This window comes from Spinacia oleracea, chromosome 1, assembly GCF_020520425.1.
Source record: "Spinacia oleracea cultivar Varoflay chromosome 1, BTI_SOV_V1, whole genome shotgun sequence".
Classification (NCBI taxonomy): Eukaryota; Viridiplantae; Streptophyta; class Magnoliopsida; order Caryophyllales; family Amaranthaceae; genus Spinacia; species Spinacia oleracea.
In genome coordinates, this window is record NC_079487.1 from 118,216,248 (window position 1) to 118,504,605 (window position 288,358).

Consider the following 288,358-nt stretch of genomic DNA (forward strand, 5'->3'; position numbering starts at 1 on the left):
TGATTTTGTTTTAGTTACGAATATTGTTGTTTTAGTTAAGAATTATTTCATTTTAGTTAAGAATTATCATCTTTTAGTTAAGATTAAATTTCTGAGTTTTAGTTAAGATTTTCTGAAATTTAGTTAATATTTTCTAATTTTAGTTACAATTTTCGAGTTTAATTTAAAATTTCTGATTTTCTATGTTTTAGTTATGAATTTATCAGTTTTAGTTACGATTTTCTTGGTTTTAGTGAAAGTTTTATGAGTTTTAGTTACGTATATTTTAGTTTCAATTCAGGGCTTTACTTACAATTTTCTTGGTTTTAGTTAAGATTTTTTGAGTTTTAGTTATGTATTTTTGAGTTTTAGATAACGAATTTCAGAGTTTTAGTTAAGATATAAAATTTTAAGCATTGAAACTAATTAGTTAAGCAATTGAATCAATTAGTTAAAAAATTAAACTATTAAGTTAAGTTTCGGAATCAATTAGTTAAGCAATGTAATAAATTAGTTAAGCAATGTAACATATTAGTTAAACCATGCAAGCAATTAGTGAAGCATTGAAACCAATTAGTGAAGCACTGAAACCAATTAGTGAAGCACTGGAAGCAATTAGTTATACACTGGATTTAATTAAGTTAACCACTGAAACTAATTAGTTAAGTTTGAGATTCAATTAGTTAAGCAATGAAACTAATTAGTTATACAACGAAACCAATTAGTTAAGCACTGAAACCAATTAGTTAAGCAATGAAATCAATTAGTTAAGCATTGCAACTAATTAGTTAATATTTTATGAGTTTTAGTTAATAATAAGTTTGTTTTAAATTAATAACTATTCGACTCATAAGTTTAACTATTTGTTTTTATACATTAACTATTTTGTTATTCAATTTGTTATGATTTTATTTCTTTTAGTTATGTTTTACACTAGTTTAGTTAGTACCCAAAAAATTTAAAAATTTTAATTTCGAAAAAATAAAATAAAATTTAAAATAAAATTTAAGCCTGAAGTCCAATTAGTTAAGCTTAAAGTCCAATTAGTTAAGCCTGAAATCCAATTAGTTAAGCCTGGAAATCCAATTAGTTAAGCCTGGAAAAAAAAAATTGAAAAAAATATTTTTCAAATTTTTTTTTTAAAAATTCGAATAAAAAAATAATAATTTAAGCCTGAAATCAAATTAGTTAAGCCTGAAATCCAATTAGTTAAGCTTGAAGTCCAATTAGTTAAGCCTGAAGTCCAATTAGTTAAACCTGGAAAAAAAAATCAAAAAACAAAAAAATCAAAAAAAAAAAAATTTAAAAAATTTTTTGAAATTTTTTTTTTTTTAAAAAAAATTACATGCTGACGTCAGCATGACGTCAGCACTTGCGCCAACATGGCTGCCAGCAAGACTGCCAACAAGGCGGTCTTTCCTGTGAGGCGGTCTCACACAAAAGTTTCCGATATGTCAAAGTGTTGCACTTATTCAGGAACCGAAAGAGTATCCCTCTTGTTCCCTTATGGTCGCCATGATGGTTGAGTGATTCATCTGAACATGACTAAGCTTTCGGTACAGCCAAACACTTTGCCACCAATCATGCCAACAGCACCAACAAAAACACCAGAACTCCCACTACTCTTATTAACATTGAATAATACTATCAGTTTTCCCGAACTTGTTATGATATAAACCTTACCATCCTCTTTAGCCCACACTTGTTTATTCGTAACAGACGACAACTTAATCCGATACAACACTTTCCATGACTCCTGCACACCATACTCTTCCATCCTCCAAATTGCTGCTCTATCCTTGTAAATATGAACAACGACGATCGATTCACCAATCACAGCAAGATGCAACTCGGGACTAACCGCCTCAGCCAACTCCCTGGGCAACTTAATCTCACCAAAACAATCATGTTTAGGATCGAATGTTAATATCGAAGAATCAACCTCCTCAAATCCCATCCCATCGTTGTTCATAGGATCTACTCTGCCACGAAAAACAATCCAATGTATCATGTCATTCACAAAGCAACTTTCTGAAATACGCGTAAGATTATTGTTAAACGGAAAAGTATCAGGAAGGGAAACCCTCTTCCAATCTGGACTTCCTTCTCCACCACCACCTCCGCCGTTAAAAGAGTAGACGTGAGCAGAATGCAGAATCTCGGGAGGAGTCCACACATTCATTTCTTCATAATTAATCAAAACCAGTTTGTAATTATTTCCTAAAGAATTGTACCCAAGTCCAGCAACAGCAACAGATTTGGAGTTGTGTAAAACCGGCGAGGGTTTGATTTTTCGCGTTTTATACATAGATGGGTTCCAAAGGAGGAGGTTTTGATGCGTTGAATCGGACATGCATACTACCCCGTCGCAGGTGGCGGCCACGGTGTCAAACCCTTTGGGCGGATTAGGGATTACGGTGCGCCGGGATGAGGGGTTCCCGTAGCGGAAAAGATCGTACTTGGAGTAGCCTTTGCGGAGGAGCAAAGGGTGGTTAGGGCGGTGGAGAGATAGTGATTTGTGGTGGTGGAGGTGAGAAGCGATGAATTTAGGGTTTGTGATTAAAGAATACCATGATTTATCGACGGTGAGGAAGTTTATTAGGGATTGTGACGGGAGTCTTTCGAGGATCACGGGGTGAAGATCACACGGAATTTCATTGTTTACCGCCATTATTGATGAATATTGAACTCTATTACTCCCTTTGTTCCTTTATGTTCTTCCCGTTTGGGAAATGGTGTGGAAATTAAGAAAATGAAATCTTGTAATGATTGAATGTGATAGAAAGTAATAAAGTAGTAAAGAAAAATAATAAAGAAATGAAGGAGAGAAGATATTTTTAATAAAGTAATAAATAATCATAAAAGTGGGGTTGGATGGGTGAATAGGGAAATGTGAATGAATTAAATAAAGGATAGTGGGGAATTTTATGGTAAAAAGGTATGTCCAAAAAAGGAAATGGGAAGAACATATAGGAACGCCCGAAATAGAAATGGGAAGAACAAAAAGGAATGGAGGGAGTAGAATTTTCTAGCCGGACAACGTACTGTCTCTTTGTAATTTTTGTCTTATTGAAAGAAAGATTGGGTACAATTTATTTATAGGGTACAACAATTCAGAATACAATTTGAATTTGTAAAAAGTTTAAGTTCCGAAACCTAGTCGGGACTTGGAAAATTCTATTAGCCCTAGGGAATTCTATTTACGGAGTAAGTACTACTTATGTATTTAAATAAGAAATACACTTACAATTTACGGCCGTATTTAAATAGAAGATATATATATATGTCATTTTTAATAATTTTTCAACCCCCACCATCTAGTTAAATAATACTCCAATCTCATTACCACATAATTAAACAATTATTTCATAAACCCCACACACACCCCTCCAAAATTTAATGGTCTTCGCCCACCTATTTTACTTGATTAAAATATTTACCCCAACCCCACTTAATTTATTATTTTATTTTATTCAACTAATCTTCTTTGATACCTGTGTCCGGCCAAGTGTATCTCCTATTTAGATACGGAGGGAGTATTTTTGAGGTCCGGCCTGATCTGGTCTTGTCTTGTTTTGTTTAGGGTTTAATACAAAGAACTTTCCAAACCAGTTCAAACTAATAGAAAAGTTATTGGCTTCTTACCATCCAGAGAAGCTACGATCCAGCTTGATCTAGAAATGACAACAAAACATAATAAGAACCTAAACAAGAGAATAGGCCAGTGTGCGCATTCTCTTTATACAGGATTACAGGTCCTTCATACTGTACCAAGTTAAGCAACAAATAATCCATTTTTAACAAACAAAGGTACGAGAGCCAGGGCGCGCACAAGTAGAAGCCATAACATATTAAAGGCGTATACTAGTACAAATCCAGGACCTAGAAAACAGTTTTACGGAGTAAGCATTAACCAAATCGTATAACCAACATAAGTTGGTGGAGTTGGTGGGGAACTCAACTTGTGACTTGGAGGTCACAAAGTTCGAGCCCCATCAACTGCGTAATGCTTGGGAGTGGCTCAAGCGATGACCTGCGGAGCTGGGCTGGTTCACCTGTGCTAGGTGCTGGTTCAGTTAGGGTCCCTTCTTCTTACCTATTAAAAAAAAAAAAAAAATAACCAAACCGTACGCATACATCATACGAAGTATTAAATTCAAAAGAAAATCGAGTAATCAAATGTGACAACCATATTCTTAAGGGGTGAGTTTTAGAAAGCAAGAAATAGCACACACAATGTCAATTGACCGTTAAGTAGCCCAATTTTATAAAGAATTACTAGATGCGTTGATATATTGACCAGAAAACACAACCTCGGAAGTCAAGGAGCTCCTTGGAAGCTTGAACATGGCCTCACAAAACTTATATTCCTTCCCTTGTCGAGCTTCTATATGATCATCCTTGATACGAACATGTATTCGAAGCTCTTCCAAAACAAATGCATTCTTTAAAATGTATTCTAACAACTTAAGCTCATCATCATTGCCCTCAAACGCCCTTACTGTTATCGTCTTGACTTTACTTACTAAACAATCTGGTGCACACCAATACTGATGATCCATTGCTGGATTGTGTCCCAAACTCACCTCAAGATCGTTTAAGTTGGGAACACCTTGTAGATAAAATAGCAAAGCATCCCAACCATTAAAAACATTAACCAAGGTCGTTTTGAAATAGGTTAGATTGTGTAAAGTAGGAATCATCCCATTCTCCGGCGGATTAAGGTGAGCAAATATCTGGATATCACTCTGTAGGTGAAGCTTTCTAGCACTAGACATTCCTTGAACAAACTTGGCATTTTCGTCAAAATAATCTGCCGCACTCATCAGATCCTCATCCCAGCTTTCATGTTTTCCATACATGAAATCGATATAAGCTGTGAGTAATTGTGCTGGATTCTGAACAAAGACGTAAAATGAACTAGAATCGCGTATCTTTATGTTTGTTAAGTTGGGTGTGTTAATAAGAAATGCACTGTGTTGATGTGGGCACACCATCTGTACTATATCCAAGGATTTCAAATTCGGAGAAGATATATTCACAACATGTTTTTGTTTTAAAGAATGAAACTCCAAACATAAATCTTGCAACAATGGAGAAGATATAAACACGGCCGGGATTACCGGGACGGATTCGTCAGGTAGGCACAAACGAAGCTTGTTGAGATTAGGAAGACGGATTTTATCAGCTTTAAGCAATCTACAATGAAGCACACTACCCAAGTCCAAAACAACAAGAGACTCGCATTTAAAAACACAACGTGGTAGAGGCGTATTAGATATTACCTTGATTTCCTCCACATTTTGGCGGCAAACTACAGAAAAAGACCGTTTTAAATCCCCCCAAGAAATCGCCGAACTATCATCCAGAATAAGAGTGAAGGTGCGGAGCTTATCCCGATAGGTGAGACGGCAAAGGATGCGGAAGAGGGAAGCAGATTCTGGCCAGGTACGGGATTCGAATTCGAAGCGGGTAACACCAGTCCAAAGGTGGCGCCATCGGTGGGATAAGACGGAGGTGGCGGCGGCGGATTTGATTGGGAGGAGAGACAAAATGTCGTTTATGATTACATCTGGAAGTGAACTCAATCGATCTTCTTCGTCTTTTTCTTCCAACCTTCTACTGTTATTGTTGTGGTTGTTGTGGTCTTCCTCCATATGCAATCTCTGGCTTTTCGATCAGGTATTGAACTTTTTCTTCCTTGGCCGTTGTCCAGGACGTGAGATGCACTCCTGGATTCCGGGTGAATATGATATGGAGCAAAAGTCAACCTCTGGAAAAGTGAGTTTGCTTCTTTTTTTCCCCTGCTCGAAAAAGACAAACCAGAGGTTGACTTTTAGTTTTTTAGGTGTTTCTTCAAGTCTTAAAATAGTTGCTACTACGTACTGTATATTTTTACATTTCAAGATTACAGTGCACTTTAAACTAAATACACATGCGAGGTTTAAGTCTGGTAAGGCAATTTTTAAGGGATAGAGTCGAGGAAGGAGTACTACTATATACTAAATGTAGTTGTAATAGAGGTGAAGCTAACCTAGCATGGTGATACTTGATGCAAGAATAAGTCGTGATATGATTTCCAAAAGTTGATTCAGTTCATAAAATTAAAGTTTCATAGACCTCCTTGTCATGATTCAATTTAGTTAGAAGCTCCAACTAGTAAAACTTAAAACATGCATCTGACGGTATGTGCAACTTGTCCAAAAAGGGACACTTAATTCTTTTGTTGCTCGCTCTAAAGCTATGACTAAAGCTCTGTTTGGTTTGGTTTGGTTTGGTGTAAAACGTTTTAATGAAAAAGGATTTTTCTCTTTTCAATCATTTTACGTCGTTTGGTTTGACAAGGGATGGGAAAAAAAATTCATAACTCACTCAAAGGTGAAAAAACCTCTTTCATTTGAAAGGAAGGGAAACCACTCTTCCTTCTTCCCATCAATCTTCTCTCATCTTCGCTCATTTTTCTTTTTCTATTATTTTTCTTGTAAGGAACCAAACAAAAGAAAACTAGTTTGGAATTGTGTTTTCCGTGAAAAATCAATTTTCACTAAAAATGTTTTATGCCAAGCCATACGGAGCCTAACAGCAGTCGGGTGATAGGGAAACCAGTCTGTGGTGGTTTAAGCTTAACAGGGAACAGTTACTACAATATAATAGAAATGGACTTACTGAATCATATACATACCTTAAATTGAATTTGGAAAAATTACAAGTTTTGCTCCAATCATCAATCAAATCAGCTGCCCAGTTCTTGAAGTTCTTTAATTCATATTAACACACCAGGACAGTTCTACAGAAATTCTGTAAATGACAAATTGACAAGACCTGTACAAGTAGAGAAGTAGTCGAGCAGGCGAGCAGTATCCCGAATCTTTCTTCGATTCTTCAGTCTGATTTCTTTGCTGTAAATATAGCTAAGTTGAGCCAGAGTCTTGTCAGTCCAGCTGCACGCACAATTAAGAACAATCAGATTAGTACCTTTTACAAAAATTGAGCTCAGAAATGCCCAAAATGATGCATCTTTGTCGTCTATAAACCTCACTAGCGTTATGCTTTAAGAAATTAAAAGTGATAAAATAACCAGCAATTTGAAACTATTTGTAACTAACAATCACTTATCAATCACTGTATTGGAACATTTGGAGTTCAGCTTGAGCAACTACTGATTGTTTTGTACATGTTTGTTGCTCATGCTTTTTGAGCAAGATCATATTCTGCACTGACAAAGTCAAAGTCTTGTAAAAAAAACCATTTTGTAACTTCCAAGTCAAGCTCTATCTGTTGGTAAACCACACAAGAAGAATACCGGCAAAGCAAGATCATAAGCTCTTTTTTTTTGTGAAGGAAAGCAAGATCAGAAGATTAATTACCAGAAGTACCCTTAATTCCAAGATCTTTAAATCCGACTCTTAAGAACAAATGCAAGAGTGAAAAGGCACGTTAACTGTGCGATGAAAGCATGAGATGCTCATTCAAAAAGTTCAAGTGCCTCAATAGAAAATCATTAACCTTAATTTTATTCTGTATCATAGGAATGCCTCAATTTTACTGTCATGGCCAGGCCATCTATCTCAGGTGAAATCCCAACTCATCCATAGACGCACCCACCCTCCTCCTTCCCCAACATGAGAATGGAACCTCGTACGTAGGGGATGGACCGATGGAAGATTAAGGCATGACCACCTTAACCAGCCATGATTCTCCCTTGATGTATATGATTGTTTATGCTGTATTTTCTGTTGGTTTCCCGGAAAAAAATTATGAAGAGGCTGAAATAAATTCAGTTTTCACTTTCTGTCTACCTTATGAAGCAGACCTAAGCACAATAGTAGGAATTTAGAGGAATGTAGAGCATCCCTCCACTAGTCCACCTGAACTGGTCCAAAAAGTTGGGAAAGCTATTGTCACAAAGAGCAGGTATAAACGTTCCCCCATTCCTAGGCACGACTAATTCTGAGTTACTATGCAAATGAAGAAATGGATCGTACAAGCAAAGGTGATACATTATAACATCAGAGACCGCGAAATTTGGATCTCATATCAGCTCTCCTAGTGGAACAGGGACAAATAAGATGTACAGACAGCCCAAATGCATCAAGCTCTTGGTTATACACGTGTTAGGATTCAAGTATAACAGCACTAATAGAGAAGAAAACTAAAGCAAAATAATCATTCCACAGTAGATAGATTTAGCATAAGTAATTGGAAAATTTTAACATCTTATGTTAATCATAACTTTGAATTTACTCAGTATAATCCCATCTTCCCGGATAATATTCCTAGAATATCCCAAGAAATCAGAGACTTGGAATAATTTGGAACTTACGTCAGAACAAACTTGAGAAGTCAATAATTACTTGGGACTATTCTGAAAACCCCCCCAAATTAGGATTATTCCGAGTTAATTCAAAGGCGATATTGCTTTAAGAAGATGGTTTAAGTTTTTATGATACATGTCAACTTTTCCTTTAAAAGTTAAATCTAAAAATCACCTTGTTAGAGACATTGTGGTACAAATGGATGCTTGCGCAGATATTCTCTTGACCTTAAATCAGCCTGCAATTCAGTGAGATACATAAGTTGCTTTGCTTCATTTTTAGTCACTTACATGACTAAGGTCATAATATTTAACTTTATATTCAAAAGCTGACACGGGTTCTAGGAAGGAACATCAGTGACAATTGACAAATGACAAATGACCTGCTGCAAAGGATTTTTGAATAATCCAATTTTACTATACACCAAACTAAATTCAAAGCAATCCTTTTGGTCAGTCATATCATAAGAATTAGCATCTAATGTTTTCAATCAGTTTCATTTGTAACTGAGCAAGAAGATTAACAGCTAGAACATCAAGGGCATATTGTGGACCTAATTAATTTAGCATTTTAGCCAAGTAACAAAAGAACGTGCAGAACATGCTTCTGCAGGACATATACTAGACTATCTAGGAGGAGAAAATAAACTAGAATAATATTAGCACTTAGCATTATCAGTCGATTCAAGGAAACCCATCAACCAACTCCTTATCAGAAATTCAGCACTGTGTCACGTAAAATATCTGTACTTGGGTTGTAAAAGATTTAAGTGGTTAACCTCAGCCTCAAATCCAATTAAAACAACATCAATTTGAGTTCCCAATACTTCTGTAGATTGCCATTGAGTTCTCATCTTAAACAATTTTTTCTCTACAGAACGAGCCATTAGAAATCAAGTGTTTTCCAGACCCCTAGGAAAGATAACAGTGAATCAAACCACACCTTTGCACAAAGAACAGTAAATATCACCTGCCTGATTGGCTCAGGTACACGGTAGTTGCAAGTCATTTTCACAACCTTCATAGCCGTAGTAAGCGAAATACGATGACCAATTGAAAGAAATATAGGCTTCAAAGCACCCAAAGTGGATCTCATAGCCTGCAACAATACCACAAATAGTGGAAACGTAAATTTTAAGACACAACAGCATAAAACACTTCAGCCAACTACACCAGAAAAGCTTGTTGGCATCAAGCCACTCAATTTCCCTTAAAGGTCAACAAGATATGAAACTTTTATTAATCATTTTCCACAAGTCAAATAGAAAACCTCAGAACACCTAGGAGATTAATAAGAGATGACATGGCCTGATTACCACCTAGCAAAGACAATTTCCTATTACAACAATTTTAAATAATGCGTACACCAAACTAGCCCCATGGGTCAATGTAGCTTCAACTAGGTCAGAAATCTCATCCATGATCAATTGACAGACAATATAGTTTGAAAGAGACCCTTTAAATCAATCAAATTTAGTTTCCGAGCTACTAGTACTACAGCAGTTCTGAAAACCATTTCCAGTTTCCCAGTTATATAGCATATTTCTTTATCGCCTGAGAACTCCTTTCTGAAATTGATATGTGAGAGGATTGTCAAGATTCATCTCGTCAAATTTCAGACCCCCCCCCCCCCCCCCATAAGCTTAAAAGGGTATAGTCGGGTAAAAGCTTGATTAGGTAGTTTTTTTTAAAGAAAACAAGCTTGAATACCCGAGTTTGTCTAATAATTAATTAGATCTTAAGTGATTGATTATGCTCTTGAACAGTTTTCTTATCAACACATCCACAAGGTCACTTTGAAACTAGTTTATATCCAAAAAGGGGTTCACTCAAAGCTCGGATAAATAGACAATAGTGCAAGACCAACAGAAGTCTTACTAACTTTTAGGGTAAAACTCATATAAGGAGGCAAAGTGTAATCCAAAAATTAAAAACTGTTCTAATTAATTGAGACCAAGCTTGATCAATGTCCTTCTCCTAGCCTTCTAGATTTGACTAAGTTAAATGGTCATGATCTAAGCTCACGGTGAAAACTAAAGCAATGATGTTGAGCAAGTATTCTGGTTAAACAAAGGGAGCTTGAGTAAAGTTAACATGAATCTAAGCGCCACAGTATTTAGGCTCTGTTTTCTTTGACTTATTTTGACTTATTTCAGAAAAAATAAGTTCAGAAAAAAATAGTTTTTTCAGACATTTTTACATACAAATAAGATTATTTCAGACAGAATAAGTTTTTTTAAGATAAAATAAGTGCAGATAAGTTCAGTTAAGTTCAGATAAGTTCAAGTTTAGACAAAATAAGTTGAATAGAACCGAGCCTAAGCTAGCTCCAACTATTCAGATGGTTCATATGTCAGCTGACAAAGTCAAGGTCAAGAAACTATTGACACTTATCTATATTTGTGACTTGAACCAGATATACTACAGGGCTTCCTAGCAGAAAACACAAAATATTGATAGAATTAAAACAAGACAGTATGATTTCTACTCAAAATATGGAACTCAAATAATTAAATTAGCACAAGGAGACGATCAATTAAATCACTCTCGGTCTCTCCCTCCCCACATATGAAAGAACTTTAAATAGAACTTTCAGTGCATGATGTTTTCTTACCACACCCAATGTATGTCCAGAGTTTCCATACAAATAAACTGATTGTTTATCATCACCAGCATCCAACTGGTCTCTAACTTCTGAATGGTTTAGACCCTCAACATGATGTAACTGCATTAAACAAAATGAGTTAACTTTAATTGAAAACCACAAGATCACCGATTCTTAAGAAACTTCAAAAACAAAAACTGCAGCAACATACGGTATCATACATGGAAAAGGATGGATTATTGGCACAATTCACAACATCAAGATATTTCACATACAATGAGGAGGAAAACGACCTATTTCCTTAAAAAAATGTCACTATCTGGTATGGTAAGCTTTCGAAAGAGAGGAACATATCGAACAAAAGGCCATTGAATTTCAAAGTTGACAAATTTTCTTGAGACAGTGCAACAAAGAACTGTTTAACACCTTTAAAGAAACATACAGATATCAGATACTTAAACCTTAAGCAGTAAAATCAATCAACTGATGCATATAGCCATATACAACCAGAACTCACATTCTTTCCTATTCCAATTGTTGGAAGATCAGCCATAACTCCAAGGTGACAAGCCAATCCAAAACCTGGAGAATAACATTGGAGAATGAATATCCTTGCCTCTAGCAGCACAGCTACATCCAAATGCATAAAAATGAATCTTTTTCTTTTTACTAGCAGATCTACTTTCATTTCAAAGCTTGGGAAGGCACAATGATTTCACAATTCACACAATCATACAGCAAATAACTTTTAAAATAGATGATTTCACACAATCATACAGTTTTAGCCTTTAAGTTCATAAAACGAATATGGTTTAAAGTTTTAAATAAGTACATAAGTAAATCTAAAATAGAATCACGTAAATGCCTCCTAATTACGTGTCTTATAAAGTTGACTAGATTCACCAGGCTCCAAGCCCTTCACAGAAATATCAATCTTAATTTCACCTCTATTGCTGCAAGCCACTAGAATAGAGGCTAGCTATAGCCAAAGGAAGATTGTAATTTTTAAGGGCTTTTGTCCAGACGCACTGTTTTATACAGGGTCTATTACAATATTTCCTATTTAAAGATGTGTTTACAGACACAGGATTATCCAAGGTGGATAATAAGATGTAACCCAGAGCTGTATGCTTAGCTTTAACCCTGACGAGCAGGAAATCTTAGCCCAGAAATTTCTGCTTGATTATGAAAGTGAAGCATATTATCACTTCTACACGCTATGTGTTTTCAATACAATAGGTCTCTCACCCACCCCCCCCCCTCCCCCCCCCCCCCCCCCCTCAAAAAAAAAATCCCTCCTAAATAAATAAATAAAAGTATTTGCTTCAAATTTCTTAAATAGGAAACGGACTGTATGCAAAAAAAAAATAGCAGTTACCTACGCATTCAACTATTTCTTTTCAAGTGCCACCCATGTCCCAAGTTCCACATTCTTGGGGAAAAAACTACATTTACCAATTCTCAGAATAAAACAACATCACTGTATCTTCTTATATTGTTACTGCAAACATTCAAAGGGTAAAATCATCAGAGTAAACCCAATTTACAGCATTGTAACTCAACAGAAAAAAACACCAGTGCTGCATCTTTACTCAGACAAAAAGTTCTCGTAGGTCCTACCACTTCTCTGGAACCAAAAAAAAATCCTATACACAGGAATGGTCATTTTGCATACTCTAGAATCTGATTCAACTGGTTCACATGCTCCTGTTTTCTTTTAAAAGTTGTGTCATGAACACTCATGTGTTCCTTAAGAAATGTTCATCTTCCATGAAGTTGCTCTGCATAAACCTTACAACCCTACCAAGAGATAACTATCTTTTGTCAAATAGAGAACAAATTACAAAATCGTCACTTATCAGTTCATCATTACAACAAGCACTAAAGCCAGAACTTGTTATTATCACAAGAAGGAAAGGAATCAAAGCTCGCCATGGTTGTTCCTCTATAATGGGTAACAAATATATAATGGGACTGTGTGTGGAGAAAAAAGCAATTTAGCAAAACCAAAAGCCTATTCTGGTGTTTTTAGTTTTCCTGACACATTTAATTTCCAAAGCCAGGTAAGAACAAAATTTTACGAAATTATCATATCGATAATGACCAAATCTAAAGATTGGACATAATCCTCAAACACGAGCAAGAACTTCATTAGACCTCAAGTAACAAGAACAACGCATATTAGTGAAATTAGCCACAAAAAATCTAGCAATGTGTATCTGCAGGCTGTAGCCAGTAGCAACCATGGCATTTGAAGCAACAAAGGCCAAAAAGGCATTAATCAATGAACTTTCAGCTTCAAGCAAAACAGGAATAGTCAGTAGCATGCCGAGACTGGTAAAGCCAATTTCTCCAGTATTAATGGGGCTCTGACCTGTTTATCATGATCCTGTTCAGTGGTCGGACTGATGGAATAGATCATGCAGACACTGAACCACAGAATATTACATATTCATTCACATTATCATATACAAAGTGATTGATTAAATGATTGCATTTTAATATGCATGCTCATGATCAAGAAAGAAAAACCTACCTCGAGGATGAAGAATTCCATTGCCATCAACCATCAGTAGCTGCAACAAAGTGTATAAAATCAATGTGGTGAAACCAGAAGTAATCATTAGGATAGAAACAGCAATTTTTCAAATGAGAGGAGGATAGATTAGTTGAAATTGGACCTAGTCAGAAACTATGCCAGTATATTTCCATCCTAAAAGTTTTCAGGGATAAGAATCTTCATACAACATTTGATTTTAATTTTTTTTACTCTTTTTTTTTGGGGGGGGGGGGGGGGGGTAATTATGTTATGCTACAAAATAATCCTCAACATACTTTAGTTTCCAAAATAATTCCCATCATGCAGTCACATAAACCAGATAGAGGAAATTCCCACCATGCAGTAACATAATTCCCATCATGCAGGCACATACTTTAGCTTATGGTGTTGTGGAATGATGTGTTTTTCCATGTACTTGATAATGTTTTTTTGACTTGGTTCACTGAGATGCTTTTATCATCGAATCCTTAAGATGCTATTTGTTACAATAAGGACGAAAAGTGGTTAAGTCCGGCGTTCTTTAATCCAAGAAACCTCTAGTGCAATTATTGATTCCATAGGTAAAAGTGTAAAACTACTCAAAATACTACAAGATACTCAATGTCGTTAGCGTAAGTATTCCACATATACTAAAATAAGCCTAGAGACGAGGAGAGTGAAGTGGAAAGCTTTATATCCTTGTTGGTTGTGACTTGTGAGCATCAACCGAAATCTGGTTCGAGAAAATTAATTAATTGTTGTGTTACTTGTGTAAGAGGAAAATAAGCAAATACTAGTGAGGGTTTCAAAGACCTCGCAAGTTCACTACACACCTTTATTGGCTAGAAAGATTGCTCATGCTTTAGAAACAATCAACTTCAACAACATCCATCTCAATCCCAGTCAGGACATCACTTTGGTTCATAAAGATAGAATTTTGCACTCTCTGTCATAATTCTATTTGACTTGAATCCCGTTAACTCCATGGCCTCCTTTAACTTTTGAACTTCTCAATAATATTTTTATTTTATTCAGCAGATCTATATCATTAACAGATTACATATATTATGACATGGCCACTTGGAAAAATCTGGCAAGCTCATCCCAGGCAGGTACGACTGTACGAGGCTTATCCTTGACATAACTCAACATCAGTAGGAAAGTGCTGCATATCACCAGCTGACCTAGTAAGCTAAGTGTACTATGTAAGTGTAATCACAATAGCCAAAGCTACTTCACACAGATTTGCAATTAATGAAAAAACAGGTAACAAATTAGTGTTTAACAATAGCCACAGGGTCGGCAAACTAACTATAGAAAGTCGTTCACATGCTCTTTTCCATATCAACGAGAACTAAGTGTACATACTTCACTTCAAGTATATATCCATATATCCCCTTAAATGCCTGAAAATTCGTATGACTATCATAGTATCATCGTTCATCTTTTGAGCTCAAAAGTTAAAACCAAATCCATTCTCCAAAGTTAGTGCCTTCTCTATTAGCTATCTTCTCAATCACAAACTCATACTTGAAGGATTGACTAACTAGTAAAATTGAAAACAAAACTAAAGTATTAAAATGAAAACAATCACTTCTAGTTAGTTAAACATCAAATAACTACTATAAACAATTACCTGGGGATAGAATGGGTGAGCGTTTTTCTTCATTTTCTCCAACAGCTTCAGCAGAATAGGAACCTACATTAGAAATTTAACAAGTTCACATAACATCCAAAAAATGGCCAATGCCAAAGGGGTGACTTTAAAACCGATCATATGTTATACACTCGTTAAATACAAGACCTACTATCATCAAAGCACGAACACAAACCTCTCTGAAAGCGAGGAAGCCTGGAACATAGGGAATGTGAAGCATGTCAACAGAGAAATCATCATAGACAACATTCAAAGAATCGAGCTCCAATACCACAAGGGTCCCACAAGCAATTGAAGGATCTTCCTTCAAGAAGCTAATGTCCACCCCTCCCACATACTTCAACCCCTCTTTTCTCTCTCCTCCGTCACCAAAATCTACAGAAGATGAAGAAGATGGAATTTCCCATGGAAAATCATCTTCTGTGATTAATTTTCTTTTAAGTTCATCTTGAATCCTGAAATTCAACACCGACAAACTACAAAATTTAAAAGATGCTAGAAAATTTCCCATCAATTAGAAAAAGTAACCATTTCTAATGCAATTGTACAAAAATGGAGAAGAACACACCCAATCCAGTGGTTCTGATGCTCAGGTGAAGAAACGGTGTTTTGGTCCATGCCCTGGGCTTCTACTGTTCTGCACGATTTTAACGAGGGCGAAAATTTGGAGTCGATTATTGGAGGAAAAACTATACTTATATGGTATTGTTAGTTGATTAAGATAAACTCTTGTTTTAGCGGTTCGTGATAAACTCTTGTTTTAAGGCGTGTTCGGCGGTAGCGTTTGAGGTAGCGGGTAGCGTTTTGACCTAGTTAAGACGTTACTTGTAAAATTTGTAAGTGTTTGGTAAAGTAGCGATTTAGGTAGCGGTTAGCGGTTGAGGTAGCGGTTGGGTAGCTTTTGTCAAACGTTAAAATTAGTAGCGTTTAAGGTAGCGGGTAGCGTTTGGCAAATTTATAATAAAGTTTTAAATAATATTCTTGCTTTTATTTTTATTTTTATAATATCAACCGCTACTTTTACCGAACACTCATATTAGTTACCGCTACTTTGACAGCTAACCGTTACCCGCTACTATTCACCGTTACTCGCTACTTTAACCGCTACCCGCTACTCAACCGCTAACCGCTACCCGCTACCGCTAATTTTGCCGAACAGGGCCTTAGTTGATTGTGATAAACTCTTATTTTAGTTGTTTTTTATAAACCCTTGTTACTAGCATTGAATGTTGATTGATACTAGAATTATTATCGGTTGTCCCCTTGATCAAATACAGATTAGTGTCCTGGTTAAAACCACTACTAGCTACATAGAGTTGAAGCTGGGAGTTGGGCTCCCATAACTTTAGATGTATTATATTCAATTACATATCCAAGTCATATGTTGGCCATTGTTTCTGAGTGAGGCTCGTATAGTAGCTTCATTGCGACCAGTGGCGGATCCAGAATCAGCAGTGGTATTGTGTTAGAATTTTGGTTTGCAAGATAAGCTATTGAGACAACCGTCTTGCTAGCTTGTTACTTTTGATCGGTCTTTTGGTGTTGTATTCATTGTGAATCCTTGTTGGTGCTTCAGTTTAACTAAATGATACTAACATATTTGTTTTTATAAACGTTTTTGCAGGGATAAGGTTTCAAACAAGTTTCCTCTTATCAAGTAGAGATACGCGCGCCGGTGGCCAACAACTAATACTCCCAAGATTGTGGACTAAACAATAATAGTAGAATTTCGCAATTACATAAGGTGGACCATTGTGCACAGTGAGCATGGTGCACCTTAAGAACACTAGTATATAATTAAAAGAACATTTGGTTATGTAAAAAGAACATGAATATATTTTTTATTTATATTTTTAACAAATAGTAAAATAATATATTATTTTTTATAACAAAATAGTGAAATATTGTATCGCATGTTCTTTTGTCGTAGTGTCATGTTCTTTTGCTTATGCACATATGTTCTTTTGGTGCATCATGCTCACTGTGCACCATGGTCCATAGTCCACGGATTTCAATGTAGGTGCAATTCCAAACACATTTAGTGTATGATTCTTTCACCTTGTTTTTATTATTTGATTGACACCTCACTAGGACTAGTTTTGATTTTATGATTTTGGTGAAATTATGATTTTAAAACTTAATTGTCATAAATGTAATCATTATTTTATATTGATTTTAAAATATGACGACAAAAGTTGGAAATACTCGTTAGATTCCATGTTTTGTTTTTACTTTCTTATACTTCATATTTGGATGAAATAATTTATTAAAAAATAGTTATACCTATAATAATCACTAGTTTTGTGCCCGTGCTACTGCACAGGATAACTATACAAATATAAAAATACTCCTAAACAACTATGCTAAATATAATGTTTATTGTTTGGCAATACTGGCCAAAATGCCCTCAAACGAAGATCAATATACTTGTAGAAGTGGTTGCCTTAATAAGCTACCTATGTTGGTCGTAGAACATGGCAAAATTTTTATTATACTTGTCTCTGCTTGCCCGTCTCCTTTAATTGTTATGGTAAGATGACTTTTTAGGGGTAATTTTTCCAAGATCGTCAAATTAAGAGTGTTTAATATTCAATATGAAGTTGTTTTATATTTAGATGAAAAGTAGATTCCTAGTACCATTTTAATTGAACCCATCCACATTTTGTTTGGCTTCAACTTCATCGTGTGTTTGGATGTACGTTCTAATCGCAACATTTCTAATCTCAATTCTCTTGGTTCTTTCTCCAGCAAGAGAAGGTGTCTTATGATTGTCACGTTATTGATATGATTTAATGTACTTTTAAATAGTAAATTCATCTAGCCGCAAATATATGTTGAAATCTTGTGTTGCAACCAAGTTTTGAATAGATTTTTATTTGTTCGTGTATCCATACTAAGCAACAAAAAAAAGAAGGAAATATGTATCACTAAATTTTCTAATACTCCAAATGTGAAAATTCATGTTAAGGTTACTAATCTTTGTCCCTTTCTCTTTGTCATTTTTTAGATTCATTTTAAGCTTGAAGTAGTTAGTTTATTTTTTCTTTTTTAATATTACACTGGACTTATTTGATTGTGTGATAATAGAAGTGGTGAGCATTATGAATTTATAACTAGTTTTTGAGGTCGTTCAAAGAACGGACCGTTGTATAGTGGTTATTTAGTCTATCTTTTTAAGTTCTAATTTCATCGAGCTTATGATTTTATGATTTTAGAGAAAATATATATTTTAAATAGAGGTTGGATTTGAAAGTTGAAATAATACATAAATTAAATATTGTATTAATATTGAGTGTTAATCGAGAAGATGGGTGTAAGATGTTAAATGATGTTGTATGAGGAAGATTAAGTGGAAGAGGCAGTTGGAGTTGTATAATAGCGCAAACAAAAAGAAAAATTAAAATAAAATAAAATAAACCAAATTGGTGGAGGAAAGAATGGATTACACATGTCATCTAATCAAATGTGGTTTTGCTTTTTATAGACTATGTATAGATTAGCCTTATATATTCATTCCTTTAATGATTAAGCAAATAAATAAAGAATTTTAAGCTATCAAGTACAAATAAGTAAAAGTGAAAAACTTGTATACTCTACTTGTGTCAATTAGAATAAAAGTAACATTACAAAAGTGGATTGCCTCCACATGATGAAATTTAACTATCCATTCACCCAAAAATAAATCTATACTATTCAAACATTAGAATATTTTTATTGAATAAAACTGTGTTCCTGATACACACAGGAACACCATTGCCCCCTCTATAATTTGATTGTTCTCTTGTGGGTACTTCGTTGTATTTATGATTTAATTTTTTGAAACTAAAATTAATTCATTAATAAAAAGTTATAAACACCTACAAAAGAGATTTGAATCTATCAAATACGTACGGGTGAGTTTTAAGGGAAAAAGAGCTTTTTGTGGTGAATTAGAGGTTTGACCTTTAGAAAAATCTAATTGGGAGTGTTTGGTTAAGAGAGGATTGGAATATAATAGAGTTTTGGGTGAAAAGCTAATTTTAAAAAAGTTCAACATAGAAGCTTTTTGCAATTAGAGGTTTGAGAAAGTGGATGAAAATGACTATTTTGGATGAAAACTACTATCAAATTTGGTACACTACATATTTTTCTCCTAAAAACATTACTCACACTTTCTTTTTCATTTCACCCTATTTACTAGATTCCTTTTTTTGTTGTAATAAATTTTATATTAGTATTTTGAAGCAATTGAAGTATATTGAAATCATGCTTAAAATATCATTAGTAATATATTTCTCTATTTGAAAAATATATATTGTTCAAAAATTTAAATTAAGAATAATTTTTTTAGAAATAAATAAATAATTTTCTTTAGTCAATGTTTATTAGAAAAATATAAAGAGAAAAAAATTAACACAATAAACTATTTGTCTAATATTAATAAGAAACAAAGTATGTCAATGTCCTTAATGGTCATTTTACATATTAAAAAGCTAACAACTATCAGCTGATTTACCAAACACGTTTACATAAACAGCTAATACAACCAGCTAGTCAAATCAGCTAATGCAAACAGCTAACCGCTAACAACTAGTCAAACCAACTATCAGCTAATAGCTAACAACTTCTAACCAAACAGGGCCATAACAAATCAAATCAAATAAAACTTGTTTTTTATGATTTAATTTGTAATTTTTATTTTCAATTTGTCATAATAGTTTGTAGAATATTTATAGTAAAATGATTGTTTCCTTTTGAGTTATTGATTGTGTTAATGATTTGACTTTCTATGAGAGGTTGTAATCCCCCGTAATTTTATACATTTTATTTATATATTTTAACGAATATTTAATATATTTAATATATATTTAAACATAAATTACGGATTTTAGAAACGAATATAATTGAAATATAATTATTTTATTTCATTTCGAACACTTTTAATGATTATGAAATCAAAATGTATTTTCGAGTTTTACTTTAAAACGAATTCGAGTTGCAAAACCATGTTCTATTGAAAGTAGAAAACAAGTCCTAACCCATTGAGGATATCCTACTCCTAGCCCAATTGGGCAAAGCCCAAACAAAAAAATAAAACCCTCCCCTTCTCCTTCCCGATTCACGTAAAACAGAAAAAAAAAAAAGAGAGAAAAGGGAGCCTTCTTCAACCTCTCGACCAGCAGCTTCATCAACCTCCACCGCGCCGCCGTCCCAGCCACCGACCACCGACGTTCTCCTCCTCCACCGTTCGGTATCTCTCCTCCTCCCCTTGTTCTTTCTTTCTTTTTTTCGTTCCTTTCCTCCCCGCTGTTTTTCGTTGTCCATTAGCTTAGCCCTTTTCGTTTTCCCAGCATCACCGCGGCCCAGCCACCGTCGCCGGTAAACCTTTGCCGCGAGCCACCGCCGTCCCGCCGTCCAGCTCTTCTCTCTCCTTAATTCTTGGTTATTTCTTAAACCCTAAGTAACTAATTATATTTAAATTAAAGTTTGTTAATTTAGATTATGTTCTTAAATTAAATTTGTAATTTTTATGGTAAATATGATTTTCAGATTTGATGTTGAGATTAAAAACGAATTAATTTTCAGTTTTGATTAATTAAAATTAAGATTAGGGCTTAATCATGATTTATTAACTTGAATTATGTTTTCTTGAATTAAAGTTATGGGTTTTGTGATTTAAATTATAAATTTGAGATTATATGGATTTTATAATAAAGTTATTAATTTTCAGATTATCAAGTTACATTGAAATATTGGTTTTTGATTGTTTAAAGTATGAAATTCAAGGTTTTTATAATTATTAATCATGATAGGTTGAGTATGGATTATTGAATTGATTGTTTTGAGATACTAGGAACGTAGGTTGACCTTGGGGAAGCTTTTAAATGAATTTATATTGCTGAAAATTTAAAAGTACGATGTTTGCAAAAGTTTTCAACGAATTTCAATCACTAGTTCAATAATTATGATGCTAGGAAAGCAAATGTTTAAGTTTTGAGATTGGGGAAAGCTCTAAATATGTTTATGATACGTTTAGAATGCTTTATTACGGTTGCCAATGACTAGAAGTTGATTGAGATTACTTGTTGGTTGTTTTAGGCGGAGAATTCTCTTTAGGCGACTTTTGAAAGTGTTAAAGTGGCCTATCAGTTTGTTTACACAAGGTACGTACATACCTGTGTGCTTGGAATGTGTGCTAATTGTTGAAACCATGTTGAATTATTGATGAACTTGGTTATGTTAATGTTGTGGATGAACTTAGTCAGGTTGAAATTGCATGTTTGATACTGTTGGATGAACATATTAAACCTTTATTGCATTTTGAGGATTATAACATGTTAGTATGGAAGATTGATGCAAACATGTTTGATTGGGAACACTAGATTATTTAGTATATAATTCAGATCAGTTAATTGTTGTTCCCTTTTTAGCTTTTCACTACTTTATGAGGGCGGAGGACCTTATTTAGTAAGTTGAAACCTTATACCCATATTCAGGGGTTGATCAGTATTAAAGAAAAGATTGGAGTTAATTGGAATGAGTCTTGTTTGATGCCTTTGTGATCACTTACTCAATTCCAAGATAAAAACAGTTATAAATAAATGTGAGTTGCATGCCTTATGTGATTGTTGAGTCATAACAGGGTGTCAATTTGTAAATCATGTAAAGTGAAACTGAGTAGCAATAGCTTTAGACTGTGCACGTCTAAAGTGACGGACAAACAGGAGTTGGGGTTCATGGTGGTAGCCCATGGCCTTTCATTCGGACCGGATTGATCACCGCGTCCTATTTTCAGTCAAACGTTCCTCGATATCGCAGGTCACTGAGGTTACGGAGTCGCGCCCGTACCTCGCCTAGCTAGAAAACTCGGTCCATTGCCTATTTCAATTAAAATAATATTATTGTTATAAAAGTCTAGTCCAGTCTAGCCTAGTCTAGTTAAGTATGGTCGTCAGGTTATCATGTTTTGTCTGCCCTTAATTATGTTTAATAGTATCATGTTAGGATTATTATTGCTTTAGTATGTAGTACTCAGCTTTGCTGATTACGTGCTTTGTTTGTGTGTGTTGATCATGGCTATGCCTATTGATCCTGTGATGACCCATCTTTGGTGAGCAGTCTCTAAGGATCAATAAGCGTTGCCCATCTACAGGTTTGAAGATGATGCATCATTGGGATCGGGATTAGAGAGCTTGTAGTTATATTTGTTTAATTAAGTGATTTGATTTGTTAACTTGGATTTGAAATTTGTCGTACTATTCGTGTTTCCTTATTTCAGTTAATTGGTTTTGGACCTAAAATGTAATAGATTATTTATGAACCTAAAAGTTAGTTTTATGTTTTCCGCTGCAAAATTCTGAATAAGCCGTTACGTTTTCACACGGGCGATAATACTTTGATAATTCCCTACAGTTATATTTAAGAAGGGTTATTTTAGAAAATGGGAATTGTTGGGGTGTTACAAAGTGGTATTTTTGAGCTAAAGGTTTTACTGACATTTTGTGTCTACCTTTTATAATTTAGGCGCCTAACCAACTAATTAGTTACGTAAAAGTAATTTCACACTAGTGAATAAATTGAAAGTTATTAGCTAGAAATGTTTGAATTTATTTTAATATTGACTCTTGAAACGTGCTTTGAAATGCGTTCTTGTTCATGTGAATTAATGTATTTCGATTCTTTTGAAATTCAAATTAATATTTTCAAAAAAAAATATATATATAAAAAAATTAATTATTTATCGTTTAATAATTATTCTTTTAATCAATCAAATTCTTATAAATCATTCGTGTTTATTCTTTTATGCTTCAATGTTTGATATACTATGATTATTTTGAGAGTTGGGTAGTATAGGAAAGGGCATATAGAATAGAAGCATTGTGTCTGCATTATGTCAACATGATTGTAATTTCTCTACCTGCTAACTGTCGTGTCTTTCCTACGCTTTGCGATTGATATACATTCTTACTCATTGTGTATTGTGGGATCATACGGTAAGTGAGAGTACTAATTACTAACATAGAAACTATGTTTAATTGTTATAGATCTCTAATCATGTCTGGCATGGAAGGAAATAGAATAGGGAGCAACTCTAACCCTATTATTCTAAGCGATGATGAAAATGAAATGGATTACGAGTCTGACATTAACAGTTACACCAGCCATGAACTTGTTCTGCGTCGAATTTTAAGAGCAGGAGAACCTGATAGTGATGATGAAGCCCTTCGTGAATTTGATCGTGCTAGAGGGCAAACTAGGGTCGATATTTATCAAGCTGTTTTGAGACCTGAAAGCGATTCGGAGCCTGAGTTTGAGCATGAATTTGGGTTTGAGTTCGAACAAGAATTTGAGTTTGAGTTCGAACATGAATTGGAGGTTGAACCTGAGTTTGAGTTTGAGCCCGAACATGAACCTGAACCTGAGCCTGAGCCTGAGCCAGAGGAAGCTAATCATCAACTTCAAGGTCTACGAAGATCCTCTAGGCCAAGAAAAGAAGCTTATTATTTTGATATGGATGACGATGATGAACTTAAATATGAGTTATTCACCCTAGAAGGTTATAGCGAATCAAAGGACAAGTCTGATGACGTTTCCCTTTAGCTTTGCTTACATATTTAGTTGTGTGTGAGAAAAATGTTGGACAATCCGCCCAACCATAGTTTATGTTTATATCGTAGAACCTTTTTACTTTATTTTGAGAACAGGTGTGTGTTAATATTTAGGATTGTTATTGACATTCTTCTGAGGAATAAAAGTTAGATTATTGACTATCTAAAGGATCAAAGTTTTACGGGCACGCAAGGGGAATGTTTTCTTCTTTTATTCTAACTTATTATTCGTGATGATTGAAGTTATTCCTTGTCTCTCAGTTGAATGTTTTGCATGATTGTTCATTTCGTGTGCATTTTGAATGTTAATGTGATATTGCATTGCTAGAGGATAATGTAAGTAAAGTTTTGAACCTGAATTAGAGCATATTAATTTCAGGTCGCGCTCTAGGATGACCAATAATAGTGACCTAGCTGCTGCTATTCGCCTATTGGCGGAAAAACTAACCCAGGAAAGAACTGAGCGTCCCGATTCTGCAGGGGACATGTTTGAAAGGCTTGCGAAAGTTAAGCCACCATACTTTAAGGGGCAGGCAGACCCCACCTTCCTTGAAAACTGGATCAGGGAATTTGAGAAACTATTTGGGGCGGTAAACTGTCCTGAGCATATGAAAGTAGGCCAAGCTGTCCTCTACCTGAAAGATGAGGTCGACCTTTGGTGGAGGGAAAATGGGACTAGACTAAGCGCTGCTGAGGGATTCAATTGGGATTCTTTTATTGTTGCTTTGAGGGGGAAGTTTTATCCTCCTTTTATGAGGAAGCAGAAAGCCCAGGAATTTATCAACCTTAGGATGGGGAATTTGACCATTGCTGAATACTACAGTAAGTTTATAGCTTTGTCGAGGTTTGCACCTGAGGTGGTAGCTACTGAGGAACTAAAGGCTCAGAGGTTTGAACAGGGGTTAACCGATGAGATCCAACTGGGATTAGGCGGGGAAACCTTTACGTCCTTAGACATTGTGTATGGAAGAGCTGCCCATATTTATGGCCTGCAGACCAGGAGGGACAAAAAGAATATGGTTGTTGGGGATAAAAGGAAAGAGTTTAATGCTGGGGGAAGTCAGGGGAACTTCAAAAGAAATAGAAATGGAAATGGGAATGATAATGGCAATGGTAACTTTCAGGGAAGAAATAACCAGGGGAATAACTACACCAACAAAAACCAGCCTAACAGAGTGCATCACTGTAAGATGTGCAACAACAATCACCCTGGGAAGGACTGTAAGGGGGAATTGGTAACTTGCAACTACTGTCGTAAGAAGGGGCATAGAGAGTATGAGTGCTTTACAAAGCAGAAGAGAGAGCAGAATGGTAGTGGGAGTAGTAACCAAGGGAAACCAGGGTTTAACCATTCGGGGAACCAAGGTTCGAAGCCTGCTGGGGCACCAAACAACCAGGGAAACCAAAACAAACCTGCCAATGGAAACAACAATAACATCAAGGCTCCCGGAAAGCTGTTCGTAATGAGTAGAAATGAAGCTGAACGTTCTGCAGACGTAGTTTCGGGTACTTTCTCTATCAACTCCTTACCTGTTAAAACATTGTTTGATTCAGGGGCAACATATTCTTTTATTTCGACCTCTATTGTTAAAAATTTGAAGTTAGTAGATTTTGAGGCAATTGATTTACCTGTTAGTATGCCTAATGGTGCAACAATAAGGTGTACGAAATTATTTAAGAACTTGCCTTTGAAGATAAAAGATTGCACTTTTCCATCTAATTTGATAGAATTTAGTTTGGGGGACCTAGATGTGATTCTGGGGATGGATTGGCTAAGCTTATACAAGGCCAGGATAGATTGTGAGATTCAGAAAGTAAGCCTAAAGAACCCTACTGGGAAATCAATATCATATAGACGTTTTGGGAAGTCTAGGAACTTTGGGGTGATCTCCGCATTACAAGTGAGGAAACTGGTCAATAAAGGATGTGAACTATTTTTCTGTAGTGTCCAAGATGTGAGTAAGAAAGTTGGGGTAAAGATAGAGGATGTCCCAATCGTAAGAGAATTTGTAGATGTATTTCCGGATGAGATTCCGGGTATGCCACCGGCTAGAACCCTTGAATTTACCATAGAGTTAAATCCCGGAACCGCACCTATATCCAAAGCACCTTATAGGATGGCACCCCCAGAAATGAGTGAGTTAAAGACACAATTGCAGGACTTGTTCGACAAGGGGTACATTAGGCCTAGTGCATCACCGTGGGGAGCTCCAGTATTGTTTGTCAAAAAGAAAGATGGGAGTATGCGGCTATGTATTGATTATAGGGAGTTGAACAACGTAACAATCAAAAACAAATATCCTTTTCCTAGGATAGATGACCTGTTTGACCAGTTGAACGGGGCAAGTGTATTCTCAAAGATTGATTTGCGTTCGGGATATCACCAATTGAGGGTAGCTGAAAAAGACATTCCTAAGACTGCATTTAGGACTCGTTATGGCCATTATGAGTTTACAGTAATGCCTTTTGGGTTAACCAATGCACCCGCCATATTTATGGATCTGATGAATAGGATTTTCCATGAGTTCCTAGATAAGTTTGTGGTGGTATTCATTGATGATATTCTGATCTATTCGAGGAATGAAAAGGAACATGACGAACATTTGAGGGTTATCTTGGAGACGCTTAGGAAGAACCAGTTGTATGCAAAGTTCTCTAAGTGCGAGTTCCGTCTGGAAAAGGTAGCATTTTTGGGGCATTATGTGTCAAAGGAAGGAGTCTCTGTGGATCCTGCCAAGATTCAAGCTGTGAGTGAGTGGCCTACTCCGAAGAATGTGTCTGATATTCGGAGTTTCTTAGGTCTAGCTGGGTATTATAGGAGATTTGTGAGAGATTTCTCAAAGATAGCAAGACCCATGACCAACTTGATGAAGAAAGAATCAAAATTTGAGTGGAGCGAAAAATGTGAGGAAGCCTTCCAAATTCTCAAAGAGCGTTTAACCTCAGCACCTGTTTTAACCTTGCCTGATGGGAATGAAGGGTTTGAGGTATATAGTGATGCGTCGAAGAATGGGTTGGGGTGTGTATTACAGCAAAATGGGAAGGTGATTGCGTATGCGTCGCGTCAATTAAAACCATATGAGGCTAATTACCCTACCCACGATCTAGAGCTAGCTGCGATTGTTTTCGCTTTGAAAATTTGGAGACATTACCTCTATGGGGCAACATGTAAGATCTTCACAGATCACAAAAGCCTAAAATACATTTTCACCCAGAAAGATCTCAACATGAGACAAAGAAGATGGTTAGAGTTGATCAAGGACTATGATTTGAACATCCAGTACCATGAGGGGAAAGCAAACGTAGTTGCCGATGCATTGAGTAGGAAATCTAGCCATAGTATGAATGTCTTGGTAGTGCCTGAAGAGTTGTGTCGAGACATGCAGAGACTTAGCCTGGAAATAGTAAATCCCGGGGAAACCAGAGCAAAATTGAGTGCATTATCCTTGGGGTTGTCCATATTCGAGGAGATTAGAGAAAGTCAAGCTGGGGATGAGTACTTAGGGAAGATCAAAGAAAAGATGGGTCAAGGGAAGGAAGTGGATTTCAAGATTCATGAGGATGGTAGTTTGAGGTTCAAAGGGAGATGGTGTGTACCGCAGAAGTGTGAAGAACTCAAGAGACGTCTTATGGAAGAAGGGAATAATACTCCATATTCGGTGCACCCTGGCGGTGACAAGTTGTACAAAGACCTGAAACAAATCTATTGGTGGCCTAATATGAAACGGGAAGTTGCGGAGTTTGTGTCTAGATGCCTAACCTGTCAGAAAGTCAAAATAGACCACAAAAGACCCATGGGGAAAGTTCAACCTTTAGAAGTGCCTGGATGGAAGTGGGATTCCATTTCTATGGATTTTGTTACTGCCTTGCCTAGATCAAAGAACGGAAATGATACCATTTGGGTGATTGTGGACCGTCTAACAAAATCAGCCGTGTTTATTCCGATTAAAGAGACTTGGAAAAAGAAACAGCTTACAAGGACATACATTAAGCATGTAGTGAGGTTGCATGGGGTCCCAACCGATATTATCTCAGACCGTGACTCAAGATTCCTCTCGAAATTTTGGCAAAAGGTCCAGTTGAACCTTGGGACAACTTTGAAAATGAGCACTGCTTTCCACCCTGCAACCGATGGTCAGACTGAGAGAACTAACCAGACTATGGAAGATATGTTGAGGGCTTGTGCGATTGACTTTAAGGGTAGTTGGGAAGACCATCTAGACTTGATCGAATTTTCATACAACAATAGCTACCATGCAAGCATTAAGATGGCACCTTTTGAGGCACTCTATGGGAGAAAGTGTAGAAGTCCCACCTGCTGGAATGATTTCAGTGAAAATATAATTTTGGGAACATAATTCATCGAGGAGACTGTCAGGAATGTAAAAATGATTCAGGCTAGAATTCAAGCTGCCCAGGATAGGCAAAAGAGTTATGCTGATTTGAAAAGAAGAGATGATGAGTTTGCAGTAGGTGATAAAGTGTTCTTGAAAGTATCACCAACCAAGGGTGTGATGAGATTTGGGAAAAAGGGCAAGCTAAGTGCCAAGTATGTAGGCCCATATGAAATCCTGCAACGAATAGGGAAAGTAGCATACAAGTTAGCCTTGCCAATGGAATTCGAAAAGATGCACGACGTGTTTCACATTTCCCAACTAAAGCGCTATATCCCTGATGAGCGTCATATCTTAGAGCCTGAGAGAATCCAGATCGATAGTAGCCTCACATACGAGGAAAGGCCTGTGAAAATCCTTGATAGGAAAGTGCGCAGTACACGCAATAAGGACATCAGCATAGTGAAAGTGCTCTGGTCGAACCACGAGTACGAAGAGGCAACATGGGAAGCCGAAGCTGAAATGAAGATCAAGTACCCAGAGTTATTTTCCGAGGTGAGTTACGAGGGCGTAACTCGTTTTCTTTAAGGGGGGTAGAATGCGATAGAAATTCGCGCTTTTACCTATTTTTTTTGGTATTTTTATGCATTTTATACTTATTTTTAGCAACCTTTACATGTTGATGCAAGTAAATAGATTCTCCGCATAAGAAAATGTGTTCTTGAGTATTTCAAGTAACTCTTAGTTGGCAAAAGAATGCTCAAGAGTGGTACAAAGTACTTCTACAATTAGAATAAGTTGAAAAGTTTGGAAAAATATGCGAATTTTCGTGCCAAGTTTCGGGACGAAACTTCTTTTAAGAGGGGTAGATTGTAATCCCCCGTAATTTTATACATTTTATTTATATATTTTAACGAATATTTAATATATTTAATATATATTTAAACATAAATTACGGATTTTAGAAACGAATATAATTGAAAATATAATTATTTTATTTCATTTCGAACACTTTTAATGATTATGAAATCAAAATGTATTTCCGAGTTTTACTTTAAAACGAATTCGAGTTGCAAAACCATGTTCTATTGAAATTAGAAAACAAGTCCTAACCCATTGAGGATATCCTACTCCTAGCCCAATTGGGCAAAGCCCAAACAAAAAAATAAAACCCTCCCCTTCTCCTTCCCGATTCACGTAAAACAGAAAAAAAAAAAAAGAGAGAAAAGGGAGCCTTCTTCAACCTCTCGACCAGCAGCTTCATCAACCTCCACCGCGCCGCCGTCCCAGCCACCGACCACCGACGTTCTCCTCCTCCACCGTTCGGTATCTCTCCTCCTCCCCTTGTTCTTTCTTTCTTTTTTTCGTTCCTTTCCTCCCCGCTGTTTTTCGTTGTCCATTAGCTTAGCCCTTTTCGTTTTCCCAGCATCACCGCGGCCCAGCCACCGTCGCCGGTAAACCTTTGCCGCGAGCCACCGCCGTCCCGCCGTCCAGCTCTTCTCTCTCCTTAATTCTTGGTTATTTCTTAAACCCTAAGTAACTAATTATATTTAAATTAAAGTTTGTTAATTTAGATTATGTTCTTAAATTAAATTTGTAATTTTTATGGTAAATATGATTTTCAGATTTGATGTTGAGATTAAAAACGAATTAATTTTCAGTTTTGATTAATTAAAATTAAGATTAGGGCTTAATCATGATTTATTAACTTGAATTATGTTTTCTTGAATTAAAGTTATGGGTTTTGTGATTTAAATTATAAATTTGAGATTATATGGATTTTATAATAAAGTTATTAATTTTCAGATTATCAAGTTACATTGAAATATTGGTTTTTGATTGTTTAAAGTATGAAATTCAAGGTTTTTATAATTATTAATCATGATAGGTTGAGTATGGATTATTGAATTGATTGTTTTGAGATACTAGGAACGTAGGTTGACCTTGGGGAAGCTTTTAAATGAATTTATATTGCTGAAAATTTAAAAGTACGATGTTTGCAAAAGTTTTCAACGAATTTCAATCACTAGTTCAATAATTATGATGCTAGGAAAGCAAATGTTTAAGTTTTGAGATTGGGGAAAGCTCTAAATATGTTTATGATACGTTTAGAATGCTTTATTACGGTTGCCAATGACTAGAAGTTGATTGAGATTACTTGTTGGTTGTTTTAGGCGGAGAATTCTCTTTAGGCGACTTTTGAAAGTGTTAAAGTGGCCTATCAGTTTGTTTACACAAGGTACGTACATACCTGTGTGCTTGGAATGTGTGCTAATTGTTGAAACCATGTTGAATTATTGATGAACTTGGTTATGTTAATGTTGTGGATGAACTTAGTCAGGTTGAAATTGCATGTTTGATACTGTTGGATGAACATATTAAACCTTTATTGCATTTTGAGGATTATAACATGTTAGTATGGAAGATTGATGCAAACATGTTTGATTGGGAACACTAGATTATTTAGTATATAATTCAGATCAGTTAATTGTTGTTCCCTTTTTAGCTTTTCACTACTTTATGAGGGCGGAGGACCTTATTTAGTAAGTTGAAACCTTATACCCATATTCAGGGGTTGATCAGTATTAAAGAAAAGATTGGAGTTAATTGGAATGAGTCTTGTTTGATGCCTTTGTGATCACTTACTCAATTCCAAGATAAAAACAGTTATAAATAAATGTGAGTTGCATGCCTTATGTGATTGTTGAGTCATAACAGGGTGTCAATTTGTAAATCATGTAAAGTGAAACTGAGTAGCAATAGCTTTAGACTGTGCACGTCTAAAGTGACGGACAAACAGGAGTTGGGGTTCATGGTGGTAGCCCATGGCCTTTCATTCGGACCGGATTGATCACCGCGTCCTATTTTCAGTCAAACGTTCCTCGATATCGCAGGTCACTGAGGTTACGGAGTCGCGCCCGTACCTCGCCTAGCTAGAAAACTCGGTCCATTGCCTATTTCAATTAAAATAATATTATTGTTATAAAAGTCTAGTCCAGTCTAGCCTAGTCTAGTTAAGTATGGTCGTCAGGTTATCATGTTTTGTCTGCCCTTAATTATGTTTAATAGTATCATGTTAGGATTATTATTGCTTTAGTATGTAGTACTCAGCTTTGCTGATTACGTGCTTTGTTTGTGTGTGTTGATCATGGCTATGCCTATTGATCCTGTGATGACCCATCTTTGGTGAGCAGTCTCTAAGGATCAATAAGCGTTGCCCATCTACAGGTTTGAAGATGATGCATCATTGGGATCGGGATTAGAGAGCTTGTAGTTATATTTGTTTAATTATAAGTGATTTGATTTGTTAACTTGGATTTGAAATTTGTCGTACTATTCGTGTTTCCTTATTTCAGTTAATTGGTTTTGGACCTAAAATGTAATAGATTATTTATGAACCTAAAAGTTAGTTTTATGTTTTCCGCTGCAAAATTCTGAATAAGCCGTTACGTTTTCACACGTGCGATAATATTTTGATAATTCCATACAGTTATATTTAAGAAGGGTTATTTTAGAAAATGGGAATTGTTGGGGTGTTACAGAGGTTGATTTATTGTTTTTGAAAAAACAAAGTTGATGACATTTCCTAATACAACGGTTAATGAAAATTGAGAAATTGGAGTTTGGAGCTCCCTCGTTTCCCGTCACTCTACTTTAATAATATAGATGTTGATGATTTTGAAAATAGAAACGACTATTTTTCATTATTTTTATATATTTATTTCTAGATTTATAAAAAATAGAAATTTGAAAACCAAAAACACTAACAAAATGGGGCCTAATAATTAAATTAGCTATATCCAAAATTGTTTACCACGAAGAACATTAAAATAAACTCGACCCAACTTGAAATGAAATCTATTACGGAGTACCCTAATATATCATAATCTCAATTTCGTTAACTTTCAAAGAAAATTACTACTCCCTCTGTTCTTAAATATTAGTTCCTTTTTGAGTTTTTCACCCGTTTTAACTCAATATTTAGACGTAAATAACTAAATATCTCCAAATATGTACGTTAAAAAATATAAAATTTTGATATTATTAAACTACAAAATGGGATGAACAAAATAATTATCTCACAAGAACATATTCTGAAATACGTATTAAAAGGAATCTAGTCCGTAGAAAATTATTTTCAACTGTGAAGAGTTGCAAGATTTTAAAAGAGACTAATATTCGAAAACGAAGAGAGTAGTCGGAAAGGCATGAAGTTGTAGAAATGTAGAACATTCTAAAATAAAAAAATAGTACCGATTTCTAAAAAGGCCTACCCGAAAAGAAAAAAAACCCGGGCCAACACACACCAAACCCGGTCCCGAAAATTCGAATTTCCATCTCTCTCCATCCCTAGACATATTTCACTGCGACAGACACCTCCCTTCGAAAATAATAGGAGAGAGAAACTCACCTATTTTTCTCTCAGCTCCCCCGACAAAATCGCTATGATGGAGGCGACGACGTCGTCCGTGGAAGAACCTCCGTCTTCGTCGCAATCACAACCGCAGCCGTCACCGCCACCACCGCCAGAGCAGACAGAGGATTCTGCTGCCGGCGAAGAGGTGGAGGATGATGATGAAGAGGATGAGGAGGATGATGTTTCGGTTTCCAAAGCTCAGAAGTTTATGGAAATAATTACTTCTTCTCCTGATAACCCTAATTTGAAAGCTCTTCATGCCCTTGCTTCTCTCCTTGAAACTCAGGAATCCAGGTTTCTTTTTATTTTTTGAATTAATTTTTGAATTTTTTTTGTATTCAGTTCTAATTTATGATTTTTAATTTTTTATTAATTTTATGAAATACTGGATGTTTGATATTGATAGTGTTAGTGATACTGTGTAGTGATGAAGTTGCAATTCTTGATTTTTTAAGTTCGTGAATTTATTAATTAAATAATAATTGAATAAAGAAAGAGGAAAACTTATGTAGGTGGTTGATATTTGAAACTATCAAATTGTTGAAATTCTTAATTTATTATATAATACACCTGGTGATGATTGTAGTGAGGTTTAATTTGGTTTTATTGTGACGTTGTGATGGTTTTGTCACCCGGTGTTTTTGTAAATGAGGTTCAGTTGGGTCTTATTGTGAGTTGCAATGATCTCCACGGCGAATCAGATCGATGCTCATTTAGGCCAGGCGAAGCGTGGAAACAGAGTTAGTGCCCGTAACCTTTAAGATAGAATCTAAGTCTAAGCTCACTCACTGAGTCATATCATTGTGAATGGGGGTCGGAGGAGTTAATTTATTGATTTATTTTCACCGGAAAATAGAGGGAGTTTTTATGGATGGCTGCTGTCGAATGAGATCCTACCTTTTCCTATGATGAGAGATTTTACTGTTTGCCTTAATCTCCTGTGATGAGAGATTTTACTGTCTGCCTTCAGGCCCGTCCAAGGTAGCCCTGGCCCAGAGAAAAAGGCCCAATATCTATCTTTTAACCCAATCATAATAAGTTATGAAGTACTTCCCGTGCAAAGGTGTATACATTCAGCAAGGTAGCCTAGTGGTTTGGTTCGTGTGAGTTCATGACAACATAACTTGGCCTGCTACAAAGGGTCGCGGTTCAACTCCCATCAACGTCAATTTTCCCTAATTTGTTTGTTTCTTTCACATTTATATAGATTCGTTGTAACTCTTTTTTGTCATTTCTCATTTGCCAACTCTGCCGATATTTCTCAATTGCCCAATTTGAATCTAACAGAACACCAAAACAAAAGAGCCATGCACAATCCTTACAATCCTAATGATTTCTTCTTCTTTTGTTAATCTAATCACACTTCTTGTTTTAATTTGTGAATTAGAAAAAAGATTTGAATTTTGGTTTACTGTACTTCAAAAATTATTACTGACTTGCTAAAACTCTTGTATGATCCGTTACTATATCATTGTTGTTTCAATTTTAAATTTCATTCTCCCTCCCATTTTTTAAAACTTTTATTCCATCCAATTTTGAGATTTGGAGATGTCATGTTGTTAATCTTGTTATAGACTTTGTCTTATGTTAGCTTGATGATTAGTTTTTGAAATATTAGAATGCAATTCATGCTTAATGGTACAAGCTCGAAAGTGTAAAAGCCTTAATATTTTTTTGAATAGAGTTAATATTTTTTGCTAGTTTAATTAAATGTAGACTAATATTAAGTCTCGAGAAGTGAATAGGCGATGATTTAACGACACATTTTTTCAATAAAAAAGTACACCACATCTACGAGCACTCTTTTTGTCCCGATACCTTTAAAACCATGGGCTCCAATTTATTTTTTCTCAGATGGGCCACCAAAACACCAGTAACGGCCCTGTCTGCCTTAATTGAATGAGGGGGGTTTAGGTACTTACCTGTTATTTTCTCTTTACCTCTGATTGAAGATTGAACTTTTCTTTGAACTAGTAATATGCTTCTTCTGTTTTGTCCTATATGCCGGAAAATAATTCGATTTAATGGTCTGGTCAAAGAAAGCCTATGACAGTATGACTGACTTGGCATTCTGTCCTTACAGTCAAATTTCAGGCTTTGTGATTTTTTTCTCCTTCCTTTGGTTTTACCAGCCTTAGAGGAAAGCTATAAGTACTTGAAAAAGAGCTTGTTGTTTCAAATGTATCTATGTGGGTTACTTGGGTTATTTGTTGCAGATTGAGCCATATGGTTCATTATTATGGTGGATAAGAAATAAGTGCTTGAGCAAAAACTTTTGAATAAACGAATTGTATACATTTAAGCTACTCTCTATCCCCTGATTCCATGTGCACTTGGATATGATGTGGTTTCGAGCAAATGAGTTCATCATGACTATTGGTTTAATTTTCTTGAACAATAGCCATTGGCAGCTTGATCTCGCCTAGGATGTGCTTTTCTATCATGTAACATTCTATTGATTACAATCTACCATTCTAACCAGACGGAGAGAATTAAGTTGCACTAGCAAAATTTCTTCTAGAGAATGTATAACTATGATACTCATACATAGTACCATACTCTTAACAAATTTTTAGGTCCCCCCTCCCCTACAACTGATCAATAAGATAAAAGGGCACAAAAGTAATGTTGCTATTCACATGGGCTTAAACATAATTGTTTGATGCTCTTTAAGAATGATACTTGATTCCTTGAACTTATCCAGAACAAGTTGCAGGGTATAATCAAGTACGTGTTACGAAAGTTGTAATATATGCACTCCAAGGTTATAAATTTTTATCTTTTTTCTGTTTATTGATGGCATTATAATCCAAATTATTGGCTTCCTCTAGGGAAAGTTTTTGTGTTCATGGACATCTAGACTTAAATATTTTTGTAAGGTACATAAGTTATTATGATTTAATCCGATAACAAAGGGCTATAAGTTGTTACTAAAGCAATCAAGTGTAAAACTTTTCTAGGTTGGTCACAAGGTTAAGTTGATTAGGGCCAAATGTTGATTAAGCTAGGCTTTCTTGGCGTTAGTTTCAAACTTGGGTTAACCTTGAGGTTGAGTTTGAGATTTTCTTGATTGGATTATGCATATTTCTTAATTAATCCCTTTTTAGTCTCGGAGCATGCTTGTTGTTTCAAGCTCAAGCTAGTCTTTTATGAAATACGACTACTTTGAGTGAACCTAAAACTTAATGTCCAATAATTTGTTTTTTTCCTGTCTCTTTTAGACACCAAGTTATGCAAACCCCTCATTTCATAATTAAAGGAACTGTGTTATGTAAGAATGGCGCACATCCTTTGTGAATCTAATTAAAGAGTCAACTTTTTAGTCACTTGAGCCTTTCTAAGTTCCCTTTCAGCCTTTTTTCCCTTCCAAAAAGGATTTTAATTTTACTATAATTGCTATTTTACCCCTTTGCAACAACAAGCAATAGCGTAATACTTCCTCCATTCTTATTTACATGACCCAATTGAGTTTTTGACACTATTCACACAACCTCCTTTGACTTCATTTTGTGGTTTATACTTAAGAAAAAACATAGTCGTGTGGGGTCTTATTGGATTCGTCTCAGTAAATATTTTTTAAATATCAACTTCTTATAATTTTCTCTTATCTATAATTGGAGATATTAACGTTTGAAATCGTGCATTGGCAAACGTGCCTAAATAATTGTGTCATTTAAAAAAGAACAGAGGAAGTACTATTTTGATTTTTTTTTATAGAAAACAAATTCAAAAATAAAAATAAAAATAAATTGTTTCCTTGCCTACGGAAGGGGAACGCCTTCACCTTGCGCCTTGTTCTTAGGGCTCCATGTATTTTTTGCACCTTGGTGCGTTTCACACCTTTCAAAACTAAGATCAGGTCTATAAGTTCTAATCATGTCCGGTAAGTTTACTCTCTCAAAATCAGGTGATGATCAAGCCCAATAAATTCCAAATTTCCAATCATATACTATTATTATGCCTCCCATAAACGAAACAAATTATGCTTTCCTTTGTCAATTTATGTATTATTATCACTACTATTATGGTTATTAATGTTACGTAGTTTTGATACGAATCTGTTTTAGATATAATTTCTAATGTTATCAGCACTTTTGGTGTGCCTCACCTACGAAAGTCGCGTGCCTGTGCCTATCCTAGGCTCCAGGAGCTTTTGCTCCGTGGTGTGTGAGTTGGATAGAGGGAGGGGTAGAAGGATAGCTGATGGGACATGAGCCATGATGCTTTGGGTAGAATATATGAAGAGAATACGAATATGACTTGCCGAGAGGGCAAGAACAATTTATTTTGGAAGGGTGGGGTGGGGAGAGGTGGATGTGTAGGCGTGGAGGTAGTTGTCGAGATGCTTAAATTGGGTTGATTTTGGATTGACAGCTCTGCTTGAGGCAGTTCATAGTGCTTTAAACGCTGGAGAAACAGTTGAATAAGGGTTTAGTGCTATAGTTTGTGTCTCATTTTCCCTTTGAAATTTCTGGAGTGTGTTCTGTTGGTTGGTGGTTTGTGGCAGTTTTCCTTTCACATCTAGAGATTATTGTCTTTAGTAATTGGGATTCAACAATGCTAATGGCAAGAGTGTTGCAAGTCAGAACTTGGGTATAATTCTCAACTAAGCAGCCAACAATGAGATGCAATATTTTGCTAATCTTGTACGAGTCCTTGGAAGCTCAAGGTCTGTTACAGCAAAAAGGTGTGTGCTGATGTCAGCATGCTGGTGTGACATTCATTTTCTTTGCTCCACAAATGGTTGGGTCTTGAACACAAAGAGTATTCCTCCCCTTCCCTACCCCTTAAATAAACATCTCACACCCCCACTCATGTGAAATCATAACCATCATGGATTTGTTGCGTCAGTGTCACAAGTCGAAACTTTGGTGTCAAAATTTGCATTTGTGTTTTCGACTTAATATATGGTTCAATTTGTTACAAGTTTGGTGATTGAAATGGTTCTTTGACTGTTTACTTTGAACTACAACACAATCACATCTATAACAATGCCCTTTTTTGTTGTTTATTGCGTTAAGGTAAGAGGTTATGTAATGTTTTGTATACGCAGTAATTATTCAGATGTTTGTTATAAATAATGGTCATCTTAAATAAGTTTGCCAACGGGCACTTTCAGTGGTAGTTGGAGCATACGGGCGTTGAAGAAGGAAAATTGATCATCTGCTTCCATGTTAAACTGTAACGCCTAAATTGTGGTCTGTGGGACTGCTTTTGTGCTTACGGTTATGCATGGAATATATTTTGCGCTACATGCTGTAGTGAAGAATGTTATTCTGGTTTCTTGTTTGCTCTCTCTTTCTCTCTCCCCCCTCCCTCCCTCCCTCTCGCTCTCCCTTGGGTGTGGGATTTTTGGTATATTAAGGTTGGTAATGTGTTCTAGGGAGGTAGATTTCACAGCTCCATTATATCTCACATACATTCTCTTATATAAAGTATCTGCAATTAGTTTTGTTCTTTCTTTCCTGCATTTTATTGTGATTGAATATGATGGAAAATCTTCAGTATTCGTAGCTTTTGAATAACTGTTTATCACACTCATTGATACAGGTACATGGAAGAGGCAGATCATTCGTCCTCCAATCAAACACGGGCTTCACACAGTATTGGCCGCTTGGGTAATATAGTTCGGGTAATGGTTTGAGGACTATAGTAGCATAAACTTCATAGTCTCTTTCATCATAGATTCATAGACTCCATATATTTATTATGGGTTTGATTTAATATTTTAGTTTATTTTGTTTGAAAAATTCTCTTAACTGTCAGAATCTGAATTGTTATTTTGTTCAGGAAAATGATGAATTCTTTGAATTAATATCATCAAAATATCTATCAGAGTCTAGATACTCAACATCTATCCAGGCTGCTTCGGCGAGGGTGCTTCTTAGCTGTTCGGTAACTTGGATGGTAATAAATTATTATCTTTGCTTTCTTTGTTGCCATGCAGCACATGGGTATTTTAATCTACTAAACAGTTGTAATATTCCTGCAGTATCCCCATGTTTTTGAAGATGCTGTTACGGAAAACATAAAAAATTGGGTGCTGGATGACAGTGCGAGAGATTCCTGTGGTGATGGTGGCTTATGGAAACAGCAATTTGGTGAGAAAAAGTGCTCAGATTTTGATATGCGCAAGACCTACTCTACAGGCCTACTCGCGTTAGGCTTAACCAGGTAAGTCCATATGCCATATTTTGTTTTTTACTGTATATTTTTCCTGATGCTGCCAATTAATTTTTGAACGTCATTATACTGGCAGTGGTAGTCAAGTTGTTGAAGATGTCTTAACTTCTGGTTTGTCGGCTAAGCTGATGCGTTGTCTTCGAAATCGGGTCCTGGGTGAGACAAGTATTAGTCAAAAAGACACAACTCATGTGCTGGACAGTAAAAGTGCTTCTCTTGGAGGCGGAGGAAGAGGTAGAGATGAAAGTCGTGCCAGGTTACGACCATCGCTGGAGGCTGCTTCTCTAGATGATTCCAGGATACAAGAAGATGGAGGTTCAGCAGATTTAGTTGGTGAGAGGGACCATGATAGAAGCTTTAATTGGCAGGTGCATGGAGAAGAACAATGGATTAATGCAGAGCCACCTGATGGATTGGCTGAAGAGGTTGACATTCATGATGCAGATATTGATGGAGAGGGTTGTTGGCGTGGGCGGGATGTGCTTGATGGGAGGTTGAAAATTGGGGAAAGAAACGGACCTGGGAGATCCTTGCATGATGAGGATTATAATGAAAGCACAAGAGATGATTCTGCCAGACGTAGAGTGAACCGGTGGATGAGGTCCAGGGGGAAAACCAGGGTTAATGAAAGTACTATAGAGCCTGAACAGCCTATTATGTCTCCTGGGTCAGGAAGCCGTGGGGGGCAATTGCGTAGTAGTAGGGAGAGAAGTACAACTAGAAACTTGGATGGTAAACGAGGGACTGATAATAAGAAAAGCTCAGGCAGGACAACTGCTGAAGGCAAGGCAGTGGATAGAGAAGATATTGATGAATGCATCTATGAGTGCAGAATAGGCACCAAGGACATCTCAGATCTTATAAAAACTGCTGTTAGATCTGCTGAAGCTGAAGCAAGAGCTGTCGACGCACCAATAGAAGCTATCAAAGTTGCTGGAGAGGCTGCTGCTGAACTTGTGAAAAGTGCTGCAATGGATGTAAGCAATTTGACAAATCACCCTCTCCCTCTCAAAGCCACCTCCACCCCCACCCCCCAAATTTTTTGTTCCTTTCATGTTGAACACATTCTAACTTTGTGGTTTTATGCACTAATAGGAGTTCGCAGCTACAAATAGCGAAGATGCTGCATTTTTGGCAGCTTCAAGAGCAGCATCCACTGTTATTGATGCAGGCCATGCAGCTAACACAGATGAAGTTTCAAGGTAGTTGTTTTTTAGTCTCGCTATATGTTACAAGTTGCATTATTTTATTTATTGTGTTTGATGCTTTATTTTGTGGATTTCTTTAGAGATGCTAAAAGGAGTAAGTGGTTGATTGTAGGAACTCTGACAATGCCAGTGTGGATTTACCAAAAGATGGAGCTGCTGAGCCGGATCAGAACGATGATATAGAATTTTTTATCCCAGATAGTGATACACTTGCACAGCAAATGGAGAAGTATTGCATCCAGTGTCTTGTGCTCTTAGGAGAATATGTTGAAGTTTTGGGGCCTGTGCTGCATGAGAAGGGGGTAGATGTTTCCCTAGCATTATTACAGAGATATTCCAAAGAAAAAAAGGAATCAGAAATTGTCTCTTCCCTGCCTGAAGTGTTGAAGCTGATATGTGCTTTAGCTGCTCATAGAAAATTCGCTGCAGTGTTTGTGGATCGGGGTGGCATCCAAAAGTTGCTTGCTGTACCAAGAGTCCTCCACACTTTCTTTGGCCTTTCTTCTTGCTTGTTTACTATTGGGTCTCTTCAGGTAATATATTTCAGTATCCGGTTAGCCTTACCAATATTTCAGGCCTTTCAGTATCTATTCTGTAATGTTTCCTTCAACTCCATGTTTGTTTTCAGTTTCTTTTTTACTTTCCCCAAACTATTAACGTCAAAACATTCTTCTGAAATCTGTGTTTTAGGGCATCATGGAGCGTGTTTGTGCTCTGCCCTCTGATGTAATTCGTAGGCTGGTTGAGTTGGGTCTACAGCTTCTGGAGTGCCCGCAGGATCAGGCCCGAAAAAATGCAGCTTTATTCTTCGCCGCTGCATTTGTATTCAGAGCTATTCTTGATGTTTTTGATGCACAGGATGGTTTGCAGAAATCACTTGGTCTTTTGCGTGATGCTGCTTCTGTAAGATCAGGAGTTAATTCAGGGACCTTGGGTGCTTCAGCCCCAGGAGCACTTAGAAATGATCGATCAAATGCTGATGTACTTACATCATCTGAAAAACAGATAGCTTATCACACTTGTGTTGCTTTGCGACAGTATTTTAGAGCACAGCTGTTGTTGCTGGTGGATACTGTCCGTCCTAATAAAAGCAATCGAAGCATAGCTCGTCATATTCCAAGCATTAGAGCTGGCTATAAGCCTCTTGACATAAGCAATGAAGCCATGGATGCAGTTTTTCTTCTGATACAAAAGGACCGGAAGCTTGGTCCTGCTTTGGTCAGAGCTAGATGGCCAGCAGTTGAGAGATTTTTAGCTTGTAATGGACACGTGACAATGCTGGAGCTGTGTCAGGTGTTTTTCTTTCTTCTTTTTTGAAGTTTTTTCCCTTAATTTCTTGATACTTGAAACATATTACTAACTTCTATTAATATAGGCTCCACCTGTTGAGCGTTATCTGCACGACTTGCTTCAATATGCGTTGGGTATTTTGCATATTGTTACAATAGTACCATATGGCCGGAAATTGATCGTTACTGCCACTTTAAGCAATGATCGTGTTGGGATAGCTGTCATTTTGGATGCTGCTAGTGGGCCTGGCTATATAGACCCTGATGTAAGTTCACTATTGTTGTTCTATGCTAAGTACTGAGGGGTGGAGTTATTATGATCTTTCCTTATGGCTACGACTAATGCTTTGCTTATTTTTTGTGTCTGTAACTATTAGATTATTCAGCAGGCATTAAATGTGTTGATCAACCTTGTTTGCCCTCCACCATCAATCAGCAATAAATCGCCTCTCCTTGCACAAAATCAGCAATCTATTTCAGTCCAAACTTCAAATGTTTCTACAGAGACTAGAGATAGAAATACAGAGAGGAGTGTCTCTGATCGATCGCATCCTGTGCCCGGTCAAAATGAAGCAAGAGAGCGAAATGGTGAACCCAGTACTGCAGAACGGGGTCTGTCTACGAATAATATCATGCAAAGCCCATCTCCAAACATAGCCTCCGGGTTAGTTGGAGATCGTAGAATTTCCTTGGGTGCTGGAGCTGGTTGTGCTGGCCTTGCTGCTCAGTTAGAACAAGGATATCGCCAAGCAAGAGAGGCTGTTCGTTCCAATAATGGCATTAAGGTTCTTCTGCAACTCCTTCAAACCCGTGTGGTATTGCCTCCAGCAACTCTTGATTGTTTACGTGCACTAGCGTGCCGAGTTTTGCTTGGCTTGGCCAGGGATGATACTATTGCACATATATTGACAAAGCTCCAGGTAAAGACAATTTCTTTGTATAAGACTGTTCTTTGACAGACAGTTCTAGTTCAGTATCATTTGGTTTGTTGATGGGTGAAAATGTGTGTATTCAAAAAATGCATGACTTGCATAAGCTGCAAACACATAATTCATAGGATTTTAATGCTAGTAGAATAATTAGGTTTTTTGGTTTGTGATTTATTTTCCGTGAAGCAAAAAGGTGACGTTCGTATGACTCAAAACTCATTATCTCCTTTATAACTGGTTTTTTAGGTTGGCAAAAAGTTGTCAGAAGTGATAAGAGATTTGGGAAACCAGAACCCTGGAACTGAGCAGAACCGGTGGCAAACAGAGCTTACACAGGCAGCTATTGAGTTAATTGCGGTATGTAATGATCAGTGCTCTAGTTGCATATTTTGTCTTATCTGTTTGTCTCAACTTCTGTATTGTCTTGTTGGAAACAAGCTTTGTTAGTTTAGAATATTGCTACAGCCGCGGTGCATGATTTACTAACTACTTTAATATCAGCTTATTCATGGAATTTCAATGTGTAAATTGGGAAATTTTGAAATTGATGCTTCGAGGAAAATTGCACTTGCATATTATCTCAAGAGTTTTTTTTATTTTTAGAATTCTTTTAATTTTTTTTAATTTACATGCTATTTTGAAATATACTTATTTTACTTATTCATTTATTTTAAACTTTACTTATTTTTTATTATCTCTTACAATATTTCTTCTATAATATATATACATTTTTCCCTTTCTTACTTTCATTAATTCCACTCTCTTCCTTGTTTTTCTTATTACTTCTTGCTCCTTTTTTGTTTGATTGGTGACAATGATGATATCCTACGACGATTCATGTTAGCCGACCCCAAATCATTTTGGGACTAAGGCTTTGTTGTTGTTGTTGTTGTGGATATGTGCTCTCTCAAAGGCATGTCAAGCCTTTCTTGCATTGGATCTGTTGGGACGGCTGGGAGGAGAAAACTATTCGTTGGTGAAGTGTTAGATCTCCATACAATAATTAGGAGGCTAGTTAGGCAAATAAAACAAGCAATTGGTCTAGGATACAGTTTTTTGTTGTTGTATTAGATAGCATTCTAGCGATTGCAGCTTTGCAGGCCATAACTTTCACATTGATCAAGTTCTGTAGCCTGCAATGCGCATCAGCTGGAAGTTTACGTCTTTCGGTTCTTTCCTCAGCATGAATATTCTGAATGTGTTGTAATAAGGTGGATGTTGGTTATGAAAAGGAGACCTTTCACTATATCAAAAGTGGACTGGTGCCAATTTAAATTCAATGGACTTTTTCTAAAGCAAACTCAACGATATGCACGGTTAAGTTCCAACTTCTAAGTATCTTGTTTTCACCAAGAATACACCTTGGCTAATTGTTTAATGACTTCTGTTTAAGGTCAGTAATCAGTATGGGATTGAAAGGCCAGTAGAAACTTTATGATCATTCTGATGATCGTCCATAATGTTTCCCAAATAATCTTTGGAGGCCTTTTCTTTATTATGGGAAGAAAAGGCAGCCTTTATTCTCTTGCTTCCTGATGCCTTTTCTGTGCTGATATCCATACACGCTGTCCATATTTTCATCAGTGAATTTGCATTTGGCATGCTTAAAAGTTGTATAATATGTTTACCAGAGATTTTTGCTCTCTTGATCAACAGATTGTGACGAATTCAGGCCGCGCAAGTACTTTAGCTGCTACTGATGCCGCTACCCCTACACTAAGGCGTATAGAGAGAGCTGCTATTGCTGCAGCTACCCCTATTACATACCATTCAAGGTATCTTATATTTGCTTGATTCTGATCCTACGTTTTTTTTTTGTATAGTTTGCTCTAATATTTGTGACCTTTTGGTATTTTGTTTGTTAGGGAACTCTTGCTGCTTATGCATGAACACCTACAGGCTTGTGGTTTATCCTCTAGTGCTGCTACACTGATGAAAGAGGCACAGTTGACACCTCTGCCATCCTTATCTGCACCATCATCTCTTGCTCACCATGCTTCTGTACAGGAGATGCCATCTATACAGATTCAGTGGCCATATGGCCGGGCTCCTGGTGGATTTCTCAACAACAGGTTAAAGATGCTGACCCAGAATGAGGAACCCCACTTAACATGTGATTCGGCTGTCTCTGTAAAGAAGAAGCCTCTATTTTTTTCATCTAGCTTCAGTGGCCGATCAAAGGGTCGGCCTTCATATGCGGAGATGCAAACACCTTTCGTGAGCAAGGCACACAGTAGTTCAAGAAGGGACCTGGGACCTGCAGTTCCATCAGAAACTCCTGTACCAGCTTTGGAAATGACTTCTGATGCTGATGCTCATGTGAAAACCCCAATAGTGTTGCCTATGAAAAGGAAGCTTACAGAGCTGAAGGAGGTTGTTTTAGCCTCGTCTGCAAAACGGTTGAATGCCGGTGATCACGGATTAAAATCTCCTGTATTCCAAACTCCAAATAGCATTCGCAGAGGAAGTCTTTTAAACGACTTGTCAGGTGCTGCTACCCCAAATTCTAGCTTCAAGGATTTGTATGGGCGGCAAACACCTTTAGCTGGCCAGGTTGAGAATTTTGAGGATGGTCAGTACAATGATTCTCCTCTTCCTCCCTCCCATCCAGGGCTTTTAGGTGATTTACAACCTGCCAACTCTGAAAGGCTGACCTTAGACTCTATTGTTGTTCAGTACTTGAAGCATCAGCATCGCCAGTGTCCTGCTCCCATAACTACTCTACCTCCCCTTTCTCTCTTACACCCTCATGTTTGTCCTGAACATAGACGAAGCCTTGATGCTCCATCGAATGTGACTGCTCGCCTTTCTACTCGTGAATTCAGAAGTATGTATGGTGGGATCCATGGAAGTAGGAAAGATCGTCAATTTGTGTACAGCCGGTTCAGGCCATGGCGAACCTGTAGAGATGATGCTGCTGCCCTTCTGACATGCATGACATTTCTTGGTGACTCTTCCCAGATTGCTTCTGGAAGTCATTCTGGAGAGCTCAAAATTTTTGACACCAATAGTAATAATATTTTGGAAACTTGTACCAGCCATCAGACTCCTTTAACACTTGTTCAGTCGCATCCTTCTAATACGACTCATCTAGTGCTCTCTTCCAGCTCCCTTGATGTGAAGTTGTGGGATGCATCTTCGATTTCAGGTGGGCCTATCCAAACTTTTGAAGGATGTAAGGCTGCTAGGTTTGGCAACGCTGGGACTTGTTTTGCAGCCTTACCTAGTGAAACATCTCAACGAGAAATTCTCTTGTATGATGTGGCAACACACCAGTTGGATCAGAAACTGTCAGATACATCTTCTGGTTTTTCTGGTCGAGGTAATGCATACTCTATTTTACACTTTAGTCCTTCAGATACAATGTTGCTTTGGAATGGTGTCTTATGGGATCGAAGGGTTTCTGGTCCTGTCCATCGATTTGACCAGTTCACAGATTATGGTGGTGGCGGCTTTCATCCTGCCGGAAATGAGGTGAACACTAACAACTACCCATGCTGTTATTTTAAGAACTGTTGCCAATTTTGTTTTCCGTTATCATGGGTGTCTTGGTTGATTTTAATTTTAGTTGTATTGTCCTGGTTTTGTGGGTACATCTTAGGTTTGTAATTTCCTGATGTGGTGTATGCTCATCTCCTTTTGTTGTGATTTATGTTCATTCCATGACAAAGTTAATTTTGTATACTGTTGCAGGTTATTATAAACTCGGAAGTTTGGGATCTGCGGAACTTCAGGCTTCTTAGAAGTGTGCCTTCTCTTGACCAAACTGTAATCACATTTAACAGTAGTGGGGATGTCATTTATGCCATATTGAGGAGGAATCTTGACGATATAATGTCGTCGGTTCACACTCGTCGTTGCAAACATCCACTGTTTTCTGCATTTCGCACATTGGATGCTGTGAACTACTCTGATATTGCCACCATCCCCGTGGATCGGGCTGTTCTAGACTTTGCAGCCGAGCCAACAGATTCATTCGTTGGGTTGGTCACTATGGATGACCAGGATGAGATGTTCTCATCTGCTAGGGTTTACGAGATTGGTCGCAGAAGACCTCCCGATGACGACTCCGATCCCGATGATGTTGAAAGTGAGGAGGATGAAGATGACGACGACGATGATGAAGATGATGTGGATCTAGATCCCATTTTAGGCCCAGATCTTGACGGAGACGGTGATAGTGACGGTGATGATCACGACGATACCGGGAGCGATGATGATGATGATGAAGATGATGGCGACTTCTTGGTAGATGGTGGCGGTTATGATGTAGGGGGTGGGATTCTCGAGCTTTTGACAGAAGGGGATGAAGATGACGATGATGACAGCGACATGATGGGATCTTATAGCAGTGGGGATGAATTCATGTAATGGTAAATTGCCTGATTAGGGTAAGGAGAGTTGTTGGGTTTCAAAGGTCCATACAGGGTTACCATTATCTCAAATGGAAAAATAGGGTTTGGTATTCGGTCTTGTAACTATAGTTAGTTTAGGACACATATATCGCGTATCGCCTACCTTCTTCCAAGAGTCATTATAGAGAGAGATAAAGAGATGGGTAGCTAGCTATTCTTTTCCTGTTCAGGATTTTGATTTCATTAATGTCAAGTAGTGTCGTCAATAATTTAACTAATATGATTGCTCTTTTGTTGCTTTGTAAGTTACATTGTCTACTGATATACCAAAAAAATGACATAATCTCTCTTTGCCACGCGTCCGCGTCCTCGATACGGGAATGCCACAAGATAAACGCATAGTATAAAGCAATACGCAATGTGGGATAGACGGATTTTCCAGTTGTTCAAAAGCGTTTTGATATCGTCCAAATCAGGGATAATGTGAATCAGTAATCACCCTCAATTATGGCATTATATGCTAAGAAATTTATGATTATCTTAAACACATGCACCTGCCAAAAATGTCATTTTCTGTTGTGGGTTCGAACATTGGGGCTATAAAGCTTTAAGAGCCACATGAGCATGTTACGATAACAAGCTCATTTCAGACTCTTCTTCTCCACTTAATAGTTTATGTGGAGTACCAATTTTAGGCTGTACTTTCTTCAGTTAAACCACTTTGTTTGTTTCTTCGGACCACCTTTCAATTATTTTCCTTTGCCCATTCATAGGTTTGCTGTCTTTACTGGAACTGAATCCAGGACAAAGCTGATTACTGTATGCTAGCCTCTTGTTTTATTTAACTCTCTTTGATTCCCACACATTCTCTTTTTGTGCATATATTCTCTCATTTCTCATTACTCATTACTCAGTAGCAGTATCTTTGCGAACTTCAGTAGTGCTCCTTAAGGCTTAAGCTTAAACGAGTTTGGTATCATGGTAATTAATGCTACATAAGTTTTGTTAACCTTCTTTTCTTTTATGGTTATGTGTTTTGTTCTTTCCTCCTAATTTATTTTCTTATATGATCATTGCAGGTTTTAGCAGGGGAATATGCTGATAAACATGGTGAAGACAGTGAAGCTGTAGTCGACTATAATGGAAATCCAGTAGATAAGTCTCGTACTGGAGGGTGGCTTGCTGCCGGCCTCATTTTAGGTTAGTATATGCAAGTTCTGAACAAGGTTCTTTCTCTTTTTTGTGTGAGCTAAGTTCTGAAAACTTTTTCTTCTCTTTATTGTAGGGACTGAATTTGCTGAAAGAGTATGTGTTATGGGAATTTCAATGAATTTGGTGACGTACTTGGTTGGAGATCTGCACCTTTCATCATCAAAATCTGCTACTATAGTGACCAACTTCATGGGAACTCTCAATCTTCTAGGATTGTTTGGAGGATTTGTCGCTGATGCTAAACTAGGACGGTACTTGACTGTTGCTATATTTGCATCCATAGCAGCAATGGTGAGTTTAGCTTCCTAAGAGAAGTTACTTTGATTATCTTTCCTTATTCATAGAAGATTATTGTCTTAATTCATTTAGTTTTTCTTGATAAACTAGGGAGTGGCACTCTTAACATTGGCAACCTCAATTCCAAGCATGATACCCCCTCCATGCAGCAACTTCAGGGCACCAGAGAATGACTGTGTTGCAGCAAATGGCAAGCAATTAGCCATGCTATACGCTGCTCTTTACATCCTCGCCCTTGGTGGAGGTGGCATAAAATCCAATGTCTCAGGTTTTGGCACTGACCAATTTGATCCATCAAATCCAAAAGAAGAAAAGGCTATGGTCTTCTTCTTCAACAGGTTCTACTTCTGCATCAGCATAGGCTCACTGTTAGCAGTTACTGTTCTTGTTTATATTCAAGATGATGTAGGAAGAGGTTGGGGTTATGGCATATCAGCTGCTACCATGATGATAGGAGTCCTTGTTCTTCTGGCCGGAACACGGTTATACCGGTACAAATCTCCTCAGGGAAGTCCCCTGACAGTTGTTTGGAGAGTGCTTTTCCTGGCCTTTAAAAAGAGGAAGCTAACTCATCCTTCAAAACCAGATTTTCTGAATGGATTTCAGACTGCCAAGATTTCTTACACTCCTTTGTTCAGGTAACTGTCTGATACACTGGCAAATCCAGAAATATCTTTTAATGGGGTCCATCTAAATTTCATTACTTGTTGTCTTTTAAGGATGTTCTATTATTATACATACAATGATTAGCCTTTTTGTTAGGGTGGGGTGAGTTTGAGGACCCTAGTATGGACAATTATTAGCTAATATTTAGAACTGCTCAACTTTGCATGATACCTATCAATTATTCTGTCCATAGTTTTGTTGCTCAATCTTTATCAAAATCAATCCAATCTTTCCCTGGTAGAGAAAAAGGTAAAGTATGGGGTGACCTTGTAAAACGGGATAGCCTGATTTTTTACCAAACTAAAAAATGACCTGAGCCGACTTGAACTTAATGAGTGATCATCTGAATATATTCAGAACCTGTATTTTCTTTTTTAAGTGACTGACATCTCTTCTAAAGTATCTATAATTATCTGTAATTACTGTAAGTTCTTACAAGTTGTGATGAGAAAGAAATCTTAGCTATGATGGATAACTTTGTGCTACTTTGAACCAATAGATGTCTTGACAAAGCGGCAATCATAGACGATTTTGCTGCAAAGGACGAAAACAGGTTCAACCCATGGATAGTTTCAACTATGACAGAAGTAGAAGAGGTGAAAATGGTGCTTAAACTCTTCCCAATTTGGTCCACCTGTATACTCTTCTGGACAGTTTATTCTCAGATGACTACATTCACCATTGAACAAGCAACTTTCATGAACCGGAAAATAGGATCCTTTGAAGTTCCTGCTGGATCTTTCTCCGTCTTCCTCTTCATCTCCATCCTCCTCTTCACGTCCTTGAACGAAAGGTTCTTCGTCCCCATTGCTAGGAGACTCACTCACAATCCTCAAGGTCTCACGAGCCTTCAAAGGGTTGGTGTAGGTCTTGCATCTGCTATGGCCGCGATGATTGCTGCTGCTATTGTTGAGAAGCACAGGAAAGAAAAAGCACTTCATGGAATCAAACTCAGCGCGTTCTGGCTTGTTCCTCAGTACTTATTTGTTGGTGCAGGGGAGGGGTTCGCTTATGTTGGTCAGCTCGAGTTCTTCATCAGGGAAGCTCCTGAAAAGATGAAATCTATGAGCACTGGTAAGTAACAGATGATGTATTTTTCATACAGAAATTTGCCTAAAAGTTGTTGTCTAAGGCTTTGTTCTGTTCGACTTATTTTCACTTATTTCAGACAAAATAAGTTCAAAGATAAGTTCAATTAAGTTCAGATAAGTTAAGTTAAATTCAGATAAGTTCAGTTAATATAATTTTAAACAAAATAAGTTTTATCAGATAAGATAAGTTCAGTTAAGTTCAAATAAGTTCAGATAAGTTCAGATAATATAAGTTCAAACAAAATAAGTCGAATAGATTGGAGCCTACATTCCAAAGTTGTCTAAGCCATTATTTTTTTTTTACAAATGCAGGGTTTTTCTTGAGCACTCTTGCAATGGGGTTCTTTGTGAGCAGCTTGCTAGTCTCTATAGTTGATCAAACATCGCACGAAACATGGTTGAAGAGCAATTTGAACAAGGGGAAGTTGGATGATTTCTATTGGTTACTTGCAGGGTTGGTGGCATTAGACTTCATTGCTTTCCTGTTTTTCTCCATGAAACATCAATACAAGGTGAGACAACACATAGAAGTATTGGAAAATGATGAGAAGGAGCTTTGGGAGAAAGGCAATGGAGTTGCCTAATTGAAGAGTACAACATGTAGAACAGATCAATTAAGGCAGTGTATCGCCCGAACTATGTAAATGAAGAAGAGCTCGGAGCTCGATCCAATAGCCTTCATGTCCTCTTAAGTTTAAAGCTTAGAAGTTTCATTGTTTTGGAATGCTAGTTGTGCTTTTGTTAGAGTAGTATATGTGTTCCACCAAGATTGTTGATTTTCTGCAATGTGAAGATCCCTATTTCTCAATTTCTTTAGAGATTAATATATCGAATTAGCAATAGTTAATCTTTGATGTTAATTCACGAATGATTTATCACTAAGACTCCGTTTGTTTCAACAACAATTTTCAAGGGGAAACATTAAGGGGAAATAGTTTTCCTCGAAGCATGAGTTGTAAAAAGAAGAGACTTTACCGAACCAACACCTATTACAGGCTAGGTGACTCAGCTACACAGGTTTTCATTTGAGTCACTCTCAAAAATTTCGCATATAAATTTTGTATTATACCATCTTATACTCATAAGACTGCTAAAATTAACAAGAAAGTCATAACTATTAACACACAAATTAATTGTTAACATGAAACTCAAAAGCATAATTGTTACTCCTAAACTATAACAACTACTCCCTATTAAGAACTTTATATTACACAATTTTTTATTAAGAAGATAACTAACTAAGCATTATTTAAAAAAGAAAACCAAACTTTATAAGAGGACATGTGTCTCAATAAAATCTATACCTAGAAAGACACATGTCTCATCTATTACTCTCCTTTTTAAAAAAAAAAAAAACCTAACACCAACTCCTTCATCTTCTGATTCTTCCTCTTTCAACATTCCAAGCCAATAAATTCTCCATTAAATTGGCTCACCCATTCAACCTTTAAACTAAGTGTTTATTTATTTTAGTTGAAATTGACAATTACTTCATTCTCCAAATTGAAAAATTATCCGTTTATCAAATTTCACTCTTCTCTTCCCAATTATTTGTAACACCATTTTAGCATGTCAATTAATTGATTCATCAAAGAGATAAATTCGAGACATTTAAAGTTTGTGAGGTTTGGAGTAGTTAACAATTAATAGGATTGATTGGTGAGAATCTGAATGGTTAGTTTTTCAGATACATGATCGAAAATATAAGTCACCGGATATAACCGCTATGCAAAAATCATTCTTTTTTTGTGGCTTATTCTTGTATTTTTTTTTATTTTTATGAGAAAATAAAAACCAGGAAGATTATCTGAAATTATCCTTACAGATGAAATACAATGACTCCAAGAAAATATTTGTCATAGAAGTCTTATATAAATAACCAAGACATGTAATACCTTTAAGATAATTAATTTGTCCATAAAATAAATATGTTTTAGGTCGTTTCATAGGTTTATTTTAGGGTAATTATAACCTATTTTGGCTAAGTTACATACTCCCTCCGTCCCATAATTATCGTCCTGTTTGACCAAAAACACGGATTTAAAGAAAAGTGGAATATAGTACGTGAAAAAGTGGAATAAAGTACAAATGATGATTGAGTTATATGGAAAAGTGGAATAAAGTACATGTGAAAGAGAATATAGTACATAGGAAAGTGGAATATAGTACATGGGTGGGGTTTTCAATTCAATTTTAATTAATACTCCCTCCGTCCCATAATATAGTGCCCGTTTGACCAAAATCACGGTTATTAAGGTAAAGGATAACATTGATAATAAAAACAATAATGATTTGTACTTTCAAGATAAAGTACATGTTAGTTGGCAAAAATGGAGAGATAAATTATAGATTAAAGGTGTGTACATAATAAATAGGCCTAAAAAGGACAAAAATCAAGCACATGGGTTGAATAAAAGTCAAAAAGTACAATTTTCAAAGTAAAAATTAATGGTTTAAAATAGAAATAGACACATCATTTAGGGACACCATTTTAGGAAAACAGGCACTATATTATGGGACGGAGTGAAGGAAATAATGCCCTTGGTCCAAGTATGCATTCTATGTTAAGTCTAATAAATGCGGTTCAGTATTAATTAACAAGTTAATAATTCAGTGAGATCAAGTGAGCTGAATGCCTAGCTAGAGGCCGCTTCAGTTCAAGTGGAATTAATGATATTAATCCACAGCTTACTCTTGACTGAACCCGTAGGGTCACACAAATAGTACGTAAACGGATCAAGTATTTAATGGCATTAAATACTCCATCTATGAATATTCGGAACCGACGGATCTTGGTTTCAGTGGGAGCTAAGATCGTCACAGGCAAGAAATGAATACTCCGGAAACGATGATATTGCCGGAAACGGAAATATGGATCGTATCGGAAATATGAATATTATCCAAGTCGTAGATGTTGCCGGAAACGGAAACATGGTACGTATCGGAAAATATTATTGGAAATGGAAATATTACCAGAATCGGAAATATTGCCGGAAACGGAAATATTGTCAGAATCGGAAATATTACCGGAATCGGAAAATAATTCCGGAAACGGAAATATTAAATATTTGTTCGAGACGGAAATTAATTCCGGAATCGGAAATATTAAATATTGTTCGTATCGGAAATAGATTCCGGAAATAGAAATTTAATCGGAAGCGTATCGTACGAATTAGCATCGGACGAGGCCTGCCGGACGAAGGCCCAGCACGAAGCCAGGCCATCGCCCAGCAAGCACGCACGCCACAGCCCAGCGCGCACAAGGCCGCGCATGCGTGGGCCGTGCTGCGCGGGCTGCTGCTCGCACGCGCATGGGCAGCCCTTGTGGCTGCCGTGTGTGTGTGAGTTTCAGCTCATGCGAGATTCCTGAATCTGCAAGAGTCAGTGTATGATTAAATGTCTATTCCTATTGGATAAATTGATTAAGTAGAATTCATGTAGAATTCTAATTCCAATTAATTCGCATCCTACTAGGATTACGATTCCTTTTCCATAACTCTATAAATAAAGGCCTAGGGGTCATAATTTATACATAAGTTTTCAAGTATTCAAAAGTGAGTTTTTGAGAGAAAATCAAACACACATCTTGCTCAAAAGTGCCGAATTTTCTGAGTACCTTAAGGGCGATTCTAGTTGGTCAATCTTAAGGCGGATCCGGACGTGCTGTGGACTTTCTACGGAGGGACGACACTTGGAGTCCTAAAAGTCTTGTTCTTGTTCGGTTCGGGCGCAGCTAGGGAAGGCACGCAACAAAGAGTATGCATCTAATTATGCTATATGATTATGTGTAAATAATATGTTTCCTGGGTTAATGGTTTTTCCGCATGATCTATGTAAATGTCATATGTATCATAACCTAACAGTGGTATCAGAGCCCCTTATTATTTTCATAATCTAAATTGCATGAACATGGTTAAATATTACAAATTTGCAAGAATTAAAAGGGGTGATTAATTTTCGTAATTGTTAATTAATTGCAAATTGCGTTTATTTAATTATATGTACGCAGTTTTTCGGCAGTTTCCTCATTACTCATCCGAATTGAGTGATTTTTGTGTCAATTCCGCATGTAAAAGGCATTCTAAAATTTTGACAAAAATAGTATTTTTCTGCCGAACCCAGAATTCTCAAATTCGAAGCCTAACTATGACTTTTCGAAGGTTTTAGTTTTCCGGATGCAAAATTTCGTAAATTTAAGATGTTAAATTAAATATTTGCGATTCCTGTTGATAAATCTTGAATTTTTGATTGACCTACTGCATATGTTTAACAAGTTTGAATGCCTAGTCTTGTTAATTATGCAATCTAATTTGTAATTATGATTAATTTGTTGAAAATTAGAATAATTTAGAATTAATTTGATTTTCATAATTAATTGTAATTTAATTAGAAACCTATGATTAAAAACCACCATAAAAATTGTAAATTTATGATAAATTTTAAATTTTTATGACCTAGACTTGAATCCATAACAATCGGAAATCAATTAGATAATAAATTTTCGATTTTTCGCTCTAAAATTATGAAATTAATAATATTTATTAATTTGTCATTAATTTTAAATATAAATTTTAAAATTTTATGCGATTCGTTCAAATAACTTGCACGCACGAAGCAATGGACGCTTCGTGTTACCCTTAAGGGGTGTTGTATAATGCGGGCATGCGACGACGAGCAAGGGAGCTCGTCGCCCGTGCGGCACGAATGCAATGAGCAAGGGCGTAGTGCACGAGCGCAAGGCAGCAGCCCTGCCTTGTGTCGTGTGCCACGAGCAATGAACGGATGGGCATGGGCGAAGGGCGAGCCAAGGCAGTCGCGTGTGGGCAGCAAGCGAGCTGCGCCACAGCGCGCGCTGCCTCGCATAACAGCGCGCAGCCTCGTGCGCAGCGAGCGCAAGCTCGCGTGCCACGAGCGCTGCGCACAGCATCACTCGCGCGCACCAGCGAGCGATCTCGCGCGCCAGCGAGCGATGGCTCGCGCGCACCAGCGAGCGATGGCTCGCGCGCGCGCAGCGAGCGATCTCGCGCGCCAGCGAGCGATGGCTCGCGCGCACCAGCGAGCGATGCAGCGCCCCAGCGAGCGATGGCTCGCGCGCACCAGCGAGCGATCTCGCGCACCAGCGCGCGCGGCGCGCACCAGCGAGCGATGGCTCGCGCGCGCGCAGCGAGCGATCTCGCGCGCCAGCGAGCGATGGCTCGCGCGCACCAGCGAGCGATGCAGCGCCCCAGCGAGCGATGGCTCGCGCGCACCAGCGAGCGATCTCGCGCACCAGCGAGCGCGGTAACGCGCGCGCGCTGCGAGCGATAGCTCGCGTGCGGTGGGCGCTGTGCGGAGGCTTGCGTATGGGACAGCAGCAGCTATGCAACGAGCGCATGGGCTGCGCGCACATGGCCAGCAATGGCTGTGTGCGTACGGCCCATGGGCGTGCAACGCGTAGGGTGTTTGCGTTACGATTAGATCGTTTTGAATGTTTAATTTGAAAATTTCAGTTCACGTAATTTTAATTAATTTTAAAATTAATAATTTGAATTAATTTCTTGGATTTTAATTTTGAATATTATAATTATAATAAATGGAATTTATTCTAATTATTTTACTAAAATTAAAATCATGAATTAATTTAAATGCGACTGAAATTAAATTAAATTTTGGATTCAATTATAAATTTATATGAGCTTTAAATTTTAATTAAATTTGTATGTTTCCGGTTAGACTAGAAATACAATTTTATGTTTAAAATTAGTAAAGCATATGAATTTATTGGTTTGAGTGGGAGCACTTTTTAGTCATAAACTCTTGATTAGGTCTACAAATCCTTAAGGTTAAAACAACTCGATTAGAATTAATAAGGACTGAATAATTGGTAGATTATTGGTGCCCTTGATTAATTGCTGCAAATGTTTACGTGATGCATAATGTGTTTAACTAACCAGCTATGTGGGCCATTCATGATAATGAATGGGTGAATGGTATATATTGTATATGTACTGTTTTGCAGGTTATGAAGTGACTAGTATGGCCCAAATAGGATAGAAAATATGGTCTGCGTACCATTAATTTGAATGTAATTGGTCTAAAGTACCAAAGTTGTTTTTCAATTCAAATATGGTCTGCGTACCATCAAATAGTTGTAATTAGTTATAACTTATCCTATTTGAAGAAAATGGTGCCTCCCACGGAGATTTTCAAGACGGACTTTGAAGTCAAAGCTTCAAGATGAAGTCGGGCCATACTAGATCACAAATATCTTATGCATGTTTTAAGTTATTTATTGCTTTAAATATGTCTTAAAATGCATGAGATCAAAAGCTTGATTATGTTGCATGATTAAGGATTTTAGTTCACTTAAAATCTAACCAACATAGTAAGAGCCTTAAGTTCCAAACTTAAAAATTGAGTTAAAAGGTGCCATGCCAAAATATACACTTGCTTGGATATCCTTTACATCAATCTAGTAATAGTTTTCGCTCAGCGAGGTGTTACTTATTGGTCCTAAAGGGGCAAGGTACACAAATAATTGTGAGTACATGTTAGTTTTGGTGAAACTCAACGATATAAGTAAGGAGTCCTTTTATGTCGTGGCAAATTCGATAGGTTTACCTAATAAGTTCTTAGACGTACCTATCAACCAAGAATAGTTTCTAGACTATTAGCAAAAGGCTTTTGCTTACCTAAGATGTTCTAGGATTAAGTCGACAAACTGTGCTTAGTTCTTCAATGATTTTAGGATCTTGGAATCATTTTATTCACACCTGCCGGAACAATAAATTCGAATAAAATGCTAATAACTTGTTTGAATTGCATGGTTGCTTTAATTTCAAGTTATTATTCATGATAAATGTTTAGACTTTGCATGCTTCAATGTATGTTTTAATTATTGTTTATAATTAAATATCTTGCACTGCAATAAATCCTTTTAGAAAGGTAACAGTAAATTTCCTCGATTGGTAGTGAATCCAAGAACGATTCACGGAAATGAGAGAAAGTGAGCAATTTAAAATGTACGTTTCTTATAACGACTTTCATGGTTGTTTTCGAATATCAAAATCGAATGGCAAACCAATTGGTGCTTGTGAATTCAAAATACAATGTAGTTTTGAGATCATAAAGCATTGAGTTTAATACGCTCAGCTTTACCAATGGTTAACAACCTAATATCTTTGTCCATTTAATTCTCGAATGAGTCTAGTCCCTAGACATTCGAATAGATCGATGCTTAGAGAACTTTAGAAGCTTCTGGTAAGATCATCTAGTTGAAACAAAATATTCAACATAAATTAAAATGGTAAAGAACCTTGTTGGTGACATTAGGACATGTCTAACAAAGTATAAAAGTCAACACTAAAGAATTCAATTCTTAAGACTATGAGAAAGGGTACAAGAAATAGGAAAACAAGGAACAAATGAAAGGAATTTACGATTCCGTTTCTACCTATAAGTTTATGTTTAAAGAGAAGTGACCTAGCAATCAAACTTCCTTGGTATCATATACCGCTTGAGGTTCTTACTTCGGTAATAACTCAAACAATGGAAGCTAGGATACACTAATGACCTACAAGTGGGAAATGAAGCATGGCAATGCTACATTAGTTGTAGGGTCATCTAGTTTGTTTTAAGTCCTTTCAAAGGCTGGAACTTAATGGCTATTTTGTTCCATAATCAACATACCTAAATTTCTGCTTCAAACACAGAAAGACTCACATTCAGAAGAACAAAAACAATGTTTGTTTGTTTATTTGAATGAAATGGTCAATTACAGGTTGAGTCAATATGCTTGATTAAAACAAACAACTCTTTAAAGAACTTTACTAAGGTTCAAATCAACCCCTTGATTTGAGTTCCATTAAATCTTTGGCATTGTTGCTTAGACCATATCAACAAGTTAACATTCAAAAGCTCTATTTTGATGGACTTTTGAAAGTTGGTTGATTTCTAGATCAACTTAAGACAAGCTAGTCTTACTTGTTGAAAGTAACAAAGAATATGAACTATTGTTAGAACGCCTAGACGATAGAGTTTAAAGCTAAAGAAAGGTTTTATGACTTTATTATTTCACATGGATTTGAGTGAATATAGGTTTATTTACTCAAATGTGATATAAGTTGAATCTGTTTGGCTAGTTCAAAGATTCAGAAGTATAAAATCCACTCGGCAAGAAATCATAAAGATCTAGGTTAGATCATGTTGATGATTACTTGAGACCAAATATGATCATCAATGATTGTGTGTTGTAATTTCACAATCTAGGTCCATAAGATATGGCATATCTTAGTTGGAATAATCGAAGTCAATAAGTACTTGATTCGATTAATGATGAATCATAAAGACTTTTCCTATAATTTCTAAAACAAAATGCTCAACTACCACCAAACTAAACCAAATTCGTCAAAGCTATTGAAAAGTAATTTCAGAATAACTTTTCATAAAATATATCTAGAGAGTTGCAAAACTCAGTGGGAGCTTAGTGTTTGTCATTCGACAAACTAAGGCCCAAGTATAGATATATGTTTCATTGTGATTTATTCAAATGAGACACAAGGGTATTGTTTCTACCACGAATTTTTGAGAACATAATGTTTGTTTGCTCGAAATAATGTCCTTTTGGAGATTCGTTTCCAAAATGACAAGTGGGAGAAAATAGACCTCGAAAGTCTTCGAGGCGAACAACAAACATAAACGGACATTCCGGAGGCTTTTCGAAGTGCTTCAGAAAATCCGAACTTATTCTTTAAGACTTTAGAAGTGGCTTTAAAGAATAGACATCTCTTAGAAGACTTTACAAGTGCTTCAAGGAGAACAGAATATTCAAAGGACTTTCAAGTGGCTATTGATATTCTATTGTTTGATGTTCTATACCCAAGTAGGCATAGAATTCAAGTCACTGAAACTATGAGATTCTTCTATTAGATAGTGAAGAAACATAAAGATCAGGTCAATGAAACTATGAGATTCTTCTATTAAATAGTGAAGAAACCTACAACTTGCAGTCAAACTATTATCATATAGATTAATGAGTTTGTGACTTGTAAGAAAGCTATGACGAAATATAGATTCCCTAAAATGGTTAGAGGCCATATATAGACTATATGTTTAAATGGTTAGAGGCCATAAAACATACTCAATGTTTTGATGACAAAATTAAAATTTTGTTGATTTGCAAGAATAGTTTCACACCTATTGGTTGCAAGTTTGTTTTAAGGATAAAAACCATCAAACATGGAATTGTGTTCACACACAAAGCTAGATTAGTTGCTAAAGGTTACAAGCAAATTCATGGCATGGATTGTGTTGAAACCTCATGCAAAATCGTAATGCTTAAGTCTATAATTCAAGCAATGATTGCATATTGGTACATATGGCAATTGGATGACAAAACGTATTCCTCAATCAAATGTTGGAATAAACTATGTACATGGTATGTCATAGGATTTGTGGATCCAAATAAATGCTTAAAAAGGAAAGCTAGCTTATGAAATCTAAGTACAGATTTAAGCAAGCAATTGGGAATTAGAAATGTATTTTAGTGAAGCTAATAAGTATTTTAGTTTCATAAAATATACATGATTCTTATAGATATATAAGAAGTTTAGTGGGAGTACTTAAAACTTAATTGGTCCTATGTGTATTACACACATATCTCTCTATTGTGAAATAACATTCAAATGCTAATGACTTAGATTTGAAATTATTCATCAATGATGGACCATGGCGAAACTTAGTACATACTGGGTATTAAGATCTATTTACAAAGATCTTATGATATTGTTTTGGATTAAGTAAATGGCATTTACTAAATCAAACACGAAAGTCTCCATTGGAGATATTCGACCCATGTGAATAAATCTAAGTAAAGGATGTTTGAACTATGTATAAGCATTTACTAAGTTAAACATCAAAGGATCTAAATAAGATTCTTAACCTATATTATATGTCAAAGAATTTAGCTGGATTTAGTATCTACTGAAACTAGATAAGCTAAAGTTACATGAATAGAATTCAATTGGGAATTATTCTCCAAAAGAATTTATCATGTATGATATAATATGAGGATCGCCAAAAACGTATCGTATGACTTTAGGCATGACGAACATATACCAGTCTCTATTGATCTAAGTGAAGATCAACTAGATTGAGATCAAGAATACTTATGGTACTTGAAAAGGTACATAGGAATAGTTCTTGATTCAAGGAAATAAAGATATGCTAAATATTGATGCTACACGCATAAACACTGGCAAAGGATCAAGCAAGACCCTTTGGAGTTAACCATTGATAAGGACGAGCTATAGAGCATCGTGTTTTGAAATGGCAACATGGGTTGGAGACCATGAGTTGTTGCGTGGGAAATTAAAATATTAATTTCTATGTTCTAAGATACAGCTGGAAAGTCTTCCACACATCTGTGAACTGCTTGGATAAGTAAATCCAAACAAAGCATCACTAGCAACCTAAACAGTTGAAGTAAAAGTAATTATTGCCTAAGAAGCAATAAAACAGGGTTGTTTAAAGTTCTTCACTGAACTTGGGTAGATCACCTGTCTGCTGGCTCGATGGTTCTTCATTGAAAAATGCGTAGAACCACTCTTGAAGCAAGAAAAACGTCTGCTAACTTGATGGTTCTTCATTGCAAAATGAGTAATACCACCATCGAAGTAAGAAAGACTAGATCACATAATAAACAAACTCGAAAAGATCTTATCATCATATCTCAAAGAACATTCGATGAAAAGGATGTTAAGATTGGCAAAGCATGATAACTAAACCTATGCAACAAGTGAGAAGCAACACTCACATTGTCGCACTGGAAATCAAGCATAGCTTTGAATTCCATGAATTGTTTTAGAAAATGGGTTTGAGGCCCATGGTTGTAAAACATTGGGGTTGAACATTTATCATATATGAAATGTATTTTCATATTCCATTTAATCTTGGTTTAGTATTAAATGATGAGTCCCTTCAAATTTGACGAAATATTCAAGATAGACTGTCAGGACCAGTCCTGTGACTAAGAAATGTCTATCAAGTGAACTTGAATGTCAAAGGTTGAAAATGGTCCCTAATCGGAGTTTTCTATAAAATTGGACGCATAGAAAACGTTAGACGATTAGAGTGCAAGATGACTAGTAGTTCTGTTTCTTGAACTATGTGGACATGGCAATGTCATAATCATTTGCATAGATACTTACTTTGGGAAGACTAGTATCGGACAAGACCTATGAAACTTTACTGTAAGAGATGAAAGTCTGTCATAAGTAAATTTCATTAAATTATTAGACACTAAATCCTCAATACCTGAGTGATTTGAGATTACTTGTTTGAGAACTGGTTGCTTTGACGTTGACCAACCGTCGCACCGTAAAAGGAGGCTATAAAGGCAACGCTCAGGTAATCACCTATCAAACGAAGTCTAATCTCAAGATCGCAAGATTGGGATTGTCCTCCCATAAATCGGGATGAGATGCTTAAAAGTTGTACAAGGCCACTCGGAGAGCTAGAAACTGTGAAATGCATGGCCGTGCTCGGATGAATCATAGGCTATGATTATCTGTTTATTTGATCAGTTGAACTCTGAAACCGAGGAACACCTCTGGACATAATAAGGATGACAACTCTTACCTTATGTTCAAGAGCAAGCATCGAGCGACAAAGGAATTAGGAAATGCACACTTGTCCCTAAGGACAAGTGGGAGACTGAAGGAAATAATGCCCTTGGTCCAAGTATGCATTCTATGTTAAGTCTAATAAATGCGGTTCAGTATTAATTAACAAGTTAATAATTCAGTGAGATCAAGTGAGCTGAATGCCTAGCTAGAGGCCGCTTCAGTTCAAGTGGAATTAATGATATTAATCCACAGCTTACTCTTGACTGAACCCGTAGGGTCACACAAATAGTACGTAAACGGATCAAGTATTTAATGGCATTAAATACTCCATCTATGAATATTCGGAACCGACGGATCTTGGTTTCAGTGGGAGCTAAGATCGTCACAGGCAAGAAATGAATACTCCGGAAACGATGATATTGCCGGAAACGGAAATATGGATCGTATCGGAAATATGAATATTATCCAAGTCGTAGATGTTGCCGGAAACGGAAACATGGTACGTATCGGAAAATATTATTGGAAATGGAAATATTACCAGAATCGGAAATATTGCCGGAAACGGAAATATTGTCAGAATCGGAAATATTACCGGAATCGGAAAATAATTCCGGAAACGGAAATATTAAATATTTGTTCGAGACGGAAATTAATTCCGGAATCGGAAATATTAAATATTGTTCGTATCGGAAATAGATTCCGGAAATAGAAATTTAATCGGAAGCGTATCGTACGAATTAGCATCGGACGAGGCCTGCCGGACGAAGGCCCAGCACGAAGCCAGGCCATCGCCCAGCAAGCACGCACGCCACAGCCCAGCGCGCACAAGGCCGCGCATGCGTGGGCCGTGCTGCGCGGGCTGCTGCTCGCACGCGCATGGGCAGCCCTTGTGGCTGCCGTGTGTGTGTGAGTTTCAGCTCATGCGAGATTCCTGAATCTGCAAGAGTCAGTGTATGATTAAATGTCTATTCCTATTGGATAAATTGATTAAGTAGAATTCATGTAGAATTCTAATTCCAATTAATTCGCATCCTACTAGGATTACGATTCCTTTTCCATAACTCTATAAATAAAGGCCTAGGGGTCATAATTTATACATAAGTTTTCAAGTATTCAAAAGTGAGTTTTTGAGAGAAAATCAAACACACATCTTGCTCAAAAGTGCCGAATTTTCTGAGTACCTTAAGGGCGATTCTAGTTGGTCAATCTTAAGGCGGATCCGGACGTGCTGTGGACTTTCTACGGAGGGACGACACTTGGAGTCCTAAAAGTCTTGTTCTTGTTCGGTTCGGGCGCAGCTAGGGAAGGCACGCAACAAAGAGTATGCATCTAATTATGCTATATGATTATGTGTAAATAATATGTTTCCTGGGTTAATGGTTTTTCCGCATGATCTATGTAAATGTCATATGTATCATAACCTAACACGGAGGGAGTATAGTACATGAGAAAGTGGGGACCTTAGTAGCCAAAATTAGAAACAGGACTATAATTTTTGGACGCCCGATTTAGAAAACAGGACAATAATTTTGGGACGGAGGGAGTACTACGTAATAACTACTCGTACTAAGTATAACAATAGAACATAATAACTAAATACAAACACTCACCAACCACCCAAATATTAAAAAAATAACACACATAAGATATCCTATATTCTAAAACTAGCCCGTGCCTTGCACGGGTCAAACGACTGGTTATTACAACATGGCGGTGAGCAACCATGTCGATTTCGTGGAATACAAACAGAGAGATGGTTGGTTCAATGCAATCAAACATGAAATTCAGAAAAACGTCTACTCTCGACTTTGGGCGTGCTTAGCGGCGGGGTGTGGTGCCGATGCAATGGTGTTCTTGAAGCTTACTCAGCGATTTGATTTCTCTAGCTATAAAGATCACGACAAAAATGTAACTAATTTAACTCCTTTCACTTATTTTATTTGTACATTATATACTAGATTCATTTATCAATAACTATATATTGATTTTTTAAAATAAATATCTGTTAAAGAAACTTTTAAGTTTTATTTATTTACTAATATGTTAGATCCTTGAGAGGTAAGAAATATTATGTTAGTCATTCTCAATTCATGTGCAGACTAAAATTAATTCACTAGGAGTGACACGTATAATCTCCTAATATTGTTCTTACATTTTTTTTTAAAAAAAAAAAATTATTAAAGAAACTTTCGAAAACTCAATATTTTTAAGGGAAAAAATAATAATTTCATTTCCTTCTAATTTTCTTTTTAATGGCAAGAATCTTAAATAATGCAAAATATCTATGAAAAATTTGCTAATACTCCTGACCTACTTAATCGTACGTGATATTATTATACATCTATATCGCTATAACCTATTTACAAAATATATCTAATATGAATACCCAAATGATGTGTCATTTTTTTAGAATCAATTAATAATTTACTCCATCATTTCACATGTAATAGAAAAGTAGGAACTTGTGGATGATTTGTTGAGATTCTAATAAATCACAAAAATATTTTTTATTATAAAAATTCTACTTCGTACTATTTTACTAAAAAAAGCTCTGAATAATTATTTTTAATCGAATAAGTAGTTTCTTTGAAATTTTTGAATAGTTGTAAATATATATTTTCTATTTTGTTCATATGACTAATATTATTAGAAGAAACCCTATTAATTTAGATATATCAGGTAGTAATTTTTATGTTTTGTAAACTTATTTTTTTTAATTAAACTTAATTTCTCTTCAATTTTTCCCCGAAAAAATGAAAATGTCGAAAATGAAAAAGTCTATACTGTACGTACATAGTATAATGTACACCTTACTTAATTGATCAATTTGAAGTAATTATGTTTTACATAAATATAATATTTTTCTACGTCGTTATTTTTAATTTTGTCTCATATTTTCTCAATCATATATAACAAAATACAAATAAATTGTACATTATTAAAAATATTTCATAATTGTAAAATTACTCCCTCCATTTCTTTTTGTTGTATCCGTTTCCATTTTAAGCGTTTCTTTTTGTTGTATCCGTTTCTATTTTTAGACATACATTTTATCCTAAAATACCCTTACATTTCTATCTAATTACCAAAATACCTAAAGATTCTACCCATATTCCCACCTAAATTTCCCCACCCCTATTATTTAATTCTTTTCCCTTCCCCATACCCCTACTCTCTCACCTCCTTTATCACCCATCATTAATTCATTATCACTCCTCTCTCTTACCTTATTTCTTTATTATTTTCTCTCTTCTTTTTTTTATTATAATCTCTTACATACAATCATTACACTTATACCAATACAAACCAAGATTCCAATTTTCTTAAAAACTCCCCACTTTCTGAAATGGATACATCAAAAAGAAATGGAGGGAGTATTTGTTTACGAGTAATTAATATTATTTCGTAAACAAAGTTAGTAACATGCGTGCATTGCAAGGGTCCTACCATGGTTGTCAGGATCGGGATCCCACTTGAGATCGGTGAGGAGAGTAAGATCGGATCGTAGGACTTAAGATCGTAAGATCCTACGGCTTTGCTAAAAAAAAGTAATTAAAATAATACAATATGGCCAAGTAGACTTATTTTACAAATAAACATAATCAAATACATAATTTAACCAAATAAAAAAATTACGAAGATTAGTACCCCTAGTCCCCTACTACCCGTATTCTTTTCTTTTTAAATAATGTGATATGGCTTATGATCTTCATTAAAAATTACCTATAGATTGCGAAATTGTGTTAAAAATTTATTTTTAATAATTTATTCATGGTTACGTGATATTAATCTAAAAATGTGTTTATTGTATAAGTAAATTCAATATAAAATAAATATATTTTCTTAATATGACAAACAAAAAAATAAAATAAAAATAAAGGTAAGGTTTTTAATTCTTTGGCAGAAAATAATAACTTTTTTGTTGAGAAGTGCCAAGTGTTTTGGTTTGTACAAAACAGATTGGTAAAGATAATTACTTAGTTGCAAAAAAAATAACATAAGTACTCAATTGAGTTTATTCAGTTCCCAAAAACCAAATATTTGACATTTCTAGGAAAGAAAGCACTATTACGAACATGTTGTTGAACCTGGTCATATATATATATATATATATATATATATATATATATATATATATATATATATATATATATAACCAATTAACCAGTAATGAAGAAACGAGGGCAGCGAAGAGAAGATCTAAAAGGATGACCGACGAGTGACTTCGGAGATGATATTGCCTGAAGAAGATACTAAGCACTACTCTCCGGCTACCTCTGTCCCAGATCTTGTAAATGAAAATTTTCAATTTTGTATCTCAAAAGTTAGGGTTCGTACCAAATTGGCTCTTTGTATTTTGGGTACAAATTGAAGATATTTTGTACAATTAATTAAGAGTTTCAAGTCGAATTAACATCCTCAATATGGGTAAGATGTTAATGTGAATAATTATTGGTTTAATTTAAGTGTTTTACTCATATTTTTTTAGTGTTGAATGTTGGTTGTAGTATTGGAAGTAGGATAGTTAGAATCGGATGTAGGATCGCGATCCTACCAATCCTACACGATTCTGAACGATCCCACAATGATCCTGACGATCCTAGCCATGATCCGGATCGTTTTGAAAAATCTGGATCGTAGGATCGTACGATCCTACGATCCGGATCGCGATTCTAACAACCTTGGTCCTAACCTAGTTATTTTTTAAAAAATAAGCATTATTATTTGACAATAAGAGTGTATAAAAAAAAAAAAAACAAATACTGCTATTTGATCCTTGACGAGTGGACTAATCTCGCGCGAAAGTTTTCATCGTCACTTCGATGGCCAGCATCTCAGACCTTGGTTAAGGAGCAAGTGGACCTTAGTATATGCAATACACATCTATGTTATATAGGAACGTCTGAGGCGATGTAAATAGTGATTACCTATTTTACCCTTTACTAAAATAGAAAAATAAAAAGTAATTTAAACACAAAAAATATTTTATATTACAATATAAAAGGAAATCAATTTAAAAGATATTTATTAAAAGAACCAAATATTAAATCTAAGAAAAAATATCAATGAAAGGGTAAAAGAAATCACCAAATATTAAAACTAAGAAAAAGTATCAATGAAAGGGGTAAAAAGTAATTAACCAAATAAGTATTATTGTGTGTGTTTTTTTAAATTACAATCGCTCGCATAGAAAATCTTCTATAAGCGAAATCATGAGGTCATAAATATAAATGACTTTTTAGCGTCCCCTATGAAATAGACTATAATACCCTCATTAACTTAACAATTATTTTAAAAAATATTATTTAATGTCAAATAACCAATAAGGAATTGAAATTCGATCTAATGCAAATAACACATAGAATCTCTCTTATTTTCCTAGATGGAATATAGGAAAACACAATTGTGCCTTTCCCAACGGTTTGGTGAAAATATCTGCTAGTTGCATCTTCGTTGACACATACGAAGGAAAAGTAATTCTTTCTTTAATTGCATCTCGGATAAAATGACAATTCGACTCAATGTGCGTTGTCTTGTCATGGAACACTAGATTTTGCGCAATGTGAAGTTCTGAATGGTTATCACAAAGCATACTCATACCTTGCTAGTGCTCCACACACAAATCTCGTAGTAGCTTGTTTCAATCATTTTAATTCACATGTCAATGCGACCATCGGACTATACTGCATAAAAACAGGAATTTGTATGTTGTTCTTTTTCAATTCGTCCTCCATGACACATGGGGAAGTCCAAGTATTCTTGTTGAGTCAACAAACGACGAGTCAATGGACAACTTGTTGAGTCGAGTCATACCACCCCTCTAAGCGGATAGCATTCTTGTTGCGCAAGGCTGGGTATGCATGCCTTGACTAGTACACCTCTTCAAATTAAATATTGTACTACTCTCAAGGATACTTCCCATTGTCCTCCTTATGTGCTTGCATAAATTGTGATAAATATTACACCAAGTACGCTAAATTTGGTTTAGAAAATAGCCTAATTAATACTCATTTCCTTCTGTTAGGGAATTGGAAAATCTACAAATTTTTCACCTAGTAAACATGCTTATGAGATAATATCCATGCATGATGAATTTCCATTAACAAACATAATACCATGCTTGCTGCTTGAGTCAATGTTTCAAGATGAAAGATTTGGGAGTTATGAGACACATAGTAAAATATTTCATAACTGCAAAATCTTTTATCTTGAAATATTGACTCAAATGTGCCTTAAACTGTCCAAGGTAAATATACGGTTTCTTGTAATAATGTCATCCACACACACACACACACACACACACATATATATATATATATATATATATATATATATATATATATATATATATATATATATATATATATATATATATATATATATAAGCACACTCAGTTGCAGTTCTTATTTTGAAAGGCCGGGAGGAAAATGAAAATTATTCTTCGATTCTTAAAACCGTATTTCTTCAGGGTTGTTGATAATTTCTCGAACTAGCACCGGGGAGCCGGTTTCAAGCCGTACAATTTATTTATTTTCAAATCTTATCAGTATTATATGCTGAAACCCAAGTGTATATTCATATATATTTCTTCCTCCAAATCACCATGAACGAAAGTAATATAAACATTCATCTAGTGCACCTCAGCACCTCCCAATTTTTAACAGTTCTAAACTTGTAACTGCCATGTAAGTACGAATTGTCGCCGTTTTTCCCACCAGGACGAATGTTTCACTGTAATCTAGCCCTTAATCTTGATGATTTCCCAGACACACAAGGCTTGCTTTTAATGTAAGTAAATTCTTATCTTCGTCACACATTTTAGCACACACCTATTTGCTCCCAATTGATATCTTTTGTAACACCCTGATAATTCTCCCTTTTCTAGAATAACCCTTTTTATAAATATGAATATAGAGAATTATCAAAGTATTATCGCACGTGTGAAAACGTAATGTCTTATTCAGAATTTTGCAGCGGAAAACATAAAACTAACTTTGAATTTATAAATAGTCAACTACGGGATTAACTCCAAAACCAACCAACAAAAATAAAGTCATGTAACTAATTCAACAAGTTTAAAGTCCAATTAAACAAACCAAAGTCAACTTAACAAATCAAAACTAAACTACAAGCTCTCCGATCCCGAACCCAATGATGCATCATCTTTAAACCTGTAGATGGACAATTCTTATTGATCCTTAGAGACTGCTCACCAAAATGGGTCATCACAGGATCAATAAGGCATAGCCATGATCAACACACACAAAAATCACACGTAATCAGCAAAGCTGAGTACTACATACTAAATACAAACTTTTAGGAAAGACGGTATAACGGTTAGACCACTTTATTCATGCACTTTAACTAATTAGTTAACCGCTGAAACCAATTAGTTAAGTTTGAAATTCAATTAGTGAACCAACGAAACCAGCTAGTTATGTAACCGAACCTATTAGTTATGCAACCGAACCTATTAGTTAAGCACTGAACCAATTAGTTAAATAATGAAACTGATTAGTTAAGCAATGAGATCAATTAGTTAAGATTTTATGAGTTTTAGTTATTAATAAGTTTGTTCGAAAATAATAACTATTTGACTCATAAATTTAACTATTTGTCTTTATACCTTAACTATTTTGTTATTCAATTAGTTATGATTTTATTACTTTTAGTTATGTTTTACACTAGCTTAGTTAGTACCAAAAAAAATGGTCTAACCGTTAGACGGTCTTACACAAAAGCTTTTGCATACTAAATCAATGAATAAATATTCCTAACATGATACTAATAAAGCATAAGTAAGGACAACAAAAACATATTAACTTGAAGACCACACTTGACTAGACTACACTAGACTGTATTAGACTGGACTAGACTTTTATAACATTAATATTATTTTAGTTGAAATAGTCAATGGACCGAGTTGTCTAACCAGAAGCCTTCACTAAGAAAGAAGAGGTACGGGCGCGACTCCGTAACCTCAGTGACCTGCGATATCGAGGAACCTTTTAAATAAAATAGAACGCGTTGATCAATCCGGTCCCAGAAAAATCCATGGGCTACCACCATGAACCCCAACTCTTGATTGTCCGTCATTTCGGACGTGCACAGTCTAAGGCTATTGCTATTCTATTTCACTTTACATGATTTACCAATTAATACTATGTTATGACGCGTCAATCACATAAATCAGATAATCAACAAGTATTCGCAACTGTTTTTATCTTGGAATTAAGTAAGAGATCACAAAGTTATCAATCAAGAACTCATTCCAATTAATTCAACCTTTCCTTTAACAATGGTTAACCACCTTTATATAGGTGTAAAGTATCAACTTACTAAACAAGGTCCTCGGCCCTCATAAAGTAGTGAAATGCTAAAATGGAACAACGATAAATCGATCTAAACTAATATATATAAAATAATATGAAGTTTCCAACTGACTTGCTTGCACCAATCATCTATTCTAACATGTTATAATTCTTATAATAAAGTTCTATGCTCAACATGAAATTGAACATGAACCAGTTCATACATACATTCAACATAGTTTCAACAATAGCACACATCCACAAATACACAGGTATGTACGTACCTTGTGTAAACAACTTGATAGGTCACTTTAACGAATTCAAAAGTCACCTACAGAGAATTCTCCGCCAAAAGAGAGAATGAGAGGTGGCTGGCCGGAGGTAGCTGGCGGCGCGACACCAGGGACTGGTTCTGGGCAGTCGGCGGTGGCGCGACTGGTCGTTGGTGGCCTGCGGCGATTACTGCGACTGATGGGTGGTGGCGTGAGCAAGAACTAAGCCAAGGGGAGCAAAGAGAACGAGAAAACGAGAGGGAGGAAGGGTAAGGATGGCTGGTGGCGGCGCAACAAGGGGTGGAGCAGATGCGGCGTCGACCCTGGTGGTGGTGGTGGTTGTGTGCGCGGATGACAGAGGAGGACCGATGGCGCTGCGAACGACAGTGGCTGGTGCGACGGTGTAAAGAGAGGGTTTGAGATTTTGAGAGTTCACGTGAAGAGAGGAAGGGCAAAACAAAGTATGTAGTTTTGTTTTTGGGTTTGTGAGTTGAGAGGGGAGAGAATAAGGTTTGGGGTTTGTTTACTTGTGGGTTTTACTAATTGGGCTAGGATTAGAATTGTGTTTTAATAAGTGTTTGAATCCAAAACCGATTAGGAGTGTTTTCCAAATTCAAACATGTTGCGTAATTCAAATTCTTTTCAAAGTATGATTCTAAAAAATATTTTTGCTTGCATAAATCGTTAAAATATTTAGAATGTTATAAAATAAAATAAATATACATTAATTATATATATTTATTACTAAAATTCACAAATTTCATTTTAATATAATTAATTATACGTTAAAATATATTTATAAAATGTATAAATTACGCGGGATTACATCTTTCACGTTTGCAAATTTTCCAATGTCTGTGTTCCTTTCCTTCAAAAGTATCAATTTCTATTTCTGCTGCCATCGCCTCTCTCCGTCCTTTATGTTACTTGACTTCCTTAAATGTGTCAGATGCATGTCTTTCCTTCCATCAATTTTGCAATATAATATTGTGCTTTGACTAAAAACTGTCATTATTATATTATTAACAAAATACTTCGTAGTTATAAGATAAAGAGTACATGAACAAATAATTTCTAGGATGAACGTTTTGATGAACAATTATTTTTCGATATGGAGAATTGAAAAGAAGAACATAAAACACAATCCATTTATGATTTATTGATTGCTACGAGTAAAATTCATGTAGTTTGATATTAATATTTAATAATAATCGCATTTAGAGTGAGACATGTTCTTATAATATATATTTTTCCTGATAGCATATTTTGTTTAATTCTTTTCATATACGGAGTATATTTGTATGTACATTGGCATAGAGCACAAAGACAAACTATGGAGTACCTTTTTTACACAAAAACAATTTTACAATCATGGTCCAAATAATCAAGTCGAGTTTGGGTCATTCGCCATTTCGCCTCACATACGCCTCCTTTAAAAGGGTTAATAAAAAATGACATTAATAAATAAAAAACCGATCTAAAAAAAACATTAATAAATAAATTTCCCATAACAACCGACCTCTCCTCTTCCATGCACCCTGCCTTCATACCTGGAGAGAAGAAAGATAGAAAAAGACAGTGAGCGTAGGAAGAAGCAAAAATGGTAGTTTTGCCAGAATTTCCAAAATCCTTCAAATTAAGCAGAAAATCGGACTTTGCTTCCAAACTTAAACCCCTCATTTTACATAAACTCAACCAATATGGCTTTGATTACTCCGACGGCGTCCTCGCTGTAATTTCTCTTTCTCTTTCCTCCTTTCCACCATTTTTGGAGCTTTTTTAGTATTTTTTTGTGTTTATCGCTATTTTCTTAAAATTGAAGCTTCAGAAGTTAAGATGATGGAGTTTAAACTGTCGTTTGCTAAAACCTACAAGTTAATTTTAATTGTTGTTGGTTATTTTGCTCATATTTGTGTCGAGAAGAGAGAGAAACAGAGGGTGTGTCGATGTAGTTGGAAGAATAGTTCGTCATTTTAATTTTGTGGGTTTTGTTTTGCACAAATTTTCGGAAAATGGGTTTCGTAAAAATGTCAATGGTGGTGAAAGTTTTTATTGATTTTGATGATTATTATCTGAGAAAATTGCTGGTTCATGTGATTTATAATTTTTTGGTACGGGAATGGTGGAACCCTAGTTTATGTTGTTGAATAAGGTAGAAGAAATTGATTCTATTTACTGCATTGTTCCAAATATGTCGTGGGATTGTAAATTTGTTGTTTGTTGCTTTTGGAAATTCTAGTTTATTTGATGCTCACTCAACTAGCTAATGTAGTTATTACTATTTTGGGGGGAATTTGTGGAAAGCTGTCACTAATCTCCTGTTGAACAGCGATTTATGGTTTTGTAATAATAATTTCAGGGAGATTAATTAGAAATTTCTCAATCATTTCATGCTGAAGTTAAATAATGTGTTCCTCGTTTTGTGTGTGTAGAATAAGGAATGGAAACTGATTAATTAGAACAAAGAAAGTTAGTATAGAGCCTGATTCGAAAGGGATAGGACGGAAGTAACCTGATTAGTATAAAGTAAAGATTCCTGGTTAAGCTTGTATGCAAATTTTCCGTTTGTTTTTCCTTTGAATAACAATTCGATGGTGGGTAAGTTAGTAGAAATTATTGCCTAGTCCGGGATCATTGCTCCCTCCAATACAACTATACAAGAATTGGCCACCACCCATCCAATGAAATTGAGTATCACCTTGGAACTGGAAGGAGCATTGGATGATAAGATGCCTACTTCAGTTCAGCTAATGAAATTTGACTTGTTAGTTTCCAGCAGCTGTTCAGGCTGTAGAGTGAGCTCTATTTGACACTCTGGAGATTTGTTCCTGCTTTCCTTGTAAATCATGCTGTTGGGTGATATGGTGTTATCTCTTTGACTCCCAAGATGTCCTAATTTTTCTAGTCAGTGAACCCCAAGTAAACATGTACAGAGTAATATGATTTGTCCATGAAAACCAGGTAAAGCTGGATACTTAAGCCACAGAGTTTCTTCACCAAGTAGGGTGCATTTCAATTGTTGCTCTTTAAATTATGCATGATTTCTTCTTGAGCATGCAGTCACTTAGAGATGTGATCTATATCAAAATCACATACCGCGGGGACACGGCGGGGTTACTATTTTTCTTATAACTTCTGAACTGTACATATTTGGCGATTGTTGCTTTGAATGCTTATACCTTGATGTTCTTTTCTTTTTCTTTTTTTTTTTTGCATGTTAATGAGCTGATAGTAGGAGTTTATTCTTTCATAATTAAATTATTCTTTAATTTTCATACCGGCAGTTAACACAATTTTAACATTGAAGTTCACTAGGAGGCAGGTATTTTTAACTTTTTGCTTCCTTCACCTTTTTTTCCACAGGAGTACATTACAATTTTGGTATGTAATGGGAAAAACCAGAACCATGTAAGAGACGGTTTGCAGGCATTTCTTGGGATAAGGACTGAGGAATTTGTGTCTTGGTGAGTAATTTTGATTTATTGATTGGCTATTCCAACACTTTTCCACATAGACTTTCTGTTAACTGAAATTTAACTCTTTTGGACAATTACTTATTGGTGAGATAGAACCCTAAAAAGTGTGTGGTATACAACTAATCACCTCCAAAATTTGAGATCAAGAGCCCTTTTTTGTGCTACCTTGCGGAAACTTACCATTGCACCAATTGTTCTTTTTTATCACTGTTGCATCCTGATAATTTAATCTGTGACCACTAATTGTGCTTCAAATATCTGAACAGTGAATTAGTGACACTCAGGTGACTTTAACTGAAAAATTAGTGATGATTCAGACTTGTGAACTTTGTGATTGCTCCTTTACTCTACAGCCAAGAATTCTGTTTGATATTTCTGATTCAATATTGTAGGCTATGGAAGTTTCTCCTGAAGAATGAGACACAATTTACTGCTGCAGTATCATCAGTTCGAAAGGATAAGATTTCCCATAGTTCTCGTGACATTGATAGAGACAAAGATGATGCAAGTAGAACATTTAAAAATTGTAAGAGTCAGGGAAACAGGGGCTCTGCCAGCTTGATGGTAATGGAACCTTTTGAACTTGACTTCTTAGTGATAGAATTGTCTTTAATTTTCTGGTAGATTTCATTATTCTTATCGACAGGCTGAACGTGAAGAAACATGTTGTTCATTGAAGCAAACTTGTAAATCTGATGATATCGAACCATCAAAGAATCATCATCCTCCCCCAGCAAAAGAGATGACAAATAGCCCCATTCAGTCAAATGTCCCCCAAAGCAAAGTACCTAATTTTAGTTCTTTGATAAAGGTGACGTCATCAGTAAGGAAGTATGAAATTGAAAGAGTGGATGGCTTTGAAAAGGTACATATAGTGAGTACTTTAGTTCTCTTTGGATATTGACATACATTTTTTCTGATGTTAAATTGCTGATCTAGCGTTCTAGGTATCCTGACTTGTTCCCCCGGACCACTTCTTTAAAGGAGGATTTGGCTTCTGAACTCAAGTACCCCCCTGCTTCTGTAGCAAAGTCTTCCCGTTGCAGCAAGCTGGCAGATAAGAAATCTGCTCCTGTATTGGGGAGGCCCCCAGCTTCTTTACCAGAAAGGAGTCCTGCTTCTGGAACATATTTTTCTAATGTCAGTAAGCTCTCAGGTAATAAATAGGTGAATGATTGCATCAAATATTTCATTTGTCCGTGTTCTTCTTGAAGAATTTTTCATTAAAATTCCTATTGATATTTTCATTGTAAGAACCAGTGGTACTTTTTGTTTGTAGCAAAGTGTTCACTAATGTGTTTTGCTCCCTTGGATAAAAAAAAAATTCTATACTTCCAGTAGTTCCATCCTCCGGTATCAACCAGTCACGGCAAAGTGTTTGGGACAGATTAGGAAAGCCACCAAAAGATGTGCCATCCAGAAGCCAGATTGCTGATGTTTGTGCAAGAGACAAGGCTCATTGCAATAAAAGTTGGACTGACCAAAATTCAGCATTGATTCCTAAACCTTCTGCTCAGATGGATCAGGATTCTCCCTTGCCTGCTCTGTCTATAGTTCAAGGCAGAAGACGGTTGAAACAAGGTCATCAGGTTGTTCAGGGAGATGGTGCTCAAAAAAATTATGACGCCATGAGACCAAAAAATGTTGATAAGACAGACGCTGAGATACCATCTATTATTAATATTGGAAGAAAGAGGCAATTTGGTGAGATTAACAGCAACATAGATGCGGGTATGGTGACAATGAAGAGAGCAGATAACCAATTTGAAAAAACTTGCCAATCCCATAAGATATCAGAGTTTCCATCAGAGGCTTCTCATTCTGTTGACCCTGTATGTGAACCCTACTCCTTTCCCCAACCCCTGGTTTTCTCTCTCTCCCTCTCTCTCTCTCCCTCTCCCTCTCCCTCTCCCTCCCTCTCCCTCTCCCTCTCCCTCTCCCTCTCTCTCTCATCCTCATCTTAATAAAATATTGAACTGGGTTGCCGTGTGTATTTTGGACCTTGTTAAACCATTATACCTCTAATGATGTTTCGTACATTGATTTTATTTAGTAAGCAATTAAACCAGTTGATTTTGTAACCAGATGACTCTATATTGGATGAAGGGGTCACTATAAGTCTATAACCTATATAACTATCTCTCAAGTTATACAAATGAAGTCTTAGTTTATAAAAAATGGAAGGATCCTTTTTTCTTTTAACTGATCTTGCTGATTATTTTTATCTTAGTATGGCCTAAAAGGTGTTTACTTTAACTTATCTCTGTTTTCTCTTAATAAATTATGCTATCTCCATTGGAACAGCTCTTTCTATTTCATTAAGTCATTTTTATTGAATGAAATGTAAAAACAGCCCTCTGTTAAGGCTTAGTGCTTCTAGCCCCAGTGTACTAACATGTCCATGCCTCCATGCAGCAAGTAAATGAAATAAAATTGCGAATGCGTCAGATTGAGATAGAGATGGTTAAGCTCCGAACAAAGCAAACATTAATGGAGGCAGATGGAAAGACCAACTTATTGACAAACTGTGGTAAAAGATTGTGCTATATGATCGGCTGATATACTGATATTACCCACTATAATGCTATGCTTATTGCGCATTATGCCTGCAAATTTCTCTGTTATTAAACATGTAGCCTATAGATTTCGTACTGAACTTTTTGAACATTTTAAATATGTTGAAATTAGACTGCTGGATCGTATTGTGTTGTGGCTATATTTTCATTAATGTCTAAACATTGGGTGTTTCTGGGAGTTATGTTCTGAAAACTTGTCCAAAACTCCCTGTAACCCTGTATTCTTTTATCTTAGTCGTCAACAGCAAAAATCTAGATGTTGAATAAAGGATTGAGCAAGATAAACAAAATTTTAAACGAGTTCTTGATTTATCAGCTACTATTTCTGACTTTAGTTTCAGATTATTGTGAAGATGTAATCCCACAATTTGCCGCTCAAAGTTGTTTACATCTCACACTTGTTTCCACAAATTATTTTCTATTTTCAATAATGAAACTAATGATATTTTTGTATCCTTATTACTTCACATCTCGCACTTGCAATTTTCATCAGTAATGATAGGTTTTGTACTCCTAATATTTTGTAGCTCTATTGTATGTGCTGCTCACTTGTATTGCGTCAGAGGTTTGCCATTTCTTAGCAACCTTGCTCACTCCTTTTGCAGGTACGATGAAGCCAACAGAGGATAAATCAAGAACAGTGCTCGTGACTAATGTAAAAGCATTAAGTCCTTTTTATTTTAATTTTTGCAGTAATTTCTATATGATTGGTTTAATCTCTTTTTATATATCCTTTTTTCGCGTATTCTATTGCATGTATCTTCCAGTGGAGGAAATTACCTGTATGACTTTGCTTTTTTCATGGGCCCTATATTAAATGGTGCCTTCAACTTGCTTCAGAAGTGGTTCACATATGAACTTAGCTGGTTATGATAAGGAAAAATAACCTTGATGGGGATCCCATTCAAACTTCTTTCTGACATTTTTCAGAGCTTAAATCCAAAAAGGATGGGTCTGCTACAGGAACTAAAATGTCATCCCCTTTAGTGTTCATGTTCTCCTCCACTCACTCACCCCTATCCAATGCAATATGATCATGGAAAACCAATTGTTTCAAGTTGGAAGTGAATCTCATTTTTTTTCCTATACTAGCAATTCTTCTTTCAGTGTTCACAAAATTTCCACTCTGCTTATCTAATTAGACTTGAGAATGAAACTAGGTCTTCGTACCCTTCCCTTTGGTCGCGAAAGAGCCATCAATTTTGCTTTATTGCCCTGCTTGAATTTTCAGGTTTTCCTGCCTTAATATATTTTAGGTGAATAACGGTGTCATGTTAATAATTGCTTTTTTTCTTTCAAAAAAAATCTGTAGGTGCATTTCGAGGCAACAAAAGAAACTCTATCTTTGTACTTCCGAAAGTGTGGAGCTGTAGTAGACATCAAATTAGCTGATAATGTGCCTTCTGCTCGAGATAGGTAAACTTTCATATCTCCTCATTGTCCGCGTCTTCCTTTTGTCAATAAATATGGATATATGATATTCCTCGCTAACCAAGTACCAACATGTAGGTCTGCTTACATCACTTTCCAAAACAAGGAGGCTGCTGATAAGGCTTTGGGATTCAGTGGGGCATCTTTTTATTCAAGAAGCATCAAGGTAATTTTTCTATGCTATTGACAAAATAGGTTCTTTTATATGATTCTTACAGCTTCTTTACTCCCTTTGTGTTTATGTTTTCAAGTGGTCTGTTATTTTCTATGGGTCATAATAAATTTCAGTCCCCTCGTCCCAAAAAGAAAATTTTGGATGGGAAATTCTTTAGGTGACACCTTGTTGTCTCTATTATACACAAATTTTCGATCTGTATGTACATTATTGCAGTATCTCATCAGAATAGATGTGTATATAACAGTTGAATAGCATATTTGAGGGAATGAGGGAGGGAGAGTAGAGGGGGTGGATAGTTTCTGTATGTAGTTCTTCGTACTGGAAATTATCTGTGTACTAGAGGTGTTTGGATCTTCATTGGAAGTAAATGACTGCATTGCCTGTAGGACAACTAGACTATTAGGGACTGTTCCTCTATAGTTCTATCTTAATTCTGCCTTCAGCAACCCAATAAGATGGACATAAAAGTGACGGTGTTCAATTTTGTAGGTTTGTAGGAATGGAGAATTTCCCGGTCCAGCCACAGCATCAGCCGGAATTGCTGGCAAGAAGATGCAGATAACTCACTCGAAGAGCAACATTGATCCTGAAGGGTTATCTGTTTCAGAGTCTCATTTCAAGTGTCAGAATGAACCTCTCTTTTCCACTCATTTAGAACCCATGTCTTCTTTCTGTGACCAAACAAAAACAGTTCCTGGATGTCAGCAAGAACCTTCAGCTGCTTCTGCAGAGATGGCTGGAGAATCTGAGCAACAGAATTTTGCAACTGACACATTTGCCTCCCAGAAAGAGCCTCTGACTTCATTTTGAAAGGCGGAAAAGTGCTCAGACAAAGATCAACTGTTCTGCCATGTTGGTGTCAATTTTGCGGTGTTTGGCTGTGAGCTGTGGATAAGAGTTTTAACTTGGGATATGTCGCATATACCTCAGTACATGTTTTCTGCATGTTAACTGTACAGAAAGAAAGAAAAAAAGAATTGATAGTATGTCATTTGTTGTTGGACAAGGAGATTGGTTCCAGTGATGGGTTGGGTTCCTCTGTTCCAGAAATACATTTCTTACTTCTAAGTTATTACTACGCAATTAAAAGTATGTGCATTGGCAACACATGAGGTCATGCAGATTTCCACGTATTCTTTCTTAGATAAAAACTGTCAATCTGCCGAGATAGCCTTTTCAAAACAAAACGAAAAGAAACTATGTTCAACTAGTACAGTACGTTTTCTAACAATCTGGCTATATCATTGCTAGCTTTATTTATTGGTGCCAAACAACAGCATAAAAAACCATATGCTTTGCAGTATTGTTTTGAAGACAACAATTTCACCAGAATCCGGTAAGAGGCGTAAAAATTGGATGTCAAGTGTATCAAAATCTGGTAAATTGCAACATCTTACTAAAGAGGATATAAGCCACTAAGTAGCCTACAGAATATGTAGTAATTGGCAATTTCTTTCTTTGTTTCTGGCTTCAACACTTACACTTCATGCAATCTCTGCAATCTCTAATACAGCCACAGTTTAGGATGGGATCTTCATGTAGACTACTAAAATCTGCCAACTAAAACAGCTGAACACTGTTAAAAAGCCGTGTCTTCCGTTAGTGGCAGCCCTGCAGCTCAAGAGACATATCATGCTACCACATATTAAGATTACTAACATTTCTTCAATCAATGTAATCCAACTATAATCAGTAAAACCCTTCTGTTTAGCAAGACAATATAACTTTTACCCCATCAATTTGACTCCAGAAATACAAATGACCATGCTATTCTGGACAGTTTCAGCCATTCAAAATTAATCTAACAAAAACAATTCCCTGCATTCAAGATATAGAAAAGAAAGAATTATTCTACACATTCTGCGGTTCAACTACAGCCAGCAATACAACTGGTAATGACTAGAGAAGAGGGCGGTGTACTAGTCATTCCCTATACCAAGTGAAAACTAAAGGTAGAATTCTCCATTTATAACAATATGTACCCTCTCTAAGAGCCATGTAACCACCAAGAAGGTGAAACACACTCACTAATTACATTCATTTATGAACAGGATAATTGATGAGATACACATTTATAAAGGCTTTAAACACAGGCCAGAGCTCTTGCCTCAACTTTGTACAAGAAAATATGAGGCCAGCCGCACAGATGTTAATGGGTGCTTTTGCCTATGATTTAAAGAAAACAAAGATCTACCATCCTAAAAGTTAGCTCTCTGGGTTAGGGTCGGTATCTGATTGTTTGGGAAGAGGTACATTCCCATTCATTCTTGCACGAGCCTCCGCAAACATCCTCTGCTGCTCAGCAGCAGCTTCTTCCTCGGTCATCTCGGCAGCATTGCCCCACTTTCCACCACCACCGCCTCGAACTCCATCTTGCTGATAGAAATACCACAATATTCAACAAATAGCTTCAGGAAATAATACACCTAATAAATCACAAGGCTCAATGAGATTTTTTAAGTTTAGTTATAGAAAAAATAAAGAGCAATCACCATTGTCTCCACTTTATGTTGTTCATATGCAGCATAAACCTCTTCAATATACTCCCCAAAACCAAGAACCTGAATGATAAACAGGATGCATCAAAACTTAGAGAAAATGAAACACTGCAACAAGGTCAAATAAAAATCAAGGTATGCCACAATAAAAAAAAACTAGGTACACGGATTTATTTTCCACGGGAAATTACAATCAGTTATTGGACACCAAAACAAGCAGAGCAGATATGACTGACAATCAACAACACATACTCTATCAATACTAGGAGGGTGCAATACAATGAGCAGTTTGCCAAGATCATTTCACAGTTTCCACAGCCCTCTAAATGAGGGAACAGGACTGGAAGGAGACTAATAGAGCTAAGAATTTATGTCCAAAGAACAACTACAAGACAATGGAACTGCTTCCCAAAAGCAATTTACCAAAAATATGAGATTCTACCCCAGCCTTCTTTCAACTTGAGCAAATAGCAGCAAATTGAGAACTTCTCCAGAATTCCAAAGAATGAATCACTCTTGCCACAGAACTGAATTCCAAATTGAGTAGGTATTGAAGGTAGTCCATTGCCACAGGCAGCGTAATCCTTAAGGAAACACCCTGACAAAAGTGACGCCCGCAAGGATCACAGAATTGATAAGGCCAAAAAGCAACCAGGAATGTAGTAGAATCTCTGTACAAGCTAATACTACGAAAGCCTCATATATCTACTCTTCAACAACTTCCGAGGGGTCTCACACTATCAACACAATCACTTTCAATCTGCCATTAAGACAATCACTATCAACCATATGGACACAAATTATGCAATTTCAATTTCAAAGGCTTTTCTCCTTCCAATGCTTCTATATCTGTGCAAGCAATTGCAATATATTATATTCATCAATACCATTTAAACATCTATTGTAACTTCCAAGTCATGATCAGTCAGTGAAAGCCATATACAATCCCAAGTCCTTGATTCTCCAAAAGAAGAACACAAGAAAAACCAAGCTTGACTACTAAGCACATGACAGGACAACTACACATAAAAGAGACCTTAAGCATGAAAACTACGGAACTCGAAAAGCTTCAAAGTCAAAACAAAAGCATGCACTTGGAACAAGGAAACAGAGGAGCTCACAACACACCACAATTTTGTTCAGAACTAGTGGAACCAAAGCAAGAGGAAGCGATTGTTTAGGATTAAATACCTCCAAAGCCTTGAGTACATGTTCTGGTGCAATTGTTCGTTTTTCTTCTCTGTTGCAAACGTCATTTGATTCTGATGAAACAAGATTTATAAACTCTGAAAGAATGAGATTCTGTCAGTGAAAAAAGCAGTAAAAGCCACAGGAATTTTCTTAGATATTGTAAATGAAGGAGATTAACTCCACACTACAATAGTAAATTGCAATTTAGAATCATGGTATCCAGCATCAACTAGCAGAACCATAAACAGGATCAACAACTATATAAATGAGGCAAGTTGGTAAAACCAAAAGTATAAAATTTGTAGAATAGCATCTACTCACCAACGCAACATTCAATTAGTAGGTCTTGAGCATCTCTAGCTACACGGACATCTGGGGGCAACATCTCCTTTATTATTTTAGTCATTGTCGCTGGAAACAAGCCACAAAATGCATCAAATACTTGACTTTTTCTCTTCAAAACCAAGCTACTTGAAACTTGGAAGATATATCTATAGGAACTCAAGTCGCAATGCTAAACTGATTGCTACTCTGTAACATGATATAACTTTAAGTGATACCTAATGTTTAAGAAGTAATTTGATGCTACCCTAACTTCCCTCTTGGATTATAAAAATTGAAAGAGGACAATCTAGAAAAAAAATTACAGTGACCATCACACAAAGAATTCAATAAAAGGAGACTGATGAAAAATGGCAGTTTTCTGAAACCACAAAACTCCAATTATAATTTTCAATTTCCACATCATCGTGGAAATGCTTTAAAATGTCTGATATGCGTGGTTGACAATGCAGTGCAGTCAAGCGCTAGACACAATCTTATATACCTAATTAACTCAAATGAGACTGTTTCCAATATACAATTTCCAAGCACTCTAGCTCAATCCAGGGATGTCAAAACAATTACCAAGAATTGAAAAAAGCTAAATTGATGTTATAACACTACATCAACGAGCTTGGAAATTTAAGCATCAGCATTCAAGTAATTTCTCAAAGGAGGCAGGGTTACCTTTTGGAAGTGAAGCATCTTCTTTTGCCTTGCCTACTATGTCCATTGGCTCCATCATACAAGTATACAACCTACAAGTAGAAAAACATATACTCAAAACCAGCCGGGAACATAATAGATGAGAAATTAGCATCAATAGATGAAAAAGAAAATTAAAATGTTCTAACATTAACTCGCAATCTCTTGCATTGTGTTTCTATTTTTCTAAAGCAGCTTATTTTCCAATTTTTCTTGAGAACTCTTTCTAAGCTCATCTCTAAACCAGTCATATAAAACTTGGCTAATCCTAAATCATATGACGCATATGCGACAGGCATATCTTAATACTCTTCAAATAACTATATTATATTTCAAATAACTATCTTAATACTCTTCAAAAATGATCTTCAGACATAGTTGTACACAACTGCACATTGAAACTCACTATGGTGTAGCCAAAACCTACCCAATTACCCTATACACCATCTATGCACCCATTTGCCTCTTCATCCAAAGTGAAAGGATAAGTGATCTCTACTAACACTACATATTGTTACTGTTCTAAAAATGAATCGGCAAAATACATATGCATATGACAACATGAAGAACAAAAAACTTTATTAGTCTTGCTTGACGTTCAAATTTCAGAAAATTATAGTTAAAAGTAATCAAAACAGGTTCAGAAGATTAAGAGGTGGGTAATTTTTTAACCTCGCAAGAAACTCAAGATCTGCCACTCACTAAACTTAAACACTAATAAAAGCTCAAATCAAGTCAAGAGCTCCGTATTTCTAATAACCACTTACATTCCCCGAGCACTGGGATGCGATTATCTCATAGTTAATCTCAATGTATGTCCAAATACTTATTTGATTATACTCATCTAGATAGCAAGAAATTCTTTTGAATTGAAGGGGAAGCATGTGCGAGGTAAGAAAAACAAAGAAATCACAACCAGTATGATATTAAGAAAATCAGGGAACTAAATAGAGCCCTAATTTCTACAAATTCAAAGAATAACCGACATCAATTCTAATTAAATTTCCGAAACCCTAATTTAATGGCAAAGAAAAAGAGTATCTAAATATTATCAGGCCCGTCACTGTGGCAGGGCAATCACTATGTTCGATGAATGGTAGTTGTCAGAAAAATCGAATCATATTAAAAAGGATTACAAGAATTCTTCAAATAGAATTTCTCATGAAAAACACCCAAAAATAAAAAACAGACAACAACCCCACGGTGATATATCAGAAAAATCGAAATATATCAAAAAAGTATGATACGAATTTCCCAACCCAAAACAAAGCTAACAGAAAACCTAACAGAATATATTTGACGATTTAGAAAACTACATCTTTGAATCAATGAAAATACAGAAAAAAAATCAACAGAAAAATAGATACAAAATACTCGTAGATAATTACCGAGAATAGCAGCAGTAGAGAAGGAGGGGTGGTTGGCAAGGGCGGCGTCGACAATAGATACAAGTACCACTACAAGACGCTGCTTTTGTTGTTAGGGTTTTAAGAGGGAGAATGCGGGAGGAGGATGAAGGAGATGCAGAGCAAAGGTTTGGAGTTGAGGAGAGAGAAAATTGTTGTGACGTCAACCATTATTTGCTTTTATTTTTAAATAACCATGAGATTTTGGTCTACCAGTTAAGATTAACGATATGTGTATAATACTCTGGGTCTCAGGTTCAAATCGCTCTAGTTTCATTTGAAATTTGGAATTTCATGCGATAAAGCATTGAAATATAGAAAAATAGGTACTCCGTATGTTGGAAGATAGTAGAATTTTTGTTTTAATTACTTCTCTTAGTGGGAAAAAAAATTAGAGATGTAAGTGAGGCGTGTTTCATGGGATACTTGTCCCACATCTGCCCCCCAAGTAGAGGTGGGGATGGGGAAGATTTGGCGGTATGGCGGGGATGGTTATAAAAATTGTACACATCATGGATGATAGGGCGGGTGTGAATTTTGTTTCAACACGCCCCATCTTCACCTACCCCGCTCCATCCCAACCCATATATCTTTAAGAACATGAATTTAAAATTTTAAAAAAAATCAAAAGGCGAACAACTTTTGTGTGTGTTTGTATGTAATATGAATTTATTTGAGACTTTTAAGTTTTTTTGTTTGGATTTTTCGTTATGGGCTTATGGCATATACCTTTTTTTCATTATATCTTATTTTTAGTGGGTTGGTATTTATTTAAAAAAAAACTAGGCTGGTTTTGGCGTAGGTATGGGGCGGGGATGGTTTTTTGTTTGTACTTGTTGGGGTGGGAATGGGGATGGATTTTGTACCAGTCAAGGGTGATGGGGGTGAAGGGACCTACATCTGCATCCGTGCGCCCCGCCCTATGACATCCATAAAAGAGATACTCACTTTGTAACAAATTAATTGTTACATTTTTTTTCCGTACATTCCACATTATTTGTTATACTTCTAAATTAAGAATGACCCCACAATTATTATATTGTTTCTCTCTTCCCTAATTTTTTTTTTTTTAAAAAAAAGTTTGGTCACCACACCTTCTCTCTCATTCAATTAAAGAAATACCTCCACTAACTTGTATCAGATCTACTTTTTGAATAAAATAACAACTGATAACCAAACAACCATATATCACTTAAAACTTTGTGCAGGGGTAAGTAATGTGGGAAGGAGGGAGTAGATTTTTTTTTTTTTTTTTTGTGCAAATGAGCTACAAGGGCAATATAAATTACAAATGGAGGCGGGAGATTCAAACCTGAGACCTATTGTACACAGGCCCTCAGTCTTAACCACTAGGCCAAGAAAAAATATCACAATTAAAATACGATGGACGAAAAAACTTGCGACGATTAAATTGGGACATAGAGCGTGGTTGCCTAGACAAGTGGAAATTTTTTACTTCGTATATATTTGGTTTAAATGATCTTTTTCTAAAATAGAGGAAATCTGTCAAAAATGACTTATTATAAGATCGACTTTGTGAGAAATGAGCTTTTATAAGCAAAGTAGCAAATTATAATCTTAATGGACTTTTTTTGTTGACCTTGTTCGTAAAATGGGTATTGTCCATTATTTTCCGACGTTGACCGTAATTTTTTTAGCGTTGACCCGTCATGTGTCGGTCGCGTGACAATGATTTTGTTTTTTATTTTTTTCACTTCCTCCCTCAAATTTCAACCCTCTTGTGTTAAATTTGTTAAAAATGACTTTTTATATAGTCACCTTTGTGAGAAATAACTTTTGAAAAAAATAAGGTAGTGCATTGGAACCTTAAATCATCTTTAGCCGGATTTTCCCAAGTTCACTTGACATCATTACTCGATATCTAGCTAAAGGTCATAGCCAACAACCAAAATATGATTTAAGATCTTTTATTTGCCACCTTGTTTTTAAAGGCCCTTTCTCACAAAAGGTGACCATATAAAAGATAATTTCTACCATATTTGACACCTGCTTTTATAGAAACACCAACTTCTATAAAAGAAAATTTTCCCCTTTACCCACTTGTCTTTTCTATTTTTACTTTTCAATTACTTATTAACACTAACTTTTCATCAAGTTTCACGAAAACAATAGAAATTTATTTAATTATGAAGGATTTTTTCAAAATTACCACCTTGTAAAGTCCACTTTTCAAATTTACCACCTTATCAAATTTTATTTAAAAACTACCACCTTATAAAATCACAAACCTCCAAAGTTACAACCACTTGACAAAAGCTGTTAAGTTTTCCGTTAGTGGGACCCACTTTTTCGTTTTCTTTTGTTTTTCCTCCATTTTTCCCATGATTTTCCCCTTTCGTTCGTCTTCATCTTTTACCCAAATTCAATCCTTAACTTTAAGACTAGGAAATGATTTTGGGAATTCTTGTTAAATTGAATTGCCAGAGCAACTAATTTTAGGTTTACAATCAGATAGGCAGAGGTTTTCATGTCCACGGCATCCTTAAAATATGTAAACCTTGTTTATGGCCCAAAAACCGCACTGTTGAGGGGATTATATGAATATATGATTTTCAATGTGATAGTATCTACAATCCAAGAGCTCATTCTTCTTATTGATAGCTAATTAATGACAGTTGGAATTTGGAAAGTGATCAAAATATTGTTAGCGCCAGATCTACTTCTCCTACATCCTCTCGGACAAAATGTATTTACAGCTATTCTTAACCAGAAGTTACACAGAGTAGAAACTTTTCTAATCCATCATGTGTATAAATGTTTCCCGCTAAAAATTAGTTCACCAGTTAAACCAATCATTAGAAGAAAAAAAATTAATGTTTTACTAAGTTTTTTCATGCAAAACTTTCTTTAAAATCTCATTTTTCTTTCTCAACTGGAAAGTTCTTAAGATATTGGGCTTTTGGAGAACGTATCTTTCTTCCCTCCCTCAAATAGTCTAAGTTTACCTATTTGTGCTCAATTTTCTTGATTTAGGCCATGTTTAGTTCACCTTATTTCTCCTAATCTGATCTGAACTTATTTTTTCTGATCTGATCTGATTTGAACTTATTTTGTCTGATCTGATCTGGTATGGTATGATCAGATCTGATCTGATTATTCATAATTAAGTTTAAACAAAAATCTACATTTATTAATATTAAACGACTTACGTGTAAAAAAAATGTTACACAAATTTATAATATTGTTATTATTTATTTGACTTTGCTTATGATTTAACTATTCCTTATATTAGATAGACCTGGACATGATCTAGATAGATCGGTTATGATCTAGACATATAAGTTCTGATCTGGATATGATCTAGACATATAAGTTCTGATCTGGATATGATCTGTACATATCGGTTCTGTTCTGGACATGATTTGTACATATATGTTCTGTACATATCAGTTTTGTTCTGGACATGATTTGTACATATATGTTCTGTTTGGAAATGATCAGTTCTGATCTGGACATGATCTGTACAGTTCAGTTCTGATCTAGACATGATCTGTACAGTTCAGTTCTGATCTAGACATGATCTGTACAATTCAGTTCCGATCTGGACATGATCTGTACAATTCAGTTCTGATTTGTACAAACCAGTTCTGATCTGGACATGATCTGTATAAACCAGTTCTGATCTGGACATGATCTGTACAATTCAGTTCTGATCTGGACATTAGCTGGACATGATCTGTACAAATCGGTTTTGATCTGGACATATTGGTTATGTTAGGATCGGTTCTGATGTAGACAAGATCTTTGCAGATTTGAACATGATCTGGACATGATCTGTACAAATCAGTTATGATTTGGATATTATCTGATCTTATCAGTTCTTGTCTAGATATATAATGGTTTTGATCTATAAAAATCAGTTTTGATATGTAATGACCTGATCATATCGTTTCTGATCTGGACCTAATGGTTTTAATTTGGACATGATGAATTTGAATGTTTTGTTAATGTTTTTTTATGCCTTAAGTAATAGATTTTAATTGCACCGACAACAACATTCTTTTTTATTAAAGCAATAATAGTAATAAATATTAAATATAATAACAATGGTATAAATATATAATAATAATCATCATCATTATAATCTGGTCTGTCTTGATCTGATCTGAACTTATTTTTTCTGATCTGATCTGGCCTGATCTGATCTGATTAAATCTGAAATAAGTAATAAGGTCCTGAAATAAGGTGAACTAAACAGGGCCTTAGTGTTGGTCCTTGTTGAATATTGTATTCAAGACAACTAATACTTGGTATTAAATGAGCCATGACAGAAAATAGTGTAATCATAAGAATCAAGCTACCAATTGTATCAGGTATAATCAAATAGAAGTAAGTAGTAAACTTCAAAATTGAGATGCAAACCAGATATAGAAAATGGGCAGCCACATAAAGGCCTGATGTATTTGGTCACCTAGTAAGGTAAATGATTGAAGAAAAAAGACAGTTCAATTAAACAAGAATTCCCCAAACCGTTCATTTCATAGTCTTAAAATTAAGGAATAAGAATTGAATTAAGGTGAAAGATCAGGAAGAATGAAAGGGAAGAATCATGGAAAAAATGGAGGAAAAACGAAAGAAAATGAAAAAGTTTGAAAGTTTGTGATTGTATAAGGTGGTAATTTTTAAATAAATTGTATAAGGTGACAAATTTGAAAATGTGAATTTTATAAGGTGATAATTTTGAAAAAATCCAATTATTAAACATGAATTCACGAAAAAATAAAAATCCAAGGAATCTGGTGGTATATCCGATTGGACCATTGAGGAATTGTGTACCCGAAAAAGTTTGGGCATAAAATTTGTGCCCAAACCCGACATAGTTTAGAGGGCCGCCTAATTGGGCCTGAAATAGTGGGTTTGGGCACTGATCAGCCCGACATCGCATAAAAGGCCGTTAATTTATGCCCGATTCGAGACTTTGGCGGGTCAAACTCGGACCATCCATGATCAGGTCTACAATAGTCCAAGATGGCAAGATTTGGCGTGTTCCATAAGTCAGTCAGAAACAGATAATTACCAACCCCCAAAAAAAAGTTGAATAAACAAAGAAATAAGAAAACTGGCATTTCTTGCTCAGCAAGACGCTTCTAGAGCACGATAAATTGCAAATTTTATACCACATTTCCCATCCAACGACCAAAGTAATCCGGGTTCAAAATCATCCATTTCCTCCAATCTCGTTTGATTGAGGTAATGTTTCTGCTTTATTTCCACAATTCAATCTTCAATTTCATGTATTTGATGCTTTAATTCTTACCTCTGCTTTTTGCATAGTATTTTTTTCCCGTATTCTTTGTAATTGTCGCTTAATTACTACTCTATGAATTATGTCGATTAAAAACATGGGTTTTTTGGTTGGTTTTTCACTGTGACAATTTGTCGAGCAATTGGTGTGCATTTCAAGGATGTGTCAACATGTATACATATATTAGTGTAATTCTACGGTTGCTTTGTTTGTTATGAAAATAAATGTAGTCATATAATTATATAAACCCATGAAAATTCTTATCTGATATTGCATATTTATTATTCGGTAACTTTTGTGTAAGACCGCCTTACCGGAAAGACCACTTTCATTGTTAATCAGTTTCAGTGTGTAACTAATTAGTTTCATTGTTTAACTAATTTGTTCCAGTGATTAATTAAATAGTTTCAGTGTTTAACTAATTGGTTTAATTGCTTAAATTGTATGACAACAAGGCGGTCAAGACCGCCTTATATAAAAGTTTGTAATTATTATTTGTATGATCATGGGAGTATGGGATTAGGCAATCGATTTTTTTTTTTTAAAAAGTAAGGCCGTAACCGTAAGGGATGGAATTTGCTGTTTTGAGGGTTATATTAGCATGCTGGAAACTTATAGGAGCGCGATTTCGGTTTATTTGAGGATGTTGCATATCATAATTGTAAATTTGCATATGGGTTTTAAGAATTTGGGTGCCCTTACAGAGTGAAAAATGGGAAATGCTTTATTTTGTTGACTGGAAAATGGAAGGGATGTTAATGCAACCTTATGACAAGGGTAGAAGCAAATGTTTCCATGGTGATAGCTGATACCAAGTAATATGGTAGATCAAAGTAATTATCAATTACAGGGCAGTATACAGGTAAAGAGCGCAGTTTGTTTGACAGCTATGTTTTCTGAAGGTAACTTACTAGATCAACACACCCTAAAGAACCAGAAAGGGGTAGTTAGGGGGAAATAGGAGAACTTGTACCAAATTAAGGTTTTTTTTTTTTTTTTTTTTTTTTGAGGGAATACCAAATTAAGGTTTGTAACTTATATATATGTTATTTTCTGTTATGCCATAAGAACATTCTAGCTCCAAATGTATTCGGAAAGATGCACTTGTATGATTTTCACTCCCCACCAGAAAATGGAAAACAAAAAATGCTTGGGTTTTGTAGACTTTTTTTCCCCTTGTATAACAGTGCATTCTTTCCGTTTCTATTTTACGGTAGATATGTATTAATGTATAGTAAGCATATTATAGTTATAGAGAAAAGTCACTAATCTGGAACATTGAATATTAAACTTTTGGGAATGCAGATCAATATGGAAGTTCAGAAGAGTGAATCTGCAACAAAACCATCTGCTAGTGCACCTGTTGCAGCAGCAGCGACTTCATGCCGGAAGAAGAAGAGCGAACAAGCAGCTTTCCTAGAGGATTTAAAGGACCACATTGACGAGTTTGTTCATGCCTCAATGGATGAACACAAAGACTGCTTCAAGAAAACCATCAATAAGGTTTAATTACATTTATCCCTTTCATCTTATGGTATAATTATGTTCTTGTCAACATTCTAGTATGTTAAGTTTCATGTGAGTTCTAAACATGTTAGAATTCCTTGTAATTGCAGATGTTTGGGTTGTCAAAGAAAGTTGCAGAGAAAGAAAAGAGTGCTGCTGAACAGAAGGAAGTTGAAAGCATTCTGCCTCTTCAGACAACAGTTTCAAACTAGACCACTGCAGACTCGTTTAGGGTTACTTAACTTTTAGAAATGTCATTAGTAGTTTAGAATAGAGGTGCAAAGAACTTGATGCTCGTTCCTTGCTCCTATTAGCACAGCACTCGTGCGCTGGTTTATTGTTTAAGTAGTTGTATTTACCTAATTAACCCTAAAGACGATGATGTTTTTACTCGAGATGGTTTTCTATACATAATGTTACTTTTTTTTTTTTCAAGGTAAGATGAGGACTTCAACCAGCTTTGCAGTTCAGACTCATTGAAAGTGAGGGACAATTATAGGGGAAATCCTCACTCCCACAAAGAGCCCCTAATGGGGTTTGATCCCATAACCTTGAGGTTATGAGGCCAAACCTTTACCACTAAGCCAAGTCTTGCTTGGTATACAGAATGTTACTGAGCACTTGTATTTTTAGTAAATTCATAATGACTAACTTCACTACTAAATATATCGTGTTATGCATTTTAAAGCAGCTATAAATTTAACTCGCGGCCTTTGTGTATGAGATCATGGATGAACTTGATCAATTACTGCCAACATATGTCACACATTCGAAAATAAGAATTTTCTTTACAGGAGAACATCCAAGTATCTAATCAACTTGATGCACTTGTGTCGCAAAGAAGATGCTCGTGCTTTTCTTCTCACTCCACAAATCTATCCGCCCTCTTTTGGCCTCTAACCAAAAAGATTAAAAAAGGAATGAAAATACCATTCATTCTTTCGAATAAGGCATGTAATTCTTCATTGTGAACATGATAAATCATTGCTGGTACAAAACCGTATCAGTAAATTTGCTCCATCAGCTTGATGCAAATCAAGGTATTTTATCATCTTTTTCACAGATGTATTGTATACGAATCATCATTTGACGTCTGATCTTCAATCCATGAACTGAATAACTCAGAAAGAAAGCATCAGTCACAGAGCATCACAAATAACTTACCATCCAAAGCAAAAAAATAAAATAAAAATTAAGCTAATTGCAAACATGCTTATAGAAGACAAGCTTAAGGGTTAAGCCATCTAGAATGGTACAAGACCCAATCATATAATTTGTCCACTAGGAGAATATTGTCTTGCAATTGGGAAAAAAGAGAGATGGAAACGTAAAATCAAGAATAAAAGGTAGAAGCCTTTGTTTCAAGCTATTGCATAGAATGAATAGGACGGGAGATAACATATTATGCCATAAGACTCCTAGCACTTTTATAGAGTGACACTGCAAAAATTCACGCATAGTTAAAAAGATGAAACAGATCTTGCAGTGGTATGGCCGTACCTCCGTAGCTAGAATCACAAGTACTGACAGAAGTATACCTTAGTTTGACAAGTATAATAAGCTCAAAGCAAAATACCAGGCACTTGGACAAGTTCAGAGGATGCAGTTACTATAAAAGCAGTTGACCTCACCCCATATCTGTCAGAACGAAATGGATCACCTTCCTCGTGCCATTATATGCATGTTATATGGATCACCTGCCATTATACTATCAGATTATATATTCCTGTGTGCCCTGACATCTCTATGCAGATAGAAGGATGGAAACAAAAAGGAAAAGAATTACAGAAAGAGAGAGAGAGAGAGGTCTAACAACATACTCAGAATACTGACATTATTCAAAATGAAGACTTGGGGATGTGGCAGTGATGCAGGACCGAGCCCTTATTTTCTCCCCCTCTCACACACGCACACATTGAACATGTATTTTATCGCCTCGAAATAGAATGAAAACAATATGAATAAAGTGACCAGTTATGTAGCATGCAAAATGTCATTTCGTTGATTGATACATTTAAACACACCATAAACAGTCACCCTCTAAATTCTTGTCACAGGTTAGGTGTTAAAAGACTTGTATATACTGATGTACTTGTATAGTTGTATGTGTATCAATCAATAGTAACCTTCTTGAGTTTCCAATCATTATATCGAAGGTGTCAATTAAGACTTATTATCTATTGATATTGTATATAATATTTACCTTCTACTTGTTGCAGTTCTTCATTTATCACATAGAATCCAAAATTTTCCATGTCCACCCAAAGATTCCATTCTGCCTGCTGCTAAAAAGTTAAGGTTCCCGCTTCCATTGCCCAAAAAGTATAACGAGGCTGTAATATGGTTCAGTGCTCCAAAGTCCAAACTCCAAACTATGGAGTATGGACCACCGCCAGGAGAATGGAAAAGTAGGTGGAGAAGAATAAACCATGCTACTTTACATGAGAGATCAACTAGTTGACAAAGATCCATTCCAACCTTCTGTGGTAAAGGAGTATCTTGATGCAACACTTGATCTTTTATTACAGAGATTCCTGGGAAGTATGCTTTAAGCTAATGAGAAGGTATCGTCATTCTGCATCAAATTTTTTTTCACTAAAATCAGGGGATGGAGACCTTCACAAGAAACCAAATGCAACAGTCCCAAATGCAATACAGTCCCAAGAAACTCAGTTAATTAATTATTTGAGTTGCCATCCAATATTTGTTTCGGCATATCAATTGTTACCCTCAAGAGATTTAGAGAGGAGATAAGATCTTGTTTGTCTAAATTTTTACTGAAAGGAAGATGCCACAACTACAAGACCAACGGAATAATCCATTCATATTCAGAACCTTCCAACTTGCATTTTCCAGTATATTTATCCTGTCCAGTTGTAAGATTATTCCAAAAAAGCCTAACAGGTTGGGGCTCATTTAAGCAACTTGCAGAGCGAATCATACTCTTATCATATTCATAGCTAAAATATAAATTATTATGATCTTATTTTCACTATCATTTATTCTGGGGATATTTAGGTTCTTCTGAAAGATCTTCTATCTGTGTTGACATATTGGAAGATGAGATAAACAGACACTAAAACCAAAATATCACTCAACACAATATTTTTACTGAAGAATACCTTTATTATGTTGAGACTAAACTCTGAAATATGCATCTGTCAAGAGGCCAGCAGTAGCATAATCTCTTATAGAAAGAAAACATGCCAGACATGAAATGTAAGTGCCAATACCAATCACAGGATAATGTTGTAGTAATCAAATTTTATATATCATCCTTCAAGGAATATAAAAATTGTTGGTAGGTAAATTAAGGACATTGGTGATACGAGTAGTGGCTAGTGAGATTATTACCCACAAAATGCCCATCCCAGGGTCATTTGTAACACTTTTTTTTGGGAGATGAAAAGGCTTGTTGGTCGAAGTAAAAAAAATATTACTTCTCTTGAGCAATGGTTAAGGCTAATATGAAAACACGCATAGCAGAATGTCTACTTCTGATAGAGAAAGCATAACCACCCAAAGAAAGCAAGTGGACCCAAAAAAATGTCAAAATTATCCTGAAGGAGAAATTCTGTTCAGTACCTCAGTGACCATATTTTTAGTGCAGATAACACAGTATCAGTTGTATGTGATTGTAGCCTCTCAAAAAAAGTTGTACACGATTGTAGAGTTTGAACATCTTTATCTAAGAGGTAATATATGCCTTAAGGTCTAGAATCATACAAATATTTATTTTGAACTAAAAGATGTCACTCCTATATTCTACGGAGTATTATTTTTCATTTATTTAATAGAATAAAACTGAAAAATACCAGAAAGAAAATGTAAGACAGACCTTATTATCAATTAAGGTCAGATGAACAAGTTCCAACTTGTTTTCTGGATAACTGAATTAATCATAAAAAAATACACTTGTAGCAAATAGTACTACGTATACTCCGTATTTTTTATTTAATGATGCATGTTAAAGTATTTCAACAAGAAAGGATTCGATCAGCAGCAGTGATCATCTAAAGTTATGAGCTGATATTGACTGTTGTACAACTATCACGAAAGCTGATACATGAAGGAAATTGTTGAATTCATGACACCTAAAATATGCATTTTCAATATGAAAAGTGTCCTTCGAAGGGAAAAGTTGCTTGCCTGTTTGATACTATAAGGTGTTTAACATCAAAAGATGCATGAGAAAAGCGCCATTGCCATTACCAGTAACTGACTGAAGAGATCCAAGAGCCACTGAACATGCCCCTGTCCAGATCCTGCTACAAGTCAAAATAAATTAGCTTAAAATTTTGAATATTGACAAACCACAGAACTTAGAGAGATGCCTATAACAGATAATATATTAACTTGTGACAGAAACTTAATATCCCTATACATGCATTATAACAGTTAACAAAAACATCCTTGCCATGATACATGTTCATAGCTGTTCATCTAACCTTGGAACAATTAAAAGGTTTAATCAAAGGTGAACATCACGAACAATCTATGAAATCTAAATTCAACGAAAGAGACTTAAAAGTTTCTAAAGAACCAATCAGTGGTCCTCTGGCTCAAAAAGTACTAAGAGAAGGAGCCAATCCCAACACTGAAGGAATATTGTTGACTTGATCATTGAGGTTTCGTACAAATCAAAACTGGCGAGGAAGAGAACTTAGAACGTACAAGATGGAAAATTACAGCATTATTTCAAAGGTAAGATGCAGCAAAAAAGACTCCATCATCATTAAATGCTTAAGTAGCCTATAGCACTCCTGAAAATCTCAGTAGGCTCTTGAGTGTGTTTTCAGAATCTCAAATAAACAGTCAAGGATGGCAAGCAAACTGGTTGATAAATAAATAAACTGGTTGAACCAAGGAAAGGAAATAAATTGGCAGACAGACTAGCAAAGGAAGCAAGGAGCCAAGGAGAAAGGACTTTTTTGAACCGAACTGAGATATTTCTAGTCCCCCCTTTATTTTGTATGAAAATTTATGTGGAAGAGAAAAACTCTTGTAGTCTTGTGTGCCTACAGTTTCTCAAGTTGTAACATACCCTTCTGCTGAAAGGGGGAACAACCAACTGATCTCACATTTTGTGACTAATTATTAATATAGTTAATCCTTTTTAACAAAAAAACTGGTTGATCTACGCAAGTTTTATATCTTTAGGTTTCTTGTAATGATTTTCAGCCATTGTTAAACGGGAGGTAATTTCATACTAAAGCATGCTAAGTCTATCAGTTACTTTAGTGCCTTTTAGTGGCAACATAAGATGGATACGAGGACCACAACTTTCTCCTCCCTTTTTTTTGGTGTGTGTGTAGCTACTCTAGCTACTAGCAAGCTGATAAACTGTAAGTCAAATAAATCATAGACTCTCGTGGATTTCATCGAATAAACAAGAAAAAGAATACAACCAAATAACCTAACATAAGACAACAAGTAAATGCATGGTTGTATGCTTGATAGTGATATGGTATTGCTTTAGAATCTTACTACGATTATGTAAGGCAATAACATCTTAATTAGAATCTCAGGGCAATAATCCTGCAAATTGTCACCCAACAAGTAGTTATAAAACTTATAAAATAGAGTCAATAATTTGAGATATTTATTTCATGCACCCCTCTACCCCGCTTTACCTTTTTTTCCCCTGCATATTTTTTGTGGTTCTAAGGAACCAAAATCACTGAAATTCCACAATCTTTTGATTCGTCTCATGCATAAACATCATCTGGCTGGCATCAGCCGCACCATCTTATAAATAGCTTGCCAACTCTCAGCTCATAGCATATCCTCTCTCGACTACAGCCTTCCTTTACAAACTTCCCTTTATCCTTCCAAATTCCAATTACCGCCGCACTAGTTCTCATTTTTATTTATTCTCCTTGTTCTATTCCTTCATTCGTTAAGAACCTTGAACGTACTACTAACCAATAAAACCATCCTCCTCTTTTGTTCTCTTTGTGCTAATTTCTTCAGACAAATAATTAAAGTATAACTCTATGTCTTCTAATGGCTGGACTCCAAAACAAAACAAGGCCTTTGAAAGAGCTCTTGACAAGTACGACAAGGATACACCTGATCGCTGGAACAACATTGCCAAAGAAGTTGGTGGAAAAACTGTTGAGGAGGTTAAGAAGCGTTATCAAGATCTCCTAGAAGACATCCAACACATAGAGTCAGGCCGAGTTCCCTTCCCTTATAATTGGAAGATGTGAACAAAGGTATAATAGTTCAAACTCTAGAAGCTTTTCGTAGTATATGATTTCTCAATGTAACAAACATATAAACCTTCTATGGTTTTACACTTGCAAATGTTGCAATGTAAACTCTGGTATAGGAATCTATTCTTCTTCGTTGCTTCGAGTGATAACACAAGAATATATAGAACTCACATGGCATATTCCCATATCCTAAATGATTCATTTGATGCCTAAAATCATTGCCCATGCACACACAGCACACACGACACACATACAAAGAAATCAAAATCGAAGTTAGAGGTGCATAAACCAGTGACCCTCAATAATCTACTACTAGTATCTTACTCCACTAACTTGCTAGAGCAAGTATCATTTGAAGCATTGCAAACAATTACACCCCTTTTACTTTAAGAACCGAGCATTAGAGAACAACCATAACACAACAATATTTTCTTATACTTCGTACATTATTCTTCTTAATGCACAACAAAGTACTAACTACGTTGCTAATTATGTGAAAATAAAAAGAAACTAATTATCTCTTTTTTATACATGTGCAGGATATAAAGAACTAAAAAAATCTCGTACCGAAGATCAATATAGCGGGTGAATAAAACTAACTGTTTCAACAATACAGTGGTGCTACACAATTTAATTAGAATCTCTCGTTCTTCCCCAATTTGCAAAATTACAACTCCGCAATATCCATCTTTTGTACCATTTATTTATGTATCACATACCAAATATGCGATGTTTGACGATCCTAATTGCGCAAGCATGTATAAATGGGAGCCAGTTATAAATCATTTTGTTGTAAATTACGTATCTATGTGCAATATAATTGTTTGAATTTTGATTTCAAAGTTGAATGCAATTAAAAAATTGAATCATATTGTTTAATTTGGAGCTAGGGTTTGAGGAAATCTTACCTTGTTAGCAATTCTTATGCAAGAACGCGTCGAGATGGAGAATCGGCGATCAAACATGACTGTATGATTTTGACAGAGAGAAAATTGATGGAGACTTTGGGTGAGTGAATTTGAAATGGCGGGAATTTCGAACTCAGTTGCATAGAGTTTTCATTTGCTTAAGCCTATTTTGGATTAGGGTGAAACTGAAACATGTAGTCAATGACACTTCTTTCACTATCGCAACATGTCAAAATCGACCGAACTCAAAACCAGATCAGTCAAGCAAAAAAAAAAAAGGGTCAAATTAAATTCATCAGAACTATTTAGGGTTGTTGATCATATTATTAAGCATTGGCGGATCTAGTGTATAGGGAGTGGGGTCACTTGACCCCATTTGGCCAAATTTTTTTGCATAATTTTAGTTATTTTTCCACTAATTTGTATTAAAAAGTATCTAATTTAGTTAATTTCTCAGTAATTTTGTAATAGTGACCCCACTTAGTACAATTTCTAGATCCGCCACTTAATATTAAGGATTATCAAGAACAAAAGGTCTTGCGCGCACAAGGTGTACAATAAATTTATCGTACACCGGGATAACTTTTACCTATTTATTTGTAACTTTAACCTAGTTTTGATTAACTTTTGTATTAGTAAAAAAAGTTGATAGATAAATATTTTAAAGGGTTAAATGATTAATTTTATACATTATTAGTGATTTTGAAGAAATAAGTTTTACTAAAATAAAAAAAATTATCACTAAAAAATAGATAACTTTTATATATATAACTTTAACTTTTAAGCATTTTGAATTAATTTTGATTTCGGTGTACAATATTTATTGTACACCCCTTATAAATAAGAATTTGTGTATCCAGAATCACAATACTTGAGATTCTTTTTTTTGTTTTACAACGAATACGTGAGGTTACTTGTTGTCTGATTGAAACTTCTTCAAGCAAACAAACAGTCCCAAGCTAGCTTGGAATTAATTTGCAATGACATAAATTAAAATCGCCATCATAACTTCATTATTCCTCAATTTTCCAAGAATCGAAGTATAATAATCTCCCAAAATATCATCTTAATATTCTTGGACGATCTTAAAATCCACCTCATTTGAAAGTTATCCCTCAAAAATTGAATCAAAAATGGAAGTTATTGTGCAGTAGTTTGATTGCCGGCGTCGACAGTGGAACTGGATTTCGCTCAGTCGCATAATTCGAAAACCTTAGATAGTGACAATAGGTCTCACCATTAATTAATGGTGTGACTTGTCACATATAAGACTTTAGGTAAAAATAATTGACTTTGAAAAAAATACTTCATTTGTTATTGAATGTTAGTCATCTTTTCGTATTGAGTTTTTTTATTATTATTTCGACATTTATCCCCATTATACCTTCATAAATAAGAAAAATTGGCAAATCAGTACAACATAATAAAGTTTCATATTTTCCAATTACAATATCAAACTTCTAATTTTGTCAATTAAGCCATGTTCTTTAGTGCTGAACCGAACTAAACTAAACTAAATATTACTGAAATAAATAATAAATAATAAATAATTTTTCTTCCACTAAACGAGTTTGCATCAAACCCCACAATAATCCACTATCATTGTTTCAATTTTTTCGTTTATAACCAATTTTTTTAATTTAGAAAAAACCCGTACACGCGCATAATACTGGTATCTCTATTCTATAAGGGAACTCTTGAGGTCATTTTCGTAAATGATCTTTTGGTGTCCCTCTATAGAATCGTCTAAAATATCCTCCATAATTTCATCATCAAATTAAATTAATTTTAAAAGATGATGTTTTTTTAAAATATTAAATTTGATTATTTAAAACCGATTATTTAATGTAAATCACCAATTAAGAAAGTCTAATGCAAATTATGGATTGAATCATGCAATCTCTAAAAAGACATAAAAGGAAATTTGTCAATCAAATTTAATACTACTTACCAATTATATTTTTTTGAAGGTAAAATTTGTTCATTAATAAAAAGTCATACGACATGTACAATAGAAATCAAAACTAACAAATAAAAAACAACTTGGATCAAACAAAATTCTAATATTGCAAAACCGCGGTCGTCGTGTATGAGATTTGACAATGATGAATATCCTCTTTCACATTGCAGTTTGATACAACCTTCAACGAGGGGGTCTTTTAATCTGTTGTAGCTTTGGGATTGAATTAAATTCGACTCAATTGCTTGTAGACACAGGACTGACATCTGTTGTAATGTCGCACACATCTTCATCAATAAATAAACTTTTCCTGCGAAATTAAAATCATAGCTCCAAACTCTCATAAGGATCAGAGAGAGATAAAATCCAATAAATGGGTAGAGATAACCCAATAAATGAGTAAAAAGACTCTCCAATTAATAGGGAGAGAATGAGATTTTTTATTCCGAACATGAAATCAAAAGCTAAACAAAACAAGAAAAGAGGGGTTTACTATCAACCTAATGGTTGGTGGTAGCCCCTAAAAAATCAGGGTTTTGCAAGAGGAAGAGAGAAAGGAGAGAAAAAAAGAAGAGGAGCGGCGGTTAACATGTCTAGTTACTACTTACCAATTATACTAACATTAATGGTAAAATAAAATAACAAGACATAAAAGAAAATTAGTCAGTCAATCAAATTTAATCACAACAGACAAAAAGTCAAAAATAAAAAAAGAAAGTCACAATCAAACATTTAATCACAGCCTAATATACTCCTTATTAACGATAATTTATTTTTTTGCTTTCAAGTATTTTATTATGCTACATTTTTATATTGTCACAAATAAATTATAGGAAAAATTGATATTGACAATCTCAATTATAGTCACTTCACTTTAAAATGTCTCAACTTTTGATTATCCTAGTGCGATCCCAACTTCGAGGTGTGTTTTCCCAAAATAGTCTTTTAGCTTAATAAACTATTAATTAAGTTGATTTAAACATATCACACTATTCCATTAACATCATTTAATTAAAATATAGGATTATTGCATGAGAGTTACGAGTCTTAATTAAGTTATATAATACTTAATATTAACTAAGGACCATTTTGGGAAAGGACTCGCTATAGTTGGACCGTTCTGTGATAATCAAAAGTTGTGACCTTTTAAGCAAATCGGCCATAGTTGGGACTGTTAATATCAATTTTTCCTAAATTATATTTAAATTTAATTTTTTAAAACAAAATTCAAGCAAACAAATATACTTCGTAATAAATAAATAAAATACATCGCAATAATTTTGAAGTATATATATATATATATATATATATATATATATATATATATATATATATATATATATATATATATATATATATATATATATATATAGGGTCGGGATCCGGTGAGAAGTAATCTTGACCGTACAAACTAATGAATCTAACGACCGTAACTTCAATCCATCACCGCGCGTGCGTTAAAAAGTATACTAAAAATACATTGAGAAATCTCTCTTTGTAACCGACCAAACCAACGCCCCCCAATTATTTCAACCCAGTTGGCAGGGTCTCTCTCTCTCTCATACCTTAAGTTTTACCCCTCTTTCCCTATCTTCCATTTTCATCTCCATCATCAAGTTTGTAAAAATTGCGAATTCATTGGAAATACAGCTGATCAAGATACGTTGAGTCCAAGATACATCAACAATATATTATAAATACATTGATAAATAATATGAGATACATTGAGAATAAATATAAGATACATTGAAAATAAATACATCAACTAACTGTCGCAGGTACATCAAATTCCCATTGAAGGTACATCAAGAAACTCGAAACTACTAACTAAAATTACCATGATTGGAGTTTGGTTAGAGGAGGTGATGGAGAGGGAAGGTAATTCAAATAATTTCTTTAAACAGGGAAGAGGATTGGAAGATGCTAGATAAAAAAAATTAGTTTTTAAATTAGGAAAAGATGCCAGATCAATAGGGACGATGATTGAAATTAGGAAATGTACTCATATGCGTATTAGTTTTAGGATTTAACCATGACCGTCGATTATTAAATCCAATGGCTCTTGTTATTTCTCACCCTTCTCACCTAAGTTATGCTTCTCACGTGAATATATATATATATAGGAGGCATATTTGCTGAACTATTACAGCGTCACATAGGATTACTAATGGTTTCGGCCAATGAAAAATAAGATTTCTAATTTATTTTTGAATTAAAAAAATTGAGTGCCACATAGATAATTAATTAGGTGCCACATAGATATTTCAATTAATTAATTACTAAACACTCTAATAATTAAACAATAAATCTAAAATAAAATTCAATCCAAAATCAAACACTAATCTAATATATATATATATATATATATATATATATATATATATATATAGGGGAGTTTTTTGGAGAGCATTTAGAGCGTTCACGTAGGATTTCCACATCATCACGTATAATTAAGTTATTAACTAATTAAATAAATAACATTAGAGTCTTACCATGATTGACTACTTAATATGATAAAGATAGATTCCAATAATATTAGAGTCTTGACAGAATTGACTACTTAATATGATAAAGATAGATTTCACAAACTTTTTCACCTTTTTGTATATATATATATATATATATATATATATATATATATATATATATATATATATATATATATATATATATACACTTCCTCCATTTTTTTTATTATTGCACCATCTACCTTGGGCACAAGAATTAAGAAAGGGGGTAAAATGTGAGAGATTGACAAAAATACCCATGTGATTAAGTACAAATTTTTATGTAAAGAACAAGTGGGGTTTGGTCCCCACCACCCATATAAGGATACAAATGTCATTTCCTGTAGGTAAACTTGCCAAAAAAGGAAATGGTGCAATTAATATGCAACTTCCAAAAAAGAAAAACGGTGCAATAATAAAAAAAAATGGAGGAAGTATATATATATATATATATATATATATATATATATATATATATATATATATATATATATATATATATATATATATGTGTGTGTGTGTGTGTGTGTGTGTGTGGATGACACGAATAACAAAGAAACACACAATTTTGTTTCAATTACCACGGTAAAGAATTTTATTGGTGATTAGTGTTGTTTCCTACTATGGAGGATGAAGGTGATGAGAGATTTTAAACAAGATGATGTATTCGATCATATGATACATTTTCTATTTTCTTCCTAATTCATCATAGCGAATTTAAAATTGTATACGGAGTATCACATAAAAATTATTGTTGTATGAAATTGTATATGCCAAAAGTTGTGATATATGTCAACCCTTTGCGGTCCTTCACATCGTTGTTCTACTGTATTACCATCTAAGGTGAATTTTGTTGCTGAAAATCCCTTTACGTTCATGATTCGAGAAGATTTCTGGTGTTGTTGTTTTTGTTGGCATTTCTGGTATGATCATTTGATGCACGTATAAGTTAGGGAAATTTTGATGGATTTCAACATTAGAAAGGTAGAGGAGTAGAGGTAGAGCCGTATAGGTTTATCCAATTCATGTTATGTCTTTTGTTTCAAGGTAGGAGTACTTGAAATTGTTCAATTCTTAAGCTTGGTTAACAAAAAAAACTAATTTATTAACCATCAATAAACTTATTATCATGAAGTACTCTTTTTTAAAAATAGAGAAATTGAAACTTCTTTTAGCCATCCATGTCGTGTACATACCAAACGGTACCTAAGTGTTTTTAACAACAATAAGGTTCTTGATAGTTCAGTAGGAACACTTGACAAGAGGGGGGGTGAATTGTTTCTTGGTAACTTGGGTAAGTTTCTTGCGGAATTTAAACAATAAAGAGAATGAGAACAATAAGCGGAGAAAGATATAAAACGGAGGAACCTTCTTGATCCTAATCAAGAAGAACCTCACTACTCTTTTGTATTAATGCAATAAATCTATTACAAATAAACTCTTTAACTCGAGTTTCTCCCGAACACGAGTTCCCCACAACAATCCCCTTTGATTACTGTGTTACTCTTTCTCTCTCTGACTTAACTCTAAGTCGCTCCTTTTCTCTTTGACTTAACTCTAAGTCGCTCATTTTCTCTTTGACTTAACTCTAAGTCGCTCCTTCTCTCTGTGACTTAACTCTAAGTCACTCAAGGATCACTCAACCCTTGAACCCAAAATACAATATGATATAAAACTCTAGTACGTAATAAAGCTTAAAGTAATAAGGAACTCAAGGGACACTCTTTTGAAAACTGATTCTCTTTTAAAACGTTTAAGCTCTTAAGATATATTTTGCAAAGATCAGTTGTGTGTTTTGAAAAGCAAAAACTCTTTTCCTTTTATAGGAGAGTTTTACCTAGGGTTGGGTACCCATGTTCTCCTCAACTACCCACTAACAGTTACTGTTCACTAACATGGGCATAGTTGGAGAGAAACAGGGGAGACCAAATCAAAACACTAAATTCACGTTTAAACGGAAATACGTGGGAGAGTTTTAAGGAACATGGAAAATCTTTTGCTTGAGAAACAAGGAGAATAAAATCAGAATCCTATATTTACATTTATTAATTAAATTCATTTTATTTATTAAAAAGATTTTCTAACTTAAAACTTTTTTACAATTACAGTTAATATATTTCATTTAAAACGTACCAAAATACTTATGTCCCTTTCATTCCAAATTACGTTTAAACTTTATTAAATACTTACATAAATCCTAAAACATAAACTCATATGTTGTAGTCTTCATGTTGCACCTTTAGAAGCTTCACTCGAATACTTCCCAATTTGTTCCTTCTCTGGAACGTCGAGGATCCACATAATATATGAGGATCTCGCCTTAGGAACTCGCCTAAGGATCTCGCCTTTGTAAGCTTGCTTAATGATTATTTCTTCAATGTAGTGTCTGACATGGATCAATTACTTGCTTATATTCCACGTTGCTTAGTTTATCCAACTCAGGATCTCCTTAACTTAGCATTATCCCTTTAAGGATCTCGGAACCTATTATGCAACATAACTTAAAATTGTCAGGAGTTTGCTTTGTCATCATCAAAACTTTAGGGTCAACAGTTATGCATTAAATTCTTCTGGACATTATGTGCCCCCGTCACTTCTCTTAATGATTTCTGATATAATTACATTTGAGTATGCGCATAAAGTTGCAGGATAATAACCTGTCAGGCGAATTACCTGATTGTTTGAGCAGTTTGGTGAACTAACTTCTCTATCTTGTAGCCCACGTGAAAGTCGATGGTTTTACAAACTTCCTTACTCTTGGCTTTATCTTTACAGGGATCTTTCAGAAAATGATTTAAGTGGCACAATCCCATCATAATTCTTTTCAACTCGAACATTGTTACTATATTTTAAATTAATTGAAAAATGATAATAATGAGTACATGATAAAATAAAATAGTAAAAGAGATAAACAATTTTATAAAATTATCTTTAATTAAAAATAAGTTTGGGTTAAGATAAATAATGAGAGTTTATAAGATAAGGATGGATTAAAACAAGATAAAAATGTTTTTTGAATATAAAAAATAGGATTACGTGCATATTTTGTGTTTATTGGAGTCACTGAACCTCCTTTTCACTTATCTAATTAAACTCATGCATATGACCATATTGTCCACTTCAACCCCACTCCCCAAAAAAATACCTCTGCAAAACTTTTTTTTTTTTTGTTATCTTAAATAATTATTTAAAGAGTAACACCTTTCAAACATAATCAAGCTGAATTTGTGTAATTCTTTTGAAGATATGTATTGTAGATAGTTTATATTCTTAATAGGAATTTGTTATGGGTATTACATTTTCATCAGGTGCTTTAAAACGAGTGATATTAGTGGAAATGATTTAAAGTTTGACTTGAGTTCTAGAAAAAAAAATGTCTATCACCTTAACACAAAGATATAAAAAATATCTTAAATAATAAAAAATAGATCGGCTTTAAATCTAGTCTAAAATAAATTTCAATCCAAAATCAAACACTAATCTAAAATAAAATTCAATCCAAAATCAAACACTAATCTAAAATAAAATTCAATCCAAAATCAACACTATTCCAATATTAGAGCGCCAGGTAGGAAATTTAATGATTTTGGCAAATGAAAAATAAGATTTCAAGATTATTTATTAATTAAAAAATCGAATGCTACACTTTTATTTTAACTTAACAATTTAATAGAATCCGTGCATCGCCCGAGCTCTAAAATCTACTATGTAGTTCATATAAAACTTTCATATCATAGGCGATTTTCCCACCATATCTACCCATACATTTTTATGGGGTCAAAGTTTCTAAACCCTGAACCCTCCAAAACACCTAATCTCTATCCCTCCACTCCAACGCCTGCAAGTCTGCAACCCCTTCAAAAATCATGTCTTAATTCCAGCATTTCTGATGCTGCAATCTTCATCCTCATAAAAGTTACAATCTTTATTCTAAATTAATCGAGTTTAATGGTGTTCAAACGACTTCACTTAAGTTTAATGGCCACTTCTTCTAATCCTGCTACCTCCATTTTTGGGTCTTGTAGACCATCTTTCATGGCTAAGGTAAACCGAAACGTTTCACTTTGTTTAATTATTGGTTTCTTTCAAAATTGTTATTATTGTAGGGTTTATTCAAATTGTTAGATTTTAGGCTATTGTTGTAATTGGTTGGAGGGTTGAGGGTTATTTTGTTATTGAAATGCAGGATTGTTTAATTATGGGTTTCTTTCAAAATTATTATTATTGCAGGGTTTATTCAAATTGTTAGATTTTAGGCTATTGTTGTAATTGGTTGGAGGGTTGAGGGTTATTTTGTTATTGAAATGCAGGATTGTTGGTTTTTAGGTTTATGATAAATAAAATTGTACCCACGACTTGGGTCGAATCCCGTCTACATCATTGAACTATGTGGCTATCTATACGGCATTCGTTAATTAATTGTTTTGGAAATTAGGTTTAGGATTGGTGACAAATTGACAATGAAATGATTGTTTCTGATTTGATTTGTGTTCAAATGTTGGGGGAACCAGAATTGGGGATATGAGACTGTAAACATCTGTATATGAGTATGAATGTTTGTTGTAACAACATTTTAGAGTGGTTTGTATCAGCAAATTCAATATTGTGGTTATTCTTGGTTTTGTATTAATGGAATGATGTCATTTTGAGCTGCCATTTGGATTTGATTTTGCAAGGGAGACTTAGTTTAAAGTGCGAAATTGACTTTTGAGATAATTGCGTACTTGCAATGTATATAGTTCTATCCTCCCACAGTCTCTCCTTATTCATTCCAAATGGGTTATAATTAGAATTTCGAGCATGCCAATTTTGGAGTACAATATTAGGAAATGTGGCTGATGGATGGAGTAGAAACTATTACGGAGTAGCTTATAGTGCTGCAACCTACAAATTGGCATATGTCACACCATCCCTAATTTGTCTACTTTTTCATAAATATGTTTGCTGATCTTGTGGTTTCTGTGAAATTATTTGGTGCAGACACGACACAACACATTACAGAGTTATGCAGCCACCTATTTTCCATGTACATCTGTCAGTAGTTGTGGTATACATACGAAAGGACCAGTGATACAGTTTAAAAAGGTTAGAGGAACCTGTAAGGTGATGGCCCAGCAGTCAAAATATATCAGGTGTGACTTTGGGTGTAATGGTTTCAGAGAACTTGTTGATGAATCAAGGAAGGGAGGTAGCATTTGTTCTCTTTCAATAATTGGGTTTGCAAGTCAACTTTTGCCTTCTACTTCAAGTCTCAGTATTTCAAGTAAAAGCATTAGACCTACATATGTAGCTTTAGCTAAGAAGATGCTCTCCACAAAGGCAATGCCAGAGTCTGGTCTTAGTGGTACAAGCCCTAGCAACCCTGTGCTTGTAAAAGATGGAAAAAGTGGTAGGTATTTACCGAAATCTATTGCTTCCAATAAACACCGAAAGCGAGTGAAGGCATTTGCCACTCAAGGGAGTACTGAAGTTAGTCCAAAGCATACTTTTCCTAGTCAGATGGTTAGGAAGAATATTCCTGATCATCGAGTATCTGGCCGTAAAAATGTCAAGTCTGTAAATTCTATTCAAGTGCTGGACATAGACGTGCAAAAGGAAGCAAACTCTGCACAGTCTTTCTCCGCTCCAATTCCGGTTGGCAGTAAAGCAGAGTCAGAGAATGAAGCAAAACCAAAACCAAAGCAGAGACCACGAAACAAGAAGAAGAAAGAAGAGCCATCTGATACACTGTCCTATCTTGATGCTGTTCCCTCAAAAGGATCTAGAAGAGTTAAAAAACCAAATTTCCTGTCACCACAGACTGCTGAGGTAAGCATTCTTTGTTTTCTTCGATGAGACAGATAGTTGTTGGCTAGGCCAATCTTTTTGACTGACACCGCAGTTTCTCAGAATAGCTCAGTTGTTAATATACCTAAGGAAGAGGCTGACCTTTCTGGATCACCTCAAGCCGTGCCTAAGAAAAAACCGTCCAAACCTGGGAAGAAAGGGAGATCTCTGAAACAAGATGACTCAGAGAAAAAAACAGACGGTGCTTTACACGAACCTGAGAAAGTGGCGGAGGAGGCACCTTCTACCCCAAAACCACCTCAGAAACCAATTCCACCGACTGTTAATGGGATCAGGTCAATCAAGTTAAGTCCATTGTACCCTCCTACAGGAAAATCTGTTTTGGTGGTGGAGTCCCTCACTAAGGCAAAGGTTATTCAGAAATACCTTGGTGACATGTATGAAGTTATACCGAGTTATGGCCATGTGAGGGACTTGCCTGCTAAGTCAGGGTCCGTGCTTCCTGACGAAGGCTTCAGTATGGTATGGGAGGTTCCATCCAAAGCCGCGACTCATCTCAAGAGTATGAAGGTTGCAATTAGTGGGTATGTTCTTGGCCTCATTGAATTTGTGCCTAATGATGTGTTCTATAGTGTGCAATGAACGGGTTAATACTGATCTTTGACCAACTAGTGATTTGATTCTATCTATTGTAGTTTTACTTTTTATAGCAAAATCCAAAATCCAAAATACTTCAATACGCCACCTTTCTTCTCTTCTTTCATTAACTGTTGTGTTTAGAGATTATAATCTATTTTGCGTTTCTTTTCTAGTTTTTCTTGACAGGTGTATTGAGGTTCTTATCTGAGTAAGACTTGTTTTTAAATTGTAAGAGGTTCTACTCATCTTGGTTTACTCATTGCAGAGCTGATAATCTTATTCTTGCGTCAGATCCTGATCGAGAAGGAGAGGCTATTGCTTGGCATATCATCGAGATGTTGCAGCAAAAGAATGCTTTGCGTGATAATATGACTATTGCCAGGGTTGTCTTTCATGAAGTAACAGAATCAGCAATAAAAACTGCTCTGCAGACTCCAAGAGATATTGACGTTAACTTGGTCCATGCTTATCTTGCTCGACGTGCACTCGATTATTTGATTGGATTCAACATTTCCCCTCTTTTATGGAGAAAGCTTCCTGGCTGTCGGTCTGCTGGACGAGTACAATCAGCTGCTCTTTCTCTTATATGTGATAGAGAAATAGAAATTGAGGAATTTAAACCACAAGAGTATTGGAGTGTGGAAGCCACATTCGGTGCTTCAAATGCTGAAACATCAACAAACAAGTCTTCTCTTCGTTCATATTTGACTCAGTTTGATTCCAAAAAGTTGAATCAGTTTTCAATTGGCTCAGAGACCGAAGCAAGGATTATAGAGAAGATGGCTTACTCGTCTAATTTCAAAGTCGTTGCTGCTAAGAGAACCAAAGTAAACAAAAATCCTCCCACTCCCTATATAACATCAACCCTTCAGCAAGATGCTGCAAATAAGTTACGTTTTTCTGCTTCCTATACAATGATGCTGGCACAGAAGTTGTATGAGGGGATTGAGTTTGCAGATGGCGAGGCGGCTGGATTGATAACATACATGAGGACTGATGGTTTACATATATCTGATGATGCTGTAAAGGAAATATGTTCCTTGGTTGGAGAACGTTATGGTTCCGTGTTTGCTGTAAGTAGTCCACGCAAATTTTTTAAAAAGGTGAAGAATGCCCAAGAAGCACATGAAGCCATTAGACCCACAGATATACGAAGATTACCATCAATGCTTGCAGGAGCTCTTGATGAAGACTCCTTAAAGTTATACACTTTAATTTGGGCCCGTACAATGGCCTGTCAAATGGAAGCTGCAAGAGCTGATCAGATACAGCTTGATATTGACAATAATGATGGGTCCCTTTCTTTCCGAGCTGCTTGTACTGCAATTGATTTCCCTGGGTTCAGGTCAGTTTATGAAGATGTGGAGACTCGGGCTATTAACGATAGTGACAATGAACCCTCTGAGCGTGCTGAAATATTTAAGATCCTCGGTAATCTTAAACAAGGAGATCCTTTGTGTCTTGTAGATTTGGAAACAAGTCAACATCATACTCAGCCTCCGCCTCGCTACTCTGAGGCATCGTTGGTGAAAAAGATGGAAGAGCTTGGAATTGGACGACCTTCAACATATGCAAGCATAATGAGGGTTTTACAAGACAGGAAATATGTTACAGCAAAAAGCCGAGTGCTAAATCCTGAATTCCGTGGCCGTATGGTCGCAGCCTTTCTCTCTCAGTATTTTAACGAGGTGACAGACTATAGTTTTACCGCTGAAATGGAAAATGAGCTTGATAACGTTTCTGCTGGGTCAACTGAATGGAAAGGGCTCCTGAAGGATTATTGGGATAGGTTTAGTACTTATTGTGAGCTTGCTGGCAAAGTTCACATTCATGAAGTAGAAAAGATGCTTGGGAAAACTTATGAAAGCTTCCTTTTCTCCGTGCTTCCTGAAGAGAGCCGAACATGCCCCAGTTGTAAGGAGGGTGCTCTAATCTTTAAAGTTAGCAGATATGGTGCAGGGTACTTTATGGGTTGTGATCAACACCCCAACTGCAAGTAAGTGTTTACACAACTAATCACATCTATTGGCCTACATAGTCTTTAGTGTATTTGGAACTTCATTAGGTCAATTATTTTTCATTGCAGATATACTCCGTAAATTTTGACTTTCTTGGTCTCTGCAGTCGATTGTGTAAGTTGTAATAATGTGGTTTTATAAGACACCGACACACCGTTGGCTTAGCTTTATTTTGCATATTATAATTAGTGTAAGTTTAAAATGCCCGATAGCCATTGAGAGATTCTTAGTTCCTTACTCAAATATGGAGTACATGTGGAAGACTTGTTTATGTGTCAACGTAACCGAAGCTCATAATTATGCACCAATTTAAAATGTTGAAATTTGAAAGCTTTAATAACCTACTTCCTCTTTTCCTTTTTAGTTGACATTTATTTTATCACGTTTTCCAATGCATTATTTCAATCATTAAACATCTTTAGTTATCAATGAATAAAAATTATAAAAAGTTGATATTATAAATCTATACAATGAGAAATTATAACAAGACCCACATGACTATATTTTTTCTTAAGTATAAATGATACTCCCTCCGTCCCTAAAAGATTGCCCATAGAGCAAAGTTCACTTTAATAATTTTTGGGTGTAAAAAGTGCACGTGTTGGTAAGATGAGTCCTTGAGGAGAGAGATAGAGTGAGAGCAAGTGAGAAAAGTTACTAAATAAGGTATGGGGCAAATAAATAGAGACATCCAAAAAAGGAATATAGGGCAATCTTTTAGGGACGGAGGGAGTAATTGATAGTCACAGTAGAGTATATGAATAGTGTCAAAAGTCAAATTGTGTCAACTAAAAAAGAACGGAGTAAGTAGTCAACTGAACATTTTCTTTTGTCATCTATGGCATGTTCCCGTAAAGAGAATTTTTACCTGTTTCAGTTAAAGCACTCAAAGTCTATTGAAAGTGGAAGTTTATCTCTTTCCGGCCTTCTTAAGAATTGAAAGAAAAATACTGCATGAGCGACTGGTTAACAACTCTATTTTTGTCAATCAGGGTTTTAGAATACTTGATATTTTCCCTTAAATGAGTTTTGAAGTAATTTTTATCTAGGCATTAACTTTTTTTTTGTAAAAATACACCAATAACAGAAAAGTTACACTGACTACCAATTTCAATTATTACCCGTGGTGTTATAAGGAACTTTTAAGCAGACCGGTCAAAAATTTCCACCTCTGGGTCAAAATCCCTTTGTTGTTTTCAACTTTTATAGTTTGTAGTATAATAAAGATGCACAATCTTGTGTCTCCTAAGTACTCTTGGACTTGAGCTTTATGGGATGAAGATTTTAATACCTTGTAACAAAGTTAAGTAGGCAGACCTATGTTGAAAGGTGAATGTTGGTGTGGTTATTTTTTTGTAAACATGAAAAACACAATACTCACTGTTTGTCCTGATTAGAACTTTGAAGTGTTCTGAACTATATTCTCCTTTACACTTTGATTGTGACATTTGGAGCTGCATTTGAGGAAATTTTGCTGAAAAAGATGCATGTTTGATTTCCTGAAGAATAATGTCATTATCTTGGTGTTAGGTTTATAGCTAAGACAATGTTCGGAAAAGAGGATAAAGACCAATCTTCTCTGAACTTTGAAGGGCCAAAGGTTCTGGGTACTCATCCTGTTTCCGGCGATAAGGTATTGGACAAGGAAACGTTTTGGTATATGTTTATCTTTCTTTGTTTTCTTACTGTGGTATGCTTTTACAGGTCCTTTTGAAGGACGGCCCTTATGGGTGTTATGTACAGCTTGGTGAAGATAGAAAAGGAGATTTACCCAAACGAGCATCTGTATCTCAGGTTGGTTTATTTTAATATCTCTTTCTTTGATATTATCCTATGGTGTGTTTCATTATCTCATTTGAGATAAGGACATCAAAATGGAATATACAACACATATTAGTTACATTTAAAAAAGTTAAGCACAAAGTCAGCACTGATATGTTTACTACTACCTTTGTTTTCTTTTAATATACACACTTTGACCATAATATCTTTAATTATCGGCTATGTTACTCCGACACTTCGTCGGACGGTGGTTGTCGGTGTCGACACGACCCGACCCGCGACACGACGCTCGACACGTGTCCGGGAAGGTGTCGACACCGGTGTCGGAAAAGGGTCGGAAAAGAAGTGTCGAAATCGGGATTTCAAAACCCTAACTCTAACAATTGAAGGCCGAGGAAGGAGAGAGAAGAAAATTATTATTAGGGCTTTTATTGTAGAAGAAAAAACGAGTGGAATGGACTATTCAATTTTGATTTTCGTTGAAATTTACTCCGAATCAGCCATAGCCATGGCTTCCGGCGTTCCTTCTTCCTTCTCCCGTCATTTATGGAACTTACACCTTTTACTTTTCTTTTTTTTTACCTTTTTTTTTTAATTAAATTAGGGGGTGGAAAGTGGGACAAACCCACGTGCTTTTCTAGGTATCTAGGAACTTTACACTTTTTTATTTATTGTTTTAACTTTTTATTATTAAATTAGTGGTGGGAAGTGGGACAAATCCACCTGCCTTTTTCTAGGATTCTAGGAAATTTACTGTTTGCACCTTTTCTTTTCTTTTTTACGTTTTTAATAAATGCCTGATACATTTCCCTCTAAACTCCAAAAGTCATTTAATTTTCTTTTCTGTTTTTTTATTTGTTACTTTTTCCAATACTGGATTCTTTGTATTTTTTTCTGTTTTTAATTTATTACCTTACTTTTATTAATATTTTAATCTTTATTTTTTTATTTACTAAATATGAAAAAAAAATTATTTTATTAAGTGTCTTTTTTTTTCCGACACTTTATTTTGGAGCCGTGTCTAAAAAATAAGTCAAGACACTCCTTTGACCGTGTCGGAGTGTCTGTAAATATTTGGATCGAAGTGTCGGACACTCCGACACCGTGTCAGACACGTCACCGACACTCGTGTCTGAGTAACATAGATTATCGGTAAGTAAAAGTTATAAAATTTGATATGTGGAAATTATATATTGAGATGAATCTAACAAGATCCATATGACTATGTTTTCCTTGTGTATATATCACCGACATTGGTCAAAATGGAGTATGTGAATAGTGCCAAAAGACAAATGTGTAGATTAAAAAGAGTGGGGGATGTAATGATCTCAGTTATACTCACACAATTCAGATTAAAGGAAGGTTGTAATGTCAAGGCTTGCAAATTACAAGATAAGTGCTTGTGAACTTTCGAGAGGTTCTCTATCTCTTCAGTTCCACTTAGGCTCCTTTTGGTAGGGCGTAAAACGTTTTCATGGAAAACGATTTCCCCCTTTTCAATCATTTTACGTTGTTTGGTTGGGTAAGAGATGGAAAACAATTTTTCATGACTCCCTCAAAGGTGGAAAACCCTTTTCCATTTGAAAAGGCGGGAAACTACTTTTCCTTCTTTCCTCCTTACCTCCCTCTCATTTCTTCCCCTCAATCTTCACTATCTTCTCCCATTTTCCTTTAAGGTACCAAACAAAGGAAAACTAGTTTGGAATTGGGTTTTCCCTTGAAAAGTGTTTTCCATGGAGAATCATTTTACAATGAAAACATTTTACGCCTTATCAAACGGAACCTTAGTACAATCAACATGCCCTACTGTTCTCCTTCCCTCCCCTTTTAATTAAAAAAATCTAGTAAAAGACAAATTCCATTAAACCAAAAGTATTACGACATAAGATAGCTGTGATAAGACAAAAACTGTAAGTGGCTTAAAGGGTTGCCTCCACTAAGTGGAGATGTTCCTCTCTTCTGACCTGGTAGCTGATGTGTCTTCTCCACCTTGTCTAGTAGCGCTGGCTGTCTCTTCTTCCTTCTTGTATACGCCTGAAGTGTAGGAGGGTCAAGCCGGTGTGTTGCAGGGGAGTAAAAGGAGAATTTACTATTGATCATATAGTTTATCCCTCCCTAGGCTATTCACCTCAGGTCAAAAGTTTGTATATCCTGTGTTCACTCCCTTATGCTTGTTGTTAGTTAATATTTTTTTCATCACTCTGAGGTCCATGTTAGGATAAAGGAGAGGACATAAATTGCAAAAGTTGAAAGAAGGGGGGAAATAAGAATAAATGTTGGTTGGATAGTATAGGCTTCTAGCAAGAACAACAAAAGCATTACCAAGTATCAAGAGAGATGATTTATTTTGTGAAGCATGGTACACATGATAAAACTGATACTAAAACAGTAAAACCCACCCTGAGTTGTCTATGCTCCATTGAGTTTGTTACAATGTTTACTGCTTTCATTGTGGCATGAGTGCATGAGTAGGTAAACGTGACACTTTTGGAATGTTGTATAGTTTGAGTATAGAAATTTCCACCTTTGTCATTACAATCACCATGTAATATTGTAATTTATGCTGAAGAAGTCGTTGAGAATGGTACTCCCTCCGTCCCAAAATTATAGTCCCGTTTGACCAAAAACACGGATTTTAAGAAAAATGGAATATAGTACATGGAAAAGTGGAATAAAGTACAAATGATGATTGAATTGAATGGAAAAGTAGAATAAAGTACATGGGAAAGAGAATATAGTACATGGAAAAATAGAATATAGTACATGCGTGGGGTTTTCAATGCATTTTTAATTAATATAGTACCTTAATAGCCAAAATTAGAAACAAAACTATAATGTTGGGACGCCCGATTTAGAAAACAGGACTATAATTTTGGGACGGAGGGAGTATGCTCTTATTTCATTGACTCTTAACTTATCTGAACTTATTAGCTCTTAATCTTACCTTACCTTATATTATACTCCCTCTTTCCCTTAATACTCGCACCGGTTTGACCGGTGCAGAGTTGAAGACATTTGAATTGACTTATTAATTTAATGGGTGTTAGTTGATAGTGGGTATTTTTTTTAATATATTTAGTGGAAAATGTGTAATAGGTGGAGAGTGGTGAGTGGGGGTGTGAATTTTTAAATGATTTTTGTAGGGAGTAGGGGTGTAGGTGGGGTTAGTAAGTAAGTGTGAGAAATAATATAATGTTGGTATAAATTTCCATTTATAGAAGCGGTGCAAGTATTAAGGGACGACCCGAAAAGGAAAGAGGTGCGAGTATTAAGGGACGGAGGGAGTACTTCATTATTGACCCTTATCTTCTATTGGACTTTAATAGACCTTGTTGGTAGTTGTAAAATATAACCTTTGAACTTATTGACCTTATATTATATTATATTATATTATCTTACCTTTATCTTATCTTATTTCATCTTATCTGGATTTATTAGCCTTTATTAACCCTCGTCATACGAGGACAACCGAGCCTTAATGTGATATTCAAATACTTAATGTGATTGGTGTGCTCTGTTTTTTGCTTTTTTAATGGAGGATAGTCAGATTCCTTCCTCTTTGCTTCAAAGCTCTTTTTCCCCATCAATAAAATTCTTTTTCTTGTTTCTTATCTATAATATTTTTTTTTTGATTTACTACAATGCTGATTGAGAGTTCTGCATGCCATATTTGTTATTTGATTTTATTCAGAAATTTCCTACACAGTCTCTAATTTGGGATCCTTTTCAGATCAAGGATGTGAACTCAATTACGCTGGAAGATGCTATTGATTTGCTTCGCTACCCTATTACACTGGTATATCTCTCTATTCATTTCAAATCATTTGCTTTTTTGCTTTATTTTTACACGCACTTCGACTTATACCCTGTTTAGCCCCTTTAACTTGATATTTTGTGAAAAACTCCCAGGGAAATCATCATGAAGATGGCCTGCCAATACAAATAAAGATTGCAAAATCAGGATTTAGCATTACGCATCAACGTAACATAGCTCCTGTGCCAGAGGTATGGCTTTGATAGTTGATTTCTACCATGAACATCATAGTTTTTGCTGTATGTTGTGAATTGTTTTTTGTTGTCGTGGAACGTCACAAGCAGTGTTACCTAATCCTCCAATCAGCCCACGAACCGCGAACCGAAAAAGCGAATTACAACATCAAAATGGTATAATCTTGGTCTAGTTTAGCAAATTAGGTAGCGAATTGCGAACCCGTACCCAATCTCATACTAGCGAACCAGGTAACACTGGTCACAAGACATCTGTAATTCTGTATGGTTCCTTAATGATTCTTAATGACTCATGATGTTTACCAAATCTATAAACTGCTGAATATTTGTATGGTCAATTAATTCAGGCGATACTGGTTGACATTTTTGAAAATTAAGATTTTCCTTCTTGGGTATGTCATAGAAAGCATAAAGATCCAAGCTTGTATTAAAGCATTGAGTATGTATGAAGTATAATTTTGGTATAGAGAACAAAACTTCGACCCCGTGTTTAGGCTAGTTGAGATCCACATATGAGCATTGAATATTTGATATAGGCAATTAGATGGTTACATTTTTTTTTTGTGATCCTCTGTTTGGCCACACTAATCGAAATGCTGACATTGAGCTGAAACTGAAAAGGTAGTTGAAATTTATACGGTAGCACCTAAATTGAAAAAAGCCCCCCCCCCCCCCCCCCACCACCCCCCACCCCAAAAAAAACACGTCATTTCAAGTTGCAGTTACTCGGGGTTCTTCCACCCTCTTTCTCTCTTCATACCCAATTACCGACCTATTCACCTCAGACTCGTTCTCTACATTTTGGTATTCCACTCCAACCCTCAAACACTAACTCATGAATCTAACAAAACTTTGTGACTGTAATAAAACCCAATCGAACTCTGATGTGAAACCAAATCCAACACCCATTTCAAGTACCCCAATTTCCTCAATCAAACAATTATCTATGACAAATAGAGGGTCACATTCTGGGCAAGCACAATATAGGTTTATGATTGTTATGATCGTATTCGATAGTTGTGGGTGTATCGCGTGAAGAGATCAATGGGGAGATATGGTTAGAACTCAGAAATAGATGCCTTGATCTTTTTTACGGAAATAAAAAGTTTCAGCACCTGAAATTGCGGCGCTTGTTTTGATAGCAACTCAATTTCAGTCCATAAACACATTAACACACCTTAAATTTTATTTAACCTCTCTGCCAAATACTCCAAATTGTTTAAGGTGACTTAAATTATTAGCGCTTAGTCATTTAGGGTGACTGGAAGTGCTCATCAGAGCCTTAGGCAATGTTCTTTTGTACTGAACTTTTGAGTTTTTCATTTCAGGTTAGATCAGGTCCAATAAGTGCAGTTGTAATGGATAAGGATATTTGCTTTTAAATTCAGTCCAAAAGAAAAATGTCTTGTATGGATAAGGATATTTACTTTTAAAAATGTAATTTGAAGTAAAGATTTATTTCGTCCACCACTAGATGTAATTACTTGTACTTTGTCCTAGCTTCTTAAGCTGGATCTTGTTTTTCTTTTTCTTGTTTGCTTCAAGTACTCTGCAGCTTTTGGTTGTTCTCCTTTCACCCCTTTTTTGCTAGTGTCTTTGACTCGGTATTTAATGTGATAATAATGAATTCCAGTGACTGAAACGATCTGCAACATTGAGTGAGTATCTCAGAAACTGTAGAAAATTAGGTTAATATGTTTTTCTTAAATTATGCTTCTAATCAGCCTCCTTTTTGGCACAATGCTTCAATGACTGATTAGTCATACTGTTTTCTCTCGCGAATGCAGACCTTGGCTCCAAGTGATATTGATATGAAGCAAGCACTGGAGTTGCTCTCAGGTCCAAATGTTAAAAGATCTGTTAAACGATATGATTTCCCAAAGGCTAAAAAGCGTGTGGGAAAAGCTGTTGCTAACTTGTAGGATGTTGTCTCGCTCTACTTGCTCCATTATGCACACATACACGTCTGTGAAGCTTGCAGCTACTTGAATAAGTATATAGTTTTCAGGCAATTCACTTGGTTTTCAAGAAGCACTCTTACGGAGACTCACATAACAACCGGGAATTGGCGCGTTGAGCTGGTAGTGAGATGTACACTCGAAGCAGCAATATGACAGTATGTAATTATGTGCTTAGAGTAAGTTAGTTGTAGATGGTTCCTATTCTTTTGATCATGAGTTGCCAGCCATTTTTTGTTTGTCCATAGTTTTAGTCTATAGAGAAGTAGGCCTCTTGTTTAGTGTCATAGTCAAAAAATGTCAATTCCTCAATAGGTTATTCACCAAGAATAATTGAATATATTTGTCAAGATTTTATTGATTCATATCCCAAATGCATTATATGCTTCTATAAAAAAAATAGATGCCTTTGTACCTTTTCAAATGAAAATAATAATTGCATATAGTAGTACTATTTTGAAGTTCTAGGTAAATAGTCTATTCCTCATTTATTTATAACTACATTCCGTCTAAACCTATGCAAAACATTTGCAAAGTACTTTACGATTTTTTTCAAACACATTTTGACTTTTTATATTATTCACATACTCCCTCCTTTCTCAAATATTAGTCATATTCAGTGCGGGTTTACCTTGTGTCATGGTGGGTCAAAGTGACCACCATTATCTATACCTAGTATTTAAAAACTGAAACCATAGGTTAGAATGTGACACGTAACCATATTTTATAATGTGACATGTGTCTTCACATCATCAATTTTCTCTTTTAGGAAAAAAAATTAAAATAGACAAAAATCAAAAGACATCATCATTAATGTACATGTCCTTGTGTTTAAAGAGGGAAGCTCAAAAGACTTCCCCTCCAAAAAAAACTAAAAAAAAACTAAAAGACATTCATACAAATAAATAATCATAACTTAATAAGTTAAGTTAAATTGTTATTAATATTTCATAACTATAACATTAATAAACATTAGTTCTTACTAAAAAGAAGGCATAAGAAGCTAACCATCTGTCAGGATGAATCCTCAACATCTCATCTTCAATGCACTCCTTATAAATAAATTGACTAACATCCATTTTCGTTACATCACTTGCACAATCAACTATATATAATCATACATTTTCAAAGGTAATGTGTGTTTTACTTTATATGTCTATTATTTTTTTGTATGGCTAAATATCAATTTTCGTCAATTTATTATGATTATTTTAATAACCGTTTGTTTTTCTATTGACGTAAGATTATATGTTACATTATCATCACCTTTTATCGATTGTTTCTCACTAAATGTTTTTAAATTAACTTAGTAATAACCTTAACATTCTATTTATTTATATGTTTATAACTTACATTAAGCAAAAATTTACGAATGCATATAAAATAATTTAAAATTTCATAATATCTAAGTTACTGTATGCCGAGCAATATAACTATGTAAATTCTTATAAAAACTTTACAAAATGCTCTCGTGCATTGCACGGGTCAAAATGCTAGTTTTATAGAAAAGTGAAGCTCTAATTTTTTTTAAAAAAAATATTAAAAAAGTTGAAGATGCAACACCCTGGGGCTAGGAGAATGAGACTTAAGCGGAACGATAATATGAGTTTCATGTCTTACCAATTTGCCATTGTTGTACCTTTCTTCTTCCTCTTCAAGTTCTTCAACCAAAGGAGAAAGAAATACAAAGTACTAGCAGGAGCAGTAAATAAAAAAGAGGAGCAATAAAAGAAATAAAGGAAAAGTTTAGCTGGCAAGCCATACAAAATTCCACTTTTTTTTTTGATATTTTTCTTTTATTCTTTAATTTTTTTTTCTTTTTTTCTTCCCATTTTTATTTACCAGGTGTTGATAGTTTGTACTCATGTGCTAGCCTATATGATTTTTCAAAACCATTACTCTGTATTTTCAAAAAAAATTATGTATATTTATATTCTTTTTAATTCTAGCTTTAAAAATATTTTAGCCGCTATCATATCACATCGTATCGTCCAATTCAAAATTTGTTGTTTTTTCGATTTCACACCCGATATTTCTTCCTCGCTGAATTGAACCGTTCACTCTGATTGTAATTGTATGAGGTAATAATTAACTGTTTTGAAGTATCAATTTTCGTTAAGCATGCATTGATCTACTATTGATTCATCGTAGTCGGTGGACGATGGTGACGCACCATTCCGAAATTTTTTGGATCTGCCAATGGTCATCTTTGGAATCTTGTCACTATGCACAATAGAAAAGAATCTTCCCATTTCTTTCAAATACGTGTTCAAAATATATTCACGTGAGATCTTGTGTTATTCGTCTTACTATGTAGTTTTACAATATCAAGTTTTTGCGGGAAAATTTTGCACCATGAAGTAATGCGTGTATTCCTGATGTTTGTTTTAGAATATAGTTATAGATCTTCAAAATATTACTCATAATTTAAAATATTAATTTAATTTGTTGAAATTGCGTATTGACAAACATGGAAAAAAAACGTGTCAACCAAAAAAGAACAGAGAAATGTAATTCAATTGATGTTAGCTTTTGTCGGAATGTGTAGTGTCCTTCAAGTGCCCTGTGAAAATAAGAAAAGGGCTTTCGCCGTATATAGAAAAAAAAGAAAAAAAAAAGATTAAGGTTGAGGAAAAGTAGAAAGGTTTATAATGAGATGAAGTTAATTGCTGATTGAAGTAATTATATTATGTTAATATTATATCTATACTATATATTATAAGGCGTTTCCACAAACGTTTACATGCCACGTGACTCTCCTTCAATCCATTTTATCAATCCACTTTCGTTAAAAAATGAGATTAATGCTTTGCTTAAGATTCAAACCCACCTCTGTTTTCAACACTAGAGCATTATCCAATTGAGGTATGGTTTCTTATATGTTATCTATGCAAAATTAATATTAATATAATACAGAAAAATTATCTTTTGAAAAAAAATCAGACATAATTTCATTGTTATTCACATAATATTCTGTGGCATTGCCCGGGCCCAACAACTAGCTTAAATTTATTTTGTGATGAGTTACGTTGTATCGAGTACTGAACTGTCAAGCCTGCAATTTAAGGAAGTTAGTTAGAACCACTTCTCACCTTGCTTTGTAGCTAAATACTCCCTCTGTTTTTTAACGTTAGTCTTGTTTCCTTATTGGGTTGTTCTTTTGTATCTTATTTGATATCTTTCCTTTTTTGGCCAATATATTCCCATTTATCCTCACATAAATATTCATTTCAAGTGTACACCAAGTTAATACCGTATGCCCCACTAATTAAATTTTATTGAATATCCACCCGCATTTTTAATTACTATTACTTCAGACTAAAAAATCCCCCCTTAATAATTTATATCTCCCTACCTACATGATCGAGTGAGCACATGGGTTAGATTCCTACTTGATTCTTGAACAAATGGACTGTCCAATATTTAAACTATGACTATTATTCAAGAGCAAAGCGAGTATATGTATAAAGTTTATGTTCTCCCTTTAATTTGAGGCATTCTTGAATCAATGGTATAAGAGCATAAATTGGTCAAGCATAGGTTAATTTTCTCTGTTTTTTTCGCGAATTAAACATTGTTTTTACTGTTCTATATGATTGAATAAACTTTTTATAATGTTTATTTCAACATTTCGCGTTTTTCGCATGTTAAACACATTTCACTTGATTTTGATCAAAAACTTTGAGGTTTGATTTACGAATTGCCCATTTTTTGACAATTTTTGGTTGATTGGAATTTACTACTTGATTTGAATTTAACTTAAATGTTTTATTTCAAAATATTTGCGAATTTAATTGAAGTTACTTTTGGTGACTTTAGGAAAATTACAAAGGCCCTGTTTGGTTAGGAGCGGTTAGCTGTTAGCTGATAGCTGGTTTGACTAGCTGTTAGCGGTTAGCTGTTTACATTAGCTGATTTGACTAGCTGGTTGCATTAGCTGTTTGTGTAAAAGTGTTTGGTAAATTAGCTGATACATGTTAGCTGTTTAATATGTAAAATGACCATTAAGGACATTGACATACTTTGTGTCTTATTAATATTAGACAAATATTTTATTGTGTTAATTTTTTCTCTCTATATTTTTCTAATAAACATTGACTAAATAAAATAACTTTTTTTATAAAAATTATTCTTTATTTAATTTTTTTAATAATATATATTTTTTAAATAGATAAATATTACTAATGAAATTTTAAGCATGATTGCAATATATACTTCAATTGCTTCAAAGTACTAATATAAAATTTATTACAATAAAAAATGAATCTAGTAAATATGGTGAAATGAAAAAGAAAGTGTAATTAATGTTTTTAGGAGAAAAATATGTAAGGTACCAAGGTGGATAGTGGTTGTAATAGGCAATAGTAGGACAAAATAGTAATTTTCATCCACTTTCTCAAACCTCTAATTGCAAAAAGCTCCTATATTGATCTTTTTCAAAATTAGCTTTTTCACCCCAAAACTCTCTTTCAATCCTCTCCTAACTAAACACTCTCAATTAGCTTTTTCTAAAAGTCAAACCTCTAATTCACCTCAAAAAGCTATTTTTCCCTCAAACCTCTCCTAACCAAACACCCCTAAAAGTTTTTTTTAATTTTCATCAAACCTGAAGGGAATCATGGTGAATGCTAGTGAATGTAATATTTCCATCAAATCTTAAAATTGAGCATTGTGATAATTCAACTGATTTGCTTGTTTCTAGTTTCTCGTTTCTGTGTTATTTGATGGAAATAATTTCTTGATGGAGTAGAAATGTGCAAAGAAGTATAGGAGCTAACAATATGTTGGACTTTATTGAAGGATTTACTAAGAAACTATAGATTACTAAACCTATCTATTAGTAGTGAGTCAGATGTGACCATGTGGTCATTAGATTGTTGTTAAGTTCAATGAAACCTATAAATTTTGGAGAATTTTCTCTTGTTGAATATGTTGTAAGAACTTTGGAATAATGTTAATTAAGGAGTGTTTTGGTCAAACTATTGGGCCACATGTTTATTAGCTAAAATAGCAATCAGACAATATGATGCAACACAATCTTACTATGATTCTTTATCATAATAAGATGAAGAAATTACGGGATGAACACTTTAAAATACTTTTCTGCTTACACTTGTGAAGCTCTCAAAAATTGGTCATGTAATTTCTTAAAAGGGTGCTAGATTTTAAGAATGAAGAAAAAAGGTTGAAAAAAACCCTTAGATCTATGGCTTGAACAATGGTTGTGATACTATGTGATATAACAAGTGACTTGTATACATCTTAACTATGGACCATTTGGAAACTGTAAATAGATACACAAACAGATATTGATATAATTGGTGAATCAAGTGCTTAGTTGTGCAAAAACAATTTTAGAAACCTCAATCCTCTGTTTCGTTCAAAAAATGTGGTCGTAATTCCGGTGGTCGTAAGAGGGATTGGAGGTAGGAGAAGATGGATAAAAGTTTTGATTATTGCAAGGAGAAAGTCATGCTATGATGCTACAAGCTTACTGGTATCTTAACTGGTATATGAGAAACAAGAACCCAAAGAAAACCTAGCTGGTGGGTAATAGCTCAAGAGACACAAGACATTTCGTGTTCCAGTTTAGCTAATGATGGAAGATTAGCTAATGCAATGCAGTCTGCAGCTGAAAATGTGGACACTCCTTTTCAGCCCCGACCCTGAGGGTAGGCACCTAGTGCCACCGCCTAGGGCCCGTGGGTTGGAGGGGGCCCAAACTAAAATTTAAAAGCTGAAGCTGCTATATGTTAAATAAAAGAAATGCTTCAGCCAATTACACTTCAGCTTCTCTCGTCTTTTCAGGCTTCATTAATTTCCAAAATCTAACTAACTGGGGGCATTAATGGCAGTATATCCATAAAGAATGAATAACCAGTTACCAATGAACTTTTGATCTTCGTTTCTTCCTCGTTAATTTTGCAGTGGGAGGAGCACCTTTGTTCTTCTTAGTTTTGCATCAGTTGAGTGGTTTAAATACCCTTAAAACCTAATTCTGAGTACAACAATGCGTCATAAACTACTTACTTGAGGCGGGTTTTCGATTTTTAGCAGATTTCATATTAGATGAATCATGCTAATTTAGTAGAGTTCATATTTTTATTATTTAATTAACAGTAATTTAAGTTTTTCTATTTATGTAATATGTTAACTTGATTTTTTCCCCTTCCAGTATTAAAAAAATTATTGGAAAACAAGATGAGATTATATGTTACTCCGTAATATTTTAATGGACTTTGGAGTTATATGTTAAAATAAAGGGCCCTTGTATAAACTTTTGCCTAGGGCCCTGAAATTGTTAGAACCGACACTCCTTTTGAATGGAGATTAATGATGACTTAAACAGGGGCGATCTAGATATTATTATACAATGAGAAAATAAAAACCCTCGGATGCATTTGCGCTCTTTTGTGCTTAGCAATTATAACAAATAATCCATTGTATATTTTAGATCTTCAAGTGACTACAAATAAATAAAAAATATGCAACTTTGAACTACGTTAAAGCTAAATCACTCGTCCAACACGCCAATATTACACTATTATGGCTACACAAACGCTTAACTCATGCCATTTTTTAAAATTTCGAGAAAAGTTTCCTAGACATGAATGTATTTTTCAAATTTTTTTGTTATTTGACTTACTTACTCAACTTGATTAAACATGTAATAAGTAATGTTATATTTATGTGGAAAAATAGTAACATATTATCATGTAAACTCTAACGTTGCGTTAATTGCCCCAATTTATTTGTCACACTTTCTACTACCACCGTTATAGTTTAAATGTCACACTTCATTATATGATATGCACCTAATAATATTAAATACAAGTAAAAGACACTCCATAACCTTCTAGACCCCTATCTTATAGAGTCACTATTTACTGTTTTCTTCGGTGCCGAAAAAAGAGAGGAATAATGCTATAAAAAAAAGCAAATAGTAGGCAATTTTGTTTAAAGTTGGCGATTTACAACTGAAACTGAAAAAAGATTGAAACTGTTATTGACGTCGTGGATGATATATCGGAATTCGGAAATTATAAGAAAAATTAGCATATTTCGAAAAATTTGAAGTTTTCTATTTACCCAGTTTCATAAAATCATTTCGATTGTCAAAATATTGTTCATGTTTCTTTTGTTTTGACATAGTTCATGTTTCATTTTAAGCCGTATAAATCTTCCCATCGATCTTATCATCATAACAACAATTAAATACCTAAATCGTCCTAACTTTTCCAGAAATTGGTGCGTATTTTTTAAAAAGAAATCTCCTTTCCCACCCAACCATCCCCACACCCATTTTTTCTTGTATTTTTTTTTTATTATACAATAATGTAATTTCTCCCCTTCCGAATACAAGTACTACGTATAACACAATGATTGTTTTTTTGTACATGTTTGCCTTTTCTAAATACCGGTGTTTTTCTCCAAATAGGAACGTTATTATGAAATGAAGGAAGTATTACTTTAGTCGAAAATCATTCTCAACAACCTATAGACAACTTATTATTTCTCCGTAATCATTTTAATCTAACTTTTTATAGGTTTCACAATATTTAGGAAAATTTGTCAATTGAGTAGCTTTTAAAGGACTTTGAGAATTGCTACATAGATTAAAAAAAAGTTGTCATTTACTACCTTTTGCTAGCATGTGATGGCAACTGTACCTTAATTATTTTTTCTGCCGATTATGCCGGACAAATGGTATCATAATTACCGTAATTAAACTTAAATAATAATACCTAACAAAAAATTAAAATCCACCCAAAGTTAAGAAAAAACCCAACAAAATTAAAATTAAAATTAAAATTGGGGGTTTGTGTATGATAAGTCTCTAATTTAATCTCCTTCCAGTATTTGCAATTTTTTATTGCCTCTGTGACTCTTTCAAAAAAAAAAAGTATGCATACAAATTTAATGGAGATCTATTTAGTTTTAAGGTAAAGTTCATGTATAAAACCCATCAAAACAAATCCGAATAGGAAAAAGTGACAAATTGTTTTTAATTATAATTTTAAATTAATTTTTCAATTTTTTTTACTTTTTCAATTTTATAGTCAAAGCGGTCAAACATATGAATGAATAAAATTGATCCACAAAATAAAGAACTAAGATTTAAGAAACCTACTATTCTTAACTAAGGTTCCTCAACAAAAATTAAACTTTTCTTTACCACGGAGATTATGTTTGGAACCATTCTTACCAATATCACTACAAGAGTTGTCACTGGAACTAAGGAGAAGAAAGGCGAGCCAATTAACAAGGAGGAATGTGGTACAATAGGTGAGAAGTAAGGTGGTTAGCGTGTTCCCAATCTTCGAACTTGGATGTATCTAAAGGTTTGGTGTAATGAGTTGTTTCGAAGGGGATTGAGTTCTATTTTGCTGTTTTCGGGTTATGCTTTAGTTACTTTTCGATTGGTTGTAAGTAACGGGCGATTTCTTTTTGGTATAGTAGCCCCGTTTTGTATAAAAACAACTTCTACACTGCGGCCACTAATGTAATATACTGGTATATTTGTTTGTGCGTAAATAAAAAAGATTCCCTCAACAAAAAAAAAAACTTTTCTTAACTAAGGGGTCTAAGTTTTTAACCAAGGGTCTATATTTTCAAGTGTCATTTAGTTAAACTTGGCCAGAAAATACATTCTAAATCTTAAACGGTCAAAAAAATTAAGTTAGACCCCAAACGGTTAAAAACATAATAACATGGCACCTCATTTGTTTCCTTAATTTGGTAGTAACTAAAAAAAAATCTTAAAGCTTCCCAATATTTATTTTCCATACTAAAATTTCAAAAGGTCTTACATGTACAAGTGTATAATAGATTTATTATTACATCAAGGTAATTTTTAACCATTTTTTTTTGTTAATTTTTACCTATATATTTTTTTAACTTTTATTATGTTTTAATAACTTTTATGTTATGAAATAAAAAAGTTGAGCGATATAAAAGATGGTATACAAAATGTTTGATATACTACGATTGTAGCTATGATGAAAGAAAGTTTTTATTTGATATGATTGTTATGTATTTGTTAGATTCAAATATTTATGTAGATGTCGTATGACTTTTTATCAATGAATTAATTTGATTATAAAAAAAGAAAAAGTTAATAGATAAATAATTTAAATGGTTTTTTTTTTATCATTAATGAAACAAATAATTTTTACATATACATAGGGCGTGTTTGGCGGTAGCTTTTGAGGTAGCGGGTAGCGTTTTGACCGAGTCAAGATGCTACTTCTAAAATTTGTAAGTGTTTGGCGAGGTAGCGGTTTAGGTAGCGGTCAACGGTAGAGGTAGCGGTTGAGTAGCTTTTATCAAACGTTAAAATTAGTAGCGTTTAAGGTAGCGGGTTGCATTTGACAAATTTATATTAAAGTTTTAAATAATATTTCAGCTTTTATTTTATTTTATAATATCTACCGCTACTTTTACCGAACACTCATATCAGTTACCCGCTACTTTGACAGCTAACCGTTACCCGCTACTATTGACCGCTACCCGCTACTCCAACTGTTACCCGCTACTCAACGGCTACCCGCTGCCCGCTACTTTTGCCGAACAGGGCCATAGTATGAATGTAACTTTTTACTCCATCCGTTTCTTTTTGTTTGTTACGTATTCCTTTTAAGGTGTTTTATTTTGTTTGTTACATGGAAGAATCTTTCTATTTATAAACTTATTATAGTGTTATTTTTTGTGTCCACTCTTAATTTTAATTGGTCAACTTTTTCAACTCATTAAATTTATTTACCATTTCCCAAGTATGTTAAGTTAGCAATCTTTGTGCTTTTTCATTATTGGTTCATTTTGATAAATAAAACAATCTTATTGGTTGTTGTAGTGATTAGTGGATTGGGGTTTTATTTGGGTTAAATTTTTTAATAAAAAAGAAAAGAATCTCTACTATACATTAATAAACGTGCAAAAGTCCAAACGTAACAAACAAAATGGAACGGAGGGAGTAGGATTTTACGTTAAATTATACGTAATGTACAATTAATTATTGTACAACTGCTTGCAAATAAAAATTTGTGCTAAAAATTTGTAAATCCTAAAACCCTGAACCCTTGAAAACACTCCCTTCCCCCTTCTCCCTTTTCCCTTCTCCCTTCCCCCTCTGTCTTCCTTCTCAAATTTGAACATTACGATGCTATAATCTCCACTCTATAATCAAAGTTACAGTCTTTAATCTAAATTAATCGAGAACAATGGTGTTCAGACGACTTCACTTGAGTTTAATGGCCACTTCTTCTAATCCTGCTACCTCCATTTTTGGGTATTGCAGCCCGTATTTCTTGGCCAAGGTAAGTCTCCCATTTCTTGCTTTTTTGAACTGAATGATTTTAAAATTATAATTGTAGTTGAGTTCATTCAAATTGTTATAGTATTTAATTGTAGATATTAGGTTGTTTCTGTGATTGATCGAGGGTTTATTAAGTTGTTATTGAAATGTAGGATTGTCGGGTTTTAGGCTTATGATAGATGAAACTGTACCCGAGAGCTGGGATCGAACCCCAGCTATATCCTTGACTTATATATACCGGATTGGTTAATGAACATTTTGGAAATTAGGTTTTAGGATTGGTAACAATGATATGATTGTACTTTGTTTTGATGATGTGGTTTTTTCTTTTAATTGGGGGGGGGGGGGGGGGGGGTGGAGTTTCTAATTTGATTCTTTTTCAAATGTTGGGGAAACCAGAACCTGGGAAGTAGCTGCATATGAATATGAATGTGTGTTATGTGAAAACATATTAGAGAGTCGTTTGTATAAGCAAATTAAATGTTGTGGTTGTTCTTGATTGTTTATTGATGGAATTATGTCATTTCGAGCTGTGATTCGGATTTGATTTTGCAAAGGAGAGTCCGTATAAAGCACGAAATCTACTTTTGAGATAATTGGGTGGAGTTAATATGTTTCTTTGAGTCCTTGTTCCTTATCTTGGGAAGTTGGGAGATTTTAAATCTAGATGCAAGTTTCTCACCTTAACTTGTGTAAAAGTCTTAATTATATGTTTGGGGATGTGATAATACGTATAAACAATTTATTCTTGCGGGGAGGAGAAATATTAGCGTAAATGTAGAAATGTAGGATTTCCCCTTTACTCATTACTCATTACTCATTTTGTCCAGAAATAATTGTAGCATTGTTCGAGCCGAATTTAAAATAATTTTACGAAGATAACTTAGATAACCCTTGTAATAGTTATTTCCTCCCATCAATTTTTCAAATGGATTATAATGAGATATTCGAGCATGATCAATTATGGAGTACTATTTTAGAAAATGTGGCAGATTTGATGTAGTAGAAATTATATGCTTATATTGCAGCAAGTCTGCAACTCATATTTGGCATATATCATGGAATTCCTGATTTGTCTACTCTTTCATAAATATGTTTGTTGATCTTGTGGTTTATGTGGAATTATTTGTTGCAGACACGATATAGTACATTACAGAGTTATGCAGCCACCTATTTTCCATGCACACCTGTCAGTAGTTGTGGTATATATACGAAAGGATCAGTGATACAGTTTAAAAAAGTTAGAGGAACCTGTAAGATGATAGATCAGCAGCCAAAATCTATCAAATGTAATAGTTTCAGAGAACTTGTTTATGAATCAAGGAAGGGAGGTAGCATTTGTTCTCTTTCAATAATTGGGGTTGCAAATCATCCTTTGCGTTCTACTTCAAGTCTCAGTATTTCAAATAAAATCGTTAGACCTACATATGTTGGCCATGTGGCTTTAGCTAAGAAGATGCTCTCCACAAAGGCAATGCCAGAGTCAGGTCTTAGTGGTACAAGCACTAGTGAGTCCGTGTTTGTAAAAGATGGAAAAACTGGTGCGAATTTACCGGAACCTATTTTTTCCAATAAACACCAAAGGCGAGTAAAGGCATTCACCACTCAAGGGAGTACTGAAGGTAATCCAAAGAATACTTTTCCTAGTCAGGTGGCTAGGAAGAATATTCCTGTCCATCGAGTATCTGCCTGTATAAATGTGAATTCTGTAAATTCTATTGAAGTGCTGGGAATAAATGGGCAAAACGAAGCAAGCTCAGAACAGTCTCTCTCCTCTCCAAGTCCGGCTGACAGTAAAGCAGAGTCAAAGAGTGAAAAAAACCCAAAGCCGAGACCTCGAAACAAGAAGAGAAAAAAAGAGCCATCTGATACACTGTCCCCACTTGACGCTGTTCCCTCAAAAGGATCTAAAAGTGTTAAAAAGACAAATGGCCTGTCACCACAGACTGCCGAGGTAAGCATTCTTCATTTTCTTCAATGAGACAAATAGTTGTTGGTAGGCGAATCTTGTTGTGATACCGTAGTTTCTCAGGATAGCTCAACTGTTTATATACCTAAGGAAGAGGCTGACCTTGCCGGATCAACTCAAGCTGTGCCTAAGAAAAAAGCCTGGAAGTCTACGAAGAACGGGAGATCTCTGAAAGAAGATAACTCAGTGAAGAAAACAAACGGTGCTTTACAAGAACCTGAGAAGGTGGCAGAGGAGGTACCTTTTACCCCCAAAGCACCTCAAAAACAAAAACCACCAACTATTAACGGTATCAAGTCAATCAAGTTAAATCCATTGTATCCTCCTACAGGAAAATCTGTTTTGGTGGTGGAATCCCTCACCAAGGCAAAGGTTATTCAGAATTACCTTGGCAACATGTATGAAGTTATACCGAGTTATGGCCATGTAAGAGACTTGGCTGCTAGGTCAGGGTCTGTGCGTCCTGACGATGACTTCAGTATGGTATGGGAGGTTCCATCCTCAGCCTGGACTCATCTCAAGAGTATGAAGGTTGCAATTAGTGGGTATGTTCTTGTCCTCTTTGACATTTGTGCCTAATGAAGTGTTCCTGACTGTGCAATGAACAATTGAAATAATACTAGTTGTTTACATCTTTGACTGACTAGTTATATGATTCTATCGTATGACAGTTTTTCTTTCCATTGCAAATTCTCAAATATTCCTAAACGCTACCTTTTTTCTCTTTCTTTCATGAGTTGTTGTATACTTCCCCCGCTTCTTAATAGATGCATCATTTGACTTTTTACATTATTTATGTACAACTTTGACCATCAATATCTTTAATTATTTTCGTACACTTTACACTATTAAAAATTATAAAATTTTGATATTATGAAAATATGCTTTGAGATTAACCCAACAACAATCAAAATTGTGAAACTTGTACTTGTATAATTGTAAATAAATGTGATCAAATTTAGTATGAGAATAATGTAAAAGGCAAAGTGATGCATCTATTAAAAAATGGAAGAAGTATGAGATTGTTTGCTTTTTTTTCTTCTAATTTTTATTTACTGGTGTTTGTAGTTTCATATTGGGTAACTCTTGTTATTATTAATTGTAAGAGGTTCTACTCATCCTTGTTTATTCTGTTCCAGAGCAGATAATCTTATTCTTGCATCAGATCCTGATCAAGAAGGAGAGGCTATTGCTTGGCATATCATCGAGTTGTTGCGGCAACAGAATGGTTTGCGTGATAATATGACTATTGCCAGGGTTGTCTTTCAAGAAGTAACAGAATCAGCAATAAAAAATGCTCTGCAGACTCCAAGAGATATTGACGTTAACATGGTACATGCTTATCTTGCTCGCCGTGCACTTGATTATTTGAATGGATTCAACATTTCCCCTCTCTTATGGAGAAAGCTTCCTAGTTGTCAGTCTGCTGGACGAGTACAATCAGCTGCACTTTCTCTTATATGCGACAGAGAAATAGAAATTGAGGAATTCAAACCACAAGAGTATTGGAGTGTGGAACCCACATTTAGTGCTTCAAATGCGGAAACATCAACAAGCAAGTCTTCTCTTCGGTCATATTTGACTCATTTTGATTCTAAAAAGTTGAATCAGTTTTCAATTGGCTCAGAGACCGAAGCGAAGATTATTGAGCAGCTGGTGAGTTCGTCTGATTTCAGGGTGACTGCTGTTAAGAGAACTAAACTAAACAAAAAGCCTCCCACTCCTTATATAACATCGACCCTTCAGCAAGATGCTGCAAATAAGTTAAGTTTCTCTCCCTCTTATACAATGAAGCTGGCTCAGAAATTGTATGAGGGGATTCAGTTTGCTGATGGCAAGGCGGCTGGATTGATAACATACATGAGGACGGGTGGTTTACATATATCTAATGAAGCTGTAAAAGAAATATGTTCATTGGTTGGAGAACGTTATGGTTCGGAGTTCGCTGCAAGTAGTCCACGCAAATTTTTTAAAAAGGTGAAGAATGCTCAAGAAGCACATGAAGCCATTAGACCCACAGATGTAAGAAGATTACCATCAATGCTTGTAAGAGTTCTTGATGAAGATTCCTTAAAGTTGTACACTTTAATTTGGGCTCGTACAATGGCCTGTCAGATGGAACCTGAAAGAGTTGATCAGATACAGCTTGATATTGGTAACAATGGTGGTTCTCTTTCTTTTCGAGCTGCTTGCACTGCAGTTGATTTCCCTGGGTTCAGGTCCATTTATGAAGATGTGGAGACTCGGGCTATTAGAGATAATGACATTGAACCCTCTGATCGTGCTGAAATTTTTAAGATCCTTAGTAATCTTAAACAAGGAGACCCTTTGTGTCTTGGAAATTTGGAAACAAGAAAACTCCATACTCAGCCTCCACCTCGCTACTCTGAGGCATCATTGGTGAAAAAGATGGAGGAGCTTGGAATTGGAAGACCTTCAACATATGCAATCATACTTAAAGTTTTACAAGACAGGAAATATGTTACAGCGAAAAGGCAAGCGCTGAACCCTGAATTCCGTGGCCGTATGGTCTCAGCATTTCTCTCTCACTATTTTAACGAGGTGACAGACTATAGTTTTACTGCTGACATGGAAACTGAGCTTGACAATATTTCTGCTGGATTGACTGACTGGAAAGGTCTCCTAAGAGATTACTGGGGTAGGTTCAGTACTTATTGCCAGAGTGCTGGCAAAGTTCAGATTCATCAAGTTGAGAAAATGATTGAGAGAACTTATGAAAACTTCCTTTTCTCCTCGCTTCCTGAAGAGAGCCGAGCATGCCCCAGTTGTATGGAGGGTTCTCTAGTCTTCAAAGTGAGCAGATATGGTGCAGGGTATTTTATAGGTTGTGATCAACAACCCGAATGCAAGTAAGTATAAACACATCCAATCACATCTTTTTGTCTACATATTGTTCATAGCAATTTCAACTTCGTGAGGTCAATTTAGTCTTCACTGCATGTGTAAATTTTAATTTCATTTGGTCCTTGCAGTTCTTTGCCTAAATTATGGTAATATGGTTTTTGTAAGACACCAGTGGCTAGCCATTGTTCTCCTTATAGCTATTATTTTCTCGAAGGAAACGTATTATAATATGTAAATTTAAAAAGCTTGAGAGCCATTGAGAGTTCACTGCAGTATGGAGTACTTGTGAATGACTTACGCATGTGCTTACAGACTGAGTCTCATAATTATGCACCAATTTAAAGTGATGCAATTTTTTAGGGCTTAAATATCCTATTCAACTGAACATTTTCTTTTGTCATCCGTGGCATGTTCCTTAGTGGAGATTTTATTCTGCTTAAATTAAAGTTCTCCTAGTCTATTTGCAGTTGATTTTTTTCTCTTTTTGGCCTTCATAAGAGCTGAAAGAAAAGTTCTGCATGATCGACCTGTTAAGGTTAACAGCACTATTTTTGTCTATCCGAGTCTTACCAGAAGTAAAGGCCCAAAATAGTTGATGTTTTCCCTTAATGAGTTTTGAGGTGATTTTTTTTCTAGACATCTACTTGTTCTCAACTTCTCATGAACAAATACACCAATAATAGAAAAGTTATACGGTATACCAATTTCAACAATTGTCCGTGGTGTGACCTAAGGAACTTTTAAGCAGTTAAGTCTCAATTATCCACCCCTGGGTCAAAATTCCATTGTGGTTTTCAGTTTTAAAATCATAACAATGAACCATAATGTTGTGTTTCATGAGTACTCTATTGACTTGAGCTTTGTTGGATGAAGCTTTTAATACTTTGAACTTGTTCAGTGGTCAGAGTCAGACCTTATGTTGCAAGGTGAACAGGGGTGGTTATTTTTGTTAACATGAAAACACAATATTCATTGTTGATTACCCTATTTTAGGACAGTGCTTATGACACTTTGCCGGTCCTGATTAGAACTTTGAAGTGTCGTGAACTGTTTTCTCCTTTCGTCTTTGATAGTGACTTTTGGAGCTGCATTTGAGGAAAGCTTTACTGAAACAGATGCATGTTTTGATTTCCTGAAGAATGTGTCATTTATCTTTGTGTCAGGTTTATTGCTAAGACATTGTATGGGGAAGAGGATGAAGACGAAGCTCCTCAGGAAAACCTGGTAGTTGATGATCCAAAGTTGCTGGGTATTCATCCTGTTTCTGGTGCGAAGGTATTTGACAAGAAAAAGTTTTGGTGTAGTTTCTTTTTCCCCACTTTTGTATTGTCAATATATTTAAGATTATCTTACTATGATCATTTACAGGTCCTTTTGAAGGCTGGCCCTTATGGGTCTTACGTGCAGCTTGGTGAAGATAGAAAAGGATATTTACCGAAACGAGCATGTGTAACTAAGGTCGGTTCATTTAATGCTTTTTTTTTTATGTGTGTTATTATTTCATGGTAGATAAAACTTCGCAATGGAATGGGCACATGTATACAGCACATTGTTTGCATTTAGTTGAGAAAAGTAAACTCAAAATCAGCACTGGAATAAACTATTGACCGACCCACTATCATGTGTTCACTCCCTTACCCAATTTGTCAGTTTATGTTTTCTCATCACTCTGAGATCCATGTTAGGCTAAAAGAGAGGAGAGAAATTGAAAAAGATGAATGAAGGGGCGAAATAAGAATAAGGATTAGCTGGATAATGTTGGGTTCTGATTATTTCTGGCAAGAACTCGCAAAGGTTTACCAAGTATCAAGTAGATGATTTGTTTTATGAAGCATGGTACACAACTACACATGATAAAACTGATAATTTATTTTTTAAAAAAAAATTGATATTTTGATCCAATAAGAGTGAGCGTTTGATTTTTGTATCATAAGCAGTTGAATGCTACTGTTCTTGTTTCATTATGATAAATTATATTCCTGTTCCAAACTCAATGATTTAACCTAGTCGACACGGAGTATAATATTGACCTAGGTGAGCGCCTCTGATAATCATCTGGCAGTATTTGAATGGTATTATGACTATTGTGGCATTAGATTTATCGAAAAGGCCTCTGGAAATTTTGGATCTTGCTCGCTCTAGAATGAAAAGCTGCACATAAGAATCAGGATGACTCCCTTTCTGACTTGTGAATAGCTGAATACTAATCCAACATACTTTTGTGAACATAGCCATTAAAACATGTTCTTGCTGCAAAGGGGCATAATTCAAGTACCTGTAGTAATAAGAAATAACAAGTACAAGCTCTCTTCCCTGAACTAGAACTGAGTCCTTGTCCCTCCTTTACCAGAGTAACTGTGATAGGGAGAACTGTGCTGGTTAAGAAGAGATTACGACCTACATAAAGGGAGAACTTTGATTGATACGTGGACTGCCTGGACACTAAAACCCAGCCTGAGGCGACTTTATGCTCCATTGAATTATTGCAATACTTACTTTTTCCTTGTGGCATGACTAGTAAATGTATGACACTATCTGGGAATTTTATTGTAATTATGGAGATTTCCGCCTTTTTCATTAAAATCACCTTATGCTGGAGAAGCTGTTGACTATGTTCAAATACAGTTTCGAAGCATGCTACTTTAGTGTGATAGTCACATAATCAGTCATTGGTGTGCTCTGGTTTTCGCTTTCTAGATGGAAGGTAGTCAGATTCCTATATTCCTTCCCCTTTGCCGATATTCTTCTACATGCCATATTTTGTTATTTGTTGTTATTGGAAAATATATATATTTCCCCCCCTAGACTGCCTCTTATTTGGGATCCTTTTCAGATCAAGGATGTGAACTCAATCACGCTGGAAGATGCTATTGATTTGCTTCGCTACCCTATCACACTGGTATATCTCTCTATTCATTTCAAGCATTTGCCGTTTTTGCTTTTTTTCTTTTCTTTTTTTTTTCTTTTTTTTACACGCACTTCTGACTCTTACCCTTTCTTAGCCCCTTGAACTGATTATTTTGTGAAAATCACTCCCAGGGAAATCACGAAGATGGCTCACCAATACAATTAAGGTACTCACACACAGGATTTTGCATTAAGCATCGACGCAACTTTGCTCCTGTGCCAAAGGTACGGTTTTGATCGTGTTTTCTACTTTTTGCTGTATGTTGTGAATTGTTTTTGCTATTATGGAACATCACAGGACTTCTTTATGGTTCTTTATGATTCTAATGACTTGTGATGTTCACCCGAATATATAAAGTGCTGGATCGTTGTGTGGTCGATTAGTTCCCGTGTCAACTGGTGGACGCTTTAATTTTTTTTCTCTTGGGTATGTCATTGAATGTAACATATATATCCAAGCTTGTGTTAAAGTATATGTCTCAATAAATATTATTAAAATATTAATTTTCTTATAATTTTTACTTATTGATAAATAAATATACTAATAATTAAAGTTTCCAGTGTTTAGGTTTGAAAATATTTAGAAGATGGTGGAGGTGGTAGCTATGGGGAACAAGGTAAGGGAGGTTAGGAACATAAGATGAAGAAAATGAAACAGGAAGGGGAGGAATTGGAGTAATAAATTGGAGGGATTAAGGGTAAGTAATTAAATATATGGAGTAAATGTGGAGGAAGTAAGGGAAAAATAGAAATATTACGTTATAAAACTTAACTAAACAAGAAACATGTCAACTAAAAAAGAAGTGAGGAAAAATACCATTGGGTATAATTACTTTTACTTTGTCCTAGCTTCTTAAGCTACATCTTGTTTTTCTTTTTCTTTTTCTTGTTTGCTTGAGGTACTCGGTAGCTTTTGATTGTTCTTTCACCCCTTTTTTTTGCTAGTGTCTTTTATACTACTTCGGTATTTGATGATGATAAGAACGTATTTCATTGGCTGAATCCATCTGCAAGTTTGAGTATCTTATAAACTATAGGAAATAAGGTTTTATTTTTTTAATTTATGCTTCGATCCAGCCTCACTTTTGAGTTTTGACGCATTGCTTTAGCGACTGATGAATCAACCTGTTTATGCAGACCTTGGCTCCAGGTGATATAGATATGAAGAAAGCCCTGGAGTTGCTGTCAGGTGTAGGTGTTAGAAGAAATGGTCGGCCAAAGGGTGTAAAGCGTGTGGAAGAATCTGATGATGACTGTTAGGATGTTATACACACTTCTTTGAAGCTAATTGCTTCTTGAATAAGTAAGTATTCAATTTTCAGGCAACATCACCAGAGAATTTGCGCGTTGAGCTGGTAATACCATGTACAGTTGAAGCCGCAACATGATGCTCCATAGTTATGTGCTGGTGATGAGCTACCTTGAGAAATTTAGTGGTTGATGGTTCCTATTCTTTTGATCACCATAAGCAGCAACATTATTTTTTTGTTTCATAAAGAAGTCAAGTGAGTAGTATTTTTGATCTCCACATAAAGAAGTAGTTTTACAATAGAGAAATTATAAAGGTCTTTGGCCTATTATTTTAGGACTATTGAAAAAAAGTAACAGAAACAATTTTATAGTTTCTGGCCTGTAATTTTATTATAATTGCTCTTTCGTAAAAAGAAAGTTACTACTCTGTATAATTTATTTGCTCAAATAACCCATTATCAATTTAGCACCATACTTTTCTTTGTTTAACTTCCGATTCTCTCTCTTCCCACCCTCAAATTCAAGGTATTGTAAATAATGCAAATACTGATATATCAAAAGATACTGAAAAACTTAATCCGAGATATCAAAACCCTTAATTCTTGTGAAATAAATGTTTTTCAAACCATTTTTTTCATTTTGTAATACTAGTATAAAATATACTTTTTAACTGTTGCAATAACTATTCCACATATGTTTTTTTTTTTTTTGTTATGTTGCATAAAATGTATATTCGTAAATTTACAAGTTACCTGATCCGATCACCTATTTCATTAGCAAATGACAAATGATGAATGTAGGTAATGAGTTAAGCGCGTGACCAAGGAGGATAGATGTAGTGGAACTTCACTCTATGTAAATCCAATCCATTTGTATTCTGAAAGGGGAAGCCCGAGGCTTGACTTTTGGCATCCCATATAAAATACCTACAATACCTATAATGACTTTGATTTTACCTTCCTTCGATTTTTTTTTTCTCACCTACTACGAAGTACCTATTTTCATTACATATTTATATTAAAGCAAAATTCAATCAAAATAGTAGGGAGTACTAAAATGGAAGGATGTAGGTTATGAGTTTAGCGGATGAGTAGAGAAAATAATGCAGTGAAGCTCTACTCTATCCGACTCTTATCTTTTTCTTTCTTTTTAAGAAGGTAAGATGAATGATTGAATTGGTACCTCTCACATGTATTTTCAGTCAGCTGAGCAGGGCAGATTTATTGGAACGGGAGGGGGGTATAAGGGAAATTTTCACCTCCAAAGAACTCCTAACGGGATTTAATCGATTATAAGGCTAAACCATTACCACTAGATCAAATCTTGCTTGATTCTTATCCATTACTATCTAGAGATTTCCCTAATAGGCTAATTCCAAAGTACTTAGATTTTTTTTTTTCTTTAGCATCTAAAATTTGAATTTTGGCATTTAGCAAAAAATTAAGCATGAAAATGAAAGGCTTACATATAGATCTTTTATTTTCCTTAATCCTAAAACCCTGAACCCTTGAAAACACCTAATCTCTCAGTTCTCTCTCTCTGCCCTTCAAACATCATACTACGCATGTCTTCCTTCTAAAATTCTATCATGTCTGATGCTAAAATCTTCATCCTCTAATTAAAGTCACATTCTTTTAATCTTAATTAATCGACTGTAATAGACTAATGGTGTTAATGACTTCGCTTTAGTTCAATGGCTACTTCTTCTAATCCCGCTACCTCCATTTTTGGGTGTTGCAGCCCATCTTTCTTGGATAAGGTAAATCTCCCATTTTTTTGAATTATAATTATTGTTCAATAAATTCAAATTACTATGTTAAATTGAAGTGATATTAGATTTTTGGGTGTTGGTCTAATCGGTGGAAGGATTGAGGGTTATTTAAGTTGTTATTGAAATGCAGGATTTTTGGGTTTTGGGGTTAGGATAGATAGAATTGGCTCTCTATGCCACTTTCGTTAATGAATTACTGGAAACGATTTAATTTATTTAATTTTTGGGGGTGGAGGATTGTTTTTACTTTGATTTCTTGTTCAAATGCTGAGGAAACCAGAATTGGGGAAATGAGATTGTAACCATCTAATTTAATTTGGCATACAAGATCATATGTTGATTGGGAAAAGTATATTAGAGTCGTTTGTATCAGCAAAATATTGTGGTTATTCTTGGTCATTTGTGTTGATGAAATGATGTCATTTTGAGCTGCCATTTGGATTTGATTTTGCAAAGGAGGGTCTATGTAAAGCGTGATATTGAATTTTAAGATACTTGGGTACTTGTGTGGAGTTCAATTTTTCTGTGTTCTTGTTCAATGTTATGTTTGGGAGATGTGATAACTACATACTCATTTATCGAAAATGTAAAAACGTAGGATTTTCATTTACTCATTACCCTTTTACTCATTTTGTACAGAAATAGTTGTCACGTTGTCCAAATCTGTCAAATTGAAGAATGTAATATGAAGTATAGTTTTACGAAAACAAGTTAGATAACACTTGCAATAGTTATGTCCTCCCAGCCTCTCTTCTTATTCATTTCATAATGAGAAATTCAAGCATGGTTAATTATGGAGTACTATATTAGGAAATGTGGTCGATGGATGAAGTAGAATTTATTAGCTTGTAGTGCTGCAACCTAAAATTCGGCATAATTCCTGATTTATCTACTCTTTCGTAAATATGATCGTTGATCTTGTGGTTTCTGTGGAATTTTATGTTGCAGACACGATATAGCACATTACAGAGTTATGCAGCCACCTATTTTCCATGTACATCTGTCAGTAGTTGTGGTATACATACGAAAGGATCAGTGATACAGTTTAAAAAGGTTAGAGGAACCTGTAAGGTGATGGCTCAGCAGTCAAAATATATCAGGTGTGACTTTGGGTGTAATAGTTTCAGAGAACTTGTTGATGAATCAAGGAAGGGAGGTAGCATTTGTTCTCTTTCAATAATTGGGTTTGCAAGTCAACCTTTGCCTTCTACTTCAAGTCTCAGTATTTCAAGTAAGAGTGTTAGACCTACATATGTGGCTTTAGCTAAGAAGATGCTCTCCACAAAGGCAATACCAGAGTCTGGTTCTAGTGGTACAAGCACTAATGAATCCGTATTTGTAAAAGATGGAAAAAGTGGTAGGAATTTACCAAAACCTGTTTTTTCTAATAAACAACGAAAGCGAGTAAATGCATTTGCCACTCAAGGGAGTACTGAAGGTAATCTAAAGAATGCTTTTCCTTGTCAGGTGGTTAGGAAGAATATTCCTGATCATCGGTTATCTTCCCGTAAAAATGTCAATTCTGTAAATTCTATTGAAGTGCTGGAAATAAATGGGCAAAAGGAAGCAAACTCTGCACAGTCTCTCTCCGTTCCAAGTCCGGTTGACAGTAAGGCAGAGTCAAAGAATGAAACAAAACCAAAGCAGAGACCACGAACAAAAAAGAAGAAAGAAGAGCTGTCTGGTACACTGTCCTCTCTTGACGATGTTCCCTCGAAAGGATCTAGAAGAGTTAAAAAACCAAATGGTTTGTCACCACAGACTGCTGAGGTAAGCGTTCTTTGTTTTCTTCACTGAGACTAATAGTTCTTGGCTAGGCGGCTAGGCCAATCTTTTTGACTGACACTGTAGTTTCTCAGAATAGCTCAACTGTCAATATACCTAAGGAAGAGATTGACATTGCCGGGTCACCTCAAGCTGTGCCTAAGAAAAAAGTCTCGAAGCCTAGGAAGAAGGGGAAATCTTTGAAAGAAAATAACATAGAGCAAAAAACAAACGGTGCTTTACACGAACCTGAGAAGGTGGTAGAGGAGGCACCTTCTACCCGCAAAGCACCTCAGAAACCAAAACCACCAACTGTTAATGGGATCAAGTCAATCAAGTTAAATCCATTATACCCTCCTACAGGAAAATCTGTTTTGGTGGTGGAATCCCTCACTAAAGCAAAGGTTATTCAGCATTACCTTGGTGACATGTATGAAGTTATACCGAGCTATGGCCATGTAAGAGACTTGGCTGCTAGGTCAGGGTCTGTGCGTCCTGATGACGACTTCAGTATGGTATGGGAGGTTCCCTCCTCAGCCTGGGCTCATCTCAAGAGTATGAAGGCTGCAATTAGTGGGTATGTTCTTGGCCTTTTTGACATTTGTGCCTAATGAAGTGTTTTTTCATGTGTAATGAACAATTGAGTTGACACTAGTTGTTTATGTTTTTGACCGCCTAGTTCTATGGTTCTATTTTATGGCAGTTTTCCTTCTTATTGCAAAATCCCCAATACGCTACCTTTCTTCTTATTCTTCCATCAACTGTTGTATTTGTGATTATAATTTATTTCGCGTTTCTTTTCTAGTTTTCCTTGACAATAGTATTGAGTTTCTTATCTTAATTAAGCTGGTAATTTTTAATGGTAACTCATCTTAGTTTACTCTATTTCAGAGCAGATAATCTTATTCTTGCATCAGATCCTGATCGAGAAGGAGAGGCTATTGCTTGGCATATCATCGAGATGTTGCAGCAACAGAATGCTTTGCACGAGAATATGACTATTGCCAGGGTTGTCTTTCAAGAAGTAACAGAATCAGCAATAAAAACTGCTCTGCAGACTCCAAGAGATATTGACGTTAACTTGGTCCATGCTTATCTTGCTCGCCGAGCACTCGATTATTTGATTGGATTCAACATTTCCCCTCTTTTATGGAGAAAGCTTCCTGGTTGTCAGTCTGCTGGACGAGTACAATCAGCTGCTCTCTCTCTTATATGTGACCGAGAAATAGAAATTGAGGAATTTAAACCACAAGAGTATTGGAGTGTGGAAGCCACATTCATTGCTTCAAATGCGGAAACATCAACAAACAAGTCTTCTCTACGTTCATATTTGACTCATTTTGATTCTAAAAAGTTGAATCAGTTTTCGATTGGCTCGGAGACTGAAGCAAAGGTTATTGAGCAGATGGTGAGTTCGTCTAATTTCACGGTCACTGCTGCTAAGAGAACCAAAATAAACAAAAACCCTCCCACTCCCTATATAACATCGACCCTTCAGCAAGATGCTGCAAATAAGTTAAGTTTCTCTGCTTCTTATACAATGAAGCTGGCACAGAAGTTGTATGAGGGGATTCAGTTTGCAGATGGCAAGGCGGCTGGATTGATAACATACATGAGGACTGATGGTTTACATATATCTAATGAAGCTGTAATGGAAATATGTTCATTGGTTGGAGAACGTTATGGTTTGGAATTTGCTGCAAGTAGTCCACGCAAATTTTTGAAAAAGGTGAAGAATGCTCAAGAAGCACATGAAGCCATTAGACCCACAGATATAAGAAGATTACCGTCAATGCTTGTAAGAGCTCTTGATGAAGATTCCTTAAAGTTGTACACTTTAATTTGGGCTCGTACAATGGCCTGTCAAATGGAAGCTGCAAGAGTTGATCAGATACAGCTTGATATTGGTAATAGTGGTGGGTCCCTTTCGTTTCGAGCTGCATGCACTGCAGTTGATTTCCCTGGGTTCAGGTCAGTTTATGAAGATGTGGAGACTCGGGCTATTAGAGATAATGACAATGAACCCTCAGATCGTGCTGAAATTTATAAGATCCTCAGTAATCTTAAACAAGGAGATCCTTTGTGTCTTGGAAATTTGGAAACAAAACAGCACCATACTCAGCCTCCTCCCCGCTACTCTGAGGCATCATTGGTGAAAAAGATGGAGGAGCTTGGAATCGGAAGACCTTCAACATATGCAAGCATACTTAGAGTTTTACAAGACAGGAAATATGTTACGGCAAAAAGCCGAGTGCTAAACCCTGAATTTCGTGGCCGTATGGTCTCAGCCTTTCTCTCTCATTACTTTAACGAGGTGACAGACTATAGTTTTACCGCTGACATGGAAACTGAGCTTGACAATGTTTCTGCTGGATCGACTGAATGGAAAGGGCTCCTGAAGGATTACTGGGGTAGGTTCAGTATTTATTGTGAGCGCGCTGGCAAAGTTCACATTCATCAAGTCGAGAAGATGCTTGAGAGAACTTATGAAAACTTCCTTTTTTCCTCGCTTCCTGAGGAGAGCCGAACATGCCCCAGTTGTATGGAGGGTACTCTGATCTTCAAAGTTAGCAGATACGGAGCAGGATATTTTATAGGTTGTGATCAACATCCCAAGTGCAAGTAAGTATCTACACATCCAATCACATATTTTGGTCTACATTTTCTTCGTAATTGCAACATCTTTAGGTCAATTTAGTTCTCATTGCACATGTAGTTTTTAACTACACTTGGTCTCTGCAGTCCTTTGTCTAAGTTGTATTATGGTGGTTTTTGTAAGACCACCATTGGCTAGCCATTATTCGCCTCATAGCTATATTTTTCTCGAAGGAAACATATTATAAGCGTGTAAATTTAAAAGCTCGAGAGCCATTGAGAGATTACTCTAATATGGAGCACCTGTGAAAGACTTGTGCATGTGTTTAGGGGCTGAGGCTCATAATAATTCACCAATTTGAAATGTTGCATTTTTAGGGCTTAAATAAATTGTGTCATTCGAACATTTTCTTTTTTCATGTGTTGAAGTGGCAGATCTGGTATGGGTTTCAGTTGGACTTGGTTCAACTGAATGAGCCATACTGGAAGATGGAAAAAGAAATATACGTTTACGTGCATAAATGGTTAAAGAAGTTGCAGTTGGCGCAGTGGCAGTGAGGGAATATTTCTTAAGTACAGTCAATGTAATGTAGGTTGCGGGTTCGATTCAGTTGTGGGGCGAAGTTCAGATATTTTGCTTTCTTTTACTCTTTTTTTCTTTGGTTTTGGAAATTTCAGCCCTCTTCCTCATTTAATGCTCTGTTCTTTTGCCCTTCTTTAAGTTTCCATCGAACTTGTCCGTGTCGGGCTTTTTAAATTGTTGCCACTTGCCACCTTCCACTTTTATTTCACAATTTGAACAAAACAAATTTAAGTACCAATAGTTTTGTTAATAATTATGAAAATCCGTAAATGGCTAGATTTTTTTTTCCCTTCTTTTTTTCTTTTTCTTAATTTTTTAATTTTTAATTTTTATATTGGAATTACACCTAAAACTTTTGGTTTTAAATTAGATTTTGGACTATTAAATTATTTGGTTTAAATTAGATTTGGAATATATTACATATGTTTTTTGTGTTGCAAAAATTTTAGTTTATCGTTTGTATCAAAAAAATCAGTTTATATTTTGCATAAAAAAGGGCTTAGGTTTGAAGTGTTCGAACCTATAGTCCAAAATTCCTGGCACGGCCACTGATGTGTGGCAGGTTCCAGAAAAGAGTTTTTTTAGCCTACTTAATTTAAAGCACTCTTATAGGCAGTGGAAGTTTATCTCTGCCTTCATAAGGGCTGAATGAAAAATACTGCATGATCGACCAGTTAACAGCATTACTTTTGTCAATCAGAATATTACCAAAAGAAAAGGCCTAAAATACTTATGTTTTCTTTTATTTAGTTTTGAGGTGATTTTTCTCTAGGCATTAGGTTATTTTCATGAAAAAATACACCAATAATAGAAAAGTTATACGGAATACCAATTTCAATAATTATCCGTGGTGTGAACTAAGGAACTTTTCAGTAGATGAGTCACATTTGTCCACCACTGGGTCAAAATCCCTTTGTTGCTTTAAACTTTAATAGCATAATACTGATCTACAATCTTGTTTTTATAAGTACTCAAAGGACTTGAGCTTTTAAGAATGAAGCTCTCAATACTTTGTAACAACTTAAGTGGTCAGATCTTTTATGTTGAAAGATGAACAGGGGTGGTTATTTTTGTAACAAGAAAAACACAATATTCATTGTTGATTACACTGTTTTAGGATAGTGCATATAACGCTTTGTTGGTCCTGAATCGTGATTAGAACTTTGAAGTATCATGAACTGTTTCCTCCTTTCATCTTTGATAGTGACTTTTGGAGCTAAATTAAAGGAAATTCTAGCTGAAACAGATGCATGTTTTTATTTCCTGAAGAATATTGGCATTTATCTTGGTGTAGGTATATAGCTAAGACATTGTATGGGGAAGAGGATGAAGACGATGCTCCTCAGAACAATCTGGCAGTTGAAGAGCCTAAGTTGTTGGGTACTCATCCTGCTTCTGGTGATAAGGTATTGGACAAGAAAAAGTTCTGGTCTAGTGATTCTGTGATTACGGTTGCTTTTTTGTTTTTTCCTGTTATTTTAAACCTCCTTATGTATTGTTAATTTATCTTAAATTGTCTTACCATGGTATCCTTTTACAGGTCCTTCTGAAAGGTGGCCCTTATGGGTCTTATGTGCAACTTGGTGAAGATAGAAAAGGATATTTACCCAAACGAGTGTCTGTATCTCAGGTTGGTTCATGTAATGTCTCTTTCTTTGAGATAACCAATGTTGTGTGTTATTATCTCACTCGTGATAAGGAATTCACAACGGAATAGGTACATGTATAGAGCATATATTATTTACATTTTGTTAGTAAAATTAAACTCAGAGTCAGCACTGATGTGTTTACTATGAAGGAGACTTTACTATTGACCAGACAGTTTAACCCCCCCTTGGCTATTGACCTCAGGTCAAAAGTTGTGTTTATCCATAGTTAATATTTTTCATCACTCTGAGGTCCATGCTAGGCTAGATTAGAGGAGAGAAATTGAAAGACCTGAAAGAAGGGGCGATATAAGAATAAAGATTGGCTGGATAGTATAAGGTTCTGGCAAGAACACACAAAACTTTATCAAGTATCAAGAATAGTGATTTATTTTATGAAGCATGGTACACATGATAAAACTGATACTACCTCCGTCTCATTTTACTTGCCCCATTTCCTTTTGGGTAAAATTTTCTTCTACTTTTTCTTTTGAGTTGGGTCCCTCCATCCACCCACCCAGTTTCTTTATCTCTAATCTCTTATTCTCCTAAAGTCTGAACAGAGGGAGTAACATTTTTGAAACAAAATGAAATTGGTAAATTGATCCAATCAGGGTGACCGTTGTAATTTTCTATCTTATCAGTTGAATGTTACTCGGGGCCATCTCCGGCGATTCGGGGCCTGTGCTTAATACAAAGATCAGGCCCTTACAAAAAATTTAAAGGTCAACTATTAAATGTAAAACATATAACTCTATTAGGAAGTACGAAATTTTTATGCATAATAAAAACCCATCAATTATTTCTTTAAAACTGTTTTTCGCAACCAGAATCAAATGAGTTCCTTTGAGGAAAATTAAAAGTAAAAGTGAGATAGAAACAACATAGACACAAATTGATGAACTGAGTTATTGAACAACCGTCAAAAGAAAATTGAAGATTTGAGTGCTTCCAATATGAATTTTTTTTCCCTTTTGCAAAAGATTAAAACGAAATTGTAGAATGTGAGAAATTGCGGGTGTTGAGAGATCTGGATTCTGATATAATAAAAGAAAATTTGGTCGTTTAACAGCATAATTATAGGTGAGTTGTTTGAGAAAATGAATGATAAGGTTTGATTGAGGTTTTCTTGACTTTCTTCATCATTGTTGAAAAACTAGAGGAAAGATTGCAGTCGTATGATTGACTGGCAAACTTCTAGCAGAGATAATTTGGGTCCCTGTTTTGATTCTCCGATTTGGCCGCACAATAGCCAGGCCTGGTTACCGTTCTTGTTTCGTTATGATTTATTATATTACTGACGTTCCAAATTTCAATGATTTAACCTAATATATACAGTAGTGACTTTGGTAAGCGCCTTGTAGTTGCTTGACTGGTATTATGACTATTATCTCATCTTAGATTTACAGAAAAGGCTTAAAAACAATTTGGATCATGCCTGCTTTAGAAAGAATTTATGCACATCAGAATCAGGATGATGTCTTTCTGAGCTTGCAAATAGCTGAATACTTTTTCCAACATACATTTGCTTCAAAGTTTGGGGATTGTGATTGTGAACATAGCCATTGTAATATATTTTGCTGCAAAGGGTCATAATTCAAGTACCTGAGGTAATAAGAAAATAACAAGTACAAGGCTGAACTAGGACTGAGCCCTTGTCCCTCCTTTACATATGTAACTGTGAGAGGGAGAACTGTGCTGTTCAAGAAGAGATTATAAACCCGCATAAATTTCATAATCATCTCCTAATTTCTTTCTTATTATCCTTCTTTGATTGACGAGTGGACATTCCTGATACTAATACCCAGCCTGAGGCATTTATGCTCCATTGAGTTTATTGCAATGCTTACTTCTTTCCTTGTGGCATGACTAGCTAAGTGTATGACACGTCTGGATGTTGTCTATATTGTGATTATGGAAATTTCTACTTACCATGTAAATTTTATGCTGGAGAAGCTGTAAACAATTGCATGCTCTAATACAGTTTCGACGTATGCTATTTTTTTGGTGTGGTATTCAAATACTTAAGTGTGATTGGTGTGCTCTGTTTTTTGCTTTCTTATGGTGGATAGCCAAATTCCTTCCTCTTTGCTTTAAATCTCCTTTTCCCCATCAGTTAAATTCTTTTTCTTGTTTCTTATCTATGCAGTTTTTTTTATTTACTACAATGCTGATTGAGCCTTCTTTGCCCTTCTGCATGCCATATTTTGTTATTTGATATTTTTTCGGAAATTTCCTAGAGTGTCTCTAATTTGGGATCCTTTTCAGATCAAGGATGTGAATTCAATTACGCTGGAAGATGCTGTTGATTTGCTTCGCTACCCTATCACACTGGTATATTGCTTTTTTTCTTTTCTAACATACACTTCAACTTTTACCCTTTTTTTTATCCCCTTAAACTTAGTATTATGTGAAAATCACTCCCAGGGAAATCACCATGAAGATGGCCTGCCAATACAAATAAAGATCTCAAAAACAGGATTTTCAATTAGGCATCGACGTAACATAGCTCCTGTGCCGAAGGTACGTCTTTGATCGTGGTTTTCTACCACGAACATCATGGCTTTTTCTGTATGTTGTGAACGTTTTTTGTTATCGTAGAACATCACAGGACACTCGCATGGTTCCTTTTGATTCTTAATGACTCGTGATGTTTGCCCAAATCTATAAAGTGCTGGATCTTTGAATGGTCAATAGTTCCTAACTTCCTATGACTGGTTGACATTTTAGAAAATGTTCCTCTTGGGCTAAGCCTTTATTAAAGTGTTGAGTATATACGAAGTATATTTTTGGCCTAGAGAGTCAGAAAGGGCAATGATGTAGATGGAGTTCGATCCTAGGTCTAAAACTTTAACCAACTAAGCTAGTTGACATCCACATTAAAGCATTGAATACTGATATAGACTAGTAGATATTGTTGAATGATGATTTCTTATATCTAATAAGATCTATTTCGTCTATCACTGGGTCTAATAACTTGCACTTTGTCCTAGCTTTTTAAGCTACATTTTATTTTTCTATTTCTTGTTTGCTTCAAGTACTCTGTAGCTTTTGACTGTTCTCCTTTCACCCCTTTTTTGCTAGTGTCTTTGTACTACTAGGTATTTAATGTTGATAATAATGAAATCCATTGGCTGAAACCATATTGTTGAGTATTTCAGAAATTGTAACAAATTAGGTTCTATATTTGTTTCAAAACCAATTCAGCCTCCTTTTTGGCTCATTTTGCTATAGTGACTGATGAATGAACCTGTTTTGGCGTCATGAATGCAGAACTTGCCTCCAGGTGATATTGATATGAAGAAAGCTCTGGAGTTGCTGTCAGGTCCAGGCGTTAAAAGATCTGGTCGACCAAAGGGTAAAAAGCGTGTGGAAGAAGCTGTTGATGACTTATAGGATGGATGTTGCCTTGCGAAAACATGCTCTACTATTATGCACACACACATACTTGTTTGAAGCTTGTTGCTTCTTGAATAAGTAATAAGTTTTCAAGAAAAACACGAGTAATCATCGGTTTTCAAGAAGAACTGTTGCTCACAAACACATAATAGCAGCCCGGAATTGGCCCGTTGAGCTTGTAGTAAGATGTACAATCGAAGCAGCAATTTGACAAGTGAAGTCTACAATTATGTTAGAGGTAGATGGTTCCTATTCTTTTGATCATCATCGATTTTTGTTTCCTAGGCTTGTTTTGTCCATAGTTTAGTCTATAGAGAAGTAGGCCTCTTTGTTTAGTGTCATAGTTGAAAAAATGTCAATTCCTCGATAGGTTATTCACTGTGAATAATTGAATATATTTATCAACATTATTTTCTTCATTTTTCCAATTTCATTATATGCTTCTAACATTAACATTTTTGGATATAAAATATTAATATATATGAATATCGCTTTGAAAAAATAAAAGAATATTAATCCTGAAACAAAAAAAGTAGTTACGGTTTCCCACAAAGAATTTGCAAAACTGGAATCTAGAAAAAGAATTAATATACAAAAACTTTGCATTGATGTGAATATGTGATCAATGAGAAATTATCTATACAAGTTCACTTACCGAACAAAAACACAAGTTTAATTACATGTACATATCTTTTGCCTACGTACTTATGCACTTAATAATCACAATTATAGGGTTACGACCTTAATTACTTGAGCAAGATTTATTCTATAGGATCGTACTTCTAAATCACAAGATAAAGAGTTTATTGTACATACAAATCTATTTGAATTTTGCATAACCTGTACTTGTGGACCACCTTTGTCATCCACGTGATACTTATTATTGTTTTGAACTATGAAGTGTAAATACCTTTCAAAACATGACTTTTTCTCTCCTAAATAGTGTTTTGATCAGTATCCGGTTGTCATAACACTAACCTCGAACTCAAAAGTTAACGTCGAACATGACCTGAATCTCACCGTTTTTCTCATAATCACGATATCTTACATACTGTTGTTAATTTTCTCCACTATAATTTGAGCTCCTCCAACTTTCATGAGAAGGTGCATTGCTCAAAGTATCCTGCACATTTGAAACACATTTTCATTATCTTCAAAGGGCACTTTTTCTACTTCTGCATGCATGCAATTGTGAAACAAAATGTAAAGAGTTCTCCTTAGAATATTTAACTAATTCAAAGAGAAATTATATTTCTTAGAAGATGCATCATTTTGACTGGATACGATTGCTGTCATTTCACAACTTTAACCACATCGTATATGATTATTTTAGCTACGCAGGTTATAAGGGTAATTTCACTCACATGTCCCACAGAGACTTGGCTGTTTGATGAATTAGTATTGTACTTAGCACCAGGATTCATCATATTATCAAGGCTATCTTCTGCAATATTTCTTAATCTGCAAAGCTGAGGCAACAAAACCGTCCCGAGGTCGGGCCTGTCTCTCCTTCTCAACTCAGCACATTGAAGTGATAGTTTTGCAAACTGCAAAGCCTCTTCAACGGGGCAATCGAGCATTGATTTGTCCAATATATCCATGAACGTTCCTTTCTCGATGGCTCTCTCAACATAGTGAGTCAAGCCCATGGGTGACTTTGCTGTTATCAATTGCAAAAGCATTATGCCAAGGGAGTACACATCTGATTTTACGCCAAGCATACCTATAATCACAACAATCACGATAAATCATCGTCCCAACAATAATGTCACTGTTAGAGAAGCTTTATCTATCGATATCTAACGTGTGCAACTTGTCCTGGATGACCACTCTAGACGACTACACACGTGTTGTGATTGTTCATACCACATATTCCCTCTGTTTCATAATACTCGCAACAGTTGAGTTTACACATAGTTTTAGGAGGGGAGTTGGTTATTACAATGAAATGAATAAAGTAGGTTATGTTCTCTTCACCTAGTGTCATCTAGATAGAAGCAATAAATGATTAGTGGTCTTATGTCAAAATATTAAACGTTGCAACGTATTCAAAAATAACCGTAAAAGGTAAGTGTTGCGAGTATTCAGAAGCAGAAGGAGTACAATTTTACAAGTATGATTATGAGTAAAGAGTTTGTAAAGGATTGAATACCTGTTTGTTGATATTCAGGGTCAATATAACAAAAAGTACCAGCTGTGGAGGTCATCCTATATTGTGTTACCTCATTAGCCACCGTTGCAGGGACTAGCCTAGCTAAGCCTACATCACTAATCTTGGCAACTAAGTTGCGGTCAAGGAGGATGTTGGCCGGTTTTAAGTCTCGATGCACCAACGGCTCCGGCTTAGTCTGGTGTAGGAATAAGAGGCCGGTGGCGATTTCTGCTGCAATTCGAAACCTATGTTGCCAAGTCAGCGGTTTAGTTTCACCTCGGCAGAATAGACGATCTTCAAGGCTCCCATTGTGCATGTACTCATACACTAGACAACCATACTCTGGGCAGGCTCCCAGTAGAAGAACCATATTAGGATGTCGAATGCAACTAAGAACTTCAACCTGCACAAAATTACTTCAGTAAATTATAAATTATATTCTCATACTTCCTCCATTCCGGAAATATCGCACCATAGTTGACTTTTACTCCTCTAACCATTACTTTGACTCTTAATATCACAAATCGTGTGCAATTAAAAATTATAAAAAATTAATATTTATAAAATATATATCAATAAGAATCTAACATTACCCCGCATGACTAAAATTTCCTTACTTACGAATCATAAAAAATTGTCAAAGTCGTAGTGTGAATAGTGTAAAAAACAAATGGTGCGATATTTCCGGAACGGAGGAAGTATATATGTATGAGCACCGACTATGATATATCTACAAACCATCTCGTTGAAAAGACTTTAAAATACAACAATATAAAAGAGAGTATATAGAATGTTCGATATGTAACGATCATAGCTTTGATGAATGGAAGTTTTTATTTGATTTAATTGGTATCAGAGCATCATAATTGGAAAAAAGAAAAGAAAAGGGTAGCTGCAAACCTCTTGTTGAAATTGAGATCTTCCTTGAGCAGCATCAGGACGCAACACCTTAACAGCTACAACCGTGTGATCTAATTCACATCGAAACACGGGACCGTATCCTCCTTCCCCAATCTTACGTGATTCGGTAAAATATTCAGTAGCAACTTCTATCTCTTCAATTGAATACTTCCTGTACCTCACAGATTTAGCTATAGAACCCACATCTTTGTTCTTTTCCTCTACTTCCTTCAATGCTTTCATTTCGGCACTCACCCTTTTCTGCGCCTCGAGTTCGGCTAGCCTCCTATTGGCTTCTGCTGCCTCAATGGTTGCCTTTGATTTAGCTTTCTCTTTTTTCATGGTTTTTCTTGTTGACTCGTCGGAATCTTGAATATCTTCTATTCTTCGTTCCTCTTCTATTTTCCACCTTTGAAGCTCAAGTGCCTGGAAGAAAACACTCCTTCAAAATATGTTTTGAATTCTAAGCAATCCAAATATAAAAAAGTTTGTTTGAAACTAAGATATATAAAATTAAGGTTAGCTCGGTATGACCATAAAGGGTTTCGATTAGGTCGTCTATCAAGAGAATTATGCAAAAGATACAACTGGTTGTACATAGAAAATTGTCGTGTATTAGTGACAAACTGAAAGTAAAATAACCTGTTGCTTTGCTGTAAGTGCTTCTTTGCAAACATTGCTATATTTATCCATTGTTTGCTTTAACTCCATCTTTAACTTTGTCATTTGAGCTTCTGCCTCGTCCTGCAATTCAAGATGAGTATTGGCTAATTACTTCTTTAAAATTTCCACTAAACAAGTCATTTGTGTATATATGTCATGAGGGAAATGCATGTTTTTTATGCGAAGTGAGTCAACTTGTGACCTTGTACACAGACTGTCAGAATTAACCATTAGGACGAAACCTCAATGGTGGAAAATGCATAATTTAGTAAACCTCAGAAAGGGATTATTCTTACCCTTGCTTGTGATTGCATAGCTGATTTTGGTAGCATGTTTGACCAAGTGATGTTAGAGTTGTCATGGTAAGAATAATTAGAGAAATTAGGAGGAGGACTAGACATAGGAGTGTCCGCAAAGGACCTTCGTTGCGGTGTATCTTGTATATAATCGTTTTCGGAACTCGTTGATGGCCGGTTATTACTAGTGCTCCTCCTTTCTTCGGTATAATCGTAGGGTAATGGAAGTATGCAATCTACACTTGGTCTTCCATTGCTTACAAACGATATATCATTGTCCGTTAGGATGTCACCGTAAGACCTAAAGTGTGGATGTCTTCCCCCTCGAGAGAATGCCGACCTGTTCAGAACAAATTATTAGGATTTAGGGCAGTCTTCTCTCAACACTAAACTCAAAGACATATGAAGAAAATGGCTAGGTCACATAGTTTCAATTATGTACGTAGTAATTAAGTATATACTCCCTCCGTCCCTTAATACTTGCACCGTTTTGACTTTTTGCACTATTCACATAATTCACTTTAACCCTATTTTATTTATAGTATATGAAAATAAATGTTAGTATATAATATATTGTTGGCTTCATCTTAATATATATTTTCAAAATATTAAATTTTTTATAATTTTTTATAATATATAGTTAAAGATATTGGTGGTCAAAGTTGTGCATTGACAAGCGTGTCCAGTCGAAACGGTGCGAGTATTAAGGGACGGAGGGAGTATATCTCTTTCTGCTTTTCCTTTCGTTACACTGCGGATGTGTTTGATTTGGTGTAAAACGTTTTCCTATAAATTGATTTTGCTCTTTTCAATTATTTTTCGTTGGAAAACATATTCTGCCAAACCAAACAGAGTCTTATTGTAAACCCGGCCGGCGACATAAGTCACATAACCCCGCTCTACATTGTTAAGTGAAAGGAGTTCTATATAAATAGAGGATTACATTTACGGCCCGTTTGGTAGCCGGTAATAAATGATGTGTGAAAATTTGTAAGGAAAATCAATATTCGTTCTCATAGAAGTGCTAGTTCACTCAAAATTATATTTTTTCATTCATTATGTCCTTTACCATTTGGGGAATGATATTAAGTGAGAATGCATATTTACGAAGAAAACCCCCAAGTTTGAGATACCATATACATTATGATGTTATTTTTCTTGTCAAATACTACCGTACTTCAACCATTTAGATTCAGTCTCATTTCAAACATTTATTACCGGCTATAAAAAATGTTGTAAAATCTAGGGCAATGTGTGCTATATATATTTGTTATACTTTGTACTACGTATGAAATCATTTGGATGCCACTCAAAAATAAAAATAAAATTGCATTAGACAATACACTTACTTGAAATCCATGTCTTCAATTCCTTTAAATGGTGAACCGGAAGGTGTTGTTTTTTCAGACGACACTAATCAAAATCAACCGATAAAGATTAGGAGACAATTAATTAATAACAAAATATATACTTCCTCCATTTCGTAACTTCCAGGAAAAAAAAACACAGTTTGCAGAACGGAGGAAGTATTAATTAGTAAATAAATTTGAAAATTAAGTTATTAATTACTGTACCTCGAGGAGGAGTAACCGGGGCACTTGTTGGTTGTTTCATAATTTGGGTTCGAAGTTGAGAAACGATTGGGGGTGGACGAGAAGCAGACCGTGTGATCGAGATTTTGCCTGTTTTTGAAATTATGTAAACGGTGCAAAATTCTGGTACTCCTTTTGATATTGCCGCAGGAATATCTGACTTGGTGAATCTGTTATATATAATTAGGGACTTATCATAACAATATTACAAATGAAGAGGACGAGGACGAGGACGAGATTCTGATATGCGACCTATGGTATACAAGCAGCCTTAACCACTAGGTTAAGATATCATTGATTGTTTATGAAGTATTATGTAATTTACTACTTTGTGTAATTGTCTTTCTAAATGATGGTATGGCCAGTACGTAGAGCTACCTACTCCATCCGTCTCTAATTATTTGCCCAATTTCCCCATGCTATATATGATTTATTTAGAGCTGTGTGAGTGGAATTGAGAAGAAACCGAAATGGTGGGACCAAATGTATTTTATGTGAGAGTAAAGAGATGGCCTATGAATATTTCTAGCAATGGAGCAATATTTTTGGAATAGACAAAAATAGAAAATAGGGCAAACAAAAAGGAACAAATGGAGTATCCGTTTAGGGTTTAGGATTTTTTTGGGTGTGAATGCGCCACAAGATCAATATAAATTATAAATGGGGGTGGGCATGCGAATCTTAAACCTAGTTTACACAGACTATCAGTGTTAACCACTAGAACAAGACATTATTGGTAATTTTAATTAGGAATTTATGAAAATTGTGCGCTGATCAGTTACACTAATATATGTTTGATTAAACGGTTGGAGCAGCCTTAGGGTTCGTATACAAACCTTGAGATTGCTCCTCTAGAGGCAGCACCCATGATTAGAACTTCAACTCCTGATTGAGTAACAAACTCTATCAATGCCTTTTGAACATCTGTATCTTCAATTACGATGTCCTTGCATTGTATCTGTCCGTACAATTTTCAACAACCAAAAGAAAAATAAATAAATTTAAATGCATTTCATCCATGGAAGTATTGAACAATAATGAATCACCTAGGGTTAGTTTTAAGTTATGCGACTCGGTTAAAATTTAGGAAAAATTGACATAAATAATCTCACCTTTCACTCATCTTCTCAAAATAATCCCAACTTTGGATTATTTTAGAATAATCCAAACTTTAGGGGTTACCTTCTCAAAATAATCCAAACTATCAATTTGCTTATGTACAATAGACAAAATGGATTAGTAATGACAAGAAAAAAAGACCTTGAGATTATTTTGAGAAGGTAACCCCTAAAGTTTGGATTATTCTAAAATAATCCAAAGTTGGGATTATTTTTAAAAGATGTGTGAAAGTTTGGATTATTTATGTCAATTTTTCCTAAAATTTATTAGATACATGAGAATGCATTTAAGTGTCGGATTCGGTCATCTTATAAAACTTTCGAGATATTTTTAGTGTTTTTATGTTATTATCCTTTGTCTTACTTTATCTTTTTTTTTTGGTAGTGGGCCCCCCACTTACTTTATCTTTTTTTTTTTTTTTGTCAATTTTGTTGGCAGTTGTACGTAACTCAAAAAAAAAAAAAAAAGTTAATTTACTGTTCACGCTGACTGTGCGCGTGGTGGCTTCGAATCACACGCTGCCACGTGTCACTGTCAGCCAATAGAACAAAAGAACTGTTTTTTGTAACGATTATATTTTGTAACGGCTATTTTAGCCAAAAATAATTTATAAAAAAAAAAAAAAAATCACCAACGGCCATAAATTTTTTTTCTCTATAAATAGAGACCAAATTTGCTATATTTCTACACACTTTCAAAAATCACTTATTTCTCTCTAAATTCATTAAAATCATTTTCCTTTAAAGTTATTATTATTATTATTATTGAAAAAAAAAATAGTTTACCAGAAAAAAAAATTACCAACATTAAAATAAATACATAATAGATGAAGTATATTGGAGAAATAAAATGTGGTGGGGTATAGTGAATAGTAGAAGATAGAGTGGTGAGGAAAAAAAATTTTCCTCGTGAATGGGATGCAAATTTGTGAAAAAAAAATCTTGTGAGAAAAATGATGTGGAGGAGTAAGAAAATGGTAGAGAAAGAGTGGTGAGATTTTTTTTTTTACTCATTAATGGGAGTGCTCTTAGTATTGAGTTTCAAACACCAGATATTTTAAAGTTAAAAAAAAAATATGCGAGTACCATAAATTTTAAATGACATCTACATGTCTTTATTTTATTTTATTTTATTTTCATTGACCGACTTCAAGAATGGAGCGCAAGTACCTACATCTTTCCTCGTGCAGAAACAACGAAAGGGGAGGAACATATCCTTTGTTTGTTGATCCCATTGTCTACCTACGCAAATGTTGAAATAATATATTAATCAAATCTTGCTACGGACTATGCGCACAAACCATATACATTTACTTAGGGCAAAGTATAAATAAGGTGGAACACAAGATGAGACATTATCCACATTATGTGATCCTAATGCTGGTCTCCAGCTCCGGACAAGAATGCCATTATAAAATACTATTAAGACCTAGATCTAAATGCATGTGTTGCTTGTTACGATTTAAAAACATGTACACAAACCATGCATATAAAAGAATACATGAAAAATTGGGACATTTTAATCATACACGTACCAAATCCCTCCTTAGCTAGCTGCCTCGCTTATATAATAAAGAAAAAACATTATACGTATGTTTTATGAGCAGGGTTTGACATTTTAGTTATTGTTAAGATATTTGCGTGCAAATTATAGCTTGCTTACAAAAAAAAATCTACATGCTCAGGTAAAAATTATTGTTGGATTAGTACGTCTCACTTTTTAATTTCAAAATATCATCTTTTACAGTTATTAAACATTGACAAATGTAACTCAAAACGCAAAAGGTTTGACAATCTTCAAGGTCAACAAACATTTTATTCAATCAATAACTAAATCATACACATGGCACTTACCATTGATAACAACATGGGGAGAAGAGCCATAAGAAGGCTTAATTTTGACATGAACAAGCACAACCCATTGACCTCTTTGAAGAAGATTATCAATTGCCCATTTTAGGGCATGTTGACTTCCTTTATCCCTGTCTATTGCAACTGCTACCAATTGATTTGATGTATTCCTCTTTTCTGAATTCTCTTTTGAAAGCCACATTCTTTAAGTAATCACCCTCTAATAGTCTAATTGAATAAAGAAGTTCAATTCTCTAAATAAAACTTGTAAACAAGTTTTTACATATAATTCTGTCTTTTGTTCCTATTTTAATCCTCTAGTTGAATAATCGTACTATAGATAGAGATAGATTATTTATCTCCGAGCTTCTTCAATTTTGACTGTGGATGTTCTAAGTTTAATGATTTACCCACTAATTATTATTATTATTTTAGTCATTTTTTCTTTGATAGAGAATTCACTAATCTCCCCTTAAAACTAGGCTCATTTTTTTCATTCCCACAAGTATCACACGTATAATATCTTTTTTATGTTTATACCTTCTCACTATATCTCTCGCTAGATCATTGCAAAACATTTTGACTTATTATAGTCAATTAATACCCTCAAATACCCATTTTTCATGGAAATGAATGACCATCAATGACATTTTTTTAATTAAAGATTTTTTTTATATATAACTGGTTACACACGAAAAGTTAATTTTTTTTTAGGATAGTAACATGAAAACATGAAATAGTTACCTCTATGCTCTAGCTAGTTCCAGTACAATATTGGTTTAAACACTTTGTATCTATGTTAAATATAATAATGTTGTTAACATATTTATTTGGGGGATGAAACTCACACTACAAAGAAACTGTACCATTAACGACGGGAAATTCCGTCGCGAAAGGCCAATAATCGTTGATTAACGACGGGGTTTCCTGTCGCGAACCCGTCATAAAAGAGGACCGTCGTTAATTAATAGAAAGTCTCGTCGTTAATCCGTCGTAAAAGACATTTGCGACGGTTGTTTCCGTCTTTGTTTGGTTGTTAACCCCGTCGCAAAAGCCTTTTGCGACGGGATTTTTGACCCGTCGCAATTAGGTTGTCGTTAAAGATACAAATTCTTGTAGTGTTAGAAGTTGTGATCGAATTTTGTTTAAGCATTGTTGTATGTGATTAATCAACATAAATATCCTTTCATTTATTTTGGATGATTCCTAAATTAGATAATTGGGTCATTGGGTGTGTGTGTGTGTTAAGGGTTACTCCTATATTGATAAGAAGATGCAACCTATCGGGTCAACTTATCCATTTATACATAATTACGCATGTAGCGATCAGATAATACATTTTCCCTCCATTTTAATTATTACCTTTAAAATAATTATTTTAAAGGTATTATTCATATCCTAAGATAAAATAGCAGTCATAATTTTTTGGAAAATTTGTCAAAAATGACCTTTTAAAACCAAAAACATTGTCAGAAATGACCTTTTTTTTTTTAAATGAATAAGTAATACCTTGTGAGGAACTTTCCTGCTTAGTTATCTTAGCTTGATCATCCCGAGGTCCAATCTCATTTTCCCGTGCTTCTCTCTGCTTGTTTACTTTGCAAGATTCTTCCTGTTGATTGTAGCCTTTGACTACTAACCTTGCCTTGTTCCTGATGATCGTTGTATGTTCATCAAGCTTGTTCCTGAACACCCACATCGATCCTATGACCTTTTGATTCTTTGATTTGGATTCCAGATGCCATACCTTGTTCCTTTGGAACTCGTTTAACTCATTTTGCTTGGCAGTGATCCAATCAGTATCTTTCAAAGATTCAGTGTGGTTCCTTGGCTTGATTGTGGAGAGGAACGCATGAAAAGCACAAAAGTTCCTTAGTTGAGACCTTGTTTGAGTTCCTTTCCTAATATCACTGATAATCAGATCCATTGGGTGAGAACTTTGATGTTTCCAGGGCTTAGGTTGAAATTGTGCCACTGGAACATCTAAGGTCTCCTCAGTTCCTTCTGTTTCCTGAGATCCTTGTTCCTCTGCATCAGAGGTTTCTTGATCTTCTTCCGGTTCCTCAGAATCATCATTTTCTGGTTCCTCAGGATTAGCATTTTCTGGTTCCTCAGGATCAACATTTTCTGGTTCCTCAGGATCAGCATTTTCTAGTTCCTCAGGATCAGGGGCTCTTGGATTTCTTTGTACAGGAACTTTTTGGTTAGAAGCAGTTTCTTGTGTTTGTGGATCTGCTATTCCATTTTGATGTCTTCCAGGAGAGATTTCCTCATCATTATCTGTAAAACGAATTAAACCAATTTCGAAATCTTCTTGTTCCTGAATTTCATCAACATTGTTAGCTTCATCAAGCATAATATATACATTTTTAACTCTTTTAAAAGAGTCTTTAAGAGAGGTGTTCCTGTCAGGCAACTGAAAGAACCTACCATGTACATCAGATTTAACATTATCGAGGTAGGTTGTGTGTTCTTTGCTAAGTTCCATTGCCTTGTCACTTTGAGCCTTTATTACGATAAGCTTTTTAAAAATGTCTAGAGTTTCTATCAATAATTCCACTAATTTATTTACAGACAGAGATTGAAGAGTTGAGGAACTTACTTCACGTGATGGATCTTGTGTTGATTCATCGATCTTTGCCATAAGACAAAGGTTTGTTGTTTCTTCTGGTTGATCCTCATCTTCTTCCGAGTCAGTGGCTTCTTCCCAAGATTCGATCATTGCCTTCTTGAAGTTGGGCTTGGCAAAGGTGGATTTGTTGAATCTTTCCTTATATTGATCCTTTCCCTTGCCTTTCCCTTTTTCATTTTCCCACTGAGGGCAGTGTTTGATTTGATGGTCAGAATCACCGCACTTGAAACATCCTTGGTCAGACTTGGAACCGCTTGGTTTTCTCATTGAGTTCCTTCCTCTTAGATTTCCAGGTTTAGAGTTCCTGTAAAATCTTTTCATTCTTCTGACCAACGTAGCAACCTCATCTTCATCAGGTTCTGAGTCCTCCTGTTCCTCAGCCTTGAGAGCAAGGCCTCGGTTCTCAGAAACAGCTGCTCCTAGATGTAATTCATGAGTCATTAAGGATCCCGCCAATTGTTCAATGTTGAATTTGGTGAAGTCCTTTGTTTCAAACAATGCAGTGACCTTGGTTCTCCATCTATCATCCTGTGGCATGCTCCTTAGGATCTTCCTAACCTGTTCATCAGAGGGAATAATTCTTCCAAGAGAAACTAGCTCATTAGTAATGTTAGTGAAACGAGTAAACATTTCCTGGATTGTTTCTCTTGGTTGCATTTCAAAACTTTCATACTTAGACATTAATAAATCAATTTTAGAACGTTTGACCTCATTAGTTCCTTCATGAGTTATTTGAAGGAGATCCCAGATTTGCTTTGCGCTCTTGCACCCCATAACTCTGTTATGTTCGTGAGGTCCAAGGCCGCAATGCAAGATTTTCACAGCCATTGCATTGATTTCAAATTTCTCAAAATCTTCCTTAGTAAATTCAGACATGGGTTTAGGAACTACCTCATTTTGAGCATTGGTCATTGTTACCTTGAAATCACCGACTTCTATGACTCTCCAGACTTGATAGTTCTCTGCCTTGATATAGATCTCCATCCTGTTCACTAGTGGAAAAAATACCTGTTGAGGGGGGCATTTTGGGCTTATTGAGGCGAACATGGCCCGCTTCAATAGACGTGGCTTCAACAGCTCACTTAGCTGTTGAGGCGGGCTTTGTTCGCCTCAACAGGTCATCTGTTGTGGGGGGCTTTCAAAAGCCCGCCTCAACAGCCCAAAACTAAAGGAAAAATTAAGGACCTGTTGTGGGGGGCATTACCAAAAGCCCGCCTCAACAGAGTAGTCTATTGAGGGGGCCCTTAAAAAGCCCGCCTCATTAGCTCGCCAAATTGAATTATTGTTTCTGTTTTGGAATTTGAAATGTAATTATTAATTAATTTATCTTCAATTGCTTTATTTCTTGGCTGATGTGCCTTTTGCTTGGAGAATACTCCGTATTAATTGGTTAATATGAGCATGCTTGAATACTTCCGAGACAAAAATTTGAAATCCTTTGGGAATATACAAGAACAAATTTATTCATATTGAACTAAATAACTTATCCAGCAATACATTATTAAATAAATTAACACTTTCTATATATAAGTATATATGATTACATCAAGTTACAATTATCAAAAAGTATGAGTATTTTTTTAAGTCTTCAATTCGGAGGATCTAGGTACTTCACCATTTGATAAACCTGCAAAAACAATTAGCAATAAAGATTAAACTAAGAAGTGAACAAACCAATAAGAAAAGATCCACCAAATAAAAAACAAATACGTACATAGAAATTAGAAATTAAATTTAGAACAAATAGATTTACATTAATTTATTCTAAACATTAAAAAATTAAATATATCTTTCAGATTGTATGCATTTTACATATTATTTGAAGTTCTTAGAAAAAAAAACTGGTAAAATTAATATATATATATAAATTATAGTTCTTAGAAAAACTGGTAAAATTAATTTTTTTTAAAAAATTTTAAAGCGGAAAATAAAAGTGATCGATGAATCCAATATAATGGATCGTAATTCCAACAAAATCGGCCGTTTAGAGTTTTATTATCGATCTAGATCTAAAATCCAATGAAAACATAAAATTAAGAAAAATTAAATAAATTACCGATAATTTCCATAAAATAAGAAAATCAAAGAACCTAAAGTGTTTTTTAAAAAAATCAAGAGATATTTCCAATGAATTCAGAATAACAACTAAAAAATTCAACAGGTTATCCAAAATAAAACAAAAAAAATGAAAATTATGAGGAAACTTGCCGTTTAAAACATTCTCCTCGTTCGTTTCGCCTTCTGCACCGCCATCCCCTCGTTAGTTCCGCCGTCTCCATCTCATATTGAAATATTGACTCGTTTAAATTTCACCGGCGCCACCTACACGATCTCGTCCATCGCCGTTAACATCTGACTCTTCGTCGGAGTTTCAAAAAACACATAAACATTATTCATCTTGATAGATTAAGAAGGTTTTTTTTAGGGGAAAGAGATTAAGAAGATGAACGAGAGGAATTAAATGCAAATGTGAGAGGATAAGTAAAATGAAATCGCAAAAAAAAAATGAAGAAGAGAAAAGATCAGATCTAAGGAAATAAGGAGAGAGAGAGAAAAAACGGCTAAGGAAATAAGGAGAGAGAAGGAATGAGATATAAAAACCCTAATCAAACAGGTGAGCTGATTTAAGTTGGGCGGGGGGTCTATTGAAGCGAACAATTAGAGTTCGGCCCAATAGGCTTGGTTTGGTTGAAGCGAACAACACCAAAGCCCGCTCTAATAGACTATGTTGAAGCGAACAATTAGAAGCCCGCCTCGATATCTCATTAAAATCTTTGACCCGCGTTGACTTAGTGGTTGTTGAGGCGTGCTTTTAAATGCCCCCCTCAACAAGGGGGCTGCAACAGGTATTTTTTCCACTAGTGGTTCTTCCAGTAGGTGTAGAATTTCCCATTGAACATTGGAGGTCTTTGAGTGGAATAACCTTCCTCGAGTTTCTCGTAAGCGTTCATACTTTCCAGGAACTTTTTCTCAACAGGGTTTCCTGTATTTTTGTGAGATCCTGCTCTGATACCAACTGATAGTTCAGTAGGAACACTTGACAAGAGGGGGGGGGGGTGAATTGTTTCTTGGGAACTTGAGTAAGTTTCTTGCGGAATTTAAACAATAAAGAGACTGAGAACAATGAGCGAAGAAAGATATAAAACGGAGGAACCTTCTTGACCCTAATCAAGAAGAACCTCACTACTCTTTTGTATTAATGCAATAACTCTATTACAAATACACTCTTTAACTCGAGTTCCTCTCGAACACGAGTTCCCCACAGCAATCCCCTTCGATTACTGTGCTACTCTTTCTCTCTCTGACTTAACTCTAAGTCGCTCCTTTTCTCTTTGACTTAACTATAAGTCACTGTTTCTCTCTTTGACTAAACTCTTAGTCTCTCTTTCTCTCTTTGACTTAACTTTAAGTCACTCAAGGATCACTCAATCCTTAAACCCAAAATACAATATGATAGATAGATTCTAGCACGTAATAAAGCTTATAATAATAAGGAACTCAAGGAACACTCTATTTTGCCAACTGATTCTTTTCAAACGTTTAAGCTCTTTAAGATAGATTTTGTAGAAATCAGTTGTGTTTTGAAAAGCCAAAACTCTTCTCCTTTTATAGGAGAGTTTTACCTAAGGTTGGGTACCCATGTTCTCCTCAACTACCCACTAACAGTTACTGCTCAGTAACATGGGCATAGTTGGAGAGAAACAGGGAAGACCAAATCAAAACACTAAATGCACGTTTAAACAGAAATACGTGGGAGAGTTTTAAGGATCATGGAAAATCTTTTGCTTGAGAAACAAGGAGAATGAAAACAGAATCCTATGTTTACATTTATTAATTAAATTCATTTTATTTATTAACAAATATTTTCCAACTTAAAACTCTTTTATAATTACAGTTAATATATTTCAATTTAAAACGTACCAAAATACTTAGGTTCCTTTCGTTCCAAATTACGTATAAACAATATTAAATACTTACATAAATCCTAAACATAAACTCATATGTTGTAGTCTTCATGTTGCACCTTTAGAAGCTTTACTCGAAGACTTCCCAATTTGTTCCTTCTCGGGAACATCGAGGATCCACATAATATATGAGGATCTCGCCTTAGGAACTCGCCTAAGGATCTCGCCTTTGTAAACTTGCTTAATGATTATATCTTCAATGTAGTGTCTGACATGGATCAATTACTTGCTTATATTCCACGTTGCTTAGTTTATCCAACTCAGGATCTCCTTAACTTAGCATTATCCCTCTAAGGATCTCGGAACCTGTTATGGAACATAACTTAACCAATTGTCAGGAGTTTGCTTTGTCATCATCAAAACTTTAGGGTCAACAGTATATTTCCCGACGTTGACCGGCACGTGGCGTGCACGTGTTCACTATCATGCCTCCTACTGTCCGTTCTCCTCCTCTAATTCCTCCTTTTGTCATTTTCCGCAGCAGATTGGGGGTCTAGGGTTCGACATTGATGGGGAAACACACGGTTATGGAAGATTATCTCATAAGCGAATTGATCAGTGTTGTACCAAAGGTCGGCGAGCTTTTCCTACATGATACGGTTAATCCCCGTCGCTTTTTAGCCGAACCCGTCGGGACTTAGCTTATCGCGGTTTTTGTAAATGTCGGAGTTGAACTTTGGTGGAAGATCGTACACGAAGATTCTCCTGAATTCGCATTCTTCTAAATTAGGGCTTGGATTAGGGGGAATCGAGTTGGAGTAGGATTTACAATGGCGACAGAGAAAGGAGCGGAAGCGGCGGTAATAGACACTAGACGACGATCGGAAAATGACAAAAGGAGGAACTGAAGGAGGAGAACGAACAGTAGGAGGCATGATAGTGAACACGTGCACGCCACGTGCCAATCAACACCGGATAATTGACGCTGAACACCGGAAATAACATTTGGTCCTTATTCACAAAAAAAAAGAAAGAATAGGGCCCTATGTCACAACTTCTTTTTTTAAAAGGTTTTTTGTCACGATTTTTTGGTTTCAAACGGTCATTTCTCACAAATTTTCCTAATCTTTTTGAATTTTAAAATTCAAACTTAAACGAGCTACAAACTAGCTTATAATAAACGAATACAAATCGAGCTCTACGCTACCTTAAATAGGTCGAATATCAAATTGTTCAAGGTTATCTAATTTACTAAACGAGCTTAAGAACATGTTTACAAGCCATTAACGAGCGTATTGACTCGTTGACATAGCCAAACAAAATTAGAGAGATGCGATCTTCAAGCTCCTCTAAAAGCCTAAAACCCCCCAAAACTAAATAAGTTCGTATGAAGCCGAATTGAACCCTGTCTAAAACCCTACACTCTCAGCAAAACACTGGACTCCCATTTCTTCTTCCCTCAAATTGCCATAATTTCTTCTCCATTTTTCATCGGCTACACCCTATTTCAAGCTTCATCTACACATTGAAATAATTTTTCTCCAAAACCCACATATGCTAATTGTTTGAATTTGTTTTTCAATCTAAAACCCCAGATGAAATCTTTGAGAGTTCTTAGAAATCTCTCATCTTTATCTTCTACCAAACTCCACAACAAAACCCAATTTAATCCCTCTACTTTATGCCAATTTTTCTCTAGTCAATCCCAATTAGACCATCCCACAACCTCTGAAAATGAAACTGACAATGAAAGCTCAACTTTTGACAGTACCCACTTCGACCTTCCACCTGAAATAACCCAGAAATTGGACTCACAAAAGGTGGGTCCCACTTGGGATGAGAGCTTAAGGACTAAGGTCAAGAGTAGGGTGTTTGGGGAGGAAGTATCCACAAAGGGGAAATTGAGGGTTAAAGAGAAGGGGAAGAAGAAGGTGGTAGTGGCGGAGGAGGAGGAGGAAGAGAGGCGGAGGGTGCTCGCTCGGTCACTGCTCGAGGCGGCGCTGGATGCTCCTGATGAGGAGGATGAGGAAGAAGAGGGTTTGGAGGTGAAGGAGGAGGATCAGAAGTCTTTGTCGGTTGGAATTATTGGGGCTCCTAATGCTGGTAAATCAGCATTGACTAATTACATGGTTAGTCTTTTGTTAATTTTTTTTTTTTTGCATTTGAGCTTTTTAGTTCCTTTTTTGTTTGGCTGTGCTAGTGTGACTGGTTGAAATGTATCAGAATTTACCAAAGGCATCATAATGTGTAATTGTATGAGGTTTTTGGTGCAAAAAATTCTCTGTAGATTGTAACTTAGGGTGCCTCTAATGTATAGAATTACATTGTTGTGTCATTGTGTACAATTGCTTCGAGTAGTTCAGTGCATTGGATTGATGGGGTGTGAGAGGGGAAAAAGGTCCTACTTAATGGCTCAATATAGTTGCTTCACTTGTAATTTTGTAAACAGTGCATGCTTTTCGACTGACTTACTCTATGAGAAGGTAAAGGTAAAAGGCTTTTATTGATACAGAGAACGGAAGCAACTTCTATCTGTGTAGGTGATTGTGGGACACTTTTATTGCATTGAAATGTTTCTTCATGAAAGGAAGGTTTAGATGTCATTAGCGAAACGTATTATAATTTTTCTGGAAGAGTTCATTTTGGCTTAAATCTTCTTTGTTCATTTTGTATCTTATAATTGCAAATGGCTGTTGCTTTATCTGTTGTCACTTGAATTCCAGGTTGGGACTAAAGTTGCTGCTGTTTCTCGTAAGACAAATACAACTACCCAAGAAGTATTAGGGGTGATGACAAAAGGAGATACCCAAATTGTATGTCTTATGTCTCTGATTCTCAATTAAATTTGATTCGTTATGTTGCTGTGCCCTATAAGATCTGGCTTCCCCAAATGATTATGATTCTAGAGTATTTTTGAGATTGAGAGTCACGTAATCTTAAAGTAGGAGGGTAATAGTGCACAAATATAATGTACTATTAAGCTGGCTCACAGGCCTTGGGTGTGCGGTGTGCCAATATGCCAGACTCATGCAGTACCCTTTTAGAAAGGTGACTGGTGGGCCTCATTCTGGACCATGCTTCCAGGGTACTGACACAACCCTCTGCCATCTTTATCGGTGTGGCTCTTTTGATAGAGAATTGAACTTCTGTAGTCTTGTTTATCGGTGGCTGCAAAGATTGTTAAAATGGTGAGCAATGTAGGTAGAAATTTATGGTAAAGAAAAGACGAATGTAGTATGGAGGATGATATTGGTTCGTGCAAGGTTATTTAGATTTATAGAATAAGGGAAGCTTTGTGACTTCCGTGTGGGTTAATTACGATAAACAGCTGTGAAAACGATGCTTAAGATGGTATTTTTATCATGTAGTCCTTGCTCTTTTATGAGTTAAGGACGGTCTTTGGAGCAATTTTTGTTAAAGTTTTACGATTGAGGAGTTGAGGACTATATCTCTTTATGGGCTGATTGGTTGGGGGGATTCATGAAAGGGAAAGATAATTAAAACTCTTTAGTAACTGTTTCATTGGCTATTTTTAATTCCCTTTCCCTCTTTTTCTTTTTGGAGTTCTCCAAGAACCGGTCCCTCTAGATTGGTTCCCCACTCTACCCTGGGACATCTCTCTACAACTACCCTCTACTCCATAACCCACTCCACCTCTTCCATCTCCGACAACAACTCATCCTTACCACCCCCGCTTCGACTCTGGCTACGACTTACCCCTACCAGATCCTCCAGTCTCGCCACCATATCCACTGCTCTTTCATCGCCGGATAATTTGTTCACAGGTCAGATCCAACCATCCAAGGTAATTTCCGGCCACTGAAACCCAAAATCAAGTTTATTTGTGCTCAAATTCATCCTAAACGACTGGATCTTCTCATATGGCAGGGTGCACTACAAGTGCTGAACATGGTTGTTGGGCATGTCGGCCGACCACCATCTCTAACACTAACAGAACCATAGTTCATGAGAGAGATATAGATATATCAAATTCATTCTTACAAAATTACGGTAGAACCCTGAAATTTGTGTTAAAGGAGATGAAAAGAACGTTGAAAATTGAAATTCATGGTGAAGGAGATGAAAAGAAAGGCGGTGGTTTGGTGTAGATTGTTAAATTATTGGGTAACAATGTATATCTTTGATGAAGTGCCTGAAAGCTTGGTGGTTGAGATAAAAAATTATATCATCCCCTATTCAAACCAAACATAAGTAACAAGTTCCCTTTCTTGATTCTTTTCTCCTTATTTTCCTTTTTCAATACCTTTCCCTTTCACCTGTGCTAACCAAACAAGCCCTTAGATCTTTGTTCTTCAGGATTCAGTGTTGTATATAAATGTTGCATTGTTATTTCTCCTGAAGTTTATTTGGAGTGGGCAAGACAGATTCTTTTAGGCTTATGTCAGTATAATGTACTAATTTCCTTTACAGTGTTTCTTTGATACCCCAGGACTGATGCTTAAAAAGAGTGGATATCCAGGAAGTGATACTAAAGCTCGTATTGAATCTGCCTGGAACTCAGTTAACCTATACGATGTGCTTATAATCATTTTTGATGTTCATAGACATCTCAGCAGGTCAGTTTTCGGTTATTATTTATACCAAATATTGCCTGTTCTTCTGACCATTTAAATTCTAGTCATAATATGTACATTTGTTCTCAACCAATTTTTCTTGTACACCAGTCCAAGTTGAATCGTGAAGTCCGTACATAAACATTTTTTTTTATAATGCTGGACATATTATTTATCCTATGCTTACATAACTTCTCCAACTAGTTTTGGGGTTGTTCTCACTTTTTTTCCCCTGTTGAAATGAGAAAGTGAATTGATCACCATTGGAAAGTTGTAAAATTGTAATATAGGATTATTCTGCTAAATCTTCTAGCTCCAACTTGCATATCGCTTCCTTAGTTCCTATTTTTGGGAAACTGGAATTCTGATTAATGACAATCATGCCAGAATGTCAAACCTTAGTGTTCTTAGTCTTGCTAGAATGTTTGAAGCATATTTTATCCTATTACGTAGATTGTTCAAAGTTCAAACTTGTTGGGATGGTGAATGTTGGTAAATCTTTCCTGCAAATGTTTTTTGTCGACAATTAACTGAGTACTATACATCTTGAGCAATAAACTCATGACAGCTCATACAATGATACAACACTTCTTCTTATGTAGAGATTTTTCTGGGTATTTGATGTTTTGGAGCTTATCTCTGTCTTTTTGAAATTTGGTTACAGATGTTAAAATATAATTGATTAAACTTGTCCAATATATGTCATCTATTGCAATGTTGTCTGATGATAACAACATTTGCGTTCTCTGTGGTGTTTCTATATGTATGATTCTTCATGCATGCCTGTTCAAAATACTAGTTATGTTAGCTGTGTCTACAGAATAAGACATTGATTATCCTTGAATGACCCTTCAAACCTGTCCTTGATTCTCAGGCCTGATTCAAGGGTTACAAGGCTAATTGAGCGTATGGGGTCTGAGCCCAATTTAAAACAGAAACGAATTCTGTGTATGAATAAAGTTGACTTGATTGAAAAGAAGAAGGATTTGCTGAAGGTTTCAGAACAATTTAAAGATTTGCAAGGATTTGACAGGTATATATATTGGATTTTATGACTTTTATGTGCGCAACAGAAAGCTGTTTGTCTTATTTGCTCTAGTCTCCTAGGGTTTTTATGATCTCTGGGCTGAAGGGTTCTGGCGTGAAGGATCTCTCTGCATATCTGATGGAACAGGTATCTTTTTGATGCCGCTATTTTACCTTGTATTGAGTGTGGTTTGCAGGTTACTGTGTTTGTTCCTGTTGTCGTATTTTCATTGTTTATATTCTCATAGAAAGATTTGTGCTATTGTTGTGCTTTCAAGTATGGTTTTTCTTATATGCCTGGCAGTCTGGTCCAAATGTAGGATGTAAGATATGTATGCTCCAAGGTCTTAATTAAAGAAAATTTGTATCCTTGATTCCTCTACCTCCTCCCTTTGTGGTTGCGTTCCCAATTTTTAGGATTACATTTTATTGCCTGTATTTACCATAAAACTTGATTTAGAATTTTCAGGCATACATTCCTGTTGTCTTTTCATTTACAGAAATCTATACATAAAATATTTTTATGTTCAGTGACATAAGGTCCAGGGACAAAGCTATGTTGGGGTCCAAGGGGGCCTGGGCCCCTGTCAACCAAAGATAAAATAAATATTAAGACATGTTTGAGACGGATGAATGACTTTGTCTCAGCGGTAAAGTTGATAACTTCCAAGCAACGCTTAAATTGCTTGGTTGAGTTCAGGGATTGATGCCTCTTGACAACATTTCTCTTGTTTTTGTTTCTTCTTTACTTTAAAGTTATACTTGTATATATTGGTATAAAACTTGATTTATATGCATGCTTCAAATTTCGTAAACATCTACAATAACTAACACAGATAAACTAATATACTAATATACGCGTAGTATTAACATCAAAATTACTGTATTAAAATTACTGTATCATTAAACAGGAAGGTAAAAAGTAAGGCATTTTAGGTAATTTAGGTGGATATCAAATACAATACCTCGAGAGTTGTCTTATGATGTAGAAATATATAGTGAGATAATGTTTATTGTACTTTTGTTATACTTAGGGAAATGAATTAAGGATTTTTTGGATAAAACCACCTTTTAAAGTTGCCACTTTTGAAATAACTACCTTATAAAGTTTTTTTTAAATAACCATCTTAAATTTACAACGTTAATGAAATCACCACCTGTTTACAACTTCCGTCAAAATTCCGTTTAAGGGGCCCACTTCCAACGGTTCTTTGACCTTTCCCTCCTTCCTTCCTTCTTCCTCCATTAAACTCGTTCCTCCATTAAAGAGACCTTGCTCAATTTTTCCCCCCAAATTCCCTCATTTAATCAATTTGCCAGGTCATGTCATGTCTCCACCTCCAAGCTTTTATCTCGCTCCTTCCTCTGTCAACAGAATTGCAATATGTTATCATTTCATTAGACACCTAACCAGAGCAGACAATTCATGAAACTTTCAAATTCACGGTTTTTCTTGAATGCATATTTTCTTAAAACAGTATTTAATGAGGGAACCAAATGTTTGGATTTGTGCATTATTTTCGGTGAACATTCAGCAAATCAATTTGAAGCTAGCCAGAATAGAAAGGTGGACAGTCACAAGGATATGGAGTCAATTAACAATAGAGAAATATACCTCTAAAAACAATTTTCCAATGCCAAAACTTTTCTTACGAACTTGAAGAACTGCAAGAACATGAGTATCCGTCTTTATAGCAATCTTAGTTTTTCCTTGAGCAATTTCGAGTTTTGCTCTGGTTCTGAGTAATTCAGCATATTCCCACTTCCCAGTCTGCTCCAAAGCAGCATGACTATAGTCTCTGCATCAATGTAGCAGCGCTTCTGTGGCGATAGTATACAAGCCTCTAGTTTCAGCAAAAAAACTTAACCCAAAATTTAAAAAATACCAAATTTTACATACGAAGAACCCTAATTTACGCGTACCATGTTGATAACTGGTGGAAATTGTCGCATTTTGTTAGCTAATTTAAATTACTTGAAAAATTCGAAGACAAATTGATTTTATTGGGGGAATTAGGGGAAAAAAAAAATCGAGCAAGGTCTCTTTATTGGAGGAACGAGTTTAATGGAGGAAGAAGGAAGGAAGAAAGGAGGGAAAGGTAAAAGAACCGTTGGAAGTGGGCCCCTTAAACGGAATTTTTGACGGAAGTTGTAAACAGGTGGTGATTTCATTAACGTTGTAAATTTAAGGTGGTTATTTTAAAAAAAAAACTTTATAAGGTGGTTATTTCAAAAGTGGCAATTTTAAAAGGTTGTTTTATCCAAAAAATCCATGAATTAATGAACAATACTAAAATATTAAATAAAACTTGAAAACATGTACGAAATATAAACCTGCCCCCATTGAGACGGTTTTTTGGGTTTGTCCCTGATAAGGCCTGATTGGTTAGTCCAATAAGGGGATGCTAGCAGGTCTTGTTTAATTCTTGGAACATAGCAGAACAAGGTTCTCTATTACCAGCATTCATAAAGATTTTTCCTCCTGATTGAGGATGATTCTGTTTCAACATGCATATATGCATCTTATGACTGTGAATTGTCATTTGCTTATGGTATTTGCTCTTTTATCTGGAATTTTGTTGCCTTTCAAGTAGGTTTCATATCTCCCGGTTTATTCTAGATGGATATATCTGCAACCTGGAGCAGCAGTGTCTTATTTTCCCTACTGTTGTTTTCTTGATACTGTAGGCAGTTGGAAGACCTTGGGATGAAGATCCGTTCACTATGAGTGAAGAAGTTATGAAAAACATATCCTTGGAAGTAGTCCGCGAGAGGCTATTAGATCATGTGCATCAGGTTGTGCATTTTTACTTCCTCTACACCATTTTACCTGATATCTGATTCTCCCTTACGTCTGTTGCGCTTTTGTCTTTTTGAAGTGGAATTTATAAGCACATGAGGATAATGCTGAATATCAGAGATTTTTAGAACTTATCAATTTATAATATTATTTGTAGGAAATCCCGTATGAGGTAGAACACCGATTGGTTGACTGGAAGGACTTTAGAGATGGATCGTTGAGGATTGAGCAACATTTTATAACTCACAAAGAAAGTCAGCGCAGGATACTTGTGGGAAAAAGGGGCTCAAAGATCGGGTAAGTCCTCTAGATTTAGTTTATGTTTCCTATGTGATTCAAACCCACAGACCAGTCGGAATTGGTGATTAATCTTGTTCTGGTCATTGGATATCAATTTCTGTTTTTATTATTTTTTATTTTTAAATGTGGGTATTTTGAGCAATATTTTGTGATGAATTATGTCAACATGGCTACATGGGTATGCCAATAATGCCATGCTTGTCAAGCTGGATAAATGGAGCTAACTGCAGCCATTGTCAGCAGTCTGTCTTATGACAGGCTTTTCCTATTCACATTCTCTTGTTAACTGAATATCCAAAATTAGTACTTTGTAGTTTGTACTACTTTCCTGAAAGTTCTAGATGAGTTTGTTAAACTCCTGTATGATATATTGATCGTGGGAGAGATGTTTCTCCATGTTTCAGCTGAGTGTTGCTTCCCAAGGAGGTATTCATTCGTCTTTAAAGATTTTGAGAATGATCTGCTGTAAAGAACCAGCTGGCCACAACAGATAAATAAGATAGACACAGCAAATAAGAGAAGAACAAGAAGGTTTTGATAAATGAATACTCAAGAACAGATTACAAAAGTAGTAGCTTGAGGCTACCAATCTCCAAGTCAGTAGCTTTAGGCTACAAATCTCTACTCCTAACACCAAAATTCCATGCCTTTCTCTTTCCTTTCTTCTTCTATTTATGGGGTTGTCCAGTACAGTGCCTTTAATAAATGTGCTCCTGCTCTTCTTTGTCTTCTAGTTTGTTAAAGGCTCTTCTCACCAACCCGTGCTAGACTTGTGGTGTTGATGTGGGTGTTTACACCTACTTCTTGCATCTGTTGTAACGACAATACAGTGCTCAGTGCTCTGGTGGTTCATGACACTTGATTCATTACATCTGCTAATTCAAAGCCCTGTAAAAAATGTATCCCTTCTCATTGACTCTTCCTTGGGACGAGATTTATTGTTAAAGACAAATGTTTTGACCTTTAGAGAGATGGTTGTTTAATATAGCCCTGTAGTGTCACTAGTCTGCTATGGATTTGTCCCTGTAGTGTCACTGGTTTTCTATGATTCACTTTTGGAATGTATTTGGTACTGAATGATATGTAACTTGACCCTAACCAGTACCTAGTGGTTCTAGACCAGCTTTCAGTATTTAGGATCCGGTTGCACTCACTTCTGAGTTTGGTTCCCGAAAATTTGACCATATTCTTGGTCTTACTCATCCTAGTTTTTTGAAATATATGATCCCTACAGAATTCAGATTTACTACATAAAGCAAATTTGATTGTTTGACTAAACTTATAGTTCGTGTGTATGTACACTGAATATTTGGGTATTGCTCATGGAATTTGTTATTAGGAGGATCGGCATGGAAGCAAATGAGCAGCTAAGGTCGATCTTTAAGAGAAATGTCCATCTCATCCTGCAGGTTAGACTAAAATAGCATAGATTCAAGAAGCTCTTCTTATACCTTCTGTTGTACAGTATACCAAGTATTCCTGAATTGTTTCTGTATTGTATTTTTTCAAGTCAAATAAATCAATAGTAGGTTTAGTTTTTTTACATTTATTTTTGAATTAGAAACAACAAGGAGATAAATGTATCCCTGCTAGTACCACATTTTCGAATTCCCGTTGTTCAGCTTCTTTAACTTTCGACTTTCATTTTTATACATAACAGTTTTGGTAAAATTATGAATGCTCAGCCAATATGGTATCTGTAATGTCGATCAAAATTCTTTCCTCAATATTATAATTACAATAGTTTTTCCATAAGGAGTGTTATATCAGATTAATTGGCAGAGAATTTCTGCATATACAGCCTAAAATGTTTCTTCCACACACCTAGGATGAAGATCATAGTCACACACATCACATGAGAAAGTCCAGAACCTTCCTTGCTTTTTGCAAGCATCACAAACATAAGCCTTTGCCATGTCCAATTTAAGCTCATGTACGTGTTTCGGGTCTTGAACTTTACGGGGCAATCTATCTCCTTCTTTCCTTAAAGAAGCCTCGATTCCAGCAATCCTTGGTTCTGTAAATGGGAACGCCATGGCACCATACATGGAGATCACTGCCCTTCCATTGTTGCTAATGGTTTTCCCGTCTGGTCCAATTAGTATAAGAGTTGGTATACCTTTTATGTCGAATATCCTTTTTAGGTCTTGCCGAGTTTTATCCTCGTACGGAATGGCAGGCCATGGCATTGTTGATAAGCTGCAGATGAATTCATCTTGATCTCTATCAGTTGATATGAATATTACTTCAAATGGTTGGTTTAGAATGGTTACTAGCTCTGTGTAAGACTCGACAAGTTGTTTGGTGAAATTTCGAGCAGGGGGGCACCAATGTGCCCCAAAATACAAACCTATTGTTTTACCAAGAAGTTCTGACACCAATATCTGCATAAACAACCAAACATATCCTGGTTAGCGTCAAGTAGGTAGTCACTGCGAATGAAGAGTCTGGGTAACATAACCTCTAGACCTAGTTATTGGACAGGGTAGCTTAACAGGTATAGGGTTTGGGTCAAGTTAATATGGTTCTTTTTGTACATGACTCTTATTGGACAAGACCTATATTGGACAAGGTCAATATAAGACCAATCTTTTAACACAATAATTTTGAAAACTATAATAGTTGTGATATAAAAAATTATATGAATAGTTCCGTATTCACTTGTATTCGCATACGAATATTTTTTTTCATTTTTCCTTTTTCGTTTATTGACCCGCGTACTATCGGCCCGCTATTGACTCCCGACTTGTTTTGACCTGCCCATTATTGACCCACTAGAATTGACCCTTTCATTACTCAACCCGCTTTTGACCCACATCTACCTAGACTTGACCCTCCCAATAACCAGGTCTAATAACCTCCCTTCCCAAAGAGCTAAAGTCTATCATGCATTGGAGATGAAATGCTTCAAGAAGGGTTGCTACACTTTTACCTTTCTCCCCTTTCTGGTAATAATATAGTCCCTCCCATCATGTGCCAAAAGCTCTTCAATTCTACCACCTCGCCGCTTTCTCTCATCCATGACTCTTAATTGATCCCTTCTTTCCCTTGTAAATGGGTATGCATCAACACCATAATCTTCAACCAAGCTAACAACATCATCTTCAACTATATTTCCTTCTGAACTCAGCGGAATCAGTGCTGGAATATGTTTAATGCTGTATAAGCCTGATAGTCGTGTATAGAGATCTGAACTGAATGGAACTGCAAGCCAGGGCATTGTTTCAAGGTGCTCGTTGTATGCATTTTCATCTCTGTCAGAGGATACAAAGACTATCTCTAGATTTTCACCATTCTTTTTCAGGGAGTTGTATAGTTTTACCAGATTAGGGATAAAGGATTTGCAAGGCCTGCACCAGTTAGCTGAGAAGAAGAGACAGACTGTTTTTCCGTCAACTGCACTGCACGGCACCTTTCCATCAGTAGCAGATGTGAGGAACTCAATACCTTCAGAAGCTAATATCTTCTTCAACTCATTCTGACCAACAGATTCCATCACTTGATTACTGTAAAAAAGTTAAACTTGGACTGTTAATCATATTTGTTGTGGTCAGATAGTACTGAGGTTATTTAATTAGGTTGAGAGAAGGGCTCAATCAAGATGGTTAAAAGTCACAGTACAGAGAATGACAAGCACCAGAAATTTTAGCACTTTTGGGGGATTACAGTACAGTATATTTTCCAAACATCATTATCAAATTTCTATGATGCACAAGCTGTTTAGATAGTTTTGGATAATACAGAATTTGATACCCTACCCTACCTTACCCTACTAGTGTATATCAGCTGGGTTTTTATTCCTTTATTAGTGTCTATTACTCGTACTCCCTTCGTCCCTGAATAAAATCTCTATTTCACATTTTATCGGTTTTAAGATCGAATTTCACCATTAATACATTTTGATAAATTACTGATCAAAGTTACTGATTTTTTACTGTAAGAAGTCAAATGCGGACTTATTTTGGGACGAAGGGAGTACTATGTCTTTTCCCAAATTCTCTGAGAAGATGGTGTGCAAATTAAGAACATTTCAGCTTCTCTGAAACTTTACTCAGCTCATAACTACTGAGTTCAAACAGAAAATTATACAGAATTTTTTTGTATTTGTCTTGTTTAGATATTCAACAAAACTAAATTTCATAATCAAAGGGGAATTTGAAGAAAATAAAAGCTAAATCTATTTCATCAATAATCAAAACATTAATGAGTAGAGAGAAACAAACAAGAACATAAAATTTCAGCCTAATATTTGGTCAAAAGTTTTACACAGAAATGATCATGATCAATATTAAAATACAGATAATAAGATTTTTGTATGCGAAAAGAATGATTATTTATAATTAAAAAAAGAAGTTAAAAGATTGAATTGAAGGGTATACCTCAAAGTTTTGGTGAAGCTCAGCCCTCAAAGTTATGGTGAAGCTCAGCAGAAATTCTGTTTGAAGAAAGTGACAAAAACAGGAGAAAAGCTTGGTCCCAGAAGATAGGAAATAGAGAAGATAATATAAGGAAATTAAATGTTTGAGCTTTATTTATGTGAGGAACTGACAACTGACTTTGGTACTTTAACTTGGTTTTGCTAGGAATATCCGAATTTAATCCTAGACGCGTCTTTATTGTTCTTTTCAGTACGTTAGATTGCGAAATCTTCTGTTTATTTTCGACAGTTCTAATAATAATAGTAATGAGAATAAACATTTACAATAATACAAGTATAATTCTTCACCTAATAGAAATTGTATTATGTGACCTTAATAGAAGGGAAAATTGATTCAATCAGCCCTAACTGTGACCGGTCTTCTTTAAAAGGTTTTAACTTTGATTAAAAATCTGTTCAAATGCATGATTTGGTAAAAAAATTTGTTTGAAAAATTTCAATACAATTATAATTAGATTAAATTGGAACTAATTTGGAATTCATGATAAAATCACACATCGGTAACTTGGTATACTCCGTAATTAGTATTTATTATAAGTACGTAAATTGATATTTACATTTTTAGCTTCTTAATTAATTACATGTAACCCTTTGGGTTACATATATGTTTCTCCTTAAAGAAATTATTACAAATACAACGTGATCGATATCCCTAGATCACACCCTCGATGAACCTAATTGGGATAAAGAAATATCGAGTTATAAAAGTAAATATTACAATGAAAAAGAAAACCAACAAAAATTGTAATGTAAAATTAAATTCCTTTAATTTCCTTTTGTTTTACATCCAACTATTCAAGTATGCTGCAAAACTAACATGAATTTTGTAATCAAACTACTACCTCAAATATCAAGTACTTCCTCCATCCATCCATCCGGATTCAGTTGTCACGTTACTGTTTAATCCAGACTAATTAAGAAAATAGTTTATATATATAATTCAATAATTAAATTAGTCCCTAATAAAAAAATCAAACAACTTGTTCAGTTGTAATTGATGCTATCCTTGAATAAGAACTGTCAGAAGAGAAAGATCTAGCAGAATAAGATCTCCCACTAGGAAAATCAGCTAAATTATCATCATCCATTTCTTTCAATTCCTCAATTTTCTCAACAGCATCTCTTAAACTCCATCTCTTATCTTCATTCCATTCACAACACCACATTCCAATCTTCAACAACTTCAACATTTCACCTTTACAACTTCTTGATGCCCTCATTTCCATGTCAAACATTTCACTTGACCATTCCTCCTTAACCACTGAGTCAACCCATATCGCTAACTCGTCGTTGCCGCCTTTCCCGTGTTTTAGGTAGTTCGCCGGAAACTTCCCGGTGAGGATTTCTAGTATGAGTATTCCAAGACACCACACGTCTGTCTTTTTGGTGACGGCGTTAGTTTGAGTAAACTCCGGTGACTTGTACGCGGCCATGACTTGTTCGCCGTGTTCTTTGTTGATTAATGGTACGAAAGCGTAGTCTGATAACAGAGGTTCGAATTTTTCGTCGAGAAGTACGTTGGATGATTTAAGGTGTCCATGTGGTAAGGAAAGTTCAGGGAGTTCCCTATAGAGATATGCTAAGCCTCTTGCTACTCCCTTTATTATTTTCAACCTCATTGACCATCTTAGTCCTGGTTGATCTGGGGTGTGCCTTCCTATAATTTGATCCAAAAAATGTCATAATATGATTACATAATAATTTGATTGATTAATAAATAAGTAGCATAAGAGATCCTAAGACATAATGGTTGAACCTTTTTTTACTTTAGAATTTCTAATCTATATATAATATAATATGCACTCATTTAATGGTTCAAAAAGTCAATATAAAACAAGTAAAAAAACAGGGAAGTAAATGATAAATCATGAACATGAAAATGGTTGTCTTACAATCTTATATACAAGCTCTTGAAACAACAATTTAATGGAACGCAAATTAAAAGTCCGGTTGTTTTAATTTATCTTAACAAGATAATTTCAGATAAATTCAGCATAGTTAAATTTTTTTCTAGACAATTTAACACACAAATAAGTGTATTTCAGCAAAAAGAAAATGCAAACAACTTAAGTTAATACTTCATCGGTCCTTCTTTCATTGTCCGTACTCAATATTCACTTTATTAATGTGTAAAATATGCACATGAGTTGATAAAGTAAACACATGAGAAAAGATAGAGAGATACCAAATGGAAAGAAGTTACCGTTTAAAGTATTTAGCAATCCCAAAAAGACACCCATAAAATAATATAAGACAATCAAAGAAGAATCGAGGGAGTACAAAGTATAAGCTAATTACAGTCAAAATCAGGTGAATCAAACATAACCAAGTTAGGTAGGCCTCACATTAGTGCACAACTCAATACACAAGTCGGTTATAAATACTTGTCATGACACATAAGTATATACGCCATTTTGAACTAAACACAATCATATACTTGTATTTCAGAAACTCAAAAGGTTCAATTGAATAGCAATGTTTAAAAAGAAGTAGGAGAAATGAACTTACCATGAAGATGACTTGCCAAGCTACCATTCTCCACAAAATCAGAAATAATAAGCTTCTCATCCCTTTTATGAAAGAAAGCAACCAATGGAAGCAAATTAGGGTGCCTTAATCTTCCAAGTTTCCTAATCAACTCTTGAAACTCTTCTTTTCCAACATTATTCATTTGCCTAAACCTCTTAACCACAAAAGTAGGCCCACCCATAATAGCAGCCTTATAAGATGACCCAAAACTCCCACTCCCTAAAACCTCAGCTGAGGCCTTAAGCAAGTCTTGCATCTCAAACTTTTGTCTATCATTTCTTAAGAAACAAAGTTTACCATTGTCACTCTTCTTGTAACTTGTTGCCCTTTCTAGTGCCCTTGCTTGGTTGTTTGGGTACGTGTCGTGGCCGTTCGATTGCTTCAGCTTCGCCTTCTCGTGTGGTGCCGTCTCGATGTCTCTTGCCGTGATTTTCTTACCGGCGCCGTATTTAGGACTCCGGTACTTTGTTAGTAGTATGAATATTACGGTCATGAATAGTAATAATGCCACGGTTATTACAATGATTAGTACCATTGAAAGGGAGTTTTTATGTATTGATTGTTTACATTGTGGTAATGGATGTCCACACAAGCCTGGATTCCCTGTTATATCATAACAAATACAACAAAATTAGATACAAATTAAAATACTCTAAGCCACGACGACAACACAAGTTACAAATGTATGTGGATGGAATTGGAACATATAATAATATATCGTACACAGGTCTCAATCTTATTCCTCTTATTCACCATGCTAAGACCCTCAGTATAAACGAAAATGTAACAAATTTTTTCTAAACGTCCTATAATAATATTATCCATTATAAATGTTAGGCCACATTAATTAGAGTTGATCATCTGTGGCCCTATCCTAATGACTCAATTCTAGCCGACCTAAAAAGTAAACAGGTTTAGACAGGCACAAAAATATGCTTTTTGACCAAAATCTAAACCTATTCCGAAATCACAATAAAAACCACTTTATGAATTGAATTTACGAGCTTGGTCATGAGTTTTTGTCATAATATCCGGCCGACCAAATTTTTATCACGTATAGAATAAATCAAGCTTTATCTAGGCTTTCCAACTTTAAGTCGGCACATTTAAAAGGATTAAGCAAGACGGCAAGCATGAAAATGAGGTAATTTGGATTCTGAAAGCAGCTCAGCCTTGTGTAAAATCAAATAATTTAGAGTACGTGTGCCTTATTAGTAGGAATAAATACTACGTATTTGTCTTGAACATTAATTAGAACGTTAGTTGAGGGACGCACATAAGTTGGTAGTGTCTTTGACATGGCCAAAAACATGAGGTCCAAAACGTGCCCACAACTACTCATTTTTTTTGTACCTAAAATAATATATCATTTGAAATATCAGTAGTATAGATAATAATTTGTATCAAAAAAATCATTTTAAATACTGTAATAATACCCTTAAAATAATTACTTTGTGGAAGATGCCCTAAAATATTGACGTACGGGATATGATTAGATTGAGTAGGTCTCTAAACTTGTAGAGCCTTTGTTTTAATGCCCTTTTGTGTCTATCTTAACATACTCTTTTCTTGGTTAATATACCATTTTCATCTATTGATTTTCAAGTTGTCCCAACTCTTTCTAAATTATAATTGGAATTCACCAACAAAGAAAAGACTATAATTGGAGTATATTGAATTAATACTAACTCTATTTTCCTAAATTTTATTCACTTTTTTGTTTTTAATCTTTTTCATTTTTCTAAGTTCCTTTGTTGAGTTCTCTTATTTTGCGCTGTTAAAATAAATAAATACAGACGGAGTATTGCTTAAAAAACAGAGGTAAAATTGTGTGTCCCATTTCTATCGAGCATGTGTCACTCACTTAATTTAAGTGTCTCATATTGTAAAACCAAAGAAATCTATCTATGAGTATACGTTAAGACGATTCGCCGAACTTTCTCAAGTCAATATACCACATTTGAAAATGGACAAATATTACCATGAACATTGTCACGTGGCTTTATCTCCGTAGGTGCATATAAACTCATTACTATCCGTTATTATTTACGACCCGTACCAAACGAATCATCTTGGATAGAGTCTGGATAGCACCATCGAACACATAAAATATGCATAGCTTTAAAATATTAAAGGAACTCAAAATACCACAAAGTAAAAAGAGAAGGGAAAAATGAATATGGTTTTGACCTAATGGTTAAAATCGATAACATGCGTATACTAGGTAGGTCAAATATTTGAATTGTACTGCACTTATGGCTCATTAGCGTGAAAAAAAAGTGATTAATTAAGGGAAAAGATTAATTGAAAGAGAAGAGTACTAACCCAAATATGCAGAAGAATTCATGTTACTCAAGAAACGAGGAATTTGACCATCAAAGTAGTTGTTTGATACATTAAACAACTTCAACCCAGTAGACTTAAAATTTGGAACAACCCCATAAAACTCATTATTCTCTAAAGTCACCTCTAAAAGCTTTGGCAAATTAGCCAAAGATTTTGGCACATTTCCTGTAAATGAGTTATTAGCCAAATGCACCTTATTCAAAACTACCATACCCTCAAATGCATCATCATTGATGTCGCCGGAAAAATTATTGTATGAGAAATACGCCGATCTTAGCCTAGTAAGCTTGTTAATCTCCGGCAATGGACCTTCAAAACTGTTATTCATAACACTAATAGTCCTTAAACTTGATAATTGAAGAAGAGAATTAATGTCAATATTACCCTTTAAGTTCATATTCTCAAGTTGTAAACCAAACAATGTACCCTTTTTACATAACACACCTACCCAATTCCTTGTTCTATTAGTACAAGGTGGGATGGAAGTGTCCCAATTGTTAAGGGCATTTGTGTTCAAGAGGGATTTCTTGAATTTGAGGAGGATCTTAGCATCTTCGGCCGAGGACGAGGAAGAAATCTCAACTTGTAAGATGATGATGATGATCCATACAAGAAAAACAACTTTGTTTAGCCAAAATTTTGTGGAGATTTTATGGTAATTGGCTAACATTATTGTTTTTCGAACTTGTTAATTATGTGTAATTAAGAGATTTTTGAACATTTGGATGAAGATCAAAGCAAAAAACGAAACTAGAAAAATGGGTTTAAACTTTAAAGGTATAGATAGATGAAATAGTGTAGAGAGAAAAGGTTGAGAATTGACCTTGGAGTTAAGAAATGGTCTTTTGGATATGATGTTGTTGTTGTTCATGCCCTTAGCGTATTAGCTGTGAAGGCCGGCCTTTTGTGATTTAATTTGATTAGATTAATTGATAGTTGCTTGTTGTTATGATCTTGTTGGTTGGTAAACATAAAACATTTCTATCTTATTAGTCTTGATTAGCATTAATCATTCATTATATATAGAAAATCTATTGTGGTAATCATATGTAGTCTTTCTCCACGAACATTTGAGGAATGTGTTTCTCTTGCCGTATTATTCACTACCAAGTACTAGTATTTTTTTTGTGTGTGTGTGTTTTTGGAATTGGTTTCCAAGTTTATCGGGTCAGGTCTATAACAGTGCGGGTCGAACCAGTTCCTCGGTTTGTCAATTGCAGTTGTAGTTGGTTCAATCGGGTGTCGGGTTGTTAACAGATCAAATATAGATTCGGTTTGATTCAAAGTTATCAATCCAAAATGTATATCGGATTTCCTCAAGTCGAGTGTGGATTAGGTTGTGATCTTGAATTTACGGGTTCACATCAGATCAGTTCGGTTCGGCTTTTAAAGCCTAATTTCTTGGATATACTGAGTCGGATAACATTTTATTTCGTTCGCGCGGTTTCTTGGGTCGGGTTACTTTTTAACATCCCTAAGCATAGGCGCATAACCACATTTGATATCCGAACTCGTTTTTAACATTGACCTAGTCCTTTTGGGCCAATATTTGAGTAATGCTCCGTACTATACAACTAGGCCCAATATTATTGACTACCTCTCACATGATTTGATTGTTTTCTATATTTTGTGGTACCGGATAACAAATTAAAATTTTCACATGTTAAGCCCTTCAAATTTTCTCGTGTGCTCAAAACTTTTAAATTTTCGTGTTGTTGCTTTCATTTTCAATAGTCAAACTTTCATATGATCCCCATTTCTAGTGTCACACTTTTATGTGTCAAAAGGTATCCCTACTAACCTAGTACAACACCATAATTAGAACTACAACAAGGAGTTGTTCAAAAATCACATTCTAAAAGAGAAAATTTTATGAAAGGGAGGATTTATTTAAGTTCAAATAATAAGTTTGATTTAACGGATTTTGGTAACATACCCTTCGTTAACCCTTAAGTGATTCAGATTCCTTTAGAAGTTGAAAGATTCATTTCTCAATACAACGGTCAGGATTCATTAAGGGGGCGGGAAAATAAGTTGCTCCCATCTTTCCATGCTCTCTCAAATTTCTTATGATGAATTCAATAATGAAGATCTCTTATAGTCAAATATTAAACATCAAAAACAATGTTGGCTTTCCTCCCCAAAACCACTTATCAAATGATCAATGTTCCCATGAATTTGAAGGAATAACCATTGATGAACTACCACACATCCCCTTACTCTTACAAAAATCAAGTGCAAGATCAAACACATCAATGCACGATGAGCTTCGACACTTTAGAAGATGCTTAAAATGGTGTGCACTTGATCTCTCTTCTTCCTTTGGCAAAAACATATCTTACCTCACCTTTGTCATCCTCGCAATAATCATCCCTATCCTAACCTCAATATCAACTGAAATCCCATCTTCATCTTCTTCATCAGAGAAGCCCCTTTCATTCAACAAGCTAGTCCAACTCCCTGAATCCGGATTAGCCTTTATCGGGTTCTTAACATTATATCGATTCTTCAAAGAATATGGCCTTAGACAACTACTATTTCTTGATGGTCTTAACAATGATTCATTAGATGTTCAACTTGGTTACAAGTTTCAAGTTGATAAAGCTTTTAGGAAACTAGCTTACATTCTTCTCCCCTCTTTTCTTGTTGAATTTGTGCATAAAATACTCTTCTTGTCAACCGTTGTTGTATCGTTTCCTGTTGTTGGTGTTTTTAGAATGAATTCAATCATGTTTATATTAGGGTTGATATCATGGGTGTATAGAACAGGTGTTTTCTTGCTTGTTTGTGTTCTGTTTCGGCTAACATGTGAGCTTCAAATACTTAGGCTAGAGGGACTAAGGCATATGTTCGAATGTGGGTCTGAACCTTCTGCTATATTCTTAGAGCATCGTAGGATTAGGGATCAATTCTATGTTACTAGCCGCAGATTTTGGTTCTTCATTGTTGGCTGTTTAGTCACCATAACAGTTAGTCAATTGGGTGCTCTTCTCATGGTTTTGGCCTACAAGTCTCAGAAGAATTTCTTGAACTCTGGTGATCTTGTGGTAAGTCACTCATAATTTGCTAGTTAGTCTTTGATCTATTCGACTTATAATTTCGACTTATTTCAGACAAAATAAGTTCTGTTAAGTTCAGAAAAAATAACTTTTTCGAAAATGATAAAACATAGGAAACTATGCCGAGGCACAATGATGACATGTCATTCTTATGTGTCATGATTTAAATTGGAAACTAAAATATTTAATTTATATAACATATTATACGTGTTTCAAAAAAGGTAGGAAAATCTTAATATTCTAATTTGTTTCTTTCTTTATATCGACTACCTTATTTACATATTTTTATAGTAAAAATATTGCATTGATAGTAAAAATATTTTGATGATGCATAGCTTATGTGGCGCCTATATGTACCAATTAAACTCCAACACGTAAGATTGCAACAACTAAATATTACTTGCAACCTTTATCATCACCCGGTCTTTTTCTAAGTCTTTTTCATACATTTTCAAACACAAATAAGTTTTTTCCAGACAAAATAAAGTTTTTCAAATAAAAATAAGTTCAGTTAAGTTCAGATAATATAATATGGCTAAAATTTATGTAGTCAGACCCTGAAATGAAGTAGATATCAGTAATCAGAAATGATAAAGAAACTTGAACTTGTTTATAATATTAGTGTATGGAATTTGGTGATTGAATATTGAAGGTATGTTCAGCAAAGCAATTGAGTGGATTCTTCTTATGTTTGATGGGAGCAGCAAGAATAACACATAGAGCTCAAGGCATTGTATCGGTGGCTACACGGTGGCATATGCTTATAACTAGTTGTTGCAGAGAATGTGATGGTACAAATCTCAGCAAAGATGAGACTCCACCAATAACAGATACATCTCCAACACCCAATAATGGCTCTTTGAATCAAAGGTTGGATGACTTTGATCAGTGCTCGTTAGAAGATGCTGTTGTCAAAGGCTCAAGGGATACCCATTCCTTTCAAACCAGACAAGCTTTAGGTAATTCTACCAGAATCATCTTATGACCTGTTCTGTTCGACTTATTTCAAACAAATAAGTTCAGTTAAGTTCAGATAAGTTCAGTTAAGTTCAGTTAAATTCAGATAAGTTCAGTCAAAATAAGTCCAATAGAGCGGAGCCTTACTATATACAAGTAATAGTTTTACATATAGAACCAACTGAATTAACAGTTTTACTCCACCTCATAATTAAAGAATGAAATATATACATGTAGTAGTTTTACATAATGTTGATCTTAATATATACAACTAGAATATCTTAATATATACAAGTAGTACTCCTAGTAGTTTTAATTACATAATGTTGATCTTGTGTTGCGCATGCAGTGGCATACTTGCAGCATAACAATGGTGGGATAACACTGTTCGGATTCGCGCTTGATCGTGGAATGCTACACACATTATTTGCGTTTGAATTCTCACTAGTTCTTTGGATTTTAAGTAAGGCAATTGTACTATCTTGAATAATAAATTAATCTCCTGAGTGAACTTGAACAACAACTCAAGTTTGTAGCTCCAGATATATGACTTCTTGTTGTTGTTGAATGTATTTACTCATCGATTATAAATAGTAGTCATGTAAATTTTGTCATTAAGTTTTCGATCTCCAACCAATGAATTCTGCCCCTTTATATATACTATTTCTTTTAAGAAATTTTGGTTTACGCAATATTTGATGAGACTAAAGCTAGGATAGTCTTTCTCAAGCTAAGACTATATATTTTTTGACTTCGACTAAAGAAATAAAATAAGAAATTTTAGTACCATTAATTATACAAATCAATATCCTAACGTCCTTAAGTAATTTTAGTACCATTGTATATTTGTATGGATCAATATCCTGACGCTAAACTTGCAACATAAATTATCATGTGATTTGTTTCCCAATAGATGTAATGAGAAGTAGTAGGAAAAGTACAAATGTATAAGGGTTCTATGCTTTTAGCTTCTTTGTTATTTAATGAGAAGAAAGAACAAAATCACAAATTAAAACGGTAGGATAATAAGTTTAAACGGATCCTACAACAACAACATGACTCTGTGGCCCAATGGATAAGGCGCTGGTCTACGAAACCAGAGATTCTGGGTTCGATCCCCAGCAGAGTCGAGTTAGTTAATATTGTTTTTGCCAAAGTGTTGTACTTCTTACTCCCTCCATTTCTTTTTGATCTTCCTGTTTCTATTTTGGGACATGACTTTTTACCATAAATTTCTCCACCATCCCTTATTTAATTCATTCACATTTCCCTATTCACCCACCCAACCCCACTTTTATGATTTTTTATTACTTTCATAAAAATATCTTATCTCTCCTTCATTTCTTTATTACTTTCTTCATTTATTTATTATTTTCTCTTACACCCAATCATTACTCTTACACTCAATCATTAAAAGATTCCAATTTCTTAATTTCCACCCAAAACTCCAAACAAAAAGATCAAAAAGAAACGGAGGGAGTACTTCTTAGTCGCATCCGCACTGGTTTTCTATTAAGCAAGTCATAATATTTTGACACAGATTGAACCGGCTGGTTTCATGCTTTCGATTAATTAATTTTAAAAAGATGCATTACAAATTTAAAATTATAATAAGATCATATCGTATTTTATTTAATTAGAAATGATTGGCTGTTTGGCTGACTGAGATTTGATTAACCTTCTTCACCTGTCGTCTTTACACGAAGCAAAAACTTCATTTTTGTTATGAAATTAAGGAGAATGGGAGGGAGGGGAAGAGAGAAACAAGCGGTTATGTAACTCAAATGGGGATGTAGCTCAAATGGTAGAGCGCTCGCTTTGCATGCGAGAGGCACGGGGTTCGATCCCCCGCATCTCCAATTTAGAACAATTTTAGGAAACTGTATTGATGCAACAACAATTGGGAGGGGACTGGAACCTAACCACCCAGAACTCGCCCCGAATCCGGATTAACCCTAAGGGTGAACCGGGTGCTAACACCCAAAAAAAAAAAATTATTTTCATCTATATAATATGTACATATACATGTATTATATAGGATAATGATGTCAAGGTATAATGGGCATCCACAATACAATATATTTATAACACTTGAATTTTCAAACGTTCACTTGTATGCACTATGTGAGTATTTATATCACCAGACTTTTGAAAATAATGCCTGAAATAAATATATATTCTTGCATATAATATTACAAAATGTATCCTTTCATATTGGACATATGTAAACCTTCTTCTGGAGGTCATAAGTATTAGTAATCAATAATCTTGATCAAAATTTCTCTAGTCATACTTTCATGACAATACATGATAAATAATAATATCATTGTCCAACTTAGGTTATAATGTGATTTATGGTTCTTCTGGACCATAAAATAAAACTCAATGTAAGGACATTACATACTCTTATCTTATGATTTTGAATCAACTCATATTGTACAAGAATTCTTCCGTGAATAAACTAATATGTATATTTCATAATTCTGAAGTACTCAAACTATTGGTTGAGACGACAGTTTGATCGGAAAAACTCTTTAAGAGTTTGATAATATCTCATCAATGTTGTGATATTGATATGAAAAACTTAAAGGGCTAGATGTTAAGAACATCATGTATAAGTTCTTCAGGAACTTTTCTTATTTGCATGATTCATAACATGTTAAATCAACATTATATATATACTTCTTTCGCAACTATTCGCCCATTGGAGTAAGAAACTCCTCTTATAATATTCATAAAGTTGCAAATCCGTCTTACCATTCTTTGGATGCATATTCATATACGACATCATAATAGTTTTGAAACATGTAATATGAAATTATAACTGGATAATCTACATCATACCATGATAAAACATAAAAACAAACTAAATGTATGATGAATGATGCATTTACCTATTAACTACACATGTATATGAATGTAAGACTCAAAATGCAAATTCATAACTTTTTGGACTTCGGGTCCATGAGCTCATTTGATCATTATAATGATATCTACATCGATATAGACATAGATTTATGATCACTTATTCAATCCATTATTTCTCGCATATGCATTATATTTCGGTTCCATCATCTACCGGTATCATCAAAATTATTCAACATATACTTAATTTGCATGCTATTTATCAATGATATCTGAATACTTATTCAATAGGTACCATTCATCTTTTCTCATGGGCCATCTATTATACATCAGATATCTATACCACTTCAATGGTATTTTATACACTATATATTAGTGTTTTCTTTCTTTTCAATAATATCATCAACTGCATTATCTTGCCCTTTTCATATAAATAAATCTATATCTCATCATTGTGTTGGAACCGCATATATAATCTACACTTCAGGTGCAGAGATTTAAATAAATATTGGCAAGATCATTATAGTAACATCGAGCACTATGACCATTATACACATTTATGTTAGGTTATGATACATATGACATTTACATAAATCATGCGGAAACAACCATTAACCCAGGAAACATATTATTTACACATAATCATTTAGCATAGTTTAGATGCATACTCTTTGTTGCGTGCCTTCCCTAGCTGCGCCCGAACCGAACAAGAACAAGTCTTTTAGGACTCCAAGTGTCGTCCCTCCGTAGAAAGTCCACAGCACGTCCGGATCCGCCTTAAGATTGACCAACTAGAATCGCCCTTAAGGTACTCAGAAAATTCGGCACTTTTGGGGCAAGATGGGTGTTTGAATTTTCTCTCAAAAACTCACTTTTGAATACTTTGAAACTTGTATATAAATTATGACCCCTAGGCCTTTATTTATAGAGTTATGGAAAAGGAATCGTAATCCTAGTAGGATGCGAATTAATTGGAATTAGAATTCTACATGAATTCTACTTAATCAATTTATCCAATAGGAATAGACATTTAATCATACACTGACTCTTGCAGATTCAGGAATCTCGCATGAGCTCAAACTCACACACACACGGCAGCCACAAGGGCTGCCCACGCATGCGAGCAGCAGCCCACGCAGCGCGGCCCACGCATGCGCGGCCTTGTGCGCGCTGGGCTGTGGCGTGCGTGCTTGCTGGGCGATGGCCTGGCTTCGTGCTGGGCCTTCGTCCGGCAGGCCTCGTCCGATGCTAATTCGTACGATACGCTTCCGATTAAATTTCCATTTCCGGAATCTATTTCCGATACGAACAATATTTAATATTTCCGATTCCGGAATTAATTTCCGTTTCGAACAAATATTTAATATTTCCGTTTCCGGAATTATTTTCCGATTCCGGTAATATTTCCGATTCTGACAATATTTCCGTTTCCGGCAATATTTCCGATTCTGGTAATATTTCCATTTCCAACAATATTTTCCGATACGTACCATGTTTCCGTTTCCGGCAACATCTACGACTTGGATAATATTCATATTTCCGATACGATCCATATTTCCGTTTCCGGCAATATCATCGTTTCCGGAGTATTCATTTCTTGCCTGTGACGATCTTAGCTCCCACTGAAACCAAGATCCGTCGGTTCCGAATATTCATAGATGGAGTATTTAATGCCATTAAATACTTGATCCGTTTACGTACTATTTGTGTGACCCTACGGGTTCAGTCAAGAGTAAGCTGTGGATTAATATCATTAATTCCACTTGAACTGAAGCGGCCTCTAGCTAGGCATTCAGCTCACTTGATCTCACTGAATTATTAACTTGTTAATTAATACTGAACCGCATTTATTAGACTTAACATAGAATGCATACTTGGACCAAGGGCATTATTTCCTTCAGTCTCCCACTTGTCCTTAGGGACAAGTGTGCATTTCCTAATTCCTTTGTCGCTCGATGCTTGCTCTTGAACATAAGGTAAGAGTTGTCATCCTTATTATGTCCAGAGGTGTTCCTCGGTTTCAGAGTTCAACTGATCAAATAAACAGATAATCATAGCCTATGATTCATCCGAGCACGGCCATGCATTTCACAGTTTCTAGCTCTCCGAGTGGCCTTGTACAACTTTTAAGCATCTCATCCCGATTTATGGGAGGACAATCCCAATCTTGCGATCTTGAGATTAGACTTCGTTTGATAGGTGATTACCTGAGCGTTGCCTTTATAGCCTCCTTTTACGGTGCGACGGTTGGTCAACGTCAAAGCAACCAGTTCTCAAACAAGTAATCTCAAATCACTCAGGTATTGAGGATTTAGTGTCTAATAATTTAATGAAATTTACTTATGACAGACTTTCATCTCTTACAGTAAAGTTTCATAGGTCTTGTCCGATACTAGTCTTCCCAAAGTAAGTATCTGTGCAAATGATTATGACATTGCCATGTCCACATAGTTCAAGAAACAGAACTACTAGTCATCTTGCACTCTAATCGTCTAACGTTTTCTATGCGTCCAATTTTATAGAAAACTCCGACTAGGGACCATTTTCAACCTTTGACATTCAAGTTCACTTGATAGACATTTCTTAGTCACAGGACTGGTCCTGACAGTCTATCTTGAATATATCGTCAAGTTGAAGGGACTCATCATTTAATAAACCACAAATTAAATGGAAAAATGAATTCCTTTCATTTATTGTGAATGATTAACCAATAATGTTTTACAAAGATTTAAACTCTAAAACTTTAAAACATTAAACAGAGACATCAAAGCCATTCTCCAATATGCTTGATTCCCATAGCTGCAGTGTGCGAGTTGTGCTTCGCTTGCGGCAGAGGTTTAGTTAATGGATCTGATATGTTGTCATCAGTTCCAATTTTGCTTATCTCGACTTCTTTTCTTTCAACGAACTCTCGTAGAAGGTGAAATCTACGAAGTACATGCTTGACTCTCTGGTGGTGTCTAGGCTCTTTTGCCTGTGCAATAGCTCCGTTATTATCACAATACAGGGCTATTGGTCCTTTAATGGAGGGGACTACACCAAGTTCTCCTATGAACTTCCTTAGCCATATAGCTTCCTTTGCTGCTTCATGTGCAGCAATGTACTCCGCTTCAGTTGTAGAATCCGCAATGGTGCTTTGCTTAGCACTTTTCCAGCTTACTGCTCCTCCGTTGAGGCAGAAGACAAACCCAGACTGTGATCTGAAATCATCTTTGTCGGTTTGGAAACTTGCGTCCGTATAGCCTTTAACAATTAATTCATCATCTCCACCATAGACCAGGAAGTCATCTTTGTGCCTTTTCAGGTACTTCAGAATATTCTTGGCAGCAGTCCAATGCGCCTCTCCTGGGTCTGACTGGTATCTGCTCGTAGCACTGAGTGCGTACGCAACATCCGGGCGTGTACATATCATAGCATACATTATTGAACCAATCAATGATGCATATGGAATCCCATTCATTCGTCTACGCTCATCAAGTGTTTTTGGGCACTGAGTCTTGCTTAGAGTCATTCCATGAGACATGGGTAGGTAGCCTCGCTTGGAGTCCGCCATCTTGAACCTATCAAGCACCTTATTGATATAAGTGCTTTGACTAAGTCCAATCATCTTTTTAGATCTATCTCTGTAAATCTTGATGCCCAATATGTACTGTGCTTCTCCTAGATCCTTCATCGAAAAACATTTCCCAAGCCAAATCTTGACAGAGTTCAACATAGGAATGTCATTTCCGATAAGCAATATGTCGTCGACATATAATACTAGGAAAGCAATTTTGCTCCCACTGACCTTCTTGTATACACAAGATTCGTCCGCGTTCTTGATGAAACCAAAGTCACTGACTGCTTCATCAAAACGTATATTCCAGCTCCTGGATGCCTGCTTCAATCCGTAGATTGACTTCTTTAGCTTGCATACCTTTTTAGCATTCTTTGGATCCTCAAAACCTTCAGGCTGTGTCATAAACACAGTTTCTGTTAAAACGCCGTTTAAGAAAGCAGTTTTGACATCCATCTGCCATATTTCGTAATCGTAATATGCAGCGATTGCTAATATTATTCGAATAGACTTTAGCATTGCAACTGGTGAAAAGGTTTCATCGTAATCCACACCGTGGACTTGCCTGTAACCTTTTGCAACCAATCTAGCTTTGAAAACTTCAAGTTTCCCATCCTTGTCCTTTTTCAGTTTGAAAACCCATTTGCTTCCAATGGCTTGGTAGCCATCTGGCAAATCGACCAAATCCCATACTTGGTTTTCAGACATGGAGTCTAATTCAGATTGCATGGCTTCTTGCCATTGCTTGGAGCTAGGGCTCGTCATAGCTTGCTTGTAAGTCGCAGGTTCATCACTTTCAAGTAATAGAACGTCATAGCTCTCGTTCGTCAAAATACCCAAGTACCTTTCCGGTTGAGATCTATATCTTTGCGATCTACGCGGGGTAACATTTCTAGATTGACCATGATTCTCACCAGATTCTTCTAAAGATCTCTGAGTTTCATCCTGAATGTCATCTTGAGCATTCTCTAGAGTTTGTTGTTCGACTCGAATTTCTTCGAGGTCTACTTTTCTCCCACTTGTCATTTTGGAAATGTGATCCTTCTCCAAAAAGACACCATCTCGAGCAACAAACACTTTGTTCTCAGATGTATTGTAGAAGTAATACCCCTTTGTTTCCTTTGGATAGCCCACAAGGATACATTTGTCAGATTTTGGATGAAGTTTGTCTGAAATTAATCGTTTGACGTATACTTCACATCCCCAAATCTTAAGAAAAGACACATTTGGAGGCTTTCCAAACCATAATTCGTATGGAGTCTTTTCGACAGCTTTAGACGGAGCTCTATTTATAGTGAGTGCAGCTGTATTTAGTGCATGTCCCCAAAATTCTAATGGAAGTTCGGCCTGACCCATCATTGACCTGACCATGTCTAGCAAGGTTCTGTTCCTCCGTTCTGACACACCGTTCCATTGTGGTGTTCCAGGAGGAGTCAATTCTGATAGAATTCCACATTCTTTCAGATGGTCATCAAATTCATAGCTCAGATATTCACCGCCTCTATCAGACCGCAGTGCCTTGATCTTCTTGCCTAATTGATTCTCTACTTCACTCTGAAATTCCTTGAATTTGTCAAAGGATTCAGACTTATGCTTCATTAGGTAGACATAACCATACCTACTGAAGTCATCAGTGAAAGTGATAAAGTAGCTGAAACCACCTCTAGCATTTGTACTCATTGGTCCACATACATCTGTATGGATTAAACCCAATAGTTCATTTGCTCTTTCTCCAACTTTAGAGAAAGGTTGCTTTGTCATTTTGCCAAGTAAACATGATTCGCATTTACCATAATCCTCTAAGTCAAATGGTTCTAGAATTCCTTCCCTTTGAAGTCTTTCTAAGCGTTTCAAGTTTATATGGCCTAATCGACAATGCCACAGATAGGTGAGATCTGAATCATCCTTTTTGGCCTTTTTGGTATTTATGTTATATACTTGTTTGTCGTGATCTAATAAATAAAGTCCATTGACTAATCTAGCAGATCCATAAAACATCTCTTTAAAATAAAACGAACAACTATTGTCTTTTATTATAAAGGAAAATCCCTTAGCATCTAAGCAAGAAACTGAAATGATGTTTTTAGTAAGACTTGGAACATGGAAACATTCTTCCAGTTCCAAAACTAGCCCGGAGGGCAACGACAAATAGTAAGTTCCTACGGCTAATGCAGCAATCCGTGCTCCATTTCCCACTCGTAGGTCGACTTCTCCCTTGCTTAACTTTCTACTTCTTCTTAGTCCCTGTGGATTGGAACATAAGTGTGAGCCACAACCTGTATCTAATACCCAAGAAGTTGAATTAGCAAGTATACAGTCTATAACGAAAATACCTGAAGATGGAACGACTGTTCCGTTCTTCTGATCTTCCTTTAGCTTCAAGCAATCTCTCTTCCAATGCCCCTTCTTCTTGCAGTAGAAGCATTCGGATTCAGAAGTGGGTTGACTGACCTTCCTCTTTGCAGATTTGGCGCCAGTATGCTTAGTTGGGCTGGCCTTGTTGCCACCTTTCTTAGCATTCCTCTTCTTTCCAGATTTCTTGAACTTGCCCCCACGCACCATAAGCACATCCTGCTTATCACTTTTGAGCGTCTTTTCAGCGGTCTTCAGCATACCGTGAAGCTCAGTGAGCGTTTTGTCCAGACTATTCATACTGTAGTTCAGTTTGAACTGATCATACCCGCTATGAAGAGAATGGAGGATGGTGTCTATAGCCATTTCCTGAGAAAATTGCTGATCCAGCCGACTCATATTCTCAATGAGTCCAATCATTTTGAGAACATGTGGACTTACGGGCTCGCCTCTCTTAAGCTTGGTCTCAAGAATTTGCCTATGAGTCTCGAATCTTTCGACTCGAGCCAGATCTTGGAACATGTTCTTCAACTCACTGATGATTGTGAAAGCATCTGAGTTGATGAACGTTTTCTGCAGATCCGCACTCATGGTGGCGAGCATTAGACATTTCACATCCTTGTTGGCATCAATCCAACGATTGAGGGCTGCCTGAGTGATCCCGTCGCCTGGAGCTTCGGGCATCGCCTCATCTAGGACATACTCCTTTTCTTCCTGCATAAGAACTATTTGCAAGTTCCTTTGCCAGTCAAGGAAGTTTTTCCCGTTCAACTTCTCCTTTTCGAGAATTGATCGAATGTTGAATGAATTGTTGTTTGCCATATTAAAAACTACAATTGAAAAGAATAAACAAATAAATAACCATTCACAGTTTCTCTTAATAAACTTAAATTCTAGCATTCATGCATAATTCAATGTTTATTAAGCATTTTATTCAAGTTATGTGTTCCGGCAGGTGTGAATAAAATGATTCCAAGATCCTAAAATCATTGAAGAACTAAGCACAGTTTGTCGACTTAATCCTAGAACATCTTAGGTAAGCAAAAGCCTTTTGCTAATAGTCTAGAAACTATTCTTGGTTGATAGGTACGTCTAAGAACTTATTAGGTAAACCTATCGAATTTGCCACGACATAAAAGGACTCCTTACTTATATCGTTGAGTTTCACCAAAACTAACATGTACTCACAATTATTTGTGTACCTTGCCCCTTTAGGACCAATAAGTAACACCTCGCTGAGCGAAAACTATTACTAGATTGATGTAAAGGATATCCAAGCAAGTGTATATTTTGGCATGGCACCTTTTAACTCAATTTTTAAGTTTGGAACTTAAGGCTCTTACTATGTTGGTTAGATTTTAAGTGAACTAAAATCCTTAATCATGCAACATAATCAAGCTTTTGATCTCATGCATTTTAAGACATATTTAAAGCAATAAATAACTTAAAACATGCATAAGATATTTGTGATCTAGTATGGCCCGACTTCATCTTGAAGCTTTGACTTCAAAGTCCGTCTTGAAAATCTCCGTGGGAGGCACCATTTTCTTCAAATAGGATAAGTTATAACTAATTACAACTATTTGATGGTACGCAGACCATATTTGAATTGAAAAATAACTTTGGTGCTTTAGACCAATTACATTCAAATTAATGGTACGCAGACCATATTTTCTATCCTATTTGGGCCATACTAGTCACTTCATAACCTGCAAAACAGTACATATACAATATATACCATTCACCCATTCATTATCATGAATGGCCCACATAGCTGGTTAGTTAAAACACATTATGCATCACGTAAACATTTGCAGCAATTAATCAAGGTCACCAATAATCTACCAATTATTCAGTCCTTATTAATTCTAATCGAGTTGTTTTAACCTTAAGGATTTGTAGACCTAATCAAGAGTTTATGACTAAAAGCACTCCCACTCAAACCAATAAATTCATATGCTTTACTAATTTTAAACATAAAATTGTATTTCTAGTATAACCGGAAACATACAAATTTAATTAAAATTTAAAGCTCATATAAATTTATAATTGAATCCAAAAATTTAATTTTAATTTCAGTCACATTTAAATTAATTTATGATTTTAATTTTAGTAAAATAATTAGAATAAATGCCATTTATTATAATTATAATATTCAAAATTAAAATCCAAGAAATTAATTCAAATTATTAATTTTAAAATCAATTAAAATTACGTGAACTGAAATTTTCAAATTAAACATTCAAAAACGATCTAATCGAAACGCAAACATCCTATGCGTTGCACGCCCATGGGCTGTACGCACACAGCCATTGCTGGCCATGTGCGCGCAGCCCATGCGCTCGTTGCATAGCTGCTGCTGTCCCATACGCAAGCCTCCGCACAGCGCCCACCGCACGCGAGCTATCGCTCGCAGCGCGCGCGCGTTACCGCGCTCGCTGGTGCGCGAGATCGCTCGCTGGTGCGCGCGAGCCATCGCTCGCTGGGGCGCTGCATCGCTCGCTGGTGCGCGCGAGCCATCGCTCGCTGGCGCGCGAGATCGCTCGCTGCGCGCGCGCGAGCCATCGCTCGCTGGTGCGCGACATCGCTCGCTGGGCGGGCGACGTCGCGCGCTGTGCGCGCGAGTGATGCTGTGCGCAGCGCTCGTGGCACGCGAGCTTGCGCTCGCTGCGCACGAGGTTGCGCGCTGTTGTGCGAGGCAGCGCGCGCTGTGGCGCAGCTCGCTTGCTGCCCACACGCGACTGCCTTGGCTCGCCCCTCGCCCATGCCCATCCGTTCATTGCTCGTGGCACACGACACAAGGCAGGGCTGCTGCCTTGCGCTCGTGCACTACGCCCTTGCTCATTGCATTCGTGCCGCACGGGCGACGAGCTCCCTTGCTCGTCGTCGCATGCCCGCATTATACAACACCCCTTAAGGGTAACACGAAGCGTCCATTGCTTCGTGCGTGCAAGTTATTTGAACGAATCGCATAAAAATTTAAAATTTATATTCAAAATTAATGACAAATTAATAAATAATATTAATTTCATAATTTTAGGGCGAAAAAATCGAAAATTTATTATCCAATTGATTTCCGATTGATATGGATTCAAGTCTAGGTCATAAAAATTTAAAATTTATCGTAAATTTACAATTTTTATGGTGGTTTTTAATCATAGGTTTCTAATTAAATTACAATTAATTATGAAAATCAAATTAATTCTAAATTATTCTAATTTTCAACAAATTAATCATAATTACAAATTAGATTGCATAATTAACAAGACTAGGCATTCAAACTTGTTAAACATATGCAGTAGGTCAATCAAAAATTCAAGATTTATCAACAAGAATCGCAAATATTTAATTTAACATCTTAAATTTACGAAATTTTGCATCCGAAAAACTAAAACCTTCGAAAAGTCATAGTTAGGCTTCGAATTTGAGAATTCTGGGTTCGGCAGAAAAATACTATTTTTGTCAAAATTTTAGAATGCCTTTTACATGCGGAATTGACACAAAAATCACTCAATTCGGATGAGTAATGAAGAAACTGCCGAAAAACTGCGTACATATAATTAAATAAACGCAATTTGCAATTAATTAACAATTACGAAAATTAATCACCCCTTTTAATTCTTGCAAATTTGTAATATTTAACCATGTTCATGCAATTTAGATTATGAAAATAATAAGGGGCTCGTGATACCACTGTTAGGTTATGATACATATGACATTTACATAAATCATGCGGAAACAACCATTAACCCAGGAAACATATTATTTACACATAATCATTTAGCATAGTTTAGATGCATACTCTTTGTTGCGTGCCTTCCCTAGCTGCGCCCGAACCGAACAAGAACAAGTCTTTTAGGACTCCAAGTGTCGTCCCTCCGTAGAAAGTCCACAGCACGTCCGGATCCGCCTTAAGATTGACCAACTAGAATCGCCCTTAAGGTACTCAGAAAATTCGGCACTTTTGGGGCAAGATGGGTGTTTGAATTTTCTCTCAAAAACTCACTTTTGAATACTTTGAAACTTGTATATAAATTATGACCCCTAGGCCTTTATTTATAGAGTTATGGAAAAGGAATCGTAATCCTAGTAGGATGCGAATTAATTGGAATTAGAATTCTACATGAATTCTACTTAATCAATTTATCCAATAGGAATAGACATTTAATCATACACTGACTCTTGCAGATTCAGGAATCTCGCATGAGCTCAAACTCACACACACACGGCAGCCACAAGGGCTGCCCACGCATGCGAGCAGCAGCCCACGCAGCGCGGCCCACGCATGCGCGGCCTTGTGCGCGCTGGGCTGTGGCGTGCGTGCTTGCTGGGCGATGGCCTGGCTTCGTGCTGGGCCTTCGTCCGGCAGGCCTCGTCCGATGCTAATTCGTACGATACGCTTCCGATTAAATTTCCATTTCCGGAATCTATTTCCGATACGAACAATATTTAATATTTCCGATTCCGGAATTAATTTCCGTTTCGAACAAATATTTAATATTTCCGTTTCCGGAATTATTTTCCGATTCCGGTAATATTTCCGATTCTGACAATATTTCCGTTTCCGGCAATATTTCCGATTCTGGTAATATTTCCATTTCCAACAATATTTTCCGATACGTACCATGTTTCCGTTTCCGGCAACATCTACGACTTGGATAATATTCATATTTCCGATACGATCCATATTTCCGTTTCCGGCAATATCATCGTTTCCGGAGTATTCATTTCTTGCCTGTGACGATCTTAGCTCCCACTGAAACCAAGATCCGTCGGTTCCGAATATTCATAGATGGAGTATTTAATGCCATTAAATACTTGATCCGTTTACGTACTATTTGTGTGACCCTACGGGTTCAGTCAAGAGTAAGCTGTGGATTAATATCATTAATTCCACTTGAACTGAAGCGGCCTCTAGCTAGGCATTCAGCTCACTTGATCTCACTGAATTATTAACTTGTTAATTAATACTGAACCGCATTTATTAGACTTAACATAGAATGCATACTTGGACCAAGGGCATTATTTCCTTCAATTTATGCATCTGAACATGTAACAATTTAACATAATCAAGTCATAGATATTTATGTCCAAACATACTTCGAGGACATACAGTTGACATTTACACTTACTCATATGGGGATCAATATATTATCTTTCAATTTTACCAACTTATTCTAGCTCGTCTCCCCCTAAGTTGAGAAAATATTTTCAATATATTATGGGGCATAAAATCTTTCACCAACTAATAATACACTTTTCAGCGTGTATTTTAATAAATGTTTCATACTTTCGTTCTCTTCTGGAGATTAACATTGATCATGGGGAGTAGATACACTGTGCAGTTGTATATTTTTCATATTTTCTCATTTCGTGCTGACATATGATTGCCCCAATCAAGAGATTTACGATATTTAAATCAATCACAAAACACTTGTAAACTTCTTGGTGATCTACAAGTCACTTACTATCATTTTTGGTGAACCTCAGGTCACTTACTATCATGGTGAACTTCAAGTCATCTATCATATCATTATACAAGTCACTTACTATCATATTTCATTTTTTGTAAACTTCTTGGTGATATTCAAGTCACCTACTATCATTCTGGTGAACTTCGGGTCACTTACTATCATGGTGAACTTCATATCACCTATCATTATAAAAGTTTTCAAATCTATTAATATCTCTTATATATATTTTCTCAATCGATTCATTATAACTATTCGATTGAAATACAACTCAACCTCATCAATATGTCTTGCCTTTGAATATATATACAACATATGAGGGGGTGTCAGCACATAAACTTTTATTTGAAAATAAACTCTCATGACGGGTGTTCTTAAACCCGGATGGCCTAAATTATCACATCATACATATATAATATCATATAAAATATTTCATTCGATAACTGCTGGTTATCTTCTTAAAGTGATCATTGTAATTATAAAATACTATAATTTGAACATATTGTGATGTGATATAACGACACAAACTGGTGTCTCATTTGTAATAGCAAGACAATTTAACAAAACTTATGGAAAGATAGCTTATACTCTTCCGGAGTATTCGTTTCAATTGTGGTACATATCAATTTCAATAAACATATTCATCTTTCTTAATCTTCAGGATGATATCAATATCATAAACTCATACCCGTGTTCATAATTTATGAACAAAAACCTGTACCACATTTACCATCCATGTATCATTTTAATCCATATATCACTATTTTGTAAAATTAAAAGCTACCTCCCCCTGATTTATGCATATATTCTATTCTTAACTATTGTGGGAGCAATTTTGCCTATCCACTAAGCATATCTCTTCATAATCTATTATCATTATATATGAGAGACATTCTTAGACTTTTATAACATAATGTCTAATTATTTCCTCTATGAGAGGTGATCAAGAAATTAACCATGTTCAATTGGTCCAAAACCAATTTCTAAATTCATAAACCAAAATTTTCATAATACAACTACAAGGTTCACAACATAAAAACACAATTAGCGTAGGTAAACTACTGGAGTTTCATACTTAAAATCAATATAAATCATTTGAAATTTAATTATTCCCTTCATGGGTAGTAAAGAGATTAACAAATTGTATTCAATAAGGTGTTTTGGTGGGCGACACATATGAGACAATGATTTTTACTCCATATAGGTAACAACATTGGACAAATTCTCACTTTTACCATCTCTGAAATCCCTCTTTGAATGGGAATGTGAGTTCGAAAAAAAAAAATAACCTCCATAATGATAACATATATACATTGGTCAAATTATCACTTTTATCTTTCTCACTTTTACCATATTTAAAGTCCCGCTTTCGGTAGGAATGTGAGTTTACATTTTCGAAGTCCCACTTCAGGTGGGAATGCGAGTTCACGAAATAATCTTCACGATCTCTACCATATATATCCACCAAATATAAATCCACATCAACAATCACGCAATTGGCCACAACCGGTACTTTTGGTAGGTCATTTTTTTTTTCTCAATATGGGATGTCACATTCGCTTCAGGGAATGAAGTTGAGCCAATAAAATGCGATTCATGATTTTCATTAATAACTCATTATCTGTCTCTCCCACAAGAAAACAAGATATCAGTTTAAAATATTTCTTAATATGGACTACCTTCTTTTTCGATACTGTGTCTGCAGGACAACTTTGTTTGCATGAGAAATGCAATACATGCATTTTTTTTTCTTAAATAGTTGCATTAGTAATTTCCTCCCCACATAATTTCAATCAAGAAATAATTCTGAACGTAGTTGAGTTCATTCTGGTGGTCATATGTATCTTTCCTTTAGATTACTTCAAAGAATTTGTGGGTCTTTAACAATCAAATATTCAGTTTTGCGACTTTGATGGACAAATAAATATCATAGTTTTGTCCTTATATTGCCACGTTTCTTATTTTTCAATTTCCTCTTTGTTTCACCAAGTAATTTTTGCATCCATGAGTTTTTCAGCATTTACGACCATGGTATATAATTATGTTTACTAATTATATACAGTAACATAAAATGACTGTAAATTGTGAAACTAGTTTGAAAAGTTTACATGTCAAGAAGATAACTTAATTGCAATACATGATTATAAACCCACTTTATCTTCACAATAATCGTGACAAAAAAAAAATGGGGTAATTACATCAAAATTTCCACAAGATGTAAAACAAACAAATCAAAGAATCACATTACAAGTTAAACTGAATTTAAGTATGACAATTATGACTCCAAATTTTTTTTTTTTTGAAACCGTCATCAGTAATCATGATTCCCATTTTTTTTTCGAAACTTTCATTAGTCAAAGAATCAAACATTACAATTATGAATGACAATTATTATATGCAAAATGCTAATGCTAATGCAAAATAATTATAAAGTGATACTAAAATTAATCATAATCAAATATAAAAGGAAATCGAATCAAGAGTAGTAGACAGTTTATAAAAATTCTTCCACTTAGATTAAAGAACATGTAAATGATCAATGAGTATACAATCAATACCATGTCCGGTTATTGGCGGTTATTGAGTATACAATCAAGGAAAATTTGGTAATATTAATCCAACCTTTTGCCGATTTTCTTTTATTAAGCCCACCTACGACATATTTTTTAATAATCCCACCTTTACCACCCAACGTCTTTTATTGGGCCCAACACGTCATAAACCTATTGTCAGCGGTAATATATCCCTACGTGGAAGTACTCTCTCTAGATGTATTCAGTCATCATCATCAATTCATCACCATCTCGATGATTTTTTCACCAGTTATCGGTCACTTAAGCCCAATAAAAGTCGTTGGGTAGTAAAGGTGGGATTATTAAAAAATATGTCATAGGTGGGATTAATAAAAGAAAACCGGCCAAAGGTTGGATTAATATTACCAAATTTTCCTACAATCAATCAAGTTAGAAAACAATTACAACACATCCAATGAACATGTAAAATAATTACTCTTATCAAAATCATGCGTATATAATAACAAATTAGTGTGTGGACCGGGCGTTGCCCCGGTTTCGACTTTTATTCGGGTTTTTTATTTTGCAAATATATGCCCATATAGATGGTGTCGTCATCGAATCACAGTGGTGACACAAGATTAGTTGTCGATCAACGTACAACTTTCTTAATCTGAAACCCCATATCCAAAAATTAAAACAAAGTCGTATCCTTTTGTTCACATTAGTTGATAAAATATTCAACCTCCGTCAGTGTTTCCCCTCTTACTCATTATTACATTCTATTACCCCGGATTTTTTTGTTTTGTGGCTTAAGATAGGAAAGTAATAACCGTATATTTACAAGTTAAGTAATTATTCATTCTATTTTTTGCATTCACTTTCATTTAATTTTATTATTTATTGTAAAAAGAACATATATGTTTGTATGGAAAGATGTAACATAAGTTATAGTTGGTTAAGATGGTAGGAAGTATGACTCCTAACAAATAGGTCAAGTGTTCGATCCTTGCTAAATGGTTTTTGGTTGTCAATGATATGTCATTATGCTGATTAGTGGTGATGTGGCGTGATAAAGATGGGTATACGTGACACGTATACGTTCTTAAGAACGCCTTTTAATATATTAGTATAGATATCATGTGCGCTCAAAGAACTTGTTCAAGGCAAATCATGAAAGTAAAGACGAGCAAATAACAAATAATATAGTAATTAAACGTAGCGATACTAACCGATAACAATGATTCTTGTAATTATTTTCTCGTTTGTTCAATTGCGGTTTCTTTCAATTTCCATCAACGGTTAGCCATGGTGCTGATAACGTGTTATGAAATTAAGGAGAACGGGAGAGAGGGGAAGAGAGAAACAAGCGGTTATAATCTTATTTCCATCTATATTTTATTATTTTTTTGGTGCAAATGAGCCACAAGGGCGGAGGATGAGAATCGATCCCAGGATCACCTGGAACCGGGATGGAAGATCTAACCAACTGAGCTTTCCATCTATATAATATGTACATATACATGTATTACATAGGATAATGATATCACAATACAATATATTTATAACAATTTTCTCTTTTTGGCATGACAAATCAGTTTGGCATCTGCACAATTTTGAGCAGAATATGCGAAATAGGACCAATGTGTTTAGGAAATACTACCACATATGCAGATTATTTCGCAATTTCGACTCCTATATTTTCCTGAAATTCCACTAACATAGAGTGATTAAAAGAATTTTTAACATTATGTAAATATAAACGTTGACGAGCCGAGCCCCACCGAGTTTTAATTGATGACATTTTAACTAAAATTATGTACTTTTTCCAAGCGGGGTAAAAGACCCCTCTACCAGTACCGTTCCACCATTGTTTCTGACGATGTCTTGTTTGGGGGAAATATATGACAAATGATACTCCATGGAGTCTTTCGCACCTCATTATTTGCCACATAGGAAAAATGTTTAGGCCAAAATAAGGTTTCGACTAATTTCTACTCCTTTTGTATTTTATCAGGAGTAATACCTACCATTTCCGGCGTAATATGTTCGTATTTGGAAGAGGAAATGAGGTGCCGGTACATGTGGGTGCATTCTTAAAAATAAGGTTTGATGAGACTTGCAGGAGCCTCCACGAGGACATGGACACCATTGCTGGTCCAGTGGCACGCGTAGAGAAATGTATCACCTGGGAAAGACCCCCTCCTGGGTGGTATGTCCTTAATACTGATGGGGCAGCTAGAGGAGCCCCTGGGCCGGCTGGAGGAGGTGCTGTGATTCGAGATAGCAATGGGTACTTCACGTCAGCCATCTCCATGAAGTTTGGGCACTGTAATGCCTTTCGTGCCGAGGCCATTGCCCTTATTAAAGGGCTCGAGCTAGCCAAGAATCTACAAATAAGCAAATTGTTGATCCAACTTGATAGTCTAACTTGTGTGCAAGATATTCGGTCTGGCGCCACTAGCTGCGGTGGTTGTACCCACCTCATTAGAAAATGTATCAGCTTAATTAACAGAGAGGAATGGGAAGTAAAGGTAGTCCATGTATACCGTGAAGAAAACCGCACAGCGGATTGGTTGGCGAACCGGGGAGTGGAGCAAGGGGAGGAGATGGAGGTCCTAGAAGAACCACCGGCGGAGCTTCGTAGGATACTACAAGAGGATGTTCAGGGCGTGGCTCTTCCACGTCTGGTTCCTCGTTAGGCTTAGCTGTAGTTGTTCTTTATTTATTGTTTGTTGCGTTTATTACTTGTAACTAGCTCTTAAGCCCGTTCCAAGAACGGGCAATTTGTGGTTGTTTTTTGGAGGACTAGCTTGTATTTGAGTAGGAATATATGATTTAAAAAAGGTCAGAAATTTGAAGGTTAAAAGAATGTACTTCATAAAATTAAATTAAATGATGAAATTAATATTAATTGTTAAAGAAAGAGATGAAGTGGAAAAGATAGAATAATGATATATAAATTAAAATGGTAAATCGATGTTAAATGGAGAATATGAAGTGGAAAATGTGCTAGAGTAATAAAATATAAGAAACAATTGGAAAAAAAATGATGAATTGAAAAAGGGGATGTCACATGTCATCTATAGATTTATGGTTTTGCTTTTTATAGACTAGATATAGATAGATGTTTTCTCTTCTTTAATTGGCTTTGCCTCATATGCATCAAAGAAAAAAACCTACCATTTCCGGGCGTATTTTATTAGGAATCACACTTTCATTTTAGTAACTTTTTTACCACACCATCTAATTAAATAATATATACAAAGTATAATTTACCTTATGACCCACCACCACATTAAACCATTAATTTTCTAATCCCACCCCCACCCCTTCAAAATTTAGTGGTCCCCACTTATTTTATTTGATTAAAATATTTACCTCAACCCCACTTGCTTTATTATTTTATTCATTCAACTATTCTTCCTTAATACTCGTGTACGGTCATATATGACTCCTGTTTAAATACGAAGGGAATATTAGTTACAAAATGGGAATAGCTTTTCGTTGAGCAACACTCGTATTTTTTGGAGTTTTGCAAGATGAGAGTATTTTTGTCTTTTTCATTTTGATGAGTGTATGTAAGTAGGGTAAATGGCGAAAACCTACTACGGTTACAGAGTACGAGACTATGAGGTAAGAAAATGAATTTTTTTTAAAAACGGACTAAAATAGAATACGGAGCAAACAAATAAGGTCGCAGGGAGTATAAAAAATTAAAACCGGTTTTCATTTACACTAATCACACAATTTCTTCCTTTACGCTAATCATCCATTATGGAACTTTTTAGGAGTACTCCGTAAGATGTAATATTACCAGTACTACTCATAAACTTAGCCAACAGAATGCTGTTTAATCGACTCATAGACAAAACAAAAGTGAAAATGACTTTTGTTTGGCATTTTAAAGACACGTGTCTTTGAGTCTTTTAATGTCTGTCATGTTCGTAGAGCCGGAAATACCTTGGCCCATCTTATCGCAAGATGGGATATCGAAGGTGAAGAGTTTGTATGGATAAACAATTTTCCCCAAAGTCTAACCACTATGGCGGAGCTTGATTTGATAATAAAAGCCGGTCTAACGTTTTATTCAAAAAAACAAAAAAAGATGAGACCCTATTTCGGCTAACCCTTCGTATCTTATTCGTCATTGAAACATACATACAGCCATCACTACCAGAACAACAGAAACCGCTTATTACAACAAAAGCGGTATTGTACAAACTGATTAGTGAATTGCTATACAGGTGATATAGATAGTAGAAAGTCTGGTTGCGGTCTTTGTAGAGATATCCCACAATAGGGACACAAGGGAATAGGTAACAGGTTATTTATCACGGGTTTAATGAACGATAAAAAGTCCGGGGGGTAATTGTTAATGGTAAATAACTGGAGCGGTGGTAAATTTGAACAACGTCTCTTACAACACACGCAAAACCATAAAGTAGTAAGAGGGCAAACCTTCAGAGACACGGTACAACGAGTGAGTTTATGCTGCTGTTGAGTAGATTCCTGATCACTATATTCTACACTGCTGCTACAGGATGCAAAATCTGGAGATTCGAAAGGAACAATAGCTGAACAGAGGCTACACCTCTCTTCTTCTGCATTGTAATCACACACGGTTTGAAACCTGTAAAACAGTGAATGTTTTCACAATATTATTTCCACTCATTTCAGAAAAAATAAGTTCAGATAAGATAAGTTCAGGAAAAGAGTACTCCGTACAAGATAACTGAAATAAGTTTTGATAAGTTCAGTTAAGTTAAGATAAATTCAGTTAAGTTCAGATAAGATAAGTTCAGGAAAAATAAGTGAAAATCAGGTGAATAGAACGCACCCTAAGTGTTTGTACTACAGATAACAGTAAAATGTTGGAAAAGCTACCATCAGCAAGACAATTAAGCTACAAGTTACAACACCTATCATTTCAAAGAAAACACGAAAGTTTTACATTATTTCATGACATTTTGTTTCCCTTGTTTCCTTTGGTCTTGGTGTTCTGCTTCTTCAGAAACGAGAACTCAAAAGTTAAAGTTCATACCATCAAAAACATGGAAATCATCTAACAGAAAAATGTTTACAACTTGGTTACAGCTTTCATAAAGACCCAGAAGCAGATGAGAAAAAGAACATCAAGCACTAAATTCAATCGCAGAAAGGATCACAAGCTAAATTAAGGCTCCTAAAAAGTACATAGAAAAGAACATAGGCAAGGCATGATTAGAGATCTTTGAGCAATGTTATTGGTACAAAGGGGAAGCCAGCAATCCCCATCTAACCTATGCATAGCATAATAGCATGCGTTATGTGCCAAACAATGAGCAATAGCATAATTTTGAGAAGAATATACAAGAGGCAAATTCAGTAGCGCGGAAAGATGTAGAGAAATTACCTTGCACCAAGCCCTTCAATTTCAGACGTAAAAAGACTTAGTTGACGGCTAACTCGGTCTTGATTTTGGATGACCCACTTCACCATCTGAGTAATTCCAACAGGATTCCACGACCCAATCTCTACTTTCGAGGCCTGATCAGATATAAGACCAAGAACAGTAGATAAACTCAAACCCACGAGCCTCTCTCTGAGTTCTTTCTCGATTTTTGACATTATGTCTATCCACTGTTCCTCTTCCCCATATGACTCAGCTAATTTAGCTGGTTTAGCACAAACTTTACCAGCTACAGATTCAATGGATGGAATAACACGTCTACAGAAAATGTTAACCAGGTGCAACTGCCTAGAACTGATATCCAACATATGTTTAGGCATTTCTGACAAGATATTTTCAATAGATGGATCCAAATTGTCATCATTGAGTAATAGCGCCAGCCACCTCAGTATTACATGCTTGATAAACCTAGGTGCACATGGCTTGAAAGCCGATAAAGCAGCTACAATATCCCAAACAACCAGATGTTTGGTATGGCATTCATACTGCTTTAGAGACCACAGAAACTTGGACCCCCAATATCCTAGATCTTCTTTGGAAAAACCAGAGCAACCTTCAACATCAAGCTCTAAATTCTCAGTTGATGAAAAGTCCACCTGCTGCCCTCCAATCCAAAAGAATTCAACCGCAGCCCTCTGTGTCCTGCATATTTTAAGCAACATAAATTATACACTTCACATGCTAGACATATATACTTTTAGTAATCTCACATGCTACACATATAAATGCAAGGTCTTCAAGTAATTAGGCTCCGTTCCGTTTGGTATAAAACGGTTTCGGTGTAAAATGATTTTCCATGGAAATATTTTTCATAGGAAAAAACATTTCCAAACTAGTTTTCCTTTGTTTGGTTCCTTAAAAGAAAATGAGAGAAGATGGTGAAGATTGAGGGAAGATGGGAGAAGATGGTGAAGATTGAGGGGAAAAGGGAGAGGGAGGTAAGGAGGAAATGTGGAAAAGTGGTTTCCCTCCCTTTCAAATGGAAAAGGTTTTTCCATCTTTGAGAGAGTTATGGAAAATTGTTTTCCATCCCTTGTCAAACCAAACAAAGTAAAATGATTGAAAAAGGGAAAATCGTTTTCCATGAAAACGTTTTACACCATACCAAACGGAGCCTTAGTGGCAGATAAAATAAGCTTCCACAGATAATTCCTATCAAACGTCCTTTGCCTCTGCTTGCCTTTCTTATACCCCACAAAATGCCCACCCCCAAGATTTAGAGAAATGAGGACAGTTTTACAAATAGCTCATTTCTTCATTCCAGTTCTAAGTTTTCACTGCACCCGTGTTCCTAACAACTAATTTCTATGTTTTTTGGATCTTAAACAAAGAAATGATATGGACAGAGCCCTTACCAATTAAAGAAGGCCAGATTTGAAAGTCGTAGAAAAAAACACTGATGGTTAGACGGATGTAGTTCTAAAAAAGAATATGAAACAACGTGATACGAAGCCTGAAGCCTGAAGGGCAAAATAGATACCCGTTGGGTCATGTAAAAGGAAGACGTCGAGGTGCTCAAACTAGGAATATAAGAGCACCGAAGAACAGAAGGAGGTACCTAGCCGACATATAATCACTCACAAAGCTAAATATCTTGGAGGATAATGTTCTTAACAGAGCTTTGTGTAGCATCATACAACTTTTTGCACAAGGAGACAATCGGCGGTTGTTTTTTTCGTTATCCTATTTTTGTTAGCTAAATAACCGCTCTAGTTGTCAGAACAAGACTATGACTTACCATTCTATGCTTTGCTAGGTAAAGACTATCATGTAGGCACTGCCTCAAAATTGAAAGAGAAATAAAGAATAATCTCATTAAACAGAGTTACTCCAGGAATATTGAAAGAGAAATCAGGAGTAATACCTTTTCTGGTACATATGATCTAACTGTCCAGCATCAAATCTGCGTGCCTGAAGAGAAGATACAAATTTATTACTGTTTAGATCAACGTCAACCAGTCTTAAACTAGCTCAATAATAAGCACAGTAACATATTAAGACACTGCCTTGAGGCTTGAATGAGTATGATATTTTCAAATTCCAGTTAAGTTTATTTCCCATGCCATCACATAATTCACTGTACCATGTACAGTTACTCCCTCCATTGTAAAAGGACAGGCCATAGTTTTTGCAGTCTACAATTATGTGTTGATATATCACATTATTTCTCCCAAACATGTAAACTCTAATAAAAAAAATACATCACAGCTACTAATTTGGTATAGTCAAGACAGAAAATAGAGTTGGAGCATATTTATTATTAAATTAAATTCGCTGGCATAACAGATACAGCTATTTTTTCACTATGTAAAACAAAATGGTTAGGAAGTGGTTGGTTAAAGTTGGTCCTGCGAAATATTAATGACAACAGAAAAAGGAATTAAGAGATGATATCTGCCTTTGGAGAGATCCAGCATTTCTCCAAATAAAAAAAACAAGTAGAGAATCTCAAACAAAGCCATTAGAAGGGCACTAATCTAACGAGATATCTATGAGAGTCTTAGCGTGAAGAAGCTTGACTGCAGGAAGAGTCTAAAGACCTAAGCTAACAATTAGAAGAAAATGGGGTGAAACAAAACTTGGGAATGCAGCTATTGCAAAAATTGTCTCAGCCTAAGAGAATGTAAGCGACTGTATGGAGAGGAACAAAAAACATTAATAAATTGAAAGTCAGTAGTTTGTAGGACAAACTTGTGTATGATTAACAAGATAGCCATTAGCTATCAGGAAGAATAAAGTTCATACCACAGCAAGCGCTAAATTTCCAGGGGAAATTGCCACCCCATAGCACGAGTCTGACACCGAAGGATGCTGCCCAAAAAAGAATAAATGTTGTTTAGATATCATAGAAGCTCAATACTGATGTCTAAAAATCAAGAAACATTTTGGTCAGCAGTAAACATATTAGAAAAAAATAGAGGAAAATGCATACATCAGAGAAGCTTCTGGTTCCAAGATTATTTGGTGGAATAGAGACTTCAGACAGAGCACCCTTGTGATATATCCATCCATGCAGTGAATTATCCTACATTAACAACGAAATATCAATCACTAATGTCAAAAAAATACAATGTCAAGAAACAAACAATTGCCCGAAGACAGCTCTCCTACGGTCCTACCATTCAGTAGTATCTAGTATCTAGATAGTCGACTGGGAAACCTTAACTTCTATGACAAACTGAACATCATCCCTTTTATAGTAATATATCCGTGGAAGTTAACACAAGAAGCATAAGGTTTAATGAAAAGAATTTCATAAGATATTGTTGGTGCTTTGGTTAATACATTGATTACCAAGAAAGATCATGCAAAACGAAAACCCCCTACAAGGCCACATGCATATAACAAACTAATGGGCAAAATGGTACTGTATGTAATAGATATGCTAGAGAAATTGCACTGACCTAACACCCCCCCCCCCCCCCCCTCCCCAACATAGGTAAGTCCTTTCCAACTCCCAAGTTCATGCGATATCAAATTACCAATAACTTAAAACTTGAAGTTTAATACTTCCTTCCGTTTCTTTTTAGTTGCTACACTTTGACTCTATACTATCCACATACTCAGTGACTAATTTTTGTGATTCATACGGGATTAAAAAATATAGTCATGTAGAATCTTGCTACATTCCTCTCAATGTCTATTTTCAAAATATACATTTCTTGTAAATTATACTTACTGGTAATTACAGATAATAATGGTTGAAATTATGCATTGGCATGCGTGAATGTTACAGCATAACACCTATTTTGTAACAGAGGAAGTATAACTTACAAGTGACTCAACCAAACAATATTTTTCTATGCTTCTATGGACCTTTGAGTTCCAACGATTACATAAACAAAGTCTCGTACCAAACACGTACCAAATTTTATCACAAGTATTGAACATCATATATGTTTCTCGAAATGATTCTAGGATCATTTGATGATTTTAAGAAAAATGAATTAAAAAAAAGACTTCCTGAATAGAAAAACCTTATCATAAGCATTTACCTGGCTGCAACTATATAAACAATGTCCATCAAAAGCCCAAGCCAAACCTGTGACCTGAAAATTGTACAGCATGAGTTACCTTCTTTCTTTAATATTGGTGTAAGTCGATAAAGGAATTAAACTTACAGCTTGGATATGAGCATCATACGATCCAACTTTATTTGATTTCTTGGTCTTTGTATTACATGTCCATACTTCAAAAGATCCAGATCCTTTCCCGACAGCTAACTGAATCATCCGTGGAGATTGAACTGGAACACACAGAGAAATTGCAGACACTAGGACATTATTGCCAACCGTAACCTATTAGAAGAGAAGAATTTAGTCAGCGAGAGCTCAAGATACAGCTACATTAAAGATCACCAACTTTATAAAAAAAGTGAAACGTACCTCATTAAATAGAGAGAAGGGAGCCTTGCCAGTTTCGGACAAATTTTTTAGATCACAAACATGTGCACGCCAGATCTTTACACTGAAAAGCCATCAAGTTTGCTCATCACATTTAAGCAATGCAAGTAGCATAATCACAGAGAAAACAGAACCCACCTGCCATCACAACAACCAGAAGCCAATAGAACACGCGGATTTGAATCAGAGGCAAGAAAGCCCCAGCACAATGCAGTGACCCATGCATCATGAGCATGAACAATTCCTATAATATTCATGTTTATTGGATCATTACTATGCTCAACAGAGTAGTATTCTGGTCTTTGAGTCTTCCAGATTGAAATACTTCCGGACTTTGTTCCAACAGCTAGTAAACAAGAATAATCGCATGCTTTCTGGGTATCTGTTGCAGACAACTGCAGCTGCGGCGACCATGCAACGACAAGTGACGACAGCATTGAAGAGCGTAAAGCATACTGATAAGCAGTCAAAAGATGTTTGGAATCGTTATTGGGAGCCCTTGTAACGAAAAAATTTCGATTCTTGGCTGCAGAAGCCTTTTGAGAAGAGTTATTTACTTTCCTATTGCCACTTCCTTTTACCACCACCTGCCAAAACATTGATGGTCATCATTAGCCGCAAAATAAACACCTAAAGATGGAAGCTAATATAAACATACAAAGCTAAGACTTATTTCAAATTTACAAGGGAGTTGGGACCTTTGACAAGAATGGTAAACCACACTTGCAAATTTGCCACCGCAGATTAATAAGGTCCTGTATTTCTTCTCTTTTTTTCTCGTTGTAAGAGAGGTTTAAGACCTACCAGGGATAACTGAACGTATCCAACTTTCAAGAAGGCAAATCATCATTAAAAATTAGTGAAGCAATTAGTCGATTTTTTGGTTAAAATTGGGTCAGATGCCGTGACACCATCTTGTATCCAAACTCCATGCTAATATGTAAAATCAAAGCGGATTTGAGACAGGTAGAAGGAAAACTATACCTCTGGTGAATCCTGCACATGTAACTGGACAACAGTAACTTTCCATGATTTTTCTTCTGCAATCCACAAGGGTGCCAACCTAACATCACTAGTATTTAATTCCACGGCCTCAGCATCTCCTGATCAAGAAGCAGTAAAGAAAACTTGAAAGTTATTTCAGTTAATATGAAGTATAACAGCTGCAAAATAATGATATTTGGATTGCATGAAGTCAAATAAATTTAATTAAAAAAGGCAGGTTAATTGCACTCTCCAGTCTTCTTCTCAGCATATCCTCAACACTAGCTAGTCTAGCTTATCCATATACCTCATAGAAAGTATAAAGAAGTAATCTTGTCCAATCCATCATGTTTCTGAATTCTGAGTACTGTATGAACTGTAATTACATCTCTCCTTCAGGAGAATATATTGCTAAAATACATTAATTCAGAATTTCAGATCCACCATTAATATTCTTCCTCTAGACAATTACTTATAATCTCATACCTGTGAAGTCTAAGATATACTCTTCTGAGAATATCACAGGAAACACTTCCACTATTTATAGAAGTAGATACATGGTAAATAAAACATCCAATAACTCATTAAAATTGACCTGAAGAGTAGTAGAGTACTAAATCCATCAATACAGAGTGAACGTTTAAATTAATTCAAATCATAAACGTACCACTGAATTTGACCAGTGCGGCTTTATTAGAGAAATCCACAAAAACTCCTTCAAGCCACCTGCAAAAATTATAAAACTTGAGCATTTTGTTTAAGTTTCATGGATTCACGGAGACAATAGTGAGATACGATGAGATGAGGGATATGTATGGACTCAGGACAACATCTATATGAATAAAACATTATCAACGTTTATAGTTCACGTACTGAATCAATAGACAAAACACTGTAACAAATAAATAAAATTTCGGACTTACTTTATGGAATAAATAAACTGAATAATTCATGACTGTTATAGGATTATTTTTTACTATGGTGTGTGACTGTGTGTAGCAATAAAAAAATCGTGAGCCAATATCATAGTTACGCCCAATTCTTTTTGGTTGAATTTCAGGACTTTTTAGTTCAATTCAGTAGCGTTCAATGCAGTAGCGTTCAATTCAGTTTAATTACTTATTACTTATTGTTCATTACTTATTACTTACTATTATCTACTCCAAGGCAAGACATGCCACACCGACATGTGTCGCCCTTTTCTCAATATGACAAGGCACCACAAATATGGTAAGTTCACTTAAATTCAGTCACTACATAGAAAAAGGTTAAGAGCCACATTTTTTTTATTGTTGGTCAGATAGTATCCGGGAGAGCAATATGCATATGAATAAATAGCAGACATAACAGAGCCAATCTAATATTACCTATCTTCACTCCAGGCTTCAACTAGTTGCCCAGATTTTAGAATTTGACCCACTTCATGCTCGGCCAACAATATATGTTCAGGGAGATGACCCACATCCATAAAAGGACGAATTTCAGGGACACTGCAGTTCCTATCAGCTGCAGGCACACCCGGATTAATGGGTTGGTTGGGCAAATCACTTACAGAATCCATCCTGAGCCACTGTGGTTCTCCTAAGGTGAAGCAATACAGCATTGAGATTCTAGGATAACATATGAAAATTATTCAGCTTAAAAAAATAGATGTTTAACTGTGTAGATACAGAAAATTGCAAGGGGGGAAAAAACATACCAGTTGCACCTCTTTCATGAAGGTGGACAAGGGCCATTGGACCTTCTAAACGCTGCAATGTGCCAGCAACCCAGACATTCTGTCCACCATCCATTTTGAAGACCTACAAATTTCAAGATCTGCATGTAAGCACTGAGAAGTTTCAATAGGTAAGAAGATAATTTATGCAAGGAAAATCAGCAATGAAAATGCTTGTGAACCTCCACTGAGGTACCCTCTTGCGTAATTGCACTTGGAAAAACGACTGACTCTGTCACGACTTTCATCGTATGAATGTCACAAAGAGAGTCTGCATTTGTGACATCAACTTTACCAGGATGGTTGAAGTCCTTGCTGCAGTAAAGCATCCAATCAATAAAGGACAAAAAGGCTAGGCACTTGTGGAGGAAAGTTATTATAAAACGTGACATATAAAACAAGTTTGCCCTGCATGAAAGTAGTCTAAGAACAGAAATGAAGAGGAAAAGTAGAGCCGAGTAATTGAGAAAAGAAACACCACACCAGATAAGAGAGAAAAGGCACATACTCCCTTTTTCGTTTATGGTTTTTTGAGGTGAGATCTATTTTATCCGCAGCAGTAATATTTTCGGTTCTGATTTGACCAGCTGAATCCTAGTCAGCATGATGAAGAAGTACACATCAAAAAATTATGATGAATTTGATTCCAAAACTAATGAAGGGGACATGATGAAACAAAAACTGACTAACTCACATCAAACACTGCCGATAAGGGAGCTTCAGGCTCCCCGTAATTGATCTTAGAAAAATACCCATGCAGCATGTCTGAGATATCCATTACCTAGGGTAAAAACATCACAGATGATGAATGCACTTGTGTTAAGAGTTAAGAACATTTGAGCATTCAAAACAAGGTAAAATGTAAACATAAAATTAAATTATACCACTACAAATTACGAAGTAAAAACTAATGCTACTATGTATAGAAAAAAGTAAAGTACATGTAATAAACTAATACTATAATAAAAAAAAAATTGATTTAAAATAATAATTCTAATGAAGGTCCATACTCCATAGTCCATGCCTCATACCATGAATTTTATTAACCCAACTGGTAAAATACAAGCACTCGTATAGTCGTATGATAGTCCTGTTCGAGAAATTAATCCTTTTGCTGTTTGACACCCTAAAAAGGACACACATACCCTTTCAAAATTCAAAGTGATTAGTTGCATACCTCTATCCATTCAGCTTGGAACTCACAATATGGTTGGCGGTAAACTTTCACGTGCCCTTCAGCAGAGCAAACAGCAAGCAAGCACCTGGGACATGATAAAATAAACTGTCAGCATACATATGATATCACATTACTCAGGATGAAAAATCTCAGCAGCATACATTTTCAATTTTAGGATGCCGATAAGAACATAACCCAAAATGACAAACTTAAAATGTGATGGAACTTCTTTCATACCCGTTGTGAGGAGTGAATCCAACAGGTGACCATGAAAGTGATCGAACACAAGGCTGACGATCTCGTGACAGACGAGTGGGCAGTAAACAACCAGCGAACAAATCTGCAAATTTTTGTGAGATTACTTGTAACACTAATGTCAAAAGACTCAAAACAGTAAATTTCCCAGTGAAAGTGGCATGGCATTGTTCTTCAAATTCAAAATCAAACACTCAAATTATCATACATTGATCAGAAAGTTATGACTTTTAGAGTGACAAAGATCCAAGCCAGTAGATTCGTCAAAGCTCAGCTTGAGATAACAGTAAATTCCCCCATGAAAATGGCATTGCATTATTCTTCAAATTCAAAATCAAAAACTTGAATTATCATACACTGATCAGAAAGTAATGATTTTTAGAGTGACAACAATCCAAGCCATCAGATTGGTGAAAGCTCAGCGTGATATATTCATGATTGGAGCTGAACAAACCTAGGCTCAGCTAAAAAACTTGTGAATACAACCTATTTTTATTTCAATGTTATAATTTAACATAAGACACCTTTTTAACTAAACTTAAATCAATGCTCACTTCACTTCAACTTGTTACTTGAGCTCCAGAGCCTCAAGTTTAGAGCAAGTCGAGCAAAGCCGGAAATATCCAAGCTCGACAAGCTCAATCTCAGGTGAATCAGGTCTATACTGTTGTTGATCGAGCTGGATGAAGCCCGGCTCTATGGCACCCAATAGCATAATTTAAGTGCTTAGACTAACTTAGTTGCATCAATTTTTAAAAAACAACTCTAAAATCATCAAATAACTAGCCATATTATTGTTTTGAAGATTATTAGATAGCATACACTGATGAATTAGCATTTGAATGTAATTGAAAATGTGGTTACCTGCTTTATCAATTACACCAATAGGAAAAGGTCTCCCCGGAGTAAGAATGATCACACCTCGTGGATTCTGAGGATACTCCGGATTCTGAAAAATTAACCAAATATCAACAAATTCAGAGCTTTTGATAATGATACAATGATATTAATACATAATTAATTAAAAAAAATCTGCAAAAGTGGAAATTAAACCAAAATTAAAAGGCAGAAATAAAAATCATTGAAATAGTTACCATAATAGTCACAATGTCGCCTGATGCGACAGCGATTAAGTTGTCATCCGACCACACGACAGCGTTTGGAAACGACGGCGGGTTTATTAGAGAAGCAACTTGAAACGGCGTCGCCGCTGTTTTCGACATTTGTATTTCCCGTTCCGGCGACAGTGATAACGAGATCGATCTCGGCAAACAAACTGCGTGACTTTGAAAAAATTAACAGTGAAATGGAACCCTAGTTCAATACTTGTCGGGAGTTAAAGAGGGGATGATTTAGGTGTCGTTCTTTTTACCTTACTAGTTTAGGGCTCGTGCAACGCACGGCTACTACTAAAACAATTTATTATTTTAATAGTAACTAAAAGACTTGTGATATTAGGAAAACATGAAAGTAAAAAAGATATAGGAAAAAGTATAAATTCAAAGTTGTGTAAAAAAAATATTCAAATGAACTAAATTTGCATATTACTATACAAAGTTAAAAATTATAGTCTACTTGTATGTAGAACGATCTAACAAAGTTAACCAAACTCGAAAGACTCAAGACTAATTTTCGAAAAGACCCGAGCATAACCGAATTAGTCAAATACAACATATTTTGTATTGAGTAAAATCTTGATAAATAGACTTATAATGTTAATCCACTTACCATGTATTATTATTTTTATATTTGTTATCAGATTAACAAGTTATAATAATACATTAATAAAATTATACTCCGTATCATAAAGGAAAAAATAATATTGATTTAGCTTTCCTCCAATAATATATTATGCACTACACATCTATGGTAATTAAAATATGTTTTTATCTTAGTTTCCAAAAAAAAACATAATGTAATTTATTTATTTTAAAGTAAAATAATAAAAAATATTTTGGCGGGAAAAAATCGCACCAGTAATTGACACGTGTCATTCCTGGTGTCTCTTTTTTTAGTATATAGTAAATAGAGGAATATTCTTGCGTGGACCTGGTCCACAATAATATTAGTGTGGACCCAAAACCAATAGTTTTCACTAGCACCTTTTTACACTCATAGTGACCTTTATTGTTTATATAGTAACTATAATAAATTAAACACCAATGTTTGTAGACATAGTAACCATTTTTTAAAGCATAGTAACCCTATATTTTTAAAAGCGAATTATGACTTAAAATCACATTATTTAAGCACAACATGTATCAACGACACTAATTAGATATTTTTTCCCATAATAATCCTAATAAAATGCCAAAATAAATTAGGTACAAATTGTTAACTTTATTTTAAGACATGGTCCACAATAAATTTAGTGTGGACCAAGTCCATTTAAGAATTATACGTAAATAGATAGATTTTTTTTTAGATTTTATAATTTTGGCAATAAAAATATGGGTTTTTTAATTGAAGCTCGCCTTCGCTAATAACACCCACGTATTTATAATAAAAAAGACATTGATGCCCTCTAACCCTTCTTCCCCTTCTCCCCCCATCCCTCCCCTTGCTTGCCTCTTTTACTGGACTCCTACTATCGCCGACCAAACTCCGGCCAAAATTTTACATTTCTAAGTACGAATCTATTCATTAAATTAGCTAAGAAAATAGAAAAAGAATCAAACTTTTAACACATGCTGGTATTGATTCATAGAAATCGCACCGCATATCATAATTTTACAAATGATTAAAAATAAGAGCAGGTTGACAAAAAAGCATTCATTAACACAAATTACAATTAAATTACATTAACTAGACAAAAATCAAACCCCGTAAAGTTTGATTATGAATCTAAAAAAATTGGACTTAGGGATTGGGCAAATGAAATCAGAATTTTAAGAACGAAAATAGACGATTTAGGAAGAAAAATTACAGATAGTGAAATGTGAAGCGGCAGCGGCGATTAAGTTCCGGCAAATTGAGGGTGTGCGGCGATTCCCCGGCGAAGTAGAACCTCAGTAATGGAGAGAGACTGGAGGGAGAGAGAATGTTACAATTATTTAGAAACAAAGATTATATTTTTAGAAATGCAAATTTGTCAAAAAAAAAAAACCGATTTCCTTCAATATTGTGTAAAGAACGTCAAATTCCCAAAATGCGCCACTTTTTAACTTAATTCCCACCATACCGTCCACGTCAGCATTAAAACCGGTCTTTTTTTTTTCAACCAAGCGACACTAAACCGCTATCTCAGGTAGCGGTTGACTTAAGTAAACCGCTATCTGAGATAGCGGTTTATAATCACGTACTATTTATAAATGGTAAAAAAAAAAAAAAAAAAAACCGCATTAGCTAGGGGTCGAACCCACAACCTTCTGTTTAGGAAACAAACGCTCTATCCACTGAGCTACAAACACTAATGTTGATAAGTTAAATTTGAAAATGTTTATAATTAATATTAATAAATGGTAAAAAAGAAATAAACACATCAGGTAGGATTCGAACCCATGAGACCTCCTACGTAGAAACAACCCACTCAATCTAGAGCTGGCAATGGGTCGGGTTGGGTCGAAATCAGGTCGACCTGTTTATAAACGGGTTGAGATTTCCCCAACCTGAACCCAACCTGTTTAGTTAAACGGGTTGAATTTTTCAACCCAACCCAACCTGGAAATAAACAGGTCAACCTGTTTTCGACCTGCTGACCTGTTTACTTTTTTTTTTTGTGTAAAAAATCTGCTAACCTAATAACCTGTTTTTCCAATCTGCTAAATAATAAGTCTCAAACAGGCTCTATTTGCCATTAATTAATGCCCTGTCACAAGTCATAAGGCTTAATACATCACCAAATCTGAAATTAAAGGTTAATACATGACCAAATCCAACATAAAACTAAAATTAAGTAGGTTACAATGCATTAATATATTGTTCAAATTAAGCTAGTTTAATATGCATCAAACTTTGTTGGAATCTTGAGTTCCTGGTGAAGCAACTATGGGTGACGATGGAGTATCATCCACATTCACGACCGCGTCAACTTGTTCTTCCACCTTCAACTTCATGATGGCTCTACATAGGTCCTCCAACTGAGGCTCCATTTTGACTACAAAAGTAATAATAACAATAATAATATTAGCATATGTAGTTATTTATGTAAGAGCAGAATATATATAGGTAGTTATTGTAATTGAAACAATACTAACCTTGTCCAAACACCCAATCACGAAGACATATAATTGCCTCCATAACAGAAGGCAACAAGGAACTCCTATAAGCATCAAGCACCCTGCCACCGGTGCTAAAAGCAGATTCAGATGCCACTGTTGAGATTGGGATAGCCAAAATGTCCCTGGCCATCCGAGCAAGAGTAGGATATCGTGCCTCATGAGTTCTCCAAAACTCCAACACATTTAAATCAGTTGTTCGAGGCATGAGCTGCTCCTCCAAATAACTTTCAAGTTCAGACTTCAATGCCTTGGTAGGCATCTTAGTGGAGAAGTTGTCAAAATTCCTTAAATAACAAAGTAAAAGATCACTTCCAGAAGATAGAAATTATCAAATATTCAAAAAAAAAATGATACTAACACTAAAAAAAAGTAAAGTTGAAGGTTATGGTTACTTACCATCATGAGAGAATCTGACTCATGTTGCTGATTGTTAGATATGGCAGCATTCCTAGCTTCATCATTTGCTTTCATCAAAGAAGACTCGGCCTGGTACTCATCGAACAAGGAAACCAACTTGTCCTTCATCATTGCACACTCCAAGTTGTAACTTGCCCCATAAATCTTCTCATATCCCCATTCCACAATCTGAAATTTGTATCGAGGATCCAAAACAGCAGCCATAACCATAACAATGTTAAATGTAGCCCAATACTTCTCAAACTTCACCAACATTTTACTAGCCATCTTTTCCATAAAAGCATCATGGCTTCCCTTTTCTTGGTGTAACAACACCCTTACCCTCAAAACATTAGGAAAATACAGATTTACAGTAGTATATTTTGAACCAGAAAACGCACAAGTAACCTCATAGAAAACCTTTAAAAACTTGAAAATTTTCTCAATTCTCACCCACTCTACACTTGTTGGGCAATGAACATAATTTGCATCCGTTCTTTGCAAATAAACCAAAGCTTTCTTGTAGTATAAAACAGACTCTAACATCATATAAGTTGAATTCCATCTTGTTGGCACATCTTGCCTTAACCCCTTAGATGAGTCAAGCTCTACATGTGACACACAACTTAAAAACTTATGCTTCCTAGATTGAGAACCCTTGCAATATTTAACACTCTCTCTAACCTTAACAATAGCTATATCAACCTCTTTCAAACCATCTTGCACAATTAAATTCATGATATGAGCGCAACATCGAACATGAAAGTAAGCACCATCACAAACTAAATCCATTTCACTCTTAAGCAAATCAGCCATTGAATCATTAGAAGAAGCATTATCTAAAGTAATAGAAAATACTTTTTTTTGAATTCCCCAATCTTTCAACAAACGACACACTTCATTACACAAAGCAAGACCCGTATGAGGAGGGGGCATAAAGCTAAAATTCAAAATCAGTTTTTGCAAACACCAATTGTGATCAATGAAATGGGCGGTCAAGGAAAGATAACCATCAGTAGTAATAGATGTCCAACAATCAGAAGTTAAAGCAACTTTACCAGGTGCTAAGCTTAAAGCCTCCTTAACCTTCACTTTCTCCCTCCTAAACATTTGAAGAATATCAGCCTTAATAGTATTCCTAGATACCACTTTCACATCAGGATTCAAATACATAAAACACCCCCTAATACCCTCATACTCAACAAACTGAAATGGCAAATCATGACGCACAATAGTAGTAGCTAACATTTCACGAAACACACTAGGATTAAAAGCAGGCAGCCTAGTTTCTACAGACCCACCACTACCACAATCCAATATCATTTGACCAATATCCCTAAATTTCCTTTTCTTACATTTAGCAATATGGCGACGCAAATTACCAGTACCTTAGTTACTCTCAGCATTGTACATTTGACCACATTTCTTACACTTACAATGTAGTACGCCATTTTCATCACGATCAAGAAAATCAAATTCAGCCCACACATTAGATGTGAGCTTCCTTTGACGCTTCAGTTCTCCATCAGCATCTTTGGTTGGCATGGGTTTACAAGTTGGCGTTGTCTTTCCAGATTCTGGAACCTCTTCATCATCAGAACATTCAGCAAAGTTCTGATAGTCTTCCATTACTGTAAAAATAAACCAAAAATAAGTAAGAAACTCTTATTTACAACATTTTAAATCAAATTAATATGAATTTAGAGACTCATTTTAATAATCTGAATTTTTAACCTTCACATGTTCAACTACAACAAACAATTTTGAGCACATAATTTTTTGGTAATATACAGGACAATGCTTAACTTTAAGTTGGTCAGAAATTAAATCAATGTTTTAAAATTTCAAGCAACAAAAAAAACGTAGCCTTACAATAATACAAAACACGTTCAGATTTTAGATCGAATTTTAAAACTCGTCATATTTTGAGAAAATTCAAAACTGATTCTTAAAAAAATATTCATACTACCGAGAAATAAAAATTCAAGCTCAAAAAGTCAAAAATACAAATAAAAGTCCTCGTAGAACAATACGATGAAACCAAGGCAACCTAACCCAACAGCTTCAATCTAAAACACAAAATGTTCAATGAATTATATAATCTATACAAAGACTAACTCAACCAGATAGTTCAAAAACTAATTTTTGTAAACACAAAAAGACTAACATAAAAAATATGCAAACAATTTGTATCACAACCAAATCGAGTAATCATCATCATCACTGTTTTTTCAAATTTAGTTCTAATTAAAAAATTTATTATCAGACAAAACCCTAAAAAATCGAAAACCCTAAGAAAAATTGGTAATGAAACTCAGACAAATCACAATGGAATACGAAGATTTCTCAGCAATTATATAACATCTAACTCTAATCACTTTAACAACAAATATAAACAACATAAATTAATAATCATACAAAAATCGAATGAAAGTTCTAAAAAAACTTACTTGGATGTTGAATCAGAGTGGGTAATCGAATAGCGTCGCCGGAGATCGACGAGCGGCGTGGTGGTGAGTGGAGGAGGCGCCGTGTGAGAGATTAGGGTTTCACCGTTTCAGTTTAGAGAGAGAGAGATTGAGAGATTGAGAGATGGTGTCATGGTGTGAGAAATTCTACTTATTCTAGGGTTTTCTTAGAATCTTGGACCTAAAGCCCAAACAAAAGAAGCCCAGAAATAATTCAAGACTTTTAGTAATTTTTTAAAAAACATCTAAACGGGTTAGTGGGTTGACAGGTTGGCGGGTTGGCGGGTTGACCCAATAATTAAACGGGTTAGGCGGGTTGCTTTCGGGTTGGAGTTTTCAACCTGACCCAACCCATTTATTAAACGGGTTGGGTTGGGTCGACCTGTTTAGTTAAACGGGTTGAAAAATCTTGACCCAACCCAATAATAACGGGTTGGGTTCGGGTCGGGTTGGTGGGTTGGGTCAGCTTTTGCCAGCTCTAACTCAATCCACTGAGCTACAGACACAATTGATGTCACAAGAGGTTACTTCTAAATTATATTTCTATTTAAACTGTAATTCATATTAAAAATAATTTACAATTAAGTAAACCGCCATCTGAGATAGCGGTTTTGTTTTAATGCAAACCGTTATCTGGGATAGCGGTTTATAACATTGAACCGCCATCTGAGATGGCGGTTTGCTTTAAAACGAAACCGCTATCTCATATGGCGGTTCAATGCTGAACCGGAAAAAAAAAATTACTTTTTTTTTTTTTTGCTAGGCAAGCAAGATCGAATAATATTAAGGTCAAAACAGATTTACAACCTAAACTAACTCAAGGATGAAACAAACCAACTAGGTTGGACCATTCCATCAAAGAGCTAGAAACAGAAAGCTATCTTACAGAGTAGCAAACCACAAGCTATCTCTCCTAGATACATGTTTAGGTAAAACAACCAAAATTCGATCTCTAACATTTTGCTTAACTCTAGCTACCATATTCTGAACAGTTGGAAAGGAAGCATTCCAAAAACAACCATTCCTACTTGACCAAACAGCATACACTGCAGCAGCTAGCATTGCAAAGCTAACCTGCCTTCTAAACTTTGACATTCTGCCATGAGCAATACACCTCATGAGCTGCTTCAGATTACTAGTGGAATAAGTAATCCCTAACCAAGCTTTGAGAGCACTAATGCATCTGCTGCTATAGGGACAAGCAAAGAACAGATGCTTATGATCTTCATCAGCTTGTCCACAAATCAGGCAACTTGCAGTATTACTAACACCAAATCTTGCCAATTTTGCAGTGGTTTGAAGCCTGTCCTGCACTGCCAACCAACATATGAATCTATGCTTAGGGATATTCAGCCTATTCCAAACCATATTATCCCACTGAATCACAGGTTTTGGACCAATAATTTTCTCATAAACTGTTTTCACAGAATAATGAGGCGTAGCAGCTAACTCAGTTTGAGTATAGACTAGTTTCAACCTCTCTTTTATGACACAAATCTTCTTCCAATACCAGCTAGCAGAAGCTACAGGTTTATACTCCCACCAATCCCCATCCTTAATGTACACAGCATGAACCCATTTGATCCAAACATTATCCTGCTTGGAAGCAATGGCCCAAACATATTTTCCAATGCTTGCAATATTCCATCTGATAACATCTCTAAATCCAAGTCCACCTTGCTTCTTATCACAACATGAACTTTCCCAAGAAATGTTACTGTTTTTCTGACTATAAGCTTGCCCACTCCAGAGAAATGCTCTACAAACTTTAGTAACTTCCTGCAGTACTTTCTTGGGTAAAATAAATACCTGAGCCCAGTACATATGAATACTCATCAACACAGAATTAATGAGCTGCATTCTTGCTGTGTAGGAAAGATTCCTTGAACTCCAGACTTTAATCCTAGCAACCATCTTATCCACTAAGACATCACATTGAGCAGCAGAAATTCTTTTAGCACAGATGGGAACACCTAAGTACTTAAAAGGAAGCTGACTCCTAGTAAAACCAGAAACATTGACAATTCTGTTGATTTCATTCTCTGCCATACCACAGCAGTAGATAGCTGACTTCTGCTTGTTGGCTAACAAACCAGAAGAGTTGGAGAACAGCTTAAAGGCTTGAAGCAGAAGATACACAGAGGGGAACTCACCTTTACTACACAGGATTAGATCATCAGCAAAACATAGATGAGTGAGCTTAAGTTCTTTGCATCTAGGATGAAACTGGAATTGAGACAACTCACTCATTTTGTAGAGAATTCTGGACAGGTACTCCATGCAGATCACAAACAGAAGGGGAGACATGGGATCACCTTGTCTTAAACCCCTTTTTGACTTGAAAAAGCCATGCATTGTGCCATTAAGCATTAGAGAGAACTTAGGGGTGGTCACACACTCCATTACAAGAGCCACAAAAGCTACAGGAAAACCCAGCTGTACCAACATTTCTTGCAGGAAATCCCAATCAACTGTGTCATATGCTTTTTGAAGATCAATCTTCATCATACAACTTGGTTTAGCACTCTTCCTACCATACTGTTTTACCAAATCCTGAACCACCATGATATTATTGAAGGAAATAATGCCCTTGGTCCAAGTATGCATTCTATGTTAAGTCTAATAAATGCGGTTCAGTATTAATTAACAAGTTAATAATTCAGTGAGATCAAGTGAGCTGAATGCCTAGCTAGAGGCCGCTTCAGTTCAAGTGGAATTAATGATATTAATCCACAGCTTACTCTTGACTGAACCCGTAGGGTCACACAAATAGTACGTAAACGGATCAAGTATTTAATGGCATTAAATACTCCATCTATGAATATTCGGAACCGACGGATCTTGGTTTCAGTGGGAGCTAAGATCGTCACAGGCAAGAAATGAATACTCCGGAAACGATGATATTGCCGGAAACGGAAATATGGATCGTATCGGAAATATGAATATTATCCAAGTCGTAGATGTTGCCGGAAACGGAAACATGGTACGTATCGGAAAATATTATTGGAAATGGAAATATTACCAGAATCGGAAATATTGCCGGAAACGGAAATATTGTCAGAATCGGAAATATTGCCGGAATCGGAAAATAATTCCGGAAACGGAAATATTAAATATTTGTTCGAAACGGAAATTAATTCCGGAATCGGAAATATTAAATATTGTTCGTATCGGAAATAGATTCCGGAAATGGAAATTTAATCGGAAGCGTATCGTACGAATTAGCATCGGACGAGGCTTGCCGGACGAAGGCCCAGCACGAAGCCGGGGCCATCGCCCAGCAAGCATGCGCGCCACAAGCCCAGCCAAGGCAGCGCCCAGGCCTACCGCAAGGCAGGCCCAGCGCGCGCCAAGGGCCACGGATGCGTGGGCCGTGCTGCGCGGGCTGCTGCTCGCACGCGCATGGGCAGCCCTTGTGGCTGCCGTGTGTGTGTGAGTTTGTGCTCATGCGTGATTCCTGAATCTACAAGAGTCAGTGTATGATTAAATTTCTATTCCTAATTGGATAAATTAATTAAATAGAATTCATGTAGGATTCTAATTTCAATTAATTCGTATCCTACTAGGATTACGATTCCTTTTCCATAACTCTATAAATAAAGGCCTAGGGGTCATAATTTATACACAAGTTTCAAAGTATTCAAAAGTGAGTTTTTTGAGAGAAAATTAAAACACATCTTGCTCAAAAAGTGCCGAAATTTTCTAGTACCTTAAGGGCGATTCTAGTTGGTCAATCTTAAGGCGGATCCGGACGTGCTGTGGACTATCTACGGAGGGACGACACTTGGAGTCCTAAAAGACTTGTTCTTGTTCGGTTCGGGCGCAGCTAGGGAGGGCACGCAACAAAGAGTATGCATCTAAATTATGCTATATGATTATGTGTAAATAATATGTTGTCCTGGGTTAATGGTTGTTTCCGCATGATCTATGTAGTGTCATATGTATCATAACCTAACAGTGGTATCACGAGCCCCTTATTATTTTCATAATCTAAATTGCATGAACATGGTTAAATATTACAAATTTGCAAGAATTAAAAGGGGTGATTAATTTTCGTAATTGTTAATTAATTGCAAATTGCGTTTATTTAATTATATGTACGCAGTTTTTCGGCAGTTTCTTCATTACTCATCCGAATTGAGTGATTTTTGTGTCAATTCCGCATGTAAAAGGCATTCTAAAATTTTGGCAAATCGGAAATCAATTGGATAATAAATTTTCGATTTTTCGCCCTAAAATTATGAAATTAATAATATTTATTAATTTGTCATTAATTTTAAATATAAATTTTAAATTTTTATGCGATTCGTTCAAATAACTTGCACGCACGAAGCAATGGACGCTTCGTGTTACCCTTAAGGGGTGTTGTATAATGCGGGCATGCGACGACGAGCAAGGGAGCTCGTCGCCCGTGCGGCACGAATGCAATGAGCAAGGGCGTAGTGCACGAGCACAAGGCAGCAGCCCTGCCTTGTGTCGTGTGCCACGAGCAATGAACGAATGGGCATGGGCGAAGGGCGAGCCAAGGCAGTCGCGTGTGGGCAGCAAGCGAGCTGCGCCACAACGCGCGCTGCCTCGCACAAGTGCGCGCAGCCTCGCGCGCAGCGAGCGCAAGCTCGCGTGCCACGAGCGCTGCGCCCAGCACTACTCGCGCGCACAGCGCGCGATGTCGCTCGCCCAGCGAGCGATGTCGCGCCCCAGCGAGCGATGGCTCGCGCGCACAGCGCGCGATGTCGCCCGCCCAGCGAGCGATGTCGCGCCCCAGCGAGCGATGTCGCGCCCCAGCGAGCGATGGCTCGCGCGCACAGCGAGCGAGCCAGCGCGCCCAGCGAGCGATGTCGCGCGCCCAGCGAGCGATCTCGCGCGCGCGCACTGCGAGCGATAGCTCGCGTGCGATGGGGCGCTGTGCGGAGGCTTGCGATAGGACAGCAGCAGCTATGCAACGAGCGCATGGGCTGCGCGCACATGGCCAGCAATGGCTGTGTGCGTACGGCCCATGGGCGTGCAACGCGTAGGGTGTTTGCGTTACGATTAGATCGTTTTGAATGTTTAATTTGAAAATTTCAGTTCACGTAATTTTAATTAATTTTAAAATTAATAATTTGAATTAATTTCTTGGATTTTAATTTTGAATATTATAATTATAATAAATGGTATTTATTCTAATTATTTTACTAAAATTAAAATGATGAATTAATTTAAATGCGACTGAAATTAAATTAAATTTTTGGATTCAATTATAAATTTATATGAGCTTTAAATTTTAATTAAATTTGTATGTTTCCGGTTAGACTAGAAATACAATTTTATGTTTAAAATTAGTAAAGCATATGAATTTATTGGTTTGAGTGGGAGCGCTTTTTAGTCATAAACTCTTGATTAGGTCTACAAATCCTTAAGGTTAAAACAACTCGATTAGAATTAATAAGGACTGAATAATTGGTAGATTATTGGTGCCCTTGATTAATTGCTGCAAATGTTTACGTGATGCATAATGTGTTTTACTAACCAGCTATGTGGGCCATTCATGATAATGAATGGGTGAATGGTATATATTGTATATGTACTGTTTTGCAGGTTATGAAGTGACTAGTATGGCCCAAATAGGATAGAAAATATGGTCTGCGTACCATTAATTTGAATGTAATTGGTCTAAAGTACCAAAGTTATTTTTCAATTCAAATATGGTCTGCGAACCATCAAATAGTTGTAATTAGTTATAGCTTATCCTATTTGAAGAAAATGGTGCCTCCCACGGAGATTTTCAAGACGGACTTTGAAGTCAAAGCTTCAAGATGAAGTCGGGCCATACTAGATCACAAATATCTTATGCATGTTTTAAGTTATTTATTGTTTTAAATATGTCTTAAAATGCATGAGATCAAAAGCTTGATTATGTTGCATGATTAAGGATTTTAGTTCACTTAAAATCTAACCAACATAGTAAGAGCCTTAAGTTCCAAACTTAAAAATTGAGTTAAAAGGTGCCATTCCAAAATATACACTTGCTTGGATATCCTTTACATCAATCTAGTAATAGTTTTCGCTCAGCGAGGTGTTACTTATTGGTCCTAAAGGGGCAAGGTACACAAATAATTGTGAGTACATGTTAGTTTTGGTGAAACTCAACGATATAAGTAAGGAGTCCTTTTATGTCGTGGCAAAATCGATAGGTTTACCTAACAAGTTCTTAGACGTACCTATCAACCAAGAGTAGTTTCTAGACTATTAGCAAAAGGCTTTTGCTTACCTAAGATGTTTTAGGATTAAGTCGACAAACTGTGCTTAGTTCTTCAATGATTTTAGGATCTTGGAATCATTTTATTCACACCTGCCGGAACAATAAAATCGAATAAAATGCTAATAACTTGTTTGAATTGCATGGTTGCTTTAATTTCAAGTTATTATTCATGATAAATGTTTAGACTTTGCATGCTTCAATGTATGTTTTAATTATTGTTTATAATTAAATATCTTGCACTGCAATAAATCCTTTTAGAAAGGTAACAGTAAATTTCCTCGATTGGTAGTGAATCCAAGAACGATTCACGGAAAAGAGAGAAAGTGAGCAATTTAAAATGTACGTTTCTTATAGCGACTTTTATGGTTGTTTTCGAATATCAAAATCGAATGGCAAACCAATTGGTGCTTGTGAATTCAAAATACACTGTAGTTTTGAGATCATGAAGCATTGAGTTTAACACGCTCAGCTTTACCAATGGTTAACAACCTAATATCTTTTTCCATTTAATTCTCGAATGAGTCTAGTCCCTAGACATTCGAATAGATCGATGCTTAGAGAACTTTAGAAGCTTCTGGTAAGATCATCTAGTTGAAACAGAATATTCAACATAAATTAAAATGGTAAAGAACCTTGTTGGTGACATTGGACATGTCTAACAAAGTATAAAAGTCAACACTAAAGAATTCAATTCTTAAGACTATAAGAAAGGGTACAAGAAATAGGAAAACGAGGAACAAATGAAAGGAATTTACGATTCCGTTTCTACCTATAAGTTTATGTTTAAAGAGGAGTGACCTAGCAATCAAACTTCCTTGGTATCATATACCGCTTGAGGTTCTTACTTCGGTAATAACTCAAATAAATGGAAGCTAGGATACACTAATGACCTACAAGTGGGAAATGAAGCATGGAAATGCTACATTAGTTGTAGGATCATCTAGTTTGTTTTAAGTCCTTTCAAAGGCTGGAACTTAATGGCTATTTTGTTCCATAATCAGCATACCTAAATTTCTGCTTCAAACACAGAAAGACTCACATTCAGAAGAACAAAAACAATGCTTGTTTGTTTGTTTATTTGAATGAAATGGTCAATTACTGGTTGAGTCAATATGTTTGATTAAAACAAACAACTCTTTAAAGAACTTTACTAGGTTCAAATCAACCCCTTGATTTGAGTTCCACTAAATCTTTGGCATTGTTGCTTAGACCATATCAACAAGTTAACATTCAAAAGCTCTATTTTAATGGACTTTTGAAAGTTGATTGATTTCTAGATCATTTTAAGACAACCAGTCTTACTTGTTGAAAGTAACAAAAGATATGAACTATTGTTAGAACGCCTAGACAATAGAGTTCAAAGCTAAAGAAAAATTTTATGACTTTATTATTTCACATGGATTTGAGTGAATTTACTCAAAAGTGATATAAGTTAAATCTGTTTGGCTAGTTCAAAGATTCAGAAGTATAAAATCCACTTGGTAAGAAATCATAAAGATCTAGGTTAGATCATGTTGATGATTACTTGAGACCAAATATGATCATCAATGATTGTGTGTTGTAATTTCACAATCTAGGTCCATAAGATATGGCATATCTTAGTTGGAATAATCGAAGTCAATTAGTACTTGATTCGATCAATGATGAATCATAAAGACTTTTCCTATAATTTCTAAAACAAAATGCTCAACTACCACCAAACTAAACCAAATTCGTCAAAGCTATTGAAAAGTAATTTCAGAATATCTTTTCATAATATCTAAAGAGTTCTTAAACTCAGTGGGAGCTTAGTGTTTGTTATTCAACAAACTAAGGTCCAAGTATAGATATATGTTTCATTGTGATTTATTCAAATGAGGCACAAGGGTATTGTTTCTACCACGAATTTTTGAGAACATAATGTTTGTTTGCTCGAAATAATGTCCTTTTGGAGATTCGTTTCCAAAATGACAAGTGGGAGAAAATAGACCTCGAAAGTTTTCAAGGCGAACAACAAACATAAACGGACATTCCGGAGGCTTTTCGAAGTGCTTCAGAAAATCCGAACTTATTCTTTAAGGACTTTAGAAGTGGCTTTAAAGAATAGATATCTCTTAGAAGACTTTACAAGTGCTTCAAGGAGAACAGAATATTCAAAGGACTTTCAAGTGGCTATTGATATTCTATTGTTTGATGTTCTATACCCAAGTAGGCATAGAATTCAAGTCACTGGAACTATGAGATTCTTCTATTAGATAGTAAGGAAACATAGAGTTCTGGTCAATGAAACTATGAGATTCTTCTATTCGATAGTGAAGAAACCTACAACTTGCAGTCAAACTATTATCATGTAGATCAATGAGTTTGTGACTTGTAAGAAAGCTATGACGAAACCTAGATTCCCTAAAATGGTTAGAGGCCATATATAGACTCAAATGTTTTAAATGGTTAGAGGCCATAAAACATACTCAATGTTTTGATGACAAAATTGAAATTTTGTTGATTTGCAAGAATGGGTTCACACCTATTGGTTGCAAGTTTGTTTTAAGGATAAAAACCATCAAACATGGAATTGTGTTCACACACAAAGCTAGATTAGTTGCTAAAGGTTACAAGCAAATTCATGGTGTAAATTGTGTTGAAACCTCATGCATAATCGTAATGCTCAAGTCTATAATTCAAGCAATGATTGCATATTGGTACATATAGCAATTGGATGACAAAACGTATTCCTCAATCAAATGTTGGAATAAACTATGTACATAGTATGTCATAGGATTTGTGGATCCAAATAAATGCTTGAAAGAGAAAGCCAGCTTATAAAATCTAAGTACAGATTTAAGCAAGCAATTGGGAATTGGAACTGTATTTTAAGTGAAGCTAATAAGCATTTTAGTTTCATAAAATGTACATGATTCTTATAGATGTATAAGAAGTTTAGTGGGAGTACATAAAACTTAATTGGTCCTATGTGTATCACACACATATCTCTCTATTGTGAAATAACATTCAAATGCTAATGACTTAGATTTGAAATTATTCATCAATGATGGACCATGGCGAAACTTAGTACATACTGGGTATTAAGATCTAGTTACAAATATCTTATGATATTGTTTTGGATTAAGTAATGGCATTTACTAAATCAAACACGAAAGTCTCCATTGGAGATATTCGACCCATGTGAATAAATCTAAGTAAAGAATGTTTGAACTATGTATAAGCATTTACTAAGTTAAACATCAAAGAGTCTAAATGAGATTCTTAACCTATATTATATGTCAAAGAATTTAGCTGGATTCAGTATCTGCTGAAATTGAATAAACTAAAGTTACATGAATAGAATTCAATTGGGAATTATTCTGCAAAAGAATTTATCATGTATGATATAATATGAGGATCGCCAAAAACGTATCGTATGACTTTAGGCATGACGAACATATACCAATCTCTATTGATCTAAGTGAAGATCAACTAGATTGAGACCAAGAATACTTATGGTACTTGAAAAGGTACATAGGAATAGTTCTTGATTCAAGGAAATAAAGATACGCTAAATATTGATGCTACACGCATAAACACTGGCAAAGGATCAAGCAAGACCCTTTGGAGTTAACCATTGATAAGGACGAGCTATAGAGCATCGTGTTTTGAAATGGCAACATGGGTTGGAGACCATGAGTTGTTGCGTGGGAAATTAAAATATTAATTTCTATGTTCTAAGATATAGTTGGAGAGTCTTCCACATATCTATGAACTGCTTGGATAGGTAAATCCAAACAAAAGCATCACTAGCAACCTATGCAGTTGAAGTAAAAGTAATTATTGCCTAAGAAGTAATAAAACAGGGTTGTTTAAAGTTCTTCACTGAACTTGGGTAGATCACCTATCTGCTGGCTTGATGGTTCTTCATTGAAAAATGCGTGGAACCACTCTTGAAGCAAGAAAAACGTCTGCTAACTTAATGGTTCTTCATTGCAAAATGCGTAGAACCACTAATGTAGTAAGAAAGACTAGATCACATAATAAACAAACTCGAAAAGATCTTATCATCATATCTCGAAGAACATTTCGATGAAAAGGATATTAAGATTGGCAAAGCATGATAACTAAACCTATGCAACAAGTGAGAAGCAACACTCACATTATAGCACTGGAAATCAAGCATAGCTTTGAATTCCATGAACTGTTTTAAAAATGGGTTTGAGGCCCATGGTTATAAAACAATTGGGTTAAACATTTATCATATATGAAATGTATTTTCATATTCCATTTAATCTTGGTTTAGTATTAAATGATGAGTCCCTTCAAATTTGACGATATATTCAAGATAGACTGTCAGGACCAGTCCTGTGACTAAGAAATGTCTATCAAGTGAACTTGAATGTCAAAGGTTGAAAATGGTCCCTAATCGGAGTTTTCTATAAAATTGGACGCATAGAAAACGTTAGACGATTAGAATGCAAGATGACTAGTAGTTCTGTTTCTTGAACTATGTGGACATGGCAATGTCATAATCATTTGCATAGATACTTACTTTGGGAAGACTAGTATCGGACAAGACCTATGAAACTTTACTGTAAGAGATGAAAGTCTGTCATAAGTAAATTTCATTAAATTATTAGACACTAAATCCTCAATACCTGAGTGATTTGAGATTACTTGTTTGAGAACTGGTTGCTTTGACGTTGACCAACCGTCGCACCGTAAAAGGAGGCTATAAAGGCAACGCTCAGGTAATCACCTATCAAACGAAGTCTAATCTCAAGATCGCAAGATTGGGATTGTCCTCCCATAAATCGGGATGAGATGCTTAAAAGTTGTACAAGGCCACTCGGAGAGCTAGAAACTGTGAAATGCATGGCCGTGCTCGGATGAATCATAGGCTATGATTATCTGTTTATTTGATCAGTTGAACTCTGAAACCGAGGAACACCTCTGGACATAATAAGGATGACAACTCTTACCTTATGTTCAAGAGCAAGCATCGAGCGACAAAGGAATTAGGAAATGCACACTTGTCCCTAAGGACAAGTGGGAGACTGAAGGAAATAATGCCCTTGGTCCAAGTATGCATTCTATGTTAAGTCTAATAAATGCGGTTCAGTATTAATTAACAAGTTAATAATTCAGTGAGATCAAGTGAGCTGAATGCCTAGCTAGAGGCCGCTTCAGTTCAAGTGGAATTAATGATATTAATCCACAGCTTACTCTTGACTGAACCCGTAGGGTCACACAAATAGTACGTAAACGGATCAAGTATTTAATGGCATTAAATACTCCATCTATGAATATTCGGAACCGACGGATCTTGGTTTCAGTGGGAGCTAAGATCGTCACAGGCAAGAAATGAATACTCCGGAAACGATGATATTGCCGGAAACGAAAATATGGATCGTATCGGAAATATGAATATTATCCAAGTCGTAGATGTTGCCGGAAACGGAAACATGGTACGTATCGGAAAATATTATTGGAAATGGAAATATTACCAGAATCGGAAATATTGCCGGAAACGGAAATATTGTCAGAATCGGAAATATTGCCGGAATCGGAAAATAATTCCGGAAACGGAAATATTAAATATTTGTTCGAAACGGAAATTAATTCCGGAATCGGAAATATTAAATATTGTTCGTATCGGAAATAGATTCCGGAAATGGAAATTTAATCGGAAGCGTATCGTACGAATTAGCATCGGACGAGGCTTGCCGGACGAAGGCCCAGCACGAAGCCGGGGCCATCGCCCAGCAAGCATGCGCGCCACAAGCCCAGCCAAGGCAGCGCCCAGGCCTACCGCAAGGCAGGCCCAGCGCGCGCCAAGGGCCACGGATGCGTGGGCCGTGCTGCGCGGGCTGCTGCTCGCACGCGCATGGGCAGCCCTTGTGGCTGCCGTGTGTGTGTGAGTTTGTGCTCATGCGTGATTCCTGAATCTACAAGAGTCAGTGTATGATTAAATTTCTATTCCTAATTGGATAAATTAATTAAATAGAATTCATGTAGGATTCTAATTTCAATTAATTCGTATCCTACTAGGATTACGATTCCTTTTCCATAACTCTATAAATAAAGGCCTAGGGGTCATAATTTATACACAAGTTTCAAAGTATTCAAAAGTGAGTTTTTTGAGAGAAAATTAAAACACATCTTGCTCAAAAAGTGCCGAAATTTTCTAGTACCTTAAGGGCGATTCTAGTTGGTCAATCTTAAGGCGGATCCGGACGTGCTGTGGACTATCTACGGAGGGACGACACTTGGAGTCCTAAAAGACTTGTTCTTGTTCGGTTCGGGCGCAGCTAGGGAGGGCACGCAACAAAGAGTATGCATCTAAATTATGCTATATGATTATGTGTAAATAATATGTTGTCCTGGGTTAATGGTTGTTTCCGCATGATCTATGTAGTGTCATATGTATCATAACCTAACAATTATGCACTATGTATCTGCCATGCACAAACCCCCCTTGATTCTCAATGATCAAATCTGGTAATACTTGCCTCAATCTGCTACAGATCACCTTAGTAATGCATTTATACAGAGTATTGCAACAGGATATAGGTCTGAATTCACTCACATTCTTTGGACATTTAGTCTTAGGAATGAGAGTAATGAATGTATGATTTAACTCCTTAAGCAACCTGCCTTGTTGGAGGACATCCAGCACAGCACTGACAACATCATCACCAACAATGCTCCAAGCATCTTTATAGAAGTAGGATCCATACCCATCAGGCCCTGGTGCTTTCCTACCAGGAATAGAGAACAAAGCTTTCTTCACCTCATCAGCTGTATAAGGAGCATTTAGAATATTTCTATGAGCATCTGTAATCAATGGACCAGCTTGGACAATATGACTAAGAACAGGTCTTCTATCAGTGTGAGTAGTACCCAACAAAGTTGTGTAATAATCCAAGAAAGCTTGAGAGATATCAGCAGGGTTATCTCTCCAAATCCCATCCATGCCATGAATGCTGTAAACTTGGTTATGATTATTCCTAGCTTTGATACTCTGATGGAAGAGGGAGGTATTTTCATCACCATCCCTAATCCATGAAACCTTTGCCTTCTGTTTCAAAAACTCTAAATAGGCTTGATGCTTATTTTTGTAATTCTGCACTGCATTGAGTTCTGCATCAGCAAGACTCTGATCAGCAGGATCAAGATGCATTGATGTCTGAGCTGCAATCATGTCATGGTATGCTTGAAGATCAGCAGCTTGAACATCAGAGAATCCCTTTCTATTCAACTCTTTGAGAACCAACTTCACCTTCTTCAGTTTGTGAACAACACCAAACATCTTGCTCCCTTGAACTGTACCACTCCATTGTGCTTGGATAAGAGTCAGAAAATGAGGAGCAGATTTCCACATTGTAAAATACTTAAAAGGCTTTTCCCCCCCTGTATCCCTAGGATAGACAGTCAACAATCCAGGGGAATGATCAAAACAACCCTCATTCATAAAACACACTTCAGCTGAGCTATAAACACCTAACCACTTAGGATTAGCCATTATTCTATCAATTTTAGAAAAAACTCTAGCTGCACCATGCTGCTTATTGTTCCAAGTGTAGAAATTACCCACACTCTTAATATCTTCCATACTACAGAAATGCATACAATCACACATATCCACTATTTCAGTATTCCTAACAGGGGAGCCAACTCTCTCATCAGTACTCATAACACAATTGAAATCTCCACACAAGATCCAGGCATCCTGTGTGTTTAAAGCTTTCAAATCTTTCCACAACACTTCTCTATTAGAGCTATCATTGAAAGCATAAATGAAAGTACAGAAAAAACTAGGCATACCACTCACTGGTTGAATGAAGCAATGCATAAACTGACTAGAAGCTGCTTGGATACTCACAGAAAAGCTTCCTGGATTCCAAGCCAAAATAATTCTGCCACCATTATGATAACTTGCATTACTAGAGAAACACCAATTTGGGAAAACTCTTTGGTAAAGCTTCCCTAAGTTAGGAAGCTTAACCTTATGCTCTAGGAGACCAACTAACCCCACATGATATTTATGAAGAAAATGCTTCACAGTATCCTGTTTCTGAGCTAGGTTGATACCCCTAACATTCCAAGATAATATCCTATCCATAAGATTTGGAAGAGTTCCCTCTTCCTGTGCTACCCTCCTCAATGTCATCTTCCCTATCCAACTCAGCAGAACTGCAAGCACTGTGACCACCATCATCATTTAGCATTTGGAAAGAATTAACAACTGGTGTTGGAACCAAATTGGTAGGTCTAACCCTGATTGGCCTGAGAGTTCTCTGAAACCCCTCCTGATCCACCTCTGGTGCCACCACTTCTGTGTGATTCTGAACTTGTTGTTTTTTCTGCACCCATATTCTCTTAGTTTTCCCCTTCCTACACTCAATGGTTGAATGTCCAACTAGTTTGCAATTATCACAAACAGTTGGTCTCCACTCATAGGTGATAGGTACCTGAACCAGCTCACTATGCTCATTCATAAATGAAACTTGATTAGGAAGCTTTTGTGTGATTGGCATATCAACCAACACCCTAGCATACTGAAGTTTATCCCTACTCACAGTGGCTGCATCCCTCTTAATTGGTTTGCCTAACTGACTCACAATCTTGAAAAGAGATTTTTCACCCCAATATTTAAAATTCAGAATCAACTGAATCCAGATGGGGACAGATTTGATCTCTTCCTTCTCCATATCCATATCAACACTCCAGGGTTTCACTATCATAGGTTTGCTGTCAAAGAAAAAATGGCCAGAAGTGACTTTGTCTCTCATGTCCATAGTCAGAAATCTCACTAAGTAGATCCCCTTTTTCACCAACACCACCTTATCAACATTAAAGTTCTTCCAGATTCTCCTAATAAACCCTTCCATAACATGTATTGGGGGATTAGCACCAATAATATAGCAGATTATGGAAGAATTCCAAAAATCCACCTCATCCTGTATATCATTAAAATCAATCTGTACAGGGCTAGAAACAGGATGCATTTCAATTGGATCAGGTGGCCTAAATTCATCATCAACACTATCAGCATGTTCAGTCATTACTTCATCAAATTGTTGCAATATTGGAATGGAAATCGTACCAATGTCAACATTAGATGGAGTATTATTCACCTTGTTAGCTGATCTGTGAACAGATTGCATCCACTCATTGAAGGAATGCCTGAGTTCAGAACGAGCTTGCAAGTGTTTCAATCCAGATTTGGGGGTGAGAATTTCATTTTCAATCGTCAAATCCAGTGCTTCGACTCCTAAAACCTCCTCAATCGATCGAGTCCTAAGAGCCTGAGAATCAGATGAAGGTCCTCTTGGTTTCTGCTTTGCATTGCCATGCTTACTACCTTGCATTTTGCCCCCAGACTTCCTTGCCATGGCAGCAGTGCACAATGGAGATCATGCACCGAAGGGAAACTTGGGGGAGAAGGCAAGGTTTTCTCTCGCTTCTCTCTAGAGTTTCTCTCTCTCCAGAAAGTGAATTAGCTCAAAAAAAAAAAAAAAAAAAATACTTCTCTTTCTCCCTTGCTTACGTGGACGGTATGGTGGGAAATAACTTAAAAAGTAACGTATTTAGGGAATTATTGGATCTTTATGCAATATTGAAGGAAATCGCTCTCTTTTATAACCCAATTTTGCGAGAAATGATCTTATATAATTTTTCTTGTGAAATCACACTTTAATGTAACATTTTTTTTTTTGCGAAAGATAACCTAAGGGAAGTTTTTGGCATTGAATGAGCTTTTTCTGCCATTGATTTGCACGTGAGCAGCATGTGTGGCTTAAGTTTGGCTAAAGACACTTATATCCCGAGTCTTTAAATTTTAAACTTGATTTTTTTTCGATTTTTTTTTCCAACTTTATGTTTTAAAGCTTAGAATTTTGGAGGAAAATTGGGTGTAGTTAGCAAAATAAAGCCACACGTGCTTTTCACGTACAAGTCAATGCCCGGAAAAGCCCAATCAATGCCGAAAACTTCCATTTTGTTGTCTTTCGCAAAAAAAAAAAAATTACATTAAGGTGTGTTTTCACAAAAAAAATTTACATTAAGGTGTGTTTTCACAAAAAAAAAAATTATATAAGGTCCTTTCTCGCAAGATTTGGGTTATAAAAAATCCTTTCGCAAATTTGCCTTTTAAAAATAAGACGTGTCGCCCAGAATTTAGATTTTTGGTTAATTTGATTCTATACTTATTTTGCACCTACTTGAATTTTGATTTTTGGTTATTTTTTTTTTTATATTTTACTATAATTTTTGCAATAAAATCTATATATACTTCCTCCGTTCTAGAAATATCGCACCATTCATTTTTTATACTATTCACACTTCGAGCTTGGCCGTTTGATGTGATTCGTACATAAGAAAATTTTAGTCATGTGAGGTCATGTTAGATTCGTATCGATATATTATCGAAATATTATTTATTTAGAATATTTTCGGAACGGAAGAAGTATATATATACCTTTACCCTTTAAAAAGCTAAAACATGCAAATTAACATTCTAAAAAATGCTAACACAAAAAAAATAGAAACATTCTAAAAAATGTCCACAATACACTTGAAATCCTTTTCATAAAAATCAAAATTCTCTTAAGAGTAGTGTGCCGACGAAAATACCCTTATAAACCTTGTATTGCGTTTTTACCCTCTGACTCACCATCTCGTTGTTCCAGTAATTCACAATTCACTCTCCTTGCTTTCTCTTCCGTTGTCCCCCTTCTCTCTCATAACCATAAACCCAAAAATGAAGGTAATAGTGGGAACAGATCTAGAGAGAAAAGGAATGACCCTAGCAACGCTGAACTTTACGCCGACCGTGCTCAACCTGGCATCAAATTCTCCAACTTTACTGGTTTTCTCTTTCTCTTCATTTCGTCTTTTATATTGTTAATTGCATGTTTTGTACAATTTTTTGTTTGATTAAATTTATTCGTTAAGTAATACTTCCTCCGTCCCGGAATATACGCACCGGTTTGACTTTTTGCACTATTCACATAATTCACTTTGACCCAATTTTATTTCTAGTATATGAAAACAAAAGTTAGCATATAATATATTGTTGGCTTCATCTTAACATATATTTTCAAAATATTAATATTTCATAAGTTTTTATAATATGTAGTTAAAGATATTGGTGGTCAAAGTTGTGCATTGGCAAGCGTGTCGACTCGAACCGGTGCGTGTATTCCGAGACGGAGGGAGTAGTATATTTACACTAATGAAAGTACATTTATACTATTTTGTTAATGCTTTGATTCATGAAAGTATGGTTGATTTTATCCCTTTTTATTTGTTTATTGTTTAATTTTATAGGGTTTTTAGCCGAATTATTGAATCATCTGTCAACTGATGTTATAAACTACTAATCTATTTTAGAAGATCGGGTCTTATTGAGCTTGACACCAATGAGAGAAGTAGAATTCATGGTGAGATGATGCTAAGAATCTTGTCGAGGGTGAAATGGCTAGGTTTCATGTAATTTACTTTTCTTTAATTCTTTTCAGTATTAAGCAAATTAATTTTGTGGGTAATTGCTACTTTACATCAGAGTATTAATTTTTAATGTTTGCTTAATCGAAATTTGAGAAAGTTTGATATATTTGGGTGTTTTTGCTTATGAGATATGTGTGTGAATTTCGGCTTAAATGGGTGCGAACTGGCGATAAAGTTAGATTTCCTTAATGATTGATAATTATTTGTTACTATTTTTGTCATAGACAAGGATCATATATTGGAATGTCAATTCTAAAAGGTTTTCCAACACGTACAAGGGGACATTAATTCTTGTTTAGTACTGGATCATAAAAGAATGTCCCAGTTGGTGTATCACGACATGTGAAGATGGATAAAAATTCATGTATAAGTTATGATAGAGATAGAATCTCTTATGATATTTGATGAACAATAGACTTCTAGTCGCATTAGGTTTCCTACTACAATTAGGACTAATGTTGTAACCCATTATATATATTCGATCAATAGAATCACTCCAATTCACGGAGTTTCACAATATCTAACATGGTATCAGAGCCATAGTCAGAAAAATGGGCCTGAGGGGGTTGGAACTGCTGCTGCCCATATTGGTTGTAGTGGAGTTGGGCTGGGCGCATATTAAGCCCAAAATTTGTGGCTGGCCTATGTTGCTGTTGGATAGGCTGTTATGGTGGATGGGCCTGGTACCCAATGTTGTACCCACTAAACTTGCTGAGTTGGGGCAGGCCAATTGGAATGAGATGAACCGGCCCACTGTTGCGGCTGTTGCGGTTGGGCTCCCACTGGCTGGGCTGAATGGTGCGGCTGCCCACCACTGCCCTTGCCACGCCCCTTTCCGCGGCCCCCTTTACCACCACGACCCCTACCCCGACCGCCACCACCTCTACCGCCGCCACCTCCTCCAGAATTTCGTGGTGGCTACTGCGGCTGTGGTGGTGGTGACGTGGTAGGCGGTGCTTGTTACACGACAAAACTAGATTGTGTACCGCTTGTGTACTGGGATCTACGTTCTTCTTCGGCCAAGAGACGATTTTGGGGATTCTCAAAGGTGGGAAGAGGATCTGTCTGTTGTATCATTGTAGCAACGGTGTCAAAGTCAGTATTGACAAGACCTGCAACAAGACGTAGGACTAGCTTTTGTTCCGTCAGTGGTTGATCAACATTAGCTAACTAATCTGCCAAAACTTTCAAGTGTGTGCAATAAGAATTAACGTCAGCAAAATTATTTAGATGCAAAGTAGTGAATTGATTTTCAAGATAAACAGCCCGAGTATTTTTATTATCCTGAAAAATTCCCTTGAGTTTGTTCCAGATTTGTTGAGTCGAATCCCCTCGACAAAGAATTGATTGTAGGAGGTCGTTGGAGATAGTACCATAGATCCATTGTTTCACTATTGAATCAAGACGCTTCCACATAGTGTCAGATAAATCTGAAAGTTTCGGAGTATTTGGATCTATATGATCTAGAACATTAAAAGCATGAGCATGACATTCAAACAATTCGACCCAGTTGGAGTATTGTACCTGTTCACGGTCTAGGGTGATCGTGTGAGGGGGTCGAAAAAGCGCGAGGCTAATGCGTGACCTGTCCCTCGTGGGTGTGACGATTATTTTTATTCAATCAAGTGTAATTGGATTTCCTGTGAGTATACACCCAATTGACTAGTAATATAGGAGTCGCCATTCAGTTTTTAACGACAATGAGAAAAACTGACAAAACCCGGTTATCGTGACATAAAGGGAGTGCAATTATGTTTGACCACGACGGCCGTAGGTTCCCTTGTGATCCCTGGTGTGGGGATCTCTCAATATACACCCGCAAGGTAGAGATTGAGGGTTCGGGGGACTGTAACTACCGAGAGGAGTAATTCGCTCGTCGATAACTCCAGAGGCAGGATATCCTTACTAGCTCATCATAAATAATTGAAGGGACATGCGTTAACTATTAAACTAATCTGAGTTGATTTTAGCAATATGCAACATATAATACTAACTCGATCGTGATTATCTGGTTTAAATAGCATTAAGGGACCTAGCATGATAATCCGATTTCCCAAAAATATTATATTTATTAGGCGTGATAGAACAATCATATTAGGTTAGTTTAACAGTTCATAAAAAGGGCGAGGAAAGCAGTTAAATCATCGAAAAGGGACACATTACGACGCACCCTTGAGAGGTGCGTCACGGTTCTCAGAAAACTAACCACTTTGACTTTGCTATTTCTCCTTTTTATTTAACGAATCTCGATTATGGGACAGGATACGTTCTGTTCGATTTATGGATCGATTGCGACAGAACGCGTGAACAGTTTCGCAGCGAGAGGCTTAGGCTATGGGGTTTAGAGTCAATACTCAGAGTATATTATGTGTTGTGTGTGTTTCACGTCGAAACTAGGGGTCTATTTATAGGGAAGAGTTCGTGGAAAGACAGAATTGCAGAGTTCTAATCCACAAAGAATTAGGAAAATAGACGTACCCAGGTATTTTCAGCGCCCAGGCCTGGGCGCCGAAGATTTCGGCGCCCAGAGCCAGGCGTTGAAAATAGGGTCTGGGCAGTTTTTGTTTAGTCAGATTCGGATTCTAAAATCCGTAGAGTTTGAGATTAATTTGAGTCTTTTAGCGCGTATCAATTTGTGACGGAATGCGCCTAGGCCCGTTACGAACTCTAGGCTCGTTAGGATTTTAATTAATACGTAACTCTTATTTCCGAATCCTATTAGGAATAGGATTCTCGCAGTTTTCTATCTCATTTAGGATTTATGTTGGAATGCAACACCTAATTCTGACAGGTTTCTATCTTTTATGATTTGCCACTTTTAGAAGCTACCTTTTACGGTAGTTACTATTTTTAGCAGGTTTCCATAAATAGCAGATTTCGGGTGAAATGAAATAGGGAATCGAGATTTGTTTATTTTATAGGAGATGCGTTGTCAAGTGGAGTTTTTATGCTTTCATCATCGAACCTTTCCCTTGCGGGAACGGGGACAAAAGTAGGAGTCTACAGTTAGCCCCCACTTTGACCGAGTCTTGGAGTAAGACGATGGTCAAAGTATTAGACGGAGTGCGTCACACAAGCCATGGTGTATGTGACCTGTTTTGCGAGGGTCTCACGAGCCCCCGAGTGATAACATTTGACTTAAGGGTCATCACTTGAAGTGTCGACATATCCCTCACGTGTCATTGGGATTTGTCAACTGATAGTATAGAAACTTCCTCACTTTGTCATTGGAAGGATCTAAAGACGCGTAGAAAACTCCCTCACTTTGTCATTGGGAGTAGCTACAAATGTTTTCGAAATTAAAGGTGTAAAGTGTAATTGGGCCTGGCCAAACCCAATCACGAGGTAAAACGTTTTTAAAGATTCTCATTTTCAGGGCTGGCTAAACGAGAAAACCCCCTTGTTTTTATAGGATGTAAAACGAAGGAAAATCCAGTACCCTTGTTTTTATAGGAAGTAAAACGAAGGAAAATCCAGTAAAAGTTATCGCTGCAGCGACTAAGGACCTGCGCTGTTAGTGACGCAGACCCCGCCCGCTGAAGGTGGGCGAGCCTGTCCTGTGAGGGGGACCCCCCCCGTCCGATAGAAGTGGACGAATCTGTTTGATGTTTTTGAAAATAAGGACCTACGCGGTTTGTGACGTAGACCCGCCCCGCTGAAGGTGGCGAACCTTGTCCTATGAGGGTGGACACCCCGTCCGCTGAAGTGGACGAATCTGTTTTGAAATTTTTGAAAATAAGGACTTACGCGGTTTGTGACGTAGACCTCGCCGGCTGAAGATGGCGAGCCTGTCCGCTGAGGGTGGACCCCCCGTCCGATAGAAGTGGACGAATCTGTTTGAAATTTTATTTTGTTGTTGTTTTTTTTTTTTTTTTGAAAATAAGGACCTACGTGGTTTGCGCCGTAGACCCCCCCGCCGGTTGAAGATGGCGAGCCTATTTTAAATTTGAAGACTTTTATTCTTCGAAAAACTGAGGACCTGCGCGGCTAGTGACGTAGACCCCGCCCGCTGAGGGTGGGCGAGCCCATTTTGAATTTCTTATTTTGCCTATGTAGAAGGGCTTTTGTGATTACAACCTGTTGGTGGGTCGTAATATTTCCTAATTAGATGTGTCCTATAAGTGGGTCCACATTGTGTATATTTTTGTTTAACGATATATCCACACATGATATGGCGCGTGGCGCAGTCTAGGAATGTGGTTTTGATTGCGCGCTCCTTGTTGGAGTCCATTTTTGCGAGCCCCCAAGCGTCGGGGCTCGTCGGTTGTTTTTTTGCGTCTTGTAATCATGTTTGGGTCACGCTCGTATGTGCGAGCGACCTCCTATAGTAGTGTGCTATTTCAGTGAAGCCGTGGAGTGCGACTTTAGTTTTCAGGCGACATCCGGTTTTGGCTTGGCCCGGATTATCCCTTTGACAGACAGACGTTTTCTATTTGGAAAACCAATGACTTGACGACACATATTTTTGGTGTTTCGAAGAATGACCATGATATTTAACTTGCTCCTTTTTTTTTTGAAAAGTGTACATGAGCGTTTTCTGAGATGAGTCTAAGTTTCGACCAAGTTTCAATGTTTATTATTATTTTTTGTTTATTTGGGAGCTAAAGGTGCTTTGGGCTTGATCTTACTTGTAATAGGGCCTCGTGTTTTAGCAACACGGTCTTAAGTCCTTTCCTATTCCGTGTTTTTTGTGAAATCTGGGCCTTGGGCCGCATTTTCAGCGCCCAAGCTCAGGCGTTAAAAATTTCGGCGCCCAGAGGTGGGCGCTGAAAGTTCTTTCCTGGTAATATTTGATTTTCGGATTTCTAAACACGTTTCCGAATGGGATCAGGATGTTTATTGGGTGCGTTCAGCTATATATAGGGGCTAGGTACGTCCTTATTTTCCACCACTCTAAAATTCTTTCTCTCTTTTTTGCTGTGCTCTAATTATTTACTGCTTTTTCCATGTCGATCCCTACTTTCTCACTCCAACGGACTGTTAGGCGTTGGCTACGAGCCCTTACTCCCACAGAAAAAGCTTTGTTAAAAGAATACCACTTAAAGGCACTTTTAGGTTTACAACAAATTAATATTGATTATAATTTTCTGCATGCTGCCCTAAACTTTTGGGACTCCGATCATCATGTGTTTTCCTTTTGGGGCAATGAAATATATCCTTTGCCTGATGAATTTGCTGCGATCCTTGGTTATTCTACTAATGCTACTCTTGTTACCCCTGGCACTATTGAAGAGGGTAAAACAACCATAAGGGCTTTTCTAGGGCTAGATGATAACATGTTTGCTGAACTTGTTGTAGACGATAAGGTTAACTTGGCAAAACTCGTAAAACATCATTTTAGGCCTAGTAAGAATATGACCGAACAAAAATTGAACATTCGAGCCCTTGTATTTTGCTTGTTGAATCATTATTTGCTGTCTAATAATAATGGTGAGTTCGGTGACATAAGGCTGATCCCCTTGATTAGCCAGATGGAAAGTTGCTATTCTATTATGCCGTTGGTTGTTGCTGAGACTTTGCTGAGTGCGGATGAGCTGAAGAAGGATGCCAAATCCAAAATTTTTAAGGGAAGCCCCATATTACTGCAGGTAATCTATTTTTTTCTTTGCGCACACATACGCCATTTTTATATATTTCTTTTGCCTGGGGCTGAGTTTCAGCGCCCAGGGCTGGGCGCTGGAATATTTGGCGCCTGGTCCTGGGCGTTGAAACTGCGCCCCAGGAGCCCCCTTTTTTTTCTTTTCATTCTTTTGATTCGATCGTACCTGTTTTTGCAGATTTGGCTTGCGGAACGGCTTAGACTTTTGGAAGCTCCTGCCGATCCTAAACATTATCGCCCTATAGCTTTGGGTAACCGAAAATACTTGCACCAAGGCCAGGACGAGGCCGAATGGACTTTTTTACTTATGGCATTTGTTCTATTAAGTGGGTGGTACCATGGTGGGGTTTGACTACTATGACAGGGGGGTCTGATGTATCGGTTTATATTTCTTTGTTGGGGTTATCTTGTCCCATTTATATTTTCCCTTACCGAGTCATGCGTCAATATGGTTTAAGGCAGACTATCCCCTTTTCTGATACGGTACCACCTAAGGTAGCGACCTTTGCACCAACACGGGTCTTAGCGTGGGCTAGGTATTATGATGGTCTCCCGCGTTGGGCTGTAGCTACAAATGGGTTTGTGGGTCTTTCTGAAAACTATAAGTTGTAGATGAGTTCCGATGATAAGGATGTGAGGGCCGAGGCTCGTAATGGGGAGCCGGCTGAGCTTTTGATACCTCGTATTCGTGTTAAGTATGAGGGTCCTGATTCTGCCAGACCTCGTACCTATAGTTTTAAGACTGTGAAAGCTCGTCCTGATCGAAAGCGAAAGGAAGTTCTTCCCCGTTCCAGTGTCAGGCCTAAAAAGATGCCTAACATGAAGGGGTCTGCTGTTGTTAAAAGAAATGCAAGCTCTCGCGGAGATCGTCGCCGGAACAATGTATGGGTTAGGAAGGCTCAACCGCCTGTAGAAACAGTGGCTAGTCTAGTTGATGATAGTAATCCTTCTCCCATCATTGCCTGTGCCTTCGAGGCTGAGCGGGCTATAATTGAGAATGTTTCTGAAGCCTTGACATCTTTGGAAGTTAGTGTCCAAGAGCCGGTTCTTATGGAGATTGGTATTGGGGCAGCACAGAAGACTGTGGGGGTGGATCCTGCGAACATTGCTCTCTACAAGACTTTATTTGATGATCCGGAAGAACTAGAGTAGTGTAGTTCTTGCTAGGGTGTAGGTGCCCTTTATTTATTTCAGTTGTGTTTTTTTTTTTTTTTTTAGCACTTTGTTTTCCTTCTTATTATATTTTAATAAAGGCGTATTTTTAGTTCCCATTCAATTTTGTTTATATGTCTAACACTTTTTACACAAAGAATATAATTTTTTATTATTATTTGGACCGAATCCTTGGTAAGGATTGCCTACGTATCTTGTCAGAATCAGGTCGCGCGTAGTTCTTAGCTTTTAGAATAAGTTCTAGTATGCCGGATTTCGGTAGATATGTCCTGAAGTGGAAACATATTACTTAATCGGTCAAATGAGTGAAGTATTTGCCATTATTTTCATCTGCCGTTTTCCATAGGTTGCGTAAAATTCGACCAATTTGTTGGTAAACCTATTTGGATACGTACTGTACCCCCCAAGTGTTCGTTATTTTTCCGTTGTGTGCGGATAAAATGACGAGCACTTTTCGAAAAAAGGAAATTTTTTGGCAGGCAGAGAGTTTCAACGCCCAGGCTGGGGCGTCAGAAATTTCGGCGCCCAGCCCTGGGCGCTGAAAATAACTTGGGCGGTCAATTTTGACGTTTTTGCTTCACATGTTCTTGCGTTTATTTCCAATTCGTTTTTTTTGTGCCTTGATATTTTGCTTCGTAGTTAAAGTTAATTTTGAGGCTATTTTGGAGGCTTTTTTTACTGTTAGCGTAAAACGCATTTTTGTCCAGATTAATTTTTTTCTATTGATGACTCGAAACAGTTTTGGAAATGGAGTTAGGGTGCGGAACTTATGAAGATCTTTGTGGAGGGTATGATGGAATCTATGTGAAAGCTGTTGGTGGATTCTACGTTTTATGAATTTATTTTTTTGGTAACATTTGCATTTGTTTAAAATTTTTGATTTCTTTTTGATTTTGGGTTGCATGGGTTGGCTCTCATGATGACATTGGTTGGCTTTTTAGGTTTTGAGGATGGGATAGTGTGGTTTATTTTGTGGGTTTCGGGAACTGGTTCACATGGCATTATTTCAAAACCGAGTGGGTTTTGCTTGTTGGGCCTATAGTGGGCCGCTTCTTTATTATTATTTCTTTTTTATTTTGCAAGTACATTTGGTGTTTATTTAGTGTTAGAATAAAATTTTTAGGAAAAATATTACGCCTTTATTGATTTGGAAAGTAAGGAAAACACACTGAAATAAAACTGACCCATATTCTGAAGGGCCTTAGGACCATCTAAAGTCTCTATTATTTTTTTTATCAATCTAAAGAACTACTAGGCGCTTTTTATTAATGGTGCTCTATGTGGCTCAAGCCTGGGGTTTAGTCTCATAAAACTTCGGTCCTTCACCGGTACTCATCTTGAATTCCATTCCTTTTGCGTTGACCCACTGATATGTCTTCACCCATCCGTTCCCGACCTCTTCTAGTGTTGATGCAGGAGAGATTAACCGGGTTGGATCGAAACCTTCATCTTGTAAAGCTAGGGTAGTCATCACCGTCTCGTTCTCCATAGGCCTTGATTCGTTAAACAATGTCCATAGAGCCTGGTTGTCCAATATTTCAGCTGTTTTAGTCGTGGTGAGGTGGGGTGCCTCATCCAAGGTGTGGCAGTCATGGAAAATTTCAAATCCGGGTTTTAGCAAGCCATCCTGAACGAAGGGTTCAGGGAAATCACAGCATGGGTGTTCTTCTCCTTCCCGAACAAACATCCCGTTAAGGGTCCTTTGATATGGGGGAAGGAGGGTAGTTTGTTTGGCTTTGTTAAGGCGTAGCCTAGACAGGCGGTCAGCAATATCTTCCTCCGTTGGTTCATAACCTAAGCCAAAGGGAGTAGATTTGTCGGGAAAATGATGGAATGTGCATTCCTTCTTCCTTATGCCCAATGGGGTTCCTGGGAAATAACCTTGAGCTAACAGCATTCTAGGGATGACTCGAGATGCATGCGGGTCTAGGAATGCTGGATCATAATCTTCGATGAACTGGATTGTTTCTTCCATTTGAAACCCATAAAGGTCATCTGCAGTTTCGGCCGTTCCAACCATAGTACAACTGACGTCGAGAGGAGGGGCGCGGATTTCTAGTATTACCCCGTTATGGTTAAGTTTAACCATTTGGTGCAAGGTAGAAGCCACACCTCCTAAGTCATGGAGCCAAGGTCGCCCCAAGAGGAGATTGAAAGTGGGCTTGATGTCGATTATTTGAAACTCCGTGGTGCGTGCCACAGGCCTAGTTTGTATGGTAAGGTTGATTTTTCCCAACACAGGCCTTCGGGAGTTATCATAAGCTCGTACCCCTTGTGAGGAGGTTTGGAAGTCATCGTTTCCTAGCCCCAAGCAATGGGCGGTTCGCAATGGGCAGACATTAACCGCCGAACCATTATCTACGAGTGCTAGGGGGATGTTTTGTCCTTTGCATCCAACCACTAAATAAAGGGCTTTATTGTGAGCACCCCCCCTCTTTGGGTAGGTCTTTATCAGTGAAAACTATGGCCTTTTCTCCGGCATCTCTCGTGACATGGCTAACCAATGAGTCATGTGTGATATCTGTGGGTACTGAGATGAGGTCAAGTGAGCGAATAAGCTTTTCGCGATGTTCCTTTGAAGTACACATAAGATCCCAGATGGTAATCTCAGCCTTGGTTCTTTTCAGTTGTTTCAGGAGAGGATTTTCAATGACTTCCGCGACAATAGCGTGCCGCCCGTTCTCAGGAGTTTGCCTAACCGGGATGTCGTCCATAGGAGGTGGGTGAATATCCGGTTGGTATATCCTTCCGGATCGGGTGAGGTTGTCGACCTCGGGCTCCTGAGGGGTGGTGTCAATGAGAGCATACCCGGGCCAAGTTTCAGTGAAGAGGTCCTGGCCCGAGACTTGAGATAGGTAAATATCTTCAGCATCATCGTTCCACACACCGCATACTTCCCCCTCGATTCGATCCATAGGTACCACAGCGAGTGGTGCGTCTTGAGGTGTAATATACACCGTGGGGTCGAAATTCTCTGGTTGGTCGAGAGAGATGTGACAAGAGCCGAGTGGGCTCTTGTTGTTGTTGGGTTTGCCAACGTTAGGGAGAGGTATTACTTCATCCTCTATCATGTCCTGGATCGTATGTTTTAGATGCCAGCAGTTTTCAGTGTCATGCCCATTTCCTTGATGGAATTTGCAGTAAGTACCTTCGACCCAATATTTGTTTTTGACAGGAGGATCACGGGTGGGGCCTATAGGTCTCAACTTTCCTTGATTGGTTAGTCTTTCAAAGGCTTGTACCAAAGTTGACCCGAGTGGGGCAAACTTTCGGTCTCGGACCCATCTTACAGGGTATCTTCGGGCGGGAGCCTCTTCTACAGCATGGACTTCTTGGGCTTGGGGTGTGTTACCCCGATTATAGGTGTTGGTCTTATATGCAGGTTTGCTCTGTATGGTTTTGGCGAGGTCGTCCTCGATTTTTATTCCCACATCATAAACCCTTTTGAAAGTGTCGAGTCCCAGGTACCTAAGGTGTTGTCTGTAAGCCGGGTCTAAGTTGTCAATGAATTTTTGGACCAATTCTGTTTCGGGAGGCCTATTGATTAGCTGGGCCGCCTGGTCCCTCCATCTAGCAAAGTAGGTTGTGAAACCCTCATTTTTCTTTTGGAAGAGAACTTCCAGCTCGCGCATGGTGACTTGGAAATCCATGTTCGACGAGTATTGCTTGATGAAGACATTGACAAAGTCTTCCCAAGTGGGGAAGAGCTTAGGGTCCTGGTGATAGTACCATTTGAGCGGCACAGGTTCCAAGGACAAAGGAAAGGCAAGTAGGTACATGGACTTGTCCACGCCTTTCAAGTTCATGGTATTCACAAAGCTCAGTAGATGATCACGGGGGTTGTCCGTGGCCTTGAAGTTTGGTAAGTCAGATGAACTGAACTTTTCTGGTAATTTGCCAGAAAAAGGTTCAGGCTCGAGGGAGAAGTATTTGCTCCCCATGGTTTGCTGTAGGACCATTTTTTCGATCCTCTTCTCGTTTTCGAGGTCATTTTTGGCTTGCGCAGCCGCTAAGGCTTAGTTTTCCATTTTCAGTTGGCCCATGAGTTGGGTCATTTGGACCATCTGGTCTCGCAAATCTTCGATGGACATGTTTGGAGGTGCGAATCGAGGTTGGGGAAGCGGAGATCCTTGAAATGAGGGACGACGGACGGAGCTTGGAGTTGCTAGACCTGGTGATGTATCTTCGAGACGCACTAGCCGTTGATTCCCTGATCGGCACCAAGTGGCAGGACCAGTCCTAGGCATAAGATAAGCTAAAGTTTAGGTTCCCAAAGTTTCAGGCATTACTTAGTCTAGACTTCGACTCTCTACATTGGTTTTTCACTTTTTCGCTCTTTCTTCTGTCGGTACACTTTTTTTGGGTTTTTTTTTTTATTTTGGTCATTCTTTGGATTTTCGAAACACTTGCCTGTGTGACATTCATAGTTGTTAGCATGTTCGGTTTTGGTGCCGAGCATTGCCGTCGTAGGAGGCCTAACGACGACACAAAGAGTTATTAATTTTTCGCGAGTCGCCTTTCGAAATCGAGTGCTTTTCTTACGCCCTCGTAGCAATTCTTTTGGTGAACATTTTTTGTGCTACGTATTTTCTTTTTTGCTTGGGCACCGAGGCTGCTGCGCCTGACCAGAAAGCCAAGCAACAACTTCAGCGCCCAGCAGTGGGCGTGAGAAATTTTGGCGCCCAGCCATGGGCGTTGAAAATGCGTCCCTGTCTGGTTCTCGTTTTCTGTTTTCTGTTTATGCGACTTCGATTTGCGTGCTTTCCTAATAAAGTCCTTTACGAGTAACAGCGTTTGTGGGATTCGTTACAGGCCATCCCGAGCGTCGCTTATTTTGTGGCGATCATTCGGGTTTGCGGAACACGTATTTTTGGTATAACTCTTTGGCAAATTAGTCTATGAATGTTTGGGCAATTTTTAAGGTCATTGGTTTTCTAGGATAGTTTGTCACACACAATCACATATTTCGCTACACATAACTACATTACAAACATGGATTTGAAAATTAAATATGCCACGTAGTTTATGATAGGCTTCTATGGGTAGTTTATTTACGCCTGGCTTGGTACCGCTTCTATCGTAGATCCAACACATGCCCCGGTCGAGGTAGTGTATTCAACAGACGAATTTCGCTCAAGAGGCCAACCCGCAAGTGCAAGCCAAGGGGGCATGCAGGCGAGAGGGACCTAATGAGCGAGCGATTGGGTTCGGGATAGGTGTACTACCTGCACAAGTACCGAGGGGGAAACATGCGCGGCGTATGCACCACCCTATTGGCGAAAAAAGGTATCCTTAGTCCCAACTCCCGAGGGAGCCGAGATTCGTTATGATGTTCTGCCCGTTCACATTAATATGCTGATTTTCAGGTCGTCCCAACTTGATGGGGAAATAAACGCGGGGTAGGATCGTTTCACCCTTCGGCTATTTTGATTACCTACAAGCACGAGTATTTCCTTCACTATCCCCAGTGGAGTCGCCACTGTGAGGGGGTCGAAAAAGCGCGAGGCTAATGCGTGACCTGTCCCTCGTGGGTGTGACGATTATTTTTATTCAATCAAGTGTAATTGGATTTCCTGTGAGTATACACCCAATTGACTAGTAATATAGGAGTCGCCATTCAGTTTTTAATGACAATGAGAAAAACTGACAAAACCCGGTTATCGTGACATAAAGGGAGTGCAATTATGTTTGACCACGACGGCCGTAGGTTCCCTTGTGATCCCTGGTGTGGGGATCTCTCAATATACACCCGCAAGGTAGAGATTGAGGGTTCGGGGGACTGTAACTACCGAGAGGAGTAATTCGCTCGTCGATAACTCCAGAGGCAGGATATCCTTACTAGCTCATCATAAATAATTGAAGGGACATGCGTTAACTATTAAACTAATCTGAGTTGATTTTAGCAATATGCAACATATAATACTAACTCGATCGTGATTATCTGATTTAAATAGCATTAAGGGACCTAGCATGATAATCCGATTTCCCAAAAATATTATATTTATTAGGCGTGATAGAACAATCATATTAGGTTAGTTTAACAGTTCATAAAAAGGGCGAGGAAAGCAGTTAAATCATCGAAAAGGGACACATTACGACGCACCCTTGAGAGGTGCGTCACGGTTCTCAGAAAACTAACCACTTTGACTTTGCTATTTCTCCTTTTTATTTAACGAATCTCGATTATGGGACAAGATACGTTCTGTTCGATTTATGGATCGATTGCGACAGAACGCGTGAACAGTTTCGCAGCGAGAGGCTTAGGCTAAGGGGTTTAGAGTCAATACTCAGAGTATATTATGTGTTGTTGTGTGTGTTTCACGTCGAAACTAGGGGTCTATTTATAGGGAAGAGTTCGTGGAAAGACAGAATTGCAAAGTTCTAATCCACAAAGAATTAGCAAAATAGACGTACCCAGGTATTTTCAGCGCCCAGGCCTGGGCGCCGAAGATTTCGGCGCCCAGAGCCAGGCGTTGAAAATAGGGTCTGGGCAGTTTTTGTTTAGTCAGATTTGGATTCTAAAATCCGTAGAGTTTGAGATTAATTTGAGTCTTTTAGCGCGTATCAATTTGTGACGGAATGCATCTGGGCCCGTTACGAACTCTAGGCTCGTTAGGATTTTAATTAATACGTAACTCTTATTTCCGAATCCTATTAGGAATAGGATTCTCGCAGTTTTCTATCTCATTTAGGATTTATGTTGGAATGAAACACCTAATTCTGACAGGTTTCTATCTTTTATGATTTGCCACTTTTAGAAGCTACCTTTTACGGCAGTTACTATTTTTAGCAGGTTTCCATAAATAGCAGGTTTCGGGTGAAATGAAATAGGGAATCGAGATTCGTTTATTTTATAGGAGATGCGTTGTCAAGTGGAGTTTTTATGCTTTCATCATCGAACCTTTCCCTTGCGGGAACGGGGACAAAAGTAGGTGTCTACAGATCGGGATAGCATTCTTGATATTATTTACTCCTAGCGCTGGGTGGAACTCCGTGGATGGAGGAGGTACGGGGATGTCACCGTCTTTACCCATGTTGTTACGTGAGGATGTTGTATGACATGGCTAATATAACAAAAAAACAGGAAGCTAAAAACTTAATTTGAGATTGTGGAAGACAAGTATACGCATATAATTAATGGTTGTGACAACCAAAAAAATAGGCGGAAGCAAGAGTATAAGGCGTAACGATTTTCCAAGATCGAAAGAAAATTTTGTGGAAGCTAGATCTAGAACCTAAGTTGTGATACCATGTTAGATATTGTGAAACTCCGTGAATTGGAGTGATTCTATTGATCGAATATATATAATGGGTTACAACATTAGTCCTAATTGTAGTAGGAAACCTAATGCGACTAGACGTCTATTGTACATCAAATATCCTAAGAGATTCTATCTCTATCACACCCCCGCAGTCCTAGCGGGAGGAGGTCGTACGCTAAGACTGGATCTGAAATCCAAGAATAACTGTCGTGGAAGGCCCTTAGTGAAAATGTCTGCAAACTGATACCTAGAAGGAACGTGCAAAACGCGTACTTGACCCAACGCTACCTTTTCACGAACGAAGTGTATATCCATCTCGACATGTTTGTGTTAGATTATGATACATATGAATAAACATAAATCATGCGGAAAAACCATAAAGCCAGGAAACATATTATTTACACATAATCATTTAGCATAATTCAGATGCATACACTTTGTAGCGTGCCCTCCCTAGCTGCGCCCGAACCGAACAAGAACAAGTCTTTAGGACTCCAAGTGTCGTCCCTCCGTAGATAGTCCACAGCACGTCCGGATCCGCCTTAAGATTGACCAACTAGAATCGCCCTTAAGGTACTATATATTTTCGGCTAATAGGGCAAGAATATGGCTGATTTTTCTACTTAAAAATCTTTGCCTTTTATTGTTTGAATACTTGAAATTATCTATATAAATTATGAGCCCTTAACTCAATTTATAGGCCATGGAATAAGTAATCGAATCCTACTAGGATACGAATTAATTAAATTAGAATCCTAGTAGAACTCTTATTTAATTAATTTATCTTTTAGGATTAGGAATTTAATCATTAAACAAATCCTATACGCTTTAGGTTTCGTATGTGAACACAAACTCTACACGAGCATGACCCGCAAGCGTGCAGGCCATGCCCGCGCACAGCCCACACGGCCGCTCGGCCCACGCGAGCTACAAGCCCACGCGAGCGCAGCAGCATTGCTCGCAGCGCACTGCTCGCAGCTGCGCGCGCAGCCACGGCCTGCTGGGCCTGGCCTTGCGCTGGGCCTGGCGTGGCCTTGGCTGTTCGTGTGGCGCGCTAGCTTGCTGGACGCGGGCCTGGCTTCGTGCTGGGCCTTCGTCTAGCAAGCACGTCCGATGCTAATTCGTACGATGCGCTTCCGATTAATTTCCCGATTCCGGAATTCATTTCCGATACGAACAATATTTAACATTTCCGATTCCGGAATTAATTTCCGTCTCGAACAAATATTTAATATTTCCGTTTCCGAAATTATTTTCCGATTCTGAAAATATTTCCGTTTCCGGCAATATTTTCGATTCCGGCAATATTTCCATTTCCGATAATATTTTCCGATACGTACCATGTTTCCGTTTCCGGCAACATCTACGACTTGGATAATATTTATATTTCCGATACGATCCATATTTCCGTTTTCGGCAATATCATTGTTTCCGGAGTATTCATTTCTTGCCTTTGACGATCTCAGCTCCCACTGGAACCAAGATCCGTCGATTCCGAATATCCATAGATGGAGTATTCAATGCCATTAAATACTTGATCCGTTTACGTACTATTTGTGTGACCCTACGGGTTCAGTCAAGAGTAAGCTGTGGATTAATATAATTAATTCCACTTGAACTGAAGCGGCCTCTAGCTAGGCATTCAGCTCACTTGATCTCACTGAATTATTAACTTGTTAATTAATACTGAACCGCATTTATTAGACTTAATATTATATGCATACTTGGACCAAGGGCATTATTTCCTTCAGCTTGGTGCGTTGATGTTGTACCAAATTACTGGACAAATAAATAGCACTGACATTATCACAATAAACAATGGTGGCCTGACGAAGTGGGCAATGTAACTCAAGAAGTAGATTACGAAGCCAACATGTTTCGGAAACGACATTTGCGACGCCTCGATATTCCGCCTCCGCACTTGATCTCGAAAGTGTAGGCTGACGTTTGGAAGACCAGGAAATAATGTTATCCCTTAAAAAACAACAATGACCTGAAGTCGAACGACGAGTGTCAGGACATCCGCCCCAATCTGCATCAGTATAAGTAATCAAGCGCGTAGTGGTAGTAGGATATAAATGTAACCCGTGATTAATAGTGCCCTGAATATAACGTAGGATGCGTTTTAATGCATTAAAGTGAGGCTCCCGTGGAGCATGCATAAACAAACACACATGTTCAACCGCATAAGCAATATCAGGGCGAGTAAAAGTTAGGTACTGAAGAGCACCTGCTAAACCGCGATAATGAGTAGGATCCTCTACTGAAGGACCCGAATCTGCACTAAGCTTAGCGTTAGTGTCTACAGGAGTAGCGGCAGGCTTACAAGTCCCCATGCCTGCATGCTCCAAAATCTCCTGTGCATACTTCTTTTGAGAGAGAAGCATATCCTAAGAGATTATATCTCTATCAAGTTAGTTAATGAGAAATTAGTTAATTTTGTATATTGTATAGAAGTGCATGAAATCAATACCTAGTCAATACCTAATCAATAAAAAAGAAGACCATGGATTATTAGGTGACATGTGTCATCCCATATTTCCTCTATTTTTTTTCAATTTTTTTTTCAAATTTTCCTTTTGTGGTTTGTTTCGCAAATTATTTTACATCTTTAACACCCCAATCCAGCTCCCTCATTCAAAATCAATTCACCATTTAATTCATATAACTTCTTCCACCTCATCTCCCTCCTTAACACTGATATTAACCCACCATCTAATTTGTATATTTTTTTTCAACTTTCAACCCACTGAAATCACAATCCCTCAACAAAATTTAGCACTTCAAAAGACCGCTTAATAACCACTATATAATTACTCGTTTATTGAACGGGCTCAAAAGCTAGTTGTGATTAGTTTAATACCGTATAAAATCTATAATTATTAATTCTATACTAACTCTAATCCTCTGAAGTATTTCTTGCGTATGCTTTGTCAACTTATTTATAGCAACTTAATTACTCTGTTCCCCAAATATCGCACCATGGTTGACTTTTACTCCTCTAACACGTTATTTGACTCTTAGTATCTCAAATTATGAGTGAGTAAAATTATATAAAAAAATTGATATTTAGAAAATATATATTAATTTGATTAGGAATTATAATGCATATAGAATTCCTAGTGTTATGTAAAGTTTTCTATTGTTAATAGTTTTATGTTTTATGAGTTATAATCATGTAATTTTACGGGTGAATGGTTATATTTATAGGATTTTATGGGTTTCATTAACCGATGGAAAAGACAATTGAGTCCTTGATTTAAAATTAAAAGACATGTCTTCTAATTATAATTTAAACTTGCGTTTTAAATTTGTTTCTTCTTCAAAAATAGAAATAACGCGCCTAATTTATTTATTTTAAAATATTTTCTTCCCAAAATAAAAAAATAAATATTTATTAAATAAAATATATTTAAATAAATATTTAAAATCAACTCTAATAAAAAAAATCACTTTAAAATACTTTAAATATAATAAATTTATAATTTAATAAAAATACGCGGTATTACATAAGTAAATGACTAATAAATGTTTTCCAAAAATAAATCATATCTTGTGGTAATGTTTATCATATTTTCTACAATTTATATGATTTGTATGGGTCATCACTTACACTCAGAAAGTCATAACAAGAGTATTTATCTAGCATAAAAAATATATTGACAAAATTTACTAAAATAGTAAGTTAATAATTAGGAACAACACATTTATATTTATAACCAAAACAATAAATTATATATCTGGTGATAACTTAGACCATATAATTTACCACATATTTTATATGAGCTCTAACCTAGACTCATAAATATATAATAACTATAACCGTTGTGATTAAATTATATGAAATTTAACATACAACACGAGTCCTAACATAGAATCAAATTATATTTTAGTACAATGTACTCCGTATGTTCTAAAGTTATAATAACATATGAACTCGGACTTTAAATTTAAATCCCTTAAAACAAATACTCAAAATTTACAAATAAAATTTATTTCAATTTTAACACCTAAAATTTTATAGAAATCATGTATTTCTTTTTTTTTTTAATTATTTTTTATGACCTAATTTCTCTTCAATTTCTCCAAAAACAAATGAAAATAAGTTGAAATTAACAAGTTTAGAATTTGTATGTTAAGTAAGCAGTATGACACCATGTTTAATTGATTAATTTTAATAAATTATGTTTTACACAAATTCCAAAATTTACTACGTCATTATTTTTAATTTTTACCTTTTTCTCAAACACAAAACGGACATAAATCAATTTTATTCCGTTAAAAATATTTTCTATTGGTAAATTATTATTTACGAGTAATTAATAATACTTCGTAAACAAATTTATTAAATTACCTACTTTGTTGAAAATGTGGTTACCTGCTTTATCAATTACACAAATAGGAAAAGGTTTCCCCGGAGTAAGAGTGATCACACCTCGTGGATTATGAGGATACTCCAGATTCTGAGAAATTAACCAAATTTCAACAAATTCAGAGCTTTTGATAATGACATTAATACATAATAAATTAAAAAAAGTCTACAAAAGTGGAAATTAAACCAAAATTAAAAGGCATAAATAAAATTCATTGAAATAGTTACCATAATAGTGACAATGTCGCCTGATGCGACGGCGATTAAGTTGTCGTCCGACCACATGACAGCGTTTGGAAACGGCGAAGGGTTTATTAGAGAAGCAACTTGAAACGGCGTCGCCGCCGTCTTCGACATTTGTATTTCCCGTTCCGGCAACTGCACGGTAAGTAATGGTGTTGAATTTTGGTGGAGATAATTAGAGACAGTGATCAAGAGATTGAACTCGACAAACGAACTGCTTGAGTTTGGAAAACTTTGTAACAGTGAAGTGAAACCCTAGTTCGATACTTGTCAGAGTTAAAGAAGGGAATGCGTTTAGGCTTTGTGCTTTTCACCTTAACTTTTTAGATTTTATAATTTTTGCAATAAAAAATTGAGCGAAACATTGCTTAAAGATGCAATAATTCCCACACTTTATAACTTATTTCACATCATACTATCCACGTCAGCTGGGTAAACATAAAATTATTATTTTTTCTCCGGTTCAATTTGGAACTGCCAATTCAATTGGCGGTTTGGTTTAAGGGGAGATTCATTTGGTAAACCTTGAAAATAAATCAAAAAACCTAAACATAATCTTGATAATAACAACATCAAACAAACCTAAAAATCGATTTTTACTCAATCTATCTATATACTCTACTAAAACACAGGACGCTCAGTCTGGAGCTAACAAGTGTCCCTGTGTAATAGTTTTTATTATTTTTAAAAAAATTAAATTCTACCAAATTTACATTATTAGATACGTTATGTATTTTTGGTAGAATCTTAGCCTATAAAATCTTTTATAATCTACTATAAAATCTACTATAATCTACTATAGAATAATAGATTCTACCATAAAATTTACATTATTAGATACGTTATGTATTTTTGGTATAATCTTAGCCTATAAAATCTATTATAATCTACTATTCCGTAAAAATCTACTACAATCTACTATAAAATATTCAATTATTACTTTTTTGGTTGTGTGTAGCAAACTTACTTACTTACATGATTGTATACATTAAAATATAGTAGCAAATCTTTTGATTTTAGAATATATTTTATACGGTATATGATTTCGATATACTATTGATTTAAGTGCTATTAAAAAATGGAAGCAAACTTAAAATTGATCTAACTAAATTCATATACCGTATAAAAAACTGATACCAACTAATCAATTATATTGAATTGTCTAGGGTTTGCAGTGTATCACGTACTTCCATAAATATATAAGACGCGTCTATTAGTTATTGAGTAGCATCTATATATCTGTATACCTATATATCTATATACCCTACTAAAAGACATTGACACTAGCTATGAAGCTGACACGTGTCCGTATCTTTTATTTTTTTTATTTACATTTTTTAACTTACATATATATCAAATAATTATTTAAGGTAATCAATATCTTTTATAAATCTATTTTATCATATACAGAGTATTTGAAAAAATAAAGCAATTCTATTACTTTGTCATACTTAACAAGAGTTTCCTAATAGAATGATCTATTATTTTGTCAACCTTAAATAATTATGATTCCAAACAAATTTAAAATGATAATATAACATTTAAAAAAATAGATTCGACCTAAAAATACAACTATTGAATGTGGAATAAGTATTACGGAATATGATATATATTGCTTGAATTATGTAATCATCCAACTATTGAATGTGGAATAAGTGTAGACTCAACATAATAATCTAAATACCCTGAATCTACTTTAAAAATAATAATAAATAGGTAATATATTTTTAAAACGTAGTTTCACGAGTACTATATGATATATAATAAATAGGTATTATATTGTTAGGTTATGATTCATATGACAAAACATAAATCATGCGGAAAAACCTTAATGCCAGGAAACATATTATTTACACATAATCATTTAGCATAATTTAGGATCATACACTTTGTAGCGTGCCCTCCCTAGTTGCGCCCGAACCGAACAAGAACAAGTCTTTAGGACTCCAAATGTCTTCCCTCCGTAGATAGTCCACAGTACGTCCGGATCCGCCTCAAGTTAGACCAACTAGAATCGCCCTTAAGGTTACTAGGAATTTCGGCTATTGTGTTTGCAAGTGTATGGCTGATTTTTCTTTCAAAAACTTACCCTTTGAATACTTCAATTGTCATCTATAAATTATGACCCTAGGCTCTTATTTATAGAGGTATGGAAAGGGAATTGGAATCCTAGTAGGATACGAATTAATTAAACTTAGAATCCTATAAGAACTCTAATTAATTAATTAATCCTTTTAGGAATAGGAATTTAATCATATACCAAATCCTAATAGCTTTAGGAATCGTGCATGAACACAAACACACACACGCACGGCAGCCACGAGGGCCGCCCATGCGCGTGCTTGCGAGCAGCAGCCCACGCCACGAGGCCCACACAGCCATGGCCTTGGCGCGCGCTGGGCCTGCCTTGCGGTGGGCCTGGGCGCTGCCTTGGCTGGGCGTGTGGCGCGCGTTTGGCTTGCTGGGCGATGGCCCGGCTTCGTGCTGGGCCTTCGTCCGGCAAGCCTCGTCCGATGCTAATTCGTACGATACGCTTCCGATTAAATTCCCGGTTCCGGAATTCATTTCCGATACGAACAATATTTAATATTTCCGATTCCGGAATTAATTTCCGTTTCGAACAAATATTTAATATTTCCGTTTCCGAAATTATTTTCCGATTCCGATAATATTTCCGATTCTGACAATATTTCCGTTTCCGGCAATATTTCCGATTCCGGCAATATTTCCATTTCCGATAATATTTTCCGATACGTACCATGTTTCCGTTTCCGGCAACATCTACGACTTGGATAATATTTATATTTCCGATACGATCCATATTTCCGTTTTCGGCAATATCATCGTTTCCGGAGTATTCACTTGCTTGTGAGGATCTCAGCTCCCACTGAAACCAAGATCCGTCGATTCCGAATATCCATAGATGGAGTATTTAATGCCATTAAATACTTGATCCGTTTACGTACTATTTGTGTGACCCTACGGGTTCAGTCAAGAGTAAGCTGTGGATTAATATCATTAATTCCACTTGAACTGAAGCGGCCTCTAGCTAGGCATTCAGCTCACTTGATCTCACTGAATTATTAACTTGTTAATTAATACTGAACCGCATTTATTAGACTTAGCATTGAATGCATACTTGGACCAAGGGCACTATTTCCTTCAGTCTCCCACTTGTCCTTAGGGACAAGTGTGCATTTACCTAATTCTTTTGTCGCTCGATGCTTGCTCTTGAACATAAGGTAAGAGTTGTCATCCTTAATATGTCCAGAGGTGTTTCTCGGTTTCAGAGTTCAACTGATCAAACAAAATAGATAATCATAGCCTATGATTCATCTGAGCACGGCCATGCATTTCACATTTTCTAGCTCTCCGAGTGGCCTTGTACAACTTTTAGCATCTCATCCCGATTTATGGGAGGACAATCCCAATCTTGCGATCTTGAGATTAGACTTCGTTTGATAGGTGATTACCTGAGCGTTGCCTTTATAGCCTCCTTTTACGGTGCGACGGTTGGTCAACGTCAAAGTAACCAGTTCTCAAACAAGTAATCTCAAATCACTCAGGTATTGAGGATTTAGTGTCTAATAATTTTAATGAAATTTACTTATGACAGATTTTCATCTCTTACAGTAAAGTTTCATAGTTCTGTCCGATACTAGTCTTCCCAAAGTAAGTATATATGCAAATGATTACGACATTGCCATGTCCACATAGTTCAAGAAACAGAACTACTAGTCATCTTGCATTCTAGTCGTCTAACGTCTTCTATGCGTCCATTTTTATAGAAAACTCCGACCAAGGACCATTTTCAACTTTTGACATTCAAGTTCACTTGATAGACATTTCTTAGTCACAGGACTGGTCCTGACAGTCTATCTTGAATATATCGTCAAATCGAAGGGACTCATCATTTAATACTAGACCAAGATTAAATGGAATATGAAAATATATTTCATATATGATAAATGTTCAACCCCAATGTTTTACAACCATGAGCCTCAAACCCATCTTTAAAACAGTTCATGGAATTTCAATTATATGCTTGATTTCCAGTGCTACAATGTGAGTGTTGCTTCTCACTTGTTGCATATATAGGTTTAGTTATCATGCTTTGCCAATCTTAATATCCCTTTCATCGAATGTTTTTCGAGATAAGATGATAAGATCTTTTGAGTTTGTTTATTATGTGATCTAGTCTTTCTTACTACAATAGTGGTTCTACGCATTTTGCAATGAAGAACCATTAAGTGAACAGACATGTGATCTACCCAAGTCCAGTGAAGAGCTTTTTAACATAAACAACCCTGTTTTATTGCTTCTTAGGCAATAAGTACTTTTACTTCAACTGTATAGGTTGCTAGTGATGCTTTGGTTGGATTTACTTATCCAAGCAGTTCACAGATATGTGGAAGACTTTCCATCTGCATCTTAATTAGAACTTAGAAATTAATATTTAATTTCCCACGCAACAACTCATGGTCTCCAATCCATGTTGCCATTTCAAACACGATGCATATAGCTCGTTCTTGCCAATGGTTAACTCCAAAGAGATCTTTCTTGATCCTTTGCCAGTGTTTATGCGTGCAGCATCAATATCTAGCATATCTTTATTTCCTTGAATCAAGAACTAATCCTATGTACCTTTTCAAGTACCATAAGTTTTTCTTGATCTCAATCTAGTTGATCTTTACTTAGACCAATAGAGATTGGTATGTGTTCGTCATGCCTAAAGCTTTACGATACGTTTTTGGCGATCCTCATATTATATCATACATGATAGATTCTTTTGCAGAATAATTTCCAATTGAATTCTATTCATGTAACTTTAGTTCATTCAATTTCTGTAGATACTGAATCCAACTAAATTCTTTGACATATAATATAGGTGAAGAATCTCATCTAGATCCTTTTGACGTTTAACTTAGTAAATGCTTATACATAGTTCAAACATTCTTTACTTAGATTTATTCACATGGGTCGAATATCTCCAACGGAGTATTTCGTGTTTGATTTAGTAAATGCCATTACTTAATCCAAAACAATATTATAAGATCTTTGTAAATAGATCTTAATACCCAGTATGTACTTAAGTTTCGCCATGGTCCATCATTGATGAATAATTTCAAATCTAAGTCATTAGCATTTGAATGTTATTTCACAATAGAGAGATATGTGTGTGATACACATAGGACCAATTAAGTTTTACGTGCTCCCACTAAACTTGTTATATATCTATAAGAATTATGTACATTTTATGAAACTAAAATACTTATTAGCTTCACTAAGATACATTTCCAATTCCCAATTGCTTGCTTAAATCTGTACTTATATTTCATAAGCCAGCTTTCTATTCAAGCATTTATTTGGATCCACAAATCCTATGACATACCATGTACATAGTTTCTTCCAACATTTTTGAGGAATACGTTTTGTCATCCAATTGTCATATGTACCAATATGTAATTATTGCTTGATTTATAGACTTGAGCATTAAGATTATGCATAAGGTTTCAACACAATCCATGCCATGAATTTGCTTGTAACCTTTAGCAACTAATCTAGTTTTGTGTGTGAACACAATTTCATGTTTGATGATTTTTATCCTTAAAACAAACTTGCAACCAATAGGTGTGAAACTATTCTTGCAAATCAACAAAATTTCAATTTTGTCATCAAAACATTGAGTATGTTTTATGGCCTCTAACCATTTAAAATATTTGAGTCTATATATGGCCTCTAACCATTTTAGGGAATCTGGGTTTCGTCATAGCTTTCTTACAGGTCACAAACTCATTAATCTACATGATAATAGTTTGACTGCAAGTTGTAGGATTCTTCACTATCTAATAGAAGAATCTCATAGTTTCAGTGACTTGAACTCTATGCCTACTTGGGTATAGAACATCAAACAAATAGAATATTAATAGCCACTTGAAAGTCCTTTGAATATTCTATTCTCCTTGAAGCACTTGTGAAGTCTTCTAAGAGATGTCTATTCTTTAAAGCCACTTCTAAAGTCCGTAAAGAATACGTGTTCGGATTTTCTGAAGAACTTCGAAAATCCTCCAGAATGTCCGTTTATGTTTGTTGTTCGCCTCGAAGACCTTCCGAGGTCTATTTTCTCCCACTTGTCATTTTGGAAACGAATCTCCAAAAGGACATTATTTCGAGCAAACAAACATTATGTTCTCAAAAATTCGTGGTAGAAACAATACCCTTGTGTCTCAATTGAATAAATCACAATGAAACATATATCTATACTTGGGCCTTAGTTTGTCGAATGACAAACACTAAGCTCCCACTGAGTTTTGCAACTTTTTAGATATATATTTATGAAAAGATATTTTGAAATTACTTTTCAATAGCTTTGACGAATTTGGTTTAGTTTGGTGGTAGTTGAGCATTTTGTTTTAGAAATTATAGGAAAAGTCTTTATGATTCATCATTGATCGAATCAAGTACTAATTGACTTCGATTATTCCAACGTAGATATGCCATATCTTATGGAGCTAGATCGTGAATTTACAACACACAATCATTGATGATCATTCTTGACTTAAGTAATCATCAACATGATATGACCTAGATCTTTATGATTCCTTGCCAAGTGGATTTTATACTTCTGAATATTTGAACTAGCCAAACAGATTCAAACTTATATCACATTGAGTAAATAAACCTATATTCACTCAAATCTGTGTGAAATAATAAAGTCATAAAAACCTTTCTTTAGCTTTGAACTCTATTGTCTAGGCGTTCTAACAATAGTTCATATCTTTTGTTACTTTCAACAAGTAAGACTAGCTTGTCTTGAATTGATCTAGAAACCAATCAACTTTCAAAAGTCCATCAAAATAGAGCTTTTGAATGTTAACTTGTTGACATGGTCGAAGCAACAATGCCAAAGATTATTGGAACTCAAATCAAGGGGTTGATTTGAACTTAGTAAAGTTTTATTGTTAAAGAGTTGTTTGTTTTAATCAAGCATATTGACTCAACCCGTAAATCCATTTCATTCAAATAAACAAACAAACACTGTTTTTGTTTTTCTTGAATGTGAGTCTTTCTGTGTTTGAAAACAGAAATTTAGGTATGTTGATTATGGAACAAAATAGCCATTAAGTTCCAGCCTTTGAAAGGACTTAAAACAAACTAGATGTCCCTACAACTAATGTAGCATTGCCATGCTTCATTTCCCACTTGTAGGCCATTAGTGCAGCCTAGCTTCCATTGTTTGAGTTATTACTAAAGTAAAACCTCAAGCTGTATATGATACCAAGGAAGTTTGATTGCTAGGTCACTCCTCTTTAAACATAAACTTATAGGTAGAAACGGAATCGTAAATTCCTTTCATTTGTTCCTTGTTTTCCTATTTCTTGTACCCTTTCTTATAGTTTTAAGAATTGAATTCTCTAGTGTTGACTTTTGTACTTTGTTTAGACATGTCCAATGTCACTCCAACAAAGTTCTTACCATTTATGTTGAATATTTTTGTTTCAACTAGATGATCTTACCAGAAGCTTCTAAAGTTCTCTAAGCATCGATTTATTCGAATGTCTAGGGACTAGACTCATTCGAGAATTAAATGGACAAAGATATTAGGTTGTTAACCATTGGTAAGGCTGAGCGTTTAAACTCAATGCTTTATGATCTCAAAACTACATTGTATTTTGAATTCACAAGCACCAATCGGTTTGCCATTCGACTTTGATACTCGAAAACAACCATAAAAGTCGATATAAGAAACGTAAATTTTAAATTGCTCACTTTCTCTCATTTCCGTGAATCGTTCTTGGATTCACTACCAATCGAGGAAATTTACTGTTACCTTTCTAAAAGGATTTATTGCAGTGCAAGATATTTAATTATAAACAATAATTAAAACATACATTGAAGCATGCAAAGTCTAAACATTTATCACGAGTAATAACTTGAAAATTAAAGCAATCATGCAATTTAAACAAGTTATTAGCATTTTATTCGAATTTATTGTTCCGGCAGGTGTGAATAAAATGATTCCAAGACCCTAAAATCATTGAAGAATTAAGCACATTATGTTTGACTCAATTCTAAAATATTTTAGGTAAGCAAAAGCCTTTTGCTAATAGTCTAGAAACTACTCTTGGTTGATAGGTACGTCTAAGAACTTATTAGGAAAACCTATTGAATTGCCACGACATAAAAGGACTCCTTACTTATATCGTTGAGTTTCACCAAAACTAACATGTACTCACAATTATTTGTGTACCTTACCCCTTTAGTATCGATAAGTAACACCTCGCTATGGCGGAAAACTATTACTAAGATCGATGAAAAAAGGATATCCAAGTAAGTGTTATTTTGGCATGGCACCTTTTAACTCAATTTTTAAGATTGGAACTTAAGGCTCTTACTATGTTGGTTAGATTTTAAGTGAACTAAAATCCTTAATCATGCAACATAATCAAGCTTCGATCTCATGCATATTTAAGACATATTTAAAAGCAATAAATAACTTAAAACATGCATAAGATAAATGTGATCTAGTATGGCCCGACTTCATCTTGAAGCTTCAACTTCAAAGTCCGTCTTGAAAATCTCCGTGGGAGGCGCCATTTTCTTCAAATAGGATAAGCTATAATTAAACTAATTACAACTATTTGATGGTACGCAGACCATATTTGAATTGAAAAACAATTTTGGTACTTTAGACCAATTACATTCAAATTAATGGTACGCAGACCATATTTTCTATCCTATTTAGGCCATACTAGTCACTTCATAACCTGCAAAACAGTACATATGCAATATATATACCATTCACCCATTCATTATCATGAATGGCCCACGTAGCTGGTTAGTAAAACACGTTATGCATCACATAAATATTTGCAGCAATTAATCAAGGGCACCAATTATCTACCAATTATTCAGTCCTTATTAATTCTAATCAAGTTGTTTAACCTTAAGGGATTTGTAGACCTAATCAAGAGTTTATGACTAAAAATGCTTCCACTTAAACCAATAAATTCATATGCCTTACTAATTTTAAACATAAAAATGTATTTCTAGTCTAACCGGAAACATACAAATTTAATTAAAATTTATAATCGAATCCATTAATTTAATTTATTTCAGTTGAATTAAACGAATTTAAATTAATTCAAGATTTAACTTTAGTAAAATAATTAGTATAAATAAAATTTATAATAATTATAATATTCAAAACTAAATCCAAGAAAACAATTTAAATTTCGAATTTTAAAATTAATTAAAATCGTTTCCGAACTGAAAATTAAAATTAAAATCAAAACGTACCAATCGTCGCGAGACGAGGCACTTGGGCTTGCGCCCAAGCCCCATCGAGCTACGAGGCTCGCGCCCCGTTCGATTGATCGTAGCACAAAGCACACACAGCGACACGCCACAGCTGGCCACGCTGCGCGCAGCCTTGTGCTGTGTGGCGTGTTGCTGCGCAGGCCAGCGCGCGCCGAGCGAGGGATCGCTCCCTGCTCGCGCGTTCTGCTTGGCTGGGCGAGCCAGGCGCGCTGTGGCGCGACAGCATCGCTGCCCACACGCGTCTTGCTCGTCGCTCGTGCATTGCATCGTCGCCCTTGCCCATCGCATAGCACACACGCACACACGCACACACGCATGGGCTCCCTTGCCTCGTGCGCGCGCCATGCGTTATGTTGCTCGCTGCATTCGTACCGCACGGGCGACGAGCTCCCTTGCTCGTCGTCGCGTGCCCGCACTATACAACACCCCTTAAGGGTAATACGTAGCTTCCATTGCTTTGTGCGTGCAACATTAATGAGCGTTTTCATAAAAATTTAAAATTTTTAATTCAAAATTAATGACAAATTAATAAAACATATTAATTTCATAATTTTAGGGTGAAAAATCAAAAATTTATTAATCAATTAATTTCCGATTAACATGGATTCAAATCTAGGTCATAAAAATTAAAAATTTAACATAAATTAACAATTTTTATGGTGGATTTTAATCATAGATACCTAATTAAACTATTAATTAATTATGAAAATCAAATTAATTCTAAATTATTCGAATTTCAACAAATTAATCATAATTACAAATTAGGTTGTATAATTAACAAGGCTAGGCATTCAAACTTGTTAAACATATACTGTAGGTCAATCAAAAATTCAAGATTTATCAACAAGAATCGCAAATACTTAATTTAACATCTTAAATTTACAAACTTTTGCGTTCGAAAAACTAAAAACTCCGAAAAGTCATAGTTAGGCTTCGAATTTGGGAATTCTGGGTTCGGCCGAAAATTAATATTTTTGTCAAAAATTTAGAATGCCTTTTACATCCGGAATTGACACAAAAATCACTCGATTTGGATGAGTAACGAAGAAACTGCCGAAAAACTGCGTACGTATAATTAAATAAACGCAATTTGCAATTAATTAACAATTACGAAAATTAATCACCCCTTTTAATTCTTGCAAATTTGTAATATTTAACCATGTCTATGCAATTTAGATTATGAAAAGAATAAGAGGCCCGTGATACCACTGTTAGGTTATGATTCATATGACAAAACATAAATCAGGCGGAAAAACCTTAATGCCAGGAAACATATTATTTACACATAATCATTTAGCATAATTTAGGATCATATAATTTGTAGCGTGCCCTCCCTAGCTGCGCCCGAACCGAACAAGAACAAGTCTTTAGGACTCCAAATGTCGTCCCTCCGTAGATAGTCCACAGTCGTCCGGATCCGCCTCAAGTTAGACCAACTAGAATCGCCCTTAAGGTTACTAGGAATTTCGGCTATTGTGTTTGCAAGTGTATGGCTGATTTTTCTTTCAAAAACTTACCATTTGAATACTTCAATTGTCATCTATAAATTATGACCCTAGGCTCTTATTTATAGAGATATGGAAAGGGAATTGGAATCCTAGTAGGATACGAATTAATTAAACTTAGAATCCTATAAGAACTCTAATTAATTAATTAATCCTTTTAGGAATAGGAATTTAATCATATACCAAATCCTAATAGCTTTAGGAATCGTGCATGAACACAAACACACACACGCACGGCAGCCACGAGGGCCACCCATGCGCGTGCGTGCGAGCAGCAGCCCACGCCACGAGGCCCACACAGCCGTGGCCTTGGCGCGCGTTGGGTCTGCCTTGCGGTGGGCCTGGGCGCTGCCTTGGCTGGGCGTGTGGCGCGCGTTTGGCTTGCTGGGCGATGGCCCGGCTTCGTGCTGGGCCTTCGTCCGGTAGGCCTCGTCCGATGTTAATTCTTACGATACGCTTCCGATTAAATTCCCGGTTCCGGAATTCATTTCCGATACGAACAATATTTAATATTTCCGATTCCGGAATTAATTTCCGTTTCGAACAAATATTTAATATTTCCGTTTCCGGAATTATTTTCCGATTCCGATAATATTTCCGATTCTGACAATATTTCCGTTTCCGGCAATATTTCCGATTCCGGCAATATTTCCATTTCCGATAATATTTTCCGATACGTACCATGTTTCCGTTTCCGGCAACATCTACGACTTGGATAATATTTATATTTCTGATACGATCCATATTTCCGTTTCCGGCAATATCATTGTTTCCGGAGTATTCACTTGCTTGTGACGATCTCAGCTCCCACCGAAATCAAGATCCGTCGATTCCGAATATGCATAGATGGAGTATTTAATGCCATTAAATACTTGATCCGTTTACGTACTATTTGTGTGACCTTACGGGTTCAGTCAAAAGTAAGCTGTGGATTAATATCATTAATTCCACTTGAACTGAAGCGGCCTCTAGCTAGGCATTCAACTCACTTGATCTCACTGAATTATTAACTTGTTAATTAATACTGAACCGCATTTATTAGACTTAGCATTGAATGCATACTTGGACCAAGGGCACTATTTACTTCACATATTACATTTTAAAAAATACTTTTATTTGTTTATCTTATTATATATATAAAAAAAAGTACATATTACACACAAAATAATTAATAGATATATATTTTTGTCAGATTAGGCTGGCTGCATTTCATGATAACAATGAATTATTAATATGGAAAATTTCATGAAATACATCAATGTTTTACGTAGTCAATCTCATGCATAATATCTTAATCATATGAATTACTACCTGACATAATCCTATCTTAGTATATTTTACTTATATAACGTATCATGGACATTTTATTTGGAATGCTATTTTGTGTACTACTTTTATACACGATAATATTATTGACAACATTACATACATACATACATACATACATACATACATACATACTCCTTTAATCATTTATTCAATCTCATGATACATTCTCACGCATTTATACAATAGAATTATGAATATCTTTGCATATATGAAAAATAAGACCTGTGCGATGCACGACTTACAAATTTTAACTGTAAGTGCTATGATAAATTTTTTATGGAAAAATATATAAACCGATTTGACAACTAAAACAATTAGGTGTTAGTCATACTTTTCTATTGCTACTTTAATTTTTACCATAAAATTTTTAAGAATTATGTAGTTGTCCCGCTATTTGTTAATGTAATGGAGACACATCAATAAGATATGATAAGTATCACCAAATAAATTCACCATCTAAAATCTTATAACTTTACGAGTGCGGGGTATTCTCAATTCTATTGATATTATTATTTTTAATATCTCCAAAAATATTTTATATCACAATTAAAATTATAAAATAGGTGAAGCGGATTGAATGAACATTTGTCTATCTCCACCCCGTTAGACGTACGAGAATATATAAGCAGTGATTCGACGAGTGGTGAACATTTATAGTGATAAAATTGTATTCTTCGTGGTGATGTGCTATGTGGGTTTTCTTTGGTTTTGCCTTTTAGCATACATAAAACCTTTCTTTCATAAATACTCCACAAAGTATAATAAATTATTTATTTATTATTCCGACCACATGTATAATAAGTGAGTGAAACAAAGAAAAATTGAGGTTGGGTACATTCTCTTCACCTTATTTGAAATAAATTTTTTGAATTTATCTGAACTTATCTAAATTTAATGGACATGAAACTAATTAAATCATTCATGGATTTGATCAGACCTGATTTCAAGAGAATAAACTTGAGATTGGACGGGTACTTAAAATGGGTACGGGTACACAATAAAAAAATGAGATAGTATTTGAACTTAATATCAGATCTGAAATGGGTCGGGTTGAACAGGTATAGTTAGGTTACATCGGGGTTTAGGTTTTTATCGATAGGTTCATACAATGTGGATAAATCAGTAGCGAGATGAAATGGATAGAGGGTTTTACTTCGGATCAAGTGAATTCGATCCCAAATTATAAAATCACAATTTTTAATACGTTTATAAATTCTAATATTTGAGGCCTTAATTAGGGACAAAGGCAATAACTAACTTTTAAAAGTGTTAAGAATTTAAGATCAATAGAGAAATTAAATGGGTCATTGGTTATAAACGATTCGAATTAAACGGTTATGGGTTGTAAACGGTTCGGATTAAGCGGATTACGCGTTGAAACAATTTGTATTGTAAACAAGTTTTCCTCGGGTTCAAACGGCTTGGATTCAAATGGATTGGATCATTAATTAGCGCCATTCTGATCCATTCGGTTCGGGTTGAAACGGATCAGGTTACTGCGGAACGAGTTTGTTATCGGGTTTAGGATCTTAATCGGGTTAATATTTTTCGGTCATTTCAGGTTGAATATAATTGGATCGGGTCTTGGGTTCTATCTTCGGGTTATTAACAGTTTGGGTTCTAAACGATTGGACCAACCCAACGGGTTCAACGGTTCAGCAAGAGAATTGACATCTCTCATAAAACAGGATGATAACTGATTTTTATACCTAACATGAAACTATGGGTGGTGCGTGAAAAAGAATAAAAAAATTCTACGTATTTTTCTATGTTTCTTATCTAAAATAATTTAAATTTGCACTTAAAGTTAAAATATATAAATCGTGCATCGCACGGGTCCTATACTAGTAACTATACTAAAAGAGAAGCTCTAAAACCACAGCTGCCACATGTCGCTCTCACGTTAAAAAAATTCCCGCTCTTTTTCCTGTCCTAATTAAAGAAATTAATTTTTTTTAATTTTTTTCTATTTTATTAAAATACTACTTCCTCCGTCTTTTAATACTCGCAACGTTTGTTAGTTTCACGCATGTCAATGCACAACTTTGATCATTTATATCTTAAATTCTCTTTATGCAAAAATTATAAAAAGTTGATATTTTGAAAATACACATTGAGACGAATCTAACAAGATCCCACATGACTATGTTTTATCTTATATAAAAAGCACTGAGAATAGTCAAAGTAGATTATATGAATAGTGGCAAAAGCCAAACGTTGCGAGTATTAAAAGACGGAGGAAGTATATTTTATAGAATGCAATATGATTAATTTAGGAATAATATATCCTATTAATTTATTACTCCGTATAATATACAAGATTGTCATACGTCTATAATATATTTTCTAATATATAGAGATCTCCATAAGAATATTGACATCGTTAATTTTAGATATTGGGGGGAAAGTCATACTTCTATTACCAACAAACAAGTAAAATATTTTGCAGCAAATATACAAGATATCCGTGCAATAAAAAGGTATCTAAAATATTCAATGTGAAAATATTGAGCGCTAGAATGATTAAAGGTCGTACTAACTTAAGATATCAATTTGAAATCTTGAGATTTTACCTTTCAAAGTTCCCAATTTCTTATTTATAGGTACGATAAATATCGTATACCGAAATTAAAGTTGACGTAAAATGCTTAAAAGTTATTCTTATATATGTAAAAGTTATCTACTTTTTAGTAATAAAAATTTTCATTTTAATACTCCGTAATAAATATTTCTTCAAAATCACTAATAATGTATAAAATTAATCATTTAACACTTTTAAATGTTTATCTATTAACTTTTTTTTAAAATAACATTAAAGTTAGAGAAAGTTGAGTAAAAGTTAGAGAAAACTAGGTAAAAGTTATGTTGGTGCACAATAAATTTATTGTACACCTTATGCATGCAAGACCTTTTGTTTAAAATTTGCACAAACTTGTGATACTTGAAAACTTACATTTTAAAGTTTTGTACTTCGGCCAAAGTGATTATACTTGAGTTAGACGAATAATTTCAAACTGATTGGCATGTGTATAGTAATACTCTAGGCTCTTCACATTGGTAATATGGAATTAATACCTAAGAATATTATTATACATTGGTCTAATATCATTATTACCATAAAGGCACACGTTAGTACCATATATATGAATTATCCATCAGTATATAAGGCATCTAACACAAACAATACATAGGACCATAAATTTAAATAATTTTAGTGTAACTTAGTTTATAAATGTCTCAATCAACATCAATGGTTAGTGATATAATTCCGCTTAAGGAGAATTGAAAAATAAATGTTAGAATTGTACGAAAGTAGAGGCCACATCTATAGCTATACTAAAAGAAATTAAAAGGCGCTAAATGCAAAACTAACACGTGTCACTCTCACATTAAAAATAATTCCGCTCTTTTTTATTCCCCTAAATAAATAAACTGAATTGAGCAATTGATTTAATAAGTTTACGTGTGAATATCTTTTCCAGACTAAAATATTATTTACACACATATAAGTATTATCTTAGGGTATATTAGCATATACAAATATAAACTTAACATGAAATAGCATAAATAAAACAATAGACATAGAAATAATCTATAGCTATACTAAAAGAGTATAATAAAATTTGCATAGTATATCTTTTTCATTTGTAGACAACCATAAAATGGTGATTTTAGAACCATGTTAACTTTTTCATAATAATGATTCTTACTGCTCATAACAATAAAAATGTAAGTTAACACACAACTTTTGCACTATACGTGCAGTCATACAAACACCATAACTATAATTTTATAAGTGTAATCCCACGAGCGTAACAAAAAACCCGAGGGGATATTTGATTCTCTCACACTTCCTTTGTTCTATAAACACTACTACAAATATGACTTTTAATAGCGTTTTTTTAATAGCGTTTTTGCCTCTATTGCTATCAAAAATATTAAAAATAACATATCATAGCGCTTATAAGAAAAACGCTGTCACATGTGCACATATTATAGCGATTTAACCGGGAGCGCCATTATTTTATAATCGTTATTATAGGGCTTTTTCAAAAACCTCTATTACAAGTATAAGAAAAAAAAGAAAAAAAAATACAAAAACCAATAAAAAAGAATCGCCTAATTCCCTCACTTCTTCACTCTGCCAAACCAGAAACCTCAAATCTCAAGACTCTCAATAGACGCCGAAACCAGCACCACAATCCTTCACGCGGCGGCCATTAAGGGTGGTGGAGATTTAGATGGCGGCGATTAAGGTTGGTGGAGATTTAGGTGACGGCGTTTCCTTTGTCCGGCGTTGCTTATTCTGACAGAGAAATCGATTTTCAAGGTAATCTCCATAAAATTTGCGAAATTCTGTTAATTTATGTTGTTCTTAATTTTTGTATGAAATTTGGGATAATTGTTAATTAATTTTCTTGAATTGGTTTTGTTGGGAAGGAGGTTTGGATTCAATTATGGTTGGTTTAATTATGGGTTTTGGGGTTTAATGATGGGGTTTGGGGTTTTGCGGTTGCTAAACAACTCTTCCTCGCCCAGAATTGAAATTCATCCTCCAGCAAAATAACAAGAACTATTCACTGCTTTCCTGTTCAATGAAATCTCTCTTTCCACATACAAAAATAATCTATGGTCAGACAAAAGGTTTGTTTTCATTCGATTTTACTCAATCAAGGTAGAAGAGTGTTACAATCCTCAAAGGTTCTTTGCTTCTTGACATGTTTCCATGAGTATTTTGCTGTCATGGAATGCAAAACAAATGACTTGCTGAAATTGTGAAATAATATATCCATGTTTCATAACCTGCAAATTAAACAGTGATACCAGGTTACACAATCCATAATCAAGAAATTGGAGAGGTGGTGAGCTATGCCTAGTAAATTAAAAGGACAAGGAACATTTTAATAAATTAAAAGGGCAAGGTGGTGAGCTATGCCTAGTAAAGTTTACATATCTCGGTTAATTTCCCCCTAGTTCTTATTTCTAAGTACTCTGCAGAACTCTTGTAAGCTAAGCTGCAGGAGTTATCCATTCTGACTTTGAGAAAGGTTTTATCTGTGCTGTGACGGTAAGGATTATAACAGATTTTTTTATCTTATTTTCAGAAATATTAAAGGTTAGATCCCTCTCTAAAGAAACTAATTTGGGGAGGATGGTAGTACAACGCAGTGAACCTAGATTTGTATTCAGCTAAGCACGAAATCCTGTGGTAATAGCCATTGACTGTAGTTTTTTATTGCAGGGGTGATTCTTCTGTTCTTGTTAATATTCTACTGTATATGACTTAGTCATGGTTAAATTTTTTTCTCCATTAATTTCTGAAATTGTGAAGTTAAAGCAAGTGGTGAATGTATTGATTAAAAGATCATTTTTGGAAAATAGAAGTGTTTTCTCAGTGAGTTCGTATTTGTCTCTTTCATTACTAAATATGTAGGGACTTAAACCACTCCAGTGGAAGTAGTTAATTTGGTGTCTTCGCTTTCACCTATGTCAAGAGTTGATTCATTTTTTCTTACATGCCTAGTCAAATCACTCAAATGCAATGTGTAAAAAAGCTCCAAGCCTAAAGTGGTAGGGGTCTTGCTTCGGTGCGCCTAGTTGAAGTGAGGCGCACTATATAACATTTTAAATCAACTGACTGATGTGCGCCTCATATGCTGCTTCGAACTGATCTACTGCAATGCTACTAATATGTTGCTTTGTGCTATGTGTAATGATCTCTTTTGGTTGTGTTGTTATGCTAGTTTATGCTAATTTGTTATGTTATGATTGTGTTGTTATACTTGTTTATGCTAATATGTCTGCTTGTTTATGCTAATTTATTCTGCTGTGATTGTTGTGTTCTGCTTTTTTATGCTAATTTATTCCACTAATATGCTGCTGTGAATACTGACTACCGATTTACTAATATGCTGTTGTGAATATTAATCTGCTGATCTACTGATATGCTGCTGTGAATACTGATCTGCTGATCTTGCATACTGATCAACTGATATGCTAATGTGAATATTGATCTGCTCTGAATGCTGATTAAATATTGATCTACTGATCTTGCTACAAATCAATCTGATGTACTGGTTTTCCACCGTTATTTGTTCCTTGAGTGAACTACTGTCGGATTCTGTCAAAATATTACCTGTGTTACTCTGATACGGGTGCTTACATACTTAAAACCTTCTTAATTGAACAAATCCATGCACTCGTTGATGGTAGTCAGTCGATTCTTGGTTCTGAATTGAGACTATTGTTCTTAATTCGACTGCAGTGATAATATGAAACTTGAAACAGATTGATGCTTCTGATGAGTCTGATACTTGAGGGTTAAGGGATTTAGTGGCAATATTGCCATGATTTAATATGTCTGAAATATCATGTCTTTTTAATACTGCATCAGCTTGTAATGAAATCACAAATCTGCCAAGAAAATTAACAAGTATGGGGAAAGATTGCTGCTTATATTAATGGAAGATTAAGCACACAAAATGGTGCGGTTACAAGTTAGCTTGAGGCTACAATTCTCCAAAATAGTGAGTTTAGGTCACAAGTCTCAATTGTTTACTCACACAAAAGACAACCAAAACTCATTGCTCTCTTCCCTTATTAATAGCTAAAACTCGTTGCACTACCATCCCACTTCCTTTTCTCCTCTATTGCATCTGCTGTCTTGTTTGCTACGGCTTTTTAAAGATGTTTGGATGATTCTGTTGCTGCCCCTTTTGTCCTCTTCTGTTGTAGGTGATACCATGATAGTTATTGGTGGGCATTGCCAAGTCATCACACAACTTTATTTTAATCCTTATAGTTTCATCTAGGTTAGAATTATAGAATTGTAGTAATAAGGGTTAGTGTACGAAAGCTACAGTACTAATGAAGAGCATCTATTATTCTTGTTATTATAATATTACTCTTGAATTTATAGGAACCGAAAAATGCATCCTTGGGGATTTACTTGAAATCATATCGTTAACACGTAAGTGAGCTTAATTAACAACCATTGCTTGACTTTAATTAAATTTTATACGATAATCAATTAATGTTCCAGTGGGGTACACCGTTATTCAGTGCAGGCAGTGTGTTTGGGATAATGGGTGCGGCACTTGTTTCGTCAGCAGAGGTTTGATCACGTTCGCATAAAATTAATAACTTTGCTTGTGTTTTCATGATTTGAGTATTATGAATTTATAAAATCACTTTGTTGCTGAAAGCTCTTTTAGGTAAAATAGTGGACGAGCTCTATTTAAGTAGTAGGATATTGGCATGTTTTTGTGATCCATCTTTTCGAATGATTCGTTTTCTGGTGCAGGCCACTGGAACATTTTATGCAGCTGCCCGCCTATCTGGTGCCACTCCTCCTCCCTGTCATACGTTGAGCAGAAGTATAGGGTGGCAGGTTTGGGCTGAGATTATATTAATAATTTGTTTGGCTATTCCGCTTGGAGTAATATGTGGTAAGGAAGGTTAACTGTTCTTTTGGCACGCAAGGTATAAGCATGCTTCTTGATGGTCTATTTGGTTCTATTGTTGGTTCAACTACTTCGGTGTAAGTGCCCTGTATATGCAGCGTTTCCAACCCATTTTTGTAAATTTAGGGAGCTATTATAGCAGATACTTTTTTTCTGAAATCACTTGGTTCAAGAATAATACATTGTGTTGTCGAGTAATTGGTTCCTCTTTAAAACCGTGTTTTAGTGTTCTAATAGAAGAGAAGTCCTACAAGAAAGAATAATGTAAATGAAGTTCCTTGTTGAAATTCTTCTTCTCTTGTGAGATAGTTTGTCCAGTTTCAGTTAAAACAGTAATAGGATAGTTATACTACTGCCTTAAGTTGAGTGGAAATTATTCCTTTTCCCGTCTATCTCAACTGTTGACAGTTAAGGGTAAGTACTACGTACATTTAGACCTCTCAAGAGTCAAGACCCTGCAACACACTTGGAGCTATGTAGGGTTATTGTTTAAGTGGGATAGCTTTTTAAGTTTTTATATATAATTTCTGCAATTTTAAGTTATTACTTTTGATAGGTTCAAGAAGTTGTCCCTAAGGTTTTTTTCAGCACCTTCTTATCTCAGTAAGCTGCTACATATCTCATACATTTAACTTTCACTTTTTCTTGCAGGGAGAATGTTGGGCTTCTTGGACTGACACATGTAGGAAGTAGGAGAGTTGTTCAAGTGTCTACATCTTTCATGATCCTTTTCTCCATATTTGGTGAGCAGTTCTGGAGTAACAGCTACAATCGAAGCTTTAATGAAATTAAGTATGCATGTATTTTCATCTTTGTAAGCTTAATTATCTTCTGTGAAATATCTGTTTCAGGAAAATTTGAATCCTTCTTTGCATCAATCCCTCTACCAATATTTGCTGCCATATATTGCGTTCTGTATGGAATAGTTGGTAAGTATATTATTATTTTTAATTACCTATTTGATGTTATGAATGCCTTGTAACTAGTCACTATCTTGCAGCTGCCAGTGGGATTTCCTTCATTCAATTTACGAACAATAATTCCATGAGGAATATGTACGTTTTGGGGCTGAGTCTTTTCCTTGGAATATCGATACCTTATTACTTTATGAGTTACACCATGACAGCAAATCATGGGCCTGTTAACACCGGTGGTGCATGGGTAAGTTGTTTTTATATCAAGTAATGTTCACATATTGTGTCCTTTCTTCATATTGGCTAATGGAGACCGATATGTATATTATATATTTTAAATCTAATAAGAAGTATTGGTTTTGTAATATAGAAATAAAAGACATACCAGGCCTCCAAAAAAAAGGTACATATATATGTAGTACATACTAAGGCCAACGTAGACAGGCAAAGATTGTGAGTCTGCACAGCTAACAGCCAATCCAACTATGGTTGCATTCAAACTATAGAAGACTTCATAATTTGGTACCTAGCATAAATATTACCTAAAAATGACCTTGATAATTACGTAGTAGTACACAAATAATTAGAATCACATCATAATCTATTCCTATAATGTAAGTTCAATTTGTTTTCTTCATGTATGGCACTTATTTTTTATGGTAATACTAATTCTTTCGATTTTTCCCCTTCTATATATGTATGAATTCTTAAACCCCATTGTTTCACATTACTTTTCAGATTCTCAGTTTCGAAGTTATGACAAAGAGCAGATTGACGAAGTAAAGAACCGAATGGGTGCGCCATGTTGTTCAACAATTGTATAATAGCTAGGTTATGTTGAAGGAACCAACAAACATTAGACTCTATTAATTAATGTATTTTACGTAGTTTAATGTTTAGAATTTTATTTTATATCTATGTAATCGGTTTTATTAGGGTGACAATTACATAACTTCTTTTAGTTGAGGTTTGGAAATTAAGTTTCAACTATATACTATTCTTCAATATATGGTGTTATTTTTGTTGCAAAAAAATAAATAAATTTCAGGTATATTAGAAATATATATTTTTTAAAAAAATTAATAACTTTGACAGCGCTTTATATACATCCGCTATTAGAAAATAATTTAAAAGTTGGCGGTAAACCTTTAATAGCGTTTCTTTAATAGCGCTTATAAAGTGCTATGAAAGAAACATTTGAATTATCCTAATATTACATATGACAACGCTTTTGAAAAGCGCTATTAAATGTACCTTTTACTTTTAATAGCGGAGCCATCAACAGCGCTTCAAGAAGCGCTGTTAAAGGCCTTATTAAGCGCTATTAAAAGCATTTTCTGTCGTAGTGAAAGTTCCTCTCTTTTTCATTATGCGCAATCTCTAACGCTCAAATTTGACGAATAATATATTTAATTGGACATTAGCAAAAACTATAAAGATTTGATATTTGAAAATTTTTACGTAAACTGAAACAAAATTCATGAGATCTCACAAGATCATGTTAGTTTTTCCTAAAATTTAAACCTTAATGACTGTCATACTTTTAATCTCTTTTTTTAAAAAAAATTAAACTCTAACCACATGAATAGTAAATGTGAAGAATATTATGGAACGAATGAAGTATAATTCATCTCTTTATATTATGTATGTTTGTATTTAATCGATACTTTAAAAAAATATGCGTAGTAGTATAGGTCCGTGTTAACAAATTGATGATCCCTCTACGGTCGTTAAATTAATTATAGAGTATATTTTAGGTTTTGTTCAAATTTATAATTGTCAACCAAGTATCGATTTTCATATTAAGTAAAAACATGATCCTCACTGACTTTTAAATTTGTACTTCGATCAATTCTATAATTAAGGTGTCAAATAAGGTGTCAAACACAAACTAAATACGCACAAATTGGATGTATATTTCCAAATAAAAATTGAAATTTAGCACAATCACATCTTTTCGAGGTATACAATATAATACTACAAATAGTTATTACCTTTGTTTTCATGAGTTCTACCCAGTTATTGTAGCAATATAAACCAAGGAGAACTCAACTGGGGGACCACACAAGTGGGTACTTTTTCTCCAAGGAGAAGAGATATAGAGAATAAGAGAATTATTAGATATTAATGGGTCTCACAATGTGAGGTGAGAGTTGATATAATATGAATAAAACATTGACATAAATGGAATAAAGTAAAAGTGAGTAGAAATTAGTAAAATATCTCAAAACGAAAGTGAGTAGAACATAGGAAAACGGATAGTATACTCCGTTGTCGGTTATAATAATTAGTTTCTTAATTTACATAATAACTAAATTTATAAAGTGCAATATTGTTATGACAACTTGACAAGTTGTAAATATTAAAGTATAACCTTTTACTTCTAACAATTTTTTTTTTCATAATATGTAATTACTATGTATATAAATTCAAATTTAAGAGATTTATACCATCAGTTATTTATTAAATTAGTGGACTTAGTATTTGAATTTTTTAAACCGTGCTATTACACGGGTACTATACTAGTTAACAATTAATTTCATACATACATAAATCAAAAAAAATTAGGGAAATTACCGGTTGGCAGCCACCGCTACTGGTGGTTCCGCGGCGGTAGAGGGTGACACTACTACAAAAATGGGCAAAGAGACCCTCAATAAAAGACCCATTGTACAAGATAACGGGTCTCTTTAATAGAAGAGATCTAATTTTAATGATAAGGGGTCTCTAATGTACATTGGACCCGCACATCACAATAAAGGAAGACCCCTTAGGTAAACCGACGGGTCTCTATATTACATTGGGCCCCGCTAAAATGTTGCTTGCAAAAAACAGATAGAGAAATGTAAAGACCTAACGGTAGGAACACGGGTCTCTTTCCCGTTTTAAATTAATAAAAAAATACAGTACATAAATGTGAATGCTTTTTTTTTATTTGATTCAATGTGAATGCTTTTTAGTCCTCACTTTGTGCACTCTCTCTCCCCTCAAACTCACGTTGGGCTTGTTCCCAGTTTCCATCTCACTCTCCTTCAATGCTTTATCCTCTATTAACCATGTTACGGACTAGCCGCAACTCAGACTTCATAAATTCCGGAGGGCCAGACGCTTTTAAATCACCGATGAATCCACCAGTAAAGGCGCAGTTGGAAAGGTCTGTCAGTGGATCGGTGCCGCCGCCGTCGTCTCGTCGATGTTCGATTTGAAGATGGTCAACCGTTTTGAACACTGAATCTTCTATTACTGTAAGATCTTATTATTGTTACTGTTTTTAATTTCAGGCAAATTTTTAATGATTTCAATTGATTTTGATTAAGATATGTAAATATGCGGGTATTTTTAGGGTTTTCTTGATTTGCATTTTAAATCTGTATTTGTGGATTATTGGATCTGGAATTGTTTTGCTTTTGATTCTCATAATTTTCGGTTGTCAGATTAGAGATTGTTCATTTCATTATTGTGAACAGCTTTCGTATTATTTTTTTCTCAGTGAACATTGGATGATTTTTGAATTGTGAATTATGGTAAACTAATTGGTTTGTTTTTGGGAGTTTTAACCTTAAAGTGGATTATTTTTTGGTAGCCTATGAATTACTATGTTACTATACTCTGATTTTCTATTTGGTATATGCTTTTACTAGTCTGCTTTATTTTTGTTTTGTTTATGTACATGCTTCTATTCTTACTGGTACAATATATATGTCTGGTTAGCTTATATCATCATCCATCATCAAGGGTCTCCTCCTGATGTCCCATTGCTACATATGGATTGAGCCTCCTCCTTAATGAAAGAAACGGTCTAACATAAAGAATCCAAGTATTATAGAATATGAAATAGATAATGATGATACTCATTGAACAACAGTAAATGTAGCCCTTCAATAAGATACTTGCAGCATAATCCTTTCATAAAAAAAATTCACCTCACTACATCATAGTATTTGTTTGAATATGCTCAATACATGGAGTACAAATGGAAATTATTCTAGGATTGAGTGCTGGACATAATTAGATAAACATAATTAGAGGAAATTAAGGCCAAATACGATCGATCCTTGAAGCATCTAGATTATTTAAATATCAGGTTCCAGGCTTATTATCCTGTGAAACAATGGCAGAAAAAAAGTCATTTCACTAGCAGCAAAGCCAGCAGTTACACAGTACAGCTCCCTAAAATGAAATATATTTAGCAAATTTGTCTGATTGAAAACCGTCAGGCAAAGCATATCAAATTTCTCTAGCTGCCTAGTTGATACTAGCCTTCTACCAAACGTAAATCAGTGTGTACTCTCATAGTAGTAGACACAGAACAAAAGCTTCAGACAAGAACATGAAGGCCTCAAATATGACGTATCAACAATTGTAGTTTCATCTATGCTCATACCCTGATATCGACTAATAGTGTGCTCTAAAATTAAAATCAAAACTTTAATACTTGACACTAATAATATTGTTATACTTTTACCACTAATATTCATTTTGTAATTTTCGCAGGCGTTTGTTTTTTCATGAATTTTTTACGAGTATTTGATTATGCCTTGTTTGGAAAATTACATTGTTAATGTCACCATTACTAATGGCGTACTTCAATGCCAAAATTTTGTTAGAGAAGGAGCTTCCCTTAACATCAGAAATTGTAGTTGCCTAGTTGGCATTCATCTTGGTCTTTCTTTCTTGACAGAAATTGTAGTTGCCTAGCTAGTTGGCATTCATCAGAAATTGTAGTTGCCTAGTTCCCTTAACAAGGAATTCATCAATTGAACAATATCACAACTGCGGAGTGCAGAGCCTGTTGTTGATATATATATTTATAATAAATGTCTGGATCTACTTTTTATAAGAAGTCTTATTAGTTACTTCAATTCATTGGTATTGAGTTTTGCTACTAAGAATAGTCTTATTCTTAAGAACTTTATAACTTTCTAGGCCTTGAGTCAAAGTAAATCTATGTTGCTTTCAGTTGTTTAGACTTTAGGAGGCTTAGTTTATGTTGGGGTTTGTTTTGTGTGGTTTTTTCCTGCGTTTATTCTTTATTCAGTACACGAATGAATGTAGAGTCTTGGGTTTCTGTCAACAACTGTGTGTTTGGAACTGGTTCTGTTGGTGGTATTGTCTAGGTCTGATTGCTTGAGGTGTTAGCACTTAGCAGTAGTTTTGTGCATTGCGCCTTAGAAGGAGAAGAATCCTTTTATGACAATAATGGTTTTGACTCTTATGGTCTACTTTCTTCATGAAAGCGATGCATGTCATTTAGAATTTTAGAAACAACTTCCATTTGGCAAGACTGACGGAACAATTCTGCATTGTGAAGGATTGTGGACCACTGGACCTTGACATATCTCATTAGCTTGGATCAATGGATCAACATACTTTCCAGGTAATTATATACTCTCCATTGGAACAATTTATAGCCTCGAACCTGGTATGCAAAGTCCTGATTTGAAGTTCTGGTTTGAAGAGCTTACTGGGAGTCTGGGGCTGATAGCTTGATGTCTTCTTTGCTACTTTATATTGTGAACTTGTGATCACTGTTTTTGTACAAAAAACTGATGGTTCATCGCTTGTTATCATCATAAGTTCCTGCTTGATTCACTGTGGTTTTTGATATTCATGAGATCATAATTTTGAACAATCGTGTTAAGGGTTCAAAGAGAAATTTTCTTTCATAAGTTGTAACTTTGATTATCTGGATAAAATTTGGTTGAAATAAAATGAAGTTTTGTCCGTTAATTTTCTGTATTTACTGTGCTGTCTGAAATTTATTCTTCTGAAATTTAAGTCCTGCAAGATATATCTGCTATTCAGAGTAAATTCTGTGGTGGTCAAAATAGTGTTGGTTCTAGCTGATTTGCCGTTCATGGGCACTTTTGTGCTTATCAGCTTGTCTTGTTCTGCGTTCTCAATCCGAGTTTCTTCATGTTGTTTTGCACAACTTTGACTTGTGAATTACTGATATTATGCTTTGTGATTATGACTTGTGAAGTTGTTATCCTTGGGCTCTCTCTCACGTGCTTTAGTTGTCTTGTAGTTATTTCTTCGAGCTCCCGGTGCCTACTCCAACTAATATTGAAGAGATCAAGGGCATGATGTGGATTAGACACATATGTTGGAGCGTGTTATGTTCGAATCATGCTTTGGGTGATTTTTTTTTGAGGGGATGCTTTGGGTGATATTTCACGGAGCATAAAGACACAAATTAGGAAAATGTAGGTGGTCGTATGAAATGGTTTAATGCTATTTAAAGTTGTAGCAGGACTTAATTTTATATGTATTTAGTTCTAAATTTTTGTTGTAAAATATTGTATATAATACTAATTATTATGGTACTTTTGTTTTAATGCTTCCATTTTGGTGTGTGTGCTACTGTTTTTTTTTTATTTAAAATATTGCTGAAAAGAGACCCGTTATTTATAAACATAGGTCTCTCCATTTTCAAAATAAAAAAAATGTTTAAATGTCAAAGAGACCCCCTTTCTTCAATATAGGATCTGAATTTTTCTAACAAAGAGACCCCATTTCTCAGATGGTGGGTCTTTTTTATTTATCAAAGAGACCCTATTTCTTTAATGATGGGTCTGTTCTTCTATTAAATTATTTTTAGAGTTGCTAGGAAAACAGACCTCCTTTCTCTAATAAAGGGTCTTTTCTTTGTTAAAAAGAGACCCCCTTTAATGAGGGGGTCTCTTTATCAAAGAGACCTCTGAGATAGAGACCTGTCCAGAGGAGGTCTGTTATGCATATTTGGACGGGTCTCTTTGCCTATTTTTGTAGTAGTGTGAGACATGCGACGCCCTTTACAACAGCAACATCGACGCCCTTCACAACGGAAAACGCGACGGAGATGCGGCGGTAGAAGGAAAGAAGTGTCTGAAAAATAACGGGAACGTCAGAGGCATAGGGGACGAGGAATGTTTGTTTGATTTTTTAATTTGAAATCCAAAACCCAATAACAAATAATACTCAGTAGCTTTCACGTTTTGTCCCTCCCCCCCCCCCCCCCCCCTTTCTTTTAACAAGCAAACCGTCAATTGAAATAGCGGTTTACTTGTTTAACCGCTATTTCAATTGGCGGATTGTTGCTGAACGATAAAAAAATGAAACGGGCTGCTAGCTGACGTGTACGGTATAATGGGAATTAACTAAAAATATGGCGTATTTTGAGAATTTACGAATCTTCGAGTATTACTGAAAGAAATCGCTCTAAAAAAGTTGGTTATTTGCACCTACTTGTAGATT

At 35.8% G+C, this 288,358-nt stretch overlaps 19 protein-coding genes, 1 long non-coding RNA gene and 2 other non-coding genes across 35 annotated transcripts; 13 read left to right on the forward strand and 9 right to left on the reverse strand.

Annotated features, from left to right (window-relative positions):
• Positions 1-1,510: 1,510 nt before the first annotated feature.
• On the reverse strand, positions 1,511-2,650 carry LOC130465642 (F-box protein At4g22390-like). Its single transcript, XM_056834481.1, has one exon. The coding sequence runs from the start codon at positions 2,648-2,650 to the stop codon at positions 1,511-1,513; it is 1,140 nt and encodes a 379-aa protein (XP_056690459.1).
• Positions 2,651-3,591: 941 nt separating this feature from the next.
• Positions 3,592-6,801, reverse strand: LOC110783930 (FBD-associated F-box protein At4g10400). Of its 2 annotated transcripts, XM_056841636.1 has the most exons (3): positions 6,662-6,801; positions 4,293-5,783; positions 3,592-4,075 (listed from the first exon to the last, which is right to left on the reverse strand). In XM_056841636.1, the coding sequence occupies exons 2-3, from the start codon at positions 5,634-5,636 to the stop codon at positions 4,052-4,054; spliced, it is 1,368 nt and encodes a 455-aa protein (XP_056697614.1). In that variant the 5' UTR covers positions 5,637-5,783; positions 6,662-6,801; the 3' UTR covers positions 3,592-4,051. The 2 variants fall into 2 exon arrangements, with proteins under 2 accessions (XP_056697614.1, XP_021844009.2); XM_021988317.2 differs by lacking the exon at positions 3,592-4,075 and having other exon boundaries at positions 4,093-5,783.
• Positions 6,628-15,656, reverse strand: LOC110783931 (uncharacterized). Of its 2 annotated transcripts, XM_021988318.2 has the most exons (8): positions 15,270-15,656; positions 15,074-15,136; positions 13,435-13,474; positions 11,416-11,480; positions 10,908-11,018; positions 9,264-9,392; positions 8,469-8,532; positions 6,628-6,920 (listed from the first exon to the last, which is right to left on the reverse strand). In XM_021988318.2, exons 1-7 carry the CDS (start codon positions 15,603-15,605, stop codon positions 8,473-8,475), a joined length of 804 nt encoding a protein of 267 aa, XP_021844010.2. In that variant the 5' UTR covers positions 15,606-15,656; the 3' UTR covers positions 6,628-6,920; positions 8,469-8,472. The 2 variants fall into 2 exon arrangements, with proteins under 2 accessions (XP_021844010.2, XP_056697625.1); XM_056841647.1 differs by lacking the exons at positions 6,628-6,920; positions 8,469-8,532; positions 9,264-9,392; positions 10,908-11,018; positions 11,416-11,480 and adding an exon at positions 12,705-13,272.
• Positions 15,657-32,377: 16,721 nt separating this feature from the next.
• LOC110783928 (DDB1- and CUL4-associated factor homolog 1) lies at positions 32,378-46,702 on the forward strand. Its single transcript, XM_021988315.2, has 14 exons — positions 32,378-32,727; positions 37,984-38,065; positions 38,224-38,340; positions 38,426-38,607; positions 38,693-39,593; positions 39,712-39,818; positions 39,937-40,357; positions 40,515-41,117; positions 41,200-41,379; positions 41,491-42,033; positions 42,289-42,399; positions 43,699-43,817; positions 43,908-45,516; positions 45,736-46,702. The coding sequence occupies exons 1-14, from the start codon at positions 32,462-32,464 to the stop codon at positions 46,411-46,413; spliced, it is 5,919 nt and encodes a 1,972-aa protein (XP_021844007.2). The 5' UTR covers positions 32,378-32,461; the 3' UTR covers positions 46,414-46,702.
• A 148-nt stretch (positions 46,703-46,850) lies between these two features.
• LOC110783929 (protein NRT1/ PTR FAMILY 6.4) lies at positions 46,851-50,471 on the forward strand. The gene is made up of 6 exons (XM_021988316.2): positions 46,851-47,378; positions 47,477-47,597; positions 47,683-47,900; positions 47,997-48,544; positions 49,072-49,646; positions 49,976-50,471. The coding sequence occupies exons 1-6, from the start codon at positions 47,376-47,378 to the stop codon at positions 50,245-50,247; spliced, it is 1,737 nt and encodes a 578-aa protein (XP_021844008.1). The 5' UTR covers positions 46,851-47,375; the 3' UTR covers positions 50,248-50,471.
• Positions 50,472-71,356: 20,885 nt separating this feature from the next.
• On the forward strand, positions 71,357-78,643 carry LOC110783927 (nucleolin 2). Its single transcript, XM_021988314.2, has 11 exons — positions 71,357-71,583; positions 73,215-73,315; positions 73,720-73,891; positions 73,974-74,192; positions 74,267-74,483; positions 74,666-75,159; positions 75,743-75,857; positions 76,509-76,558; positions 77,216-77,319; positions 77,413-77,500; positions 78,002-78,643. The coding sequence occupies exons 1-11, from the start codon at positions 71,452-71,454 to the stop codon at positions 78,320-78,322; spliced, it is 2,013 nt and encodes a 670-aa protein (XP_021844006.2). The 5' UTR covers positions 71,357-71,451; the 3' UTR covers positions 78,323-78,643.
• A 671-nt stretch (positions 78,644-79,314) lies between these two features.
• LOC110783926 (protein Dr1 homolog) lies at positions 79,315-83,807 on the reverse strand. 3 transcript variants are annotated; one of them, XM_021988313.2, is made up of 6 exons: positions 83,616-83,804; positions 82,210-82,280; positions 81,523-81,612; positions 81,202-81,272; positions 80,005-80,073; positions 79,315-79,888 (listed from the first exon to the last, which is right to left on the reverse strand). In XM_021988313.2, the coding sequence occupies exons 2-6, from the start codon at positions 82,265-82,267 to the stop codon at positions 79,718-79,720; spliced, it is 459 nt and encodes a 152-aa protein (XP_021844005.1). In that variant the 5' UTR covers positions 82,268-82,280; positions 83,616-83,804; the 3' UTR covers positions 79,315-79,717. The 3 variants fall into 3 exon arrangements, with proteins under 3 accessions (XP_021844005.1, XP_021844004.1, XP_056697644.1); XM_021988312.2 differs by having other exon boundaries at positions 81,202-81,296; positions 83,616-83,802; XM_056841666.1 differs by lacking the exons at positions 79,315-79,888; positions 80,005-80,073 and adding an exon at positions 80,112-80,608 and having other exon boundaries at positions 81,202-81,296; positions 83,616-83,807.
• Positions 83,808-88,659: 4,852 nt separating this feature from the next.
• On the forward strand, positions 88,660-90,800 carry LOC110783924 (uncharacterized). Of its 2 annotated transcripts, none has more exons than XM_021988311.2 (3): positions 88,660-88,844; positions 90,205-90,402; positions 90,516-90,800. In XM_021988311.2, exons 2-3 carry the CDS (start codon positions 90,211-90,213, stop codon positions 90,615-90,617), a joined length of 294 nt encoding a protein of 97 aa, XP_021844003.1. In that variant the 5' UTR covers positions 88,660-88,844; positions 90,205-90,210; the 3' UTR covers positions 90,618-90,800. The 2 variants fall into 2 exon arrangements, with proteins under 2 accessions (XP_021844003.1, XP_056697646.1); XM_056841668.1 differs by lacking the exon at positions 88,660-88,844 and adding an exon at positions 89,347-89,761.
• A 337-nt stretch (positions 90,801-91,137) lies between these two features.
• Positions 91,138-92,979, reverse strand: LOC110783925 (uncharacterized). The gene is made up of 3 exons (XR_008932076.1): positions 92,226-92,979; positions 92,037-92,102; positions 91,138-91,517 (listed from the first exon to the last, which is right to left on the reverse strand). It is a non-coding gene; the product is annotated as an uncharacterized lncRNA (long non-coding RNA).
• Positions 92,980-105,748: 12,769 nt separating this feature from the next.
• On the forward strand, positions 105,749-118,604 carry LOC110783923 (uncharacterized). Of its 2 annotated transcripts, XM_021988309.2 has the most exons (9): positions 105,750-106,042; positions 106,979-107,806; positions 107,888-108,369; positions 108,690-110,420; positions 111,973-112,075; positions 112,147-112,236; positions 115,955-116,020; positions 116,134-116,229; positions 118,020-118,604. In XM_021988309.2, the coding sequence occupies exons 1-9, from the start codon at positions 105,947-105,949 to the stop codon at positions 118,152-118,154; spliced, it is 3,627 nt and encodes a 1,208-aa protein (XP_021844001.2). In that variant the 5' UTR covers positions 105,750-105,946; the 3' UTR covers positions 118,155-118,604. The 2 variants fall into 2 exon arrangements, with proteins under 2 accessions (XP_056697654.1, XP_021844001.2); XM_056841676.1 differs by lacking the exons at positions 112,147-112,236; positions 115,955-116,020; positions 116,134-116,229; positions 118,020-118,604 and adding an exon at positions 110,511-110,556 and having other exon boundaries at positions 105,749-106,042; positions 111,973-112,078.
• Positions 118,605-128,234: 9,630 nt separating this feature from the next.
• On the forward strand, positions 128,235-137,986 carry LOC110783922 (uncharacterized). Of its 2 annotated transcripts, XM_021988307.2 has the most exons (9): positions 128,235-128,506; positions 129,641-130,459; positions 130,538-131,019; positions 131,614-133,344; positions 134,503-134,614; positions 134,708-134,797; positions 136,173-136,238; positions 136,379-136,471; positions 137,384-137,986. In XM_021988307.2, exons 1-9 carry the CDS (start codon positions 128,411-128,413, stop codon positions 137,504-137,506), a joined length of 3,612 nt encoding a protein of 1,203 aa, XP_021843999.2. In that variant the 5' UTR covers positions 128,235-128,410; the 3' UTR covers positions 137,507-137,986. The 2 variants fall into 2 exon arrangements, with proteins under 2 accessions (XP_021843999.2, XP_021844000.2); XM_021988308.2 differs by lacking the exon at positions 128,235-128,506 and having other exon boundaries at positions 130,094-130,459; positions 130,543-131,019.
• Positions 137,987-138,975: 989 nt separating this feature from the next.
• On the forward strand, positions 138,976-149,674 carry LOC110783921 (uncharacterized). Of its 2 annotated transcripts, none has more exons than XR_008932078.1 (9): positions 138,976-139,256; positions 140,217-141,038; positions 141,128-141,609; positions 141,924-143,654; positions 145,505-145,616; positions 145,751-145,850; positions 148,125-148,190; positions 148,284-148,379; positions 149,130-149,174. XR_008932078.1 is itself a non-coding variant. In XM_021988306.2 (9 exons), the coding sequence occupies exons 1-9, from the start codon at positions 139,191-139,193 to the stop codon at positions 149,250-149,252; spliced, it is 3,588 nt and encodes a 1,195-aa protein (XP_021843998.1). In that variant the 5' UTR covers positions 138,977-139,190; the 3' UTR covers positions 149,253-149,674. The 2 variants fall into 2 exon arrangements, 1 of the variants encoding a protein (XP_021843998.1); XM_021988306.2 differs by having other exon boundaries at positions 138,977-139,256; positions 145,751-145,840; positions 149,130-149,674.
• A 152-nt stretch (positions 149,675-149,826) lies between these two features.
• Positions 149,827-158,201, reverse strand: LOC110783988 (U-box domain-containing protein 35). Of its 2 annotated transcripts, none has more exons than XM_056834868.1 (11): positions 157,831-158,201; positions 157,151-157,218; positions 155,695-155,816; positions 154,841-155,028; positions 154,616-154,679; positions 153,267-153,606; positions 152,950-153,051; positions 152,308-152,733; positions 151,408-151,810; positions 150,620-150,978; positions 149,827-150,378 (listed from the first exon to the last, which is right to left on the reverse strand). In XM_056834868.1, the coding sequence occupies exons 1-11, from the start codon at positions 158,027-158,029 to the stop codon at positions 150,313-150,315; spliced, it is 2,337 nt and encodes a 778-aa protein (XP_056690846.1). In that variant the 5' UTR covers positions 158,030-158,201; the 3' UTR covers positions 149,827-150,312. The 2 variants fall into 2 exon arrangements, with proteins under 2 accessions (XP_056690846.1, XP_056690847.1); XM_056834869.1 differs by having other exon boundaries at positions 157,147-157,218; positions 157,831-157,859.
• A 7,463-nt stretch (positions 158,202-165,664) lies between these two features.
• LOC110783919 (GTP-binding protein ERG) lies at positions 165,665-174,753 on the forward strand. The gene is made up of 8 exons (XM_021988304.2): positions 165,665-166,493; positions 167,088-167,177; positions 168,796-168,941; positions 169,813-169,971; positions 170,046-170,112; positions 172,653-172,760; positions 172,922-173,061; positions 174,404-174,753. Exons 1-8 carry the CDS (start codon positions 165,960-165,962, stop codon positions 174,486-174,488), a joined length of 1,329 nt encoding a protein of 442 aa, XP_021843996.1. The 5' UTR covers positions 165,665-165,959; the 3' UTR covers positions 174,489-174,753.
• A 2-nt stretch (positions 174,754-174,755) lies between these two features.
• On the reverse strand, positions 174,756-177,603 carry LOC110783920 (probable nucleoredoxin 3). Its single transcript, XM_021988305.2, has 3 exons — positions 177,444-177,603; positions 175,997-176,570; positions 174,756-175,448 (listed from the first exon to the last, which is right to left on the reverse strand). The coding sequence occupies exons 2-3, from the start codon at positions 176,558-176,560 to the stop codon at positions 174,867-174,869; spliced, it is 1,146 nt and encodes a 381-aa protein (XP_021843997.1). The 5' UTR covers positions 176,561-176,570; positions 177,444-177,603; the 3' UTR covers positions 174,756-174,866.
• Positions 177,604-178,241: 638 nt separating this feature from the next.
• LOC110783888 (pollen receptor-like kinase 4) lies at positions 178,242-183,349 on the reverse strand. Its single transcript, XM_021988272.2, has 3 exons — positions 182,357-183,349; positions 180,011-180,634; positions 178,242-179,159 (listed from the first exon to the last, which is right to left on the reverse strand). Exons 1-3 carry the CDS (start codon positions 183,045-183,047, stop codon positions 178,474-178,476), a joined length of 2,001 nt encoding a protein of 666 aa, XP_021843964.2. The 5' UTR covers positions 183,048-183,349; the 3' UTR covers positions 178,242-178,473.
• An 877-nt stretch (positions 183,350-184,226) lies between these two features.
• LOC110783887 (uncharacterized) lies at positions 184,227-187,011 on the forward strand. Its single transcript, XM_021988271.2, has 3 exons — positions 184,227-185,424; positions 186,089-186,395; positions 186,743-187,011. The coding sequence occupies exons 1-3, from the start codon at positions 184,447-184,449 to the stop codon at positions 186,877-186,879; spliced, it is 1,422 nt and encodes a 473-aa protein (XP_021843963.1). The 5' UTR covers positions 184,227-184,446; the 3' UTR covers positions 186,880-187,011.
• A 439-nt stretch (positions 187,012-187,450) lies between these two features.
• Positions 187,451-187,523, forward strand: TRNAR-ACG (transfer RNA arginine (anticodon ACG)). The gene has a single exon. It is a non-coding gene; the product is annotated as a tRNA-Arg (tRNA).
• A 656-nt stretch (positions 187,524-188,179) lies between these two features.
• TRNAA-UGC (transfer RNA alanine (anticodon UGC)) lies at positions 188,180-188,252 on the forward strand. Its single transcript has one exon. It is a non-coding gene; the product is annotated as a tRNA-Ala (tRNA).
• Positions 188,253-207,187: 18,935 nt separating this feature from the next.
• On the reverse strand, positions 207,188-220,223 carry LOC110783918 (uncharacterized). Of its 2 annotated transcripts, none has more exons than XM_021988303.2 (21): positions 220,065-220,223; positions 218,233-218,422; positions 218,003-218,087; positions 217,121-217,223; positions 216,884-216,968; positions 216,401-216,487; positions 216,215-216,300; positions 215,889-216,021; positions 215,689-215,791; positions 215,357-215,570; positions 214,657-214,715; positions 213,990-214,108; positions 213,144-213,592; positions 212,988-213,069; positions 212,724-212,900; positions 212,598-212,651; positions 211,535-211,627; positions 211,348-211,413; positions 210,467-210,513; positions 208,546-209,244; positions 207,188-207,783 (listed from the first exon to the last, which is right to left on the reverse strand). In XM_021988303.2, exons 2-21 carry the CDS (start codon positions 218,359-218,361, stop codon positions 207,390-207,392), a joined length of 3,264 nt encoding a protein of 1,087 aa, XP_021843995.1. In that variant the 5' UTR covers positions 218,362-218,422; positions 220,065-220,223; the 3' UTR covers positions 207,188-207,389. The 2 variants fall into 2 exon arrangements, with proteins under 2 accessions (XP_021843995.1, XP_021843994.1); XM_021988302.2 differs by having other exon boundaries at positions 218,233-218,414; positions 220,065-220,222.
• Positions 220,224-240,990: 20,767 nt separating this feature from the next.
• LOC130471526 (uncharacterized) lies at positions 240,991-248,864 on the forward strand. Of its 4 annotated transcripts, XM_056841714.1 has the most exons (3): positions 241,004-241,300; positions 247,413-247,529; positions 247,719-248,864. In XM_056841714.1, exon 3 carries the CDS (start codon positions 248,153-248,155, stop codon positions 248,690-248,692), a length of 540 nt encoding a protein of 179 aa, XP_056697692.1. In that variant the 5' UTR covers positions 241,004-241,300; positions 247,413-247,529; positions 247,719-248,152; the 3' UTR covers positions 248,693-248,864. The 4 variants fall into 4 exon arrangements, 1 of the variants encoding a protein (XP_056697692.1); XR_008932080.1 differs by lacking the exons at positions 247,413-247,529; positions 247,719-248,864 and adding an exon at positions 241,571-244,061 and having other exon boundaries at positions 240,991-241,300; XR_008932082.1 differs by lacking the exons at positions 247,413-247,529; positions 247,719-248,864 and adding an exon at positions 241,762-244,061 and having other exon boundaries at positions 240,991-241,300.
• Positions 248,865-279,829: 30,965 nt separating this feature from the next.
• On the forward strand, positions 279,830-282,000 carry LOC130465643 (nucleobase-ascorbate transporter 3-like). Its single transcript, XM_056834482.1, has 7 exons — positions 279,830-279,859; positions 280,049-280,135; positions 280,765-280,811; positions 280,860-280,951; positions 281,060-281,137; positions 281,209-281,369; positions 281,861-282,000. Exons 1-7 carry the CDS (start codon positions 279,830-279,832, stop codon positions 281,903-281,905), a joined length of 540 nt encoding a protein of 179 aa, XP_056690460.1. The 3' UTR covers positions 281,906-282,000.
• Positions 282,001-288,358: the final 6,358 nt, after the last annotated feature.

Excerpts from the sequence above, each read along its gene's own strand:
- LOC130465643 (XM_056834482.1), top strand. The coding sequence starts at position 279,830 with ATGGGTGCGGCACTTGTTTCGTCAGCAGAG. Across the intron at positions 280,812-280,859 it reads TTCAGCACCTTCTTATCTCA|GGAGAATGTTGGGCTTCTTG; the intron begins GTAAGCTGCTAC and ends TTTTTCTTGCAG. Across the intron at positions 280,952-281,059 it reads GATCCTTTTCTCCATATTTG|GAAAATTTGAATCCTTCTTT; the intron begins GTGAGCAGTTCT and ends TATCTGTTTCAG.
- LOC110783931 (XM_021988318.2), bottom strand. The coding sequence starts at position 15,605 with ATGGGAAATTTTCTAGCATCTTTTAAATTTTGTAGTTTGTCGGTGTTG. Across the intron at positions 15,137-15,269 it reads GCTTCCTCGCTTTCAGAGAG|GTTCCTATTCTGCTGAAGCT; the intron begins GTTTGTGTTCGT and ends TTTCTAATGTAG. Across the intron at positions 11,019-11,415 it reads CAATTGGAATAGGAAAGAAT|TTACATCATGTTGAGGGTCT; the intron begins GTGAGTTCTGGT and ends TGTTTAATGCAG.
- LOC130471526 (XM_056841714.1), top strand. The coding sequence starts at position 248,153 with ATGAGTTCCGATGATAAGGATGTGAGGGCCGAGGCTCGTAATGGGGAG.
- LOC110783928 (XM_021988315.2), top strand. The coding sequence starts at position 32,462 with ATGATGGAGGCGACGACGTCGTCCGTGGAAGAACCTCCGTCTTCGTCG. Across the intron at positions 38,066-38,223 it reads GCTTGGGTAATATAGTTCGG|GAAAATGATGAATTCTTTGA; the intron begins GTAATGGTTTGA and ends TATTTTGTTCAG. Across the intron at positions 39,819-39,936 it reads AACACAGATGAAGTTTCAAG|GAACTCTGACAATGCCAGTG; the intron begins GTAGTTGTTTTT and ends GGTTGATTGTAG.
- LOC110783926 (XM_021988312.2), bottom strand. The coding sequence starts at position 82,267 with ATGATGGAGCCAATGGACATAGTAGGCAAGGCAAAAGAAGATGCTTCA. Across the intron at positions 81,613-82,209 it reads AGATGCTTCACTTCCAAAAG|CGACAATGACTAAAATAATA; the intron begins GTAACCCTGCCT and ends GCTTGTTTCCAG. Across the intron at positions 80,074-81,201 it reads ATGTACTCAAGGCTTTGGAG|GTTCTTGGTTTTGGGGAGTA; the intron begins GTATTTAATCCT and ends TTTATCATTCAG.
- LOC110783927 (XM_021988314.2), top strand. The coding sequence starts at position 71,452 with ATGGTAGTTTTGCCAGAATTTCCAAAATCCTTCAAATTAAGCAGAAAA. Across the intron at positions 73,316-73,719 it reads ACTGAGGAATTTGTGTCTTG|GCTATGGAAGTTTCTCCTGA; the intron begins GTGAGTAATTTT and ends TCAATATTGTAG. Across the intron at positions 77,501-78,001 it reads TTTATTCAAGAAGCATCAAG|GTTTGTAGGAATGGAGAATT; the intron begins GTAATTTTTCTA and ends TCAATTTTGTAG.
- LOC110783923 (XM_021988309.2), top strand. The coding sequence starts at position 105,947 with ATGGTGTTCAAACGACTTCACTTAAGTTTAATGGCCACTTCTTCTAAT. Across the intron at positions 107,807-107,887 it reads TGTCACCACAGACTGCTGAG|AATAGCTCAGTTGTTAATAT; the intron begins GTAAGCATTCTT and ends GCAGTTTCTCAG. Across the intron at positions 112,076-112,146 it reads ATCCTGTTTCCGGCGATAAG|GTCCTTTTGAAGGACGGCCC; the intron begins GTATTGGACAAG and ends ATGCTTTTACAG.
- LOC110783988 (XM_056834868.1), bottom strand. The coding sequence starts at position 158,029 with ATGTGGCTTTCAAAAGAGAATTCAGAAAAGAGGAATACATCAAATCAA. Across the intron at positions 155,029-155,694 it reads TCTAGAGGAGCAATCTCAAG|ATTCACCAAGTCAGATATTC; the intron begins GTTTGTATACGA and ends TATATATAACAG. Across the intron at positions 151,811-152,307 it reads GATCTCAATTTCAACAAGAG|GTTGAAGTTCTTAGTTGCAT; the intron begins GTTTGCAGCTAC and ends AATTTTGTGCAG.
- LOC110783919 (XM_021988304.2), top strand. The coding sequence starts at position 165,960 with ATGAAATCTTTGAGAGTTCTTAGAAATCTCTCATCTTTATCTTCTACC. Across the intron at positions 166,494-167,087 it reads CAGCATTGACTAATTACATG|GTTGGGACTAAAGTTGCTGC; the intron begins GTTAGTCTTTTG and ends CTTGAATTCCAG. Across the intron at positions 168,942-169,812 it reads GTTCATAGACATCTCAGCAG|GCCTGATTCAAGGGTTACAA; the intron begins GTCAGTTTTCGG and ends CTTGATTCTCAG.
- LOC110783930 (XM_021988317.2), bottom strand. The coding sequence starts at position 5,636 with ATGGAGGAAGACCACAACAACCACAACAATAACAGTAGAAGGTTGGAA.
- LOC110783888 (XM_021988272.2), bottom strand. The coding sequence starts at position 183,047 with ATGTTAGCCAATTACCATAAAATCTCCACAAAATTTTGGCTAAACAAA. Across the intron at positions 180,635-182,356 it reads GAATTCTTCTGCATATTTGG|GGAATCCAGGCTTGTGTGGA; the intron begins GTTAGTACTCTT and ends ATGATATAACAG. Across the intron at positions 179,160-180,010 it reads CTTGGCAAGTCATCTTCATG|GAAGGCACACCCCAGATCAA; the intron begins GTAAGTTCATTT and ends ATCAAATTATAG.
- LOC110783922 (XM_021988307.2), top strand. The coding sequence starts at position 128,411 with ATGGTGTTCAGACGACTTCACTTGAGTTTAATGGCCACTTCTTCTAAT. Across the intron at positions 133,345-134,502 it reads GATCAACAACCCGAATGCAA|GTTTATTGCTAAGACATTGT; the intron begins GTAAGTATAAAC and ends TCTTTGTGTCAG. Across the intron at positions 136,239-136,378 it reads TTCGCTACCCTATCACACTG|GGAAATCACGAAGATGGCTC; the intron begins GTATATCTCTCT and ends AATCACTCCCAG.
- LOC110783887 (XM_021988271.2), top strand. The coding sequence starts at position 184,447 with ATGATGAATTCAATAATGAAGATCTCTTATAGTCAAATATTAAACATC. Across the intron at positions 185,425-186,088 it reads TGAACTCTGGTGATCTTGTG|GTATGTTCAGCAAAGCAATT; the intron begins GTAAGTCACTCA and ends TGAATATTGAAG. Across the intron at positions 186,396-186,742 it reads TCAAACCAGACAAGCTTTAG|TGGCATACTTGCAGCATAAC; the intron begins GTAATTCTACCA and ends TTGCGCATGCAG.
- LOC110783929 (XM_021988316.2), top strand. Across the intron at positions 47,901-47,996 it reads TTGCATCCATAGCAGCAATG|GGAGTGGCACTCTTAACATT; the intron begins GTGAGTTTAGCT and ends TTGATAAACTAG. Across the intron at positions 49,647-49,975 it reads GATGAAATCTATGAGCACTG|GGTTTTTCTTGAGCACTCTT; the intron begins GTAAGTAACAGA and ends TTACAAATGCAG.
- LOC110783918 (XM_021988303.2), bottom strand. The coding sequence starts at position 218,361 with ATGTCGAAAACAGCGGCGACGCCGTTTCAAGTTGCTTCTCTAATAAAC. Across the intron at positions 216,969-217,120 it reads GGATTCACTCCTCACAACGG|GTGCTTGCTTGCTGTTTGCT; the intron begins GTATGAAAGAAG and ends ATCATGTCCCAG. Across the intron at positions 212,652-212,723 it reads ATGATGCTCATATCCAAGCT|GTCACAGGTTTGGCTTGGGC; the intron begins GTAAGTTTAATT and ends TACAATTTTCAG.
- LOC110783924 (XM_056841668.1), top strand. The coding sequence starts at position 89,720 with ATGGTAGATCAAAGTAATTATCAATTACAGGGCAGTATACAG. Across the intron at positions 89,762-90,204 it reads AATTACAGGGCAGTATACAG|ATCAATATGGAAGTTCAGAA; the intron begins GTAAAGAGCGCA and ends TTGGGAATGCAG. Across the intron at positions 90,403-90,515 it reads TCAAGAAAACCATCAATAAG|ATGTTTGGGTTGTCAAAGAA; the intron begins GTTTAATTACAT and ends TTGTAATTGCAG.
- LOC130465642 (XM_056834481.1), bottom strand. The coding sequence starts at position 2,650 with ATGGCGGTAAACAATGAAATTCCGTGTGATCTTCACCCCGTGATCCTC.
- LOC110783920 (XM_021988305.2), bottom strand. The coding sequence starts at position 176,560 with ATGGAATCTGTTGGTCAGAATGAGTTGAAGAAGATATTAGCTTCTGAA. Across the intron at positions 175,449-175,996 it reads TTACCAGAAAGGGGAGAAAG|ATATTGGTGTCAGAACTTCT; the intron begins GTAAAAGTGTAG and ends TTGTTTATGCAG.
- LOC110783921 (XM_021988306.2), top strand. The coding sequence starts at position 139,191 with ATGGCTACTTCTTCTAATCCCGCTACCTCCATTTTTGGGTGTTGCAGC. Across the intron at positions 143,655-145,504 it reads GATCAACATCCCAAGTGCAA|GTATATAGCTAAGACATTGT; the intron begins GTAAGTATCTAC and ends ATCTTGGTGTAG. Across the intron at positions 145,617-145,750 it reads ATCCTGCTTCTGGTGATAAG|GTCCTTCTGAAAGGTGGCCC; the intron begins GTATTGGACAAG and ends ATCCTTTTACAG.